This window comes from Cupressus sempervirens, chromosome 5 (genome assembly GCF_028749045.1).
Source record: "Cupressus sempervirens isolate cs-2001-9-10 chromosome 5, ASM2874904v1, whole genome shotgun sequence".
Lineage (NCBI taxonomy): Eukaryota > Viridiplantae > Streptophyta > Pinopsida > Cupressales > Cupressaceae > Cupressus > Cupressus sempervirens.
The window spans coordinates 349,512,602-349,785,028 of NC_143122.1; the positions used below are offsets into that span (position 1 = coordinate 349,512,602).

General features: G+C 35.0%; 3 protein-coding genes across 6 annotated transcripts; 2 read left to right on the plus strand and 1 right to left on the minus strand.

The window, feature by feature from the left end:
* Window positions 1-20,813: 20,813 nt before the first annotated feature.
* LOC149556149 (Leucine-rich repeat family protein) lies at window positions 20,814-198,457 on the plus strand. 4 transcript variants are annotated; one of them, XM_089830279.1, is made up of 17 exons: window positions 20,814-20,919; window positions 21,105-21,337; window positions 26,879-27,245; window positions 27,354-27,482; window positions 27,624-27,831; window positions 28,770-28,916; window positions 69,000-69,074; window positions 92,465-92,536; window positions 93,764-93,835; window positions 104,780-104,851; window positions 119,714-119,785; window positions 135,673-135,744; window positions 146,396-146,467; window positions 160,113-160,256; window positions 180,845-180,916; window positions 197,400-197,546; window positions 197,850-198,457. In XM_089830279.1, the coding sequence occupies exons 3-17, from the start codon at window positions 27,048-27,050 to the stop codon at window positions 198,029-198,031; spliced, it is 1,734 nt and encodes a 577-aa protein (XP_089686405.1). In that variant the 5' UTR covers window positions 20,814-20,919; window positions 21,105-21,337; window positions 26,879-27,047; the 3' UTR covers window positions 198,032-198,457. The 4 variants fall into 4 exon arrangements, with proteins under 4 accessions (XP_089686405.1, XP_089686406.1, XP_089686404.1 ...); XM_089830280.1 differs by having other exon boundaries at window positions 21,105-21,244; XM_089830278.1 differs by having other exon boundaries at window positions 21,105-21,127.
* Window positions 29,981-31,232, minus strand: LOC149556150 (uncharacterized). The gene is made up of 2 exons (XM_089785831.1): window positions 30,974-31,232; window positions 29,981-30,527 (listed from the first exon to the last, which is right to left on the minus strand). Exons 1-2 carry the CDS (start codon window positions 31,084-31,086, stop codon window positions 29,981-29,983), a joined length of 660 nt encoding a protein of 219 aa, XP_089641957.1. The 5' UTR covers window positions 31,087-31,232.
* LOC149556151 (uncharacterized) lies at window positions 163,482-166,736 on the plus strand. Its single transcript, XM_089830275.1, has 6 exons — window positions 163,482-164,238; window positions 164,384-164,682; window positions 164,825-165,222; window positions 165,328-165,551; window positions 165,662-165,849; window positions 165,946-166,736. The coding sequence occupies exons 1-6, from the start codon at window positions 163,499-163,501 to the stop codon at window positions 166,158-166,160; spliced, it is 2,064 nt and encodes a 687-aa protein (XP_089686401.1). The 5' UTR covers window positions 163,482-163,498; the 3' UTR covers window positions 166,161-166,736.
* Window positions 198,458-272,427: the final 73,970 nt, after the last annotated feature.

Sequence of the window (272,427 nt, forward strand, 5' to 3'; positions counted from 1 at the left end):
ATATTAAAGTTATTGATCTAAAAATCTAATTTTTTCTAAAAAGGTGGAATTTACAAGCTGTGGAATTAAAAAATCAGCTGATTACATCTTTTGAGGAGAAATTTGGAAAAACCATTTTTGACACTGGCCTACTTCTTAAAAGAGCATCAAAGCATATAAAGACTATGAGGGATCAATATAGAAGGGATCTTAAGGATAACCCAAAGTACAACCATCCTCTTATGATTCCACCAATGGAGTGGAATGAAATAATAGAAGATGCAAAGGAGAAAAGACTATGCGAAAATAGAGTAAATGAAGCCGCATAGGGCCAAAAAAGGTATGTCATGATAGTATTAAGTACATTGTAATCATGCACTAATTATTGATATTTGTAAATATAAAATCTAAGATATTTGAAATTGTTCATAGATTGCAGGACACATCTGTGGCTACAAAAGCGAGACTAGAAAAGTTTGGCCAACACAAACTTGGCTTTGGTGGCTATATGAATCTCGAATCTTGACTTGTAAGTAGGAGCAATGAAATTTCATATTTTTTTTTTAATAAAATGTTGCAAACAATTTTTTATAATGAAACTATACATGAAAAACTGATGATATTAAGCAAAAAATACAGGGCACAAAATTCAATGTGGAGCTCACAGATGAAGATAGAAAAATTGTCTTGAAGGAAGGCTATAAAGTTGTGGCTGCATGCCTACACGAAGAATCTGAAAGCCTTGCCCAAGAATCTAGTGCACCAAATGATATCTCAAAGGTAAATTGGTTAGATGAAAAGTAAATAAAATTGAATAGTTGAGAAGATTCTTTTTTGGTATTAGATTTGAACGTAAATTGACCGCATAACAATGTGCATAACATTTTACTGCAGCCTTCATGTCCTATCACAGAACCTGCTCGTGACGAAGGCCATGATATGCATTATAGTGGTGGAGGTATTAATTTGCTATTGGAAATTAATTATGTAATTATGAATAAAATTTAACATCTTCAGTTGCAATTTGATGTGTATCCTTTTTTTGAATATTTCAGAGCATGTTGAACATCATGGTAAAGGAGTGGAGCATGTTCCAAGTGTTCAACATGTTGACATGGTAGCAGATCAAAATGTTAATGTACATGATGTGGCATTTTCAAGTTAGAAAAATGCATGTTATGTTGTACTAGTACTTAATTACAGACTTGTAATAGTTAAAAAAAGAAAAAGAGTATGCCAATTTATCTTGTTTACTTGTTCTTGCAATAGAGCCCCCTTTAGTGCACTAGCCTGCTCCTCCTCCAAAGAGAAGGAGCCATCGTAATTTCACATTACACGTGTCAGAAGAGGAGGATAATGATGTAGATATGGATGCTCCTATGAGTGCTTTTCTTAAGAGAGCTAAGAAAAACAAAAAGAAGAAACGATGTTTTAAAAATGCTCTTTGATAAACCTTGTTGGATAATGAAAGAACTTTGTTTTAAGTAATTATCTATGAATGATGCGTATTAATACTGATTTTTATTTTATGTTAATCAATATTGTTATGTGTTAATGAAGTCTTGATTAGTATTATGTATTGATGAATTTTATATCATATTAATGAATGTTATGTGATTGTATTAATTGAATGTTATAGTTCATAAATGGATGAATGAATGAATGAAGTATGTAGTTAGATGATAATGGGTAATTTAGATTGATGTTAGGGGGAGGGGGGTGAGGCCAAATAAGCTTCCACCTTCACATGATTGGCCTTGTTAAGTAGAGAATGTTATAGTATTCTTGAAACCAAGTGAAACTCAAACTAACATACCCTTCGTGAGATATCCATTCTAAGGATGTTATCTCAAAATCTTAACATTGTAAGGTAAGGAACACATTGTATCTCAAAGCCAACAATTCATTTGCATTTATTTAGATTGAATGCATTGTTTCTCAATGCCAATAATTCCTCTATGTTTATTTACATTGTGTGCATTGTTTCTCAATAACAATAATTCCTATGTATTTGTTTACATTGCATTTATCAGTTTTCTCATTGGGGCTAATTAAAGCAATTATGCAGGTTGCTTGATGTCCATCACATGAAATGCAATGACGACAGACTCTTTGTCTATTTGGTATTTGAATACATGGATTGTGATCTCAAGAATTACATTGACAAACTATCCAAGGAAAAAAATACCTCATAATCCTATTAAGGTATATTTCTATGCTAAGAAATAATGTTTCAACTTTTACATATTATAAATTAAAGTTTCTCATGAGTTAAGGTAGATACCAAGTGTTGCGTTTGATTCAAATTCTTTATACTTTCTTTTATAATAAATCAATGTTGGTGTATAATCTTGTGTTCTAAGGTGCCTTAATAATTAAGGAAACTCTTGAGGCGAATTATGGTAGTTTTATTTAGATTATCTATATGAATCACTGGCTCTTTGATCTTGTTGCTGGTATTTAATTCTATCTTGCTTTAGTCCCCATCCCCCTTCTTATTAAGAAATTATTATGTTGCAGAGCTTCATGTACAAGTTGTTGAAGGGAGTTTCTTACTGCCATGGTCATGGTGTAATGCACAGGTGCTTCTATTTGTTTCACATGCATTGTGTTATGGGTCAATTTTGATTATTATTTTTTGACAAATTAGTGATGAAGAAACTTCATGATGCACTTTGGGTTGATAGGATCACTTACAAAAGTAGTATTAGTATGTCTCCCTTCTAATTGGTATATGATGTAGATGCACCCATTCATTTCCTTTAGAACTCATTCCCCGAATCTGTAAAAGGCAATAAAATATGAAATATTGGAATGTATATTGGCACTGTACAGAACAACTCATCCATTAAATTATCGAGCATGTGTCATCAGAATAGTTGTTCATCATAATTATCTAAGACAAGGCTATTTATGGTTTGAAATTAGTCAGATTCAGGAGAAATAACAAAAAAAATCATGTTTCTTTTTTTAATTTCAATATTAGGAGGCAGCAAGTTACCCACTTCAACCTCTCTTTATATGAATAGGGCTTGTTGAATTACTTCCATCAAGCCTCTCCTAACATCAATAGGTGGTGATCATTTAAATGAAGAGAAAAACTAACAATCCACTATTCCAGTCAAAAGAGTCGGTCAGGTCATGTATGTGGAAGTTATAGCATTTGTTCATTCTATGTCTATCCAAAGTTTTTTGCATGCATGCTTCATACTCAATTGTCATTACTTGTTATGTATTTTTATCCTCGAAACCAATTACCTCATTAGGTGATCTACACATTTGTGATAAGTGAAAAAGTCGAGCATTAATATAGGTTGTCCCTTCAGCTGTGACTCCTTTTGCATGTCATTTATTATTATTGTTCAAGTCTAAGAATGGTTGAAAATGAATTTATGTACTTATTTCCAATTTTAGTTCATCAATCTTTAACTGGTATGATGTTGCATTTCTAGGGAAGAGATATGTTTATGCTCATCAAAGTTTTTTTATGGCATATAGCTCTTTCCTATTTGTTTTCTTGAGAGAATAATTTTTGCAACTTTCTATGGGTTGGATGGCAATCATCATCTGATTTTGCAAAGCTTTGGGAAAAAAAGTTTACTTAAATAGGTTGCTTTGGTCATATTTCTATGTGGACAATTATCTATGAATAGTTCTATACAACACTTGTGATGAAAATTTTAAGTGAGCATGTAAGTTTGGAAGTATGTTATTGTTCAGTTCATTGATGAAAGAACTTTAACATATTTAAACATTTCCATTTAAGATTCCACAGTGTTTGTCAAAGTGCAATGAAATTTTTAGATCAAAATGCTAAGATACTTAACTTTGTTATTTTATATAAGATGTGTTGTGTTGGTTGAATGTCAGTTATTTAACTACACATATATAACCTTGTTGGTGACCTATATGTGTTTTTTGTGATTGATTTTAATAATACAAAATTATTTATGATTGATAACCAAGTTTTCCACATTGTGACTTAAAAATTAAATGTTACGTGTGCAGTAGTATTCTTGACTCTTGAGGAATATTTGATTTGGTTTTAGTTTGATGTTTGTTTAGTGTTTTCAAGAAACATTTGGAAATTTTTTGGTACATTGTTCTTAAAATCCCATATCTAAATGGTAATTGATACAATTCCTTTGAATTTTATTTATTGTCTAGACCTTTTAGTATGCTTGATCATCTTTCTAGAAATTTGATATTTTGCTAATATCAAAAGTTGAGAAATGTTGTTAACATTTCAACATATCCATGCATATGAGATTTGTGTGCCAATGGGTCACATGACACCTGTATGGCAAGTTTGCAAAGCATTTCCTAGTCACTATTTTCTCAAACCATTCTCTGGTGTATAATGAATGGCATAATTTTTTTAGCAAAGGACTATCACTTAATGATTCACTAGTTATTTTCACTTGTGTGAAACAGAGCAAATTTTTTGTGGCTTTAAAAGTTCTATTCAAGAACTAGCTCTAGTAGTCATAGGTAAAGCACCAGTTGCGTAGGGAGATTGAAATTCAGAGTCATCTCCGCCATCCAACTATACTTTGATTGTTTGGATACTTCTATGATCAGGTGCATATCCTCCAATGTTCTAATCTTTTGGGTGACATTTACTTTTCATCAAAGCCTTCCATGGTATTTCTTTAATTGATTCTTTGATTCATCAATTTATTTAGAGTAGGGTCTATCTTATTCTTGAATATGTTGCAAAAGGTGAGCTCTACAAAGAGCTCCAACGTTGTAAATGCTTCAGTGAAAGGCAGTCAGGTACTGTAAGTACAATTGGAAATGGCTTATAATCTACTTTTTTTTTTTTTTAGTCTTGAAACTATTGACTCTTTTTTTGTACAGTACATTGTGTCTCTTGCAAAAGCTTTGATATATTGCCATGAAAAGCATGTCATACACCAGGATATCAAGCCAGAGAACTTGTTAATTGGCATACAAGTAAGTGCCAAGGATGAATATATTTCTAATGATACTTAGTTTAAACTTGCAAGGATGTCTTTCTGATCATTACATTATTAACAAATTCACTTGTTAGGGTGAGCTGAAAATTGCCGATTTTTGTTGGTTTGTGCACACTTTTGATAGAAGGCGAACAATGTGTGGAACCTTGGATTACTTACCTCCTGAAATGGGTATGTTAGTGTGTAATATTTACTTTTCTCTTCATTGTCACCTTCTAGATTATTTACATATTTATCATGGTAACACTTTATCATGGTTATGCAACTACTACAAAAAGATTCCTCAAAGAGGTTGCCTTTACACAAGCTTTTACAACATCCATGGATTGTTCAAAATGTTGATCCTGATGGTATCTATAGACCATTCAATTGAACTATGTATTTTTTGTAGCCTTCCTCCAAGAGAAGGATTCAATTGAACTATTTGTCTAGGAATTCAATTGAACTATGTACTTGTAGCCTTCCTCTTTGAGGATTCTTGTAAGTTAGTATTGATTTGCGATAATCATTTTTGACCATCCTTAGATATTTATAGAGTATTTCTTGCCAGTCTGAAAACATGTAACATGTATGTAGATCTAGGTTTGTTCTTTGATTTCTGGTATCTCCTTCCTGTATTGCTGCCATTCATGCAATTTATTAATTTTCCAAACTCTCTCTTTTTCTCCTCCTCTCTAAAATCTACTAATTGAGAAGAAAAAAAACCAAGATCCAAATTTGTTTCAACATGTGTTTTCCTTTTAATCAAAACATTCGAAAGTTTTTAAACATGTACACTAAATATGAGTTGACATTTGCAGTGAACACAAATTTTGGAGATATAGGTTATGTAGGCAGTATGTAGTTATAAAGGATGTTCCCAGTAGTACTTGAGTATCTTGAATATAGCTAAGAGTGATAACATTATATTGTTAAAGAAAAAAATTATAACCAACAATGTCCAACATACCTTGATACTTAGGAAGGTACTTGTACCTACCTAAAAGCATGAAAGATGAGGAGGGGCCCATGACTTAAATGTGACAATTGTCAAGATCTTAGATGAACACTCATGTATTATCATGGAAGAAGCATACAAACATAAATATCCTTATGATTGGAAGACAAAAAAGTCTATAATATTTAGAGCAATAGAATAGTCCCTTGTAAGTATTTCAATATTCTTAACTTCTTTGAGGCATTCTATAAAATAATTCACATGCCTTGCCTATGATTTGACATTTCGCATGCATCGTGCACTCTCTCATCCTAATGATGGATTACAAAGAGTGATCTGAAACGATGATGCTAAAAAACACACACAATCAAATCCAAAATGAACTTGCATTACAAATGGATTGTAGAAATCTGATATTGTTAATTTTGCATGCATGTCTACTAGGAAAATCACAACTTAAACATATATAATTGTGATTGTCTTGGTAAACATGCATGCAAAAAAAATATATCAGATTTTCACAATCCATTTGTAATGCAAGTTCGTTTTGGATTTGATTGTGTGTGTTTTTTAGCATCATCATTTCAGATCACTCTTTGTAATCCATCATTAGGATGAGAGAGTGCACAATGCATGCAAAATGTCAAATCATAGGCAAGGCATGTGAATTTTTTTATAGAATGCCTCAAAAAAATATTGACCAAACATTGGCCAAAATTTTGACCAAAACCTAAAAGTTTTCTAACAGGCACTGATCAAAATTTCGACCAATACCTAGTGGTTTTCTACTAGGCATTGGTCAAACTTTCGACCAATCCTTGAAATTTTTCTACCAGACATTGGTCAAAATTTTGACCAATACCTACAAGTTTTCTACCAGGTGTTGGTCAAAATTTTGACCAATACCTAAAAGTTTTCTACAGGTATTGGTCAAAATTTTTTACCATTATTTGTAGTTTTCGACCAAGTGTTGGTAAAAATTTTGACCAATGCCTGGTGTAGACTGTGCTAGGACTCTGGCATATTTTCGACCAATGTATTGGTCGAAATCTTGACCAACCAGTAAGATGGTCAAAATTTTGACAAGATAAACTTTAACCAATTGGTTGGTCCAAATTTCGACCAACCTGAGTCAAAATTTTGATCAATATTGGTCAAAAAATGGGGATAAATGTACTAGTGAATATATCGATCCTTATAAAGTAGATCACAACCCTAAAAAGGTAAAACCTAGGTTACATGATAATAATTAATAAAATAATTAATTATTATATACCCAAAGTTTAGCTTAAGTAAACTACAAATAATAAGTGACTTAATAATTAAACCAATATGATTTAATTAATAAAAAAATACTTTATTACTGTAACAATCCCCCTTAAGATAAACTTAGGGAGTAGCTAAAAACCTAGAAACTACTACTGAAAGTAAATTTGGGTCCCAACAACAAAGCCTGATGAGGTACCCAAGCATAAACAAATCTCTAAAAAGAGGAGAAATAGAGAAAACCACATGGGAAAAACCCTACACCAAAAAGAGATGGAAAGAATGTTGAAAGAACTAGTGAAGGACTAAAGAAGCCTCCATACTAGCGAATGTCCTAGAAGATAGGAACAAAAAGGATGATCATGAAGAACACCTCTAAAGCATGAAGTTGAACACATTGCCAAGTTGCTGATCTGAAGAACCTCTGTGGACTGTATAGAACATGACCAGGTAGAGAAGGCTAAGTCTGAAGAGCTGATCAATCAAAGATGGAAGATATTTTCATGACCTCCAAAAATAGGAACAAAAGAATGTCTATATGGTAAATGATTCATCTCACAGAAAATGTATAAGTATCCAACCACTGCAATCGCCTCATACATAGGATCAAATATTGAATACATAGCTCACTCCATCAAACTAAGAAAGTAATAGAGCCAACAGAAACCCCCTATAATGCTAAGAGGTAAGACAAGAACACTGAAATTGAATGCAATACCTCCTATAGACAAAAGAATTAGGAACATCAAGAGTGCAAAAGAACTACAAACACCTATAATGGCATGTGTCATCAACACATCATAAGGCTAATATCATGGAAGGAACACTCACTTGACAAAGGAATATGACAAACATGGCCAATATGAAACCCCCAAGGCACTTTATACTATAGTACAAGTACAACAAAACACAAAGATGTGCAAGATCCCAAAATGCAATGGAGTGGCACTTTATCTTAGTGCATTTGCAAAAATACTATAAAAGGACGTCAACAAAGATCAAAAGAGACATAAGGCTGATACAAGAGATAGTACAACCCATGAAAAATCATCTGGAGCAACAAAATCGATCTTCAAACCTGAAACAATCAAGATTTCCACCATAATGCAAAAAAAAAGAATATTGTATGGGAGCAGAATTTGGAAAATAAAATGTCTCAAGATATGTCTCCTAGAGTGCAAAATAGAACATTTAACTTTAACTACATAAAATGACAACCAAACAAATCAAAAGTCCAAATAAATTGCACCATCACGATAGGCTTGGAATCAACTTTTCGATGATATCTCGTTTGCAAAAAAATGGAGACTGGATGAACAAGTTAAGGACAAAAAACCATAGGTAGGTCAAAAAGAGCTAGAAGGGCAAAATAAAAAAATCATTGTCTCGGGATCTATGCCAAAATACATCAGGAAGTGTGCCCACCAGTATCAAAAATAACTTTGGAAAGTGTGTCAATTTTGTACTAGAAATTATCTTGGGAAGTGCACAAATTTTGTACCAAAAATTGCATCGGGAAGTGTGCTGGGCTAGTACCAAAATTTTCTCAAGAAGCGTGTCAATTCCATAGTAGAAATTGTCTTGATTTGTGTGCCAAAAATCAAGATTTTTGCACTAGAAAACCTAAATTTCTGTACAAGAAAACTTTGATTTCTATGCCAAAAAATCATAAAATTGATGCCTCAGGAAACGTACCCAATTTAGGAGCAAATTGTTTTTGCCTCAGATTCCAACTATGTCCAAATTGGACAAATTTGATATGAAAGTAGGGATTTTTGTGTGCTTCGAGCTCAACGGTGATGTCTGTTTGAGTTCAAAGTGCACCAAAAAAAGGTGACCTCCAGATTCAATACAAAAAAAATCTAAAAAATGAAACCCTCTGATAGAAAAAACATAGATCTAAAAGCTAAGACAAACCTCTCATAAATAGAATAAGGGAATGGAGATCTACAACTCTAATACTATGTTTAAGTTGATGAAAAATCAAACCCACAGCTCCAAAGAATCCCCTGCATGCAAACAACTATCACAAAAAAGAGAGAAGGAAAAACTATGGAGGTTGGAATTCTCAGATCCAAAGATGAGACATTCTTGATGAGCAAAAAGAGAAAGTATTATTATCAAAAGTGAATGAATTATTATAAAGAGATCAATCCTTATAAAGGAGATCAAAACCTTAAAAAGGTAAAACCTAGGTTGCATGATAATAAATAATAAAAGAATTAATTATTATATGCCCAAAGTTTAGCTTAAGTAAACTAGATATAATAAGTGACTTAATAATTAAATCCATATGATTTAATTAATAAAAAAATACTTTATTATTCTAATAGTTATCAAGTAAAGTAACATGCTTAGTTACCTCTTCTTGCATACCTTCCAACAATTTCTTAATCCATACAATATTTGAATAATTGATTGCAACAGTAACATATTTAGCTTCAGTAATAGATTGTGACATTCGATGTTATTTCTTGCTTATCCATGTAATCAATCTTTCTCCTAAAAGGCTCCAATAGTTATCTCCTCTTCAACATATTCTAGTATTTTTGTTTCTTTCCCAATTTTAGTTTCATTTCTTACATACTTGCAACACTTACAATTTATCATTTTTGTGACATCAATATCTTCATTTTTCAAACAAAAAAGAGCCAAATTAGCACATGTGTCACATGTTCCATTAATGCAATTAATTTGACCAACATGATCATCTATTCTGTCATATAAAATAGATGAAATTAACTGACTTCATCTACTAGGAGGAGCATTTTTATAACCATAAGTATCTTCTACAATTTTTTTGATAAACCTGATAGTGGAGATCAAATTCAATGTGATAATGATAACAACAAGTTTCAAACACTTTGTTTCTCCTTACATAACATGGCTTTAAAATTTCAAATAATGTCTACCTAATCTTTATATCAGGATTTGAATTACAAAATAAGACATACATTTAATGTTGTGTTATGTCCAACCAATGTTTTGTATGATGTTCATAATAATTATCTCCAACCCTGTGTCTAAGAACATCTCTAGTATTTGATGAAGGATGAGTATTATCATTCCAAAATGATACTATCAAATTTTTTATTCTATCATCAATCGTATCACAATGAGGAGCTCTACAAATAATTGCCCAATTTCTTTCCAAAGTGTTATCATCCAAAACCATTCTCCTATTAACATATTTTGATATTTTTTCTACTAAAACTAATATGTGATGAAACTAAAGATATTTATTTATTTTGAGCTACATTGCTACTAACAATAGATGTCAATATTACCATTCTTGTTGTGATCTTATATTTACTTCAAGTTGACTTCCTTATAGAGCTCAAACCTTTCTTAAGATTTTCAATAATATCACTTTGCATGTTAGAATTATTTTTTATGTTGTGTCTACACCTAACGATTTTAGTGGCTCTTGCAAGTTTTTTCCTAGAAGAACACAAGAAAGTACTTGGGCTTTTTCAAGTGTTTTCAAATCATCAAATTTACTTGTTATTTCTTTTACTATCTTATTCAAACCTCTCTTTTTGGAAAGACTTAACGATTTAGTCTCAACAAGTAATTTCAATTTATCCACATCCATTGCAAGTAAATGATCTAAATGTCTGTGTGATATTCTTCTTTACACTTGTAGCTAGTCTTAATTATTCATCCATACCAATTGGAGCAACTGATCTTCCAATTTCCATTGCTTCATGTCTTGAATTTTCAGGTAATAATTTTTCATGTCTTGGACCTTCTCCAACATCTATTTGCTCATTTTCTGATTATTTGTTGTGGGCTACATACACATAAATGAATGAAATTATAATATTATTTAGAGAAAATAAAAAATGTAGACAAATGTGAATGTACATGTACATACCTTCTCTCCTTTGATGATGATTTGCTAGTGTTTTTTCATGATTTCTTTGTTATGCACCAACTAATCTCTTTCTTGCTGATTTACTTTGTCTTCCTTTCTTTCTTCCCATCTTCGTTCTTCACAAAGCTATCAAATTTCCTTTAAAATGAAAAAATCATATATTTTATACTTGTCTTCTTTTCATTTCTTCCAAAAACAACGAATTTGAAGGTAATTTGATATGATTTAGATGCTAAAAAAAATTGTGCATTTTTATCAATTAAAAATTCTTTAAAAAAAAAATTTATCTAGGCCCCTATGTCGGCCTAGGTGGTTTCAAGTTCAAATCTCCCTGGGCTGATAGGGGGCTTCATTTGAAGCCCCCTTGGGCCACTCCCCATCATGCAAGAAAACTATCAGGAAGTGGCAGGGGGTCTTCATTTGAAGCCCCCTTGTTGCCACTTGTTATGGCAATGGGGGCTTTATTTGAAGCCTCTCGAAGGGCTATTTTTTATTTATTTACAAATTTCATTGTTTTTTTGTCAAATTTTGCCCTACTGAGGGCTCAAACAATGGCTAAACAGATATATTTTTATAAACTAAATATACCACCTTGTTCTACTCTAAATAAGCTTTCCATTGACTATACTTTAAATATGCATTGTGTTTATTGTGATGCTTTATTTGTAATTTTATTAAATAAAGGTTATTTGACCATCTCATAAGTTTCATTTTGAAGCTTTAGGAAAAATGAAAAATGAGTTTTTTTTTTTGAAAAATATGTGCTATAGAGGTATGTGTCTTATCTTTCTAGCAAAACAAGAACAAATCCATTTTGATTTATACAAAAGAAATTATATTGATCAAAATCAACCTATGTCTAAGTTAGTGTTAACATCACTTTACCATTGAATAGAATCTACATTTTTTAACGAAATTGAACAAAAACAACTCAAGTTGCTAAGTATTGATGTTGCCATTCTAGCCTTGAAAGAAATTTGTCATTATCATATTTATTTAAGAAAATATGTTGAACAAAACAACCACCACTCTTTAAAAATGCTGATTTTTCATATATACCACTTCTTGAAGGAGAAAATAAAATGGATTCAATCAGTTCGGGAAAAAATTAAGAAAATAGTGTTAGAAACTAGAAAGAAAATTATACAAATCACTAGTTTACATCATCTTCAAATTCTTTACGGTTTTTTACTAATACACATTTGAAAGTGATTTTTTTTGAAATTATCTATCAGTGTCAAAGTTGGCCAAATAGTGGGAACCATTATTGTGGCTTGATGAGGAAATGAAAGACCTCAAGTACAAAGGAAGGAGAGATGATAGAGATAAAAGAGACAACAAAGATAAAAGAGACTACAAGGATAAATGTTACATTGCTGAACATGATGGTTTTGATAGTAACTCCGATGATCATGATGAAGTTGTTTATGTTGTAATGAAAGATGATTTTGATGAAGATGAAAAAATTGTATTGATCTCACAGGTAAGTAAGAGTGATATATGTATAATTGACAATGGTTGCTCACATCATATGACTGGTGATACAAGAAAGTTTGAGAAGCTAGATCATTATAATAGAAGTAGTAGTAAGTTTGGTAATGATTCACCACATTATATCAAAGGTAAAGGATCAATTAAAATGAATGATAAGATCAAATGTGACAATGCATATTGCGTTGATGGATTGAGATATAACTTGTTGAGTGTGGCACAGCTGATAAGTTTAGGCTACAAAATTAATTTCCATGACACAAAAGGGAGAGATCTATAATGCTACTAGTGAACTAGTTGGAAGTGGAGAATAAACAAGAGGTAACTTATTCTATCTAGACCTATCTGAGGTACTTGTCTATTTGCACAATGTGACGATATTTGGCTATGGAATAAGAGATAATGTCATGTGAACTTTGATAATTTGGTAAGAATTAGTAAGATGAAAAGAGTTAGAGGGTTACCAAGACTAAGCAAACCGGATAAGGTAGTGTGCAAACAATGTCAAATGGGTAAAATGACAAAGTCTAGTTTCAAGAGAAAGACTTGTTCTTCTGATGCTATTTTAGACTTGGTTCATATTGACTTATGTGTTCCTATTGGAGTGAAAATCTATTATGGTGACAAATATTTCATTTTGTTTGCTGATGACTTTTCTAGAATGATGATTGTAATGTTTCTTAACGAAAAATTAGATGCATTTAAATGTTTAAGTGGTATTTGGCTAGAGTTGAAAAAAAATAGGAAAGAGTCTGAAATGCTTGAGATCAGATAGGGGTGGTGAATTCATCTTAGACGAGTTCAACATATTTTGCAATGACAAAAGAATCAAGAGACAAATGAGTGCACCAAGGACTCCACCACATAATGGTATAGCTAAGAGAATAAATAAATCAATTATGGATTGTGCAAGAACACTAATGATGGAGAAGAATGTTTCACACAAGTACTAGAGAGAGGGTGTAAGCACTGCAGTCTACACTATGAATTGAGTGCAAGTGAAGTAAGGTACAAATAAAACACCTATTGAAATTTGGTAAGGTTATGCACGAAATGTAAATTAATTTAAAGTTTTTGGAAGCAAGTGTTACATACTAAAAGATGCAATAAAAGGTAAACTTGATGCAAAAGTGATGAAGGCATATTTATAGGTTATTCCACTAAAAGAAAAACTTATAATTATTTGAATTATAACACTAACAAGATTGTAGAAAGTGCAAATGTTAGAGCTGATGAATTTAGAGAGAAAAATGAAGAAGAATGCAAGAAAGAACCAGAGAATTATAGAGAGTTTGTCTATATCTATGAAGATGAACCTAACACCTTACTTGATTTGGAAAAAGGTGGTTGTCGAGCATCAATGACCAAGCACTACTGAGGTTCTGCACAGAGTTTTGTTGAGCATCGACAAACTATGAAGCATTAGACTACAAGAGTCGAGTCACAGATAGAGACTGCCAACCATCTCACAGAGGAAGTTGAGTAGCAACCAAATATAATTGAAGAAGTTAAACATGTTGAATCTAGTGAACAACAAGAAGATGAAAGAGTATATGATCTAGTAATAGAAAAGTATGTGAGAAGACAACATACATTAGATCAAATTATTGAGAATAAAGATTCAAGAGTCATGAAAAAAACAAAGTTGAAGAATGATACATGCTTATTATGTGATTTTGGGCCTAAATATGTCAAAGATGCTTTGGAGAGTGAAGATTAGGTTGAAGCAATGAATGAAAAAATTGAGCAATTTGAGAAGAACAAGACTTGGTCATTGGTTCCCAAACCAAAGGATAAAAATGTAATTAGAACTAAGTGGGTTTTCATAACAAGTTGAATGAGAAAGGTGAAGTACAAGGAGCGAGGAAAGACTAGTTTGTAAGGGATATGCACAAGAGGAAGGGGTTCACTATGGTGAAACTTTTTCCACAGTTGCAAGGTTGAAAGGAGTGATAATTTTTTCTTGCATATGTTGCTTACAAAGGATTCAAAAAGTATCAAATGGATGTAAAATATGTATTTTTTAATGGAATTTTGGAGGAACGAGTCTATATTGAACAACCCAAAGGATTTGTTGATCCAAATAAAAGAAATATGGTATGTAAGTCACACAAAGATTTATATGGTTTGAAGAAAGCCCCTAGAGCATGGTATGACATATTACACACTTAATGGATGAAAATTGGTTTTGCAAGAACTAATGACAATAACAATTTGTATCAGAAAACAAGATATTGCCAATTAAGATTTTTATTGATATCATATTTGGAAGAAATGATTCATTAAGCAAGTCATTTGACAATCAAATGAAAAAGGAGTTTGAGATGTTAATGTTTGGAGAGATTAAATTCTTTGTTGGATTGCAAGTGTGTCAAATGAATGAAGGTATTTTCATTACTCAATCTAAGTATATTAAAGAAATTTTGAAGACTTTGGAATGAAAGACTTAAGACTAGTTGGAACAACCATGGTGATTGAACATAAATTGTCAAAGAATGATCATTTTGCTAAAGTGAATAAACCATTATACAAGTCAATGATTGGAAAACTACAATATGTTGTATATAACAGACCTCACATTGCATTAGCTATTGGAATTGTTGATAGATTCTCTGCTAATCCCAGAGAAAATCATATGATGATAGTAAAGAGAATACTGAGATATCTGAAAGGAACAAAAGATTATGGCTTATGGTCAAGGTAAGTGACAAATTTGAATACAAATGTTGATTGGGTAGGAAATGTTAATGACGTGAAGAGTACAAGTGGAGGAGCTTTCTTTTTAGGAAGGAGATTTATTTCTTGGACAAGCAAGAGGCAAAATTGTATTTCACAATCTACAACATAGGCCGAGTATGTTGTTGTGGTACTGAATTGTTCAAATATTGTATGGATCAAGCAATTGTTGAAAGGAACGAAGGAAGAGATCACTTAACCTATTATGATATATTATGACAACACAAGTGCTATTAACATATCAAAAAACCCTATGATGTACACAAAGACTAAGCATATTGAGATCAAGTATCATTACTTGAGAGAGCTAGTACCAGTTAAAGAAGTGAGATTGGAATATGTGAATACCAAGGAATAGTTAGCTAACATATTCACAAAGACACTACCTAAGAATTATTTTGAGTGTCTAAGAGGTAAGTTAGGGGTCATTCCCCTACCTGAAGCAAACTAAGCAGAGATGTTACATTGCATCAAATGTTTTAATCAAAATGTCATACACATTTATGTAGGAGGTGACACTTTAGGAGCTACCTAAAGAAGTGAAAAGTAAGACAATGAACTATGAACATATGAAGTTGCAAAGAGATAATGTTGAGATGACATTTCTATATCAGTCAAAGCAGTGATATGTAGATGTTTGTGAATGGTTGATGTCTTTTGCATTTTTGTCAAAGAGGGAGAGTAAGATCAGTTAAAGAGGGAGATGCATGCCAGTTACCATTCTTATTAGAAAGAGGGAGATAACATTATGTAGAGAGAATGATTGTTGTCAAGAGGGATACACATGTTTTAACCTTGTGAGGTGTTGTACCGAATTGATAGAGGGAGCATCCTGAGATTGCATGGATAAAAATCAGAATAAAACTAAGAAAGAGAGAACACAAACATGTAGGGAGTTGACAGTACAAGTATTGATGATTTTGTATTGCATGGTAACTAGTGAAGTATATGAGGTGTTGTCATCAATGCCAAAGAGGAAATTTGTTGGAAACTACAATTGGAGCAATTGTTATGTTGTCATTGATGTAAAACCTATTAGTAAGACATAATGTCAAACCTATTGGAGAGACATTTACTAATAGTGTAGAGTGCCATATCATTTGATCGATGAAGAGGATTTGAAAAGAAGAGATAGCAAGGTGAGCTAGTGAGTGTTGATGAGTGATGAGAAGTTAGGTATCATAGAAATACAATGCACACTTGATAAGTTAGTATTTGACAAGATAATGTGTTGTTTAATCAATACATGAAGTGAATAAGATAATTGGATGAATCTTAGAGTTTGAACAAGTCAAAAGATAAGCTTGACCTAGTATCAGTGTTGATCAGTCAATGAAGGAGCTGAAGCATTGATGATTTTTCACAAATTAGGTTTCCACTTCAAAAATTGGTGTCGAAGTGTTATTTTCATGTGTGGATGTTATTGTCATGTATGATATATTTTATAGTAGTTTATCTAATGGCAGTTGGCACATATAGAAATAGAGAGTTGAGTAATTACATGAAAAGTTGATTTGTTGATGATGTGCTACATAGACGGAGTGGATATTTGAGATTGATTAATTTGTTTAAAGTAAGAAAAAGTTGAATTGGTGCATTTGAACCTAATGATAATTGATTCACCCCCACTCTCAGTTATTCTAAATCATTATAACTATAAGTGCATTCCTTTTGTTCTCTATTTTCTTTTAATCGAGCAATACTTTTTGTAGAGTACATTCATCTTGTGGGTTAGACTACCATTAGGGTTTTTTGTAATGACTTCCCTTGAGAACATATTTGGTGTCATGTGTTGTGGATCTTGTATTATTATTTATCTTTTAAAACTGTGATTTTTATTAAGTGGTTTGGAATTAAAATTTGGTATACAACCAATTCACCCCACTCCTATCCCCTCGTTGTGCTTCCTCCTTTTGGGCCTAACAAATACTACTTAGCTTGATTTTCTTCATCCATGATTAATCCTAGTTTGCTTGCAATCCTATTTGTAAAATATTCAACATGTGTTATGCCTTATGAACAATTCATTATAAAGCCCTTAAGCTCACCAATTGATAAGTAGGAGATATTTTCCACAATAAGTCAAATTGTGATATTTCTATTAGGATTCAACTATGTAGTTTTCCGAATCAAACTCATCAAGTCATTTTTCACGAGCAGTGATTCACAAGAACCCATCTATCATGAGAATAAATGCAACACTTATCACTCATTGCATCTAGGTGATTCTCATAGAGGTGAAACATTGAGACTTTCTAGGTCACCCACCCAGTACTACTTAGCTCGAGTGTGCTTAACTGTGATGTTTATTCCACGATTAAGCCCACTCTCTTCTTGCAACCCCATTTGCAAAACCTTCAACAAGTATTCTACCTTATGAACCATGTATTAGAAAGCCTCTTAAGCCCATTAATTGATATATGGGAGAAATTTTATACAATAAGTCAAATTGTGATATTGCTACTAGGATTCAACTGTGTAGTGTTTTGAGTCCAACTCATCGATCCATTTTTCATGAGTAGTGTTTAACAAGAACCCATATCTCATGAGAATGAATTACTGGTAAGTGTTCCATTCATTTAGATGATTCAAATATGTTATTATCTTGACAGCTAATTTTTATAAGTAGGAGATATTTCACAACAACTATGTTAATATCATAAAAACTAATTCTTGTTAAGTAGTAAATATTTTCTACAATAAGTCAAATCATGACATTGCTTTTAGGATTTAATTGTGTAGTTTTTCGAGTCAAACTTAGTGACCCATTTTTTCATGAGCAGTGTTTCACAAGAACCCATATCTCATAAGAATGAATGAAATACTTATCAGTCATTTCATCTAGGTGATGCTCATAGAGGTAAAGCACCAATGCTTCTTAGGAGATCACCCATCCCAGTACTACTCAACTTGAGCGTGCCCAACTACAAAGTTTACTGCACGTTTAAGCCCACTTTGCTTGCAGCCCCCTTTGCAAAACCTCCAATAATTGTTGTTCCTTATGAACCATTCATTAGAAAGTCCCTTAAGCTCATGATTCGATAAGTAAGAGATATTTTCCACAAGAAGTCAAATTGTAATATTGCTACCAGGATTCAATTGTGTAGTTTTTTGATTAAAACTCATTAACCTATTTTTCATGAGTAGTAGTTCACAAGAACCCATTTCTCATGCCAATGAATGAGTAATAAGTGTTCTTCATGTAGTTTCCTTTTTGTACCTCGATTGCTGCATGCATATCATTCAAAGCTTCCACCTTTGCGTTCAAATCGAGGATATCAAAATTTGACTGCAAATTGTCGATGTTTGAATATTTTAGATGTTTTCAGCTAATCTATTTTGGTTGAATCCTTCAATTATTACATTCAGTGTTTATGTTCCCCATCACTTCTTCCATTTTTTAGTGAAAATTGCTGATTAAAAATGGCTGCCAATGCGAATATGGTTGTCACAAGAACAAGAAAAAGAACAACTATGTTAATACATTGACAACTAATTCTTGGTAAGTAGGAGATATTTCTACTTCAAAAAGTGGAAATAGAAAAACATTTCATTTTAGAGTGTAATGCCTTCAAGGACAACATGCAAAACTATGAATCACCCATCCCAGTACCACTCAACATGAGTGTGCCTAACTATAAAGTTTAATGTACTTTTAAGCCCACTTTGCTTGGAAACCCCTTTGCAAAACCTCCAACAAGAGTTGTGCCTTATGAACCATTCATTAGAAAGCCCCTTAAGCTCATGATTTGATAAGTAAGAGATATTTTCCACATTAAGTCAAGTTGCTATAGTGCTATCAGGATTCAATTGTGTAGTTTTGCGAGTCAAACTCATTGATCTATTTTTCATGAGTAGTGGTTCACAAGAACCCATCTCTCATGTAATGAATGAGTAAAAGTGTTCTTCATGTTTATCAAAGAAGATTCAATTACAATATTTGATAAAAGTTTCCTTTTTGTGCCTCGATCGCTGCATGCATATCATTCAAAGCTCCCACCTTAGCATGCACATTGAGGATATTGGATTTTGGCTGCAAATTGCATATGTTTGAATATTTTAGATATTTTTAGCTAATCTATTTTGTTCAAATCCTTCAGTTATTACATTGAATGTTTATGTTCCTAATCATTTCTTCCATACTAGTTTTGAGTGAAAATTGCTAAATTAAAAAAGGTTGCCAATGCAAATATGGCTGTCACAAGAACACGAACAACTATGTTAACACATTGACAACTAATTCTTGGTAAGTAATAGATATTCCCACTTCAAAAAAGTGGAAATATAATTTAAATTTTTTTAGAGCATAATGCTTTGAAGGACAGTAGGGACAACTATGAATATCTTGACAACTAATTTTAGGATTGAATGGGAGGACAATTGAGCAGTTAAGAGCACTCATGATAAAATTACACAAGAAAAAGAAATGAAATGCAATGCAAAAATTAGTGTGCGAGGTGGTCTCCTATAGACTATCTTTAACGGCTCATGATCAAATTGCACAAGAAAATAGAATGAAATGTAAAAACTAGCATATGAGATAGTCTCTCCCATAGACTATCTTGATAGATATCAACATTTCTTTCTTTCTACTTGTATCTTATTCAAGTAGAAAACTATATAAAGCTCATCATCTATCTAGTCTTCCATAGACTATTTTTAGCTTAATGGATGTCAACATTTCTTTCTTTCTATCTTGTATCTTATTCAAGAAGATTATATAAAGCTCATCATCATCTCCAATAATAAAAGCAAGAAAATATATAGAAATCAATCATGTTAAATATTTTTCAGCTTTCTTCCACTTGAATTAGATACCACTTAGGAGATACCAAGAGGAATGAATTCACTGAATTAGATAACAACAATACACTTGACGTAGAGGTCTTTATAAAACTAAAATTTCCATAAAGGCGAATCAAAGTAAGCAAAGCTCCGATATCGGCGCGTGGAGACGAGCTTCCCGAGGTACAATTAATACAATATTAATAAATCATCGAGCTCAAGTCCCACTGCTTTTCCCCGATATATGTATCTCTTCGAAAAAACTAAAAATGTAATTTCACCGAACTGTCTAATTAAGCTCAAATCAAATCAAACACAGCCCATTATAATTTCGTGCACCGGTAAACCCAATCCAACGTGCTGGATACGAACAGTATTAAATACGATGTAAAGTTGAGTAATCCCAGTCAAGATTATATAATAAATAATAAATAAATATATAAATAAATTATTATAAAACAGTTGAAAAAAAAAGGATTAGGGAAACTAAACAGCGGGGCCCACCGTGACCTCGGTGCCTTATCCTTTACCGAGGTCTCACGCCTACGCATCCAGGTGGGACCCACGCAAGGGGGTTAGATTCTACAAGTCTACGTGGAATTCAAGCTCGCTGCTGACAGAACCGCAATTGCCTTCCGAGTCGGTGGGAAGGGACTCCTGACCTCCGCCTCGGCAGCCGAACCTGAACCTGCCGGCTCGGTGGTGAGAAAAGCCATTTGCCCCGGGGTATAATTATCCAGGACAATCATTCTCTGCTGATTTTGCCTTTCGGCTCAGGAGGTGCAGCAGCGGGAGGAGTTGTACCTAATCGGAGTTATCTTGTTTCTGAATTTTCACGGTTCTCTGCATGCGAGTTGTAGGTAGAACGAGTATGTTTGTGCTAAACCCTGGCTTTTTTGTTGTTGTTGATTTTCTGTCAATTGATGTTGTTGTGCCAGGGGAGGGTTAGGATTGTGAAATTGTGTTCTCGTTTTGTTGTTTTTTGAAAGAGTGAGTTGTATTTTGAAGCTGATGACAATGAGGTGAAGGTTGATGTTTTTGTTGTCAATGCAAGGTTATTGTTCGGAGCAGTTCTTGGTAAGTAGTTTGTGTTTTCTGGCGAGGATTTTGAGGCGGATATGGAAGCCTGGATGAGTGATTATTCCGCGTTTGAAGTTATTTTGTGCATATCAGTGATCGGCAGTGGTTTGAGAGGTCTTGCTTGTGTTAAGATTTGAGAAATTTGTTGATTTTATGCTTCAATTTGGCCGTATAGTGCTCTCTTCATCGTTATAATTTGGACGAACTGTGAGATTATGTTCTCTTTTTGTTTGTTTGCTCTTCAATTGGTTGTATTTTCAAAGCTGTTAGAGATGAGCTTGAGCTGATTGTTTTGATTTCGCTCCTTGAAATTGTTGATGTCATTGCAAGGGCTATCATTGGGAGCATTTCTTGGTAAATAGCTTGTGTTTTTGGCGAGTATTTTGAAGCAAATATGAAGGCTTTGATGACTGATGATTCTGCGTGAACTTGTTTTGTGCTTAAATCGGATAGATAGTGGCTTGAGCCTTGGTCTTTCTTACATTAAGATTTGCGAATTTTGCCACATTTTGCTTTAATTTGGTCATATGGTGCCGTGATTATCATTTTTACATGGAGACTGTAAAGAGATGACTCTGAACGTTTCGTTTTGGGTTGATATATGTATGGCAGCAGTACTTTATCCAAGTATTTCATTTTCTCCGTGAACTTCTCAGTGTACCTTTTTCTTCCTCATATAATAACACGAGAAACGGTAGCAGAATGTAGGAAAAATAATTTAATCCAGTGTAGAGGTATCTATATCCGCCGACGGCTTGGCTTCTGGCTTTTTCTTGCTGGAATTCTGCTGTGGGCGTGGATAACATTTGTTTTGCGTTACGACACGGAGAATATGAACAGAACGGCGGAAGCATTTGTTTAGAAGTTGATATCTAGAGTTTTGTTGCCTGGTATTTTTGTTCATCATAACGATATGAGAGACGTAAGGAATTATTTTTTAATTGAGACAGAAATATGTACATTCGCAGGATAGTATCGGTTCCCTGGAGCTTATTGCTTGAATTTGGCTGAATAGTGCTTTCTTACAGAGTAATAAGTGAGAAAAGCGGGTGGAGTTGTTTATTCGTACTAATGAAATGCGGAGGAACCATGCGGAATTTGTTTATATCAGTCTCATTTTCATCTATCTGTAATAACATAGAAAATTCCAAACAAAGCTGGTGGAACTCTTCAATATAAGCCCGATGCATGAATATTTCTTGAAGGTAGCCTTGTAGAATATCCGATTCTTGTGACAGAGCAAAAATGTCAACAGAGTAGTTGAGATTTGGTTTAAGAACCTGAACCTGATGTTGTCATTGTGACGTGCTTTGTTCCCATAGTGACATAGAAAATTTGAACAAGTTTTAGGGGAATTGCTTCTCAGATGAATCTCTCTTCAGCGTGGGTAGTCGATTAGTATGTTGCATGTTTTTGCTTGAGATTGGCTTCGTAGTAAATCTGTGCCTTGCAATGAGATGAAAAACACGAGCAAATTGTTGGAAATGGTTTCTCACGATGATTTATGTATGCATTTTGGCAGTAGGACATGTATTTTGTCATATTTGATTGGTTCAATTGGTCTCTGCATTGTGTAGAAATTAGTGTTACACTTTACTAAAAGAGGTAGAGATATTTTTAAAAGCTTTACACCTTTAAATTGCTTGAATTTTGTTATACAATAATTCTATACCTCATTATTACAATGATAATATGAACAGCACACAGATTGCATACCATCGGAAACTTTTATGTAAGATAGAGATATATGCATGGTAGTCTTGCATGTGTTTGACTTGAAAGTGGTTGTGTAGTGCTTTTGTATCTCCTACCAACCCTGAAAATGAGAACAATATGGGTGGATAGGTGTAGAGCGGCAATACATGCAAAACTTTCTTAAATATGGTAACAATGTTTTTGTGACTTTCAATGCAGAGAATGTGCGGTAAACTTTGAGGTTTTTTAAGGCTTAGATGGATATAGGTAAGAGTGACTATGGTATTATATGCCTGAACTTGGTTGCATAGTATTGTAGTTGTCAAAATAAGATGGAAACTGTAAACAAAAGGATCAGTAATTCTCATTTACATGTGGAAATATACAGAATGTTGATGGTGGCATATTCTTTGTGAATTTGTCTATACAGTGCATCAGAGGGCCTTTCAATTCAGTTTCGTTCTAGATTGACAGTACTATCTCAGGGATTTGTGTTGTAAGGCTCCCTTTTTTGGTGTGAACGCCGGTAAAATGAGGTTAAGTCTAGTTTCTTTTTTCCATCTATTTTGGAGCAGCTGATACTATTGAGCCAAGTATTGTCATTAGAGTATGTATTTTACACACACACACTTGGGCACCTTAATTTGCTTTTCAATCCCATTTCTGTATTTTGCATTTGCAGTTGCTGCCGTGTGTGCATTTTTCAATCCCTTTTCTGTAGATTGTAATTATGAAATATTAAACCAGGAAATTAACATTCTTGTAAGTATTTTACATACACACACTTGGGCACCTTAATTTGCTTTTCAATCCCATTTCTGTATTTTGCACTTGCAGTTGTTGCCATGTGTGCATTTTTCAATCCCATTTCTGTAGATTGTAATTATGAAATATTAAACCAGGAATTAACATTTTGATCATTTTCTTTAATCAGTTCAGTTTCAAACCTTTACTGCCTTTTATTGGTGGCCAGTGGCAAATAACTTAAAGTTTTGAATTGTTTTAGACATGTTATTGCATTTTTTCTTGAATTTGTCTTTGTAGAACACCTATTTCGCAGTGTAACATTGAAAATGTTGAACTTTAATGCTCAGGATTTGGTTATGTAGATCATTTTTCCTCAGAGTAACATGGAAGATGTGAACAATTAGTGTGAAAAATTTCACTTTACTCTGGTACATGTAGCTGCAGGAATTTATCCAACTTAATCTGCATGTTGCATTTTTTACTTGAACATGGCTCTGTAGTTCTTTTTGTTCATACCTGCTGTACAGAAAATATAAACTCAATGGAAATTCTCTTTAAGCCAATTTTTTTAAAGCCACAGGTCATCTTCCATTTTGTTTTGGTTGAGTTAGACGGATAGGTCATCTTCCATTTCGTTTTGGTTGAGTTGGACGGATATCTTTGAAAGCATATTTAACAAATTTTTTTCCTTTACTTTTTGGAGTGTATTTTTGTAGACTGTGTAATTTTAAGATTAAAAAGGGAGTAGTCACACCACAGACATTGTGAACCTGTGCTGCATCCACCTAAAACAAAGCAAAATCCTTTCCTTTTTTGAATGTATCCATGTTTTTGGTGCATATACAGACACCATTCTTAGTTTTAGCTGTTTATGCATGCTTTTCTGGTTCAAGCAAGTGCAATACTGGCTTTCTGGGATATATGCCCATTTAACCTTGCTTTTTCCTACCGTGCTTGCCTCTGTGCCATTCTTCATCTTGAATAACAAATAAAGTTGATACAAGAGACTACAGATGTAGATCTGAAAGATTCTTGAATCAAACATAGACATGCCAATGGTTCATGATCTAAATCCTAGAAGAGCATAGGCACAATCAACATTCAATCATGTAGATAACGTGTTCTATAGGCTTCTTGCATTGACATGCTTGACTTTGTTTTAGGGGAATTTTCATTTCAGATTGATAGGTGCCTTTTCATGTGACCACGTTTTTTTCTTGCATTTTGCTGTTTAGTACATTGCTCATTTTTCAGTATACAAAAAGTGCACATAAAACAGGTGGATTTTGATTTAACTTGGCAATGCCTGTTACTTGAATTTTGGTTATATGGTTATCTAGTACTGTTATACCTCATAACATGGAAATCACACTGTGACCCATGGTACTTCATTGGCTGTGTAGTGCTACTGCACCTCACAATAATCTGGAGAATGTGAATTAAGTGGGTGGAAAACTTTGGACGGGTATAGGTCAAGTGGTGGTGTTTGCAAATTTTTCCTTCAAATTGTTAGCATATTACTTTTGTGCCCTGTAATAGAGGAATGTGAATAGATATACGGAGACTGGCAATTTTCAGAATAATTTCTTGAACTGGTTGGCACAATTGTTCTGTGCTTTTTATTCAGCAGAAGACATGAACAAGACAAGTAGTTTTTTTTCTTATGTTTCAATTGATTGCTTTTCAATAGATATATGGAGACTGGCAATGTTCAGAATATTATCTTGAATTGTTTTGCACAATTATTATATGCTTTTTATTCTGCAGAGAACATATGAACAAGACAAGTAGATTTTTTTAAATTTTTATGTATCAATTGATTGCTTTTCAATGTTTAACTCATGCCTGGAGGTACCTATAAATCTAAATGTCATGCAAATGCTACCAACAGAAAGCAACTGCATGGACATCTATAGGCATAAGATTATGGTACAGGGGGTAATTAGGTAAGCGGGTTTTGGTTTTGTCCCTAATTTTAGCAGTGGATGCTGTTTGGTAAACTTAGGATCTGTTGGTCCAATATGGGAGATCCAGGAAATCAGATTGACTGATTTTTAGAGTAATGCTTAATGAATAACAAGAATTGTATTGGACATCAAAGGCCTTCAAACTGCATTTATAATTGTAATTATACAGCAAATAGAACATTTTTCCCCTATTTATACAAACAATTAGAACTCCATCATTCATTGCTTCAGAATAAGTATCTTTAGTTGTCATGTTCTTTTGTCAATGGTTCTGTATGTGGTACGTTTGTAGCAATATGAGAAATTGCCAAGGAGCTGTACTACCAAAATTTATTATGTTATTGAAACTATTTTGAGTTTTCAACATATCAGAAAGTGCTTTTATCTTTGTGAAGTAGAATGTAGAGTCCCAATAGATCGACTATAACCTTAATACTAACTACATCATAAAATTTGTCATTTGTATGTTGATGGTGGATTGGTGTACACTAAATGCATATCTTTTGCATAAGAAAGTTCCGAGGGACTCTATTCTGTGGTTGATGCAAAATAATGGTTTGCTTTGGATACAATAGTTAATAGAATATTCCAATATTGAATTTGGTCTACTTGAGAATTCAGATTCCTTAAGCTATAGACAAGTGAGTTGCAGGCTTAGGGAATAAGCCTGGAATTAAGGTCACCGATATCATTTCTACATAATCCTAATTGCTTGGCAGTCTCAATCTGAAATAATTCATCTATGTAGCATTATTACACACTTCTAGTTGTTTAGTAGTCCAAATTTCTGCGTTTGAAGTTGACAATAAGAAATGTGATACTTAATCTTGCCTCAGCAATGGAGATTTAAACATGGTAACTGACATGTGAATGGATCCTTGTACTAAACTTCCTTAGGAGAAGATGTAGAAAGTTTTGTTGTATTCTTAAGGATATAAAATAAATTTGAAAGGTCGTACACTAACTTGTGTATATGCCTTAGCCAACTTATGCAAGATGCATACAATAGGAATTTGTTGTTATAACTAGCAATGCATGATTGAGGCAATCCATCTATATAAAATCTAGGGTCTGGGATGTCAAGATAAAGTAATAGTTTATCACGCATAATATAAACAGGTCTGAGTTAATGGTTACCCTGTTTTGTCTGGTAGAATCTTAGACAGCTTCCAATCAGTTTATCTGTCATTCTGATGATTACTGAGGCGTAGAGTGGTAAATTTGATTGATATTTGACATTATTTGTTGTAATTGGTAAAGCAAACTCTTAGGCCTAGATATTTCTGACCAGATGTCCCCGGGCATTCCATCAGTATTAATGATTCAATGTTTGCTGCAGGCATGGATGAACTAAACTTTCTAATCATGATGGATAATTCCTAGACCTCACCTAAAGTGGTAATTTAGTTGCCAATTGGGTTTATTAGATATACTTCTGCATCGAATCCAGAAGCATGGGTTTTTTGTAGCCTTTGTGGTCTGCAAAACTAATTTTGGTTCAAGAGAATATGGGTGGAGCTTGTTCAAGGAAAAGAGACCAACCAGACAGTGCAGAAGATCTCCAGAGAGGAGGATCAGGGAGGTCTAGTAGGAGTATCAGCCTTCGATGGCCAGTCAACCCACCTTTTCGTTTGTCAGGAGACAGTGGCAAGGGAAGTGCAAAACTTCCTTCTCTGATGGAGCTCTCTGTTCAAAAAATTTGTGAGGTAAGAATGTGTTTGTTTGATTTATTGAATAAACAATAAGAAGGGTTCCAAAGGGGGATGGCTCATGCTAAAATGAGGGAACGCTCTCTGTTTTGTTATTCAACACAGACAATTGACAGGTATGAATCCTTTGCAATGCTACCAAGAGATCTAAGCCAGCAAATTTTCAATGAGTTAGTACACACACAAGCTCTCAAAATAGAATCACTCCAAGCTTTTCGTGATTGTGCTCTTCAGGTATTTTCTTACTTGAGAACTGACATAATTGACATATCAGTATTGGCAGTTGGAGACATTGAAGCTATAAGCAAGGGATGGTATATTATAGGCTATGGCAAGTTATCTAACTATTGTTATACTTCGTTTATTTTCTGAAAGGATGTTTTTCTGGGATTCTATCCAAATGTGGAAGACTCTTGGCTTGAAATTCTTGCCACACAAGGGCCATCTCTTTTGGCAGTTGATATTAGCGGTTCAGCTGTGACAGATTCAGCGCTCGTGCGCTTGCAAGATTGTCTCAATTTGCAGTTGCTGAACTTCAATTACTGTGATTACATTTCTGATGTTGGTCTAGGATATGTGGCAGGTATTTTTCTTCATTCCTCTTCATCTTTTTTACCAATCACTTCACAATCCACGCTCTTTCCTGTTGAAGGTCAAACAGAAGAAACACTTTTTAAATCCACCCTTTTTCTTTTAGAGTGATACACTTTTCTTTGGGATTGTTTCCCCTATTTGTGATGTCCTTATTATTAGAACTTGATGAAATTTATGGTTTGATGTAAACCTCATTTTGGATCTTGTGCAATGTTTTGTTTCTCTTGATTGTTGATCATGCAATAGTTTCCTTTTGATTCATTTTCCCTCAGTAATAAATTGTAATTATCAGAATGGTACTTTCTGCTCTGCTAAAAACTAGAGTTGTCACATATTTACTGCTTTATGCTTTATATTTATTGTTGACACAATTACATTATCACGGTGCACACCAGCCTTTTATTGATAATTTTTGAGTCAATATTTCACTATTGTCTGTGAAACAACACATATTTATTGAAACGTATTTATTTAATTGGTTCCTTTTTGTTCAACTTTTATTATGCTAGTAACAATTTGTAGACTTATCAAAATGGTATTCTTCTTTACCTGAAGGCTGAAATTAGTATTTTTCCGAATGCTAAGGACAGACTACCATACTGAAAAACATTTTCTGAATCACATTTTTTTGAGCTTTGGGAGTCTATATTTCATAATCACATTTGGATTAATATAATCACTACAATGTCCTGCATACACCATGATTTGACATGCACACTCATTTCTGTGAAATCAGTGGCAGTTGATTTATTGCTTCTATAGTTCCAAGAGTTCAGAATATGTTCAATGGTTAGGACCCTAATGTCTGTTTTGATAGTTATGGCTAAATTTCTTATGGGTTAAATAACTTAAATTTCTTGAAGTGGGGTGCTTTAGCTGGCAAATCATGAATTTCTGTCTGAAAAATTAATTATTTGAACTGCTCAGGTTTGACAAACTTAACCTCTCTCAGTTTTAAAAGAAGCAATGCAATAACTCCAGCTGGCTTGCATGCCTTAGCGGGCCTTGTGAAACTGAAAAGCCTGGATCTAGAGAGATGCACACAGATTCATGGGGGACTTATGCATCTAAAAGGTGAGTTATGTTGTATTTGTTATTTGGATAAAATTTGATGGTTGGATATCATTTAAGTTGAACTATGGTTTTCAGATTTTGCCTTCCAGTATCCATATATTTTAATTTGCATTGGCTGTCTGAATCGGTTGAGCAATTGCTATTTTGATTTTCCTTTTAGATGTGTGACAGACATGTTAAACAGATTTGGGATGGAGAAAACTATTAAATCATAGTGAAAGCTATATTGTACATAAGCTTCCAAAATTGATGATAGGTTGTGTAGATGGTCATTTATTGCATTTTTAGATGTTTATGTACTGTACATACCGATCAACACTATCAAAAAATGGTTGGGAGTTATGTAAGCTCTCATCATCTACACTGAAACAAACCAGATAAAACACTCAGACATTAGGCACGTAAAGGACTCTAACAAATTAAAAACAGAAATATATTATGGTTCCATATGTACACATCTGAAGCTCTATAATCATCCTGTTGAATAGTAGAAGCTGTTGCTGAAGAAGCACAAGGCGGAGGAGTAGGAATACCAACACTTGTTTCAAGAACACAATGATTCAATAGTCCAAAGTTCTCCCCACTTACAAAGATTCACCCTTTTTTTTTTTTTTTTGATTGGTAATAGATATTTTATTAATATAAAAAGGATTACATATAAGATTCGAATAATATCAAAAAATGATTCCATACCCCCCTGCAACTTATCAACTACATACTGCAACTAACCCCTTTTACATAATATCAAAAAGTGACTCCATACCCCCCTGCAACTAAACAACTACATACTGCAACTAACCCCTTTTACATGCTATCGTCTTACATACAAATTAAAAACTTTAACTGCCCTCCCCTAAAACATACTTTTTGCCAACGTACAATCCAAAAAACCATTTCCATATTATCCTATACTCCTTCTACACATAAATCTGCAATCCCCAACACCACATCCCAGCTGCTACCCGCTTCCACATCTATGCCCTGCGCAATTCCAAAACCAGTATCATTGTTATGGGAAAATCATTGTTGTTGCCCTCCTATTATGCTCGCCGTCCTTGTGGGCTTCACTTACAACGCGGGAAAGTGGTCCATTCCTCCCCCGAGGGCTGCATCTCCCCATCAAACTTGCTCAGCTCCTCCCACATTCTCTCCCATGCTTCCTTCGCTGCTTTGTACAGAGAGGGCTCATCAGCGTGCGCCTTCCACCTCAGGAATGGAATATAGCCATATTGCTTGCCTTCATCTTCATCCTCGAAGCATTCTGTGAAATTTGAGCCTATTCCTGGAACAGACCACTCCAATATGGAATCCAATCCTCCCAATATATCCTTAGCAAATAGAGTCTTTGCCACATATTTTACCTCCTCTGTGGATTTGTTTAGTTCCAAGCCCCATGTAACCACCATGGCAATTACGTCAAAATTTGACCGCCGCTTGATTGCTCTCTCTTGAAGTTGCTTCCTAATCACCTCCAACACCACGTCAACCATGGCATCCGTTTTGATCTTCAACAAACCCTTCATCCTTTCTTTGCTGACTGGGCCCTTAAACGCCTTCATTTCCTTGTTGGAGTCCAATGAAAATGACGCTTCCATTTTGTATTTCAACCGCCTGTTCTCATAGTTACACCACCCTGGGGGACGGGGGGACGGCGAAACAGGGGGACAAGTTTCCGGGACGGGGGGACAGAGGGGCCTTAATTTGGGGACGGCAGGGGGACGGTGGGGGGACGGCGGCAGGGGACAAGAGGGGTGTATATATCTATGCATATGGTATTTAAAAATGTTAGTTATGAAAATATGTATTGCAATATAGGATGTAAAGATGTAAAAGAGTGAAGACTTGAAACATTGCATTGAATTGGAACATCGAACATTAAACATAAATAGTCGAATTTGCAAATAGTGAATAGCAGGATGTCCCCCATCCTCGGTGGAGGTGGTGGAATCTAGTGGCACCGCTGGGGACGGGGAGACGGAGTCCCCAAGTCTCCGGTGCGTTGAAGTCTCCGAGACGTCGGGCAAAAAGGGGGGGGACGCGTCCCCGTATTACTATGCCTGTTCTTCAACAAACCGAGACTGCTGTTTTTTAAACAAAACTTCCTTATGCTTAATTCCTCCGTTTCCTTTCCTTTAAAGACATCTTTGCACATGTGAAATCCTCCAGCCATATCTCCTACTTAATGCCTACTGCCATATTTCCGATACAAACACTGACAGAGTTTCTAGAATAAATTAATTTTTTTTAATATACATCTCGCAGCTACCCATCACACGCTCCAACTTTATTATCAAACATCAACCCGCCATTTATAAAAGCTAACCATTCTCAAAAAATAAACTGACACCTACTAGGGATTCCCATCGTATCCCTCTTAAATCATTAACTTCAATTGCATTTACACGTCAAAATGTTGTAGCCCAATTGGCCAGCTTATCCGCTTCTTCATTACCTTCCCTGTACACATGATTAACCTTAAAATCCACAAAGGTATCCAACTTCTCTCTAATCCTTTGAATCACATTCTGATAAAGCCATGACTTCATCGATCCTCTACTTATGGCCTCAATAATCAATTTTGAATCACCTTCTAAATGAAGGTAACTGACATCCAAAATTTTTCACAACTGAACTGCCAATAGTACCACCTCAACCTCGGCCGCATTATTTGTTCCATCTGCCAACCTTTTTGCCACAAATCCAATGATTTCACCTTTATCGTTTCTAGCTATCGCCCCTGCCCCTAATACACCTTTGTTCCCTTTTGATGCACCATCAAAATTAATTTTAATCCAATCTTTTTTGGGCACAAGCCATTTGATTTCTTTCCTATCAATCTTCTTACTCCTATCTACATCACCATCGTTACTCCATTTAATTCTAATACCTATCCAATATTTTTGCACTCTACCATCCCAACTGTTAAAACATTTTGGAGGATGTTGAAGAATACCACTTGCATTCATGCATTCCTCGATAGAACGATGAATTCTATCCCACACACTATCCACGCTTTCCATTTTATCCTGAAAGATCCGTCGATTCCGCTCCTTCCAAGTTTCCCAAATGACTAAAGCTGGGCTAATTAACCAAATGTTAGAGTAAAAAGATTTTTTAAAATTAACTGGCCAACATTGAAAGATACCTTTTATCGACTCTGGGAGAGGAGCAGCCCAACACAAATTCGTCTTCAACCTCATCCAAAACTGTTGAACAAAATCACATTGAGCTAATAGATGATCTACTGACTCCGTTGCCTTCTTACATAACACACAATGAGAAGGACCCACAAAACCATATTTATATCTTCTATCATCCATTAAAATCCTCCTTTGCAAAGCCAACCATGCAAAAGCTTCTGCCTTTGGCAGGCATAATTTATTCCAACACAAACTATACGGCCATCCTTCCAAATTTGCCACATTTCCAAGCTGATAGCCCAGTTTTACTGAATAATTGCCACTCTTAGAGGCACACCATACCACTCTATCCTCCTTAGTACTCAAACAAATCTGCCATACCTTGAAAATGCCTTCCAGCTTTACTTTTTCTTCATCTGTCAATTGCAGATTTGAGGGATCCCTCCATACCCAACATGGGCCTAAATCTGAGTGTTTTTCCTCCACATAACAATCAACAGTTGATCCCCAAGTAGCCTCCATCACAGGAATCAAATACTCCACACCTTCCATCTCATTCAATTTATCTAAACCATTCCATGAATCATGCCAAAAAGAAGCTCTTTCCCCATTTCCAATATTCCATGAGATATGTTTGGTAATGATACTCCTACATTCCAACATAAAATTCCAAATTGCCGACCCTTTAGGGGGATTCCTAACTGTCAATATCCTTAATGGATCCCTTGAATCAACATACTTTGCTTGTAAAATTTTAACCCATGACTGATTCGGATTTTCATACATTTCCCATACCAACTTAGCCCCCAAAGCCTTATTAACATCTCTCCACCTCCTAAGACCCACTCCCCCTTGCTTCTTCGGTTTGCATAAGGATTCCCATGCTATCAAATGGGATTTTCTCTTCATTTTGAGTCCCATTCCACACAAACTTCCTCATCCTCTGTTCTATGTACTTAAGAACCTCCATGGGTATCTTCAAACAACTCATTGAAAAAGTCGGGATAGCTGATATAACAGTTTGGAGAAGCAAAATTCTTCCCGCAAATGACAACCACCTCCCTTTCCAACCATCTAAACGTTTAATACAGCCATCAATTAAATCCTTCCATAAATTTGCACGATTTCTACCTTGAAACAGGGGTATGCCTGAATATTTACTAGGCAACATACCTTGTCTTACACCCAAAATTTGGCATATTCTAGTTTGAATCTTGCTTGCTGTATTAAAAAAGGAAATTTCTGATTTCTGCCAATTAATACATTGCCCAGTCACCTTGCTATAATCCTCCAGCACACTTTTCATACATTCAGCTTCCCTGATACATGCTTCACTTATTAGGAAATTATCATCAACAAACTGCAAATGAGTCACTGGATCAACACCCCTGGCAACATGCAGACCCCTCCACCTACCATCACATCTAGCTCGAGAAATTGCTCTCCCTAGGACTTCTGCAAGGATGATAAAAAGAAAGGGAGATATCGGATCTCCTTGATGAATACCTGTTTCCATTTCAAAGTAACCTTGTGGGCTACCATTTACAAGAACAGAGATATGAGGAGAGTCAATACATATGAATAAATCCACTTGCACCAGCAACCACTAAAGCTAAACTTATCGAAAACTTTCAACAAAAAGGGCCTATTCACATTGTCGTACGCTTTACGAATATCCAACTTTAACATCATACCAGCTTCTTTGTTCATTCTCAATGAATGTATTGCCTCGTGGGCTATGATGACACCTTCAAAAATTGACTTCCCTGGAGCAAAACCACTCTGTTCCAAGGAAATAATTGAAGGTAACACCTGCTTCAATCTGTTTGCAATTCCTTTTGAAATTACTTTGTAATCAGTATTACATAAAGCAATAGGCCTGAAATCACTAAAAGTCTCCCTTTCACCTTTTTTAGGAATGAGTGCCATAAAGGTGTGATTCAAATCTTTAAACACAAATTGTTTCCTCCTAGACTCCTCCACAACTTCCCACAACTCATACCCAACAAAGTCTCATGTCTCTGGAAAGAATAAAGCTGGAAACCCATCCGGGCCAAGTGATTTATCCTTCCCAAGACCTGACAAAGCAGACTTAACCTCCTCCAAAGAGACTGGCTTATATAGCATACTATTCTGATCTTCTGAGATCAGCTTTGGAACATTATCCAGCAAACCCAAACTATCCTCCTCCAAAGCACCTTCCTGTGAGGATCCTATAAGGTTCTTGAAGAACCTGACAACTTCATCACTTATCAGACTTTGATCTGTTAAGACCACCCCTACTTCATTGTTAATAGAAAATTTTTTATTGGATGATCTTCTTTCCTTGACAGAATTATGAAAATATTTTGTATTTCGATCACCCTCCTTAAGCCATACTTCACGAGACTTCTGTCTCCAAAAAATCTCCTTTTTATATAAGACTTCCTCATAAAATCTCCTTTTTATATAAGACTTCCTCGTACTCTTTCTTCGACTGTTGTTCTTTCAAAAACAAGTCCTCATCCATGCCTCCACTCATTACCACTTCATTCACTTCCAATAGCTGTTCTTCCAATTTCAACTTTTCAGCAAATATATTTTTAAAGAATACCCTGTTCCACGCTTTCAGCTGTTCCTTCACAAATTGCAGCTTCTTAAAGAATTTGAAGGCACAAGAACCTTTACGTTTAGGGCCATCATCCACCAGCCTTTAACCAAATCCAAAAAACCATTAGAATGCAACCACATCTTCTCAAACCTAAAAGGAGCCCGATCCGGGGTAGATTCATTTCTAATGCTAAGACAAATAGGGAAGTGATCTGACCCTATAAAGGGAAAAATATCTACTTGACATAAACAATCCATGCTACTCCACTCACCTCCTAACAAAAAACGATCAATCTTGTCAGCTATATTAGTAAAACCCTTCCTTCGATTTGTCCAAGTAAAAACACCATTCATGAAGGGTAGATCCTATAAAATATTCTTCAACACAAAATCAGCAAACTCTTGATGGCTTTTATGCAAATTTACCGATCCCCCAAGTTTCTCACTCGGGGATAAAATTGAATTAAAATCACCCCCAATCACCACCAAATTATCATGCCACTGTAATAATTTCTCTGATAAAAGTGACCATAAATGAGATTTCAAGGATTGCTGGCATGGCCCATATATATTAAAGGCAATAAAACTCATATGAAACTGAAACGAAGAAATCTGAACTAATTGCCAACACGACCCAAAGTCAATCAAAGAAACACTTACAGAGGATGCTTTCCAAAAGACCCCCAAACCACCAGATGTACCATCTGCATCAACCATCAAACATTGCTATGAAATAAGTTTCTTGGAAAGGAAGATCTTACTATCTCCAGTTAACTTTGTCTCTTGTAGGAAACCACCTCAGCATTTGCTTGATCAACCACTCGTTTGATCAAGCGCAACTTGTCAGGGTGTTACAGCCCCTGACATTCCACGAAAGGAGCTTCATTGCTTCCAGGAAGAGGTATATCCTCTTCAGGATCTCAACAATTTAGCCTAGTCTGCTGCACTCCCAGCCATGGCAAGTTTAACTCGTGCCGGTTTTGGGCCTCTTCTTTTCTTCTCCAAAACCTTTGGTTTACTAATGACTGATTGAGTCATGCTAATAAAATTCTCATCCTCCATTACCAATGTATCCATAATCCCACACTCATCGCCACCACAATCATCTTCCCTCGAAAACTCCAATTTCGAGGCCAAAGCGTCCCTACTCCGTGCCTTCTCACTGTCCAAAAAAGAGTCTAAAGTTCTGATAGGGGAAATTTGAATGTCCTTAAAGGTTTCCTCCTCCCCCAAATTCTTTTCTCCCTGATTAGGAGAATCCCCCTTCTCCTGAAAAAAATCTTTCTTCTCTTGAAGCTTCAAAACTCTTGCACCATCTGTAGAAGAGCCTACCTCATCATTCCATTCACATACATCTGGAACCAAAAAACTTTCATTTCGAGGAGGTCCTTGCTAAAGACCTTGATTAAGACACAACTGAGACATGGGTGTTTCAACCACCACTTAAGTTGATTGAAAAACCTGCTCTCCTAACTCACCCTCTTTCATACTACAACAATTTGCCCTATGATTATCCTTTGGAACAACAATCGATTCTGTTTCAATATGCTCCCTGCAAATCATTTCTTCCTCAAAAGAAATAGACCACTAGGGGATAATCTCTCTCTGTTTTTCAATAAGCTTAACCAAGTCTAAACAGTAATTTTCCACCTGACCTTTCCCTTTATCAATAGCCCCCTGGGACACAACATGACTCGCATGATCTGCATCCACACTAACAGAGAATTCCCCTTCCAGAGTTCTTAAAGCAATATATTCTAGAACAAAGTAGCATTCTTGCATCTTCACCAAGATTCGGGAGTACTGAAACAAACAAATTTTATCAACACACTCCTCAGATTTAATAAAAACTCCCAGGCTATTCCCTATAATCTTTAAGGTTTCTTCATCCTTATACTCCCAAGGCAAATTTTTTAAATTCACCCAAATCAGAACTTCCTTAACCTTTTCAATCTCTGGGTTGAAATTTGGCCTCCAGTCGCACACATAAAGCCTTTCCCATCTAACATATGTGGACCAGAATTTAAAATACTCTGTTTTTCCTCTGGTGTAGGGCAAATGACCAAGAAAAACTCATTTGCTAATGGTTTCAGAATTATGTTCTCACCCCAATTAACATTCAACCATTCCTGAATCTTCCTTATCGACGGCCACGGTCCAAGCCATTTTAAAAAAACAGCCCTACATTGTAAACGTTTAACTGACTCACTCCATAAAGGATTTTGTACTGGAAGAGTAGAAACCCTGCACACATTTTGGATATGAGTATTAGAGCACATACCCGTATCAACCGAATCCTTCTAATTTGTTTGTTTTGGCCGCCAAAATTTTCGCTCGATCCTCTTAAAGTCAAAAGGCTTGGGGTTTGATAAAAAACCAGTCAGCCTCTTTTGCAACTCATTCCCCTTCCACCCAGGCCTCTGGAAAGAGGGCACCTCTTTCCCTTTTCGCTTTTCATTCCAACGGAAGGGCTCCCAATCTTTTGCCTTTGTAAGCCGAGGGCTCTTGAAAGGCTGCCTTCGAAACCCCTGGCCCATTCTACTCGACCATCCACAGTTCCAACCTACTCTCTTAGGTGCAAAAATTTGATTTCGTTTCCCATCTTCGCGTAACCAGGGTGCTAGAGAGCCATAATTTCCACCATTCGATTTCAGTTTCGGCGGCCTCCATTCCCGCCTGCTCAACGGTCGCCATTCCCGCCTACTCACCTACTCAACGGTCGCTATACAAGATTCACCCTTGTTAAAAGGGTGGGTACATCATGAATAACGTCATCATCATCAACAAATGTGAAAATGAATACAAGCGTGATGCATGATCAACTCCTCCCATAGCTATGACATCTCTAATCTCCACGTATCTAATGTAGACATAATTAGGAGCGAAATCAACAATTTTACCTTGTGCCCCATGAGTAATTTGGTAAATAGAAAGGAGGTTAGTGGTCAAAGCTGGTACAAAAAGAACATCATTAAATACCCCCTCTCCCACCCCCTCTCCCATAGGAGTAGTTCCTTTTCTACAAACCTTAATGTATGTGTTGTTACCCCTCAATATATGTTGATAATTACAAGACTCAATAGAAGAAACATATCTATAGAAGATACCATATGATGTGATGCACTTGAATCAAGAAGCCATTTACCTTGCTCAGGATGTGTGGAAGTAATGAGTGCTTGTCCTCTTCCTTTATCCTTTGATGATGATGTAGATGTAGAAGCTGCCATATGTGTAGAAGGAGTAGACACTGACGAGGGCACTTTAGTTTTGTTTTTTTGAAGAATGTGAGTGAGCTCATCAATCTTCCTGCGAAAACATTTGTGCTTATCATGTCCTAGCTTTTTATAGTATGTACATTTCTCTCTTTTTATTCTAGATGATTCCTTTCTTGAAGAGGACTTGGATTTAGGCTTCTGTTGTGAAGGAGAATCATCACCTTTGTCATGTTGCTTAGGATCCTTGTGTTGCTTCTTTCTTTTTCCATTAGAAACCTTTGGAGTGGAGTAATTTGCAACCAATGCTTGATGCTTTGAAGGCTTTAATTGACCCATGTGTACTAACTTTTCTTATTCCCTTGTAAGTTGAGCTGCAAATTTGTCAGGAGTATGCACTACCAAGAGCATTCATAATAGCGTATAATGTAGAACAAAGTTTGAATATTTAGGACCTAGCTTGGAAAGAATGGATAATATCAATTGTTCATCATCTTTAGTAATGCCACAATTAGAAAGCTCCAATCTAATAGAATTGAACTTTGAGAAAAAGTCTTTTTAATTTGTCAAAATCGCAAGGATTTAGACTTAATGAGTTCATTCTTCAATTGGAATTTTTTCATGCTATCAGGTATACCAAATATTCCTTTCAATGTTGTCCAAGCATCATGAGGATGTGTGCAAGAAGCAATATGATTTAGCAATTCATGAGAGTTAGTTAAGAGAGTCAAGTGCTTTTATCCCTTAAAGCAAACCATTTTCTCCTTTTTGCAACACTTGTAGCTGGTTCTAGATCCTGTCCAAGAACCATTCTAAGCAATCCAATACTCGACAACTGAATCTTTCCACTCATTATAGTTATATGGAGTGAGCATTGAGACTTTTTAAATGTCCATGATGAACGCAAATAATGACTGAAATCAAGTGATAAATCCTTCAAATCACTGATGAAAACAGGAAACCAAATCCAAGAATTAACCAAGTGTAAATATAGCCCAAAAATGACCTATTTCTAGAAGTAATATGTAAACACCAAATCAGTGAAAACTAGTTGTAGATTTGGAAAGTAGACAAAAAATTATGCTCTTAAAAAAATAATTGCACCTGAAAATATTACTGAATGTACCTAAATGAAGCTCTGGAAGGTGCCAATTCCAAGATTAGGCAAGAACAGCCATGAAAATCTGCAAATTGTGATCAAACTAGCTACCAAAATCCAAAACTAATACCACCACTAGAAGCCTCATGAAAATTTGCCTCAAATAAAAAATTGCTCATCATAAATGAGCAAGATATGAGATTTTCAAGTTAGATGCAGAAATAAAAACTCCAATGGTGAAGGCAATTATGCAAACCAATATGATGATGTCAGCAATTTAGCTGATTAAATTTGACGGTCGTATGGTATTTGAATCAAAACAACCTCCTACCCTTATTTGACATGCAGTTAAAATTAGGCTAGTATGACCAATTATGTGGCAAAACAATATTACCCCTCATGTTGACTAGGTTGTATGGATGGATGCTAACTGTGTACCAAATGATCTGTCTGATGTGCTAAGGAGAAGGCATGGGAATTGTGATTTGTCCCGCATGGCGTTGACTGTACAACTGGACTTTGGGATGATGATGTGGTGTAATTTGATTGGGTTTGATTGTATGATGATTTGACTACTATGTGATGCCAGGTAAAGGCCACAAGGTGTGTTCCAAGAATAGAGATCGCTAGAGGAGGAAGTTGACCCAATTGTGGATCTCAGGCTTTTATTACCACTAATGGTGATAAAGAATAGGCTGATAGATCTGTGCATAGACAGATGGATGAAAGGGGTGATCTTATAGTCATTCATTGTGGTATTGCCAAATGCACGAAGATGAGAAAACCACATCTCTATACTGCAAATATTGGGCTATTGCCAATTTTGTTGTGCTAGTGAGATGGGTTGCCTTTGTGCTTAACGCACTTAGATTGAGCACCTTTTACACCCTTATTGCAAAATTTTACACCTACGTAGTGATCAGATCTCACCTAGGCTGTGTGGGCAAATTGGAGGAGGGATTGTCTACTTGGGTGCTGGATGGGATGCTTGTGGTGAAGTAGGGGTTGTGTGATGACAAATTATGTGAGTTGGCAATCTGAGGCTATGCCCAATTAGTCAAGGCCGAGCTGCACAAGAGGTATCACGATTGTGATCAATGCACTATGCCCATAAATAAGAGTGGTTTTTATACCACAAAGCCTTCTAATTTGAGCAAATGAGAAGTGAGACTGGATTATTGGTAGATCGATCCTTTACATTGCCAACTTTGCTATGTTGATGGTTTGCTCGCAATAATTGATCCAATCTAACAAGGAATGTTCTCTGTTGTAGCTGCACCCGCTTATGACAAAATATAATATATCGATCTCACAATAATGTGGGCATACCAACCCAAAATAAAAATTTGCCAGACAAATAAAAATTGCGAAAAAATAAAATTGAAAATTCTGTTGATCGGGTCGTGCAGCTTGATTTGCGAATATTTTTTGCCTTGATTTTGACTTTCGCCAAATATAGGTACATTTATAGTTAATTTTAACTGAAACAACCTCTTGGATGCAATGGTGATGTTTAAAATGCCAAATTTTGCACCTATAATCAGATCAAGCCAAGATTACACTTCTTGAGAATAGGTCTTCACACCTTGAGAACTCTAATACCATGGTTGAGTTTTAGGCAACCCTACAATACCCCCAAGATTAGATGAAAGACCAAGATAACTTCCACAAGAGATTGACAAGACAATTGCATTAAGATACAAGAATGCTATTATTAATATGGACTTCAATGGATTGATTGGACGTTACATTGATTCCAGTTGATTGATTTAAATGTCCATGATAGGCCTCCTTATATAGGAAAGGCGATAAGATATAATGATAAGGAGAAGATAACCTATCACCTACGCAAGGTGGAATCACATGTCCACTAAATGTGAATCATTCTCCATTACGTAATGAAGTATGTGCAATGATGAGGATGATAATGTGATATGTGCACTAAAGGTGGATTGAGATAACAATTATAACCACCTATAGTGGAATTCTCCAACACCATATGCTTATTTGAGATGCAAACTCCTAGGTGTCTCAATGATAAAATACTACGTAATGCATTATCCTAGGTAAGCTTAAGTAAAGTGTAATTATTGAATATTTAATTACATTAACAGTCTGACTTGTCTAGATGGACAGTAGGATTTAATAATTTTTATTTATGTTACTAATGACAAACACAAATTTGTAAGCTAAGTAAATATGTAAGTTTTGCATCAATTAGGGATAACATATTGGAAGAGATTCACTTACATGCCTAACTTTAATGGATTATGGGCATTCCAAAATGTCATCATATGGATTAAGACAAGAATTGTTTGTTCAAATGATTACGGTGAAATGGGTAGGGGGTGAATTCATATCATCTCTTTTACTTTTAGAGTGCTTGTATTTTTCATGCTTCATTGTCACTATTTTCGTTCTAGCTTCCCTCTTTTGTCATTTTTTCTTTTATTGTAGGATGTTATTTATCTTCACTTTCTATGTCCATTGCTTGATTGTAGCTTTTAGAATAGGATGAGCGTGGTACCATCCTCATCTTTTTTTCTCAATGAGAAGTATAGACCTTTAATGAAGTAATTCTTTTTTAGATCATTAGTCGGTTCTATTTCCAATTTAATAGTATTTCTTCAGGTTTATAATTGTGTCATTCTTAACTTGTTTTGCATTGTAATTTTGTACTATGTTTCAATACCATCACAGAGCAATTTAACATCTCCTTTGAAGGTCTTGAGTGATCGTTCCCATGTATTAATGGAGGTTTGGTCAATTTCTATATGCTAGTTACTCACTACACCTTGCAAGGTGGTTAGGAAGGATTGTAGCCAAATTGCTTAATCATCTTTCTCTTTTTTAATCTAGATTGTGTCACAAGTCTTTTAGTGCTAAAGGGGATCCTTTGATCCATTGCCTATAAATTTACGCAACTTTCGCTCTTCTTCATTAGGGCTTATTAGAATATTATAATGTTTCTTTAATGGTCATCTTAGTTAGTCTTTAGTTAATTAGTTAGTTTTTATTTCCGTCTTTAGTTCACAATTGTTTCTTTTAGAAACATCGTCTTTGTAAATTTATATAAGGAGTTTTCATCTCCTCTGTTTAATACAACAACAACAACATTGATCTACCATAACATGGTATTATTAGAGCAAGTCAATGGGATTTTATAAAATTCGGCAAATTTTTTACAAAAAATTCGAGCCTCTTTTGTTGTGGAATCTTTTCTAGAAATCTGTTTTTTGGAGTTTTAGAAATAAAAATCATTAGAGGTATTCTATGAAACTTTTGTGGTTCGTCTTCGAGTATTTTTTGCTAGAAATTGCAAGCTTGGTTATGGGTTTTGATCCCACAATTTCTTGGTGGCAACAAAGTGTTTAAGTTTTTAGGGTTGCATGTTTGTTGCATGTAGTTGCATGTGTTGGTTTACCCTTCGAAGTCTTGTGTTTTGCCGCCCTTAAAAATTTCTTATGGGTCTTCATAAATTTTTCCCTAATTTTTTTCTGATGGGTATACTTTTCCTAACCTTTTTCCCTCGAAATTTTTTTGCTTCTGTAATTCGCAAAGTTGCGTGGGATTCCTTTATGGGTTTATACTGTTTTCCTCAAAAATTATTTGGTGGGTTTTACTGTTTTTCCTAAAACAAAGCTTTGTATTGTTTTCTTTTGGTTGATTTTTCACCTTAACAATCACGCTGGGTTTTGATCAATTTTTCACCTCAAAAATTGTGTTTGGTTTTTCCAAAATTTTTCCTAAAAAATTGTGCCTTTTTGTAGTCTGTTTTGGGGCATCATGCTCATTTGCAAAGTTTGGAGGGTTTGTCGATTTTTCCTCCAAATCGTGTTAGCTGTTCTTAATGTTTGTCTTTGTCTCCAAGGAAGAGCAACTCTGTTATTCAACGTCAAGTTGGATATTTTATGATGATTTTTGGTTAGATGTTTTGCTGATTCTGGGAGGGTTATTGATGGACTCATCTCAGTGGTAGGCTCTTATCTCTTGTTGCAAAGCATTTTGAAGAAGGGGGCACCTTTCATTGTTCTTTTATGGGTGAATTTTTGCTTCTAAGTCATTAGCATTTTGCAAATACAGAGAGGGTTTAATAGCAACAAAATGTTTTGAAGAATTTGTGACTGGAATACATCAGGTAGACAATGACCATTAAGGGAGGGTATTAGAATCTTATATAATATAATGTTCCTTTAATGATCATCTTAGTTAGTCTTTCGTGTATTAGGTAGTTTCTATTTCTGCCTTTAGTTCATGATTATTTCTCCTAGAAAGATCGTCTTTGTAAATTTATATTAGGAGTTTTCATCTCCTTTGTTTAACACAACTACGACAACATTGATTTACCATAATAAGGCTTGCCATGGTTTTATTTTGATGCAAACTTAAAGAATGGAATTAGCTTGCTTAAGATGTTTTGGTGTTTCTCTTGCACTCTTGCTCACATAGGAGTCTCATCTTTCTCCTTTAGCTTTAGCCTTCTGGATACTTCCTTTGCCTTCATATTTTCTTTTATACATCCTTGGTTTGACTTTTTATTCAATTGACAACTTTTCAATGCCTTGGAGGCTACTACTCATAAAATTTTGTGAAGGTACATGACTTTGACTCCCAACTTCCCCCGCCTAGAGAAGGTTGTCTTGACTTTTCAGCTTGATGATGTTCTCAGGAAGGGCTCCAATTTTGGAACTTATGGTTGTTGTGTTTTTGTCATTTGTTTCTCATAATCTTCTCCTGTATTGTTTATATTGGATGATTCTTAAAGATCGCTTGATTTCATGGTCTTTACCACCTTGTGTCCTCTTCTTGGCTTTATTGGGATCTAGGGGCATGAATCACTTAAATATAACCTGATTTCTTGTAATGTCATTTGTCGGGACCTTACATAATTTGCTTAAATTCCTCGTGCTGAACTTTTTACACATCAAATCGATATATCTCATTTTTCTCTTATATATCTTTTTGGGTGATTGATATTTCTTCATATAATACCTTGATATGAGAAAAGATGTGTCTTTTCATTATTTTTTTTTTTTTTGAAAAAGAGGGGTAAAAATTTATTCAATCAAAACCAAGTTACAGAGCATAAGCCAAAGGCCCAAGAAAACATTACATACTCCTGTCTTCCACTAGCAATTGCTCAAGAATCTCAGAATACTCCAAAGGTAACTCATCCCTACCTCTAATATCCCATGTACCCACATTCTCTGAAGCCCATTTTGCCAAACAATCTGCCACTTTGTTCCATTCGCGAGGGATATGATGAAAGGAGACAAAGTCCAAGGAGCTACAAAGACTAAGAATTTGTCTGACTAAAGAAGCAAGTTGCCAGCTAACATCCTCCAAACTTTGGTTGTTCAACATATCCACAATGATTTGAGAGTCGGGCGCACAGATGATATTCTTCCACCCTAAAGAACATCCAGGCTCCACAGCCATTTTGATAGCAAGGGCTTCCATCAGGTTATTAGAACGTTGACCCTTGTAAGTAGAGAAGAGAAAAACAACATCACCATCGTTACCTCTACCTAAAGCCCCAATACCAGCATGACTTGGGTTCCCCCGAGAAGAGCCATTAGTATTAATCTTCAAGATACCAACTGGAGGGAGCGTCCATCTCCCAACTTGGCAGACCCGTTGCTTAACAGGGGGAGATATTTTTCGAAGAGTGCATCTCCAACTGTTATCCCCCAAATTCAGATTCCTCACAATAACTTGATCACTAGGATCTATAGCTACGAACATATCACACCTAGCAAAAAGAGTCTCCTGAAGCCTATTAAGAATAACCTTCCATAGTTGAAAGCTTCCAAGTTTGGAATCACACAAAATTGTACGATTCCGTTCCAGCCAAAGGTTCCAGAGAATGAAAATTGGCCCAACCATCCAGGCCACCTACAAGAAAGGAGTCTTCGCTGGCGGTCTGCCCAAACTGTCCCAGAAATCCATCAGAGAAGTAGCATGGGTACATCCCTGACACCAAGCTTCCCACCATTTGTGCCATATCTCTCTCGAGAAGGGGCAGAGAAAGAACAGGTGGGAGGCACACTCCTCATTGCACGAACAGAGAAAGCAAACAGAGGGACCTTGAAAACCTCGTTTGCGAAGGTTCTCCCAAGTGAGGCATTTCTTCTGAGCCAACAACCATAAGAAAACATTACATTTGGGCCAAGAGAAGTGGCTCCATACCTTCTTCCATACCTTCTTCCACCACTGCACTTCATCTGGACCGTGTAAGTTGCTATCAAGTGTAGCATATCCTTGAGCCACAGTGTATTTACCTTTAAGGCTAGGACTCCAAGCGAGAATATCCCTCTCATTGAGGGAACTACAAAACCTATTCTCCAAAGCTTTAGAAAGGAGGGCTCCAAAGCTTTAGAAAGGAGGGCCCGATCCTCATCAGAGCCTCCAGCAGGCCACTCCTGAGTATCCTTCCAACAAGTTACCTCCACCTGACCCAATTGCTTACCAGTCTTAAAATGTTCCACCTTATACCAACCAGCATTGGTGAAAGTATGACAAAGAGGCTGGAGCTGGGGATAGCTAGAGAGAATGGGAGGATGGCCGTCCCAAGAGTCCTACCAAAATAGAGCCTCCGAACCTCTGTTGCAAATCCAGAAGAGACTCGCCTTAACCAAATAAGCTCCCTTCTTAAGAGTGTCCCAAATATAAGAGCCCCTGCCTATCAAAGGAAGGCGTGGCACATCAAAGTGATCAACTCTAGGAAGGTACTTATGGACAAGAATCTTGGCCCAATCTTGATCCTGATTGTTGCACCAGCGCCAGTGCCAACCGTGACAACCAGAGCCATCGATCTAAGACCAAGGCCACTAGCATGCTTCGCCCTACACATAGACTCCCACTTAACCAAGCTCCACTTCGAGGACAAAAGGTTACCAGACCAAAGGAATTGCTGAGATAAAGCATCGAAATCCTCAAAAAGTTTGAGGGAGGGACCTGAACGCAACACCTGTAAATGGGAAGAGATTGCACCACAGTCTTTAACAGAATCACTCTTCCAGCAAAAGATAACCACCTGTAAGTCTAGTGAGTAACCTTATTCTGAAACTTATCCAAAATCCCTTGCCAGTAACCCCTCCGCTGAGCACCCAAGGACAAAGGGACTCCAAGATACATCAAAGGGAGGGACCCGATTTGGAACCTAAGAATTCTAGCAATCCTGCTCTGTATAAGCTGAGGGGTATTAAATAAATAAATGGATGATTTATCATCATTAATCTTTTGACCTGAAGCTTTCAAATAGATATCCAAAGCTTTCCTGATATTTACTGCCTCGCTGATTCTAGCCATGCCCATACCCGGTGTCATCTATGAACTGAAGATGGGAGTAGGAAGGACTATCATTATTCCAGCTCCAACCTTGGATAAGACCCTTCCGCACCTGAGATCTTAGAAATCTACCAAGACCTTCCACCATGATAATGAACAAGTAGGGAGATAGAGGGTCCCCTTGCCGAAGTCCTTGAGAAGCACCAAACAGGTTTGAAGGTTCCCCATTGATGAGAACAGAGAAGGAGGATGAAGTCACACAGCTAAGAACCCAATCCACTCACTCCTTGTCAAACCCAAAAGTCAAAAGAATCCTCTGTAAGAATTCCCAACTCACCCTATCGCAGGTTTTGGACATGTCCAGTTTAATGAACATAGCTTTCTCTTTAGAAGTCACCATAGAGTGGACCGCCTCCATAGCTATCACAACTCCATCCAAAATTTGCCTACCTTCAACAAAGCCCCCTTGTTCAGTAGATATCAATGAACCGAGAATAGGCTTGAGTCTCTCAACAATCAATTTGGTGATGATCTTGTAGACAACGTTGCATAATGCTATAGGCCTGAATTGATCCAACCGATTAGACCCTTCTTTCTTAGGAATGAGAGCCAAGAATGTAGAGTTCAAAGACTTCAGCATCTGCTTGTTCCTATGTGATTCTTGGACTACATCTAGGAGATCAAACTTAACTATCTCCCACAATTCTTGAAAAAACTCAATCGGAAATCCATCTGGGCCAGGGGCCTTACCTTTCTTCATATTAAACACAACCTTCTCCAATTCAGGTAACAAGATAGGGTGCAAGAGGGCCTCATTCATCTCAATAGAGACAAGGTGGGGAACACAATCCAGGATGGCATGCTCCACATCCCTAGCAGAAAGGTCCTCTCTGGTGAACAGACTGGAAAAGTAATTAACAGCTTCCCTCGAGATTTCTTCACAAGAAAAGATCTGAGTGCCATCAGATGCAGTAAGAGAGGAGAGAGAGTTCCCCTGCCTCTGGGCCTTGACTAAGTTATGACAGAAAGCAATGTTCCTATCCCCCTCCTGCAACCAATCAATGCGAGATTTTTCCTTCCAGAAAATCTCCTCCCGAAGCTCCCATTCTTCCAATCCTATAAGAGCCAAGGATTCAGCTTTACTCAAATTGGAGGTCAACCCCTAGTCCCGAATCTGACGGGTGATCATTTAGTTTGGTCTGGGCAGCAACCTTTTGAGCCTATAAATTCCCAAATTGTTGTTTATTCCATCTCTTAAGCCTATACTTCACATGTTGGAGCCTTTTGCTGAAAGTGTACATAGCCGTTCCATGGGCAGGCTTCCCCTCATACCACCAATCCAACACATAATCTGAAAGGGATGAGTCCCTTAACCACATCAACTGAAATTTGAAAGAGGGATTCTTGGTTGCATTGTATGAGGTGATAGAGAGTTTAATAGGCCAGTGGTTGGATCCCCTCCAGTCAAGAATTTCAGAGCTGGTGGCCCACCTGTTGTTCATCCAATGGCAGGAAACTAAAAATCTATCAAGCCTTTCTGAGATAGCCTCGCCACCGCATCTCCGATTATTCCATGTAAAGACACCGTTACTTGGCTTCACATCAATGAGATTCAAAAAACCAATCATATCCCTGAGCAGATTTGAAGACATATCCAACCTAGCCAAGCCACCATGTTTTTCCTCCAAACTAATAACAGCATTAAAATCACTAGCCACAATCCATGGAAGAAATGGGTCCAGGGATTAGATGAATCTAATATGGGCCCATAAATGGGATTTACCTGTAAAGTCAGTAGGAGCATAAATATTGGATAGAAGACATCTTTCCCCAGTCTCAAAACTAGAGACAACCAAAGAAATAGAGGATCGGCTGGAAATCCACCATAAGGGGAAAACTTTCCTCGGGTTCCAAAGACAAGCCACCTCCCCTGAACTGTTCAAAGCACCCACCCCTTGCCAAGAGCCCTGGGGCCAGATTCGCAGGGCACAAGTAGCTAATCCTTCCACTGTAAGCTTAGTTTCCTGAATAAAGACCACATCTGGAGACTAAGACTCAATTAATCTGCAAACAACCTTTTGTCTGGGGATGCTGTTCAACCCCCTTACATTCCATGACAAAACAATCATTTATGGGGTTGGGGGAAATGAGAATCAATGGGTTTTACAGACTTAGACTCAACCAAATTCTCACCTATTATCTTTACCTTCTCTTGATCAGTCTTTCTGCCACTCTTTGATGCTTTGTCTAAAGTCCCCTTTTTGAAGGATTTCTGTTGTATGCCTAAGAAAAGAGGAGCCTTATTGCACATAACAGAATCCGAGCCCCCCTTAGGTGTAGTGGGATTAGGAGTCAACAAGACTGAGCCCTTCGAAACCTGTGACCCTCAGAGGTCTCCATTGTCTTGAGCAGGAGACGACAAATCAATATCCACCTGTCCAACTTGTTGGTTCCCTACAGGTAGAATCAGATCTTCCTTCTGCATAGCCTCAACTGGAAATTCATGTTGACCTATAACCCCCAAAGAGTGCTCAATTGGATTGCCTTCCTCTTGGACCATATCTCCAAGAACGTCAAATCTGTTAAAGGTGTCATCAGTCCGCCTGTCCACTCCAGTTCTCTGCTTACCCTTGCCTTTGTTACGGGACTTGACTTGAATAAATCCTTCACTATCCATAGGTCCATTAGATTGGGGGGCCTTCCTCACATTCTCCTTAGGGAGACCGGGGGCAACCAAGGAGGAGGATTTATTCCTGGGACATCTACGGTGTAAATGTCCATACTCATGGAAAATTCTGCACCTGAATGGAAGGGTCTCATAGTCCAACTGTTGGATCCAGGAAGATGATCCCATGCAAATCTCCATAGAATCTAGCAATGGATTATTTAAATCTACTTCAACACAAATGCGGGCAAAAGAAATTACCTTACGATCTTGTGTCTGAGTAGCCGAACCCACAGGTTTTCCAAGTAGCAAAGAGATCGAGTGAAGAATGTCCTCCCTCCAGAATTCCAAAGGAAGCCTCGGCAAGCGAACCCACACTGGAACTCGCGAAGGGATCTCCTCAGTAGAGTTGAATCCCATGTGCCAGGGTTTAATGAAAAGTCCCACCGGATTAAAGAAATATGGCCCCCCTTCGAAAGCCCTATTCCTATCTGTCATGCTTGAAAAGATAACCATAAAATAGTTAATTGCTGCTAGCAAAATCTCCATATCTCCTTCCGGGTTCCACACTCAACGAGCCCAAGAATCCAGCACAGGCAAAGAGAGTCGAAGGCCCAGAAATTTACAAATAAGGGCATGATTACTCCAATATTCAACGTCCTCTGATACAACCAGAACAGGCCGGTCCTCAGATCGCTGCAAGCAACCGTTAACTTTTTTTTAATTGTAGCATCCCTTTGGGAGAGGAAACACCTTCCTCCGCCTAGAGTTCACCATTTAGAGTCTTATTATTGTCATGCATCAAAGAGGATGGCTCACCCATCTCCATATCTCCGATCGAAATTTGTGAAGATGCTAACCCTCGGTCCCCCATTCACCAATGAACTGGGACGCAGCAAAAAGAAGAGGACGACGGGGCAGAGGCCCCACACACACCGTGTGCCTCAGGTCTCCCTCCAAAACACGCCCTTGGCATTGAAATTTGCAACTAGGCAGGTAGGCTGGACTCCCACGGGCACGTAGCAGACTAGAGCGGTCCCCAACCCAACGACCACCTGCAGCAAAGGCACCACAGCCCTCGAAACACCTCACACTCTGCGAAGAAACCACGAAACAGGTCGCGGGCAGGCTAGGGCACCTAGGCCGAAACACAGGCCAAGAACGCCATCATTTTTTCAATTCAAGCAATATCTTAAAAGCATAGTTGGTTTCTTTTTTCTGTCTTTTCATTATATTATTTGTTTATATTAATATTAATATTATTATGTTATTATTTATTATTAATAATATTAATACAACTTACTTTATATTATGATTATTAATGTTTTTATACAATAATATTTAATTCTCATATTTTAATATTAATCTATTACACAATATTACAATATGATTTAATAAATTAAAACTATACCATTAGTAATATTGTAATATGATTTAATAAATTATAACTATAACTTAGTGCGTTCAAGTTGGAGTAGTATTGGGATAGGTGACCTTTCGAGAAGTTCCAGTGCTTGACCTGTGTGAGCATCACCTAGATCCAATGAATGCTAAGTGTTCCATTTATTCACACGAACCACTACTCATGAAACACAAGTCAACTAGTTTGACTCAAAAAACTACACATTTAAATCTTGATAGCAATATCACAATTTGACTTGGTGTGGAAAATATCTCCTACTTATCAATATTATATTATTTTTATTTTACTTATTTATTATTTATCTATATTTTAATTATATGGATCTTATTTTGACGGGGATATCATAGTGCTCCGCTCTCAAATTTTGCTTGTCCTCAAGCAAAAAAAAACATTCATATTTTTGTAGTAGAGTATATAATTGAAAGCAAGAAAGCATAAGGGATTCATGGAGTATGCATGAGAACATGAAGCATAAACGAAGTAAACATGTAAGTGCATGAAAACACGAATTGGACACATAAATGCATGAAGACATGAAGTAAACACAATGTAGACATATAATGCATGCATTTTTGATTAATTCCTTACAATTGCAATGAGCTAGGTCAAGAAAAGATTTACAACATCTACTTCTTCAATAGAATCCTGCAACCACAAGTGATCGGTAGTAGTTAGTACATACGTGTATTTATAAGTTTCTAAAAAAATGCTAGTCATGGTAAATTATTCCAAGCTAATCCCAGACTAAGTCCAAGAGCGAAATATTGACCCTTGTAGCCTCGGTGAGGTGTTAAGCATCCACACAAGGTGGCCTACATAGCGAGATGCTTGTTTTGTTTTGCTCTTATTATTATTCTTAGTCAAGAAGAACACTTAGGATGTAAACATATTGCTTAGGCACCAAACTCAGCAATTTCCCTCAAGGATTTCTAGATACAAAGCCAAACCCTTAAGCCTTTCTTGGACGTGTTTGCGAGGTGTTGGGGACACCTATCCCCGTTAGAATATATAGTCCACCAATATAACTGAGAAGGGGGGTTGGATCAATTATTCAACTATTATCACAATTATCAACCTTATTAATTCTTAACCACACGAGCAATATAATCATAAACCATAGCAAGATACTCATGCCCAATAACATTAGATATGTTAACTAGGGAAACCCTTGATAAGAGGGAAAACCTCGGTGGGGATAGTACCCACAAGATGATGTACTAATATAAGTATTCCTTGTTAGAGGATGGACCCTGTTAGGAGTTTATAAAAACACTCAATACATTTGAGTCCTTGTTAGGAGACTTTGAATCCCTGTTAGGAGATTCCAACCCTGTTAGGAGTTGTGCCAAGCTTGTTAGGAGTTGTTGAATGTAGATGGACACATTGTCCAAACAGCTTCAGGGGCAAGACCAATGAACTCATTGTCCAAATGATCTCTTAATTATTGTAACATCCCTTTTTCTCGGGTCTTAACTAACAACTGACATATCAAAGAAATACAGTTATTACTACATATTCATAGGAAGACAGTTATATTAGTTATGTTCATGTGAATGAAATTAATGGTTACAATTAGTTAAACAGAAAATTTCATAACTAACAATTGAAGACATCATTAATGAATTTAACACGAAATTTAAAATCTACATACCGTAGGATTCAACACCGAAATCCGTCGACGGATGGTTCTGCAAAACCTAGGTTAATCCATAAATATCGCTTATGGAACAATTAGCTATACCATTTTATCATTTAGGGCATCACATACCACTGTATCAATTAGAGCATCAATTACCATTGTATCATCTCTTCATCTCTTCTCCTTCCATTGCTAACTATGGCAATAACATTCAGTTAGGAATATACGCTCATATTCATTATTCAAATAAATGGAAGACTGAAATAACAATCTATCAGATAAACCTATCTCTTGCATATAGATATGTTCCATGTCTAGTTGGAAGATCAACCGATCTAACTGGTTGCCAATTACATTGACGATAAGAGTTGCTTTCATTTAAGGAAATAATTGAAACGCTGATATAAATCATTCCATCTTATCTTCTACTTGAATAAACATCATAAAGGTAAATTACTTGTTACTAATAAATGTTTGAATGCTTAACTTGTCTTTCTCTGATGCACGTCCTAACATTTTGTGGAGAGGGGAAATGTTGTCAAGGGCTTAACCTCCCAACCACGGACCTTAAACTTATCCCCACACTTTCTCTAACTAGAAAGGTCCTCCCTACTTGGAATAGACATGGAACACCTTATCTAGCGATTGAGCATCCTGGTACTTAGTTCCACCACTTGACTTGACAACAGAGTAAATGAATTGGACAACATGAGCTATGAAATGATTCTTTGAAGGTAATAAATTTGTTGTATCAAATCTGATTCTGTTTTCTTGTTCTTGCAGAACTTTCTCCCACCTCTTCACCCTTTTTTTGGCCATCTAGCCGGGTGAGTCCTAGGTGTTTAATCATGGAGGAAATCAATTCATTTGCTGAAACTCAGCTGTTGGAATTTAATATAAATATATTTCAGTATTGATACAATACAGTCCTTAAAGACTGCAAGAAACCTTAGAGGATATAACTCAAATTTGAAAGACCAGCTTAATCAAAGAGGAAAGCATAGTACGAAATGTGTGTGTGGTTCAATCTTAACATGGTGAAATAACTTGATGGGCTTGATCGAAGGTATTGTTTGATACACCTAAATTACATCAAGGCCGAGCATCATTATTTGGAAATGCTGAAATGCTATTCTTGCATCTATACTTTCAAATGCAATACATATATCAAAATAAATTTAGGGGAATCGATCACATAACCTGATCAATGGAAGAAGATGGATCTTTATTCAACTTTGAATGGCCAACTCTTGAAGTCGGCTTCTTAAATATGGAAGTTAGGAAAGAAAATAAGAAGAGGGAATAGAAGTAAAATCCACCATCGACGGGTGCTTGCTCTCCATCATATGTTCGAACGTATAAACATACGGAATAATGAAGAAGGCTTCAAGGAAGCCGCGACTCTTGGTAGCAGTTATAGGAAAGATAACCGACTTCTTGGTTCACCATGTTTTAAAAAAGATGCCAAGTTTACTCGTCGTCTCTCATAGAGATTTATATTTATGAGGAAAGAATTCAAAGGTCTCCTAATCAAAAGAATTATATATATATACACACACACACACACACACACACACACATAAACATATATTATTTTCGAATGGTGACATCATATTATTTTGTCCAAGGCTATACTTATTAGGATGCGCATATCTAAATACGTATATACTTGGGAGATATTTTACTTTCATATCCTCTCAAGGTATACACATATTTATGTATACATATATTAATAGGGATGAGCTTGTATAATCTAATACTATGGTGGCATCATACTATTATACTTATGTGCATATATATATATAATTTTGAAGTGATGAGAAAGTCAACATAAACCATTAATGGTACATATGTTGATTATGTTAAAATGTTTAATGTTTTATTGATTGTCCAATAGCTCATGGTATTGTCCAAAGTATACTCTTGCTTGCCTAGTCGTTTACCCTTAGCCATGGTGATTCAAGATTCATAACTATTTGCCCAGTGATGATGGTGCCTCTATGCCCCATTCTTTTCTGACAATGCTCCCACCCTTTTGACATGCTCCCTACAAGGAAATTCTCCAAGATAAATCATATTACCATAACAAGTTATTGATCATAAATGATCATAACGGTTAACAACCTTTTCAATTCCCTTGAATTCATGATAAATAACCAACTATTTGAAATAGCTTTAAAATATCATCATAACGGTTAACTAGCATGTCATTTTCATGTGAAATTATAACAACTAACCATTTTACCATTTTGCATGATTATCACAAATTTTAACTGTCAGGTGACTTCATGTGAACCTCAACAGCTATATGAACATTTATAATTGGGTCAAAAATTGCAGAATAATGGAATTGAATTGTATTGCTCCTTCCTCTTTCTTTGTCCTGTCAACCAGCCTTCTGCTCCTGATCTCAATACCAGATCATGAACTTCGCATCCAGTAATCCATTGGATCGTTTACTTGCATTTACCAAATACTCTGCTCTTGTTAGCATTTGCTTGTTCACTTCGCTTCACACACTTTACAATCAAGGAAAATGCTTTCCTTTATACCAAGTCCTCATAACAATTCCTTGAGTTGGCCTTGAGGCTTTCCCAATTAATTATAATAGGACCACAATAAGATAATTAATTATTTCGCAATTACAATAGCATTGTGGGCTTATAGTCTATGCAACTTCTCACAGTGCGAGATTAGAAATTGTGCAGTCACTGACATCATCATTAGACTATCCTCTGTCACTGTATAACTTTGCATATCCAGATTATCTCTATTAGAAGATATAATACAATTATCAGAAATTGTTTCTCAGGTACTCTGTTTGTGTACTTCTCTTTGTAAATCACTTATAATTGCTGTATATCTTTGACTTACGTTATGCGAACTTAACCTCATCATTAAGACACAATGTGGAACATGTCCTTAACTTTGCGTCACCTGATCATCAAAACTCTGTCCGTACGGCCATGATTTCTGTCTGCTATTTTGCCAGTCTCTACAGAATTACTGCTATGTTGACATCAATGACAAACATAGTCATGAATGCAGCATGTCAATACCGCTACATGCTCTCCAATGCTTAGGATACTCCCCAAAGGAATACCATCAGCATTCATGCTAACAATCCTATCCTTTCTTGGAAGAACTGATTCGCTGGATTTACACTAGCCTCTCCTTGAATACACCTTTCTTCTCTCTTTTTGAGGTGAGGCTACTCTTATAGGTAAGTTAGTTATAAACTATATGTGAATTGAAAAGATCAAGCTATCTTGGTTATTATTCCAATTTATGAGAATGCTAAGATGCAATAGGTTGCTTAAACATCACACTCAATGGCTTCCCTCAAGGTTTATTAGATACAAGCCCTTAAGCCTTTCTTGGACGTGTACTCGAGGTGCTCGGGGATGCTGATCTTATCCGATCTTGGAAACCTATTGGCTGGATTTACACAGGGCTCTCCCTCATTGCATTCCTGCTCTTCTTCTCTAGTTACGAATTAATAACCAGTTTGAGCATGTATTTTAATTAAGGATAATGTTAAGATATTCCTCCTTGTTATATTAATTACTATACTTAAAATGGGCATTATTGATCATACTAGTCATCGAGATTCATAGAGCTTTTGTCTTATGGCTCAAAGGTCTTCTTTGTCCTGATGGTGCTGGCTGTGTAAAAGTTCCAATTGTATGTAATATACAACTTGCAGACCAGATATATATATTTTTATCTAATATCCCTTGGGATACAACTACTATATTTGTTATACAGTTCTGCAGTGATGTATTCAGTGTTGCTCCCTGTTATTCTTTTGTAATAGAATACAAAGATAACTATATCCTCTATAATACTTTTTTCCCCCTTCCTTCTAAGACTTGTGCTCAAACTATCGTACATATTGTCTACTCTTTCTATTATGACAGAGGAAGTGTATTAATGTTGTGAGTGGTCTTGGAGACCCACAACAATTCTTCTGTAGTGATTATTTGGTGTCATATTCCTTGCTTTGACTGTTGATATTAAATATGTATTCAACAATTTATTGTAATGTTCCCCACTATTAGGGCTGTCTTGGGACAAGTAGTGCATGCAAAATGATTGTTAGAATCATAACAATAACAAATCTATCTATACTATTCTACCCTCTAATTTAACTTTAACCTTTATGACGTCTCCAGGTCAGGCTTCCTAACCCTCAGCTATTCCACCGCCTTCTCATAGAGCGCTCCCATTAAGGTTCTTCTTGGATGGGACATCCTCTATCCAAGGCCAATCACATATGCATATGTTGACATCATTAGAATATTCTTGCACATGGAGATTATTTATTTAATCTTAGTCATAGTGGTCAGATGGAGACCTTAATGCCCCTCATACCCCGTGATACGGATCCCATTAATCTCCATGGTGTCAGTACCATGGACTAACACAAAAGCACCAATTATTCCTTACATAAGGAATCATGTTGATTATCTTATTACAAATCATATCATTATAACATCCAAATAATATTCAAATATTCACAATTCACAATTCCTCATATTCAAATAATCATGATTCCAAATAATACATTATTTAAAATATAATTCTTTTTTTTAACAGTTAATTAAATCATAACATACCTTAACTCAAGGCGTGGGGTCCACGTTTCCTTACCGTTTGCACAGCCCAATGCTCGCTCCTTATTCTAATGACCGTACCTTGCTTGGTACGACTGCATACTTCTGATTAGACTTTGCCTTGGGTTTATTTGCTGCAGTTGTGATGTTACCTTTCCATGTGGCTGTTTCTACATTCCTTTTGTAGCCGTTGTTGGATTGCCTAGTTTTATATATATGTGTGTGTGTGTGTTGTACTTCCTTTTCAATCCCAAATTAGATGGTTGCTGACTGGAATGTGGTCCCAACTCCTTCATCATGTATCTTAGTTTATTTCTGGTGGTTTGTTCCGAACATGAGTAATGTATAAATATAATTCATGGTCAAACAAGGGGTACACCCGTGATACACATTTCCCCTTTGGTGCCTGTGCTTATAGAATATTCGGCTTCTTATAGTTCCTCCTTTGCGTACCATCTTGTAACACATTCCCATGCTAATGTGGCTTTTCTGTCAAATCATTCTTTTACTATTGCCCGATCCTCCCTTATGCATTGAACATTATTTGTGGTAAGTTTATAATGATTGTCTCGTGGTTCCCTTTTAACTCCCACGACCCACGCAATGTCTTTAAGTTTGTTATGTCTTTCATACTTTTATATTGGTGTTGGGTCCTTCATGATTATGTGGCACATGAACTGTGGACGAGAGTTATGTTCCTTAATTATTTATTGCTATCCGCCTGATGCCTTTCTTTCAACGATCAACACCACATTTATACATGTTTCCATCCCTGTTTAGGAGTCACATCTTTAGCCATGGTTTGGTTGACTTATATTTACATGTTTGTTAGTGAATTTAGGGGTATGTTTTAGTTATAGTTTACTTAGGAATTTTTGATATAGATTTATTTATTTTTAGGATTTCTTTATATTGAGTCTTATTGATTATATTTTAGATTTGAGTAATTCAATCTTTTTAGTCAATTTAGATATTTAGGGTTGTCATAGTTTACTAATTAGTTATAATATAATCTATTTCAATTTCTATCATAAATAAGTTGACAAGATATTTGTTCATTTATATTCAATTGTTATGATCTAATGTTAAATTTCACTATTAGAGGGGATATTTTATATATATATATGATTCTACCTGTGTTTCCTTCCTTGTAATGATTACAACAATATCTTCTTATTTTTAAAATCCTCTTCCCATGTACTCCAGATTTAGTAATGGTGTATTCCCTTCATTGTCCTCATGAAACGTAATCTCCTCTTTTATGTGATGGTCTTTATTCACAATGCTATCGGCCTTCAAAATAAAGTCTTCTATTGCCCTCTTCTCACTATCATCTTTGTAGTTAACAGTCTATTCTTTTCCTACGCTGTCACAAACTGTATCTTGATTCCTGATTGTTCTGCAATGATTCCCAATGATGCACTTAAATCTTGGAATCAGTGAGAGGGTGTTGCAGGAAAGATTCTGATTCATTGCTTGTCACGATGAACCACAGCATTGGATTGTGGGTCATGTTATATTAGATCTCCTTAATACTCCACTTAGTTAGCGGTGGTTTCCTTTTCCAACGTGGTGTATAAACCAGTTGAGGAGTTGGTTTCCTTGTTTTGGATTCTTTTCTTCCTACATGTCTTTTATCTTATTTAACTCCCTTATACTATTCAGGTTGCTTATATATGTTATATTAGATCTCCTTAATACTCCACTTAGTTAGTGGTGGGTTCCTTTTCCAACGTGGTGTATAAACCAGTTGAGGAGTTGGTTTCCTTGTTTTGGATTCTTTTCTTCCTACATGTCTTTTATCTTATTTAACTCCCTTATACTATTCAGGTTGCTTATATATGTTTTCATGTATCTTCCTCCATTTTTCCCTTCATTTTTACCCATGCGATTTGACTTTCCATCATTCTCCACGTCATCTCCCTTCTTATCCTCTTCCATGTTAGTTTAAACTAAGATATGTATCTTTCTGTAGGTAATAAAATTTAGAGATAGTTCAAATGTGAATAAAGCTTGTATTTTGAATCCAGTTCTGTGAATGTAGAACAATGATGTATCATGCTGAGTAGTAAATACATCTGTGTGGTTGTGTTCTATTTCATTGTTCTTTTCTTGCCGTAATTGATGAACCCCTTTCTTAAGTTCAGTTAGATTAGGATTCCATTGAGAATAATTCAAATGATTTTTGAACAATTTCTGCACATTTTGTATCCCTTGGACAGTTATTGACATTTTAACTTTTTTTTCTTTTAAATAATTTTTTTGCAGAATCAATTCACTTACTATTCTGTATTTTTCTAACCCTGCAGGATGGCAGGATCATGTTCTGATACCATTCGTAATGTCCCTTGTTGGGACCTTACATCATTTACATAAATTCCTCATGCTGAACTTTTTGCATATCTTTTTGGGTGATTGATATATCTTTAGATACCTTGATATGAGAAAAGTTGTGTCTTTTCATTATATTATTTGTTAATATTAATATTAATACAATTCAAGATTATTAATGTTTTTATATAATAATATTTAATTCTCATATTTTAATATAAATATATTATGCAATATTAATACTATGATTTAATAAATAACAACTATACCATAAGTAATATTATATTATTTATTTATTGTTTATCTATATTTTAATTATATGGATCTTATTTTGACGGGGATATCACATTTCTTTGAAGGCAACAACACTGATTGTTAACTTCTCAATCTGATAAAATGAAAACACAAAGTCATAATACAAATGACAAATGACAATGCATACCAAATACAAGAGTAAAATATATCTTTATTGGCACTTGGAATTGTAATAGAAGAAGAATAGAGATGGCTGCCAAGGATTGGAGTCGATTTGACTAGACCATTCTAGTCTCCATGACAATACACATTCTATTTAAAGGACTCAATGATTACCAAGAGGGACACAATTGTCAACCAATTGATGCTTATAACTACCAATGTTTAACACTACTCAAAGCTGATAAGCAGTGAATATGAACAATTATGGATAACCAATATTATTGTAAGATAATAATAGATATTGTATGCTGTGTACACTTGCTTCAATCATCTCCAGACACAATTGTAAACCAATTGATGCGTATAACTACCAATTTTTAACACTGCTCAAAGTTGATAAACAGTCAATATGAACAATTAATAGATAGTTGGATAACTAATAGTATTGTAAGATAATAATTGTAGAATGGATATATTAACCCAGTTTACAAAGCAACAACATAACATGAATATAATATTAACACATAACATACATTACTCTTACCAAAATACCAAGATGGCGAGGAAATGATTTACTTTATTCATACCAAAAGAACACGAGTCCCTCATCCATGGTTCAAAGTTCTTATATAATGGTCAGTTGGTTTGAAAACCAATTGATGCATCCCCTCGCTTGCTAACTACCCATCCCAACAAAGCTTCCTTTATGTTTAACATGACATTACGAAGTCGTTGGAGCTCTCGTTTAGCCCGAACACCCTGTAAAACCCGCAAAGCACCCATCTTCTTTGCTTCAGCTGCTGTGGCTTTGTCTTCCAGGGCAGCCTTTTCGAGGTTCCAATTTCCTTCCAAGGCTTCCTTTTCTACCTTCTACTAATCTGCCAGAGCGGCCTTTTCACTTTCCCACTCCTTAACCAACTGTTTTGCCAAGTTCTTTCCTTGCTAGAGTTCTAAGTATGTCCTCGAAATGCAATTTCTGTGTCGACAAGTATCCCTATGAGAGGTGGTTGTTTCAGAGCTAGAGGTATAGTGTATCACTTTATTTCTGTAGCTATTTCCTTCTGTTCATACCCACTTTGCTGAAGCAACTCCCAATAAGCTTTGTTGCATAAATGTTACCAATGATTCAATTGCCTTCACTATGGCCTCTATATTCTGATTTTTAGCCTTTGTGATCATTTCTTTGGTGGTATGCTCCATAGCTTGTAATTCTTTCAGGAACATTGTAGCTCTGTCTTCCAAGGAAGGTGTTCGAGCCGCTTTCTCGCTCTGTATTTCTATGGGATCTTTTTCCTGTTTTTCCAGAGGGGTGGGGGATTGCGGGGAGACCATCCCTTCTTCCTTAAGGAGATTATTGACCTCCTCCAAAATTGTGTCCTCAATGGGCATATTCTCCGCAGCTCTAATGTCTTCTGCCTGCCTCTCCTTCTCAGTGTCTATTTGGCCTATGGGTTGCACCACCAAAGCAACAGGGTGAACCACTTCGGTACCCAACGATGTTTGCAACCTCACCTCATGTGCCCATTATTTTTGGCATCTGAGGTCTATCACCTGAGTGCGGGGTTGCTGATTTGATGGAAACAATTGTGCGACACTGGGAAGGGAAAGTTTGGTGGCCCACCATTGTATTGCGGTTGTCTACATCCTTCACCCTCTGTGTGTGCAATACTATTGTTGATGTAGGCTCTAATGTAAATGTCTTATCTGAGGAAACATGGAAGGCAATAGGGAAACCCACACTCTGGCCAGCCACATTTCAACAGGTGGGAGTAGACCAACATGGAATCAAGCCAATAGGATCCTTGATGGGACAAAAGCTAGTAATTGGTACACAACAATTCTTCTTGGATTTTGTGGTTATTACTCTAGAGAAAAAGGGGTATGCTGCCCTACTGGGAAGAGGATGGCTAGCGGCTAAGGTTACCCATAATTGGAAGTGAAACACTCTATCCATTGAGGCAAAGGGTAGGAAGTACACCATAGATCTAAGGAACTAGTCTATATCTCAGGACCTAGCATCAAATTTAGAAGTCAAGGGAGAAGACCATGAGGGGTGGAACTTGATGAGGAAGGCGTGCTCAGACTTAGGGAGTGCTTAGAAGATGGTATGAGCTCCCTCAATGGATTATCGCCAGAGCCTCCATCAACAATAGTATTCAAGATTTTATACCCTATTATTTCCATTTCCACCATTGCTATTGTCCTCCCCATTCCTATAGTGAATAGGGTGTTGTTCTCTTCCCTGACTTGTGCTTCTTCTTTCTTCTCGTCTTTGGAGGGCGTCCCTCTGATGCTTGCCCCTTGTGTTAATGCTACCTGCAACTAAGGTATTGTTTCCAGTAGATCAACAATTTTCACTGAATAGTTATCTCTAGTACTCGTTTCATGATATTTTGTACACGCCCGTTGGTATCCGTCCTTGCCTTCCCTTTTGCTGTCATGTTATCTTGAATGTCTTTCCTAGCTTCATGAAATCTTTTCTTTTCCCTATTATCATCTGGAAAAACAAGCTTCTTGGCTTGCATTCTTGTGATGGTAAGGACTTCACTTTTTGGTTCTTCAATATCCAACATGTTCATCCCTTTTTGCCTGGGCAATTCACATCCTTGTGATTGCCTGATCCACACCATTTACACAGTGTTCCTCTATTCTGTCCTCCTTCATTCTAAAAGTCTTGTGCAAAATGCCCCCATTCATTGCACCGCCTACATTGGATCATAGGTCTTCCTTTAGAATCATACTAGATTGCTCTCCTGGGTGTGTTGTTATTGCTGTTATTATTACTCCCTCATCTATTATTTCTATAAGCTCCAGGTGAGGCTTTTGTATTTGTATTTCTTGGAGGGGCGGAGGGTGGTGTGGATTGTTCTCCCTGGGTGAAGAATACCTGTGCGTTTTGTGTTTGTAGATTGTAGGGACAATCTTTGATTGCATGTCCCAACACTTGACAGAGGATGCATAATGCTTTTTGTGGGCATGTCCCTTTTGTATGGCCTTCCTTTTTCACAGTCTATGCACCATAGTTCCCTCCCTTCTCTTTTCTCTTCCTTACTTTCTGTTACCTCCTTCATTAATTGCATCATGTCCTTTCTCAGGGCTTGGATGGTCTTGGATTCATCCCCACTTTCTTCTGAGCTTTCACTATTGCTTCCATGCCTTTTGGCCCTGGAAGTTTTGTTCTCACTTTCTATACCCGTTGCACGAGTACACCCATCAACAAACATTGATGGTGGAACTATTTTCATCTTTTTCCTTAGGGACGATGTCAACCCTTCAATAAACCATCATCTCTTCAGTCCATCCATAGGCTTGTTGTCAAGCTTTCTTATCAGTTCCTTCAGCCTCCTACTATATGCTTTGACCGATTCATTCTTCCCTTGCCTTATATTATAAATCTTTTTCACCATTTCATCATCATCCCTAAGGAGTCTGAATTCCTCTTGAAAGGCTGTACAAAGATTATTCCATGTGTTCTTCTTGCTTGCCTCTAAATCTGTATATACTAGTCAATGGCTATACCTCTTAGTGTGGCTGGAAATGCTTTTAGCTACTTATTTGCATCATTCTCTCCATTTGCTTGCCATATGGTTATGCATATTTTACATTGACATGCGCGGTCCTCTAAGTCGTCCCCCGTGAATCTAGAGAGTTTTTGTTTGTCTATTGACATTCTTTGATTGTTTTTCCCTCCTGCCAGGACACTCCCTCCTGCCAAGATGCCCCCTCTTGCCAAGACGCTCCCTCTTGACAGAGAACTCCCTCCTAACAGAAAACTCCCTCCTGACAGTCTAGATTCCTGGTTGCTAGTCCCAACTGGATGCTCTTTGCATGTAGGGGTTTCAGGATTTTTGCACACTACCTTCTTGGTGTATTCTAAGATAGTCAAATTGGTTATTTCTTCGAATGTATTCAATCAACCCTTTTTGGACTTGGAATTGGTCCCCTCGTCACCTTAGATTACGATATCTATCCTCCTGTTGTTGGAAATGTAACGTCCTCAGGGCGACTTCTTCAGTTTCTTCTTTTGGCACCCGCCGTAGATATTTGTTGGAATCAGGGGCATGAATTGGTTTTAGTGTCTATTTAGCTTGAATTATCACGCTCCTTTAAGTCCTATTCCTGCGTCCTCCTTTCAGCGAACTGCTAGAGCACTTGTTGCCTTCTCCTTTCCTGTTTTGTTTCCACTTGTTCTTCCTCTACACGTACCAAGTTTCTTGCCAACAAGCGAGGGATCTATCCAAGTAGATTGTACACCGTTGTTGGTATCGAAAGTTCGTCCCGTACCGTGCTCTCCGGAACCGCTCTCTTGCGGGCTTCCCTTTGCACGTACTGATCGATAGAAACTTCCCAGGCTGTACTAGATCTTGTTACAACTGATATTCTTTGGATATTTCCTCGTCTTCACCATCACTATTTGTTACTTGTATACATGGTAGGAAGGGTCTTCCTATTACTCCATCATGCCTATTCGATGACCTCCATGTTCGAACTTGGGCAACAACGCCAAAATGTAGAATGGATATATTAACCCAGTTTCCAAAGAAACAACATAACATGAATATAGTATTAACACAGAACATACATTACTCTTACCAGAATACGAAAATGAAGAGGAAATGATTTACTTTATTCGTACCAAAAGAACGAGTCCCTCATCCATAGTTCAAAGTTCTTATATAATGGTTGGTTGGTTGGGAAAACCAATCGACGCGTCCCCTCGCATCCTAACTACCCATCCCAACAAAGCTTACTTAATGTTTAAAACGACATTACTTTATTGATACAACAATAATAGATATTGTATGTTGTGTACACTTGCTTCTATCATCTCCAGTATTGGGATTTTTGTGGTGATTGCTAACAATGGAAATCTCTTTTCTTACCCATTTCTATATCTAATTCCCTTCCATGGATTCTTTGGTTGTTTATTTGGCAAGGAGCCGCCTTCCGTCCATAGGGTTATTCTATTGTTTTCCTATTTTTTATCTTTGACTCATCTAGGGCTTACCTATTTTGGAATAAAACTTCAGCCTCTCTAGGATCTTCAATTTTTTTGGTGTAAATTTTAGGACTGTACCCTTTGTTATGTCTCATCGTCCTAATTTACTTTGGTCAATTGTTGACATTATTTTTTGTCCAAAGACAACAGTAGAAATCTCTTTGTAAATTTGAGAGCTACATATGTGTGTCATTTAGTAAAAGATAATTAGCAAAACATAGATCTCTTTATGACTGATCTTTGTCTATAGCCATAAACAAGGGAACCTTGGGAATATGTCTTAAATTTTAGAGATATCTAATATACCTTAAACAAGTTATGCTACATAGGAAATCTGTAGACAACAATCTATTTTGTACTTTGAGTAGAATCAACAAGACTATTGCAGGACACGATGGACATACTTCAATACATTTTTAAATTTTTTTATTTCTATATGGGGAATTCCGAAGGATGATATTTGTAACAACCAGTTTCCCTGGGTTTTAAATCAACAACTAACATACTCAAAGAAGTATAGATATTACTTCAATTTCATAGGGAGTTAGTTAAGTCAGTTTTGTTCATATGAATGAGATTGACAGTCAAAATTAGTTAAACAAGATTTCTTAATTAAGCACTTAAAATACCATCAAAGAATTTACTATAGAAATTAAAATCCACATACCATGGTATTTGAACCGAGGGATCATTGTAGGGATGCTTCTGCAATCACCCAGATTAGTCCACAAATACTACTATAACAATATCATATAATGACTTCCATCCAGTATTGTTATATCAAAAATCAAATGATGATTACCATTAAATATCACTATATAAAATTAGGGCATCGATTACCATTGGGCATTTAGGGCTTCAGATACCACTGTATCACTTAGGGCTTCAGATACCACTGGATCACTTAGGGCTTCAATTGCCATTGGATCATTTAGGACATCAGATACCACTGTATCAATTAGGGCATTGATTACCATCGAATCAATTAGTGCTTCAGATATCACTAAATCAATTAGGGCTTCAGATACCACTGTATCATTCCTTTCCTTCTGATTGCTTAACTGTGCAATAACATAAGATTTATAAGATATGCTCATATTTATTATTGATATAAATGAAAGATTTATATAACAATCCATTTGATAAATCTTTTCTCTCACAACTAAATGTAAAATAACTGTAATGATGATAAAACTCAATTAATCTTACCTTAGTCTTGCATTTACATCTTGAAAGTAAAAATACTTGTTTTCGACAAACAATTGAATGTAAAGCTTATCTTTGTCTGTGGTATGTTCGACAATTTGGGAAGAGGTGAAACATTGTTAGGGGCTTAACCACCCAACCTCGGACCTTAACTTATTCTCCACACAATCTCCAACGAGAAATGCCCTTCCTACCCGAAATTGGACTTGGAACATCTGTCATCCACTAAGCATCTTGGTATCTAACCACACCACTAGACTTGATAGTAGGAGTTACAATAACAAGATCATGCATGAGCTATTAAATGATATTATTATAAATTTAATGTAACATATTTGATTTTTATTTTGTAAGTCATTGTGGACTCCATCTCACCTCTTCACCCTTTTCCATGGCTATATTGCCGGTGAATCCTAGGTGTTCGGATCTCAGAGTAATGGGCTCTGTCTGTTGATTCCCAACAACTTCATGAATAACATATATGTTCTAGCTTATCACAATTTGTGATTTGAAAAGGATATTCTTAAAGGTTGCAGAATTTATTGTTTAATTAATTAATTTAATCATATCTAATTTCTCTTCTGTGTTCTTGTAGATTCATTCCACCTCTTCACCGTTTCATGGCTATCAACCGGTGAATCCTAGGTGCATTAGTATTTATGAGCTCACTGCCCCTTTTCCACCTCTTCACCATTGTGGCTTTATTGCTAGCAATTCCCAGGTGCATTGGATGAGCATACTTATATTATTATACATTTATCATGGTTTAAAACAGTATAATTCTTGTGGTTGATATCGATACTATTTGTGATTGTTCATACAATCATTATGAGACTCCTATAGTTACCATTCGACTTCTTGATGGTGGTTTAAGATACAATGATATTATATAAAGAACCAAAATGGGAACTTTATGAAATTCGTAAGAGGCCATCAGCAAAGCAACATATAATAATCTCAGTCCTAATATTTGATTTCTATGCCTAGCTGGCTGTAGTCGGACTTACATTTAGAAAAGATGAAAGTATTAACTTCGATGGAAAAACATTCATAACTCGATATGTATGCGAATGAAGATCCGACTTGAATTTGGTACACTTCCATCCTCTAGCCAGAACTCTTACTTGGCATAGTTATATCACCCAAATTCGACTATTGCTTGATTCAGAAATTTGCAAGGTATTGGTGGAAGTAAGAAGAAAACAGCGAGGACATGGAACTTGGCTTAAGCAGAAGGGGTATATGGTAAATGTAGCAGAAAAGGATGGAAAGCTGGGGACAGACGTGTCCGACTCCTATCACGGACTAGTCATGGCTTCTTGGCTTCCATTGGTTTAAAGAAAGAAATCCATTCAAATTCCAATTATTAATTCGATTTATCATGCCAAATGTTAATCGGTTAAAAGCAAGAATATTAAAAAGAAAAGAATAGAGTTGGAAGATTATAATTCGAATATTATAATAATTTGAATGTTATTATATCTGGAATATTATTATAATCTTATATTTATATATGTACATGTAAATATTAATGGGGTGACATCACTTTATTAAATTATTATAATATAATGGTGCCATCTCATTTTTATCTCTATATGTACGTATATAGATATATCTATTATAATAATATGGTAAAACATCATATTAAATCCTTAAAGGTACGTTTTATATTTTAACTCAATATCTGGAATATATTTGGAATATTATTATAATCTTATATTTATATATGTACATGTAAATATTAATGGGGTGACATCACTTTATTAAATTATTATAATATAATGGTGCCATCTCATTTTTATCTCTATATGTACGTATATAGATATATCTATTATAATAATATGGTAAAAGATCATATTAAATCCTTAAAGGTACGTTTTATATTTTAACTCAATTATTTATGTTTCTCAAATTATTTATTTAAATAGCTCATGTGGGTCCCACGGGTCGTTAGGTCTTCAACCCATCTGCCCAGTGATGGTGATGCTCCTGTGCCTAATTCTTTTTTGACAATGCTTCCACTTGTTCGATATGTTTCCTGCAAGGAAATTCTCTTAGTTAAATCGTATTATCATAACAAGTTATAAATAATCATAACGGCTAGCTGTGTTTTCAATTCCATGAATTCATGATAAATAATCAACTAGCATGTTATCTTCACATGGAATTATAACGACTAACCATCTTATCATTTCACAGGATTATAACCAATTTAATTGTCGACTGACTTCATTTGAACCTCAACGGCTATATTTCAAATTAGGTCAAAAATTGGGATGTAACAATATTTCTACTTGCAAATGATTATTGTTGTCTTATTCATTATGGTTGTATTAGATGTTTGTGTTTTGTTTGTAATTATCTTTCCGTATTTATCTCAAAAGTATCTGAGCATTGCACATGTTTTTATGAGCACCAATTTGTTCTGGTCACTTGTGGGAAAATTTATTATTTTATTCTTTTCCATTTGATTGCCAAGTTGGGGAAACATCAGTTGGAATTGCTTGATATTCAAATTCTGACATCAATTATCCAAGTTTCTGTTCTTTCTTTTTTTTAAAGTTCTTTTGTTGCAAGTCCAATCTAGTGCTTCTATACATGATATTCCACAATTTAATTTAATTTTGCATTAGGTAGTGCATTCGTTCTGTATTGTGGTGTCCAATGTTAATTGGTCCATAATGTTTGAAGCTCCTTGTAATAGAAGAGATAAAATAAAAGAGCAATAACATTTCACACAATAATGGCTAATAGAGCAGAAAATCATGTTACTGTCCAAAGCAAGAAATGATGGTTGGATTAATGAAATGATGAAAGATGAGAGCTGAACTGCTCTGCGGGAGTGACCTTCACATGCACCAAGTCAAGAAATAAGCCTTCTAGTTGGTTAAAATTCTTGTGTTAAGTGCAGCTGACATTTAAAAGGAAAATATAAGAAGATACTACAGAGTACCCTATGGTTATATGCACCATAGTTCAATTATGCCTATACCACTCACAAATTTAAAATTATAAAAAGTTAGTTGTTGACAACTTAACAACTTAAAGTTCTTTTGTAAATATTTCATGGTACAGTGCATGCTAGAATTAAATGTCAATTCAAAGCAAGTGTTTCTCAAGATCACAAGTTTTGCATGCTATATGATGACTACTTAGTTTCTTGCTGCCTTGAATTTAGTAGATATGTTATGAAAAGTTAGTTGTTGACAACTTAAAGTTCTTGTGTAAATATTTCATGGTGCTGTGCATGCCAGAATTAAATGTCAATTCAAGCAAGTGTTTCTTTTTCAAGATCACAAGTTTTTTTATGTTATATGATGGCTACTAGTTTCTCACTGCCTTGAATTTTGTAGTTATGTTGTAGATGTGAGTTTTTCCCTTTGCAGAAATATTTTAGTCTGGGTTATTGACTTTGATGCTTCAAGCTAATATATTATATTTTAATTACTTCCAATAGGACTCACCAATTTGGAATCGTTGAATATTGGATGGTGCAATTGTATAAAGAACTCAGATATCAAACATCTTGCTGGTATGTATTGGATTTTCAATTATTAAAATGCTAGTTTAGAGTTTACTTAAAGCCTTGGCTTGCATCTTCATTATAATTGACAAGTTGTAATGTGAAAATATACTTGGTTGTCATAAAGGTTATACACCATTTTGAACTCAGATAAGCTGAATAAGTTGGTAGATGAGTGGGCAAAATATGTTCTCTGTTCGATTTTGATCTAATGAATTAGCGTAAAGCATGTGCTCTTCAGTCACCATCTGTGCATGCCTTTTATATTTATCAAAATGAAACCGTTTAGATAAGCCTTTTTTGTGTTTGGAAATATAGAGGGAACCTTAATAAAATTTCTCTCTTGAATATACAAAGAAAAGGTCAAAAAATGAAGTTTGGGGAACACCCTAGGATTCAAATCATTCTCTATTATTCACCCCAAACCCATTGGGTGAGGTGGTTAAACTATTTTGCTCTCGAGAACATGATTTGAAATAAGAATTTGGCAGTGCATTTATCCATTTTTATCAATTATTATTACTTTTTTTCTTGTATGGAGGAATTGACACTAGTTGGGGACCCATGTGCAATGCCTTAATAATCCAGCCCCTACAACCTTCATTTGAAGTTGGCCATTCTATGACCATGGCTCATGTTTTCCAATGGGTGAACTATCTAGTTTACATCTTGTGGCTTATCTACTTCATTTGTAATACAACAACCTTTATCTATTTTTAATAAGATTGGTAGGTTCAATGGATAAAAAATGGGGGCAAACATAATCTCTCAAGGCAATCAAAAGTAGTATTATGCAAACCATGTCTCTTCTTTTGATTGTTTCTTCATTTTGATTAATTGGGCCAGTGCACATTGAGCAACTAAATTACAATTTTTCTATACTCTGCTAAGGTTTTGGGATGGGGGATGTGTTTTTGGGATGGGTTTTTTGAGGTAATTTTGCAGACGACAGGGGATAGGGCATTGTGTTTTTAGGATATTTTTGAGGCCATTTTTGGGGACTATAAGGGATGATGTGTATGTAAAGAAAAGGTGAATTTTTTTAAAATAGGGGAATTTCAAACATTTATATGATAACGTTGATAAGGCATTCATCATATTGACCTATACATAATAGAATCATTAGATATAGAGCAATAGAGTGGATATGAGAATATCAAGTCAAAATTTAATGTGGATATTATATAAAATAAAAAAATTGTAATATAACAAAACTCCCAAATACTATGTGTAATAAGCAACCTTGTTTTATTTCAAAAATATGTTATTCTATGGTAAATTCATGACAACTTCCTTTCTACTTTTTGATCACCCGTATCTTGGGAAAGGCATGGTGAGAGCATACGGATTTCAGGATTGCAAATAACTGAAAGAAAACTCTATAAAGTAAAGTATTTGAGATGGGTATTCAATGGGATGCATTGCAACCGAAAGAAACATCTAAATATTAGTGGGAATTACAATGGGGAAAAGACAAGGCATTTAGGATCACAACTGAAAGCAAATTGTAGAAAGGAAAGCATTTAATGATGGGCCGACCAATACCACTTATTTAGTGGGATGCATTGCAATACTAAAAGAAAGTATATTACGGGAAGTAATTGGTAAAATAGTTGCTTGATATTAACAAAGATCAATAGATCAATATATACAAATCGATAAACGATGTTTCCTTAGGTAACAATTGTCAAGAATAGAAACATTCTATTCTAGCTATTAGATAATTAACAACTAAGTAAATATTAGAAAGATTCTAATATTTACAATAGATTACATTAGATAACCATTAAATATTAAATAGAAACTATCTATTATCGTAATACCCTCCCTTAATGGTTAATCTATTCACACACCAAGCTGTCCTTAGACTTTGACAAACTTTTCTGGACCAAGAGGCTTGGTGAGAATGTCTACAATGTGATTTGTTGTAGGGGCATACTGCAAGTCTATTGTCTTGCTTCAACCAACTGCTGGATGTAGTGATAGTGAACATTCACATGCTTGGTTTGTTCATGGAAAAGACTGGATTCCGTGCTAACTTGATAATGTCTTCATTATCAGCAAAGTGGTCGGTTTTGTTGACATCTGTATATCCTCAGGCATCTGACGAAGCCAAACAACTTCACAACTTGCCTTAACTATCCCTTTGTAGACTTGCTGTTGCTTCTTACTTGTCCATGTGACGACATCGGATCCCAAATTGAACACATATCAGAAGTTGACTTTTTATCGTCAACGAAACATGCCCACTCTGAATCTTGTGGACCCCTTCAGTTTAGGATTAGAACTCCAAGAGTATAGAAGTCCATAATCTGTACTTCCCTTCACATAATGAAGCACACACTTTGCTGCCATCCAATGATTAGCCTTGAGAGCTGTGATAAAGCATAAAATGTAGCTGATTGCGAAGCTGATATCAAGTCTAGTAGCAGAGAGCTAGTTGCTTGTACATAGAGTTATCATCTGGAGGAGAATTAGACTTGGCTGATAACTTTAGACCTTTCTCCATGGGTGTAGATGCAGGCTTGCAATCTTGCATATGAAACTTGTCTAACAGAGCTTGGGATATTTGGACTGAGAAATGAATATACTAGAAGATTGCTGCCAAGCCTCAATGCCTAGGCAATAATGTATGAGCCCAAGGTCAGTCATATCAAAAGACTGTCATAAACTTTGATTGATTCCGTGAATCAAAAATGTTGAACTGTCAGTGACAATCAAATCATCTACATAAATGACCAGAACAATGATGTCATTGTTAGTAGTCTTGATGTGCAAATTTGACTCTGAAGAACTCCTTTGGAAACCTTGATCACTGAGTTAATTATCAATTCTCATGTACCATGCCCTAGAGGCCTGCTTCAAACCATAGAGAGCTTTAGCTAGTCTAAGAACCTGGTGTTCTTTAACAACAACTTTGAAATAAGGAGGCTGCGTCATGTAGACCTCTTCTTGTAGGTCAACATTCTAGAAAGCACTCTTGATGTCCATCCAATGGACCTTCCAACCAAATTGTGCTGCCATGGCTAAGACTAATTGGATAGTGCTCATCTTTGTGGTAGGAGTAAACGTCTCCTCATAATCAATGCCTTGATGCTGAGAAAAGCCCTTCGCAGCTAAACAAATTTTATAGTTATCGAAACTACCATCAAACTTGTATTTTATTTTGTAGACCCTTTTGCAGCCAATGGGTTTCTTCCTTGGGGGAAGATGAGAAAGGACGCATGTGTCATTTTTTAATAGGCTTCGGTGTTTGTATTTTATGGCTTGAGCCCACTTTGGAATTCTTTTAGCCTTGAAGTATGTCTGAGTTTCAAACACAGTGTGAATGTTGCCCATGAAAGCAAAATTAACTGTCTCCGTAGGTTTACTCTTGTGCCATGGCTAAGACTAATTGGATAGTTCTTGTCTTTGCGGTAGGAGCAAAGGTCTCCTCATAATCAATGCCTTGACGTTGAGAAAAGCTTTTGGCAACTAAACAAACTTTATACTTATCGAAACTGCCATCAAACTTGTATTTTATTTTGTAGACCCTTTTGTAGCCAATGGGTTTCTTCCTTGGGGGAAGATCATAAAGGACCCAGGTGTCATTCTTTAATAGGCTTTGGTGTTTGTATTTTATGGCTTGAGCCCACTTTGGAATTCTTATAGCTTCGAAGTATGTCTGATTTTCAAACACATCGTGAATGTTGGCCATGAAAGCAAAATTAATTGTCTCGGTAGCTTTACTCTTTTTCTGAGCAATTCTCCCGTTGATGAGCTCATCATCTCGAAGATCAACAAGTGTCCTAGCCCACCACTTAGGATGGAGAGGAGAAGGACCAACATTAGTAGCAGGAGATGCTCTATGATCAAGTGCATCATCAAAACAATTTGGATCAAAATTAGGTGAAGCATTTGCAAATTTGGGTGATCCTACAGGAGAAGCCAAATTTGTCTATACAGGAATCACTATTATAGCTGGAGTTGCTAGAGCCCTCCCATCAGGTGGACCTAATGGAAGCCGAACTCTCAAATCATGAGCCTTCATGGGCTAATTTGCTGGATGAGGAACATGAGAAATATGAATGGTCCTCGCTGCTCATCAAAGACTACATCATGACTGTACAAGAGATGAGATGTCTTAGTGTCGATTAGGCGGTTGGTTTTGTGAAGACTACTGTATCCAACAAGCACGAGTTTTCGACTCTTGGCATCCAACTTGGTGCATGAGGCATTAGGAATCCAAACATAGGCAAACGAGCCAAATACCTTCAATTGACTGATTTTGGGCTTGGGACTTAACCAAGCCTCTTTGAGAGTTTTACCTTTAACCGCTATAGTGGGTTACTAGTTTAAAAGGTAACCTGTAGTGTTAACTGCTTCAGACCAAAACTTTTTCGGAATATGTTTGTGGTCGAGCATGGTCAAGCCATCTCAGTGACTGTTTTGTTCCAACATTCAATTACGCTATTCTACTATGGTGTGTGGGTGTGGTTAACTAGCGCTTGATGCCATGAATATCATAGAAGCTAGATAATTCATTAGAACACAATTCTCCCTCATTATTTGGCCTAAGAGCAATAATAAAATTTTCAAAAACATTTTCAATTACAGGTTTAAGCTTCTAAAATACAGTAAACGCTTCTGATTCTTTTTAAGGAAATAGACACATTTTTCTATTGAAATCATCAACAAACAATAGGAAATACTTGTACACAAGAATAGGAGTGGCCTTAGAGCCACAGGGATTGGGATGAACAAGCTGAAGTACCTGAGAAGCCTACGGTGAATCGTCACTTTTGAAAGGTGTGCAATGTTGCTTCCTAGCCTGACTTGCACCACAAACTCCAAGCTGCTAAGTTTGTTTCTCTAGCAATACGAGGACAAATTCTTCTCGAGCAAGTTGAGAGAGATAATACATTTAAGTGCCCATATTGTTGATGCCAAAGTGAATTGACAAAAGAGTGTCGAGCAGCCATAGCAAAGTCCCGAGAACCACTAGGATTAGGAAGTTTGAAAAGATCATGATCCTCAAGGCCAGCAGCAACAACAAACTGAGTCTCCCTATTAGTGATGGTGCACTGATGTAAATTGAAGGTGACATCTAATTGTGGAGAGTGTTGCAACAAGTCACTAAGAGTAGATTTAATTCCATCCCTAGGACATAGTACACATTGAGGAATATGAGATTCCTTCCAGTAGATTGAATCCGAATGTTGCCTTTGGCGACAATAGTGTATTCTTCCCATCCACCAAAAATAATGAAACCTTAAAAAGGCTAGGCAATCAGTGAATAGTCTCTGCAGTGGATGAAACGACAAGAGGCACTTGAATGAATGTACTAGGCAGATGACTTGACATGATCTGTAGGTCATTTAGCCATGAAGGCATAAAAGGTAGATTCTGTTTGCTCAATGTGCTCTGCTCTATTTTCTTTGGGCTGCAAACTTGATTGCTTAGAAAAGGTAGCTAAGTGTTTTTGACATTTAAACTTCACGTGACCATACTTGTGGCAGTAGTTGCACTGAATATTCTTTTTCTTCAAGCATTCTAAATTTGGAGTAGAGCACTTTTGCTGAGAAGACTGTTGTGAATGAGACTTGCCCTTATCCTTATGAAAGGATTTAGCAACAAAGGCTTGCACTGTGGAGGTGGAATTGGAACTGCTAACGAACTGTTGCTCCATAGATCTTGTTGAAGCAGAAGTGTGCAGAGATTTGTGAACTTGAGGTCAACACAAGTAGAAGTGATGTTGAGTCTCGATAAAATGCTCATAGGAATTGGGTAAACTTTTGAGGGTTATTGCCACAATGTCCTCTTCCTCCATCTTGCATCCAATGGCAAGCAACTAAGCATGTGTAACATCCGGTTTTCCCAGGTCTAATTTATCATTCAACAATACTCAAGGAATACAAATATAAATTCAAATCCATAGGACGGCAGTTACATCATTCATGTTCATGTGAATAAGATTTATCGTTAAAAACAGTTATACAAAAATTTCTTAACTAAAACTTGAATTACCATCACATGAAATTACTATAGAAATTGAAAACCACATACCTCGGAAAATTGAGTTTGAATCAAACTAGGGATGCTTCTGCAACCACCTGGGTTAGTCCACAGATACACTATAACAATTTCATATGACAACTATCATCAAAAAATTGCTATCTTAAAATCAAATTAAATACTGCTATTATTCTAAATTAGGGCATCGCACACCACTGTATCAATTAGGGCATTGTTTACCTTCGGTTCATGTAGGGCTTTTGATTCCGCTATCTCACTTAGGGCTTCCAATATCACGAATTCATTTTAGGGCTTCTGCGACTACGGATTCAAATTAGGGCCTCCACGACAAGGGATTCAACTAGAGCTTTCAATACCACTGTATTATTTAAGGTTCCAGCTGTGACCCAATCAATTAGGGCTTCAGATTCTTTTCCTTCTGATTACTTATTTGTGACAATTTCTCAAGATTAGATAAATAATTATATTCAATATTCATATATATTGAAGTAAAATGATGATAACAATGAAATATTTCAATTTAATCTTACCTCCTCATAAATAAAAAATGATAATACCTGTTTCCGATAAACAATTGAATGCATGGCTTATCTCTGTTTGATGCATATCCAACATCTTGAGAGAGGTGAAACATTGTCAGGGGCTTTACCACCCAACCTCGGACCACAATATATCCCTATACGATCTCTAACGAGAAAGGCCCTCCCTACCCAGAATTGACAGGGAACATTATTCCATCCATTGGGCATCATGACATATAACACGCCATACAACTTGGCAGCAGGAGATCACCATAACAAGAATATGCATGAGCTATTAATTAATTCACATTAAATGATAAATATTGAAGAGTCATAATTGATACTGGTTCATATTATTGATGATTCCTTTATCACACCTTATCACCCATCTTCTCGGCTACACAACTGGGTGAGTCCCAGGTATCCGGAATTCTCTGAACAACCGGTTCTGTCAGTTTTACATGCATCCAGCATTTCACTAACTGTGATTACATAATTGTGTTCTTTAAAGATCTTCAAGTTAAATGTCTATTTAATTAATTCCACCCCTTCACCATAATGCCTGGTGAATTCCATGGTGTTGGATTTATGATAATACTTTCATCTTTGTATGGTATGAATGAATATATAACTTCCTAAGTTAAATATGGTTGCCCACAACTTTCATTGCACTTCAATCTCTTATATGCATAATTGATACGCTCCTATGAATTAAGATTCATCTATAATATAAGAACAATTTCCAATAACTATAAATCTATTACTGTCCACCATATTACAGTGTGTGTTTAAACTAACTTCATTATGTTGGATTTTTCATGATTTCATATTCATCACCAGATTGAGTAAAAATGGAATAATTTAGAATCTAAACTTCATTGTATTTCCTTGGTGTTTTGGGTTCAGTATTTCTCTCTCAGCTATATATATATATTCATATAAGGATGAAATTTCCTACTAGGGTTTTCCCTATGATAAAAAAATTACTCTAGTTAACATATCTAATATTATTGTGTATGGTTATTTATCAATGGTTTTTGCATTTACTATTTACATGTTTCAACCTCCCCCCCCCCCCACCCCCCCGTCTAAGATAACTTGGTCTACGTTACTTTTTGACACACCTATTAATAAAAACCATCAAACAATAGGATGACATTATAAAATAATCTACTTCAGAATCATGAAGTACTACAAAACATAATTGAATTAATTTTAATCTCTGAATTCATCAATATCTTTGAACTAAACCTCAAGAAAACAATGATACTATATGTAACCTCAAGACAATTTAAAGAATTAAAGATGACTTTAAAGACAAGAAGTATTGAAATATTCAATTTTCAAACTGATCAAATCCCTTAACTAGAAATTGGGTTATACTTTACCAAACTGGAACTAATGATAATAATTAAATATTTCTGAGATATTTTTACACATTCCGATATAAAAAGAACTCAACCTTGAATGTAAATCATTGCATTAAACAACATAATAGCAGTCTGCAGACTTTTCAGGGAAAATGTCAAATTTAAGAAGGAATATGATAGACTTTACAAGATGACAGCATGCTTAACACATTAATCGTTGTCTGAGAAAACGTCCGACTTAAATAGGAAACAACTACTGTCTTATGCATAAACTGTATCATTTCATCACACGTCTTCAGGATACGACCTGAACCGATGAAAAAACAAAACAATTTCAAATTGCAAATAAATAAATCAGAAGTCTTATGTGACTCCACCACCTAAAGACTGAGGGTATCTTTGTCCGGCTCTGACCTGCAGAAAAGAAGGAAGAGGAAATCGATAATAATGAACTCGGGTTCACCCTGCAGTATATGAGAATATCTAAAAAGGGTTCGATTGCCAAGAGAAATGAATTTTGATAGAGGAAGAAGAAGGATGGATGCCGACAGCCAAGGAAGTCCATAATATAGATTGGGCCAGAGCTTACGGCTACCTTCGGTTACAAAGATCACTCCAATCTTTAATCAATCGGCTAAAGGAAAAGAAAGAAGAAAGAAGATAAAAGGTTTTTTTATTTTAAAAAAGCTATTTTAATTATTAGAATCTAATAAGCAACACCACTTAATTAAGAAATGATAAGAGCCCGACTCTATGGCTTCCATCCGTTACAAGAAATTATACGAATTCCAATCATAAATTCGATGTAAAGCAAGAACATAAAGTTAAAAGATTATAATGGATTCTAATTTCCAATTATTTAATCGATTAAAAACAAGGAAAGCATAAAAGAATATAACTCGAAAATAATAATTCAAATGTTGTTAAAATTCGAACATTATTAAAATCTCAACATTACTTTATTAATTAAATTATAATGGTGCCAAATCATTTATACATATATGAACATTCATAAATATTAATTAAAATATTATGATGAAAGATATATTAAAATCCTTAGAGATATATTTATATATTTTAACCCAATTATTTAATTAAATTATTAAATAACTCATGCAAGTCCTGCAGATGTATTCTGGCTAGGTCTTTTACCTGTCTGCCTAGTGATGGTGATGCCCTGCCTAATTCTTTTCTGACAATGCTTTCACCCCTTCGACATGCTCCCTGCAAGGAATTTTTCCGTAATTTATAATTTATTTAATCATAAATAATTATAACAGTTAACCTTTCATCTCAATTCCATGAATTTGCGATTAACGATCAACTAACATGTCATCTTCACTTGAAATCATAACGATTAACTATCATACCATTTTGTGGGATTATATCAAATTAAACTACCAACTGACCTCATGTGAACCTCAACGGCTATATTTCAAGCTAGGTCAAAAATTGGGATGTAATAGCACGGATCTCCTAAATCCTATTTAGGTGATCCAGGAGCGATTTTGGCTCATCCATGACAATAGAAAATACAGTGTTCTTGAGAAAGAAGGCCTTGCTCTTATTTGAAGTCTTATGAAGTTCCTTGAGATGGTCCCATATCTTGGCAGCTGTCATGCCGGATGGAATTTGAGGGGTCTGATCATCAGCTACAAATAGTTTGACAAGCATCACCGCATCCCGATTATTCTGATCATATGTAGCTTGATCAAAACTAGCCGCAACCGAACATTCGGTAACACCTAGAGCAATCTGATTAGTATTATGGTATTCAAGGATTGGTAGCATCCATTGCTTCCACATGCCATAATTGTGACCATTGAACTTCTGATTTCGCTCGAGCAAAATGTTGACAAAGATGCTATAGCACGTTTTACAGTGAAAAATGTGAAAATTTGTGGATGCATGTGCTTCGAGGCAAAAAAGTTGGAAGACCGAGAAAAAAATGAAGAGGTACCCAGAAGAGAGCTCAAAAACTCGAAAGGAATATGCTGTCGGATTTTGGATCAACTGTCTCAAAAAGTGAGGAATGCAAATTGAGGCATCCAGAAAAATTGGACAATTCGAGTGAGCTCTCAAAAAATCCTCCAAGAATTTGCAATCAGATTTCAGATCCGACAAAGTACTTGAGAGGTTCGAATAGTACCCTAGCTGGCTGAATATCCTTCACAAAAAATGGTAGATTGAATAGTAAAAATGGCAGATTTGGGCGTGAACAAATATAGAAGGTTTTAGAACCCTAAACGCTGCCTCTTTCAATAGGAGAGGGCCATAAATGTTTGCAAAACCTGTCCAAAACCACGGGCAAAAAACAGGCGTGATTTCAAGCACAAACCGGGGCCAATAACAACGGAAGTGGAGTCAACCAGAAAAAAATGGGCTTAACAAAACCTTGCAAAGGCAGAGGAAAAATGCGCGCGGGCAGCAGGAATAAATGCACCCAAATAGGCTCTTTTCCTCGAAAATGAAAATGAGTTGCAAGAGATTTTTTTATTCAGCGATAGAAAAATTCAGACCAAAAATGGCCAACAAAAGAGCGCGATTTTCAGACAAAAATTCAGATAAAAAATGGCACTGATAATTTCAAAACGAAATTATTTATTTTTATTCGAATTTTTTATTAAGTGTTTGCTTTGATACCATATTATGGCAAGTAATTGGTAAAATACTTCCTTGATAATAACAGAGATCAATAGATCAATACATACAAATGAATAAGCGATGATGGTTCCTTAGGAAACAATCATCATGAATAAGATAAGATAATAATATTGATGTCCAACAAGAAACCAAAGAGGTTTATGGGACTGAGCACACAAACAGAAGAGCTGGCAGTAGCAGGATCACCAAACGGTGATAGAAAAGAAACAACAAAACAAGAAACAAGACCAAACACCAGGTAAGGACTAAGAATCCTTCCTAGGTACAAAGTAATCAATCACAGAAGGATATAACCATGGACGATACAACATGATAGATCGTCGCTGAGATCCACTAGAGGAGTGCCATTGTCTGGAAAGACTACTGCAATGTCTAACCAATTTGGAAGGAGTAATGTTGGAAGGCCTTTTCACGCCCTATGACTGAGATGAGGGGGAGAAAAAGGCGGTGATGAGCTGATTAGAGGTGTGGTTTTGAGATGTGGTTGTCTGAAGGGTATGCTCACGGAGTTGGGTGGCCTCCTGAAGGTAAAGTGCGAGACACCACTGATCTTCATATCCGAAGAACTCAGAGAGAGAAACAATCTCTGAAAAGACAATAATATCTCCCCCTAATCTCATAGTAGATAGGGCAACGAAATAAGGAATGAGTCTCTGTCTCAACCTCAGCCAATGTACACAATCTACAAATATGATTCTCTCTGTCCAAATGGTGATTAGTCCAGACTTGAAGATGATGAGAACCAACTCTGAAGGAACCCAAGGAGAATCGAAGAGCGTGACACCAATGCCGATAGAGATACCCAGGATGCACAATAATACCATTCTGAATCTCAAGAAAATGCTCTGCATAAAATGCCATCTTAGGGTGTAATCGACAAGGAGGATTACACCAAGTAGTGATAATATATTGCTTGTAAATATTTTGTCTATAATACTCATTCAACACCTGGCGAGAGGGGAGGAGATGAACAGGAGCATCCAGTGAGAACTGGTATGGAGGAAGACGATCAATATCAATCCCAATCAAACCCAACAAAGAGGTGGCTAGAGCATACCAACAGCGAGATCTAGTGCTAGTATTGGATCTCGTAATCTGAACCGAAGAGCAATATGTGAGATGAGAGTATCTATGATGATGAACATCAGAACGCATTAAACCACGAAGCTGATGAAGAAACTAGAGCAAATAAAAAATGGTTGTAAGTCTGAAAGGATGAGCACCAAACTCAGCTAGGACAATGCTGTTAGGGGTGAATCTATGACATCTAAAGATGAGCTGTAAAAACGTTCGAACATGTTTAATAGAAGCCTAATCCGAAGCAAGAAGAGGTGGTCCCCAACTGAACCATAAAGAACAGTCGGTCTAACCAAGGAGTCTAAGAGGGACAACTTGGACGAAATGTCCTGAAAATGATGTCTAAAGCACTATTGCTCAATCATGGCTCGAGACCCCATTCCCTTACTAATTCTGGATTGAATAGCCAGTCTCAAACTGAAGCGGGGTCCCGAAAACTTAACTCCGAGATACATATATGAAGAAGTGATCTCAAACTCCTATCCTTGGAAAAAGAAATGAAGATGAGAGGTCTTTAAGTAGTTAAAGATCATAACCCGAGTCTTAGCGAGATTGACCACAAGTTGATGCTGATCACAAACAGAAGCCAGACCATTAAGAAGTTTCTATAAGCTATCAGGAGAAGAGGCTAGGAGAACCACATCATCAACAAAGAGGAGAATGGAGATCAAAACCTGATGTAAATAACACCCATCACCAGATTGCAAGGAGTTCATAAGAAAATCCTCAAGCTCATCAATATACAAACCGAACAAAGTAGGAGAAAGAGGACAGCCCTACTTCACCCCAATAGTACTCTGAATTGGATCTGAGAAACCCTTTGGAGTCCTGAGTCTACTAGTCAACTTCTCATACAGTCTCATAATAGCAGTCAATAACATATCTGAGATCCCAATCTCCCTAAGTCTCTGAAATAAGGCCATCCTAGGAACATAATCAAAAGCCTTACGGAAATCAACAAAACAATAGTAGACTTTCTCAAAGCGATGCCTAACTTCCTCAATAATAGCCCTCATCGTAAAGATATGATCCATAGTTTGATAATCAGCACGAAAACCAGCTTGTCTTTTAGCCCTACAATCTTTCCAGTCCAACTCTCTAGATAACATGGTATTTAGAGCCATGGCATAAAGTTTGGCAAATGTATGTCCAATCATTATGATCCTGTAGTTACTAGGGTCCGAAGCCAGTCCAGACTTATGAATAGGATAAATCATGTGCCACGACCAGGGCTCAGGAAACCCAGTGCAAACCACTCTATTGAAGAGTGTGGGAAGATATGAACCGAGAACAGAAGCACCAAGTTTGAAAAGTTCGGCTTGAAAACCATCCTCATCCGTAGCTCTACTACATTTCATAGATCTAATGGCCTCAACGATACTGGAGGAAGTGAACAGATGACAATAAGGAGTTGGAATGGAGTGAAGGGAAGGCTGATTCGGGATGTCATATAGCAAAATGGTGTCGGAAGTCAAAGAGTGAGAGTTAAGGATGGAGGGTGGGGGGGGGGGGGGGAGAATGGGGGAAAAGGGTATGCCAGAAAGTTCGGGGATTTTGGATAAGTGTGGAGCAAAGGGATTTGCACTAAGAAGAAGCAAAAGAAGGCTTCTTGTGACGAAGAAAGCGGAGATAAGATAAAATCAGGTGGGCGAAGACAGGGGAGTGAGTCTCAAAAGTAGAGTGAATAGACCGATGAAAAGCTTTACAATCAGCATCAGACCATTTATTCATATGACATGCACTCTAACGCTTAGACCCGAGAGAAGGAAGGGAGTGGTGAGGAATTGAAAGGAGGGCAGACTCATGAATAGCAGAAGCAAGTAAAGCAAACATGGTAGAGGCTGCCTACGAATCAGTAAAGCTAGCTAGAGTCAGAAATCTCCTAAGATGATACGAAAAGAGCTTACCATCACCCTCAGAATAGAAAAAACGAGGAGTGTCGATAGGATGGAGAAGGGCTACAAAGAAGGTGACTAATGAGAGGAAAGGCAGATACCAATACTAAGAAGAGCATGGTCAGCAAAGGGGTGGCGAGAAATGGTGAAACAGTGAATGGAGGGAATGAAGGTAGAAGAAGTGATGATATAGTCCATAACACTCGCACCACCACAGTGAGGCCAACAAGTAAAGAGATTAGAGCTCGAGAAGAAGGATAACCCATTCAAAATCAACAAACTAGAAGACTCGTAGAGCTGGAGGAGGTGACAACTGTAACAAGAAAGAGGTCCAGAAACATCATCAGAAGTACGTTGTAGTCCCAGACTAGTTGAATCAATCTTAGAAGTGCAGATCAAATCAGAGCCACAGTCATGTATAGGAGGTTGGAGGTCCTAGGTGCGTGCATTAAAGTCCCCGAGAATAATGATATTACCAAGGCAATGAACTATGAGATACACTCCTGAAGGTCACCAAAAGGGTCACCATCCTCAACATCATTGATGGCATATGGAGAGTAGGTCGGTGGAAAATAACAAACCGCAAGAAATATGTCTCTCTGACGGTGGCAACGACAGCCAATGCGGACCCACATAAATCTGGCATAAGCATCAGAGTGTACAACTGAAGTAAACTTGAAAATATCATCTCTAATCAGACACGCAACTCCACCTGACCCGTAGACTCCACCAGAAGTATGAACCTCATCTCTACAAACTAATAGCCATTGGTATCCACAAAATCCAGGAAGTGGGCGCATGAGACTCTCGTGAGTCTCATTAACAGCCAAAATATCCACGGACCCCACCACATCATAAAAAAGACCAGGCAATGACCATAAAGAGCCATTACCATTCCAGTAGTTGACAAGAAGAGAAGGGGATTTCTTCTTGTCAGCCTGTTGCTAAAACCGTCATGCGGTTTTGGAGGTCGTCCTCTCTATCCACCCAATAGGAGGAGAATCACGAACAACTGCTCTAAGATAACCTAATAACAGCCCACTTTCCGGCTCGTCTAGCTTCTGCCACAATTCCTCTTGCTTGTTTGAGCTTTGTAACCTGTGCTCTCGTGAGATCTTCATCAAGATAGATTTTACAAGGGAGAGAGAACAATTTTCTCTTCACTCTAAGGGCCCGAAGTCTATCTGAAAAAGAGAGAAACTTGATAAAGAGAGTATCACCAGCACCAAACCAACACTTATCCAGGGTGATATCAGATAACCCAGGTTGGTCAGAGAGGAAAGAATGTCCAACAGCAATAGGGTCAGCAGTAAGTGAGAGACCTCGAACATGTAAGTTGAGCTCACGTGTATGACGTACTCGCTTGTCATCGATTTTTCCTTGTACAATCTTATGCAAACTCAGTCAGGGTGTAGTAGTATTTATGTTGTTATAGAGATAGGCCCATGATTTCACCTTCTGTTCAGTTTCAGCTATCAGAGAAGAATGTATTGTAGCCATTTCAGTTTGCTGTTCCTTGATTTTATCCAGTCCTTCAAGTTGTTCAATAACAGATTCAACATTAGATTTTAAACCAGCTGTTTTGGAGATAAAGGTATCTGAAAATCGTTTGATGTTTGAGTTGTTTGATTCTGTAGATTGCTTGAGGTCTGCAATAACCACTGTCAAATCAGCAACCTGTTCCCTTAGCAGGGAGTTATCAGTTTCCAGCTTACACTATCGCATAGAGGCTGATATGTCAGGGTTTGATTTTGGGGAGGGCTATTATTTCCTGTCATTGTAGCACTCGACATTTGGATGAACAACCACCTGTAAAACAAAACCTGATCAATGTACCAGTGAGCACACAACTTCAACAAATCCTATCAAGAGCATGCGTCCGACAGAGAATGGAAGGAAGAGGCAGATCAGATCACACAGGCCATGTGAGACAGAACCACAAAGCACATGAAGAAACCCGTCAACAACCAGGTGAAAGGTCCAACACACAAGCACCAACAAAAATGAGCAAAGCTATGCTAGGAAGCGGACACGGCAGAGCAAGGTCGTAGAAATAGGCACAATAGACCACGACAGAACACGTGAGCAAAAACGAAGCCGTCAAAACAGACGAGAGACCAGCGGGAAATGCACAAAAGTAAGAAGAAGGATTGCAGACGGGAAAAAAGAAATGATGAAACTCGAGAAAACAGCCGGCCAAGAGATTGCAGTAAACCCAGTCGCAGCAATGCTGTATAGAAGCCGAAGGTGGGTATTTGGCAGGAGAAACCTCCATTACCGCCGAGGAGAAGAGTTTGGATGGTCGCGGGTGGTGAAAGATGGGATCGCATTGCGGGAGGACTCATCATAACAAATTCTTATAGATACGAAGATTTAGAAACATTCTATTCTAGCTAATAGATAACTAACAGCTAACTAAATAATAGAAAGATTCTAATATTTACAATAGATAACCATTAAAAATAAATAGAAACTATCTATTAACGGAAGAAAGTAAGCATCTAACTGTTAATGGGAATTAAAAAGGCACATCCACTTCAATGGGAAAGCTTAGGACGCATACAATTTTCGGTGGGAAAGCTTAAACAACTGAAATTAACAAGCTCCTTCTACTTGTCCAGTAGTGGGTGATTCTGATTATTTAGTGTGGTAAGTACCATCTGGCAACTATAATAATATTTACTCCCTGGTGGTATTATTATCCAATGTTATAATGGTTTTGCCCAGTAATAGCACTTTGATTTGATATGGAGTAAACAATTTCTGATATGGAAAGCTGATATTATGAAGTCTGGTGTAACACCCAGATGGTTAATTAATTCATGCACAAATCACTCAATATGCAAATCAACCATTATACTTTAAACCATGTGTTGACCGTGGGAAGTCTGTAAATCACAACATAAGGTGTTGCAGATCTGATGTACAGCTGTTGCAGGTCAAATAAGCCACAGAATATCACCAGCCGCAGTGAATTACCAAAATCCTTTCCAAACCAGCTAGAAACACCTGCCAAATTTGAGAAACAGCATCTTATACATCCAATGCTACAAAACAATGTCAAAAGGTCAAGAAAAGGTGGGCAAATTATGCCCAGCACCTCACCTGATGCCAGACCTCTAGGTGGTACAGTTTGTACTTGGGCCATACTATCCAGGCTGAAAACTCTTAAACATTCTTTAAATATCTCACAGGCAGGCTGAAAATAGACTCTAATGTGAGTGGCGAGGTCAAAGGCATGGTTCAGTTCACTCTTGTTATCCAAAACAGGAGGAAACATTCCTATATGTGGGCAAGATAGGCAAGTGTACTATGAGCCAGTCTGGGAACAACTCTAAATTGCCCAAAAATATTTGCAAACACTTCAAAACTGACTAGTATTCCTATGTATGGCAACTTTGAACACATCAAAAATATTGATTGAAAACTAAAACTGAAGCTTGAATTTGAAATAGTGCGGTGATCCCAATGAAATTATACCAATCTAGCCAAGGCATCTTTTTTCATTCTTGAATCTAGAAGTCTTGAGAGGGTTTTCATCCTTAGAGTCAAAAGATTTGGAAGAACTCGAGGTTTATTTCAACAGTGTAACATTATTATTCATTAGTGTTTGTGGAAATGAGCCCCCTCAACCCTTACATGGCTTTTGGAGGGGAAAAAAACTCTTGTGCGTATCATTGGGTGCGTTTATCCCCATATCCGATTTGGATATGTATTTGGTACGACCCGATAAATGTCAAGTACTGCATCATGTGTATCCAAAAAACCTTGAGTTTCCAACCATGTTGAATATTGTGATTCAATTTTTTATAAATATTGCATAAATCTTCCCAAATTTAACCTTAAAAAATCTTTACAAGGACTCAACCCTCAAGTGAAATTATAACTTTGTAACAAGCCATTTTAGAATTTAATTATAATTTGGCCACTAAAATAATAATAACTCCCAAAATACATTTTCTTTTAACATACCGTTTGAAACAGGAGTCGCACCTATTATTTTCCCCATGTCACCAAATGCACTTTCTAAAAATAGAAATGGTTCCCCTCAATCATCATAGACTTACCATAAATAGTAAGTACATGAAACTAAGCCCAAACGAAGTCCAAGCTGAGCCAAATGAAGACCAAATTAGAACATACTAAATTGTGAAGAAGACAGGACTCTCCTATAACTGAGCCTCTACCTCTGAATCCCCTCTATCCATTCTAATTAGTCTACGAAGATCACAATAATAGGCTAATCCCGCAAACTTTGATGCTAGGAAAAATGGGGACATTGCAATCTACTGCCCCAAAATATCTCCAAGGGTATTTGGTTACAACTTCCAATGCATTCCTTGGTAACATACCCTTTGTTAATGATGTTGAAGGAGTTTAGATCCAGAACAAACTTTGGCTGGAAAATCCAATTTCTGTAGTTGGAAACACTTATGAACATTGATCAATGATCCTATGACCTCAAATTGACCATTCTTATTCTTGTCCAGTTTGTAATAGGGAAAAAAAATAAAAAAATCATACATTTCTTACATCAACCTTCGAAAAGCAAACAAATGAAATATACACAACATTTGTTGCACTAGATTTGGTTCCACATGTTTAAAATCTCATCTTGTGCATTAAATTTTTGAAGTCTAAGCTCTTGGAGACTCTTTGAGTCCTCCCATTACCCTATAGTTCCATTAAAGTTCTCCTTAGTCATCAAACACTTCATATTGCCTTTTTTCGGCCTTTTGAGTAGGTTTGGAAACCGTTGTTGAGCTTCGAAGTGTTTATCACAATCCTTCTTGGCTCCACAAAGCATTAATCTTCTTGATGTTTGTCAAAAGTCATCAAATGTCAAAAGTCATCAAAAGTCTCAAGTGTTGGTTGTAGAGCTGGTTTGCACAACTCCTCTTTCAGGAAATGCCAAGGTTTTCATAACCATGTGTTCTTTCAAAAAGTTGCCTTCAAAGGAACATCTTTTGAAGAACTCAAGTTTTCTTCATAAAGTGATTTTCCCACTTGTTTGCATGACCATTGTGGAGAGTCAACAAGGTTCTCACAACCTTGTTTGGCTTGGACACCAAACTCTGAACTTTAAAAGTTGTGGCCAAAGGAAAACAACAAAAGCAAGTTGTCAAAAGATTTGCAGATATTAAGTTCCAAAAACCCTTTTGGAATTTGACAAGGTTTTCATTACCTTGTTAGCATTCGACACACAACTCACAACTTCTTTATAAAGGCTTACAAAGGCGAAAAAACGAAGTAAAGAAAGAAGAAAAAGTGAAGCAAGAGATAAAAGTGGAGACTGAGGTTTTGAAATCTCTATTGGACTCTGACAAGGCTTCGAAAATGTAACAAATGTTTGCCTTTTCATTCCATAAGGAGATTTAAGCTACCCACCCTCCATTTGATGCTGCCAAAGTGTGTATGAATAAATGCCATGGTATAACATAAGAAAAGTGATTGAACTAAGTCATTCCAAAGCATTTGTAAAGAGAGTCGAGGATTTTTAGAGTACACAACAGCAGAATTATGGTGGGAAATTCAGCCGACAGATGTTCTCAGAAGTTGCAAACTGGTAAGCTCACTATTCGCTCACTCCAACAGATGTTTTTTGCTCACCTTGAGCAACTTTCCAGCAGTTCTCCAAAGCAAGAACTGTGTAGCCTAGTTTTCATATTGTCAAAGTTATCCTATAATACAAGAACATAATTTTTTGAGCAAGGATTTAGTAAAACGAAGTACAAATATGTTGGATACCAGCACCTACCTAGTTTAACCTTTTAGCTGTATGTTGCCCGAGATTGGCGACACTAGGTTAGGACACATAAATTTAGGAGATTTTTAGCTAAAGGGAAAATAGTCAGAACAAAACCCTATTTACTCAAAGGATAGTAGAGAGTGACCTGCTAGAAGCAATTGCATACATGACTACAATCCCGACACTAGGGAGAAGAAACAATGATGATAACTCGCTCATCACCTTTGACAGAGAAACTATCAGTTGGTGCTATTGATTGTCAGAAAGTGAGGTGTTTGTTAAGTTTGATTTCTCTTCATCACAAGCTTAATTTAACAAGAAGAAAGGATACTATAAATATTATAGCAAGGAAGTGGTTTGTTGTTTGCAAGAGAGAAATATCAATTGCCCAAGAATTTGCATGCCACCTTCAAAGATGATATTTCTGACATGGTAGTGCTTTTCCATAGATTAAGAGGCAATGTGACTTCTTGATAGATTAAGTAGTAATGTGACTTCTCGTGACTTTGTGGTGTGTATGTTCTTTTTTGTATAGATTATCTGTGATGGTCAGCAATCTCTAGATTGGGCAACCTTCATTAGTGACAGGTTGCACTACATGATTTCAAACTTTGCTTTCAATAAGTATTTTTATATGTCTTCCTACCTTTTCTATGCCCTTGCTTGCACTAGGCAATGGCCAAAACACTGGCCTGTAGAGGATTTTAATTATAATTTTCAATAGATGAGTGCCACTCTTACCCTCAATCATAAAGAAGCTATCATAATTCAGAAGGGTGAATGATGTATTCAGCATGAAGGTAGTCAGGGAGTTGCAAGGAGATTCAGGCTGAATGATTTCTCCTTAGGCTATTCAATTGGTGAACAAGCATGGAAGCCATTTTATTCAATTTCAAAGATTCACTTGTATCAGGTTGGAGGATATGATGGATTTCCCATAAATTGCCCAAGTATGCAGAGGATAAGTTCATTCTTATTGAGATTTGTAGACAAGTTACAGAGGTGAAGAAAATATTTGTAGAAAGAAAGAAGGTTGGGATCCATTCCCCATTGAACTTGGATATTACCCGTGCTAGTCACAATCAGATGCTCTCAACATTGAGAGAGAGATAATTAAATACACCACTTCAATCTATGAAATCAGGTTTCCAATTGACTGCAAAGACTTGTCATGAATAATCTACTACTAGGACCTGGTTTTGACCACTCCTCCATATGGAAGACTACTGGGCAGATTGCTCTGATGTTATTATGAGGTCAGAGAAAAAGAAAAGGATGAGGATGACCTTGAGTCAAATTGTAACTTTTGGATTGAACTGTGATATTGGTGATGTTGAACATGATGAATCTGACCTGGTTGACCTGATCTACAATCAGTCATATTCAAGTGCAACCTATTGTTCCCATAGATTGGAATGTCAAGGTACCCAAGGATTTTGATATTAGAATTGCTATTGTTCTGCATCTAGCTTGCTTAAGAAGATTTAGGAGTCTCAAATGTTTATACCAAAGGGGGACAAAGGGCAGGAGGACAAGGTAACCTAGCCAGACAGGAGCCTCCTTATCAAGCACAGTGTTAAAACTCGTCCCAACAAACAGCTGCACTAGGAAGAGGTGGAGATGTAGAAGAGCCTCCAAATAAGATGAAGAGCCCAGAGAAGATCTGTGGAGATGGTCCATCTAAGGGCAGTGAAGTGGAAAACAAATAGAAAGGGATAAAGAACTGAGAAAGAGAGAGATGAAGATAGGGGATGATCAAGAACAGGAAATGGAGGTGCTGAATCGTGATTCCTCTGGCTCATAACCAGATCCACCTTATAATTTAACTGACAAAGCTATCTTGAAAGGTAAGTCTCCTATCTTCTTCCCCTTCTATTTTCAAAATAGAACTAAGACTCCTTCATTGAAAAGAGCACTGCATTTCTCATTTTCTGATTGCTAGGCAAATACCTTAGCTATCGGCACTACTTCTCCTCTCTCATGGTTGGAGAATTTATTGGCAAAGAAAGAAAGAAGCTTGCCTAAAGATAATATTGTAAGGGCAATTGTTAGAAAGGTCTACCAAGCCCCAAAAGTTGAAGACGACCTTAAGGCTGATGGATGACAGTGATTCTGGGCACTTGTACTTAAAAATTGCATTCTACTCCGCACCAAAGGAACCTGGTCAAGCTACCATAGTTGACTATAATAATATAACCAAGGTTGATTTGGGAACCTGGAATTTGGTTAAGCTAGTAGCAGTGAAATATTTAGAAGGCCTATGTTTTTCATGTCAATGGTACTTCCCTTGGATTTAGTTATCAAAATGTTTTTTGGAGGATTAATAGAGATCCTTAAACCATATTGTGAGGGCTCATGATGCATCAATCTGCAATTGGTGTGGCCCAATTTCTGATGTCAAAGAGAGATTGTATCATCTTCCTACACAGTCAAAGGCACAAATCCTTATGGCATGAATGATAGTTTAGAAATTTAGAAGTCATAGCTGCCAAGCATATTGACCTGTTCCAACTCATCACCGTATCTTGAAGAGATTGCCATATAACAGTTTTCTATGTCTTTCACATCCCATTTGTTTAGCCATAACTCAATTTTGCTGCTAGTATGAGCGATGCGATAGATAAATGAAAGGTTGGATCCTATGTTTGGTACATGTAGAATCTCTTTGAACTTGCATTGACAATGGAAACATCATTGCTCAAGGTATGATGAGGATAGAATAATCTGCCATTGTGTTTTGTCCTTCTTGTAAGCAGTGCTTTTTTGTAGGGTAGATACCGAAGACTCTTTAATTCTGACATGATACTTATCACTTTTAGAGACAAAACTGGAAGAAAAATGCAGAAAAGATAGCCCCTTGATTGTTTTGGGATAAAAAAAATTATGAAAAAATGTGCAAGGAATACAATTTTTTTGAAAACCTTTATTCAGTGATAGAACAACTGTGAAGCCCAAAGAGATGAATTTTTAAAATGGAGGTCTGGGGCAGTAGTTTGGAGAAACCTTTTCATAGATGATGAGTAGTAGATTGCATAAAATCTCACAATTTGCACGTGTTAAGCCATGCAAGCCTAATCACCCTCACTCTATAACATGTGAAAATTTAAGATTGCCCTGAGATTCAAAGAAACATATAAAAGAGAGACAAGATATTGAAGAGCTTAATATATAAACAAAGAAAATAAACACGATGGTTTGTAATTATATATATAGACATGCAAGACATTGTCACATGACAGTATTCTCTTACTTCTCATGGTGTGTCTTTTTCCCTCAAGGCTACCAATAATAATGTGTTGTTATATATTGAGTCATATGATGGAGCTGACTTGACCCAACATAATATATTACACATCATTATATGTGGCTGTGGGGCCAGCAACATACTCTGAAAAGTGAAACTTAAATTTCAAGATTACACAAGTTCCATCAATTAGGAACTCCAATCTTTATTTCTAATAATTCATCCTGCTAATGAGCAACAAAGTTCCTCAAAAGATTGATTAGAAAATTTCTCTGTGTAGTTGTCTTAGTTACCGGATTTTGTGTCTGAGATGCCGGATTCAGATTTGGATCTGATCCGGATCCTGATTAGTGCCAGGATCTGTCCAGATTTGGGCAGGATCCTTGTTTTGGACTGTGGATCCATCTGGATCCGTGGACCATGAATCCACGCGGATCCTCACGAATCTAACACGAATCCGCCAAGAATCCATCATGAATCCCCAAAGACCCACAGGCCAGACTCTGAATAAAAAATAAAAAATATATTTATATATAATGCATATATATCTATATTTATATGTACACACACACAAATCCTCACGAATCCTATTGGGAAAAATAAAAAATCACAAATCCGCAAATCTGATTGACGTGCTGGATCGGATTTGTATCCCGAATCAGTAACTAAGGTAATTGTTTGTTGGGGGATATTTCTCTCAAAGAAAACAATTGTGAAAAACATTTTTACATAATATTCTTAATGAAGCCCATCTCTCTTTAACAAAGTTAATTCTCTTAGTGATCATTTCAGGATTTCAAATTAAGTTTATATATTTGAACCTTGGAATGACAGTTATTCTTTCTGTTGTGTTACTGTATTTAGGTCTCACAAACTTAAAGGAGCTACAGATTTCTCGGAGTAAGGTCAATGACAATGGTATTGCTTCACTGAAAGGTAATATCTCATATTGATAATCTACATCTATTATTTTGTGGTGTTGAATTGCTCAAAGATTGACTTGGCTGTCAAATCTTCTACTCATTTAATTGGCCATTTTCTTTTGGAACTGATTACATGTATTAGCTTATCATTTTTCCTTGGAGCATTATTTCCATGGAAACTATTTGAGTATTCTTTGAAACTCTGTTTAATGTACTTTTTTCTGCCCTAAATAACACTAAAAAGATAAATTCAAAACATATTTACTCTTTGGGTGTTGTATATTTTTAGTAAACTTGCAAGAGTTGATGATTTTAAGGATCAGCAAAATTCTTTTCCTTGTTGTAAGGCTTACATTTTGAGCAAGTATTAGTATTGATTGTATATAATAATGGAAGCTTGTTTACACATTGATGTACATCAAGATCATCCAATTCACTATAGACTAATACTGACTATGTTCCAAGTTTCCGAGTAACAATCATGAGTCATTAGCTGTTAGAACCTGCTGGAATATTGCTAGCAGGAGTATATTGAGGATAATTTGAATTTATATCTTCAGCTCTAAGAGAACAATTAATGGAGCAATATTTACTGAATCACTACAAATATATCTAAAATGTTTTTTTTACTTTGAGAGGAACTGCTCCAGGTATTTATTCATACACAAACTTGGATCATGACACTAGAGGCAGGATAATTGTACCAAAAATTTGGATTTATGTTTTGGTCTTAGGAATTGGCTTTTGATTTGCCATTTATGGGTTCAATATCCTTGCCTTTTCGTTTTGCCTTTGCATTTAGATCTGGGAAGTTGAGCTGCATTATAAATGAGTCTGCTTCTGCTGTCTCCCATTGTGAACTTGTCAACGAGTGAAACCTCTCAAGTCTCAGATTTATATTGACCCTCTAAGCACCCTCTGAGCATTTCCTGTATTGTCCATTTGACTTCTGGACATCGATTAATGACGCTTTTAAGCTTGTTACTGAAATGTTGTGACTTATACTTATCATCTACTTCTTAATTCTTTTATATTGCTTGCTCCAATGATTGGTGAGTTCTTTGATAAGTTAACCCATTGGCTCCAGATATAAATTGTCTTGAGTTAATCCTTTCCCTTAATTTCTTTCTCAAAAGCTGGGCGGTTCTGAATTGACATCTTCTTTAGGATCTTTAATGTGCAAAATAGAAATTAGTTTTATCCATGTTACTTGATGAACACTGTTTCTGTTGCTGAACAGGTCTGAAAAAGCTTTCTATACTTAATATGGAGGGGTGTCCTGTGTCTGCTTCATGCATGGATACAATTTCAGGTATTCTATTTGTTATTCAGATTGTTATTTTATTTTTTGAAATTTACCTAATATAGCAAAGGAATTAAACAAATAATTCCTTCATATAACCTTTTGGTGTAAAACAAATTATTCTTTCATCTCTGGTTAAATACCAATTAATGCACTTATGTTCCTTTGGCAACATTTGGGCGCTCTTTTGCCTTTTCATTGCTTTTCTGAAGCTCACTTTTTGCTTCAAAAAGAAAGAAATTTCCTTAATAAAACTATGACTTATTTTTCAGCACAGTTAAGCTTAGCGAAAGAACAATTGTTCCATGTTGGCTTCAATAACTTACTAGTGCTGTCAAAATGTTTTTCGAGACAGCTGACAGTCTCCAAGAAATTTGGTGTTGAAGTTATGAACCAGAAATATAATATTGCAAAAATTGAACTGTATATTACAATAATAGATAGCTTCTATTATTAGTTAATGGTTATCTATTTGTAATCTATTGTAAATATTAGAATGTTTCTAATATTTATTTAGGCTGTAGAAAACTGTTAGTTTTCTATTAGCTAGAATAGAAAGTTTCTATTTTTTACGATTGTTTTCCAAGGAAACATCGTTTCATTGTTTTGTATATATTAACCTCTCGGTCACTGTTAATATCAAACAAATATTTACCAATACTTTGTAATACGGTATCAGAGCCACTTCTTTAAATTTTTTTGAAAATCATAATTTCTTTTATGAAATTATCAAACCCTATTTTTGAAATTATTTGCTTCGAACTAGGTTTGTCTGAGAATATTTATCATCAGTATTCACGTTTTTTATTTTGGCAAAAAATCACTTGTCTGGGACAGTTTTTCTGCAAATCGCGATTTGGAAAATTGTGGCAACCATCTGAAAAATGAAATTTCAAAGTCCTTTTTCTGCTTGCATGTGTTTCTAGTGGCGTCATTTTTTTTCCTTTGATCTGCAACATGAAAACGTTTGTGAATGCCTGTTGTTTTTGTTACAAACTCCAAAATCGTGAGTCCATTTTTTACTGCCGTTTTTTCCTGAACAAACACCTGGAACACCATTTTTTGGTGTCAAAAGCAATGTCTCCTGGGATGTCTCTGCAACTAACACCTTTTTGTGCCAAAAACTCGGCCGTCTGCTACTTGAAATCACCAATTTTCTGCAACTTTTTGCCTCCATAACTGTCGACTAGGGTTTTGTTTGGAAACCCTATTTTTTCTTACTCAATTTGTTTTTCTGATTACATATTCTTGTTGGTTTTTTCACAAGCTCAACTAGGTTATCAATTTTTTCTAGGTGCCTTGATTTTCGTGCCAGCAGATCTAGAAACTAACAAAATATTCTTTTTGGGTTTTTTGAGTTCTCTTTTGGGTATTTCTTCAATTTTTCTGGGTCCTCCATCTTTTTGCCTCGAAGTACACGCCTTCACAGATTTTCACCATTTTCCACTGAAAAACGTGCCATAGCATCTCTGACAAATATTCTGCTCGAGAGCAATTCAAAATTCAATGGTTGTAATTATGACACATGGAAGCAGTGGATTCTAGCAATCTTTGAATATCGGAATACTAATCAAATTGTTTTGGATGTTACACAATGTACGATTGCCCCTAGTATCGATCAAGATACATGGGATCTAAATAATTAGGAGGTGGTGATGCTTCTCAAATTATCTGTAGTTGATGATCAGCTCCCTCAGATTCCATCGGACAAGGCAACTGCCTAGGCTCATCTCAAGGATCTTCATGAGACTTCTGACAAAAGTAGAGCTTACTTTTTGAAGAACACTCTATTTTCTATTATGATGGATGAGCGAACATCACTCCAGGCTCACCTGAATAGGATTCAGGAAATCTGTGATCAGTTGCTTGCCATTGGTCGCAAAATGGAGAAAGAGGACATAGTGGTTATAACTCTCAAGAGTTTACCCAAGTCCTATGAGCATTTTATTGAAACTCTCAACATCACTTCTATTGGTGTTGATTTGAAACTCACAAATCTCTGCATACTTTTGCTTCAACAAGATCGGTGGAAACAACAGTTCGGTAGCTGTTCTAGCTCCACCTCCACAGAGCAAGCCTTTGTTGCTAAATCCTTTCAGAAGGATAAAGACAAAGTCTCATTCTCAATAGAAGTCATTAGCTCCAGCTTCAGAAGGCTCCCAGAAGAACATTCAATGCAACTATTGCCGCAAGTTTGGTCATATGAAGGTTGAATGTCAGAAACGCTTACCTGCTGAATCTAAGCAATCTAGTTCACAACCCAAAGCGAATAGTGCAAAGCATACTTAGCAGAACGAATCTGCCTTAAATGCCTTCATGGCTAAAAGACCTACATATCATGTGAAGTCGTCTGCCTGGTACATTGATTCAGGTGCCTCTTGTCATTTCCATCACCGCATTGGTTTACTGACTACTAGCCTTATCCAAATTCTGTTATTTTTGGTGGCGGAGAAGAGTACACCAATGTCGACTAAGGCAACATTTAGATTCAGTCTGCTGGGAGGAATCTCATTTTCCTCGATGTGTACTATGTTCCAAGGATGGAACTAAATCTACCCTTAGTCAGTCAATTGTTGCGACACTATCCAGAGTTGGATGTTACCTTCAGTTGACATCAGTGTACCTTTACTGATAAGGTGGCTCAGTCTATTGTTGCAGTGGGTCTTGAGGATCATGCTCTTTTCCGACTTATCGAGCTTGGTGATTCTCGAGACTTAGCCATGCCCGCTCAGCAATATTCTGTTAGCACACTGTGGCATCAACGGATTGGGCACTTAAAATGTGCATTGTCTCTCCTAGCTTGCTTGGGAAGAGCTTGCCCTCAATTTGCCAGAGATTTAGACTCAACATCTAGGAGTTTGTGATGCATGCTAGGTTGGGAAGCAACATCGCACACCTTTCACCAATGGCGATTCACTGCGAGCTTCATGCCGATATTTGTGGCCCTATGGCCACTCCTTTTGTTCTTGGGTCCAAGTATTTTCTGTTGTCTGTTGATGATTTCAGTAGAAAATTGTGGGTATATTTAAAAAAAATGAAATTAGATGCATTTCCAGTATTTTAGAAGTTTAAACCTTTAGTTGAAAAAGAGTCTAGGAAATCTATTATTACTCTTAGATCAAACAATGGGGGGAACTTTGTTCTAATGATTCTCTAGCTTCTTGGATACTCGTGGCATCAAATGCTAATTAACCACACCCCACACACCAAAACAGAACAATGTAATTGAACGTCAGAACAAAACAATCACCGATATGGCTCGATCCATGCTTGAACACAGACATGTTCCAAAGAAGTTCTGGGCAGAAGCAGTTAATGCATTAATCTTTTGAACCAGTCACCCACAGTGGTGGTCAAAGGTAGAACTCTGGAAGAGGCTTGGTAAAGTAGCGGTCAAAGGTAAAACTCTGGAAGAGGCTTGGTTAGGTCGCAAGCCTAGAATCAGTCACCTAAAGGTTTTTGGCTCACTTGCTTTTGTTTGGATCTCTGATGCGTCCCGCACCAAGTTGGATGCCAAGAGTCAGAAACTCATACTTGCTGGATATGGTAGTCTTCATAAAGCCTACCGCTTGATCAATACTGAGGCATCTCGTCTCCTATATAGTCATGATGTAGTCTTTGATTAGCAACTAGGACCATTCATGCCTGTTTCTCCTGTTTCTAATCCAACATACTCGTGTATGAAGGCTCATGATTTGGGAGTTAGGCTTCTATTAGGTCCACCGAATGGGAGGGTTCCAACAGCTCTTGAAGCTCCAGTTATACCAGTGATCCCTATTCAAACACCTTCAGCTTCTCTGCAGGATAACCCAGATTTGTAGATGCTTCACCTGAGTTGGATCTAGATTCTTCTGATGAGAAACCTAATCATAGAGCATCTCCTGATACTAATGTTGGTCATTCTCCTTTCCGGCCTAAGTGGTGGGCTAAGACGCTTCACAATCTTCGTGATGATGAGCTCATTGATAGGAGAACTACTTGGAAAAAGAGCAAACCTACAAAGTTTGTTAACTTTTCTCTCATGGTCAACATTCACAATGTGTTTGAACCTCAACCATATTCCAAGACTAAAGGAATTCCAGAGTGGGAACATGCCATGACATTTGAACACCAAAGCCTTTTGAAGAATAACACTTGGGTCCTTTCTGATCTTCCACCAGGGAAGAGACTCATTGGCTGCAAATGGGTTTACAAAATCAAATACAAATCTGATGGTACTTTGGATAAGTACAAAGCTCATTTAGTTGCAAAGGGCTTTTCTTAGCGTCAGGGCATTGATTATGAGGAGACCATTGTTCCTACTGCAAAGACAAGAACAATTAGATTAGTCCTAGCCATGGCAACACAATTTGGTTGGAAGGTCTATCACATGGACGTTAAGAGTGCTTTCTTGAATGGGGACCTACAAGAAGAGGTCTACATGACGTAACCTCTTGGTTTCAAGGTTGTCGGTAAAGAACATCAGGTTCTAAGATTAGTGAAAGCTCTCTATGGCTTTAAGCAGGCCCCTCGGGCATGGTACATGAAAATTGATAAGTATCTTAGTGATCAAAGCTTCTAGAGGAGTTCTTCAGAATCAAATTTGTACATCAAGACTACTGACAGTGACATCTTCCTTCTGGTTATTTATGTGGATGATTTGATCATCACCAGTAGTTCGACATTTTTGATTCAGGGAATCAAACAAAATTTATGCCAGTCTCTTGATATGACTAACCTTGAGCTCATGCATTATTGCCTAGGTGTTGAGGTTTGGCAACGATCTTTTGGTATATTCATCTTTCAGTCTAAATATGCCAGGGCTCTATTAGACAAATTTTGTATGTAGGATTGTAGGCTTGTGTTTGCACCCATGGAGAAAGGTCTCAAGTTATTAGCAAAGTCTGATTCTCCTCTCATTGATGATACTACATACAAGTAACTAGTAGGCAACCTCATCTAACTCTTTGCTACTAGGCTCGATATCTGCTTCACAGTTAGCTACATCTCCCGCTTTATGACAACTCCCAAGGTTGATCATTTGATGGAAGCGAAGCGTGTGTTTTGTTATGTGAAGGGCACTCCAGATTATGGGCTTCTTTGCTCTCAAAGTTCTAATCTTAGACTCAGTGGGTTCATAGATTCAGATTAGGTAGGCTCGGTTGACGATAAGTAGTCAACTTCTGGATATGTGTTCATTTGGATCCGGTGTCGTCACATGGACAAGTAGGAAGCAACAGGTAGTGTGTCTCTCCTCTAAAGAGGCTGAATACAAAGGGACAGTCAAGGCAGGTTGTGAAGTTGTTTGGCTTCGTTGGATGCTTGGGGATATGCAGATGTCATTAGCAGGACCGACCACTTTGTTTGTTGATGAAGGCATTATCAAGTTAGCAGGGAATCAAGTCTTCCTTGAACTAACCAAGCACGTGGATGTTCACTATAACAAATGGTTGAAGACGAGATAATAGACTTGCAGTATGTTCTTATCACGGATCAGACTATAGACATTCTCTCCAAGCCTCTTGGTCCTGATAAGTTTGTCAAATTCAGAGGACAACTTGGTGTTGTGGATATATTAACCATTAAGAGAGAGTATTATGATAATAGATAGCTTCTATTATTAGTTAATGGTTATGTATTTGTAGTCTATTGCAAATATTAGAATGTTTCTAATATATAGTTAGGCTATGGATAACGATAGTTTCCTAAGGAAACATCATTTCATTCTTTTGTATATATTGACCTCTTGTTCACTGTTAATATCAAGCAAATATTTACCAATTACTTCGTAATAATGTAAGAATAAAAAATCAACAGATAACACAAGAAGCTATCCTTGAAAAAAACGCTTTTAACAAGGGAAACAATACAACCCACCAAAAATGATTCTTTCATTCAGATAATAATTCAAATACTCAAAATGTCCCTCTTTGTAATTGACTTCAATCTCACTATCAATCAAACAAGACAAATCTCAGATTATATTTTATACAAAATACTGAGAAATTCAATTAAGTCTTAATCCTTCGCTGATTGATACACACTCTGCTACGCAATATAATATATCAAATAGACATGTATGATAGTCTCTGCTTATACAGAGTCAGAATAATGTCTACTCATGACGCAGTCTCAGGAAAAAAATGCCAAGAAAGTAGTTCATTTTCTGTAGAAAAGTCTTTAGACAAAAACTTGATGCTTTCTTCTACATCTGAAAAGAAAAAATATCTCCCCAATGAATTGAACAAGGGAGTAGTCATTTTTCTTTTCCATCTAAGAGACACATGAAGATGAAACAACATACCATGGTTACAAAGCTGACTGACATTTATAATAAATGAGACAACATGACCATAATAGGATCGTCTGCAGTAGTAAAGGCATCAATAATGAATAAGGAACTGTTGAGCTTCATACTTAAACCGTTAATCAACTGCAGTGGTGATACTTCTGATTTGAAGTTTCTTCAAAACAAGAAGGCTCAGATGCTATAATTTGACTCATTAAAGCTACATAGCTTGCAAACTTATGAGGCTATTTACTCTACCTAAAAGTGCCATGAGGGGCTCCATATTTTTCAGCCTCTTCCATAGTGTGCCTGACCACAATGGTCTTTTCTTATTAGCTGAAATGTTACTGCAACTTACAAAAGTATCTATAGGATCAATCGGATCAATAGAGTCTTCCAAATTTGTATCCTCTGCCTGATTCTCTAAAGGTGAATCAGGATCAGGCATATCTATGTCTTGAGGAAGCTCAAAGTCTTCTCTATCACTTTCCATATTATATTCTTTGAGCTTCTTGCAAGCCACATCTTCATCAAAAGGGACATCCTTGCTGATTTCAATTTGCTTATGACCTGGAATTTAGATTCTGTATGCTTTAGTAGATTCACTATAACCAACAAAGATGCATTTGTTTCCTGAAGGTTCTAACTTAGTTCTTTACTCTTTTGGAACATGAATATAGACGGGACATCCAAAAATTCTGATATGACTAATATCTGATTCGATACCTGAAAATGCCTTCTCTTGAGTCATGCTATCTAGGATTTGATGTGGACTATGATTCCAAATGCCTCTGCCCATAAAAATGTTTGAAGAATTTGATCATGGATCATAGCCTTCATTGCTTGAACGATGGTCTTGTTCTTTCTTTCAGCTACACCATTTTGCTGAGGATTATAAGGGACAGAAAACACCCTCTCAATCCTGGCTTCAACACAAAAGAAATATACCAGAAACATATTTTCACCAAGAAATAGACCTTACAACCTTTATCTTCTTGTTAGATAATTTTTCAACAAGTTTAAATTATTTGTTTTTGGACAAAATATCATCAAATTCTCTGGACTCAAGAAAATAATTCTAACACTTACGAGAAAAGTCATTACTGAAGGTAACAATACGAAAAATTACTAAGGGAAGCAACTTACATAGAGAGGAATTCCATAATCCAACTGGAATGAAGTTGAGTCAGCACCCTTCACAGAATAACATGCATCATCACCAATGATAACTTGAAGATGAGAATCTTTTTCCTTCAACTTGGAGAGGAGCTCACGATAACCAGTAATGTGATGAAAGGCTCCATTATCAATTAGCCATGTATCACTTTTGGAAGTAACATTGCTAGAAAGTGCAGAAATAAATAGGAATCCTTTAGAATTTTCACCCGGCTCTCTTTGAGGAGAAGAGTTCTCAATATTTGCAGTAGCTGCTTGAGGCTTTGGTCTTGAGGTACAATCTCTAGCAAAGTGTCTGAATTTGTCACATCTGAAGCACTAAATCATAGAAAGATCCTTCTATTTCTTGGAATAGGGCTGACTTGACATTCTTGTCACTGAGTCTTTTGAGGTTACCTTTCTTTCCCTGCCTCTTTGAGTTGTGGACAACAAGAACTTGATCACCTTCATGATTATGTTTACGTCCATTGCCTCTAGCTTCTTGTCTGTATTCTTCCTGAATACAATCAACTCTCAACCTATCAAATTTGGGAAGATCATCTCTCCCACTAACACCTTGAAAGAAAGATTCCCAAGAGTGGGAAAGGTCCATTCATGGCAAGTATGACCAGATCTTTATTTGCAAAGGATTCTCTAATTGCACTGAGTTAATCTTTTAACTTTATAATTTTCAGGAAGTATGAAACAACTGATTCTTCTCTAGCCATTTTAACATGCTGAAGTTGACGTCTCAGGGCTAGAGCTCTGCTGGTGTTGTTGAATTCATATGAGTCCTTCAGAGCCTGAGACATCTCTTTGGCTGATCTCACTTTTGAAATAATGGAAACCAGATTATCCTTAACCGAATCAATCAAAATCTTCGCAACCATGATCTTATTTTTCCATTGAGCTTTCTCAACTTCTTCAGAAGGTTCTGCTATATCAGAATTCATATAGTCAAGACAATCATTCTCTTAAAGAGCAATCAAAATTCCAAAATTCTATGAAGAAAATTTTGAAGAACCATCCGATTTGTCCTCAACTCTCAGACCGTTCACCATGGTAACTAGCTGAACCAAGCAACAAGTAAGTAGAGAAAACAGTAAGAGTGTAATAATACTTCTGGTTATGGATCGTTTCCTTAGACCTGCTCTGATACCATATTAAAATTTTGAACCAGAAATATAAGATTGCAACAATTGAAATGTAAAAATTAAAAAAACAATAGATAACACAAGAATTTATCCTGGGAAAACCCTCCTTAATGAGGGAAACAACCCAGCCCACCAAAATTGTTTCCTTTATTCAGATAATAATTAAAATACACAAAATGTTCCTCTTCGTAATTGACATCAATCTCACTGTCAATCAAACTAGACAAATCTCAGAGATTATACTGCACAAAATATTGAGAATCTCAAATAAATGTTGATCCTTTGCTGATTGATACACACTCTGCTACCAAATATAATATGTCAAATAGACATGTATGATAGTCTCTGCTTATGCATAGCAGGAATAATGTCGATTAATGACACACAGTCTTAGGAAAAAATGCCAAGAAAGCTGTTCTTTGTCTCTAAGAAAATCTGCAGACAAAAATATGTTACTTCTCCATCTGAAAAGCAAAAACATCTCCCCAGTGAAGTGAACAAGAGAGTAGTCGTTTTCTTTTCCATCCAAGAGACGCATGAAGATGAAACAACATATGACGGCTACAAAGCCAACCAACATCCACAATAAATGAGACAACATGACCATAATAGGATCATCTGCAGAAGGAAAGGTGTCAATAATGAATAAGGAAATGTCGAGTCTTATGCTTAAACTGTTAATCAACAGCAGCAGTGATATGCGTTGTTATATATGGTAGAAATTATATTCTCTTGAATTGCTTTGGGTGATGAACTTTTCTGGTTATTTTTTAAATGAGTCTATATTCTATTGGTATTGAGCTACTTCATTGTTGTGTCTCCAAGATGAGGGTTTTTGTGAATGGAAACATCAGTTGATGGGGTCTTTGGGCAGTTTGTGTGTTGTAATCTTTATACACATATCTCTCATTTTGATAAAATCATTGGTCTGCTTGTACTGAGGTTTAATTCTAAGTTGTTGATTTGGGTTCGGGGACAAATTCGGGTTCAATTTTAGGTTCGTGGGTTCGGACAAAAAAAATGTCCATTTGGGTTTGTGGGTGTGTTCATGAGTATATAAATATGCATTATATATACAAAAGAATAAGAGAAAAGTGCATAATTGCAAAACTAAGTCATTTCACATTATGAATATATGTTGCTCGATCATTGATCAATGCTAAATGTTAACAATAAACATCAAATACTCACTCATTAATCTATCTTCATGATTGTAAAGAAAGTCATACATTGAATTACTAAATTGCAAAACATAGACTAGTTCATCAAATAGTAATGTTTGAGACATAATGATAAATGACAAGTGCTTAGTAGTTTATCAATGATCATAGTATCAAATGCCCTTCAAGGGTCAAATGGGTCATCAAAAAATGAGGGATCAACAGCTTTATCCCTAGTTGCAACTATATCTAGATCCTTATCATTGGAACCCAAACTGACTCCACTAGCCCTAGATGCTGCTATATCATCCTCTTCCTCAACATGGGAGATTAGATAGTGAAATGTTTTTTATTAGGTTCCTTTTAGGGTTACATAAAAAAATAAAAAAAAAACTCTTTAAAGCTGTTTTATTTCACATTTTGGACCCTCCTGCCTTGGTTCCTCCTAGGTTCGCTGTGAGTTCACTCAAGTTTGCTCCAACACGGACCCGGTTGAACCCACAGTCCGAAATAAGGACCCTGGCCAGAGCCATAGTGATACTGGACGCAAATCTAGACCTGTGCGGACTTGGACCTGAATCCAGGCAATACTTCATCCTTGAAAAAGAAATATTCTTGAGTCATGATTAAATTTGTGAGGTGAGTGAGCCACGAGTAAAGAATCTAGAATAATCCTCTTCCTCTTTATAAGATTTTTCTTTGATGATTAATCCTTGAATTTATTTCCTTGACTTTTCAACATACTGTATGAAAGCTAGACTAAACATGGGCACAAATAATAATTTGAAGGCCTGATTATTTCAAAGTTTGGTAGTCGTGTTATTTTTGTGATTTGGAGAAGAGGAAACATTAATTTTGGACTGATTTAGGGTTTGTTAATTTTGTTTGGTGGATGCTCTCTATGTCTTTGCTTTGATATCAAATGCAATTAAGTAGATCAATCCATTGCTGATTGTGTGAAAGATATCAGCTTACAAAACTCTTCAGTGTTAGTGATTTCTATGTACTTGATCTTTGTCACTGTCAAAGACATCTTAATCCTTCTATTTTTCAAAATCATCATGGCAATTGAGATTTATATCTGATGTTTATTAAGATATTTCCTTTGAAGAATTGGTTTGTGTGACAATTTGTTTCCTTTCAATATTTGTTTAATGATATTTATTTCACCATCAAGACCATTGATTAATAAATTTATATTTCTGTATTTAAACAGGCCTCATTGCTTTGTTATATTTGAACATGAATTCATGTGGCATGAGTGATGCTGGATGTCAAAAGCTTGGAGGTAACTGTGGAAGGATGTTGAACGCTGTGGCATTCATTTCTTTGTTGCAAATTTAAGCATTATTGTGTTTTGTATGTTCTTGTTTAATCAATTATGGTGGTCTACTACCTGCGATTAAATTAATGAATTCATTTCTTAATAAAGATATCACTAATGAATTCATTTCTTAATAAAGATATCACTTGTTATTGGCAATCAAAAGTTATTTAGCTGTGCTATGGTGATGTATACATGCATTTGTAAGAAATCAACCTATCATTAGGCTGGTGATTGTCTTTTATGAGTCCATTTTCCTATTGAAGCTTCCAAAAATTATCAGTTGGCACACAAAAATGTTGGGTAAAGATGCAACCTTTGAGATATGGTATTGCCAAATGGGAGTGTCCTGGTGATTGGTCCTAATTTACATAGTAAAGACTGAAAGTAAATTCTTTTACAGATGAAATACATAATAAGGAAATAACTTTTTAGCAAATGTCCAAGTTATCTCAATACAAACTAAAGTATGAACCATTGATTTTGCGGATTCCATGAGATGTCTGATGGAGAGTTCTGTATATTGTTGTAATCTAGGTATGTTAAATGTGGTTGTGAAATAATAAGTGCAACATTAGAATCGCCTGGAAAGGTATCTTTGTGTGAAGGTCGGGGGTTATATTGCAATTTTTAATTTTAGTTTAGATTTAATAAGATTGTGGATGGGGATAGTTATGATGTATGAAGTAATGTATGAAGTAGTGCAGTGAAGGAAGGCCTCTAGTCATCCCCAAACTCTTCACTTCTTTAACTATTGGACTGTCATGGTCAAGCTGTGCCAAACTAACACAACCAGCCCTTGGCTCTACATCCCATTGTATCATTGGACTTCGTATGTAGTAATGTACATAAGTCTCTTGTGGTCAGTGAGATAGAAAGTACTATGTACAACTGCAAGCTCCTGTGCTCTCCTAGAGATATGGCTGTTCCTTCTAAGAGAGTGGATGAAGCTATAGGTAGACCAATTCCTCTCAACAGTTGAAGAACTAGAAACCTAAGATGGTGATCAAATGGGTAGTTTGGTAGTGAAGGATTCTAGTTGTAAGAGGCTACCCTATTCTGCCCCAAATTTACAAACTTTTTCACTAGTCCAAGACATTCTGTCAAATAGTTTTCTTGTAGATGTGAATATTGAAATCGGTTTTATAACTTGTGTTCCAAACCTGTCTTAGATAGATAGATAGATTTGATTTTAATGCTAGCTGCTCAATATAGAAAATAAAAAAGTATTTTATCTGAATTCTAACATGCCAAAAGTTAAATAAAGAAAACAATGGCAATAATTTTTTTTTTGTTTAAATTTCGCAATGAGTTCAGAAATGAAGCTATGATTTCTTTTTGATGGGTAATAGGCAAAAGGCAATGTTATTTATCATTTGTTGTGATTAATTATTATTATTTGTTAAGCTTGAGTAGTTTCAAACTCAAGACCTCCCGTATAAGAGGTTCAGAATTTACCATTGTTGTAGGCTCTTGCCTAGAAGTGAAGCTATTCTTTAACGTATAAAAGTACTTGGCATATTTTTTGAAACAAACAAAGACGTTCTTGAAAATTTGCCTAGAGCTTGCAAATCTTGAATTGCTAATGTCAAAATGAGAAGAGATGCATTGCTTTTATAACTCTTAACAACATTTCAGGAATTGAAATTCAGACGAGGTGAACACAAATCTAAAAATCCTGCTAAAACCAGAAGGTGAGCCCTCGATTCAAATTTGGGGCCACACATTGGGGAAGAGGTCATCCATCCTCTTTTACCTAGAAGAGGCCCTAATTTAAAATGGAACCTTGGAAGGAGAAAATGAAGCTATAAATGAAGGAACATGAAATTTTGAAAACACTAAAATAGGGCCTAATTGGGCATCTAATTAGAGGTTCTTGTTATTAAGGATGGTACACCAACTTTTGTTCACAAAGTATGACTAGAGCACTGTGGTTGGCTTTGTTGAACTTGCATCCTATGAGACATTATGGTAGGCATTGGTGTAGCTTCATTATCATCAGTTACAGGCCATAGCTTATTTTTGCTAGCTTTGTTTTTGAGGTTTTCTGCATGGTGCCAAAAAAAGGCATGTATCCATAGATTTTACTTGAATAGAAAGATGTGCATTAACTCTTGTAATGCTGCCATAAAATTCTAGATCACAAAAGTGGCACATTGGCAACCTTGTGCCACCGATGTCCTTGGTTGCATGGTAATTTCATTTCAAACTGTCTCATACGAGACTTATGATCAGAAGGACAACTAGCATACTTTGCTTGTAATGTAGAGGGACACTCTATACTTGCAGTTGTATATAGTATGGAACTAATTTTGTCGTCAAGTTCATGCTTAGCCCTATGAAAAAGCCCTAGGTGCATATTTAGATTCAATACTTTCCCTCATCCTATCTCATCCTCTAGGTTGTTGTCTTTCTTTCTTACACAAGGCTAAAGGTTGTAATATGTATTATATTTCATAATAATAATGGCATTTGAATTTTTAATGCTTAGTATGACACTTCATCATTAATCAATGATATTATGATAGTGACGAAGATAATTGATTAACTTGTTGATTTTGTTACAAGATAGGGCTATTGTTGCACCAAAAGGTTGACTTGTCAATGCTTGATACAACCACTAGACTTATAGAGCACATCAGGCGATTAAGCCATGTCACAAATCTCAACGGGAAACATTGGGGCTTAGTCGAATAATCCCCCACCCCCTTAGCGTTACCCGAGGATATTTGAACCCACGACTAAGCTTTGATACCACTTGTTACAAGCTAGGGTTGCCATTGCACCAAAGGATTGACCTGCCGATGCCCAAAGCAAACCACTAGACTTATAAAACACAGGGGATGGTTAAGCCATGTCATCGAAGGGGAATGTTGGCGCTTAGTCTAACAATCCCCCACCTACTCAGCATTACCCGAGGAGATTTGAACTTGTGACTAAGCTTTGATACCGCTTGTTACAAGCTAGGGTTGTCATTGTACCGAAGGATTGACTTGTCTGCCCAATACAAACTGTTCGACTATAGAGCATAGGAGATGGTTAAGCCATGTCACAAATCCCGAAGGGGAATGTTGGTGCTTAGTCCAATATATTCTGCTTTCCATTCCCAAAGCCTCTCATTGTAGCCAAATTTTTTTTATTTGAGATGAGCCCAACAACGGGGGGGGGGGGCAGTTATTCAGGAGTAGAGATCTTTATGGCTGAGGGGTGATACTCCTTGTGGGGCTTTGGGGGCAATGCCTCTAGTGGAGTCTACGGTAGTTCCCCTTGTGGGGTTCTAGGGCAACACCCTCAATGAGATTGAGGGTGCATGTCCCTGCCTCTAAATCAAAATGAAGGCCTTTGAAACCACACAAAAGTAATTGTTGCACAACATTTCACAAAAAATATCACTTAGAGGTAAATCAAGTATTTGGCACATTTTTATCAGTGTTCCACTGCTTGTTGGTGACGAGGGGAAAGATAGCCTAAATATATACTATACATATAGTATTTGAAATGATAGTTATGAAAAGATGTATAGGAACTAGGAAGTAAAATAGCAAAATAAAAAATGCTAAATACTTGAACATTGAATATCAATAGAATTATTAGAAATAATGAAGATGAAATGAATAAAAAGTAAAATTAATCCAAGAGATTGTTGCTATGAAAATAGTTACCATAAACTCCAAGCTTTAGAAGATCCTTCCAAGATCAATACAAGAGAGGAGACAAGATTTTTGAAGGGGGGAAAACAAGAAAAAACCCCATGTGAATTATATGAATGAGGCAAATGCCTAAAGAAAGAGAAAATGGAGCCATAAGCTCATCACAAGCACTACATAGTGAGTGTGTGTGGAAAAGAATGAGAGAGGACCATCTCTTATATAGAGACGAGAGGAGTTATTTAGTAACTCTCAAGTGAATGAATGCCACATTCATAAGCCTGTGCATGACAAGTGTCATAATCCTCTTAAGGTGGAATAAACTATTTTCCTTTTTAAAGGATTTACAAAAAATGAATTGTCCTCACACATCTACAAGAAGACAAAATACATAAGGGATACCTTGGTCTATCCCATTTAATAAATACAACTAAAAAGAGAACAATAATTCTAACGTGCCCCCTTTAATCTTTAATTGGGGATTTACAACAAGAGGTATCAAACCCAATTTACAAAAATCTGCAACTTAATCTGGAGATGTCTCCAAGGTCTTCTATATATTTATATTTGTAGAGACAAGAAAATGTGTTGCATCTTCAAGTGGATTTGTAGTGCATAGCATATGTTCAAATGATGATGTCTTGTATGTGCCTAGGTGGATGATTTGAAAAACAAGATCAAGCCAACTATCCACAAGGAGAATTTCATCTTATATTCAAGTTAGAAAACCTTTTGAAATGTTAAAGTCACAATAAATGACTCATAGAGTAAATTGAGATAGAGTGATAAAGATAACCTGTCACCACAAAGCAATGGAGCCAATCTAATATCAAGATAAATCATATGCTCAAAATATCAAAAGGACAATTTTGCTTAATAAGATCGATCAACACGCTCTCATGAAAGGTATAAACTAATGTGCAAATGACCATAGACAAGGCCAACTAATGAAACCTACATCAATCATGTGGATATAGATAGTCCACTAACGAGTCATCTTACTGCAAGTAAATGGGTCATGATTCCATAACCTACATGACTCACGATCTAAGCAATGATGTATGCAGAGCATTATCACATTAGTATATGAATTAAATTAATATGAGAGACATTTTTATCACATTAGCATTATCACATGTTGCTTACCATAAGATACCAAAGGGAAGGATTATGAGGAGTAACAACATATTGCCTTCAAATAAGGACATATCGCCTTCAAGATGGGTCATCAACTGAAAATGGTCAATAACGTTCTCTTTACGAGGAACAAAATAAAACAAAATGGAGGGAAATTCCATATAAAGATCGTCCTTTCAAATTAGAACAAATAGATCAAAATGGAGGGAAACTCCATATAAATATCATCTTTCAAAGTAGAACAAATAGAACCAAATGGAGGGTAACTCCATGGGTAAAAACACAAACCTGTGTCACCTTTTATAAAGAAACGAGATATTAGAATGTGACAGTTCAACATTAATGACCAAAAAAATGGTATTTGTGTTTAAAATATGAAGATGATGTAAACTGATGAAATGTGTAGTATTGGATGATTTTTATGCCTATAATTTTTATAATTTTTTTGAGTAAGAATTTATTCATTTTCTTTTATTTTGAAGTCCCTTTTTTAACTGTAAAAAGTATAGGGTGAAGTTCCCATCAAACAAGTATATGCAAATCATCTTTTTTTGTTCTGGTTTGAAAATATCTTATAGATGACATGTATAGCTAGTGAGCCAAAAAAGAAATAATTATTTTTTATGTATATTTTCCTTGTTATAAGTACTCAAGTTCGACCTATAAGTACTCAAGTTCGACCTTATCAGAATCCAATAGTTTTTTCCTCCCGTCAAAACTTTCCTATCAAATCTATACCTTCTTGAAGAAAAATTACATATTCGTGAAGAGGATTCTCTCCTTTAGAGATAGATATTATTTTTTTTATTTTTTTGATATGATTTACTATTTTTTTTCCTTTTTTGAGGGAGCATCTTCTGAAATGTTGAAATATCGACTTATAATATTTTGAGATAATAACATATTATAACTAATCAAAACACGCAAAAATTTATATAATGATGATATTGAATCTGAGATCTATAAAAGGGTATTTTTAGATTTTGAAAAAAATTGAGTTTTGAGAGAGAAATGAGATTTGACCAAAACAGGTTTTTGTATCATAAACGGTGACACAGATCTATGCTTTTACCCCCATATAAATCTCATCCTTTCAGAGTGGAACAAATAGAACCAAATGGAGGGAAACTCCATATAAATATCATCCTTTCAAAGTGGAACAAATAGAACCAAATGGAGGGAAACTACATATAAAGTAAGTGCACACCATTATAGGATAGAGAAAATTTCCATGGGCCGGATAAGGCAACTATGTATTAGTCATATGCTAAGGGGTCCTTCATGAGTCATGTATAACTGTGGTATCCTCTATAGTTAACCTTGAAAAATTGGCTCCCTATGCAACTTATACAACATCTAGTAAAATTTATATAAATCATTTTATAAAATCATAAAGTGCCAACATGGGCATAAAAAGATGCTATAAAAGCATAAAACTACAACTATGTGGAAATCAATAGATCATAGTAAAATTGAAGGCAAATGTGTAAGATAACTCATAATCCCAAATAATTTGAGGTAAATGTATTGATACTTGGAAGAGCAATGAGCAATTTAACAATGTATGGATATCAGGTAGGAACTCCATTGAAGGTGAACATGGGTACTATATTGAAGGAGTTGAAGTATAGAACATTTTTACTTTACACAAGAATGTACTTACAATTTACTAATCATGACAAACACAATAGTTTGTATATTTATTTGGGTATATATGCGTGCACCCATATATACTCAAATGAATATATACCCTTGAAGAATATAAACTCAAATAACTTAATGATAACTCATAATAGTTGAAATAGCACTGATTTAGTGGGCATAGGATCAATCATCGATGGTTCTTATATCAAGTATTATAGGTCAAGAAAATCTTGAATCAAAAAAAGTTTAGGACAATTTATCCCCTTTGAAAATTTTGTGAAATAATAGTCTCCTTTCCTACAAATTTTTTTCATACTAGATATTTTAACTTAATTTTAAAAAACATAACTATATATTTAAGTTGAAAAAAAACATAGTAAAAAAAGGGCTTGAAACCAACCATGAATTTAAAATAAAAATACTATGTATTAAGTTCTAGCTAAAAAGCTTAATTATAATAATCTAATAAAGTTTTCTTAAAAAAGCCTTTTGAAAGCAAATATATATTTTGTTAAAAGAGAAAGGAGAAAGTTAATTAAGACATACTCACGTGAGCCTAAAGATTTAAGGCTATGTGACTTCAAATTATAGATTTAATAAAATTAACTTTTTATTCAAATCATCTTGTTTTAGAAGACTCTGAAAAGAAAATTTATGCCTAGAACCGATACCTAGATTTTTTAAGCAAAAAATTTAAAGCTTTTAATTTTAACTAATAATATTTGAACTAACTTTAAAAGAATAAGGACATTTTTAATAATTTGGTCAAAGAAATTGCAAATTTAACTGAGTACATAAAAACTTCAATAATGATAGGACACTCATTTTTGGATTAAACTTAAAAGACTTATAATTGGTAAGAAATTATCCTCGTAAAAATTAAGAAAATATAATTTTTTGTTAAAAAAAATTGATAGCACTAAATTAAAATATCAAATAAACATACTAAACATGAAAGTTCAATTTTAAAGTGAATTTCTTGAAAAGAGAACAATACATTTTAAATCTTAATATAATTTAACTTTTTAATAAAGCTTATTACAAATTATTAATAGCTCAACATAACTCAAATCATGTCATATGTATATTGAAAAATAGAAACAATGCTATGTAAAATGGCAAATAAGCACCTCCATTTGCCTTACCTTATTATTGGTGGAAAAATGTGTGAATTTTAAATCAAAATTTGAAATTAAAAATTGAGTTTCTGGAGCTCCCTATGTCCTTAAATATTAATTAGTCTTTGGAAAATTCTTAGAACTCCATTTTAGATTTCAATGCATGCCTCCACATTTTATTTCGAATATGCAATTTGCTGCTGCAAATATCTAATTGTTAGTAAAAACTTTTCTCCAAACTAGGCATGATGACAGGTTAAAATGAAGCATGTGGAAGGATTTTCTTATTCCATTTATGGGCTGCAACCTACCAAAACACTTATCCTACTTCCTAGATGACGTTGCTTCTAGCATTAAGTCCATCCTTCCAATTTATTTCATGGGCATTGGGATTAAATAAATGGCAGCCCATAATGATTTCAGATTTCAGTAAAATTAGATTGGCGGCCCTTAACAAAATGAACTTTGATTTCCATTTTAATGAGTTGATGGCCATACTTGGGGCTGAATACATTAAAATCATAGCTTCTTTTCTTATTGGAAACTTAGTCTTCAAAGACATGGCCTTCTGTTAGGCATCTGATATAATAAACCACTGCCCATCATTCGGAAGGGGCTGAAACATTTAAAAAAATAGAAGTTAATTGAACGTATGGCAGAGGATATCCAGTAAGGAAGTAGAGACATAATGTTTCGGGAGAATAAGAGGACAAAGACATTACAAACAAAGAAAAGAAAAAGAAATTACAGAAATTTGTCATCACTAATAATTAATAATTATAAAAACTGTTATTTTGAAACTTTAAGAAAAATAGAACCATTAGTATAAGGATAGGAGATATTGCAGTGTGCAGAAGAATATTTCCACCAGTGAACATTCTACTAAAATCAGTGTTAATGAAATCTTTGGCCAGATTTAACAGTACACAGATAGATGGTATGATTCAGCAGTTACTACTTTTGAATGGAAGAAGGCGGGCATAATGGAATGCTGCACAAACAGAAGTATGAAGAAATGTTATGAAAGGAATCAATTAACAAGGAGAAAACATTGTGCAATGTTGATGAGAATCTGTGGTTATGGAAGGAAGTAATTAAACACTGAGCAAGAATGATGAGGATCTGCAGGGAAGACATTACAGAGAAATGATTAACCTGCACTTAGCATTGAGCGTTACATAAATGTTAACAGAGATTTACTATTCTTGTAAGCACCTTGAAAAAAATTACATAATTATGCTAATGATGCGACTGCAGTAACCCCTACTGGCTTGCACCCTTCCTCACATTTTGAAAAGTTTCAATACTTTGTCTTTGGGCTTACTCTATCCCACACCAGCCTGGTGTTTTCCCGAAACCTAGAACTTCTCAAATAATCTCGTCAAGAATTTGATGTGGAGTATGTTAATGATTCCACATCTTGCAGACTTAGATATTGCGGACCATGGCAAATACAACATTCAACGAAGTTCTTATCCTTTCTTTCAAAATAGAATCTCACGCACTTTTCTGATCTTCCAAGTCTTTGCTCATTTTTAAACCTGCATACTATTTCGCTAATTTTTTAAATAGCTTATGCACCCTACTAAGCTGAAAAAAATGATGTGGAACTAGTATGATGTGTTCGAGCTATTAGAGAAAAAATGTCAGAGCAAAATAATGATGCCATTTCATGCAACGTTCACACCATTGTATGAACCAAATCTTCTAATAGCACTTATAAATGGAATCTACTCTTTGAAATCCAAGATAAAGCATCTAGAGATGTAGACTCTAAATGACGGCAATGTGAAAAATTGTGGCCAAAGTGATGGAGCAATCTTGTTCTGGAAAATGCAAACCTGAAGAAAATTGAAGTGTAAGTTGCAATTTTTAATGGAGTAACAGAAAAATAAATAATGGAGCGGCAGAAACTTTTAGTTAAGAATATGGTTTACGCAACACCAAGTAATCAACTGTGATGCAGATGACAGAGCTCAAACAATGTGTACCAATAACCATTGGATTAGAAGTTTGCTCCCTGCAATGCACGTATAAGAACAAAAAACAAGGTTGCAGGTTGGGATAAAGATAGCCCATGCAAAGGGAGCGGGGGGAGTAAGAAAGCGGTCCTGATGCATCGCTGTTGCAATTTAGAAGTTTAGAAGGTAAAAAGCTATTCCCCCACGTGTGCCGGCCTTTGGAAAGGTTTAAAGACGGGCAATGTTGTGCTGGATTGAACAGGAACCCTGTGAATTCTAAAGGCTCCAAATAGACCTAATAAAAAACCTTATTTTAGTTCTGTCTGAACAGATGGATGTGGGAATACTCCTCTATGGGAGGCAATCCCATTGTGGCCTAATAAATATAAATCAGCAGAGAGCCTAAAAATGAGAAATAGGTTATTTTGATTTAGATTGTTCTGAAAATGCAGAGAGATGTACAAAAACATAAGGAAAGAATATCTACATAGAGAACAATATTAGACTTTTAGTTCTTAAACAAATTTGATTAGAATTATTTGAAATGAAATGAATTTCTTTTAGAGATCTGTAAGAATAGATTAATTTGATTTAATGAAATCCTTTAACTAATAGAAATAGAATTTTTTCTTTAAAGAAGTCTGCGAGTGGATCAATATTGGTATTTGCAAGAAACTAGATTAGTTTTATGTTTTCCTCAAACAAACCTGCAAGGAACAAAGTTAGAATAATGAAATAGAGCAATTTATTTTCCTTTGTTTTGCAGAAAGCCTTCCAGAACAAGAGAGATATTTTTTTTGGGTTAGATGATAAATTTTAAAACTCTTTGGCGGCAAGCCTTCCAAAGAGAGTTTGAAAATAAAACTATAGAAAAATCTGAAACAAATAAGATTAGGAATGAAGCTCAAGCTTCTCTTCTCCTCTCAAAGACAATGTCTACGAAATGACGACCTTCACACAAACTCAAACAAGGATTAGGTAGCTCTGATACCATATTAGAAATAATGAAGATGAAATGAAATGAAATGAAGAACAAGTAAATTAACCCAGGAAAGTTTTGCTATGAAAATAGTTAACATAAACTTCAAGCTTTAGATGAGCTTTCCAAGACCAACACAAGAGAGGAGATGGGATTTTTGAAGGGGAAAAAAGGAGGAAAAAAACCCCATGTGAATTATATGAATGAGGCAAATGCCTAAAGAATGAGGGAGAAAATGGAGCCATAAGCTCATTACAAGCACTACATTGTGAGTGTGTGTTGAAAAGAATGAGAGAGGAGCATCTCTTATATAGAGACGGGAGAAGTTACTTAGTAACTCCCAAGTGAATGAATGTCACGTTCATAAGTGTGTGCATAACAAGTGTCATAATCCTCTTAAGGAGGAATAAACTATTTTCCTTAATAAAGGAATTACAAAAAATGACTTTTCCTCACACATGGATAAGAGGACAAAATACATAAGGGATAACTTGGTCTATCCCATTTAACAAATAAATACAACCAAGGAAAGATTAATAATTCCAACAAGAATTTTAGAATACCAAATAAATTTTAATTTGACAAATGAAATTATTGAATTAACAAATGGAAAATTTCTATTATATTAAAAATATCATAAAGATGATTACAGCGAGTAGCATGATATCAAAACAAGTGCGAAATTGTAAAAATGTAGTAAAGGGAGGCCTCTAGTCATCCCTAAAGATCAACTTTTCCAGATCAATGGAACTTATTAAAGTGGATATAGAAACATCAACTTTATTTGAGACAATTGCCCCATCAATTTCGTCTCTTCAAAAGTGGGGTTTGGGGGTGGCAATCCCTAGTGGGGTCAAGGGGTAACCACCCTTGTGGGTTCATGGGGCAGCGCCTAGGGTGCACTCCTTGTTGCAATGCAGGGTAGGGTTGAGGGGCAGCACCCCTGCTGCCAAGTCCATATCCCCTTGTGTGGCCATTGAGTGCTTCATTTTGAAGCATTTTTCTCCCTAAATTGACGTGTGGTGCTTGGGCGGTGATTGGATGGCACGGCAGTAGCGGGATGCCCTATCCCCATCCAGGGAAAGTAGAGGTCCAAGGTATGGGACATATTCCTGTGTAACACTGATTTTTATGAAGAATATTTTCTCTTCAAGTGTTATGTGAGTATGCGTGAGAGGCATTAATGGAGTAAAATCATGACTATTTTCACAATTCTATCTTAAAAAAAGTGTTATTTTTCATGTTTCACATTTTAATGTGTCTGGTGAGTTTTTTGGGTCAAATTTGCTGCATTTTTTAGTGAGTAAACACAGGAAAAACATGTTTTGTATTTTACTTTGCAAGTATGTCATCTTTTTATAAAACATTCAAAAATGCTGTTTCTGCGGTTGACCTTCGAAAAGGTAAGCAGATAATATTTAAAAAACATGGCATGCCTACCAATGCAGTGGGTGCCATAGCAAGTCAAATTGCTGATCGATGGCCCATAGTGTTGTGAAAGTGATTCTTGCTTCAACCAATGCTGCGTGAGTTCGTGAAAAGCTTTGTTTATATACAAGTTTATTCACAACAGTCAAAAGCACTTTTTCTTTGGAAGAACAAATCCTTGAAACAGCTGATACATGAAATTTTGTAAACATGGCATGAGTGGCCAATCTAGTGGGTGCCAGAGCAAGACAAATTTATACCCAAGGGCAATTGTTCATCATGCTTCAGCCAGAAGACAATTTTTTATGTTTTCTTCCTATGCTTGAAACAATTAAGTCTTTTTTTTGAAGTGCAGTTGTGTTGTCTAGGTGGAAGATTTGCTTGTACATCTGGCCTTTGTTGCTTATGCAATTGTACTGTTTAGCTATCTCACTGAATAGATTTTCCATATCCTTCGTAATTGCTTTTTACCTGATCTACATCCGAAGCCTATGTTGTGAACATTATCTCAATCTATTCCACTTCCAGAGGCACCTGCATTTTTTGAGAAAGCCATAAACTCCCTTAGTTTCTAGCACCATTACACCAGAAGCCTATGTCATAAAATTATCTTAATCTCTTCCACTTCCAGAGGCACCTGCTTTAATTAGAAAGCCATGAACTCCCTTATTTTCCAGCACCATTATAAATTAAGCAACGATACAAGTAGTATTGGAAATTTTTACTGATTTGTGTTTCATCATGGCTCTTTGTTTCATCAGGTTCATGCTCTTTTTAATGCATTGTCAGAAAACTTTGAAGGGACATCCATTCACATAGTTGTGCTACCCCAACTAAAATCTTGACACATAAAACAGAGAAAACTCCCATATTGCACATAGGAGCTCAACTATCATTTGACACATCAAGCTTTTGCATGCCCTCTCTTCTCTGTTATAAATATAGAAAAGAGTGAGAGGAAGAAGACATTAGAGAAAATGGTTGACCGGGGTCCAGAGGGAGGGGCAGTTGGCAGAACGGTAAGTCTATATCTCAGTAGTTAAAAGCATAGGGGATCTATCCTATTTTTGTAGCAAATGGCAAGTCAGTGGGAATGATTAAATATAAGGGGGACGAAAATGGCACATTGGAACTCCAACTTAACTTACTTCCTCCTAGTTGGGTGGGGGGCTAAAATTCTTATTCTGGGTTCATGAGAGCTGGGGACCTACGCATTGACAATTTAGACATGAAACAACTGAAATAGAGGATATATATAATTTCTTTTACATGGCCCTAGTAATCCAAATAGTTTAGGTGACTTTCATAGTGACATTAACTGAGTGTCTTCTCAAGAATCAAGAAAATATATCTGACCCTAATTCTTGTGAATTTTAGCAAACCTATTGTTTGCTAGGCATTTTTCTCAAATTTCTGTGTTTGCAAGCCTGATCCAATGTATGTGTTTGTCTGCTTGTTTTGGAATGAGTGCATTGCTGATGGTTGAATGTCAGTCTTCTTTCTGTATCTGCTATTTTGTCGTTCCTTTCATGAATATCAAAATGCTACCCTCTTCCAAGATAAGTATTGTTTTTTTAAACATTTTTGGTTACAGTTGTCCTTGTGTTATAAAATCATGATGATGTGCATCATTGTTTAATGGCTTTCAGTGGGAGAAAAATAAAACTGCAGCTTCTTTTTTGGCGTATTTGTAACTAACTAAATCCACTTTGGGAGATTTTCTCCTTTCATACAAAGGAGCTATAGCATATTTTTCTGTAAGAATTTTCTTTTGCACTTCAATTCCCCGCTTCAGAAGATTTGTGCCTCGTTCTATTTCTTTATAGCAAGTGGTTGCAGGTTTGGTTCCTCTGTTTCAAGTTAATTACTTTTCTCTAAGTTTTTTATCTTATGCCTGCTTGAATAAATCTTCCTATTTGAGTTAGTTCTTGTTGTCTATGCCATCATTAGTGCCAACAAACTTGATTCTTTCTTGGACACCTCCTGGTTCACAATTTATTGAATTTTTCAACTAACAAGCTTGGAATCAACAAACTTCAAAGATCCTCAAATACAAAGTAGTAAGGGGCCAATAGAAAATATGCAGGCTCAACTATCAAACCATTTAATTGATTATCTCTGGTTCATGTCCATTTTTGCAGCACTATGGCAGCTGCAGGCTTAGGTGTTCACATGGTATTCTGTGGTATACAGGGAATGGGCAACACAAGAACATGATTCTTAATAAAGAAGATACTGGAATATGGAATCTATCATACTTTTGGAATGCAGGATATAGGCTTTGTTATTGGGAATTGGAACTGATAAGTACATAAATGTCTTCTATATATATACACATTGCTTCTGGATATAGTGCTTTTAGAGCTTCAAATGATGTGTTTATTTATTACAAGAGAAACTGCAAGGAAGAATAGCTATCCTTTACGACAAAATATGAAAACTTCAAAACAAGATCAGGTAGCAAAATAAGTTATTGCCTTGCTTGGAAGTTGTGAGAAAGGGAATTTCTCATTTATTTGTTCGAGACTTGAAAACTGGCTAGTGTAATCCTTAGATCTTGTCAATTAAAAGCTACACAGTTTGGAAGAAAAGTTAAAAAGTTTTAAATCAATTAAATGTTGGCAATAACTGTAGTTATAATGTTAGGATATTTTCTGGTTCTTATGTTATTTAGTGAGTATTGCTCATCTATTTCTATTTCTATATTTGTATGTTATGTAGGCCATGTTCCTTTAGTGTGGTTTTTTAAGGCTTGTAAAGTTAACTGATTTTTTTTGGTGGATTAGTAATTTAGTGGAAGTGCTGAGTATCTATTTTATTTGGTTTGATTTCTTTGGATTTTGTTCCTGCCACCCTGTGGTCTGGTTATAGGCATACGGTGGAGTTTAATGCTATCCTTGATGTATTTGCAGGGCTTGTGAATTTAAAGACCCTGATCCTTGGCTATAATAACATTACTGATGCTGGTCTAGTACATATAAGAGGTGTCCTTTCTTTTCTCTTACAAAGATATTCACTTTTCTGAACATCTTGTATAAATTTCTAGAATTATTCAGACTGTTTGACAAATCTTGGCCACGTGAACAAGTCATGGACTGTATTTCAATTTATTGAGCTGCAAATAAATACTCGGTAAAAAAAACAGAGTTGGGTTATGTTGATTTTTGTGACAGACTACACGAGACTTGGCATCTGATGTGTTATGTTAAGCTTTAGCATTATATGGAATACATGTATACTAGTTCTAAAATTAGCATGTGATTGAATTTATATTTTTATGTTTCACGCTCTTCCCAATCTCTTAGTTCCAAGTTGTCCTAACAGTTTCACGTAAGAGCTTGTCTCTAGTCTTTGAGATATGAATTGTGGATGTGACAAAAGATCCTAGCAAAAAGTCCTTTTTAGCCCTCATTTAGGAAATGTTTGGTGTTACCTTTTCAGCAAGTAGGGAAACCCTTACTGGTATTCTCACCTAGAGACCTCTTGTTGTTGTTGTGTGTGAGTATGCATGGAACATCTGATCTTAAAATGGGGATAGAGATCTTCTTTGAACTTAATTTTTTCCAACTAAAAATCAGTTTTAACTAATTTTTCATCAAAGTTTTATGCAATTTGATATGGGCTCCCAAATTTGACTGTGGATATGTCTGAGTTACCAGTAAAGTTAGTACTTTTCTCTACCTTGCTGATGTACCCCTTTAAAGGATCAGTGATATTGGCTTGAATTGCATTCACCTTTCATCCTATGTATATCTCTGCTTTGCCATTGTAACATTTAATGAATTCAGTTTTGAAATTAAAGAAGTTCTATAGTAAAGGCCCTCATATTTGTTTTTGGCATTTTTGCTTTTCAGCTCTACCATAATAATGATGGGCCATATAAAACAAAAATTAGAAGATCCTAAGATAATAAGAGAAGAAAATAAATCTTAAGAGTAGCCCTTCTCCACGACTACAAGAACAGAAAATAGTGTTGTTCTGTGAAGTAGAGTTAATATTTGAATGTGTTGTAAAAGCAATAATGTAGATGTCGAACAGAAGAAAGTAGCTTGGTTTATGTAGTTCATTGGTTTCATGTGGCATTTAATTAGGTCAGATAAAAATTGAGTTTACATCATCCTGGTGGCTTATTTGGAAATTGACTGTAGGCAGATGGGCTATGTGCTCAATTCACTGAAATGATTCTTTAATTGCCACAAAAAAGTGGGATCTATATAACTGTTTTTGATGGAGGTTACTGAAATCTGTCGTCAGCATGTACACCAACTAGAAGATGTTATCTGCAGCCAGTCTATATTTTAGTAAAGGCTTAAAATCAGAATTTTTAATGTTGTAATAGCCCTAATTGAAGCACTAGCTATGTTTTTTCTCAATTTGCAAAACTGTGAAGATTAGGGTTCGAGAATGCACCATGTAGATTTTTTAGTTCCACATGAATGAGGCAGGATGAATGTAATAAAGAATGTATGTACAGGTATAAATCTAACATGAAGATGGCAATGTTGATCTGGAATACTCATTATATAACTGTAATATTTTACCATGTTAGTGTAAGCCTAAGAGACCTCTTAATCCTTTAGTCTAATAAGGTATGTGTGGTGAGAGGTTACCAATTTTTTGGATTTTGGAGGAAAGTGTGATAGACTGATGAGAGGGCCTACCAAATATTTGACAAAGATGAATGTTGATTTCTTCATCAAGACCTAGTAGTGAAATAAAAAGAATGGTCATGAATATGTGGTGTGTTAATGAGGAGGAACACACTTTAAAGGGTATGCCTCATATCTTGTTATGACTGGTGTTATATCTCGTATCTTGTTTTATCTTCTTATGTTTCACATCTACTTTGGAAGCAATACTGAAAATACGTGCAAAGAATTTGCTACTACCATGTGGCATGAGTTTGAAATGTCAATGTTTGGTGAACTATCGTATTTTCTTGGTTTTCTATTATCACAATCAACTAATGGAATATTTCTCTCAAACCAAGCATATTAAGGAAATGCTGAAGAAGTTCAAGGTAGAAGACTGCAATCTTGTGAGTGCTCCCATGGGTACAAGATGGAATTGAGAAAAGAAGATGAATCTCCTGAAGCTAATCAAACTTTGTACAAGTCAATGATTGGGAGTTTATTGTATGTCACAGCTACAGGCCCAAATATTATGCAATTTTTGGTTTATATGGCTCAATTTCAGGCTGCACCAAAGGAGCCTCGTGTGAGTGTAGTAAAGAGGATATTCAGATATCTGAAAGCTACTATGGATTTCCGTCTATGGTATGCAAGAGTCGAAAATTTCACCTTCACAACATACACAAATGCAGATTGGGCCAGAAGTGTTGATGATAGAAAGAGCAATGAGTGGTGGTGCATTCTTTCTGAGAAATTATCTTGTTTTGTGGTCAAGTAACAAGAGCTGTTTTCTTCGTCTACAGCTGAAACTGAATACATTGCACCAGTTTCTTGTTGCACACAACTTCTATGGATGAAGTGGATGTTTAAGAACATCAAGGTAGAGCTTGATCATCCTATATCTATTTTTTGTGATAATATGGGTGCAATAAATATCCAAGAATCCAATTATACACTCCAGGAATAAACATATTCCAATTAAGTATCATATTTCGAGAGAGCAATTTGCAAAGAATATGTTGTTTTCAAAGAATAGGTTCCAGATGTTTTCACTGAGCCTCTTCCAAAGGAAACTTTTGAGTATTGGCAAATGAAGTTGGGAGTGATGTCCCACTCATTTTATTAGTAAGGAAGAGTATTGATTACGGGGGAGCTTACCGTTGTCATATCTTTCGATCCACAGGAAAAAAATTGCATAGTTATTATCTCCTTTGTCATTGATGTCAAAGGGATAGAATAAGACATAGAGTAACCAGGAGAGTTAGCATTTTCAGTCTTATAAGCTTAAAGTTGTCATCAATGACAAAAGGGAAGATGATAAATAATTGTGATTGATGTCAACGCTTGATACATGACAAAAGATATAAAAGCCTGCAGTTAGAAAGAATATATTGTTGTTAAAATGGAAAGATATTTATGAAATCAAATCAGATAAGTTTAATGTTGGGCGCCAAGGTGGAGAAGATCTAGATTTAATAAAATCAGTTTTGACAGCTGCCAAGAAAGGAAAGGAAATCACATAAAGATGGCCACCAATTTTAGATGGAAACAAGAAAAGAATGTTTGAGGATATGATAGGATAAATCAAATCGGAGTTATGCCATAAAAAAGAAAAAACTTAATGTGTTATAAGAAAAATTTAATGTGACAGATAATGAAAGATTTAATGTTGAGGATATGATAAGATTAATCAAATCTGATTTATCTTGTAAAAAGAAAGATTTAATGTGTCATAAAAAGAAAGAATAAATGTGACATAAAAAGAAAGATTAAATGCAGATCTGATAAAGTTTCATGATCAGATTTGGGTGCCCAAGATATTTTATAAATCTTCCATTTTGAGAATCCAAATAGCAACACCATTTTTAGCAGGTTTTATTCTTGAAGGATTTATGGATATTAGTGAGATAAAAATCAAAGCTGAAAACAGTGTAAATACGGGCACAAAAAACCCAAACACACTCTTTTTTGATATTCCACCATCTATTACAATTTGCAGACCTCACATTTTAAACAGCAAAGACCATATTTTGTTAATATGTAACTCAAAATAGGAGAAACAACTATTAAAATTCTACTTCAATATGCGTTTCAACATGCATCATTCTCCCAACTAAATCACTGATAGTGACTGACAGCTAAATGGTGATAAAAACAATATTTAAAAACTCATATGACAACTAAATAATGAACTAAACAAAGATTTTAACTAAATGCTATGCATGGTGGTGAGGCTCATGCATTAAGTGCAGTTTAAAAAGATGATTTGTTTTAGTGATTCAAAATCAGAGATAAGAGGGTTATGATAAAATAGCAAGAATGGAGTTATGAAGATTGAGCAGAGTTGAAAGAAGTATTTTTATAGTAGAGTTTATTGGATGTCAATGTCTCATTTTGAGTCCGTGCTCAGAGGGAGTGGTGTTTCTAGTGAGCTGGAGCTCACGTTTGTAAGATCCGTATCCGATGTTGGTTGTTGCCTACAATTTGTAAGGAGTTAATAAAAAAAACCATTTTGCCGTTGTTTTTTCCTTGGGGGTTTTCCATGTAATTTCTTTGTACTTGCATGTATTGTTTGTTGATGTTTTTGAAATTACAGTTGCAGATTTGAAGTAAGTGTTAAAATTTGTCCTAATACTGATTCACCACCCCCACCCCACCTCTTAATATTAGCTTATCCTCTTCAATGTGACCTTGTCCACTAGAAGATATAAATAGGACAATTCATTTGTTGAAAGCATCAAAGCATCAAGGAAAGCAAGCAAAGAGAGAATTAAAATCAGAACTGGAATTGATAATAACAGCAATTCCAACTAAGAGATAAATCTGAATAATAAATAGTATTTTAGATCTTTATATGTGTGTGTGTGTGTGTGTGTGCATGCTAGAGTTGAGCGTTGGAATTACTGACCTTTGCAAGTAATCTAAATACTTATCTTTTCTGATGTCCCATCATTGCCCTGGGCAATAAATGACATACGAGGTCAAGTGAGTTAGGAGATAGTTAATAGAAAATAGAAATAAGAGTTCAATTAGATAGTTTGAATTAGAAGCATCAAGAGTATTAGCAAAAATCATGAAGTCTTATCAGTAAGACGATTCTCCCAGTTTGCATCAAGTGGCACAATAGAGAATGTGATATGAGAGGCAGCCAGGATCTAGGATGACAGATATATCCGTCAAGTACTGCCAAGGTCACCAGTTATTCAGAATAACAATCTTAAGGAAAAACACATAATTGACATGTAAATCATGATTCTACTTTCCAATCAAATTGATGAATAGTAAACCCATAATCAATTATATTGATAAGATGACGCCCTATGTCAACAATCACCATACAGTGAGGATTAAAGACTGCAATCATTGTGATAATCATGAAGATGGTATGAATGTTATAAACAGAGACATTGTAAGCATCCATTAGTATTATCACAATGAAGAGAGAATAGCAGATGACCTAGAATCATTTAGCATTAAATCAAATGATATCATCATCATGGAATTCCAGTCAGCCCATTAATCAGATAAGCATCGATAAAAATAGAATTGGTACCCAAGAAGCATTCAGTATATCGATCATGTTGGAAGCAAGTTCTCATTGATATCCCATATAGGGAGATATAAACATCCAATTGCTTGAATCAATTCTCACTGCACATTGAAGACGGATCATACCTGAAGACCAAACAAAGATTCAGAGATTCAAATGATTAATAAGGTATTATACCTTTATTGGATGATTGATATGGATGATTAGGATAGAATAAATTAAGACTCACATAGAACTCGGCAAGCCCAAAATTTTGAACTTGGAAAAAACCTGGAGAAAACTCCGCAACTAAGAAAGAACTACAAATTAAAATATCTTAAAGAAGCATATTTTTTTTTGTAAAACTCAATTGTAAAATGTATCAAATTAAAAATTAACATTTATAAAGAGAAAATGCATGGTTTAATAGTAAAAACAACACGTGCAAAACACACTCTAACCAGTGTTTTACCTTCATCAACATTTTACCCGTGTTTTTTTGTGCCTATAAAAATGCAAGAGTTAGCCAAGCCAAAAGAAAAGAGAGTGCTCGGGAACTTGGGGAGTATTTAGAGAGTTTGCAAACTATGTGAATAACAATTAGATTAGTGCAGAATACTCATATCTGAGAATACAAACCATAATTGATCTCATAAAGATGATCACAAGTATCGACATGGTGATAATCAAATAAGCTTCTGGTTACCATCAACTATCGAGTATAGCTGCACATTACAAACCAAATAATATCAATTTAAGGAAGAAGTTGGCTAACTAAATGATTAATCATAACTATTGGTTAGATAGTGCATGAATGATAATGCTAAGCCAGTTTTATGATGACAATGGAAAGGCTAACCAATTTTTATGGAAAGACATGATTTGCTTATGGAGAAGCATAATTTAAGAAGAGGGACATCTCTTAGAATGCCATCCTTCCATTGTGTGAGATACATAAATGAGTTCAAACTCACTTATTTCATCTTTATTTACTCAGTCTATCTCTTTTGTACATTCTTATTGGATTGCTCTAATCGAGCATTTCACTTAGTGTCAAAACCAGTTGAATAGAGAACAAGTTCTTTATTAGGGAGACCACCACCATTATTGCAAGGATTTCAAGTCAAATAAAAACCAGCATCATATTGTTGTAAGCAATATCATTGCACGTAATTGCACATTCATAACGACATATGAGGAGCAGCAGATTGTCCTTCACTGTAATCAATAGGAATACATATGTTGTAGCATACTTGGTATTGTCATAGCATAGACAGCTAGCAATCAGAATACATTCCAACGTAACTTCCATTGTCAAATCAGAGAGAGAAAATTCTGATTGCATAATTCATTTTGCAGAAGCACTAAAGATCATCCTTGCACAGTTGTCATCACTCGTAACAGAGACAGCATTGGTAATATTAATATTGTTGCATTGCACTAAGCACAGATAATAGTGATCAAAATCATCTTTGCATATATGAAATTTCTGAATGAGAAATATTGTTCGTATTGGTATTAATTTTATAATATAAAGTACAAAAATCTAAGAAGTGGTTTCACAGTCAATTATTGTTACTTCAATAGTTATCAATTTTAGTGTTATGTGTGACTTTTAAGGAATAAAGTCTCTTGTAATGGATCTTTACAAGTTAATTGTCCCAATTTATAAGATCGAACAAAAGGGGACTTCACATTTTTATTATTAATATGTAATAAGGGATTCGTTTCATAATCTATTTTGTATTTAGAGAAATGGATTGGAAATAAGGAGGATGACAACCCTTCCAAGTTCATTAGATCCAAGTACACCACCCTAAGATTAATGTTATGCTTGTGGGCCAGGGGGCTTAGAATGCCTTTGGGCTCGAGGTCCATTCATGTATGGCATCTTGAGGTGGAATTGACCAACCTTCCGTGCCTATGGGCTAGGAGGTGGGATGGAAGATTGGCCTTACATGCTCCTGATGTAGAGCACATAGGGAAACTAGGTTAGTTCACCACAATCCATAACTTTGCTATTTCTTAGGCTCTTGAAGGTTCTCTAATCAAATATTACCCTAGGGGCGCAAGAACATTTCAATACACTTCTACTCTCACATCAACAACATTGGCAATATAGTTACAACTTCTCACATCAAATACTTCTCTAGAAGTCACTATCACCTTTAGGCATAACCCTAGGTACATGAGGGTTATGGCATGAATCATCAAAGATTGCATCTAGCCATCAATGTAGCATCATAACATCATCCCATAACAACAATTATTGATGACTAGATGCAAGCTATATTGTGGACTAATCAAGTATTGTGATGTCAGAACAATCATTTTTGGTATTGTAACGATTACCTTTTGTATTTGGACAGCGAGTCCTCATTGAGTAGTGAACTCCTATTGTAGTACAATTCCTAACAAAGTTAAGGCCTCTAACAAAGTCAAGTCCTCTAACAAGGACTAATGTACTAAATGTATGCAATTCAATTAATCCTAATAGGATAAAAAACTCCTAACAGAGAATTTTTAGATTAGTGCATAGTTGAGGGTACTATCCCCACCAGGTTTTCCCTTGGCCAGGGTTTCGTCGAAAACAAATCATGGTGTTGTGAGCTCCTTATTGCTTGGTGGTTTACTTTTTTGTATTGCTATTTGTGGATTTTTGTGGTTAAGTTTTGGGACTCTTAATTGGTGTAAAAGTGCTGCGATATTAATCCCCCCTTCCCTCTTAGTGTTGCCCAATCCTAACAATGTTATCATGGTTTATGATTTAATGTCAATTTCTAGTGACTAATATTGGGCGGAGGACCTAGACCAAGATTTCTCTTATAAAGGGGCCTTTCAAACGGTAAATTTGTGTCCTAAGATGTATGTCATTTCTTATTTTTAATTGGAGTTCCTGTTTTAGGTCAAGATTTAGGAATATCATAATAAGGAATATTATGTGTGGACTCTTTCTTTTAGTTATCTTATACACTTTGTCGAATTTGATTGATTTCTATGCGATTTCCTTTGCTTTTGATGGATGTTTTGTCCAAGATGAACTATTTCCTCCTTTTATCCTATTGATCTAGATTTCTATTGGGTGTTTGATACTTCTTTTCTCCTAAATGTTTATCTTTGCCCATTTAGTGTTTGGGCGATACCCTTGTGAAAGGATTTATGGTTTTACCCTTGGTTCTACCATATTTGAGATTTCTGCCCCTGTTGCAACTTGTTGGGTCTGTGGTCTTCAAAACCCTCCTAAGTGGTATATTCATTTAATACATTTCGTTTCATTTTCATGAATCCATTATTTTTTGTTTTTTGAAGAAATTTATATATTTTTAAGTTGCCAACTAATTGTCCAAACTTCAAGTCACAAGATAAGATAAGATGATTTTATAATGTGCAACAAAAGACCAATAAAAGGGTCCAAGGGATTGCCTGAAATAGAGCAACAACCCAAAAGACAACGGGAGCACTAAACGATGTCCAGAAGAAAGATAGAGCAAAGAGCGAAGAATTATAGAACCAAGATTTGATTTACTCACATTGGATACACCAATTTCTAGCCAACAAAGCAAGTATAAAAAATGACATATACAATGAGAAAGATATTGACACCAACGCTCATACACATTTTATTATAAGAAACCAAATATGAATGTAATACTACACCCTTTTGATTTTATAAATCCCTTTGTTACACACAACTGTGTATCAATCTTCTCCAACAGGTAAGATACTGAGGTTCAAACATTTGTTTAGGATCTAGGTATTTTGACCTCTTACTAGGGAGAAGCAAGAGGGAAAATAGACTACAGGGTCTTGAGCTTGTACATGGGGTCCTCCTTGAGGCAACTCATATGAATGCTACATGGACCATGTGCCCATTACTTGAGATTGTTTAACTGAGTGAATTGATCACTTTGGTGACTTCATACACGATGTTTGCATAATAAGTTCTATATTTTGCAAGGGCTGATTTAAGCTTCCAATTTCTAATCTAAGTTGTCGGTGCCAAATCAAGATTGTTTCAAGCTCAAGATTTGTATTTGGAGGTTGAATCAATTTTTGGATTCATTTTGTGTTAGTATGTATGTAACAAATGGTTTTTCAAAGCAAAAACAAAGACATTTTATATAAAGATTTTCCAATATTCATTGAATAGATAACTGAAAATCCTTTTCATATGACATTAACTGTTTAAACAATTAACTAAAATAACCATAACCATATCAATGATCCTCTGAAAGTAACTAGTTTAACAACTAACTGAAATTAACTGTATCCATGATCATCTGAAATAACTAGATTGACGATTAACTAAACATAACTGTATTAATGATCAACTGAAATAACTAGATTAACGATTAACTAAACATATGTGTATTAATGATCAACTAAAATAATTAGATTAATGATTAACTGAAAATATTTGTATTAATGATTAACTGAAATAACTAGATTAATGATCAACTGAAAATAACTGTGTCAATGATTAACTTAATTAACTAAGTCAATGATTAACTATATTTTCTACATACAAGTAAATGTTTATCATGAAAAGAAGAAAGAAACACACAAGTATTATCTAGTGGATCTTTCGCTGGTTGTGCAAGCCTCAGCTTTCGGTAAGACGAGAAGCATTGACTTAGGCTTAACCTCCTAACCTTGGACCATACTAATCCCCACACAATCTATTGAATTAGAAAGGCCCTCCTTACCTCAGGATTGGGTTTGAGATATTCTTAGTCCAACCACTTGAGCATCCTGTTGTTTAGAATGTCCGCACAGTTATGGATGAACTTGTCTACATAACTGACACCATTGACATCAAATGAACATTAGATGGCAAACATGCCTTTAAACTACCTTGGCCAAGGTTTTCTGATGGGTTCAACAACCTGATCGCCACCGCTTGACTTGACAACAGGGTACATTATTAGGGACGAGCATGAGCTATTAACTAAGATTTATTTAATTTGATTTAAAGTATCAAGTCTGATTTCACTTTCTTTATCCTTGCAGGATTTCATCTCACCTCTTCACCTTTTTCCATGGCTAAACAGTCGGTGAGTCCTAGGTGTTCGGAATTATAGAGCAACCGGCTCTTATTGACTCATGAATATTATAAACTTCTAGCATTTCACAATCTGTGATTACATGTTTATATTCTATAAAAGAAAGAAAATTGCATAAATAATTATCATCTGATTCCAAGGTTTATTGGCAAAAATAGTTTATGATTCCATGCTATAGACACTTCACTATACTTTATTGGTAACCAAATCCCTAGAGTTATTTAGTTATAAAAGTGAATGATCTACAGCTGTAGCTATGGAAATTGATTTGTAAAATTATTGGAATAACATTTATTGGAAATGATTATCACATGACCTGTTATGAATTCGTATCTGTCTAAAGTTTGCAAATTGATTTGTAATCAGCTCCTCTTCAGTTGCTTGTAGACGTCACCACAATGTATAAAAACTTATATCCTCAGAAAGAGTATAGAATGGTGCTGCTATGAACAAGGTTTTTAATGGTATTGCAAGTATCTGATAGGTTTGTAGCAGAGTATCGACTAGAAAATGAACCATAATAAGCAAGGAAGAATGCGATATTAAAAGGGAAGAAATGGGAATGAGTGATCTTGTGACTTTGTCTCTCCCGACTCATGATATAAAAAAGTTTAAAGAGACTCATTAACTTCCATAAACAATATTTGTCAAATAAAAATGCCAAGTGTTCAATTGGTTTCAAAAAAAGAAAAGAATAAAAGATGGAAAAAGAGTTGGAAGGTTATAATTCGAAAATTATTATGATTTATATTTATATACGTGCATGTAAATATATTGATGAGGTGGCATCATTTTATTATAAGAAAATAATATGATGGTGTCACTTCATTTTTATATCTATGTGTACGTACATAGATATATATATTATAATAATATGGTGAAAGATCATTTAAAATCCTTTGAGGTATGTATAATATTTTAATTAAATTATTTTATGTTTCTTGAATTAATTATTTAATAGCGCATGCGGGTCCTACAGAGGTATCCTGAGTTCAAGTTGTCAGGTCCTGACCAAAGAAGTTTAAGGTCATACTTATCAATCTTGTTGACCGGGCTAAGCAAATATCCCATTTTGTTGATACCGTTTAGCAATGCTTCCCCTCTTCATCTTCTCTTGCAATCACCCGTGAAACACTTCCACCATAATAACAATTTCATAATAATTTTCATATAAACATTTAAAAGACATTAAATTATTAACCATAATTCCAAAATCAAGCAACTGCTAAACATCATATAGAAAATAATGGTGAACAACCATCTTCATTAATAGTTAATTCAACAGATATAAATAACTACCTACTTTACATGATCATGAAAGAAAAATCCGTCAAATCCAACGGCTATGAGCAATTTTAAAACTCGGTCAAAATTTGGGATGTAACAATGTACAAAAAAAACAGAAAAAAAAAAAACAAATGTAGCATCAATTAAGTTCATACTACACCCCCATGCTATTAATTCGAAGGTTTGATCAATTTTTTTGGGGGTTTGGATCGTCCTAGGTTCATATCTACAAAAAATACAAAAATCTAAAAATCTAAAAATCTAAAATATATACATTTATGAAGCAGCAAGTTCATAATACACCACTACGCTAATAGTAAAGTAACATAGCAAATATATATATGAATGTTTGTCCAAATAGCATATAGAAAAATGCCAAAATACACCACCATATCAATGTGTTTGTCAAAAAATAATAATGTCAATTGTGAACATAGAAAAATGCCAAAATACACAAGGGTTGGCAGTGGCTTTAGCAATCTCAAGATCAGCCTTATGGTCACTAGGTAGTTCGTGCTCATCATTAACACAAATTCCAACCAAGCGAGCAACTAAATCATCCAACTTTGTATGCTCTAGATAAAGATCCCACTCTTTTGTCTCCCCTTTTTTGTTAGTATTTTCTCTGTGATAGGAGCCATAAATTTGAATGCATAGATCAAGTCCATAAATTTGAATGCATAGATCAAGTCTTCCACCTTTTTGGATTGTAGCCTATTGTAAGTTTTTTATTGGATGGAGTATGTGCTCTAATTCCTCTCTAATGACAGTGAACTAGTAATCTATCAAGATTTTCAATTTTGAAATTAGAGAGTTAATTAGTTATGATTTTATTTTTAAATATAAATTCGTTAACATAAAATTAGAAACTTAAGAATTAAGAACTCGTGATAAAATTTTGATGGCTATGGGTTCCAGGTAATGGAAGTACCACCATATATGAACATCACGTTATGCTTGTCCAAAAGAGCATCAAGACCACAATCATCCATGCTTGCAAAACTCAAACTCATTCATCTTTATAGGCCTTTTTTTCATTAAAGAATCTACAAAGGGATGCCTTGCACCTTGAGAAACTTCAAGATATCTATATGGGGCCTTTCTTGTGTCAGTGGCATCGTTATTAAGGACTGGCTGGCTGACTATAGTACTTGGGGCTAAATACAATGACAAGTAGATGCAAAGGAGTTCTCATGTTGTTACATCTCTCCACCATGATTTTTTGTAGTTCCTCAAAGAATGTCCCTCCAGGATCTTTTTCTTTATCATTTATGATGACTTTCATATCCTCAATCATCGAGTCAAAGCTATCGGATTATGTTCGATATAGGTTCAGTAAATTTTGGGAGGTATTTAGCACAATCCCAAAGATTCATTCAGTGTCTTTGCTTTCTAGATTGCCTCTCGAGTCCCTAATTAGCACTTATTACCATCCTAGCCATGTCTCATGAACCTTCCCAAGCTGTCTCAAAACAATTGTGTTGGAGGCAAAACAAGAGTCAGCAACCTATTTCAAAATCAAAATAATAAAAATGAAAATTGAAAACTTAGAAAGTTACTGAATTAAAATGTATTATAAATTTTAAATAATTTAACTTACCTTCAAGAGCTCCAATCTTGAGAATTGTCTAAATGTGCCTTGTGACATATGGTGGTTGCAATTGGACATTTGGATCTCTTGGATATCAACATACATTTGTTTAATTCCTTCAATATCGGTCCTATTCTTTTGCAGCATCAGGTTGAGGGAGTGGACAGCACAAGGTTTTCAAAAAAATATGAATGGCACTTTTTAACCAATAACCCAACAAGTGTATAGTTTTTGGCATTGTATGTTGTAACTTGAATAACATTTTGAGAGCCAACTTGCTTAATGGCTTAGAAAAGAATTTTGGCAATAAATAGACTGTCCTTCACTTGCGTTTCACAATCTATGGTTCTCATAAACATAGTGCCAACTTAGTTAGTGCCTTAGGAAAGAATGTTGGCAATAAATGTACCGTCCTTTGATTGCCCTTCACAATCTACTGTTTTCAAAAACATTGCAGCTCTTGTCGACACTGCAATAACATTGATCAAAGGGTGATTTCTTGAATCTTTCCTTCCATTAGATACAATGGAAACCTATTTTAATTTGTGAATCTGGGATGGTCTTCAAGGCATCCTTATATATTTAACCTCCTTGTTCAATAAGGAAGTACACATCTTCTCATAACCTAGGCTCTTGAACCCCCTTGCTCCCCTTTGGAGCCTCATTAATCGGTCTAACTATTTTTTTCTAATAAGGTTAGCGAAAAGCATTAAATACCAATCTATTAACATAGATGCATTTAGCTATGTCTTGCTCGAATATCTCTCTACTCACTGTGAAATGCCATTTCCAAGGGTCTCTTTGCTCTATTGTTTCACATTGGTTCTTGAGGAATATCAAAGAAGAGAAGGCCATATATGGGTTGAAGACTACAAATTGATGCCAAAGAAGCTTCAATCCTTTCTTAGACTTTTCCAAAGGATGAGAACCTACTTTCCCAACTGTTTCATCTGCTTTTGGTTGCTCTTCGATGTATTTGATTACAATAAAGCTTGCAAGAAGGCTTCTACATTGAGGCTCCTAGTAACTCTTGGCTTGCCTTCACAAAACTTGATGTTTTTATGAGGGATAGAGCACAAATGCGCTTTCATTAAACTATACTACCTGCTATATGGCTCTTTGCAATGGCTACCAATCGAAATGCAACCTCTACCTGGAAGTTTTTGTACCATTTATTTCTGTTGTGGAGAGTTCAGGTTTGTTATGAACCTGGGTTTCCCAAAGCTAGAAGCACATGCCATTATATGAATCCATAAAAAACTTTCAACGCCACAAACCAGAATGAAAAAATAAAACAAAACTGGAGTTTTCATTTCATTTTGTAAAAGAAATGTAAGGAAAAATTTAAAAGACAAACGAAAAACAACAAAAACCTACCACTTTTGTTGCAGTCTTCATCTTCAATGTTTTTTGAGTTGTTTTGAATACTTGCAACCACATAGGAAGAGTACGGAAACCAGCTTAAAGAATGCAACAATCAACCTTCCAACTCTCCCTAAGCAATGGCAAGAAAACAAGTGAGTTAAGAAATGAAGGTAAGAAGTTTTGTTTTTCATTCACAGATGCACAAATGAAATAGTTTTCACCATTTGACTGTTTTAATGGTCAAATTTAAGGTTAGAAGGTGGAGTCCAAAAAGGCGAAAAAGAAAAATTAAAGCAAAGTTTTAAAAAAAGCTAAATATTCTCAGGGTTTTGCTTTGGGAAGCCAAATTCCTCTCGGGTTTTGCAGGGCAGAACCCATAGTCTGTGGGTCAGACCTTATCCAAACCCACATGGGACCGTACCCGGACCTAGGCCTAGGATGTACTGGACCCAGACCTGGGGTCCTAGGGGGGGACCCGGGCTTCCTAGCTTCATATTTGGAAGTTGGCTCTCAAATAAGGTGTAAAAGCTTGTCAAAAAGTAAAATTAGATTCTGAATGTCATTTTTACTATAATTTTTGATAATTTATTTGTTTTCCCATTGAAAGTGCCACTTGGTTCTTATTTAGACTTTGGATATATTTAGAAGTCTCGAATAACATTTTGAGTGTAAGGAAAGTCAATCACATCTGAAAATATATTTGTGCTAACATACACTGATCTATTCTAAGAGGCATGTCTCACTATGTACTAATTTAATTTCTAATATTGATCATCATTAATAATGTATATGCAATTTTCAGTCCATGAGATAGATTAAGTGCTTCTGAAAAATGCATAGTTGTAGTTTTCATCAGTGTTTTGAATAACGCCCTGTGATCCACCATCAGAGCTATAGCAAAAGTAGATTGTGGAGTCTAATCTGAAACATTGATAAAAATTAAACATGCAGGTTTTTTATTTTTTGAGAACCTCTACATCTATTAATTATTGTGTCATAAATAGACAGATTACTAAGTATATGATTTTCGATCTTTTTAATCACATTTTCCTTCCTTTTCTTTTTCCTCATCATTCAATCATGATGACAAACTCAGGTATTGTAATAATTTGTGTGAGATTATGTTCCAGACATTTCTGGTATATGCAGCTACTAGCCAAGAAAATCTGAAAGTATTGGACATGGAATATTTGCCTATATGCTGAACCAATTAGATTTGCTTTATGGAAATAGGAGAAGACATGTAGGCCTACTGATTAAGAGGGTAGACTAAGTGTATTGCTTTTAGTGTGAAAAGCTCATTTTGATATACTTAAAGGCTTACTAGGCTTTAGTTTAAATCTTTTACATGCCTGAACTTGGATTAATGTAATGTATTCTAATATGGTGAGATACTACTTTTCAGGGTTGACAAATTTGGAGAGCTTAAATCTGGATTCGTGTAAAATTGGAGATGCAGGATTGGAATACTTGAGAGGTCTATTTCTTGATCTCAATGCTGTGATTTATTATAGATATTAAAAAAACATTCTGTTTCTTTTGTTTTTTTAACTTTAAAGATTAAATGCCTTAAAATAACTAAACAGTCCTTGTTTTGAACTAGACCACAGTCATTTTGGAGCTTTTAATCAGTTTAAAATTGCATGTGTGTTCTACATATTTTGTTTTTCTCTTATGAATCTTGAAGGTTATGTATTGCAATATTCTAGAAACTGAAGGCATAAACATCATTTTCAGACTGAAATTTGATCGGACTGATTTTATGGTCCATGTTACCTTCTTGTTTTATTCTACAGTATCATAAATATTCATTTTAAGATTGTTTTCGTTTTCTACAGTAATTGTGCTGTAGAATCACAATATCCTGTGAATTTTATATAAGTTTTTAAAAGTATCTAAATGATTTGTACTATGTGAACATAATGGTATATGTTAATAGCAGTGTGTTTAGATTTTGGTGTTAAAGGATTTTCTCAAAATAGTTCCATTATCTTATCATACAGCCTTGCGCTTCATTTGCTTTAATCCCCTGCATTTCCATATGTATCACTTCCTATAATTGGTGGTCACATATCATTATATGTCCATAAAGGAGAATTTGTATCTGTTTTGAGTTTTGTTGACTTGTGGAGGTAGAACTAGTTGCCATTTTCATGCTTATGGCAAGAAATTTTGTGAACACATTCAAAACATAAGTAAAAATCTCAATACAAAAAATTGATGTAGAAACCCTAGCTGCTTTGAATCTTTAATACATTTGTAAAGAATGGAAGAAATAAATATATAATCAAATCAAAGAATGCTTCATGTTTGTAATGCAAAGATGGAGGGGAAAAATGAAAAAAAAATCTTACCCTTTTGCAAAAAAACGTTCTATGATGTTCTTGACAGCCAAAGGAAGGTTGCAAAGCATAGAAATGAGGGTGCAATAATTGATGAAGTTTCAAAGTCTGGTCTTCAACTCCTCATGTTGATTCAAATTAGCGACTATGTCGATCCAACAAAAAAAAAATGTTTAGCTTGTAGGAATGCAATTTGTTGTTTGCAAAATAACTGAGCAAAAGCTTAGTTGTTTTAATGTTTTAAGTGTGTTATGGTAAATTGATATTGTATCAAGTAGAGGAGATGAAAACTTCTTTTATAGATTTACCAAGATGATGTTTCTCAAAAACACAATCATGAACTAAAGACGGAAATAGAAACTACCTAATAAACTAAAGACTAAGATGACCATTAAAGAATGTTACAACATTCTAATAATTTGGGTGTCCTGCATAGGATGCCATGTCAAATTGAACTCTGAGAAGTCTTTGAAAGTTGAAAACAAAGGACTTTCCACATCTCTGTGTTCAGTTCACCTAGGAGGAATCGACTTGTGTTTTAGCAGAGCTAGTTTGCACCCATCGGTGTACTACACCCGAATTCAAAATGGACTTGTGTCTGGCAGGCTAGGGGGTGAACTTGGTTAGTTAGTGACAAACCATGAAAACGTGAGATATGACTACAACTTGTAGACTCCATACATTTCAAGGGATGGTGTATGGTATCAAAGTGCAGTGCAGTGATAACCTTATGAAGGTACACATGAATAACATATGATAAGCCTGGTTGTCACAATAAGTGATGATGTCAAGACAATAGGGAAAACAATAAAGGGGTTGTTGAACATGACAATGTTAAACACCACCTACACACTCACAATCATCATTGAAAGAACGACCATTACAAAAGTATAGTCATGTAGCCTATAAATGTTAAACTTATGATAGTCACCATGCACCATAATACATAAGCACATGACAACACCATGAAAATCTATAGGATGTATGCCGAAGAATAGGACTGGAGAATGTGTTAGAACACAAATGCTCGAACACCATGAAGTAATGGTGTAAGATCTTTTGATAAGTATAGTTAGTTCGCCTACAAATTGTCATTAATTGTGTAATGAAATATGGTGAGAATCTTAAACAAAGATAATAATAGACATTCATAATATACTCATTAGTCACAACATTAAGACACTATTCATAGTGATAGGACAATAATCATGAAATCATGTAGGGAGCAGTCTATAATAACATTATCGTTGTCTAGGGCATTTCTTTGACAAGAGGACATGGATACTATTTGAGTGTACAGCATCTTCTTAAGCTGGACAAGATCTGAACTGAAAAGAGAGATCCATCAAGTATAATAAATCTGAAACATGAACAAACTTGAGGCCCTTGCAATAATTGACAAATATCAAAGAATGCCAACATGTGTCATTAGACTCCTGAATCAAAAGGATGATTCAAACCATAAGTGAAAACAACATACAACTCAACATAGGGACCATCCTTGCATTTATGGTTAACTACTCCATGTCTTCAAATATTTGATTCTAACCCATCCATGAGCATGGTATACATTGTACAAATTTGGTCATGACTGCATTTGATGTCAACTACCACCTACATTTACCTATACATCAGTATCCGGCCGTAATAGCAATAAATATGCATTCACAATTGCATTGACATTTCCAACCTAAGTTTCCGATTCTGGTTCTCATGCTCATGCGGGTGCGGTGTGGTGATGCGTGGATTTTTTATTTTTTTGGGATTTTGGATGTGTTTGGGTGCGTTCGTACATAAGTATATATATTTTTAAATATATATATATTAATACATATATATTTATGTAAAGTTGTCAACTATAATCTATGATGATGTATGCAAAGAAATACAAGAAATATCAAATATACAAAAATAAACCATTCATTGAATCATTATAATTTAACATAATCAAATTGAAATAAGTTATACAGTAATCAAAACATCAAGATTCCAATGCAATTTGAATTACAAAATCAAAACATAATTCATGGTGCAATGTTGATCAATCAAGAGTCAAGGCTCAAGATTCACAAATCACATTCAGTCATTCAGAATCATAAGGATTCTCAAAAAAATCCACATTCTCATCATCTCCTCCTGCTGCAACACTTGCAAATTCATTTGAATCATGCATGGTTCCAATTGTGCTAGATGCATGTGCTATGATGTTATCAACATCATCGTCTGTCATCATAGTAAGATCCTGAAGTGTTGCATCCAAGTTTGCAGATTTAGGGGCTACATCCCAAAGCTTGGTTGACCCTTCCTTGTATCTATCCTCCTTACGTGACAAAAGATGCAAGTTGGTATGTATTTAAAGTTAAAACCAAGTCCTCATCTTTCTTTGAGCCCAGCCGGTTGCACTTCATTGAATGGATATAGGAGTATGTACTCCAATTCTGTTCAGCAGAAGAAGAATTTGCAACTTGAATATTTATCATAAAATGTTAAAATTTCAAAATTAAACATACAAATCAAAAACAAATTAGAGAATGTTAAACACTAAAGTGTAGAACACAATTGCTAGAAATAAATAAATAAATGAAAACTTACTTGAGAGAGGATCTTGATTGCAAGAGGTTGTAGATGCTTGAATGGTTGACCATACATGTACCACCATGTGATAGCTCCCATGTCATTTTGGTCCTTTATTGCATATAGAGTAAGTTTTGATCCTAAATCAAATAAGCCAAATTCTTGACTCACCTTTTTGTGTATTTCATTGTCTGGGAAGAGTCTTGCAAATGCAATATAGCACCCAGTAGCAACTTCTTCATCTGCATATGGTGCAATTCTATCTAGCATAGCAAGTATTTCTTGGCTATAGTACCTTGGAGATAAGGCATATGCAAGGAGGTGCAATGGGGTAGTCATTCTCTCCCAACGATGATGAATGATATCCTCTACCTTTTTGCACAAGGCTTCACATTCTGTAGGGTTAGTCTCATGTGCTTGTATGGAAAGCATTACCTTTTCTACCATGGTGTCCATGCCATCGTACACATCCCCCAAGCAATGTGCATTTGTAGCAACAAAGCCTAGCATAGTCATGATAGGCTCGGTGAAATCCAACACAAATTGCACACAAGCCCGCCAATGCTCATCCAAGATCATACCCCTGACCTTAAAGATTCTCTTTGAATTTGAAGCCTTCCATATAGCCCATTGGTTACAAATAACCATTTGGCCCAATGCTGATTTCACCTTGAGGAGTCGTTTCAAAACAATAGTATGAGATGCAAATCTAGTCTTAGCTAGCTATAAGCAAGTTGACAATATGACATCAAATATAAAACAAAGTTATAAACAAGAAATTTGATATTGAACACGAATATAAAACTTATTCAAAATAAATAAATAAATGAAACTAAATAATTACAATTTTAAATCTACTTTCAACAACTCCAACTTGGAGAATGATCTGAATATAGATTGTGACATGTGGTGGTTTGTCACAAATATTTGTATCTGCTCTCCTTCTTGGTATATTTGCTTCACCCAATCTATTTGGGTGCCAATTTGTTGCATGACCAAGTTGAGAGAGTGTACGGTGCATGGTGTCCAAAAAATATGGTCGTATCGAGACTCAACCAAAGCACTTGCACCCCTATAATTCATGGCATTATCTGTGACCACCTGGACCACATTCTAGAAATGAATTGTGAATCCTTAACTTGTCCTTCACAATCAATAGCCCTCAAAAACATTGACCCTTTGGGGGACATTGCAATCACATTTATCAATGGTCGGTTTCTTGTGTCTTTCCATCCATCAAATATGATAGTTATGCCGGATGTTTTTCAGGATGTCCTAATTGGTTGAAGAGCTTTGTCTATAGAAATCTTTTCTTTTTCCAAAAGAGTAGTACACACCTTTTCATACGCGGGGCTAATGTAATCAGTTGGTGCTCTAAGGATGGCTGCAACCATTGCCCTCCAATTTGGCGATCTTACCAAATTGAAAGGAAGACCATTGGCATAGAGGCAAAGTGCAATTGCTTCATCAACAATCTCTCTTGCCTCCATTTTGAATGCTTGATCCAACAGACCTCTTTTGCAATTGTGAGTAATAACTTACTACTTCATCATCCTCCTCTCCCACTTCCAAGAATGGATGTTTGGAGGATGCAACATGATCAGTGGGCACATTCACTTTGCTCTTTGTAGATGAAGATTTGTACAAACTTGTTTTTGATTTGCTCACTAAATGATCAACCTCTTGTTCTTTTATGAATCTGGCTAACCGTGCATTGCTCAACCTTTTGCATCTCTACTTCCCTTGTACAATGCTATTCCTTTACCAGTAGGGCCCATAAAATGAGCTTTGACCTAAGAATATGAGTCGTTGAATGGTTTACTATGACATATATTGCATCTCCAAATGTATGACCCACCTCCGGAAACCTATGATAATCTTGTGGTGTGTCTCCATAATGGAGATGCCACATCAATATTGAAGTTATCACTTCATTCTTGCCCTACTACTGAACTTTGGCTATCAATAGGGACCATTCTTGCACAATAGAAACTATGAATCTAATAAGAAAATAGAAAAAAATTAACTTATAAATGTTTAAAAAAATTACTCTTACATTTCTTTACAAAAAAAAAAAAAATCTTGAAAAATTCATGAACTAAAAAATCACTAAAAAAAAAACTCATGAAATGGATCGAATGCTTGACTTAGATGCTTATTCGTTCTTTGTGGAAGCTCAATAGACACCTTACGAATGATCCTCTTCAAAACTAATGACCTTGCTTTTAGCATTTCACAATGGAGACCAAATGAGAAGAGAGCCCAGCTGAAAACAAAATGGGAAGAATGGGCAATGAATGGCCTCTTTTAGGGCCGTTTTAGGGTTTTGAGGCAAATAGAAGGAAACAAAAAACAAAAAAAAACATTTAAAGCACATTTTTTTAAAGTCAAGTGACTGGGCAGTGGAAACATCCGGATGCTCATAGGATGCACCCGGATGCCTCTGGAGCACCCTGCGCGCATCTGCAGGAGACAACGCCTCCTTGCCAGCATCCACCACGCCTCATCCCGCATCCACACACCAGTCTACATCTGCATCCGCACCCCCCTCCTAAGCTGACGCATCAGTAACTTAGAACCCATCTGCAATCCACCTATAGCAAAAAAGGCAATATTAGGTTTCAATAATGGTTGCTAAGGCAATTGAAAAATTATCAATCATAAAATCCAAAACCTTTAAATTCCCATGTCAAAAGGAAAGAGTTGACAATTATCTTATCCTAGTAAGTCTTGACATCTCTAGCTTCAGAAGGATATAACATGTACATGCCCATCACATCTTTAGAGCATGTCATGTGGGAACCTAAGGCTCGGCCATTCATTTTAATGTTTATCACTACCTTTGAAATGAAGAAATCAGGTTTGATGGTCACTTCATTAAGAAAATCTAAGCTTATGAGTGCTTATGTGCTTGAGGGGCTTTCCAGATACACCACTTTCAGATGCATGCTCATGAGCCAAGAGGCAAATGAGTTCTCTTAGGCTTTAGGGTCTTCAAGTATGTCACCTTGAGATGGATGGATGGGGACCCGCCCAACACTCTTGCAATGCAAGGATTACCATTCTTGCAATTGCGATTGCAAACTTTGAAGTGAATTCTGAATATAGTTGCTATAGGAATGTGCCTTGGATAATTATAAATTCTATTGATGTGTTTTGGTATAGATATAAATGAATTTATATGGATTTATATGTTACTACAGAATCTTGATATTGAATGTAACATTTTGTAAATTTAGATATTATACATTCTTACTTAATGATTATTGATATTATTGTAAAAACTAGTCCAAGAATATTTTGAATCATAGTTGAAAATATCATTATCAACAACTCATCACCAAAGGCCAAAACTAAGTGGAAAAATATCAGAGGTTAATCAACAACTAAAAAAATTTCTTAAATTAAATTAGAAATGCATCTTTTTGCAAAATTCAATGAGGAGATGCATATAATGAGTCACTAAATAAGTAGACAAAACAAAAAAATTGAGTCTAGATATATTTAAATGCAAATAAGGTACAAAATGGCATCCTTATTTAGAATGCTAATGACTGATATAGCTTGATAGTTTGAACTTTAAAGCAAACTAAAAATAGCAAATTATGTTTGTAAAACTATAAGTATATACATTGTACAAGTATAATATCAAAATAGTCTACAACTTCCTCTTCTCCTTCCTAGGATCTCTTGTAAAAACTATGGGAGAGGTAGTGGGTCTAGTCCTAGAGGCCGCTGTGGTTGTACCTCCTCCCATTGCACAACTGGCGAGGACTTGACCTCCATCCTCAACCTCCTCATCTTTGTGAATTTCATCCAATCCCACTGTGATTGCTCCCTCCTTCATAGCTTGCCCCAAATTGCAGCTCTCATCCACTGTAACTGGAGGTTGCTCCTATGATGTCCAATCACAGTAAGGATCTATGTCATCCAAATCAAGTGGACCCGCTGGTGTTTCCTTTACCTTTGTTGTGCACAATCAAAGGTTATATTGTAGAAAGACACAAGGTCATTGACGTGTTTTCATGCCAACTTGTTCCTCTTGTGTAGATGGCCTCAAACAAGTTCCAATTGCTCTCACAATTGGATGAACTTGCAGATTTGGGGCATTTGCATCCAATTTCGAGACCAATAATCTGCAAAATAAAATATTGAAGAGCTAGAAATCCAAATATTGTATGTGGAGTTTGAGTGTTTCTTCCTCAAACTTGTTACCAGCTCATCAACTCCTCTCCTGGGTCTCCTATCATACCTATCATACATGTGAAAGACTCCAAAAATCCAAATATTGTACGTGGAGTTTGAGTGTTTCTTCCTCAAACTTGTGACCAGTTCATCAACTCCTCCTCTCGGGTCTCTTGGTTGGGGGATGAAGTGGTCTCTCGGCCATTCTTTGGGTCACACTAGGTCCATGAGGTCTCACAGACTGTACTCTCTGTTGGTTCCCAAAACCACAGATTGGAAATCCATAACATGATATTATTTGAAGTTTCAAAATATTACAACAGCAAAGTTAAAAAATGAATGTATTATATTTATTAATAGCTTAGGCTGTGAATTCTTTTGAGATGAAATGTGGGTTATTCTTAGTCAACAATAAATTCTATGCAATAAAAACATTGCTACAGTCCTTTTTCTTGGTGTTTTTAAAGTTTTTTGTAGGCTCGACTGTAGGGGACAGCAATCCATCCCTAAGATGGTTGGTGAATGTGTGTGTTGCTTGTCCATCCCTTGCTTTATTTGCAGGATCCCTGGGACATTTATCATTTGAAGAAAAAAAAGGAAAGGCTCTAGAGACATGTCCTACCTGTTCCTTCATCCCCAAAAAATCTTTGTTGTGGGGATGGATGGAAATTTCTGTGGGGAGCATTTGTGAAATATAGATAAAAGTACATCAGTTATTTGAAGATGTAGACAGACAGAGATAAGACATACATGTAAGGACAAACATACATCTTTTCAAGAGTTTGCTGCACATAGAATGCACAGATAGAACGGTAGGCTGTAGTTTATATATTCTTTTCCATTGAATCTTTTGTCTCCATAATTGTTTTTGCATGTGTGTAACACATTTGGGACCTCATCTAGAGAATTGTCCCCTAGACTTCCTGGGTACAGTGTTAATTTGTGACATCTAGGTTATCGTATACACATTGATCCTAATGGTAATTTAAGTAGTTTGATGCTATCCTTTTTCTTTTGATAATTGTTATTTGCCAAACACTCAAAAAAGCATGAATGGCTGGTGTGATATTTAACAACAAAATTTGAAATATTGGCTGTTCTCCACCATTTTCTGTTTTTCAACACAACATTATAATTATTGTGAAGAACCAGTGGTCTCCAAAAGATTTTGTTGCCTACTACTAGAAATTTATAGCTGTCAGAAAATTATAGATTGAATTGATTTGCAAGGAATTGCTTTTTGCTGATTGTTATCCTTTTTTTGATATTACATGTCCAGTTTTATTCTGCAGGGAGCTAACTGTGCCAGACAAACAAGAGTAAATTTCCATTGCATTGAAGAATATTTTTTGTGCTTGTTACCTAATTTAGTAGGCATTACAACCTTTAGTTCTGAGTTTTGAAACTTTGGAGTCACAGTATTGAAATTGCAATACATTGAATGCAAAAACTACTCTTTTACACGATTTGTGTTGGTAGTTTGGTGTAGGGGGCATGCTATGAGCCCAAGCCATTATTGTGGTAACTTAACAATCTTATTTATAAAGAAGGGAGTTGAATTTCCCTAAAAGAGAACAATGGTTTTTAATTTTAGTTGGTGGTCCTTTTTTACAGCTTGTTTATTGTGTTGGTTTGTCTTAGTAGCATTAACTAGAGGAGTTGCTTTGGGTTTTCATCACAGCCACTAACAGGCATAACATGGGGGCAATAGGGACTGCAGCAAGGGCATCGCAGCCACTTCCACTAGCCACGTCATATGTAGAATTTGCCTTACCCAAAGAGAGTTTTCCCAAGTTGTGCAGTAATAACATCTATGTAGGCATACTGAGAGTTACATCCTGATTCCCTGTCAGCCCCTTATTCTAATCTAGTCTTTTTATTTGACAAATTCCAATGACTAAATGAGATTTGAGAGTGGAGACCTCCAATGAGGTTTAGGCGTGGTGCTCCTCATGGGGTTTTGGAGGCAACATCCCCAACAGGTATGAGGGGCAACGCCCTTTGAGGGATCCAGGGGTAGCCCAAATTAAGGCCTTTGTGAAACCTTTACCAACAATGGAAGATTTGTACTCTTAGCTGCAAGCAAGAAAATATAATTATGAATTTGGACAAGTTTTTAGTAAAAAAATTGCAAATTATTTGCATTTACTCATGATTCTATTGGAAAATGTCACCGCTAGTTTTTCGAAAACTCATTGGGAAGTTTTTGGGCAAGTATCTTGCCTAGCATTTCGACTTGGAAGTGCTAACAAGTTATTTGCATGGTGTGGTGACTGGGAGTGGCAATGGTACTGCTTGTCATTCTAATCGACCAGCTTATGTTAATGGACTTGATGAAGAGCAATGTGATGATCATTTTTTGTGAGCTTTAAGACATGACAATTGACAGTGAACTATCAACTACAGCTGTGATGTATTTAATCTTGTATATTTTCTGCAAATGATGTGTTTATTTGAACTTTTTATCGAACCCAGGTATCCAAAAAACTGATGAAAAATAATCGGATTGACTGCTGATATTCAACCACAAACTTTAACCTGCAACTGGCAACATATATGCATTTCCATGCCAATGATAGGTTCTTAGAAGATAAATATAATATGAGAGTAAAATGGCATGATGCACTTTATCTTTTTTTTTTTTTTTTTTAATAAAAATACGCCGGGTAAACTTTTTAACGTGACCGGTAGCGCTGGCGTGACACGCCCACCGGTACCACGGGGACGGGGGAGACTAGAACCCGTGACCAACCCCCTGCAACAGGGAAGATTTAGCCAACCGAGCTAGGGCCCCCGCCCTGCATGATGCACTTTATCTTGATATGCCTAATTTTATATATTGTAAAATGGTAATATTTTGGTTTTAGTAATTTTCTCAGATCAAGTTTCCTTAGTATATTGTGAAGAATCCTTGTTGGTGATGCACCAATTCCAATCATTTTGTTCTGTAATGATGAAAGAATCAGCATTTAGGTAAAGGATTGGTGGGCTTGCCATTTTGAAGAACTGTTATTCTTCTATTTTCAGGGCTTACTTTTTTGAAGAACTTGGATCTGTCAGACTCTGAAGTTGGCAGCGATGGACTCCACCATTTGTCAGGTCTCTATATTTATTTATATGTATCTTTTTTCCTTAATATCAGTAAGATTCTTTTTTAGTACTTTGTGTTAGGGGCTTCTAACATATTGCAATTACAAATATTTTGGTACATATTTTATATCGGGCTGTTCAGGCACAAGACTTCAGAACTTTATGACCCTTTTTTGCCGTTGTTGAATATTTATTCCCTAAATTGAACTTTTATCTTCAAGTATCATGTGGTTTGAGGAAAAGTAGTTGAGGTTGTTTATTAATTCCAACTTCAATGTAGAACCAAACCTGCATTTTATCTTCCTTCTGTAGAAAATCACAGACAATAGTTTGTTCCTTGAAAACCTGTTTTGATAAAAAATCTAGCTTAGCACAAAAACAATCCTACAATTACATTGTTTGAGTGTAAATGGTAGGAAAAACTCAAGTGAGAGAACGAAAGAGACGCTAAACCAACATGATTTAGATAAAGTGAACCTTAACCTTTTCATTTAGTGAATATTTAAATCAAACAACGGCTAATGGCAAACAGGTTATAGTTGAAATATGCTACATTTGTTGCAAGTTTATTGCAGAGGTGGTAACTTATGTGTGAGCAACAATCCATGTGCAAAATAACTCAACAATAAGAAGCATTGGTTCTTTGATACACACTTACAAATAACAGAGCTCAAATGTAAAGGCAAATCAGAGAATTATGGGATGAACAATATCAAATAAATTTGTTATTACTTGGCAATGAATATGAAGCTAGCTATGAAAATCAGCAATGTTTTAGCTCATAATGGACTGCCAGTTGTCATCAAGGATCTTTTGTATGATGGGTTTTCCTCCAGGAGTGTTTGCACTAGGCCATTCATTCCACTTTGAATTCACCACCATCATCTACAGAGAATCATGCACCTCAACCATCCTTTCTAACAAAATGAAGTAACTGACATATGTTGTCTTTCCAGGTTTGATAAATTCCTCTGTAGAAAAAAATCTTGAAGAGAGTGAGGTGTGGTAGTTGCAAATGACATGTGAATATTTCTAGCTTGTGTCACCACTTCCTTGACCCAATCTAATTTTCTTATGTCCTTCAATGCATGAATACAACATGGAGTCCAAATGATGTGCTTGTAAGCACCCTCCACCATCAAGCCAGTCAATTTGCACATGTGCTGAATTACATTGAAACCCAACCTCCTCTATGGCCTTTTTCAAAATGCTAAACTAAAAGTTTGCATCCTTGTGTTTCCTTGAGCAATCAATGGATTTAGGAAAACAGGAGGCAATTGTGCATGTGACTATGATATTGATGAGTGGTTGATGACTAATATTGGGCCACCTATCCATCACAATAAAACAACCTTCATCCAAGTTCACTTCATGTCCTTCATCACCAAACTCAACCTTAGAATATGCTCTGTCAAGGAAGGTTGTGTGTAGTTTACAAACTCTAGGGGGTATAAAAAAGGGAGCAGCATTAGCTACATCTATGATTTCCTCTCCAATTGTATTTGGGCATGTCTTTGAAAGAAACTAACTGCAAAACCATCCAGCTCTGGGGACTTGTCCGGGCGGAGTTGAAAGAGAGCAATCATAATTTGTTACTGAATTTTTAACTAGGCATTTTGTTCTGTGTTTTTGATATTAGGGTTGGGATTGTGTCATTAAGCTCTTGTTGTGCCCCAAGGTTGGAGCATTATGAATTATTCAACCAACAAGAAAAAAACAATGGTATATATCTTTTGGATCTTCAACTGTCATTCCATTAGAAGATTTTAAGGATGAAATCCTTTTCGAAATCCACCTTTTTTTAGTGCAGTTGTGAAAGAATTTAGTATTTTGGTCCCCTGCATTTATTTATATTTTACAAGAATTCTATCTCCAAAAGATTTCTTCTTTCAAAAGGACACCTTCATAGGCATCCAGGATCTTTCTTTCCTTTGTTAAGCTTTTCTGCTTCATTTTGTTTTGAATAACTTCCTCTTCTAGGCTCTGCAGATGTTTTTCAATGGCAATTCTCGTCTCAAAAACATTATCTTTTAGAAGGACTTCTTCATAGGCCTTCAAAAGCTCCCTTTCCTTTTTGAATCTTATCTGCTTCATAATCTAATATAATCCATCAACTTTTATTCACGGCTCATTTTCTTATACCCAGTTTGGTCTTCTCCCGATTGAAACATTGTTGACATCAGATGACGACACCAGGAGAGTTTCAAGTAGGAGTAGGGAGTTGCAGAGACTAGAGTTGTTCGATGATTATGAGAAAGTTTCTGGGAAGGCGGGAGGAGTAGAGGTTTTTGCAGGCTACAACAGAGGGATATATCCAACGACAATGTCTTCAACTAGGGAAAGGGCTTTCCTACAACTTTCCTCTTTCCAGTTCCCAGACAGTTTCCCAAGTGTGGCATTTTCTCTATAAACGGCTCTTTCCAATATAATCCATCAACTTTTATTCATGATTCATTTTCTTATACCCAATATGGTCTTCTCCCAATTGAAACGTTGTTGACATTAGATGGCGAAGGTGGGAGAGTTTCATGCAGGAGTAGGGAGTTGCAGAGACTGGAGTTCGTGGATTTGAGAAAGAGTTTCTGCAAAGACAGTAGTAGAGGTTTTTGCAGGCAGGAGTAGAGGTTTTTGTAGGCTACAACAGAGGGTTATATCCAACGACAGTGTCTTCAATTGGGGAAAGGGATTTCCTACTGTTTTCCTCTTTCCGGTGCCCAGAGAGTTTCCCAGGTGTTGTATTTCCTCTCCCTTACATTTGGTCCTACATTTGTTGCATGTCTCTTAGGTATTGCATGCTTCTTTTAGTTCACTGCATAAAATATAATGGCAAGTCACATAATGGAAAACCAATATAACTTATAAAAAATGGATATGAAATCCCTGTGCACTTTGAAGCCAATCATCTGGGGCAAGTAGAAATTGCTTCACTAAGCAGCACAGGAAAATATATTTGCATATTTGGATCAATGTCAAGCAGTTCAAAGGTATTCTGGAACAAAAACTTGATTACATGAAATGGTCACAGGAAAGGAAAAAGTAATGTCAGCAAGTGCCCAGTCATGAGACAAGACATAAGCTTGGCTTTAAGAAGGGTGCCACCTCTTAGGTAGGTGGGAAAAATCTTACGCGTGGCAGTAGGAACTTGGTAGACCCGGTTATGTACAGTCCCACTTCTACTCCTCTATCTTGGTGCCCAGAGTTATATGTACAAGAGTTACTTTTGGCCAAGGAAAGGCTTGAACATTTAGAAGTTAAAATGCAAGAGAAGGACCTCCAAATGCATGTTTTGGCAGCAGCAAATAAGTCTCTGACAGACACTAACAATGCCCTAAAAGTTCAAGTAGTAAAACTGCAAGAAACACTTTTGGCAGGAAAGTTAGAATGTCAAAGCATAAAGGAAGATTGGCAGAAAATGAAGGGTGAATGACAAGACTCTAAAGATGCATGGACAGAAAACAAAGTAACTACAAATGCTGAAATGGATCACAGCAAGGACAAGTTTATATATCATGATAATCTGCTGGAAAATAGGAAGGTGGAAGAGGGCAAAAGGAGTTTCTCAGAGGTTACTAAAGCATGGGATAAATATACCAAGTATTCAGATCAGGCAGACACAGAAGTAAATAAGAATGTGAATAATGCACATGACAAGGAAGCCAAAGAAAGAAAAATCAGCGAATCAGATATAGTTATCAAAGGGGTAAAAGACTATGGCAAAGGGGAGCACACTTTGGATATAGCAAAGGGCTTCCTAAAGGAGGTGATGTTTTGGAAAGGTCAAATCTGCCAAGCTTGGAGGGTTGGTAAGATATTTGAGTAAAGGGATAGGCCAATTAAAGTGGTTATGCCCAGTATTCAAGACAAGCAAAACCTCTTGAGTAAAAAACAGATCTTGAGGGGCTCTCGCTTCTTCTTGGAGGAGGATCTAACGATGAGACATTAAGAAGAGAAAAGGGTGAAAATAGCCAAAATCAGAACAGTTAGAGATGAGGGCAAGAGAGCGTGGTTGTCACTTTGGTCATTTGTCCAATGCAAAGTGGCAAGTGGGCTGCAAAGACTTTGCACCAAATTCCACTCCAAGCAGCCATGCGACAAGTTCTACAGTTATTTCGAGGGATAAAAACCCAACCTCAAACCTCTCTTATCAAAACCAATAGCAATCAAACTCAGCCCAGGCCATCATAATTATAGTTTGCTGGAACTGCAGGGGGTATATCCTTGGAGACGTGGACCTGGGTTGGAACCTATTGCGGAAGGCAATGACATTATTTGTTTGACAGAAACACATGAACACGAGGGCAGTAAGACTCCTCTGTTTGAAGGATACTGGAAGGCATTGGTGTGGAATGAGGCAGCAAGCAAAGGTAAGGGACATGGAGGCATAATGATTTTAGTAAAAGAAAGGGAAGGATGTGTCATCCATTTGGAAAGGGAGGACATTATAACAAGCAGTTCGTATGGTTCAAAATCATGGAAACGACCATCTTCTTAGAATTGCAGCATGTTACTTCGCTCCACAGATTTCTAATATCTATAAGAGGTGTGGTTTAGACCATAAGGAGCCCTATGCTGCTCTAAAGAAAGATGTGGTTGTGTTTTCACAGCAAGTGGATGTTCTTCTTGTTGGTGATTTCAATGCTAGGACAGCGAACTGCCAAGCTAGCATATTTAGCTACAATGCTAACATCAATCTGATTTGGCTCACAAAAAAGAGTAAACACCAGTGGGAAAGAGTATCAGATGATGCTAGAGGCTACAATCATTTTGGAGAGGAGTTGATTACCCTATGTGGCAGTTTTGATTTAATAATTTGCAATGGAGTGGTCAGATGATCAAAATAGGGTATTTTCACTTGTAATACCTACAACGGGGCTAGCGTGGTGGATTATGCTATTTGTTCACATAATTTATATGATAGAGTTGAGGAATGGCGATTGAGGAACATATATGGGATCTTAATTTAGATCATAGACCCCTGCACATAAATTTGAAGTGGGCTAGTGCTGGGCAGCCTGAGACAAAAGGTCATTGTTCTCTTCAGCCACCTTTAAATGGCAAAATTTTGTTGACTCAAGAAAACAGGGACATCTTTAGGACTGCACTTGAGAGACTATATAAGGCGGAGGGTAGTCATGATACCAATAGCCAAATATTATCAAATCTCATTCATATGGCTTTCTCCGAGTGCAAAATTTCAAAAAATCTGAAACAAACTGTTTCCCAGCTAATGCATGGTTTGATCAAGAATGCAAAGTGGCTAGGAGAAAACTAAGAGAGTCCAATAAAACTAGCCTTGACATTAAAGTTTACAAGAATATTCTAAAGAAGAAAAAATTGATTTTATGATCACATGGAGAGAAGAGTTAGTCTTTCTTAGTAAAAATAATCCCAAACGTTTTTGGAGAGAACTTCAGCCAAGAAAGAAACAAATTGAAAATACTATCACAACCACTCAGTGGTTTGAGTATGCCAAGCAACTTTATGAGAAGGATGATGGTGTGGACTTGCCACCTTTGGTCAACATTACGGAAGACCTTTTTACTATGCAAGAGGTTGAGAGGGGTATTAAGAAGTTAGGTACCAGTAAGGCAAAAGACATGGAGGAGCTTCAAGCAGAGTATCTCAAGTGGGGCACAAAAACTCTTTTACCTCTCATTATGAGAATCATCAATAATAGCAGCCAACACAGGTTTCCTAATGATTGGACAATTAGCCTCAATATACCTCTTTACAAGAGCAACGGGGTTAATCACCCCTCTAATTACATGACCGTAATGATCAACCCTCTATTTGCAAAATATTTTGGCAACATGATAGAAAACAGAATCAGCAAATGGGCTGAAGAGAACCACAAACACACAAGAGGTTAGTCGGGTTTTGGGCCAAAACACTTGACCGTTGACCATAGCATCACCTAAGGCACATTATTGAAAAAGCATGCCATGAAAGGATGGTGTTTTTTGCTGCTTTGTTGACTTTAAAAAGGCTTTTGACACTGTCCCTAGGGACAAACTTTGGAGCAGGATGGAAGAATTGAGTATCCCTACAAATCTCAGAGCTGCTATTCATAGAATGTATAAAGAAGTAAGAGTTAAAATCAGAATTTGAGAAAACATTTCATAATGTTTTAGAAGTGATATTGGGGTCAAGCAAGGCTGTCTGCTTTCACCAACTCTCCAGTATGCACATTGACAAATTTGAAGAATGATTAGACATGCAAAAATGGTGAGGGTATCCAATCAGGTGAGTTTGTGATAAGGCTGCTCCTGTATGCAGACAATCTCATTTTGGTTGTCAAATCTGCATGTGGTTTGCAAGAACATTTACTTTCGCTCAAGCACTTTTGCAAAATGGTTGGTATGTAGGTCAATATCAATAAAACTAAAGTTATGATCTTTTCTAAAAGCAACAAACAACATTAGCATAAATTCTATTTTGAGGGCAGCGTTCTTGAGGATATAGTGGATTTTAAATATCTTGGGATTGACTTCAACAAAAATCTAAGCTAGGATGGTTGTAGAAAGAAAAAGGGTTTTGGGAGGTTGGGAGGCACTTTATGCTTTGCAAAATAGGTGTTGTGATGCTGAGGTTTGGGATTGGAAAACCAATCAAACTTTTTTTGGGCTTCTTGTGCTACTGGTTGTTCTCTATTGTTGTGAAATATGGGCCATCAACATTTCAGTCTTACAATTGAGACAAATCAAGATGATCCAAAAGCATTGGATTGTTGGCAAGTTTAAAATCAAAAGCACAGTCCTTTATGATATCATGCTTTGTGAAGTGGGAGCTATATCTATTGAGGCTCATGCTATGGCCCACCTCATTAGCTATCTTAAGAAAATTGAAAAGATGGAGGCAAGTAGATGACCTAAAGTGGTCTTTGATGATATTTTGTGTAAAAGTAAAAAGACTTGGATGCAGCAAAATATCAAGTGGATGACCAAATGGGATATCCATTTGAACATGTGTCCCGCCAACAATAAAGAAATAAAAGTATTTGTTATGGAGAAATTTCATAAGAGAAATTGGGGAAAGGGGCTTGGTAGGAAAAAGACTTACTACATCAGTGAGTTCAACATCACATGTGATCAACGCCAAAAAGAGTATATAGAGGCCAACATACCTTGGAGAGCTAAGACTCTTATTGCAAAACTAAGGACCAATTCTCATTAACTCCGATGTGAGACCGGATGGTGGAAGAGACCAAACTAGCTCTAGTAAGAGAGAACGTGTTCGTTTTGCAATTCTGGGAAAGTGGAAATTGAACAACACTTCATTTTGGAATGTGAGGCATTTAAGGACAGCAAGGCCAAATTTGCAGATATCTTATACGACAACTCATGGTAGAACTTATTCAACAAGGAGATCATTGAGAAGTTTGGTGGACGCATCATTAGTCTTCACAAAAAGCAAACCAAATTAACAAAGTCGGTGTAGTGGGAATAGTGTCCCATAGGCTATAAATGCTCAGTCTTGTGGACGTTAAAATCTTATTTGTCTATCTATATATCTATTTATCTCTCTATCATTCCATTCGTAATCTCTTCCTTTCCTAGACTCTGTAGATTCGTTTCAATGGCCACTTTTGTCTCAAAAATGTATTTGAATTGTTTCCACTTCTAGTCCTTTAGCTTCTACTTAAGACTTTACAACTTGGTTATGAAGCAGAACATCTTTGATCCCATTGACCACTCTTCATTACACTAGACATCCACTAGCTGAAAGAAATTTGGGGTAGTGTAAACCACGTACTTTCAAACTTGTATCTCCATTAATTTCCGACTTAATCTGAAAATCAGTAGACCCCTACAAGTACTATGGATCTCTCTAGAGATAAAGGCAAATTGCCAAAGTCGCCAAAAAAGAAAAATCTATCCAAGTTTTCAGCTATGTTGCAGAAGGCCAATCTTCTAATAGCAAGTGTAGATGGCATTACGAAAATCAATGTTACAAGGTTTTTGTCTACCTGTGCTCTAAGGTCTTTTTGATAATGGGTCACTCAAATATCCACCTTTCGTATCTCCTTTTGATAATGGGTCACTCAAATATCCACCTTTCGTATCTCCATCTCCTAGAATAGATTTAAAATCTCCCCCAACAGTATGGTGGATATTTGGATAAAGACCTAGAAATTGATCTAATTATGTCCATCACTTGCTCTTGTAAATACAAGAATTTGGCACATATACTTTAAATCAATATAAATTGTAATTCTAGGGAGACTCTCACCCTATGTCCAATCCAATTGGATTTGATTGCTATAGGTTCCAAACATCATTGTCCTGAGGCCCCCAAAAAGTGTATAAACCCTTCAAAGCACTTATCACTTGAACTCCAATAGATTGCGAAAGTTTTAGCTTCTTCATAGGCAATTCTAGATCAATGGTGACAAATTTTGTTTCTTGTGTTACAATTATGTCTGCCTTTGACACTTCCATGCTTCTTTTGACTACATGTTTCTTGTTAGGGGCATTTAAGTCCCTAACACTCCAAGATAGGAGCCTCATGGCTCCTTAGGAAAGGGTCTTTCTTCCTAGACCTGAGTTAATATTGATATTAGCTTGACCTTCTACCTCCCCATTGTAAGGCCTCTTTTTCTCCAACGATTTTGTACCTTTTCTCCTGTCTTCCCCACAATCTGGTTTTGTCCTTTTGGCTTTTTTTTCACTAATGCCAAACTTCACCGTTTTCCCTTCCAAGTTATTATTGATTTCCAAGTCCATTGTATATATAAAGCGTTGTGCTTTCTCTTCTTTTGTTAGGGCCTCATATTTAGGTAGGGCTAACAACAAATCTTCATCACAACAATCTTTGGGGTGGTTGTCTAATTCTCATCCTTTTGCCCCCCTTTGGGTTTTCTTGATGATACTTCTAGTCACAAACTATGTCCAAGGGCAGCCCATTTCCCTTCTCAGGGTCTCTAAGATAATCTGGTCATTCTTCATAGACAACCATGGGTTCATAGGAGGGGCTAGAGAAGCCTTCTGCCCTATATTTGATCTCTCCTCAGATCCCTACATCTTATCTCCCAAATTGTTAGGGCTCTTAGCCATTGATTCAAGTGATGCTAACAACTTCCATTTTTTGAAGCCCACTTTAAATCCTCTATCTTCCCATCACACTATGTTTTGAAGCAATTGTTTGCTAGGGTTACTCCTCACCAATGGCGGCCTATTATCCTCAAAGGCTTTGAGACAATGCTTCTTAATCACAATTCTAACATCTGCGTCCAATCCAAAATGTCTTGCTTCGATGATATTTTTTTTTTGAAAGTTGTTGCCCCAAAACTTGACCGCTTGCCTTCACCACCTTTTGATATCATCTTGCAATTTCTAATATGATCTTCAATTCATCCAAAAGCCTCGACTCCATATCCATTTATATATACAAATTTGCCCTTTTCTAGTTTTATTGTGCCATAAGCCGTACCTAATCCATGTCCAATATAAACATAGTATAGTATGCATATAGAATGAAAACACACATTGCTTAGAATATACATACATGTATATATTCAATTCCTGATATAATTTGGTCTTAAAATAATATATTAATAAAATTACTAATAGTTAATAATCAATTCTTAATATCAATAATATAATTATTAATAACAATAATTAATATCATATCATTTCTTAATATTAATAATATAATATTATACAAATAAGGATGTAATAATCAGAATTAATGTTTACCGTTTCCTAATATTAGTAAATATTAGTTAATATTATATATTAATCGACATAAAAAATTTACATGGTATCAAAGCCAAGTTAGGAAGATCCAAATTGAACTTGAGGAATCAGACTACCTACCTTAATAAGCAAAGTCACACTTCCATTGTTCAAAATGACAAGTGCAATCATATTTGAGGATCGCTTTGAAGGTACCAAACAACTTCATAGCATGGAAGTTGAGAATCATGATGATATTAGAAGAAAACAAAGTAGATTTATATGTAAAAGACAAAAGGACAGAAGCTGAGGATGAGCCAGAAAAATCTCAATGGATTGAAAATAACAAGAAAGCTATGAAATTGATAGTGTATTTTGTTAGAGACCACCTAGTACGCATGTTGTCAAAATAGTCAACTACATACCTCGTTCAAATTTCTAGAAAGCACATTTGAGATAAACAATACCGACAAAACCATTGCACTCAAAACACAGTTGAATTAGATAAATATGAACAAGGGAGACTCTGTGAATGCCTTCTTCATGAGAATAACAGAGTTGAGGGATCAATTGTCAATCATTGGGTGTGAAATAGATAGCAGAGAATTATCCCTAATAGCCCTAAATAGCCTACCAAACTAATGGGAATTATTCAAACAAGGCATAAGTGAAAGGTAAAAACTCCCTAAGTTAGACCATCTAAGATCTAACAATTAGCAATAGGAAACAAAAAAAATCTATAAATGAGGACATTGATTTTTTGAATACCAACCATCATAAGAAAAGGAAGAAAAATCATAATGGAAAAAAGGTTCATTTAGACAAAGAAAAGATGTTTCAAAAGTTCAATGTTTCAAATGTGATCAACATGGTCACTATGCTGCTAAATGCTCTCATAGAACTAAGAAGTAAATGCAAAAGAAGATTATGAGAGGTTCCTATTCTTTTCAGTGCTATCAAATCATGTATCAAATAAATTAATTTTTTGAGTCATGGATAGTGGGTCATCTAGACACCTCTAGATTCCGAGAACATCTAGAAACTATGGTGGAAGAGACTGTGGAAGAGGTAGCTATCGGAGATGATTTTGCACATCCTGTAAGAGGAATGGGAAGCTGTAACATCAAATTAGAATCAAGCATCACCATCCAACTTCAAGATGTACTATTTATACTTGGAATCAAACAAAATCTAGTATCAAGATCTGCCCTAGAAGATAATGGACATAGAGTCACATTCATGGATGGGAAAGTTCTAGCACGGCCAAAGAACGCTACATTTAAGAAAACCAAAACTATGGGAGAAAGACAAGGATACCATACAAACTCTGCACTTAGACTAAACAAGCACTCATTCATGAAATTTATGATTCCAATGAGATCTGGCATAGAAGATTAGGGCATATAAACTTTCGTGCCTTAACCTCCATGGAAATAAACTCTTCTCCTGAGATTCAGAGGGAGTATCTTGAAGAAGTCTCAATTGAAAACCAACCAAATTCTGAGAATTAGAGGGAGAATCAAGAGGAAAATCAAAACATCAACAAAAGGAAACAACCACATTGGACAGGAAGTGTGACTAATAAAAAAGCACTGCAAGATGTTGCTTCAATTCGGGATCAGCCTTGAATTCTTGATTAAGGAGGAAACAATCTTTAGTAGCACAGAGTTCTACAGAAGCGGAATACATTGCAAACAACCTCTTTGGGAGCTAGAGAAGCAGTATGACTTAGAAAGTTTATTGTAGGACTATTTGGTGAACCCTTGAAGCCAACCACTATGTACTGTGACAATAAAAGTTGTATCAAGCTCTCAATAAATCCCATGTTCTATGATCAATCCAAGCATATATAGATTCCTATCACTATGTGAGGGATATGGTTGAAACTGAAACGAATGCAATCCAGTTGGAGTATAGTAGTACAAAAGTGATCAAACATCAGACATTTTCACCAAATCTCTCTCCAGAGTTGAAGTGGAGCACTTCAGAAATGAACTTGGTATGGTTGAATTGTAATTTATTTAGACCAAGTCTCAAAAAAAAAAATTATTTGCACTAATATATATTTATATAGTTAAAAAATGTTTAATGTGTAAACTCTTGTCATATGTGTGACTCTATGACTTTATGGGCCCCCTGTGTACATTACTGAAAGATGACGATCTTTCTAATAATGTACACTTGTGTTCAACATTTTGAGAGGACAACTTTACAATGTTCACTATCATGATGAATATCATGCTGACTTGATATTCATGGAAATGTCTTGATAGTTAACATCTCTTGGACTTACTAATAGATATCATGCTGACTTGAATATATCGGTTGTGTATCAATATATTCTTTATGAGATAATCATGGTGGATATTATGTGACATGACATCTGTGGACATGACATGATATGTTATGGTAGATATCATGCGACGTGATGTCAGTGCATGTACCACGACAAGGATATACAGATGTCATGTGACTTGATGTTCTATATACTCCTTGATATCACATGTTAGGGGATATCTAAACTAATTCACACTTAGTTATCTTCCCTAGCCAAGAGGGAGTGTTAAGATATGGTAGTGTTGATTAGAATTCAAGGATAGACCTTGCAACTGTATGTGTGTGCATGTATGTCTATCAGTTCACCATGTGGACAGATATACATACATACACACAGACATAAACATTATTCTTGCCATCAGAAAAATCATCCTTGTTGTTAACCTTATTGTCCATGTCATGCTAAGTTTGAAATCTGAACAATCTATGTTGAATCGAGTATTATTATTTTGCTAAATCGATCAAGCATTGATTGAGTTTGTGGTCCTTGCTTTATACAGATCGGTGACTATTTGTTTATCTAATAAAAGCTAATTAAGATCGGTGTTTATATATATTTTTATTTGGTAAACTATAAACACCCGATTAGGATCTGGGTTTTTGGAAATAACAAATCATTGTGTCTTGTTAGATTGAATAGACATGTCCGCCCTTGTTATGACTGTTGGTGGGTGTATATATATTAACAAAGTCGAGAGATGAAAACCATCGAAATCAATAAATAGTCCTATCTATGCAGGTCGTACTTCAGAACATACCAGTAGTAAGATCATTAAGACCAAAATATGGTAGCGTTGATCAAAATTCAAGGATAGACTTTGCAACTGTATGTGTGTGCATGTATGTATATCAGTTCACCATGTGAACAGATATACATACATACACACAGACATAAACAGTATTCTTGTCATCAGAAAAATCATCCTTGCTGTTAACCTTATTGTCCATATCATGCTTAGTTTGAAATCTGAACAATCTCTCTTGAATCGAGTATTATTATTTTGTAAATTGATCAAGCATTGATCGAGTTTGTGGTCCTTGCTTTATACAGATCGGTGACTATTTGTGTATCTAATAACAGCTAATTAAGATTGGTGTTTATATATTTTTATTTGGTAAACTATAAACACCCAATTAGGATCTGGGTTTTTGGAAATAACAAATTATTGTGTCTCATTAGATTGAATAGACATGTCCGCCCTTGTTATGACCATTGGTGGGTGTATATATATTAACAAAGTCGAGATAAAAACCATCGAAATCAATAAATAGTCCTATCTATGCAGATCGTACTTCAGAACATACCAGTAATAAAATCATTAAGACTTATCTCTCAAATCTGAATATTTATTTGGTGCATATACATTCTGAGTTGCATTCATCTGCAAACAAAATACAACAGATTAGTAATCTGGAAATAAGTAATATCACAGTCTGATATAAGTTTACCAGTAATTTACAATGATGGATCATGGAGTGTGATCCAAAATGTTGATGTATCACATTTAAATCCTGAAGCATTCTCTCTCATACATTTATAACTTAAAATCACACCAGCTTATGTAAGAACTCATTTTTAAAATTTAATAGACTTTACACAATAATAATTCTTTGTGACCTCATTTGTTTTTCTTGCACTGCAGGCTTGACAAGGTTAGAAAGCTTGAACTTATCATTCACACAAGTAACAGATGCCGGCTTACAAAGATTATCTGGGCTTACTGCTCTTAAATCTCTGAATCTGGACATACGACAAGTCACAGACACTGGATTGGCTGCTCTTACTAGTAAGGATTTGTAAGGATGTTGATAGATGCTTCTTGAGAATAGCCATTAAAATTATAAAGAGAATTGAGCACCAAAGTTTGAGAAATATTGCTGTATCATAATGAACATGCCAAAATGTTGTGCACGATATTGGATTTGTAAGTTGAGTAGTGGTTATACTTGGGAATTTATTTATTAACCTTAAAGTTTGTAGTAAACATATGTCAAGTAAAACAATTAGTGTTAGGAGTTAAAAATTTAAAAAAGTAAAGTAGATCTATGCTATTTATAAGATATCATGGTCCGACAGATTATATGAGACAAAACATGGTCCAGTAATTAGGTGTGCATAAATTCTGGAACTAAGATTTTATGGTTAATTAGGATATCCTCCCTTATGCATATGCCTTGACTAAATCCTTCATGTGAGTTCATTGCAGATTTTATTTTTTTTGGGTGTCAGATCCTAGTTTAATAGGCATTGCTTTGATACACTGTTTTTCCTAATTATTGTGGACGTAATAGACAAAAATATTGAAACGAATATACAGAATTGTAAAACTAAATATATTTGATAATATGACACTTCATTATTGATCAATGCCAAATGCCATATTGGTAGTGATGAAGACATATTAAATATCAATTGATAATTCAGAATTTCAATATTATATCATATGCCATATAATATATATCATATATGTCTAGGGTCTCAATTCAAATGAAGATCATCACAACTACAAAAATTGGCAGTCTCCTTTGTGCAATCACCTTTTTGAAAAGGCTGCCCTTCAAAATGCTAGAATATAATATTCAGTTATGAAAACCAAACATTACTTTAATATTGTTAAAGTAACTGAGATCGTATCTGCAAATGTATTTTCATTGCCATTGTAATTGATGATTTCCAAAGATTTGGATCTCATATATGTATAATATGAGAGGAGGAGACATGTCTCTTCAAGAGACATGAAGAGACATGTCTCTATAGTTAATCATCATGTTATAAATAACTATATGTATAACTCATCTTTAACATATATAAGATATATAATGCATAATATATAATATATATTATATATAACAATTTATCTGATAAACACAAATTAGAATATCAAATAAATAATGTTTTACTTCTACTGATGCTAAAACACTAATACTCCCTCTTTAGCAAGGGAGAAGTAAAACATTAATTAAGTCAGAATCATCATATAATCAACATAGCAAATGATCTCTACTTGCATTTAAGCAATGTCCAGAGATATCTATAGTGATAAAGTTTCCATGATCTCTACTTGCACCTAAGCAATGTCTAGAGAAGTCCATGATACATTCATAATCTCTACTTGCACTTAAGCAATGTCTAGAGATGCCCATATAATCTCTACTTGGACTTAAACAATGTCTAGAGATGCCCGTAAAATCTCTACTTGCACTTAAGCAATGTCTAGAGATGCACATATAATCTCTACTTGCACTTAAGCAATGTCTAGAGATGCCCATAAAATCTCTACTTGCACTTAAGTAATGTCTAGAGATGCTCACATAATAACCGGCCTATCATTTGTAAGATCGTCACCTTTACAAAGATTACCTTCTGTTTGTTATCATGGTGTCTGACAGATTCCGGCCCAAAGAACCATGATAACAAGCCTATCATATGTAAGATCGTCACCTTACAATGATTACCTTCTATTTATATATGTTAATGAAAGATTGTCACCTTTCATTACATATCTGAAACAACAATTATATAACCAGATATAGATTGAAATCAACATATCAAGTTTTACCTTTAAACTATTTTGATTTAACATTTCCCTTTATAACTTTTCCTCATAGAGAAGATATCATCCATAAGTGATTGCACCTCAAAATTTCTCCCTCTAAATATTGATCCTGGGATGTCAGGTCCTCTTGTTACTTCCTTAGAAACTCTCTTTTCCAAAGGATGCTTGACAAACTCATCATTGCCTCATGATATACGAAGGAGAAGGCCCATCAACATAATGCAGTCACCCACATGGATTTCTAGGCTCCCTTTGAGTACCAATCTTCTAAGCTCCAGCATTGCCTTTGGAGAAGTGTCATACTCCCTCTTAATATAGAAGGATCTCATAATCTCAATCATCAAAGATACTTGCATCAAGAGCCACACTTTATCCATCTTGATCATCAGGGTCTTTGGAACTACTATCATTAGATTTAGTCTGTACAATATTTGGTAGCATATTGAAGTACCGACCTTCTTTTCCTATAAGAATATCCTCAACATAAAGGAAAAGATCAAAGCAAATGACCTTTATAGTATGTATAGAATTACAAATAAATGAATATACAAATGTAAAAGATATAAGTACTTATCTGCCCATGAGGGTCATGAAATATCTCCTTTTCTAAGGATGGTTCAAGGGGGAATGAAACATTCTCTATTATCCCCCCCACAATGTAAACTTACCACTCTTATATTATTGAACACTTTCACATCACATCAAATTTGACGACTTCTTTCTAACTTCCAACTATTCATTAAGCTTAATACTAGAAGCTAACATAAGCTCGTCCACAATACGCCAATATCTTGATTGAGTATGATTGCATAGATGGAAAACTCGCCGAGTACTCGGCGAGTTTTTAAAACTCGCCGAGTTTCCTAGCTCGGCGAGTTTTTAATCAGTTAACTCGCCGATTTAAAAACTCGGCAAACTGGTAAAAACTCGCCGAGTAATCGGCGAGTAGTCGGCAAAAACTCGGCGAGTTTTTCCTAAAAACTCGCGGTTTACTGGTGAACGCGGCCTGTGAGGATTTAAGCGGCAGTGAGTGTGTTTTTTCTCATTCTTTCTTGTATTTGCATTGTTTAGAACCTTGAGGAGTGAAGAGAAGAAGGTTTGGAGGCATTCTTGGCTGATTGCAAGTGATTCAAGGCGGATTTGAGTGGATTGTAGAGGATTCTAACCGATTTTAGAAGACAAATTTCTTTCCAGGTATGTTCATCTTATCATAGTTTGAAAACTTTTTATAGTTTTATAACAAATGTTCTTTTGTTTTTGTTGTTTTTTGTAAATGTTTTCAAATCATTTAAAATCATTTTGAATCATTTGAAACCCTAGCTTCTAAGGATATGGTTGAAGTTTGTTGTTTGCTAAGGATATGGTTCAAGTTTGAAGTTTGAATCATTTGAAACCCTAGCTTCTAAGTTCTAACTTTGTTTATTCATTTCTCTATATATTTATGTGTAGGGCAACGGTCAACCATTAAAAAAATGACAAACTCACAAGAAGAGTGGCCACAAACACCATGCCCATCTGGATATATAGGCACTCGACCTAAAAATGCAAGAGATAAGGCATGGCGGTATGCCTATGAAGCTCCAAATCCAAATGATATTGGGAAGGTGATATGCATTCCCTGTGAGAGAATTATTTCTGGAGGCATAAACCGCCTCAAATACCACCTTGCAGGCATAAAGAAACATGACTCAAATCCTTGTCTCAAGGTAACTGATGAAGAAAAAAGATTCATCCATGCCCTACTTGCAGCTGCTGAAGAGAAAAAATTGAATAGGGAGAGGGCAAAAATAGCTATTAGGGCAGCCATAGCTGAATCTGAAGGAGCTCCTTTTGATATGCAAGAGGAAGAAGAAGCACTTGAGAACATACCAGGATCTCTTTGTGGCCCACGGATCCGCAAACAAAATTTCTCTTTTACCGGTTCCACTTCTTCTACATCTCCTACTTCTTCATCATCACCATCTAGATCCCCATCAGGGATAGGTGGTTATTTTGTGCCCAGGAACACACCTGGAGCACAGCCATCATTAGAGGGCACTGCATGGTTTAAGGAGGTGCATGAGCAAACTGATATTGCAGCAGCTGATTTTTGGTTTTTCAACAATATCTCAATGAATGCCGCTGATAGTCCCTATTGGGTCAATATGGTGAATGCAATGACAATATCAGGCAAAGGGTACAAGCCGCCTAATCGCAAGGATATGAGTGGAAGGTTAGTATTTTACTATTTAGTAATTGTAAATAATTGAGATTCACTTTAGTTCATTGTTATATTTTAAATCTTAATTGTTATAACTTATTTCCTAATTTTTTACTAACACTTACACTTTATTTAATATTACACTTAAATTTTGTAGGTTGCTTGACAAAGCGGTTGGTAGGGCAAGATTGTTGATAGAAGACCAAAAGAAAGAGTGGAAGAAGTATGGCTGCACCATTTTATCTGATGGGTGGACAGATGGAAGAAGTAGAACCATTATTAACTTCTTGATTGCTTGCAAAGATGATGTGGTGTTTTGGAAATCTGTCGATGCCTCCAACAAAGTGAAAAATGCAGCCACATTGGCTTTAATGTTGGAGAATGTTGTCATGGAGGTGGGAATAGAGAACGTGGTGCAAATAATCACAGATAATGCAGCAGCATATGTGGCAGCAGGTAGATTTAATTTTTTATATTTGAATCAATATGAATCATGAATGTAATGCTATGGTATTATTCAATTTAGATTTGATGTAATTTGTAAATACTAAATATGGAAAGTTTGTTACTGATTATTGATTTTTTGCTAATCTTTTAGGTAGAATCCTCCAAGAGAGGCATCCCACACTTTTTTGGTCACCTTGTGCAGCACATGTCCTTGACCTTCTTTTGGAGGACATAGGAAAACTTGATTGGGTGAGTCCAATTGTGGAAGATGCTAGGCGAGTCACGAAATATATCTATAATCACCCATGGGTTCTCAGTTTGATGAGAAAAGCCACTAAAGGCAAAGATTTGATGAGACCTGCTATGACAAGGTTTGCAACGGTCTTCTTGACGTTGCAAAGTATTCTTGACCACATATTGGCTTTGAAGCAAATGTTTGTGTGTGCTGATTGGGTTGCTTCACCTTACTCAAAGAAGCCCGAAGGAGAAGCTGTGGCACGAATAGTCTTTGATGATAGCTTTTTTGCAAAGGCTAAGGAGATTGTGGAGGTAACTTCATTATATTTTTAGACTTTTAGTTTATTCAAGTTTCATTTTCAATTCATAACTTACTATGTTATTAACTAATTTGTATTTTTCAAATTTCAAATGTAGATGTCTCTGCCCCTGGTTCTAGTCTTGCGCACATGTGATGGGCAGCAATCCCCAATGGGAGGTCTTTATGAGGCCATGGATAGGGCGAAAGACGCTGTTAGAAGTTACTATCACGGGGACAGTCTCAGATTTGACCCCATTTGGGAAATAATTGATAGGAGGTGGAACAATATGCTCCACCAACCTATTCATGCAGCAGGCTACTTCCTCAATCCCAAATTCAGGTACTATGATAATTGATTGTCCTTGAAGTTGGGATTTTAATAAGTCTTTATTTTACTTTACTTTTTAAGGTTGTGTAGTAAGAGTTGATATCATTTTCTATTTGTTTTAGGGCTGATGATTCCTACTCAGATCCTAATGGAGAGGTCATGGAAGGTCTCTCTAAATGCATTGAGAGAATGATATCAAGTGAAGAGGAGAGAGACCTTATTGTGACCGAACAACAAATCTATGTGGAATCAAGGGGTCCTTTGTTCTCTTCTATGCTAGCAAAGAGAGCAAGATCTACTCAAGCACCAGGTAAAGCGTCAAACATTAAAACTTTTGCTAATTGATAAGTTGTGCTTCTGATTTTGTTTTTTATTGCTTTATAACTTTTTAAATTTTGTTTTGCAGATGCTTGGTGGGCAAGTTGGGGTGGCAATACCCCCAATTTAAGGAAATTTGCTCTCAGAGTCCTATCCCAACCTTGTAGCTCATCCCATTGTGAGCGCAATTGGAGCTTATTTGAGTCCATCCATACAAAGAAAAGAAACAGAATGACTCAAAAACGGCTTAATGACCTTGTTTATGTGCACTATAATCTTAAGTTGCGCATAAAAAAGTCATAGCTCTTAGAACTACCTGGTCCGCTTGATCTAGATGAAATAGATCCTTATTCTGATTGGACAGCACAGGAGCCAAGTCCATTTTTTACACCAGATGAGATCGCTGATTTGGAGAGGCAGGCCATGGAGGGGGAGGTTGACACTGATTTTCAGTTCACTATGGATGACATTGAGGACGAGGACGAGGATGATGATGATTCAGGCGAGGATCAGACATTACCATTAGGAGGAGATGCATCCTCTTCCAGGACGCCGAGCCAGTCAGTAGGGACGTCGAGCGAGGGGGCACAGCCACAGAGTTCACAGTCACGCAGCTCACGCCCTATCCCAGTGCGGGGCACTTTTTCTAGGACTAGACCCCCTCGCTTTCCTGCTAGTGCAAGTGGAAAGAGGAAGATGTGATTGGCATTGTCACATTGTATTGATGTATTTAGACTTTTAGTATTTACTTCTAGTTTGACAGATTGAAACTATTTAGTAATTTACTATTTTGCAATGCTTCCTACCATGAGCATTCTGCATGAGAATGCAATTTTGTACGCATTATGCATTTATATATATCTAAACTTTGTTTCTTTCTTTTGTATTGTCTTTAATTAACTTATTAGATGCATCTTCTCATTAAATTTTGCAAAATAAATGTATTTTTAATTAAATTTCAGCAGTTTTTTAGGTTCTCGAGTTTTTCCCGAGTTTTTTTTTTAAATCGCCGAGTTTTTCCCGATTAAACTTTTGGGGGGCTTGGCGAGTTTTTGCATTTGGCGAGTTTTCCAACTATGTATGATTGTGTCACTTGAATGACTCTACAATTCATATGTCAAATATCATTTATTATTTATCGTAGATGATTAAGATCACATAGTTGCATGATTTAAAGTCCTCTTGACTGTTGCAATTAATTGATCATTGAAGATTCTATCACAGCATGGTTTACTCCCTCTGAATCAATATGATCGAGAACACTAAAGATTGATTTAATCACATCCCCTATCTACTCTCTCTCGTTTAAGGTTGTCTCTAATGAAATGTTAGTCTCCCTCTAAATCTCAATCTCCATCTTCCTGTAGTAACAATCTCAAAGGAAAAGATCAAGGCACATAGCTCGTATAGAAATAGGACATAATACTCAAGGATAATAAATAATTCTGCAAAATTATCGTCCCAATATAATATAGATAAATGTGTATATTCTAAACATAAAGTATATCTTCCATTTTCTATATATATTTTATGATCTATATTTTAACATATTGAAATACCAAAAAATATTGATTAGGATGTTAGTAAATTTATCTCATATCTATTACTAACAACATAAATTTTTATAACACAACTCTTTATTTTATATTTTTAATAATAGAAACATGATACTCAATCTTTACCTTTCATACTCTCATAATGAACCTCTTTATATTTAAAAAACATTATGTCAAATTATTAAATATCATTTTGAAAGAATGTATACAATATATATATACTATCATTTAAATTTATTAGTGACATTGAATGAGACTATTTCTTCTTATGTATCAAATTACGTAATAGATGAATCTATAACATGAATATTAATCCAACAGTTCATGCTAATTCTATTTATATAATTGAATAAAAATTTAAAATATATCCATACCTTACTTTTACCTTTCTATACTTCTAGGTATTGCGGAGGATCTCTTTACCGCTTCATTTCACCTTCTTCGGTGGTATCCACACAGGGATTATATGAGATAGAATCATTGTTTATAAACCATTTTCCATTATGATGACACCCAGGTTTATATTTTATTATAATTGATATTCATCTTGAATTTCGGTCATTATGAGACATGCCAATAATGTTCGGCCTTCATTATGTGTCATGCCGATTATGTATATGGGGTCAAACTTGTGGATTCGCCTTTTGAAATTCTCTTTATCTTATTTCATTTTATAATGTCCTCCATCGACATATGTGGATGTCTATGACGGCTTGCTGAGAAATTGAGCCCAACACCAAAATGAATCAATGTGTAATGTTGAAGGGATGCTCACTGGACTACTATGACAAAGCATTTGACTGGATCTGCATGTATCGATTAACTTCTAGCTTCCACACTCATCTAGTGTTGGCTGTTGACTGTAATATATCCCTTGATTTTCCTATCCTAATAGGCATTGAGTGGACGCCTTCTTCTTCCCTCGTTATTGAGTCTCCTAGCCGCTGCTAACCTCTCTAATATGTGAAGTTTATGCATGTTCCCTGGTAAATAATTTGTTGATTCTCTCTCCAAATCTCTGTGGTGCAGATGATTACAGCTGGATTTGTCACAGCGGCCCAGATTTATGTTTTCTTCTAATTCTGATTACTGAGTCTTATTTGCATAAGATGCTAACTCCCAGATTGATGCTTGAAATTTATGTTCATCTCCTTGTGCATTCCACGTGAGGTATCCCTCAAGATTTGGTGAGTGTATTGTGTTACGGTGAAGACATTTATATGCACTGACTGTAATAATTCTTCCCTGTGTTTCATGCTACTGCTTCTGGCTATTCCCATTCCTATCTATGCATGTTTAGTTGGTATTTGTCCTCTATTCTAGTTTTATTTCAGTCTTGGGCAGCAGGAACTGAGCTGCCCTGCAGCTCTTGTTTTCATTATACCCTTTGAAATCAAGGGATTGTGTATATAATGTCTTCAAATGCTCGAACTAAAGTTTGGTTAAGTTAGAGTTAGTTTATTATATCCTTCGAACATGGCTTCACCTCCATGTGTTACAAATGTGCAAACCATCTAAACCATATGCCAACACGCCTTATGATTAATATGTGGAGTATCATTGTCGTGGATTTTGAATGCAAAGTTTGCTACCTAAAAAATATAGACAGCTTGATCTGTCAGTCTTCTCCATCATAACTCCCTTTTCAAACCAATTGAACTTTCGTCCAAACATGGTTGTCATTGATGATAATGCAGAGAATCATTTCCGAAGTATCTGTAGGCATATAACTGAATCATACCACAGTCTAATTTTAATAGTGAACAAGTTTGGATTAGTGATGATTGGATTATGGTTGCATTATTTTCTTTTGGAAATCATATTTTATTTTCCATCTAGCTGTTGTTTTAAAAAATCGCCATCTATAGTGCATGGATTAATACTTGCTGTTAAAATGCAAGGTCAATATATATTAAGTATCAATGTGCACCGAACTATTATATTAAACAACAATTATTTGTGTGGCTCTTAATATTTGTGTTCACCACAAATGTTTCTTCTTCCTTTTATATGATCCTTGCTTTCATTTTGTTGTTCATAGTCGTCATTGATGCTGTACGCATTTTCCTATCTCTGGCTTAGACTTTGACCTCTGTCATATTTCTTCGAGAATGATCAAGAAATTATATTGCTGCACATATTATCTCTAGAATACATGTTGTCTTACTTGAATTTCATTCTCGATAATAAGAAACATAATTTCATTGCTGATAATTTGCATATGTTTGCTGATGTCTATAAATATATAACAATTGTTGTTTATAGTAAATCAAGGAAGTCAACACTTCATCTTCTCCGATGCAACCTTTACCCAGTCCTTTGTAGGTCCCCATAACTTGGCTTTGATACAAGGTTAAGTTTGATCAGATTTATATGTTATCAGATTTTAGTGTCACTGAGATATGTTACACTCGACTGTTGTATCTTTGCTTTGTACTTATTGATTTCTGTATCAAGTATGTCTTTCTTATCGTTTACTCTCTCCTTATTCTTACATTTACATGTTGGCTTTGATACCATGTTAAAGTAACTGAGATCGTATCTGCAAATGTATTTTTATTGCCATTGTAATTGATGATTTCCAAATGCAGATTTGGATCTCATATATGTATAATATGAGAGGAGGAGACATGTCTCTATAGTTAATCATCATGTTATAAATAACTATATGTATAACTCATCTTTAACATATATATAATATTAATATATTAACCCATATATGTAATATAATATTATATTATTATATTATTATATAATAATATATAATGCATAATATATAATACATATTATATTACATAAATCATATATATATAATTTATATATAAGATATATAATGCATAATATATAATATATATTATATATAAGAATCACCAATAACAATTTATCTGATAAACACAAATTAGAATATCAAATAAACAGTGTTTTACTTCTACTGATGCTAAAACATTAACAAATATCTCAACATTGTTAAATGATATTTAATTAAACATTTGGGCTGGCATGCATATGTGCTTGACATGTGGCCACACTTCATGTAAAAACACTTTGTATTATGTCAAAATAAAATAATCCACATAGGATTATTTCCACTTGGAATATTATACACCATAGGAAAATAACTTATCATGTTCTCCTCTGTAATTTCATTCCCATTGAAATGGAGTTGTCATTTCCAACATATATTTTGTCAAAATAAGATGTTGTAGGTATTCTTGATAGACTTGCACACAGCCAATTATAACTTTTGAATGTGACCAAATGTATTAAATCACTTCAGTGAAGATTTACCAAATGTGATTTCAAACAACATATAACCAAAAATGAGAAAGATCCAACAATGGAGCTAAAGGTTATGCACCTGGCATTGAGACCCATTTTTTCAACTTGCTGATTTTTTCTGAACACATTAGATTTTAATTTATTAAAAATGGTTTGATCAAGGTTGCATGGGTACTCGTACCCACACCCCTGGTACTCGTACCCACCGAGTACCCACATACCCAAGTACCGGGTACACGTATCCCACGTACCGGGTACTCGGTGGAGAGCATCATAGCTAAGGACCTTGATTAAGATTCTGATTTTGATTTTTTATTTTTGTATTAGCTTGTTTATCAAACTTAATTCAATACCAAATCAGTTTGAAACTTTGGTACTCATTAACAATAAACTTTATCACTGTTCAAGTCATAAGTTTATCAGTTGCAATATGTCATTGTTATATGATTTAGGATCCTCTTGTTCATGTTTAAAGTCTGCCTTCTTTGTTATGCATCTAAGCATTTATTATGTATTATTATTTCAAACATATAGCAAATCTGAAACTGAAAACAATAAATTACATTTGCAAACTTTATCACTGTTCTTGTTTTGAAAAACCATTGTCATGACTCATAATTTCAGATTTTTTATAAATATAAAGGTATAATTTTTAAATAAGTTTGACATACCCAAGTACCTCCATCCCCTATTATGAAAAATACTTTAAACATTAAACATTCAGCAATAGCATATATATATATTTCAAATTTCTTGTTTTGAATGCTCAATGTCATGACTCATGACATATATTTTGATTTTTATATTTTCTATAAAATATTAATAATATAGAAAAAATAGGCATACACACGTACCCCCGTCCCCTATTTTGAAAAATATGCGTACCCGTACCCGTTCCCGTACCCGTCCCCGTTCCCGTACCCACGTACCCGTGCAACCTTGGGTTTGATACAAACAGGAAAGAAAATCAAATGTTCTAGTTCTAACCAGTGCAAATAATATGTTGAGAATGTTTGTATCTTAATCTAACCATTAACTTGGGAATCCACCTGTACCATTTTGCTAATAAAACTTAAACTAGTTTGTCAAATACCAGACCCTGCAGGTAAGCATGGCATAATAACTGGATCCCCCAAACAACACTTCAATGGCTCTAATTATAGTAGAAACAATTACCTTTGCTAAATCTAGAAAGAGCCTCACATATAATCAGACCATTATCTATTTTACTTAGGATTAGACATTGCAAACGTACTTCCTTTTGATCAACTATAGTCAAACTATGTTGACAATTAGCTAATGAAGATATTTAATTGTTGTCATTTATGGCAACACATGATGCACATTGAAAAAAGTGAGTGAAGATTGCAAAATGATCTTTGTATTGGGCAAACTGATGCTTTTATGGATGTTGTTACTTTTTGACACACAGCAACTTTGGGTACCTACGTGTACGTCTGCGTATACTTATGGTGCGGCTTGGATGCCTTAGGTCTCTGTGGGTATGCAGACACTTACCGACAAGGAAACTAGGGTGTCTTGGACAACCCTAGGCATGCCCGAGCATACCACAGGCGAACTCATACCAAAATGGGCCTAGTAGGGGTGTGGGGCAGGTTCCAAGCATAACATAGTTAAAACACAATTGTAAGTAAGCTTGAGTTAGCTTACTCCAAGGTTTCCACCCACAACAATATTGATTATATTGCATTATCAATCTTGTCAAAGTCATGCATTGAAATTTAAGTTTAATGCAATAGGATATGAATATGTTATTAAAGAAGATGTTATTGAAGCAGAAATGAATGTTATGTCATTAGCAGATGATGCTAAGAAAACCATAATATCAAATAGAAAAGGAATTGTTCTATCTGAATTTTTTTATATCAAATAGAAAAGGAATTGTTCTATCTGAATTTTTTTATCCCAACACTGCTTTTCCACAGAGGAGAGAAAAAAGTAGACTTTAGCTTCCCAAGGAGAATACGTTAGAAGGCAAAAGGATATTGAATTTCATGGCTTTCTTTCTTCTTGTCATTCTTGCAAGAGGACTAGGGTTTTTAAGAGGGGCCAGAGTAAAAAAATAGGAAGTGCAATTGGAGAGCAGGACACGTTCTTAAGAACAGGCACATAGAATCACTTAACTATGATCATGTCTGTAAATGAAGATTTGGAAAAGCCGTTGTCTTAACAAAATGCTTCTGTAAATGGTAGCAAAAGGATGAAATCAACCCAGATTATTTAACTATCCTATTCTTTTACCTAGAAAGGGCTGCACTCTCAATAACAAATGAACCAGTGAACCAAAACAACACTCGCCAGCAGTAAATATTTAGAAAAAAACTAAGTTACCGATTCAGATGCAGATTCTGAAGTGGATGCGGGAAGCAAAAGCGGAATGCAGATGCGTATGGATGTGTATGTACACACACACTGTTATACTATGTATATGCAAAGAAATGAGATAATTAATTTCAGTCTTGTATCCTTACCTTCAAGATCAAAAGATGATCTACATTGATTCTTTCAAGTATTTTGTTTAGATGCAAAACTCCTAGAAAGTTATCTGTACAGGGTACATAATCTGCAATTTGTGTACTTGTTTTAAATTTTAGGAATAGATTAATTTAAAAAAAATCCTATCCTATAATTTGTAGAGAGAATTTGCTCACTTTTTGTCACAAAAAATGGCAACTTAAAATACCATCAAACTTGAAAAGCTTTGCAATATGCATTTCCATATGAGCTCAACTAGCCAGTAGCCCGGAAGAAACCCTTGCAAAGAAACCTATTGCAATTCATAAGGAAGAATCCAAATTTAATGGGTTTGTGGGGAGCTGGACATTATTGGAGTTTTGTAGACAGCCAAAGGAGCTGTGGAATCAGTTTTGAAGCAAATTTTAAGCACCAAGCCTATAGTCACATTTGGTTGAAGTTTTCACCCACAAAGAGTTTCTTTGAGGCTTCTTTGTCTCATTGCTGTTCAAATCTATTGTATCGGCTCTCATCTTTCGTCACATTTGTTTAATTATTTCACTCATTTCACTTGTGATTTAAGCCTAACACAATCACGCCACATGTTAAAAAAAGGTATTAAAAAATATCTTTCTTTCTTTTCTGGGCGAGGAAACCTGTGGATGCTCTCTGGTGCCTTGTAGGTGCCACCCGGATGCCTGAGACATGTATCTGTCCGCATCCAGGTGCCTGTAAGTGCATCTGGATGGCACCCACAGGGCACCTGAAAAAGGGATTTTATGTCTGATATCAGATATCAATGGAAAGTTTATATTCTTGGAATTTCTAATAAAGATGTGGGGAATATGGTGGTAACAGATTTTTCCTGGGATTATTTTCATGGACCAATCAAAAGAAAGTGAAGCGGTTATATTGCAGAAATTTGAGAGAGTATCCATATTGTAGAACAATAGATGGTAAACTTCCAAACTTTCAATGATTATACAGGCCTTTCTTTCCAGCGGAATCACATAAGCTTTATGGAATCTTATTATAAACATGGTATAACAAAAGTTTTTGGAGGTCTAGACTCTAAATATCAAATATATATGGATTTTCAGCAAAGCTTTTGCAACTAAAGATGGCTTCAAGTCTTTGGCATTCTGTCAATTTTCTGTTGGTTCATATGGTCAGGATTGAATGGTTAATCAATCCTAAAACTGATTCTTAAAAAGGCCTTGGCAGTATTAAAGTTTCAACTGCAGCATGGTACATAAAAAATGGTTCTAGTTCTCTGTCAAAATTAACTTGGCAGATGGTAGGAGCATGAGAATTTGGAAAAGTGGATTCAATGAATTGCTGCCCATAATCTTGGGTTCTGTCTGAGCCGCATGATGCCCTTGAAAGCAAAAAATATTTATTTGTTGCTACCTTGAAAGCAAAGAATATTTATCTGCTGCTGATTATGCATAGATGCTGGATGCTAATTTATTACATTGCACTACATAGCTTACACTTGCAGTTAGAGCAGAACCAATCCAACAAATTATATGTAAGAGAATGGGAACACAGCAGCTGGAAACTGCAGTATTGATTTGGAATCAGTATACATAACTATTGTAAGCAATGGGCACAAGGTCATGGAACGGAATAAGCTGGGGTTGCTTGAAGGTGGCCAAAAGTCAACTCTTCTTTGTGTGGTCTACTGTACAAAAAATTTGGAGACTGATAGCTTCAAAAAGAGGATGTATGACCCCAAGTTGATGACCATAAAGATTGATCCTTCTTTCTTGCAATGCCCACATTTCAGTGACAGTATGGAAGTAAATAGCAAAATCTCTTGTATTAAATGCTTTTTTGGGAGCAGTACTCACTTTGCCTTGCATATTTGGAATCTATAGAAGAAACAGTATAATGAAGATGACACTGGGATGCAAACATCTGTGCAGTAGAACTATTATTATAGAACATAAATTAGGTCAATGACCCAGATTCGCATTGACCAACAGTATGGAGGACTTAGATTGAGAATTTTATTTTATTTTGTTGTAAATAAACTTAATGGTGAAAATTCTTTAGTTGTTGTAAATTACCTTACTTAGTGGTCAGAGGGAATAGCGGGTGACGTGAGTTTCGCTGTCTACGGGACTGCTCAGCTTGAATTTGATGGTGCCAACTGCCAGCAACAAGAGTTCAGGTATGGCAAGAATTGGATGAACAGTTTGAACTAAGAAGGGAGATGCCCTCAGTGTCAGCAGAATATTGGTCAGAAAACCAATATTTTTTTTGAATTCATTTCTTTGTATACATTGATCTAGAAGCTGCCAACAATGGCATGAACAATCTACAAATAGAGGAAGCTAGCTTATCAATAACTATTGGAAAACTGAAATGGCCACATAATCAAGTACCCTAAACTGAAAGGTGGAAGTCATCATCAATGATATTGTTGACATCTTTGAGATGCAAAATGTTTGCAGTGGGCATGCCACTAAAAGCGGTATGGAAGAACGCACTTATACAATTGACTCTTTGAATATATGAGTGGCAATCACCAAAAGAGGTCAATTTAATGGAGTGTTGCCTAGAATTGTATGCCTAGGGTAAAAGGAGCTCAAAAGCCCTTGTCATCGCTTCAGGTGGCAGTGCATTAGATGTCCATGGGGATGTTCTCCTTTCCAAGGGATATTTCTTTAAATTTACTTTTCATAAATCTTTGCGAGATTTTGAATCCTCATTTCTATTTCTTGGGACGCAGGTAAAATAAAAATGGAGAAGAAAATAAATAGAAGGAATGATGATATTCCATTGTATGGTTCATAGCTTTGGTCCCTCATAATGTATAACATACACCCACTCTATCCTTTACATTATACTATTCATTCAGTCTTGATTTCCAGAAAAAAAGGATCTTGATATTAGTTGATTTATTTTGTAAACCTCCAATTTCAACTAGATGTAAGAATCAGTCAATTCAAATTTAGGGTTTATGCCGATTTCTGCAAATCTTATAAATAACCAAATTTATTTAAATTAATATAAAGTTTTGTTTATAATTTTGAAGTTTTCTACTTACAAATATATGGGATCTATATATGTGGCCCCATTCCAACTACATAATACCGGTGTGTCCTAGAAATCACCAGGTGCTGATGATGTTGTGTTAACTGCACCAATGCGCTAGGATGTTCCACTGGCGCTCACAAGAAGCTTGCCCAATGTATGTAGATGCGCTCGGGATGCTTCCAAGAACATCCAAAGAGCACCTAGTCAACATCCAGGTGCATCTGAAGAGCACTTGTGACTATTTCAACTCCCAATCACTAAGTGACTTTAAACATAAAGTGTTAATTGATTTTTTTTAATTCTATTTTTGCTTCTTTTTGCTCCAAAACCCTAAAACGACCCTAAAAGAGGCTATTCATTGCTCATTCTTCTCATTTTGTTTGCAGTTGGGCTCTCTTCTCATTTGGTGTCCATTTTGGCATTTTGAAAGCAAGGTCATTATTTTTGAAGAAAATCATTCGTAGGGTGTCTAATAGGTCCTACAAAGGATGTCTAAGCATCTAAGGTAAGTATTTGATCTCCTTCATGAGATCTTTTACTGATTTTTTTTGAGATGATGAATTTTTCGAGTTTTGGAAGATATTTCTCAAGTTTAGCTATCTTTTTCTTTAGTAATGAAGGCACAAATTTAGCTATCTTTTTTTAGTATTTTTGTATCGTATTTTTGCAATTGTATGGTTGATGTTCATAGTTTATTTAAATTTTTTTTAATTTAATTTTTTAATTCGATTCATTGTCTACATTGTGCAAGAATAGACACTACTGGTAGTCAAAGTTTAGCACCAGGGCAATTTGAACAAAGTGATAACTTCAACATTGATTTAGCATCTCCATTATGGAGACACTCCACAAGATTAACACAAGTTTCAGGAGGTAGGTCATACATTTGGAAATGCAATGTACATCATAGTAAACCATTCAACAACTCATATTCTCAGGTCAAAGCTCGTTTTACAAGCCTTATTGATAAAGGAATAGGATTGTGCAAGGGAAGCAAAAATGGAAAAAGGATGAGCAATGCACAATTAGTAGGATTTATAAAGAGCAAGAAGCTGTTGATTCTTTAGTGAGCAGATAAAAAACAATTTTATATAAACCTTTATCCACAAAGAGGAAAGTGGATGTGCCCACCGATCATGTTGCATCCTCCAAACATCCATTCTTGCAAGTGGGAGAGGAAGAGGAAGAAGTAGAGGTTATTACCCACCGAAGAGGTCCATTGGATCAAGCATTCAAAATGGAGGCAAGAGAGCTTTCTGATGAAGCATTTGCATGTAGCCTTTATGCCAACGGTCTTCCTTTCAACTTGGTAAGATCGCCATATTGAAAGGAAATGGCCGTAGCCATCCTTAAAGCGTCGGCTGATTACATTAGTTTGGGGTTTGAAAAAGTGCTTACTACTTTTTTGCAAAAAAGAAAAGGTTTCTATAGAGAAAGCTCTTCAACCAACTAGAACTTCTTGGAAAACTTTCGATATAACTATTGTGTCTAATGGATGGAGAGATACAAGAAACTGACCATTAATTAATGTGATTGTAATGTCCTCCAAACGGGCAGTGTTTTTTAGGGTGGTTGATTGTAAAGGAGAAGTTAAGGATTCACAATTGATTTCTAGAATTCTTATTGAGAGAATGGAGATGGTGGGCAGTGAGAATGTGGTCAAGGTGGTCGAGGTGGTCATAGACAATACCAAAAATTGTAGGGGTGCAAGTGCTTTGGTTGAGTCTCGATACGACCATATTTTTTGGACACCATGCACAATACACTATCTCAACTTGGTCATGCAACAAATTGGCACCCAAATAGATTATGGGAAGCAAATATACCAAGAGAGAGAGGAGATACAAATGTTGGTGACAAACCACCACATGTCACATTCCATATCTAGATCATTCTCCAAGTTGGAGTTGTTGAAGGTAAATTTGAAGTTGTAATTAGTTAGTTTTATTTATTTATTTATTTTGAATAAGTTTTTTATCCAGTTCAATTATCAAATTATTACTTTTATATAACTTCTCTTAATATTTACTATTATATTGTTAACTTGCTTAGGTTGCTAAGACTAGATTTGCATCTCATACTGTTGTAATGAGACTACTCCTCAAGGTGCAAGGGGCATTAAGGAAAATGGTTATTTCTAGCTAGTGGGGTATAGAAGGCTTCAAATTTAGAGAGTGCCCAAAAAGGTCAAGGCTTTAGTCTTGGATGATACTTGGTGGGCTCTTGCGCAATTTGTATTGGATTTCACCAATCCTATCATGACTATGCTATGCTTTGCTAATACAGATGCACCTTTCTTGGGGGATGTGTATGATGGCATAGACACCATGGTAGTAAAGGTAAAGCTTTCCATACAAGCACATGAGAATGACCCCATAGAATGTGAAGCCTTGTGCAATAAGGTGGAAGCAATCATTCATCATCTTTGGGAGAAGATGACTACCTCATTGCACCTCCTTGCATATGCCTTATCTCTAAGGTACTATGGCCCAAAAGTACTTGGTATGCCGGATAGAGTTGCACCATATGCGGGTGAAGAAGTTGCTACTAGGTGCTACAATGCATTTGCAAAACTCTTCCCAAATGATGAAACACACAAAAAGTTGACGCTAGAATTTGGCTTATTTTCTTTGGGATCAATACTTACTCCATATGCAATGAAGGACCAAAATGACATGGGAGCTATCACATGGTAGTACATGTATGGTCAACAATTCAAGAATCTACAACCTCTTGCAATCAAGATCATCTCACAAGTTTTTATTTATTTTTGTTCAACAATTGTATTATACAATTTAGTGTTAAACGTTCTTTGATTTGCTTTTCATTTGTATGTTTAATTTTATGAACACTACCCAGGTTGCAAGTTCTGCTATTGTCGAGCATTAAGTGAAGTGCAACCGCTTGGGCTCAAAGAAAACTGGGGACTTGGTTTATATACATACCAACTTGCATCTTTTGTCACGTAAGGAAGACAGATACAACTTTGGGACAAAGCCCTTGGATGTGCAAACTTGGATGCAACATTTCAGGATCTTATCATAATGACAAATGATGATGTTGATAACATCATGGCACGTGCATCTAGCACAAGTGGAACCATGTTGGGTTCAAATGAACTTGCAAGTCTTGCAGCAGAAGGAGATGATGAGAATGTGGATTTTTTTGAGAATGCTTATGATTTTGGTTGACCGAATTTTATTTGTGAATCTTGAGTCTTGACTCCTGATTGATCAGCATTGAATCATGAACTATGTTTTGATTTTTTAATTCAAATTGCATTGGAATCTTGAACTTGAGTAATTTACTAATTAGTTATTTCAATTTGAACTATCAATGGTGAAGTATCATGCTATGGAATGGTTTATTTTTGTATATTTCTTGCATTTCTTTACATGCACACACATGGACACACTCAAACGCATCCAAAATGCCCCAAAGAAGAAATTCGCGCATCTGCGCATCAACAACCCGCACCTGGATCAGCATCAGAACCAGCATCGGTAAGTTAGCATAAAACCTTAGATCTATTTAAACTGCAAAACTGCATTAGTAACACTGAAGAGGGTGCAGTAGTGCCATTAGTATTGTTACTATATATGCCTGGGACAAACCAAAAACAACCATATAGAGCTGGATGACAAATAGCAAACCAAGCATTTTTACAATTTTCATGCTGTGCACCATGTCCTAAATGACCAAAATGCCAATGGTCATGCTCTGCTATAAAATCTTAACCAAAGCCAAGGATAACCTCCACTTGGGCATTAATAGACTTCTTCACTGCCTTATTCAGAACTTAAAATTTCAAACCCTGCAGTATGAATCCCTTTTGTCCTGCCCTTGTCACCAGGCGCTACTCTAGACATGACATTGTGTGCCTACCCATTATTTTCCAAAGTGTCTTGATCACTGAAACAACCAAAGTATGCTCTAGGTAAAAATTCGCACACATATTGTTGATAATTTATGAAGTTTACTATTAGGGTCCCTCGCCCTTGAACAAAACAAGCAAAATACAAAAGATTTTTATTGCATTTGTGGAGACTTTGAGGACATACATGTTTCACCCCATTTTTGGAAGATTGAAGCAATTCTATGGAACTCTGTTTCTCAATATGCTCCAAATAGGATTGCATGTCACTGACTATCAGGTATTCTAAAATATACTATTGTGAAAAAAGCCTTGTGCCCTTGGTCTTGGCATCCATCCTTGTTAAATGCTTCAACTTCTCGTCCACCATATGGTTAGGTACTCTTCTATTGTTCTCTTTAATCGATTTGCCTTGTGTTTGTTATAGAATCTTCAAATTTCAAGATTAATAACATTCTTCTATCAAAAAAATTATTTGTTACAAGGAAAGATATTCAAATTGTATCTGTCTTGGAACTCAGGAGTGCACATTATAGAGGGACTTGATGCTAACTTGAATGTTTGTTCTAGCTTCCCTAAAAGAAGAATATTTACAGTTTGCTGCAGTAAATCATATATGAAATGTATGCAACTTTGTGCATTATATTTTGATCTGTTTCAAATATCAGGGATGCTTCCCTTTCTTTTGCAGGTAAAGTCGACTATGTGGATGATCAATTGGTATCAAAGTTCTGATGCTGTGCATGCTTGTTTTACAGGTCTGACTGGATTGACACATTTGGATCTTTTTGGTGCTCGAATCACAGATTATGGCACAAGCTGGTTACGATGTCAGTATCTCTTATCAACTCCTCTATTTTACCTTTCTCTTCATGTCTGATTTTGTACAACCATTTTAGTATTTAATGTCTCTTCATTTCCATGAAGAAGACGGAACCAATAAGATTTTTAAGAATCAGTATGTCGGTGTAATCTAGAAACAGCCATGTTGACCTTTTTAAAAAGTCTGAGAGGGCAGCAGCTCTTATTCTAATTCATGTAGCCTATTGTTCTTTTGACCACGTTAATATCTTTTCTCTTTCAAGATGTCATTATGACTGGCTTCAGGTTGTAGAATATTGATAGTATTTGCATCTTGAAGTGTCTGATTCTAAGTTCAATATCTATTCAAAAGACCCAATATTAGATGTCTTCCAGTGAATCAAGTCCATTATATGTTAAAACTGCAAAACTTAAAACTGCTGTAGAAGTTAGTGGGGAAAAGACTGGCTGGTTGACAGGAATGATGTGTTATCAGTGTGAACCAGCAGTGAACATGAATTTAAGGTCTGAAAGTCAAAGGTTCATTTAACCTTTAATTTGGGCAAAATTGAACAAAAGATGGTTTCTATCCTTAGTACCAGGAGTCATTTGATATAAGAAAATATTGGTCAAGAAACCAAAAGACCAGAAGATTAACCAAGAGAAGCCATGCAAATCAAGGAATCTTATACTTAAATTTCCGGACCTTACATCATTTTACTTTACAAGGCATCTTCGTCAGTACCAGATATTCAAATTGATAAATTAAATTACTCTTGAATCTTGAGCAGTTTAAAGAATTGAAGTTCCCAAATCTTTGTTCGTAATGCTCTTCACCACTAGCACGGATCCTGGGCAATGGTTTTTCACACTTGTAATTTAAATTTTATTCCTTTCAGATTTTGTTGGTGCATTAATTTATTGTCTTTTAAAGCCGAGTTACAAGGTTCTTGTTCAGGAGGAAACAATTTGATAAGTTTGGTAGTTAAAGACCAAGACATTTGAAGTTTACACCATTTACAATCATGTTATGTAACAGTAACTAGTATAGATATCTTAAATACATATCAGTTTTGAGTATTATTATGCTGAGAGGTGTCTACAGTCGCATATAGGAGGTCGTTGAGGTTTTTATGGAAAAACAAAAAAATAGCAGGCAGTCAAGTCCACAATATTAAAAAACAAAATATTCATTGCTGCAGATGAGATTGCGGCTTTTTTTGTTTTAATTTTTTAAATGCAGCTTCTTCTATCAGGTGGCGTTGAGAAGCTAGAATTTTGGGGAACCTTCATTTAAATAGTTGAACTTGAATTCAATTTCATAGGTAATGTGTTTGCATGAATGCACAGGTTCTAATCAGCAGAAGTAGTTTTACAGTTGGAGTATGTCCAGGAGCAAGGAATAGTATACAGAGATCTGAAGCCCGAGAACATATTTGTGAAAAATCGGGCACATAATGCTCACTGGACTTGATATCTCCCTGTGTATCATATCTAATCATGGCGAATTTCGCGAATACTAGTTTTGTTCATTTGTGGGTACAGAGGCTTACTTTGCCCGGAGGTCTTGTAAGGGAAATTCTGCTCATAAACTGTGTACTAGTGCACATTTGATGTCCTTTTTAATAAAATAAGTCATGGGTGGATGCCTTTTAGGGGCTTTAGTAGGACAGTTTGTCACGACTCAATATATTGAGCAAGGACCTCTTGTTCTCATCCTCATCCTCTCTGGATGATTTTATTCAAAGGCTCCTTCTGAAATAGTCGATAAAGAGGCTAAACAGAAAACATGCAACAAAACCCCTCAAGACTATACTAAACCATGCCCCAATTTTTTGTTAAGTGTATTTTTGAGTAATGCATATGGAGTAATCTTCCTCCATGTTTCCTTGTCTGGCTAGCACACACGGGATAAGGAAATTGTGGCGTACTTCTTCCCAAGACAGCATTAGAGAGGGAGCCAAATTATGAGGGAGTGAAATCGGACATGAATATTGAGAATGGATGTTGTGTGGTGATGATTACAAGCAGTTATTTGCCAATTTTGAATGAAATAGGTTGGGAGCTAATCTTAATAAGATCAATCCACTAACTTCCCTTGTTAATAAATACAATTTCTTTCAATAAAATAGTTCTATTCATCTTTTTAAGCATGGCACTTTGCTAGCAATATATGATCTAATTAGTGTATGTTGAAATGGAACACGATGTTATCAGTGTGCAATGTGTCCGCCAGGATTTTCATCGGATTCAGCATTCCAACTAATAAATATAACTAGAGGCAATTGAAGGGTTAAGATTTGTAGGCAAAGATGGGGAGACTCTGCTTTAGACAGAGTTAGAATTGTGTTACCTCTTCATTGTTGCTAGATTTGATTGTTCCCAAGATTGTCTGAGATGCAGTGATGCTGTGGTTTTCTATCAGTATTACATCCCAAGTGTCATTGTTTTTACTTGTTTAACTCAATCAATTTAACCTAAAAAGTTTCTTTCTTCTAACATTAAAGGTCTGTCCAGGTACAGTCCATGTTTTGTAATCTTTCAAATAGCACTTCTGTGAGGAAGGCCCTATCAAAGGAGATTATTACGATGTTTTTCAATGTAGATGAAAAAACTGACTTATTGTACCCCTCTACATGTACTCAGGATGTTGATTTATCTCGTCCTCCCAATGATGAGGACATTTCAGGGCAGAGTAGGGCCTCAATACAATAATCATTTCTATTGGTTCGGATTTTTAAAAAAAAATTTGGCAACAATCCTCAATTGTCCAGTCCTTCGGGAATGATTTAGATCTTTTGTATTTTTCTTTTCTCTATCCTCCATTCTCCACTCCTTGGTTGATATCCCATTATGGAAGACAATAAATGACTTAATTAGATGGATTTTTAATGCTCTCTGGTCCTTGGTATTCCTTTGGCATGTTGATTGCACATGCACTGATTCTATTACTTTGAAGTTTTTAGATTGGGAATTGCTTTCAGAAATTCTCAATATGGCTAATAAGAAAAATGATATTGTTGTACAATTCTCTATCATTTTCATTGTCGTATGGTCTGTTGGAGTGATAATTTTTTTTGATTTATTATTGTATGATTATAATGAACAGATTCAATTTTTTGGAGGGGTGGCAGTGTGGCCTTGGTTGAATTTATTTCATATTGGATGGTATTTCTAGCTCATTTGAGTTGCGTTTAGTTAGTTGCAATAAACAGGAATTTTTGTTGGAAATTATAGTTGCAACCATTTTGATATATAGGGGGTAGACAAAACACAAGATGGCCTCAAAGAGATGTCATCTCATGTAGTGCAATAATTACAATGTATGAACAACATGGATTCCCTAAAGGATTTAGAAACTTTCAACAAGTGCAATTGGTGGGTGTGATACTAGACTCCATAACCTTCAGCAGCATATACTTGTGTTGAAATTGGAGCTTTGACTTTGTGTATGTGCATCCAAGCACAATATGTGGGTGGACGAATATAGGTTATGTCATGCACCAAGCATTTTGTTGGAAGGAGTAGAAACATTGGAAGACTTAAAGTGAATGATACCATGACAATGTACTTTGCTCATGCATATGCACATATTCCTTGGAAAATGGATGTGCAAATTGGTATTTGGACTATGTAAGCTGATACGCACACAAAAATATAATTAGTTATTTCAAACTCAATCCAAGAAGCATGGATCATATGCTCTACTTGTTAACTCTTATCAACATGGAATGAGCACTAGAAGATAGGATAACCACTCACATATCAATAGTGATGAAGAATTAGCATGCTATACAACAGACAAAGGATCATGATGATATAACTGAGAAGAAGGTAGCTACTCATCTTGAAGAGTGCTATAGGAGACATAATGTTGAAAGCAACAATTATTAGGATACATAGCAAGACAATTTCGAACTAGGAAAAGATGACATGAGGATTTGTTAGTATTTGAAACAATGAATAACCCAAAATAACTAGTGCAAACTAATAGAAATAAATGTGAATGCAAATGATACAAGATCAAAATAACAACATAGAGTTAGTCTCAAAGAGAGAATTGCAAATGCTAAAGAAGTAAAATAGCATTAGAAAAATGTCAGAGCAAAATATGCAGAATGGAATTATAATGCAATAGAATGGAATACCACGAGTAGCTAAGAGTGAGAATATAGAAAGTGAGAGGGTTGAGGTGGAAAATATAACCAATGGGAAAAGACCACCACAATAGTCTACAAAAGGCAATTGTAATTCACATGGAAGATGTTGACATCTTGCACCCGCTCACACTAATACACATTTTAATATTCTATTAATCCTAAGCAAGCATAATAAAAGTGTAGGAAAAACCTAGGAATAAGAAATAAACAACAAATTGGAAGATTAGAAAACCTACACTAACATGTTCAATTATGAAGATTAGAAAAGACGAATTTTTATTAGGAAACCCAATGGACAAGTGTATGGTCATTCAAAAGAAGAGGGTGTAAGATAAAGGATGAGGTTAGGATTGTGTCTCATGTTACTTTGGTGAAACAAAGACTCCTTAATCCTTGGCTTTTAGCTAAAGAGGTAAACTAATGACTTATGAGCTCGCATTGGGTTGCTAGAAAAATTTGAGTTTGTATGAAACCCTCAAATAAGAAAAAAAAACAAAGAGGTAGGATATTTGAGTGCTTGTATGGAGGATGGCTGTTAAGGTGTCAAAGCATGTCACTGTTCAAAAAAGGACATTCTATCAATTTTTTTGATAATGTTTTAGGCTTCAAATCCAGTTACTTTTCCTAACAAGAAATTTTGAAAGATTAGGTACATTGGGTAGGTGGTCTACATCAAGAGATAATGATTGGCACACATCTAAATTTTTTTAAGATAATATGACTGTTCAATTTTGGTTGGGTTAGGGATAACATTCAACTAGGGATATGTTTTTCTTTGGGCAAGGCTAAACACTCGATCACAGTTACATTGGAATTAAGAAAAGGGTTTAATAAGAGATCAATTATGGCTAAGGATCAGGTGATAATTCAATAATTGTTATGTTTAAGATTCAATTAGGGTTATGGTTAAAATAGTGTAACAATTATGTATAGGGTCCGAATTAAAGGGGTCCAACTTAGGGCTCACTTAGGCTTTAATTCGGGTTAAATGAAATGATAAACAAAATAAATAGGCACCTTGTAACATCCCCTGTTTTTGGGTCTTAACTAACTAGCATATCATAGACATATGGTTACTACATAATCATGAGAAGGAAGTTATAACAGTTGTGTTCATGTGAATGAGATTAATGGTAACAATCAATTTAACAGAAATTTCATAACTAACGATTGATAGCATCATCAATAAATCTAAATAAAGAATTTTAAGTTTTAATTACCCTAAATTCCGAAACTGAAATCTACCTAGGGCAACATCTACAAAACCCAAGTTAATCCACATATACCTCTTAGGGCACGAATAGTTGTACCACTATATCATAAAGACAAATACCATTAAGGGCATCAAATACCACTATATCATGACTACAGATACCATTTAGGGTATCAAATACCACTGCATCATCCTTTTTCTTTCTATTGCTAACTATGGCAATAACATATAGTTAGAAGATATGTTCATATTCATTATTCATATTAATGAAAGTCATAAATGACAACCACCAGATAAGCCTATCCCATGCATAAAGATACATTTCATGTTCAATTGGAAAATCAATGGATTTTACTGCTTACCAATTACATTGACAAGAAAAGTTGATTTCATTGAAGGGAATAATTGATTCAATGATATAAATCAATCTATTATATCTTCAACTTGTAATTTTCAAATATCATAAAAGTAAAATACATGTTACCATCAGATGTTAAATGCATTAACTTATCTCTGTCTTGTGCATGTCTTGGTATCTGGTGGAGAGGGGAAGCATTGTCAGGGGCTTAACCAACCAACTGCGGACCCTTAATTATCCCCACACAATCTCAACCGAGAAAGGCCCTCCCTACTCGGAAATAGACATGGAACACCTTGTCCAGCAGCCAAGCATCCCGGTACTAAGTATCAATTCCACCACTTAACTAGGCATCAAGATCTAAACATTGGACCTACCATGAGCTGACTTAGTTATTTATTTTTATTATATATATACAGATCCAGCTTTGTTCTTTCTATTGTAGGATATTCTCTCCTCCCACCCTTCATCTTGACCATGCTGGTCCTTATGGGTGTTTTCCTAAGAGATCCTTTTAGTAAAGATTGAGTTATGATTTTAGTTATAGCCATCTCTTGTACCCAAACTTGGCCTATGGCTGAAGATGAAGTTACAATTCTTTCTGGATTGTTTCCAATATCAAACATGGTGTTGTGCTCATCTCAAAGGTATATTGGCAATACCTCTGTACAAGCTGGCACCCCTTGGTAGAGATTAATTAGTTACACACAATACACATTCATACTCGAAGAGTCCTATGTAAATAGCCTTTCCATCAACATGATGGTACTTTCTTATATTGACACAAAGAAAAGGTCAAAGAAGATATACATAGAGCTGTGATTCATTCCAATTATTGGATTCATAATGATATTGACGCCTTCTTTTGATGGTTAAAATCTGATAAATTTATTAGTTGACTTCTGAATAAGCACACAAAAAACAAAGCATAAATCAATCAAGGCCAAAAATGGGTCGGCACTCCTGTACATGTATAATAGAGATGGCTTCATCCCAAAGATATATGTTGGTAGTCTAGCCAATTAACCGAGCACATTTAGTGCAACTGATCAATGTGAATCCACACTAGCCTTGGAATAAACAATAGCTCTGAAAAGAAAGATTGGTATGTAGTGATGGAACTGCAGACCCGAAAAATGGGAGAGTAAGAATAATGAGAGTGAGCGTATATATATGTATGAAGGCTCCCGCATGTGTGTTCATAGGTATTGCATATCTTCAAGGTGGGTGGTGTTTGCATTCCTCCTACAACTGCGGGGGAATATATGGCCTCTCGTGCTCAGTTACAAAGGATGACATCGGTTACAAGAATAGCTTCATAAATTCAAAAAGAAAAGATGGATGCCGATATGGAGGCAGCCACCAATCATCGATATGGAGTTATAATTAAACATAAAGATTATGTTCTTCCATGGTTCAAAACAAATGTATATATACATATACACACACACACACACACACATATTATGACATCATGCTGTTTAATTCTACCTATAATTGTACCTATATATACATATCTATACACGTTTGTATAATTTTGAGAGTACGTATAATTTATTTCTATCACTATACTTTCTCTAAATATGCATGCATATGTGTGTGTATCTGTGTTTGAAGTTTATAATGTTGATTACTTCCATGGTCTCAAAATAAGAGAGAGGTAATAGTTCTTCCTATGATATTAAACGTTTAATATTTATCTTGTTATAAAACTTGACCGAGTAGCTCATTGTATTGTCCAATGTACACGCTTGCTTGCCTAGTCATTTACCCTTAGCCATGGTGGTTCAAGAATTGTACCTATTTGCCTAGTGATGGTGGTGCCCCTGTGCCCAATTCTCTTCGCACAATGCTTCCACCCCTTGATGCGCTCCTGCAAGGAAATTCTCCATAATTATATCATATTCGTCAATATAATAACAATTACCATACAAGTTATTAATCATAAATTATCATAACGGCTAACTGCCATTTTACTTCCCATGAATTGATGATGAATAACCAACTTCCCAAAACCCAAATAACATTAAAATATCATCATACCGGTTAACTAGCATGCCAACTTCATATTAAATTATAACGATTAACCATCTTACCATTTCACATAACTAATTTTACCTGTCAACTGACTTCACATGAAACCTCAATGGCTATTTGAACATTTCAAATAGAGCCAAAATTGGGATGTAACATACCATCCCCTTTTTGATTCATCGTATTTGATGTAAGTTCTGAATTTTTTAACGAACACTATAAAGGAGCATTTAAAATTGTGATGTAACATACCCTCCCCCTTGTGTTTCATTGTCTTCGATGATCTCTGTAATTTTAAACACTAAAAAAATATTCCAAAACCCAGATGTATATATAGTATCATGAAATCATTTCATTTCAAAATTGAATCAAAATCTAAGTCATGATAAAAAATCAAGGTCTATTATTCCTTTACCTCAATGCTTCCAGAAAAATGCTTGCATGATATCATAAAATAAAAAATGAAACACACTCAAGTTTACTTTACCATACTTGTGGCCACATCAGCGTCACTTGAGTTGATCATGTTTTAGGATATTCTATTTTGTATTCTTGTCATATTCATGTAGACACTCACAATATGTTTAGTTCAATTCTCATATTGATATCTCATATAAGAGAATTTTCAGTTTTCAATAATTGAGAGAAAAAAATTGCAATTCCTTAACTAACCTGTACTAGATCATAACTCAGTCATAGAATTAAAATCATCTTACATACCATCTGGCATATGGTACTCATTAATGAGTAGATCATCCTTGTAAGCTCACAAATCACCAGAAATGGTTAGTGGATCCATGTTTCCATTTATGTAACCTTGGCCTTCATGCCCATCTTATCACAATAACATTTCATTAGAATAACCATTTCATGATGAAATATACTTCATCTCTAAAACAATATAAAACAACTCAATATGTCTTGATATTTCATTACCATATAAAATCAATATCACATGTGAATGTATAACAATGTGTTAAAAGGTTAAAACATGTTATACTATGAAAGATCATCATACATCCAATCAAAATCATAGAGGTTAGGATATACATGGTACCACACTATATGTATCCCAATCTCCTAGCACTTGGACTACATGCCCACACGCAATTCCTGAGACGGGGGGTGCGGCCATGATGCTTGTATGTTTTGTCCACCATATTCCAATTGTGGCTTAGACGTGGAGTCCTATCTATCCACAAAACTCTTACATTTCCGTGGAACTCCACCTTTCATGCTGAAATTTCTTAGCTCAACCCATCCTTGGGTCATAAATTTATCATAAGCATCTGAACAAATTTACATAGGGTTCTTATCGAATAGATCATCTGGGTGTGCTCACCGATCCCCTGTAAATATTTGGAAATTTACCTTTCTCGTTTGTGTGACCTAGGCTTTCATGCCCATCTTATCACCACAATGTTTCAAGGAAAAACTCAAGTCAAACAAAAGTTACATTTATAAATTAGCATTGATAGTTTTATTATGCAAGTGTGCTTACTCCTACTGGAGCACAAAATGGCCTTCTTGTCATTTAATCAACGTTAGAAAGGATTATCAATTTTAAGTTAAAAGAATTCTCAAAGTCATGGTTCACAATTTTATTTTTCCTTCAGTTCAAGTCCAAAAATGAATAACAAAATATTAACTACCAAATCATATGAACAGGAATGTAATTGCATAAAGTATAATGCTGAAAACATGCAACTAAAAAGAAATAACTAGTCGCCATCAAGGTTTTAGATAACACCGCATCAAGGGTTATAGAAAGCAATTTGTATTGTGCAAGCCTCGGCATTTGGACCTAGTGTAATCTTCTCATTCTCTACTAAGAATGGCCCTCCCCCTTGGGATAAGGCACATGTACCATTCGAGTCCTACCATTTGAGCATCTCGGTGTTAGAGTGTTGACTAGACATCAAATGATGCGATGGATTACCCTCCATCAGCCTTTCTTCTAACTGCTAGCATTCGGACCTCTGGTGATCATAGCAGCAATCTTGCCACTAAACTTTACTTTGGCCAAGGATTTCCCATGGACACTATGTGCCGAATCACCCACCACTCGACCTGCCAATTATGTTAATTTCCTTAGTTCTGATGATTTTGCGAATTTATCCATCTATCCATTTCATATGGACCACAACATCATCTCAGACTTTCCCAGCTATTCTAGATGATCCCCTGTGTGATTTTCTAGCTTACATTGTAAAATATTCAGTGATACGCAAAATAAATCTCATTCAACATCACATTATCAGTTCCTTTGAAACAATGTTGGGCCCAAGGTTCAGTACCGAACCCAAAGCTTTGATACCATTTCTAACATCCCCTATTTCCATGTCTTAACTAACAACTAGCATATCATAGAAATATAGTTACTACTTCATATTCATGAGAAGGCAGTTATAGCAGTTATGTTCATGTGAATGAGATTAACGATTACAATCAGTTTAACGGAAATTTCATGAGTAACAATTAATACATCTAAATAAACACTAAGTTTTACATACCTTAAATCTCGAAATTGAAATCCGCTTAGGGCAACATCTGCAAAACCCAGGTTAATCCACATATACCACTTAGGGCACAAATAGTAATACCACTATATTGTAAAGACAAATACCATTTAGGGCATCAAATACCACTGTATCATAACATTTAGGGCATCAAATACTATTGTATTATGAGGACAAATACCATTTAGGGCATCAAATACCACTGCATCATCCCTTTTCTTTCTATTGCTAACTATGGCAATAACATATAGTTAGAAAATATGTTCATATTCATTATTCACATAAATGAAAGACAAAAATGACAAGCACCAGATAAGACTATCTCATGCATATAGATACATTTCGTGTTCAATTGGAAAATCAACTGATTTTACTACTTTCCCCAATTACATTGACAAGAAAGGTTGATTTCATTGAAGGAAATAACTAATTCAACCATATAAATCAATCTACCATATCTTCAACTTGTAATTTTCAAATATCATAAAAGTAAAATACATGTTACCATCAGATGTTAAATGCATAACTTATCTTTGTCTTGTGCATGTCTTGGTATCTTGGTATTTGGTGGAGAGGGGAAGCATTGTCAGGGGCTTAACCACCCAAACGCTGACCCTTAATTATCCCCACACAATCTCAACCGAGAAAGGCCCTCCCTACCCAAAAATAGAGATGGAACACCTTTTCCAGCATTATTTCCATTTCTTCTTGGAGTAGAATTTTGCTGAAAAGAACTAGTGAAGGACTAAAGAAGTCTCCAAATTGGAGAATGTCCCAAAAGAGAGGAACTAAAGAGGATCATGAAGAACACCATTGAAGCATGAAGCTGCAAACACTCTCAAACTGTTGATTTGAAGAACCTCCACTGTATGGAATATGACCACGTAGAAAAGACCAAGTCTGAAAAGTTGATCAATCGAAGATGGAAGGTATCTTCATGGCCTCCAAAAACAAGAATGAAAGAATGACTATATGGTAAATGATCCATCTCACCAAAATGCATAGGTATCCAACCACCGCAATTGCTTAGTGCATAGGATCAAATACTATACTGAATACGTAGCTCACTCCATCAAACCAAGAAGGCAATAGAACCAACATAACCTCCATATAACGCTGAGAAGTAAGATACGAACATTGAAACTGAATGCAATATCTCCTGCAGAAAGAAGAACTAGGAACATCAAGATTGCAAAAGAAGCACAAACACCTATAATGGCACGTGTTATCAACACATCATGAAGCTAATGTCGTGGAAGGAACACTCACTTGACAAAGGAAGATGACGAATATGGCCAACATGAAACCCCCCAAAGCACTTTATAATGTAGTGCAAGTACAACAAAACACAAACATACGCAAGATCCCGATATGCAATAGAGTGACATTATCTCAGTGCTTTTGCAAAAATACTACAAAAGGATGTCAACAAAGATCAAAAGAGACATAAGGCTGATACAAGAGATAGTACAATCCATGAAAAATCATCTAAAGCAACAAAATCAATCTCCGGACCTGAAACAACCAAGATATTTCCTAGAATGCAAAAAAACAAAAAGCTGAATGGGATGTGCCTGGAGCAGAATATGGAAAATAGAATGTCTCAAATATGTCTCCCGGAGTGCAAAATAAAACCTCTGACTTTGACTACATAAATTGGCAACGAAATAGCATAAAAAGTTCAAATAAACTACATCATTATGACGAGCTCGGATCAGTTTTCCGGTGATATCTCAATTGCAAAAAATGAAGTCCGAATGAGCAAGTTACAACCAAAAAAACAGATAGGTGACAAAAAAAAGAAAAAAGGGCCAATTTATTTTTTTACCATCTCGAGACTCGTGCCAAATGCATCGAGAATCGTGCCCACTTGTACCAAGAATAACCTTTAAAAACATACTATTTTTGTACCAAAAATTGTCTTAGGAAATGTGTAGGTTCTGTACCAAAATTGCTTCAGGAAGCGTGTTGGTTTTGTACCAAAATTGCATTAGGAAGCATGTCAGTTCCGTACCACAAACTATCTTAATTTTTGTGCCAAAATTATTGATTTTTGTACCAGAAAACATAGATTTCCGTGTCAGAAAATCTTGACTTTTATGTCAAAAAATTATTAAATTGCCACCTCGGGAAACGTGCCCAATCTTGGAGCAATTATTTTTTGCCTCAGATTCCAATTTCCATATTGGTCAAATTTTATATGAAAAAAGGGGTTTTTTTTGGCGCTTTGAGCTCAACGGTGAGGTCCATGTGGGCTCAAAGTGCACCGGAAAAAGGTGACCCTCCAGATCCAATACAAGAAAACTATGAAAAATGAAACCCTTTGAAAGAAAAAACACAGATTTGAAAGCAAAGACAAAACTCTTATAAATAGAAAGGGGCATGAAGATCTGGAGCTCTAATACCATGTTGAAGTCAATAAAAGATCAATCGCACAACTCCCAAGAATTAGTTGCATACAAATACTTGTCACAGAAAGAGAGAAGCAAAAGCTATGGAGGCTGAAATTCCTAGATCCATACATGAGACATGCTTGAACAAGAATATAAATTGCTATTATCAAAAGTGAATGAATAAGTTATAAAGAGAGTTCATCCTTATAAAGGAGATCAAAACCCTAAAAGTTAAAACCTAGGTTGCATGATAATAATTAATAAAAGAATTAATTATTATATGTCCAAAATTTAGCTCAAGTAAACTAGAGATAATAAGTGACTTAATAATTAACAATATGATTTAATTAATAAGATTAAACTTTACTAATATACATATAAGTACAATTCATAGATACCATCAGAGTATCATGGTGGCATCGTGTGTGTGTGTGTATGAAATTTATAATGTGGATAATGTGGTTCAAGACTCCTACCTATTTGCCCAGTGATGGTGGTGCCCCTATGCCTAATTCGTTTCTGACAATGCTTTCACCCCTTGACGTGCTCCTGCAAGGAATTTCTCCACAATTATATCACATTCCTTAAAATAATAACAATTACCATAACAAGTTATTAATCATAAACTATCATAACGGCTAACTGCCATTTTACTTCCCATGAATTCATGATGAATAACTAATTTCCTAAAATAACATTAAAATATCATCATAACAGTTAACTAGCATGTCAACTTCATATGAAATTATAACGATTAAACATCATACCATTTCAGATGATCGTAACTAATTTTATCTGTCAATTGACTTCACATGAAACCTCAACAGCTATATGAACATTTCAAATGGAGCTAAAAATTGGGATGTAACACACCTCAAGAATCATCAATGTTTTCTACATAGATTTCTCTAAATATAAGTATGGTATTTTTATTAAGTGTTATTTTATTTATAAATGTTTTAGGAATTATGTATTTATGGGTGTTATAATTTGTGCACAAAAAATCAATTTAAAATATAAAGAATGTTGAACCCATGCTTGTTCTAGAAAAAAACAATTAAAATTAGAAAGTATGCTGAGGCTTTTTTTTCTGTAGAAAGCTACTAGTGGATTGGGCAAACATTATATAAGTTGGAATGATTCTTTTGGCTTTAAGCACACATGCAAATATAAAAATGTAAAGAGAATGTATCATTTCTTGCATCTCACCAAAGTAGACAACATATACAGTAGAATTCAAACAGTATGGAGCTTATTTATGTTGTCTACTGTATGTAAGCCATCTGTAACTGCATTACTTCACATTTGTTTTGGTCTCCTTAGTCCTTATTCTTTCATTTTCTTTAACTACTTTTTGTTTTTAATCTCTGAAACCTAGCATGTTGTTATGATTTTGTTTTAGCCAATGCTAGACATTTGTTAGATTAGATAGTGCGGCAGAGTAAATCTGACCCTGCAAAAGGAAGACTATTATATTCCTTTGAGAGTTGGGCTCACAACACACAGATATCTCCAACTAGTGGAAATATCTTATTATAGATAAAGAAAAAGAAATGGGAAGACCAGACAACGGAGAGTCTTTGGTCCAATTCTGAGCATCTTGGTCAAGGATGCTGGCATAACAAATGGTTACCCTATGCAGTCTGAAACAAAAAAGTCTCGGCATGACCAAAAACTAGGGTTTGTACTTAAGATAATCTTCATGTGTTTGAATGCCTCCAATAAAGTTCCACACACACAAAGGAAAAATAGTTTGGGGCTGTTTAGAAACTTGCCTTAGTTAAGCCCTTGTTTTAGATAGATATATCAAAATATATATAGAAAAATGAATGATTTCATAGACAAGAGATGTGATAAATCTTAAGACGCTCAAAGACACAAGAGAGAGAAATATATTACCAGATAGGATTGAGAGATCCAAGAGACATGCATAGATTATTGTGGTAGTTCAAGAGTGTTGTAGCAAATGAAAGACTGTTGTAGTGAGATTGACAGGGAGAGCGAGAAAAAAACTATGAAGTGTCAAGAGTTTGCAAGACAGCATCCAAGAAAGAGACCAAGAGAGATTTTCCAAGAGCCTGAATGAAGCAATAAGATCCATCTAAAAAGAGATGAAAGGAAGGAAAAAAGAGGCTTTCACACCGTTCTAGAAAATTCTGAGCTGTTTCGTCCGACTAGGCAGATGATAAGTTGAAATCATGCTTAGGACTGACATTTGAATGTTGGGATGTCGGTGGACAAATGTGTAGTGTGTGGATGCCATGCAGCGCACTAGTGTCTATGCAAATCATGCTTGAAGTGACAGGTGGCAAAGGAAACGCATGGATAATGCCAAATTGAGGCAGGAAGATAGCTGCTGATAAGTAACTTTGAGCACCCAGAGAGGGAAAAGGTTGATGCAAGGGATGAAATGCACCTACACAAATATTAGGGGATTGAACACCAAAGTGCCTACAAAAGTCTAGTCAAAAATGCAAATAGGGTGTGCACTTTTTGATTCTACAGATTGATCACTATTAAGAAATGGAGTTAATCTGCAAATATGAAATATATTTTAAGCCTTCCTTGTCTGTAGTTTAATGATTTAATAATTTTCTGTTCAATAAGGCAATAATTCAATTATGTAGGGCTCTATACTATTGCATCCGGTCAAGTGATTTTTCGTTCTTGTAAGTTACTATGAGTAGTTTTTGCTTACCCAACCTGGATTTCCAACAGATGCAATCTTTTACTTTTCTAAATTATGCCTTTTTCTATTCTGTTCCCCTGTTCTTATTACATGCCATGCTGTCTTCTCAGTAAATGTTTCTCGGTATCTGCCATATCAGAGTTCCTCTCATACATTCATCGATTCCTTCATCAAAATATATCTTTCCTTCTTTTGCAAATGCATTTTCTAAGCAAGTTTTCTGCCCTGTGTATACTTCATCTTAGCTTCTTGTAATGGTAGCTTCTTGTAGAGTAGAAGTATATTTGGATAACCATACAAAAGCCCTGTGCACCTGCCCTCCACTTTTGTTTGCATTGGATTCGCCATTACACCATCTCTGATTTTGTATTTTATTCATCCTGCAAGTAAGACTAAATGAAAAACAAGGGTATAAATGACACATGAATGCAGATAGGAGTTGTGGTATTGTAGGATGTACTAATCTCGACTTTCTCACGGTATCAAATGATTTTATAAGTTTCATGCAAAATATTTCTTTTAAATTGAATATCCGCTTTAAATTATATGAAATAGTGGGATGTTTTGATATAATGTTGCTGAAATAGATTTAACTTGACCCCTTCTTATAGTTTTTGCCGAATCACTCTTTGAGGCTAATGAAATTAATAAATTATAGAAAAACATCTAGTGAAGACCGTCACCTAAGACCTTATGTGAAACTCAAGGAAAGCGTCTGAGACTCGAGATTAATCATGAATTGCACTTGTGAAGCCACACACGGTAGTGGAATGGCTGGGCAGGAGATTGGAAAGGCGGTGTTGAGTGAAAGGAGAATATTCTGCTAAGAGAAACAATTGGCAGTTTGGTTGCACAACAACAATTGTGACTCATCCAATGATTATTTTGCGGTCCCTTATCATGTTCAAAGATGTGAAATAGGAAATCCTATGTTGGAAAGGTAGTTATCTAATGTAAATTTTAACTGTCATCCAAAAGGCCTCATATGATCATGTATTGCCAAATTTGCAGGTGTATTGGAACATTTTTTTTGGGGGTTCTAATTATTTTCACTAGATTTTGAGTTTCGTTTTTATCTGCCTGACAGATTTCAAATTTAATTTTCAAACAATTGTTTTTTTTAATTTGTCTTCTTTTTCTTTGCAGGTTTCAAGAAACTTCAATCTCTGGAGTTATGTGGTGGAGGGATAACTGATGTAGGAGTCAGAAATATGAAAGATCTAACAACATTGACATCTTTAAACTTATCCCAAAACTCCCACCTCACAGATGCTGCACTAGAATTTATTTCAGGTCCCTCTTTTCTGCCCTTTTATTGAGAGAAACATTTGCATCCATTTTTAGTCAGTTCTCTATCAAGAATGTGTACAAGTAAATAGCTGTTACCTTTTTTTTCAGACTAGGCTGTGTGTTTCTTTGCCTTAAGAATATAGCATAATAATTCTTATTATCCATTTTCAACTTGCATATGATTGGCCCTACCTTGTTTCTATTTGTTGGAATCTAATAAACTAGTGTGGAGTCTGTACGTGTACAAGCTTTCTGTCTTGCATTAGCATTCTATATGGGTTATATCTAATTAACTTTAAATTGCAGGAATGACAGCACTTGTGTCATTGAACATTTCCAATTCGCGTGTAACAAATGCAGGACTTCAGCATCTCAGACCTCTAAAAAATTTGACCACTCTATCTTTACATGCTTGCAAGGTTACTTTACCAGAAATTAGGAGGCTGCAAGCAACTTCTCTTCCAAATCTGTGTCTTCGTGATGAATAAATTTATCGAGGTTGGAGGCAACATTTGAGATTAAACGGAAGCTTCTATAAATAGGTTGATTATTATTCACAAACTGCATACAAGTCTGTAAATAAGATGAAAAGGTTCTGAAGCTTGAACAATTTGGCTTTAGCTTTGTCCATGACACTTTATTGCAAAAAGGAGGAGGATGTTGTATATACTAGCCCATTATGTGGTGACCCCTTGCTTTGCATGATTTGTCAAATGTATATATAGTATTATATTCCCTGGGATTTGTATGGTACGTTTTCCCACCTAAACATGCCTCAATCACATTATGGCTTGCAAGTTGCAAGGAATTGTTAATATTATTGTAGACCTTGCATAGTTTGTAGCTGCTTGTATCTATTATCTGTTCTGTTTAGATCAGGTTATAATATACAATATATAACCATTTTATTCTGAGATTGGATGATTAATGTCCTTTTCTATTTGCACTCTTACTGAAATCTGGATATATGATCCTTAACAGACTATTGATTTGTATTTTGTAAGTGATGTGGCTTTTGAAGTTCTTTGAAATTTCTAGCTTTAAAGCTGTTGATGTTCTTAAATGCCCAACTGGACTCCTAATGTTTAGCAGCAGCACAATATGGTAGAAGCTTTCCAAAGAAATTGTATAAACACCGGTTGGTGATTTACCAAGATCACTCAAAAAAATTTAAGAAGCTATATAGAAGTCCTCTTGCATTTAGGACAGACGAGGATATATTGCAAGGAACTTTTCTGATTGTTGATTCGTTTGCAAATTTATGATAGGAATATTAGTTTGTTGATAGTGTGCTCCCATTTGCTTTAATAATATTTTTCTAGCTCATGGTTGTTACACCTTCATGCATCCAGAGGCAGGTCCCATAATAGGTTCGGGTAGTCCCGTCATTTACTTTAGAGCAGCAGCGGTTTGTCCAAGAAGTTATATTCATTTGTTATGGTATTCTCATAGTACTAAATAAATTTTCAGCATTCAGTTGTTGAGGAGATGTTTCGAGCATATGCAATTTTCACTCAATGAGTTAATTGTCTTCATAGCTGTAACATTATTTAGTAATATGTGACCTCATGAGACCCATGCACACTCATGAGTGACGATGAAAGTGTATTGAAATGGGAATCTTGAAGCCCATAAGTTGCTATTTTTTTGTTCATTATATCTAGTATGCAGCCTTGTTTTCTACTTTGTGATCACCATCAAGGTTAATTTAAAATTGTTGGAGACAATTTTCAGAGTTCAATGACTGTGTCAGGATATAATAACATTTGTATTTGAGTTTGTTGACGACATCATCAAAATTCATCTTCTACAGTCGTCATGTTTTATATGATAGTTAAAGCTTGGACTACAGAAGATTTTGCATTACGAGCAAGATGAGCATGCATTTCTAAACAGGCAGGGAATTGAGTTGCAGGCACTAGTTGCATAATTTTGTTAATACGTGCTTGGAGTCTTATTGTCTGTACATTGAGCACTTGTGTTAGAAATGTCCAACAACCGAAACTTTGATCTGCGACTTTTGAGGTGAAACATCTGAGAATAAGTTGTCAATTTGCCTATTGCATCTCAGAGGAAACGATATCGTTATTGATAGAGCTTGAGTTCACTCAACTCCAAGGTTATTCCAATTTTTTGAGAACTGTTTGAAGGCCATGGAATCCATTTTCCTATTGCATCTCAGAGGAAACAATATCGTTATTGATAGAGCTTGAGTTCACTCAACTCCAAGGTTATTCCAATTTTTTGAAAACTATTTTAAGGCCGTGGAATCCAGAAGTGTAGATCTTTTTTCAAATGTGAAATTTGTGACTAGGTATAGAAGCAATTTGTGAGAGTACATTAAGAGAAATAGGTGAGACATTATTGTCTGCAAATAGAGCTTGGATATCATACACGAGTAAATGTTGTTGCTTGATGGAGATTGCTAAAGGAGTTTATTCGGGTTCTTTGGTCAAGACCGGGCTAGGATATGAAGGGGTACAACCTTGCCTATTTACTGCTTCACTCACTTGCGGTATATGGATTTTATTATCCGTGATATTTTGGTATATATCTAAGGTGAGAACTTTTTTTCAGATATTTAATGCTTGTGAGTTCTCCAGATGCCTGGATATGATAATAGCTTATGAACGTGCATAAGAACAATGAGATTGTGATGTCTTGTGAAGTCAAAATTCAGATGTGTTTGGTGGTCCCCTTATTGTTATAATGGAAAGCATTTATGTGACTAACGAAATTAATTTAATAATTTGAGATATCTAATACAGGTTTACTGATTATGGAGAATTTTCGTTTTATATCAGTGAAGAAAAAGGCAAATGCTCTTTTGACTGGTTCCATTTGGTCTTTTATTGTCTTGTACCAAAATTTAAAATGCTATTCATTGGAAGTTCCAACATAGTACGTATTTTAAAACTTTCCAATGAAGTCAATAAAGTGCTTAGATCAAATGCAAAATCATTCCAAGTGAATAGAAATGTTGGGTTGGGTGTTAATGAGACCAACGAGGCTTTCAGCGAGTTACCACAAGGTAGCATCAACTAGTGGAGTGGAGAAGATAAACAAGAAATTGGGGTAAGCTTATAATCAACAATATGGAATCATGTTAGAAGATTGATTATGTATCTGGATTGAGCAATTGTGATCCTATAAGAGCACTATGTGATCTTGATTTTGAGAATGTAATTCAATAACCCCAATTTATCATGGCAAATCCATCTTGCTAAACATCTTTAACTTTAGTGACAATGGATGAGATGCTCCTTGTAACCCTCAAACCATCAGATTAGAGAGCCAAAAAAGAAGTGATGTCATAAATTGTAGACATTTGCATATGAGTATCATTATGACAACCTTAGTGAGAGGAGTTTGTCTCAGACATACCAAGTCCCTAAGGACCTCTTTTGACGCTCTAGAGAGGTTCTTGAAACCATCAAGCTAGTGAGGAATTTTTAAGGAATCCTTATGTATCCTTTCGAAGATCATCAAAAAGAGATTTTTCTCCATACAATGGATGAGCCAACCATTAATTGCAACAATGATAAGAGTTACTTGAATGGGGTCGATTTAATAGCAAGGTACTCATGTAAATAATCACTACAACCTTGTGAGAAACCTTTGACCACTAGTTGTCCCTCATTACCCTAATTTAATTTTCGTCTTCGACAAAGTGGAGCAAGTTCCAATGTCTAGTTTTGTGCCAAAGGGTTATATTCTTCTTTCAAAGTACTACCACATTCAAGAACACTTGATGCCTTGTGAAACAATTATGGATTTGAAATTGTGGCGATAGAGGCATGAGGAAGATCCTTATGTTGTGACCCAATCTTCCAAATATATAAAGGATCTTCAATAATAGGGGTTGTGTGTTGTAATATTTGTTAAGCCTAGCTTGACTTAAATGATGAAGAGGGTGTTGAAGAACATGTGAATTTTGTATGGTTTTGTGTTCATAAGTCGAGACCGAAATGTAAATCTTGATGGACTTAGGTTTCTTGGGTTGTTTGCCCTCTTGTAGGGAACTTGGGTGTGTCCCTCTAGTTTGTCGAGTGGTTTTCCACAGTTGTGTTATGGTCCTCATTGTTATATCTTTCTTCTCCTTTTGTACAAGGTTTTAGGTCCTTTCAAAGCCGGTTTTTACTTAATCAAAACATGTGAATTTTGTATGTCGAACCAATTTAAGGGGAGGTGATATATCAACCTTGGGGAGTTGGTGAGAGTGCAAGGAAGGTTCTCCTTGTTGCTATCATGGATTCCATATTGTAAGGAGAAATGGAGAGGATAAGTTGGGAGAGTTCTCAAAGTGTACATTGCTTTCAATGAAGAGATTGTGTATCTAGCTCTATGAGCTTGTATCCCTTGGCACTATTTGGATATTGAACAAAGATCCAAGGCCAACTCTTCCTTCATGAAGTTCCAAAATTTTGTGGAGGGATGTGAGCTTCAGCAAACTTTCCAAAAGATCTTTAGTGTGGCACCACAAGATTCTTACTACACCAAATTTAGACAATGAAGACTTTCAAGGCCTTATGTGAACCCTTATATTAGATGTGAGTGACATGTTTGATTGCTTCAACTTGGTATTAGGGGCAAGTGACTGTGCATGACGCTTAGCCATCTCTTTAAAAGATAGGCACGTAGATTATGCAACATCATTTTGTTTTGATGTGCATGCTATTGGAGCCTGAATATTAATACCTTTAAGGGTACAGAATTTCTCTACATGGTGTTTCAAATATTCTTTGCGAAAGTGTGAAGGACCTTGTCATGCTTTTCATTTTTTTCTCATGAGCCTTAAATTTATTAAGTACATCATTGTCTACTAAATTAAGAAGATTGACACAAATTTGGAAGACTTGTTAATGAAGGTGACTAGATGGGGGGCTTTACTAAATGACAAGGATGGAATGGTCTTGTTGAAAGTAAATCAGATTAAAGATTTATAGAGCCTTCTAAACCTTTCCTAAGTCAAATTATTCCTCAGATCAATGGAGGTCTTATAACCATATCTTGTATGCCAAGTTGTTGAGGATCATGGTAATTGGAATAGCCAAATTGCTCGTGTTGTAATTCACTTATAATCTTGAATGGTTGAGAAAGGTAAGAGCATTGAGCACAAAATGATAGAAAACACCAAATTGAGAATGATGGTTGACCTTATTTCAAAGTGGGAATTATCTTTAAGATCATTGTTGATTAAAAAAATATAGAGCAAATTAATTTTTCTTGTCGTTCGTAAGATGAATGATTGATTTGACAAATGAAGATAAGCTTCGCAAACAAGTTAGGCACGTAAAGAACATCCTCAAATGTATGATTGTCACAAGCAATTGCACGTATAGACATCTTTAAGAGAATCATCCCCAATGGATACACGAGACAAAGACTAAGGCACTAATGAGGAAAATTATTGTGTTAGATCCTATATAGCAAACAACACCCAAGTCAATAATCCACCAATCAACAAAATATTTTAAGGTAAAACATGGGGTTACTTTTATCAATTTAGGAGAGAATTAAATATGTGAATCACTGGTTTGACACTTTTGTCCCTATGATCGACTGGCCACCAAATGCAATACTTGGATACATTTTTGGTCCTTGAAGAGTAGCTTTTGTTGTTTGTGCATCAATATTTCCAAAATAACTAGCATAGTATATGTTTCTTTTCATAGCCTACAAGTGTGAGACTATGAATGAAGGCAACATATTTTGGATCAAGTTCATTTAATAAAATATTCTTGCCATTCTCTTCTCTTATTCTTTTGCCTTAATGATGGATGACAACAATTGATTTGAATTGTTCGCATAAAAAAATCAGTCTTAAACTAGAAGCGATGCAATTTGATAATTAACTAAATGTATGTTTTTCAATACGATAATCTTTGAGTTGTGCTCTAACTTATTTAACATTATTGAGATCTCAACTTATAAGAACATGGCTAATCTTAATAGCCTCAAACCTCCTCCTCTTTACCATATAATATTTGAAGTTTTTCCCATGCTTCTTTAGTGTTGTCCATGAATGTAAACAAAGCAATAGATCAAGAGAAGCAAAGGTATGCAAACTTTAAAAAAAATGGTTCAAGTAAGCAACTCATCTTACCCTTCCTTTTGATGTCTTTGGCTTATTTTAATGTGTAAGAAGAATATTTTGAAGTCATTAAAGAATCTTGTGCATTTTGTTTCCATGACGTAGACTATTATGAAGCTTATTAATGAAAACTCACTAATACATTTGCCCTTCATTTTTTACGATAGGCCATTTTGGCTTGTGATTTTCACTTTTTTCTTTGTTTATATCTTGAAAAGGTCAAAATTTCGACGTCACTTAAGTTTACTGTCAAATTTTTGACTTCACTTAAACTTATTGTCGAAATTTCGATGAAATCAAGTTATAAAAAAAAAGTGAAACTCACTTCATTTTGTTTTAGTTGGATCGCAGGCAGAAGGAAGGGATTGAGTTGCATGTGTCTGAATAGTGTTAAGTCCTTATTTTTGTTGTTAATTGCCCAATGTGTTGCATGAATGTGTGTTGGTAGTAATGGTAGGAAGTCGGTGAATGCAAAACTAGGGTCACAAGATCGGAACAGAATGCAAACATAGCTAAGATCGATTAAGGATTATTTGGGTTGCCTACTACATAATTGATAGAAGACCCTTCCTTTTCCTTTTCTTTTTCTTCCTTCTCCAGTGAAAAAGATCATTACAGAGACATAGATGACAAAGGCACAACAAAAGACAAAATATATATTCACTCCTAAATCCTAAATTAATGAATGAAAAGAAAAACTAGTGGGGGCATTAATCATCAAATCCATCAAATCCCAACTATTTCTCATTAAATCCCACCTAGCTTTATAAATTAAAACCCCACAAATCAGTATCAACGGATATACTCAATGAATATCTGAATGGCCTTCCAAACTTTTAAATTCTTTTGTATTGATTTTCGTGTGTGCCCTAGTGTTGTGCTCATATCATTGACATGGGAGAAAAGGATGTTGTAAAACTAGGAAGAATTTTGACATCCATTTGGAATTTAAATTTTGTTTATATTTATTTCAGCCCCTTTCTATGCCATTGGAATGATAAGATTTTGAAAATTTCCCCTTGGAACCAAGATTCGAGAGGCCTCCCCAATTCTCACATAGATATGGAGTAGTCTAAGAAGTAGATTTACTACTAGATTGACATAGTTTTTGGTATTAGTTTTAAATACTTGGGATTAAATATTGTAATTTATTTTCTTTATTAGTATTTTAGACCATACTTCTTAATATTTTCTTGATTTTCTTGTTGCCTATGAATGGCCTTGTAGATTGTAAGTTAGATGATTAAGTTGAGATGAAATGGGGTTTTAACAATATATTTCTTTGCAAGGAGACAAAATCGGTGAATTAGAACAAAAATGCATTAAATAAGAGTATCAAAGGATCTAGTATGAAGATTGTCCTATTCAATCTATTCAATTTTACATTGTTCACTTTAGTATTAAATTAGATTACAAACTTGGGAAGATGTATGAGATGTATATAGAATGAAAGCAATAAGCATAGGGTTCATTATCTCAATGTGTATTTAAGAACTCCTTTACGTTCCCTCCACAAGAAGGTTTTATCATAATTTAATTTCTAGCCACTCAAAAAATGTGAAATTCATAAAAATATAAGTAGATTCATTGTTCTTCTTAATGCATTTGCTTGTATACACAAACATGAAGGTATGAGTAAATTATCTAATGCCCTATAAAAATAAAACAACGAATCTCTAAATTTCATTTGAGAATTCAAAATAGACTTGGTGTAAAGATAGTAATGTTTCTATTTGTATCTACATTACACAAATGGTTATTTGTGCTTATCTGGGTAGTGTATAGGTCTGGTTTCTACTATCTTTCTGTAACTTGTTTGGCTACTGGTTCTTTTCTTGGGGAACCTTTTTGAACTAGTTTTATTATTAAATAAGCTTCCCCAAAAAAAATTAAATTAAATTTAGAAAAAAAAAAACTAAAAATTCAACATTTGGATCTTTTTTAATATAGAATACGTTGTTTGTATCCAAGTCAGCCACAATATAGCTGGAGCAATCTTTAAAACATTAGCTGGTGTCAAAGATATTGCTAATAAAGTTCGAGTCTACAATACACTAGTAAAATTCATGTATCTGTCAGCAACTCAAAATTGTGGATCTAAAGATGTATGATAGTTTGGTTATACTATGACAAGTCTATTAACCTTCTTAGATTGGAAAAATAAATAGTTTAGTATAATCAACAAACTCTAATCACAAATAATCGAAGTACATAGTAAAACTGTCACTATATGAATAAGGATTTTAATGTAGAGTTTTGCTTGCTAGATAGAAGAATGATTAGTATCAAGTATGGATGTTCATATTTGAGTCAAGTAATAAAGAATGATAATATTAATGAGGTGTTTTGGTATGATCATAGAAATAAGGGGTAACTCACTTTTATGCAATAGACATGAACAATGGTGATCTAAAGGGCATTGTGTACCACATAATAGATTATTTGTGATTTTTGATGTGATCAATTGCAAACTATAATTAATGATACCAACTCTTAAAAATAATTAAGGTTAATGAGATTGTATTGAGGGAATGACATCATTAATAGATTGATGGTTTTAGTACATGCTTGGACAACACATAGATTGACAACCTTTTTATGTTGTATGGGAACCATTTCGATTGTGGGTAGTATAGTCATAGTTAGAGAATGGAGGTATGATTGTTATGTACTATGATCAAATAGTATGACAATATCATGGAAAATACATATTTTATATTCTTAACAATAGGAATAAGATAAGCTTCCCTTTTCAATGTTTACTTATCAAGCCTTGTGCAAGATCAAAGGGCGCATTAATATATGGTTAAAGCTAGAGACTTACGATGCTACTTAAAACTTTCTTTTTCGAGTTCACTAGCTATGCTAGTGCATTTGTACTTATTATCTTATATAGAATCACCCTCTCATCCTCTTATCATTTTGGGATTTGTTTTTAGTAAATATTGAGATTCTTGCCAACATTTGGCACTAATTATCACATTCAATTATAATCACAAACTCAAACCCATCTTTTCACATAATCTTGTAAGTTAGATACTTTCTTATATGCATTAAAAGCATGATTAGCTACCATATTGGTGGGCAAAGTGGGAAAAGCAACCACAAACAAAGACCTACATACAAATATTTATAGATCCTCATCATTGCATTATGATATTACTCCTCCAAGATTGAATATAAATGGGCTTAAGATTTCCACTATTGAGATTGATGTTTGGTCTAGCACAAACATGCCATATGTTAATCTCCATATATATATATATATATATATATATATATATATATATATATATATATATATATATATATATATATATATATATATATATATATATATATATATATATATATGATTTAGTTAGCTAGTTAGTTATGTGTGTGTAGGTTTGAACCTTTGGCTCTCTTTTTTCTAATTTTAAAATATAGCACTCAAAAAATATTCTCCACTTAATTGAGAGATGTCACTTCTAAATTGGTAGCTTAATACCCCTTGAAATAAGAAAACTATAACTTCAATCACTAGTCCAAGCAAATCTTTAATTTGGACCTTCAAATTTTTTATTAGAATATAAAACAATCATTTTTTTGTTATCAAAGCCTAGGTGATTTGTCAAGATCATAAATATATTTCTTTTTCTTATAAGCCAAACTTTCCTTAACTTTTTAAATGCAGTATTTTGAAATCGCCCCATAGCTCATAGAAATCACCTACAACCAAAATGCCTATGACATCTATAATATTGTGGCAAGTTGATTTCAATTAAGATCATTGATATTCATAAGATAACTAGTCATTGTGCATATATTTCTTGTGTGTGTTATTGAGCTTGCACTTAGTAACTTCTTGCGAGAAAGGTTCACACTCTAATATAGAGTGATCAACAAATCATACATCTCCTTTGGTGTCTTCATCTCTATAATGTGTGGTATCAAAACTCCATCCAATTAAAGGTGGTCAGTATGAATTGCAACCTTTGTCTCCACAAAACTCCAAAGATCAACCTCCACCCCCCCTCCAATCGCACATGCAAATTGCATTTCCAAGGTGTAAAGTTGGAAGAATCCTCTAGAAAATCATGCTTTATGAGATTGAGATTAGTCACACTGCAACAATTAGAACATGCTAAAACCAAATAGAGTGCTAAGGACTTGACCAATGAATATGGGGCCATTCAACTCATCAATAGAATGTAATTTATTTAAGGCCAATTTCTAAGATTTTATATTCTCTCTTTTGCTTGAAGCTTAGGTCAGCTTAGGAGGTTGTTTATGGAGGCATCTTTAATGACTGGTCACAAGTAAAGATGAAGAAACCTAAATTATTTAGTGGTCCTCAATATATGTTTTATTCGAATTTGATGCAATTCAACCAATATTAATTTATCATCTCAGCCATACTGCTATTTTGGTATCCCATTACTATACTCAGTTGGATGTGGGGGTTAATAAAGCACAATATTTCATGATTTTTAGCAAATTTGGACATTGCAACAAATTAAACCCTGTTGACACGTGTTCAAATGAGACTTGTACCAAATTTCTCGTTCTTCTATTTGTTGATTGCGTAATCTATATGGGCGTACAATCCCTAATATGGATTTGTAGACGTTATTTTGGTTGCAATTAAGTTAGTAGTGCATTGGTGTCGAAGTAGTTGCATTTACATCATCTTTGTTCTTGTGATTTCTTGTAGATGCATTTCATATTTTCATAAAAGCACAAAATTCAGAGTTTTGCCAGAGATACTAATTGGTATGGTGGTTGGCTCTTACCTATACCCTTGTTTCAAACTTCTTTTCTATATTGTAATAGCTTTAATCTCTAATTTGAAATCAAATTTTGTAGTCTCTTTAGAATGATAATCTAACTTAATATATCTCATTTTCTTCGTACAAACATCATCCAGATCTCAGCAAGGACTAAGAGTGACAGTACTGCTACTTAAGTTGCACACTTCACATCTTGGCTTGCAAGTTTTGTTTGTCATTCTATAGGTATGGATTGTTATCGTAACCAATCATATAGACAATTAATTTATTGAACTATTTTGTTTGCCTATTATTTTGTCAATGGCTAAAGTACAATAAATTGAAAAGGGGCAGAGATTGAAAAACATACAACTATTTTGTTGAACTTTTTAACAAATAAACTAAACAAGAAAGGATGTTTTGACAACTTTGTCTTACAAAGCCTTAGAACTTGAAGAAAACCAAATAATACTTGATTGCTTTTATTGATTATATATTTAGTTTTCTCTTACTATGACAATGATAGTTACGATAATTTTATGCAAAATTTGATACCATATTTAGAGTAGAGTTTGAATTTTTTTGGTACACTATAGTTAAATTGATATTAAAATTTTATTGTCTTTTATCATATACAAGATGCTACTAATGATTGTATGTTTATATTTGATATAATTATAGCCTGAATATTTGCTTATGAAGAAAGACAGTGTCTAACAATATGAACCCAAAACAAAATAAGGAGACAATTACTAGATTACGGTATCAGTTCAAAAAAAAGGTGATCGAAAATGGTATTGTCCCTGCAAAAATTAATGGTATTGTCCCTGCAAAAATTGTAAGGGCTTAAAGACTTGAAGACTTCTAATCACAACAAATGAGAAACATTTTAGGCAACATGGTCACATTGAAGGAGGCACGATTTTTGACCATTGGTGAATGTGGCTTTCCAACTGGAGGAACATGGAGGTATGGCAGAAGATAGTTCTCCCATGGGAGAAGATGATCCTGCGACAGAGAACACAATTAAAGATGATGGTATTGGGAAAATTGATCATGTGCCAGAGAACATGATTCAAGAAGATGATATTGGTACAGTTGATCAAGATGATCAAGATGATGATACTAGTGCATCTGATCATGATGATGAAGATAACCTCGATATACCTATACTTGAGGTCATATGAGCCCCCATACCAGGGCTCCCAAACAACCCTTCTAGCCATTGTATTTTTGTTGGTGAACTTTGAGGTTATGAATGGTTTAACCAATGTAAAAATTTCATGTATGCTAAGGTATGTCATTTTTGTCATCTTCTATGTTAGTGTACCATTAATATTCTTTATATTAATAAATTATATTATTTTTTTGTAGGTTGATAGGTGAGTGTTTGTTACCACCAATACCATCAAACATTCTACCTCACTCGTTCTAAGAATTATCTACCATTATGAAAGATATTGGAATGGAGTATCAAACAATACATGTATCTCCCAATGATCATATTATATATCATAAACAATATGAATTTGCAACATAATGCCCTAATTGTCATATTAGTAGATATCAATCATATCAAATAACAAAAAGGTACTCACAAGGTTCTTCAATACATTCCCATTATTCCATGTCTGCAACAATTATTTAGGTGCACTAGCTTGTCACAATTTATGGATTACCATACACACAATGGAAGTTAAGATAACATTATGTGAATGCTTGTGGATCGTTATGCATTTAAGGACATAGAAGAAACTTGGCCTCACTTTAAAGAAGAACCTCATAATCTCAATTTTTCATTAGCAACGGACGATGTCAATCCATTTGGGGAGATGAGATCTGTTTACTTGATGTGGCATTTTTTTATATTAACAATAACGTTCCTCCTTCAATTTCCATAAAGAGGGAGCACATAATGATGGTAATGATTGTAATAGGTATTTTTTCATTTAATAGTCATCTAATTTAATTTATAAACACCGCATCAAAATGATCATAATGAGTATGTAATGTTTTTGTTCATTCAACTAGGTAAGTACTAAGTTAAAGATATGAATGTATATATTGAGCCCCTTATTGACGAATTGTTGGAGTTATGGAATGGGGTCACTATGTATGACATCTCTAGACCAATAGGACAAAGACAATTTCAATTCTATGCAATGCTTGTATGGACATACATGATGCCCCTAGGCTAACACATTTTTGCATTATGTTATATTATTAACACATATTTGTGGTATGTCATAGTGCTAACACATTTTTGTTGTGTGTTTAAGTTGCACATAATAATTATAAATATCAAAATTAACATATTTAATCCAATGATACATGATCTTGTAGGTCTTCAAACAAAGGAAAAATTGCATGTCTCATTTGTGGTCCAAAGATGAAATCTTTTTATTCAAAAACTTTAGGAAAATAGGTTTTTGATTTGCATAGATACAAACAAAGTTACTATCATGGGACTGGTAAGTAATATATAACATTTAAATCAACCTCCAATTAATGACTCCAATATACCATATTATTAATTCTTTTTCTAAGTCTATTGCTTTCATTTCACTAAGGTTTTTATATTTAATATTTGTTACATAACGACATGGATCCATCACATGACAGAGGTGGGGTTGTTCCTCCCACCCCTTATTCAATGAATGTAGACCTTAATGTAATTGTACAAATTAGATAGAAGCAAAATATTGTACTATTATGTTATTTATTTTTAAGGATTTGAAGTTATTTTGATAGTTAACTGATATTCCTATCACAAAGTAATGTTTTGGGAAAGGGAAAAGCACCAATAACAATAGAGCAATTAGTTGTTGATATGGAGGCGATAGTATTATGCAATGATGACATCGCATATAATGTTGACCCCATAAGCATGGTCATAAAGAGCCTAAAAAAAATTAATGTAGAAATTCTCGCCCTTCTAATCAAACCAAATATAAATGAGGAGGTAGAGGCGAGGAAAAATGAATTGATACAGAGAAAGCATTGTTTGGAAGTAAGCAGTAATGAATCTTTAGTTATAACAAAAGTTCAATAAATGTTTATATTTTATACTATTTTATGGATTAAACTAGAATATGTATGTGTTCTTCTTACAGGTTTTTTTTACAACATAAACATTTTGCTTAACATGACGAGGATACTAGTGTGGTTCCTTCTGGTAAATAATCCTTAAGGGACTTTGATAAAGTTAACAAGTTACAAGAAATTTTATGAAATGAAAGTTTTTCTTGTTTGATGAAAAGGAATTATGTAACATATAGATGAAGGCTTCTAGCAGCCCATTTGATCTATATCCATTGAAAAATATCTTTGCTAATATGTATTCTTTAGGTCATGACGAAGTGCCAATACTTCCTTCGAGGACCACCACTGATATTGTCAATTGCAATGTTAGAAACAAGGAGCATGCAAACATCCATGTCTGCATTGACTAGAGCTAGTAAATCCTTATTTATCTATATTCTTTTATGTGTTAATTATTATTTGATTTGTACTTCTTGGGTGCATTCCATAGTCACGGGTTAATTTTGTGCAGTAAGAGATACACCTCCTCAGGAAATAATAGAGACTAGTAATGGTGATAATTTACCATTGTTTCCTAGATCAAACCGTGGTGCTAGTACAAGATCATTGCAGGTATCATTATTGTTGACCAAGAAAAATATGATTCTATTAAAAGAATTTAAGCTTCTTGTTACTTTAAAATTGTTATTATTTATAGTGTAATTGTAGTTTACTTATTCATTACTCATTTTAGATTGATGATCCCATGATGTTTTTGCAGGAAATAATATTTTTTTATGAAAGTCTGTATGAAATGACATTGAAGCTATTCGGCCCTACCATACTACAAGGTACGTAGCTTCAATTAATTTTTTTATCTAACAATTTTGTTTTTTTCTTAAAAGGTGGAATGCGCAAGATGATGGCTTAAAAAATCAGCTCATAAAATCCTTAGAGGAGCTCTTTGGAAATAACATTTTTGACAATGCCAAAGTTCTTTAGAAATCTTGCAAACATCTATAGTATGTGAGGGAGCAATAAAAAATGGATCTAATGATTAACCCAAAGTATGAGTGTCCTCCTACGATTCCAAAGATGGAGTGGAATGAAATCATCAAATATGCAAAAGAGAAAAGGATAAAGGATAAAGGAATTCAACCAATAGAAGACAAAAGAAGGTATGTGATAGTATTAAATAGATTGTAATTATACACTAATTAGTGATCTTTATATTTATATCATCTAACATATTTCAAACTTTTCATAGACTACAAGACACATCAAAGACTACAAAGGTTAAACAAGAAAAGTATGGCCAACACAAATTTGGCTCTAGTGGTTTTATGAAACTTCAAACATGTCTGTTAAGTACAAGTAAATGAAATTTAAAACAATTTTTTTAATATAAAATTAAAAACAATTTTGTTTAATCAAACCATGCATGAAAAATTGATAATATTAATCCAAAAATGAAGGGCTTAGAATTTAATGTAGCACCCGTAAAAGACGACAAAAAAATTGCCTTCAAGCAAGGCTATAAAGTTGTGGTTGCATGACTATGCCAAGATTTATGTAGCCAAACCAAAGATTTTGGTGCATCGGTTCACACACAAATAAATAGGCCAAATGAAAAATAACGTAAATTGAATACTTGAAAAATAATCTATTTGATGTTAATTTTGAACATAAATTGACTATTTTTGTTTTATAAAGCAAACAATGATAACAATGTGCATGATATTCACCAAAGTGTTCTAATCCTTCCACATAACCTACACATAACAAAGGCCCTGATGTGCATCACAGTGATGAAGGTATTCATTTTCTATTGAAAATTAATTATTTAATTATTAATATAATTTAATATCCTAAATTGTAATTGGTGTAACCTTTTTGTGAATATTTTAGAGCACGCAAAACATCATGGTGAAGGTGTATCTCATTTAGAGACCCATTCCATTGATAAAATGAAGATGTACATAGAGATTAAATAGAGGAGAAGGAAAGAAAAGAAGAAGTCAATACATAATAATAATCTTATATGAAAAATATATAGATAAGCATGGTAGATTTGTAAAGAATATATACATTTTAGGAAATTGTTTGAATCAATTGTGGGGGAAATATTTATTCCAAATCAAATGGATGTGTGTGTGTGTGTGTGTGTGTGTGTGTGTGTGTGTGTGTGTGTGTGTGTGAAGAGTTAATAAAGAGAACTTTAAGGAAATTGTTCCAAATTTAAGGGAAATTGGAAAAATGATTATTTTGGGAAAATAAAGAAAATTATACTAAAAATTGAAAGCACTGAATTGTGGACTTAAATCAAGATAAATTTATTGTCTGATTTGTTTTATAGAATTTTAAGATAAATTTTATGAAGATCCTTTATTTTTGTATTGAGTAAATGTAATGAGATTCTCTTGTTAAGATCAAATTATTATTTGTTAGGGTCAACTTGAATGAAAAATCCCAAGTAGATCCAATACAAAAAAAAAATTGGAAAGGAAGCTTGTAAGTGTTGGAAATCTAATAGGGAAAGTAAGATGCTAAGAGGGGGGAGGGGGGTGAATCAGGATCTATAAAACTTGAACACTTTAGACATGAACCACATTTGATAAGTTCACCATTAACCCTTATCTCAATTTTAGCATATACCAAATCAAACATTTACTGCAATATAATATTTTCACAGGTACATTAGAACTACTCTATTAAGAGATTTACTATGAAACACCTCTTAAAATGTATTAGTACCTTGATCTTTTGGTATGCACTTTGAATGTTGATAACATATATTTTCTTTTCAAATTGATATTATCTCTCTGTGATAGATATAATTTATCTCCTCTCTATATTGCTCAATCACCTTACAACTGCTTAATACTTCACTTCACCGAATTTACCTTCAGCTTCGCATCCAAACTTCTAATTCACAATCTCTTGAAATTAGGTTTAAAACCCTCCTTAAATAGTCATTTGATGAAGCTTCTAGATCATAATCAACAATCTAGATTCATCCCTTTTTCTACTTAGTCTTCTAATTCTTGGATTGGTTAATCATCTTTCATAGGGATTGATGATCCTATATTTAATGCATGATTGACTCCTTGATTAGCTCCTCAATCTGTAAAACACACTTCTAGATCAAAAAAATGGTTTGCATGAATGTTTGTTCCATTTCAAATGTTTATACAAAATTGTGTTACTCAACACATATACCTTACTGGCACTTGACACAAACTAATTTTTCATGTTGTCCCTCAGCCTTAACTTTACTCGGCTTCAACTATTTTGCTCAGCCTCTATATTACTCAACTTATGTTGCTTACTGAAAGACTCGAAAACCACTGGAGTACTCTGCAATTCTTAGATTACTAGGGAGTAACTATTTCTCAACAACAACTAAGTTTGTATACTTCTCCTTTACATAACATTACTTGACCTGAATAGAATCACTCAATTGCAGTGTTGACCGGATAACTCTTCGTAGTAAATGACTAAGTGTTTAGCACTAATTGATAATACTAGATTTCCTGTAGGGTCAACAATAAGTTGCAACCTTGAGGAACAAACTCATATTCAAAATTGAAATTATAAAGAAAATTGATTAAGGTCTCAAAAGGGGACATTACTTACAATTATTTGTGATGCAATACAAGGAATTTGTATCCCAAAAGGAGATGACTAAGCCCCTAGCAAATAAAACACAACAAAATTACACAAGATATAATTGCAAGAAAACCACTTTATTACCGATGGATCTTCAATTACATCAAATATTCTCCATACATTCCACGAATTCATGAGACATCTCACATGATAAAATATACTACATGTTTGGATGTAAAACCTTCCTAGTTACAACCAATTACATTCTAGAATTACAAACCAAAGTTTGTTGTCCCAAGCTTCCTCTATGTATCTCATTGTTTACTACTTCCTAACTACTACCTTCTAAGACTCAAGGACATTACATATATAGCCATTAGGACACACAAGTCATCTTAGAGCTCACAATCTCCAATAATAGGAAACATTTATTAAATTATAGGATTGACCCACAATGAATTAATGACTAAAGACATGATACATGAGATAACATTATTCAGCCTTAGGTAAGCTCCATATGTTAACTAACTGCCTAGATCCAAGAACACATCAGTTGATTCTTAAATATAGAACCTCGCTGAATTAAATATCAGACATCGCATCAAGAAAAACTTAGGAAATCAACACCCGAGAAGATGAAGAATAACTTTCATAGTTGTCACATAAGATTATGTGCACTTAGGGTAATGATCCATGATATGACCACAATAAGAAGCCAAGCTCACAGATTCTGGAAAGAACAAACAAGTGTTTTCCAAATCAAACTATCAGACATGTAATGGTAAAACAGAAGTAAAAAAATATCTTTTTGGGTGATGCAAGATTGTCAACAACCCAAGGATGCTCCTACATCACTTTATGTTTAAATTCATAAGAATAGGGAGTGTACACATAGGTTAGGAATGAATCAATCACTTTGGGATAGTATAATTCCAAGTAGAACACGCTCAAACTCCAGCAACAATAAATCTACCATCCACTACAAAACTAGCACATGCCAAGTGGGTAGGGAGTGTGCATAGGAGTAAATTGCTCGCATTGGGGAAAGAGAATCCCAATATGAGAACGCCACATAGATCATGTCCAAACTTGAGCAGTAGTAAATCTACCATTCACTATGAAATTAGGTATGTGAGAGAAAGTCAATAATGGAGGACGAACTACTAAGGCACCCTATTGTAGTACTAGCTAATGGGGGATAGGAGCACGACATTTACAATCAAATTTTGTAAAAAAAAGTGTTAACCTTTTTTCTATGTAAAAGCAGAAAAAATAATCTAACAAAGTTTTAACATGCATACTGTGTGTTTAAATCGTGTCTTCATGCATTAATGTTCTTGCTTTGTGTCTTGATTCATTGATGTGTCTACCTCATATTTAGATTGCATCTTCATTCGTTAATGTGTCTACTTTGTGTATGCTTAGTGTTTTTATTCATATGCTCTTACATAGGTCATCATAGATTAACACCGCCTACTTTTGCAAGTCTATAACACATAGGCATGTAAAATAATGAACATGATCACAACTAAAGCCTCTCACAAAAATTGCTTGAGGACAAACAAATTTGAGAGGGGTGGACTTGTCGGGAGCCATATTTAGTGTGAACATATAAATATATTTTAAATACATACCCTCTATTTAAATACCAAATAACTATTATTAATTAATAAATATGATATTGAACATTAACATTTGTAATTAATCAAGGTAATTAATATTAATCTATACATATTAAATAATGCTAATAAACTATAATTTAGTATTATTAAATTATATATTATAACAAGATATAATATAAATCATATTATATAAATTAATAAATATTTTAATATTAAATAAGACATATAAGTTTTATACTAAATAATATTAATATTTGTATGTAATAAAATAATGCTAAATATATAAATAAGATGTATTTTAAAATTAAAAAAGGATGTAACCCTTCAAGATATAAGATATATAATGTAGAAGAACAATAGGGGACATTATCAAGGAATTTAAAAAATTTAAAAAGGCAATTAGAAAAGGCCTCGAAGAGTAAGGGTCATTATAGGTTCTCTCAAATTGACTTACTTTAAGTTTAAAATTATGAAGCACTACATACAATTGAGTAAAGTAGGAGAGTTAAAAAAGAAATATTTTTTTCTCTAATGTCTTTTTGTAAATTAACAATAAAAATATGTTTCCCATCAATATAAGACACAAGACAAGAATTATAAGCATAGAAATGCTTAAATATACCAATAAAATTAATCATTTTTTCTTTAACGCCTTGTTTACAATGCATTAAATTAATTGAAGAAATCTTAGGACCAATATTATTTTGAAATTGTCGAATCAAAGCATAATTATAACAAATAGCTTGTAGTGTATCGTTCAACAATAATGAGGACCCTTAAATTAATCTTGCTATTGTTACTTGAAAGAGACTTGAATGGCTTCGGTAAGAAAGGGGGGCGACTATAATAAATAGATGTCGCCCAAGGCATGGATGAAAATCTTAAGTTCCTTTTTGGAGTTTATTACTGTAAATCCAAGATGGAACAAAATTTGAGAGCTCGACTACCATATCATTTGTCTGAGAGTCAATCATTAACTACAGAGATATCTACAAGGATGTTGTACACTAAACTTTTGAATTGAAATTTCTAAGGAAGAAATATTAACAAGATGCACACCTACAACCATTACAAAGTAATATTCACATTTTTCTTTTCAGAGTTTCCTTTGTTTAGAATGAAGAACTTCAACTTTTTTCATCATTGCAACAATGATAAATCCAACTCAAATGTTGTGGTTGAGTCAACTCCAAGAAAACTATCTTTGATGCGATGCAATAGTTTTACAATGTCAATAATATTTGGTCATTATTCTGGGGATTCTTTTGTACAAAGAAAACCAGCAAACATGAGTTGTCTAAGGCAATTCCAAACCTTATTTTCATCAATATTCAGGATACCACTCAGCAAATAGTTGTCAACCACTTCTTCTATTGTATTTTGAAAACATTTGGCCACCATTTGTGCAAGTTCATATCTTCTATAAATATGTTTTTGGTTGGCTTCTTTCCAATCATCATCTCTAGTAACATTATTCCAAAGCCGTAAACATCTCCTTTTGCAATAACATGTCCAGTCACTCCATATTCTACATTCAAGACACTCATAATAAGAGTTAACATCTAATATTTTGTTGAAAGAGAAAGAGAAATATAATTTTAAGCTAACTCTTATTTGAACTAGTTAAAATTGGAGGTATGTATCGAATGGATCCTTTGATATTATGTGTAGAGATGTATGAATTCATGGATTTTCCCATGCACAATTTTGAAATGCCAAAATCTATCAAATAAATAGTCATATCCTCATCAAGAAGCACATTACTAGGATTTAAATCAAAATGGATGACTTGCACAAAATATTGGTGATGCAGGCATTCCATACCATGTGCAACATCTAGCACTATGCTCATCCTTTGAGTCAAATCCAACTGAATCAACTTGCATTCAAGAGGAAATATTAAGGCTTTCACATCTAGATTTGAATAATAGGTAATAATTTTTAAGAATATTTATGTGTGGAACTCTCGTTAAAACAATGCACTCTCTATCAAAACTCTTTCATGAATATTCATCTAGGTATTAAGAGCTTTTATAGAAACCACTATACCTTCTTTCAAAACCCCTCCAAATACTTTTCCAAAGCTACCAACTCCTATTAAGTTGGTCTCATTAAACCCATCAGTTGCGGTGAGAAGTTCTTGAAATGAAATTTTTTGAGCACCGGTAAGTTCATAGTGTTTCAAGGTTGTAGATTGTCTTTCAATAGCATCTACATAAAACAAACATGAGCACACACCATATAACAGACAATGACATCCCAATGGGTATGAATACACTTTTTAAATTATGCAACTTTTGTTTTTGGGAGCACAACATCGTGGTAACATTATACAAGGCCCACAAAGGCCAAGATTTGCAACAAATGAAGCTGCATTAAGCTTCTTGAAAACACCATATTTTGGGACTTCTCCAGACAACTTGTTTACAAACAAGTTAAGATACTGAAGCTCTTTAAGCTTTTCCAAAATTAATGGTATCCTTCCTAACAAATTGTTGGAAGAGAAATCTAAGATTGGAGATACCAAATTTTCCCTAGAGAATCTAGGATTGGACCTTGGAGCTTATTGAAAGAAAATTTCATATATTCAAGTGAACTTGTTAACTGATTTAATTACTTGGAAAAATGCATATCTTCTAGCATAGTCGATATCACTTCACATAAGATTCTATGCTATTGATAGACAAGACTATGGAATGGATCATGATTTTTAAAGAGTTGATTTTTTTGTCTATGATAGGCACTTTATGCATGTTTGGTGCCAATTTTATTCATTTTACCAATCAAACAAGCAATGAAAAAAAAAAAAAAAATTATGGCAAAAGATTATTTTGTATATTGTAAATAATTTAATATTTTATTTTATTTTCATTTTTCATTGATTGTGAGCAAGGAAGATAATAAAATTTCAAAAAAAAGATCAAATTTTTATATCATAGTTATGATTTTTCAAAAAAAATCATTAATAGAATTCTAGAATCTTACTATCCATAAACACTCTATGTATTTGTTTGTCACTATTTTGGTTTTTGATGGACTATAATGTTATATCTATAATCTAATGTACATGGGTTTTGGGTCCCTAAAATTTGTTTTTCAAATAATAACAATTATTATTTATATTTTCTTGAAGCTTCTTATCTAGAACATTCTATGTGTTTTCTTTTAACAAATTTCTCTCCAACAAGACCCTTGCCCTATCTCGCCAAAAACCCTAAAACTATTTGCACACATTTTATAGACAACTCACAATAATTTTTTTGAATAAATTAATAGTTTTAATTTTCGGTAGACTATGACTTTGTTTTTTCTTTGATCTACACAATGTGGTTTTATCATTGGTTATATGAATAAATAACTTGAATTTCTATTCTTTCAAATTAGATTTCTACTACCTATAAGTATTTGTGTCCAAAAATTGTGCAAATTAAATTAAATCTTGGCTTAGAAATTAGAATCTTGTTTTACCTCATGGTTAGGATTTAGGTATATGTGATAACGTGTAAAAATGCAAAACATTTGAGGCTGTAGTAGTTTCCTCAAGCAAGGGTGCATTGGACGAGAGCCAAACTATTGTAATCTATCTTCTAGTTATTGCTAAGATAACCTAGCAATAACTATCTATTAAATAATAAAAATTCTAGCCATTGCTACACTTCTTCAAAATTCTACATCCATGCTACATATTTATAGAGAAAATATATTTTATACAAAGGCCCTACCATTAGAAAACCTTATCTTTAAATAATACAATTACAAACTTCCATCCCCTTCTTTTGGGCATCAACCAATTTTTCCTATGCAAAGGTAGTTGCTCCACTTTTTTGCATTCACGATTCCAACTATTTTGGCATACTTAATTTGAAATTTTTCACATGATTTTCAATCTATCTATATTGTGATAAAAATGTATATCATTCCTTATTATCAATAACTTTCTCTTCAAATATATTTTCTAGAAATTATGTTGTTACAAAGGGTTTCTTATGTACAAAGTTGAGATGTTTAAGCTTGTTTATTATCTTCATACTTTATTTTATAAAGACCAAGTGAGTGACTACTTTGGATGTGTTTAGAGGCCTTACTATTGAGGTATTTCTACTTAAATTATATAATATAATCTATGTACAAAATAAAGACATTGTATTTGATATATATAATTATGAACTTAAAAACATGGTGGTGTATATGGTGCATATAATGATCATAGTGGATGATGTAGGATATTCATATGTGCATATAACCCATACTTCTCGAAATGGTAGCAATTTAGTAAAGTTTTCCATGCCCTTGCAACAAGAGTTATCTTAACCCAACTAATTATTTTGGTATCTTTTTTTTTCTTCCATGATCATTGATTAAATGTTTAGTCTTTTCATCAAATATCACTTCTCTAGAATTATGTCTATTATTGATGTTCATATCGAGCTTCACCCCAATATATGTAAGATGATATGTACCCCTATAATCCCACAAACTTGATCCTCACCTGGCCAACATAAAAAGTTTTTTTTTTATTTCCATGCAGTATGTGGAATAATGCAAACCAATATAAAGCATCTTTCAATACACCTATATCAAGAAAAAATCATATTTAAATAAAAGAAATAAATGATTCACTTACTAAAAATAAATCTTCTTCCATCAAATATCTTTTATTGGTAATGGAATAGTTGTATTTGGAGTGGGAATATGCCATACAATTTTCTACATTAACTTTCATAATAAAGGGCTCTAGTCTTGGACGACAAGTATAATAATTTCTACTCATTCACAACTTTTCCATTCTTAACAATAAGGGTAGGTTCTAGTATAGGGAGGCTCCTCATTTCCTCATTTTTAACAATCACAATCTCTATTCTTACTTTTGGGACATTTCTCAACTGCAAATCAGAGAAACGGTAGCATCAACCAAAGATCTAGGTTTTCAATAACTATTGTACTAAAAAAAAAAATTAGAAATTTATGTGCTTTTTTGAGTTAAATTCATCAAGTTGTAATGAAAACTTGTAGATTTATTTACGTTATTTCAAACCCCCAATCTAAAACAAAATCCAAAGCTAGATATATGATGTAGTAAAAGGATGGTAAATCCCCAAAGGAGATGATGAAAGCCCCAACTAAGAGTCACACAACAAAAAGAAAATAAGATAAAACTAAAAATAACTTCTTTTATTAGCAAAAGATCCAATTAGATCAAATAAATATCAAACATGTTAGGCAATAGGGCCTTCTTGGTTACAACCAATACAAAGAATCCAAATTATAGACCTAATTTATTTCACACTTATTCTAATCTCTACCTAATAACTCCTTACCCTCAATATAAATATTATATTATATAAATACCCATCAAGGGACATAGGTCATCTTTAAGATCACAATTTCCAAAAATCATAAACATGTTACACAATAGGATTGGCCCCTTAATATTAAAAGAGAAAATACATAACTAAGCATAAGAGAACTCATGACCTTAGATATAGGACTACACCTAATCCAATAACACACATGAAAAGCTACTTAAACTCACAATCAAATATGACCATTGCACAAGCAAATTACCAATGCATCACTTGATGTGCCAATGAAGAACATGCCACTTGAGAATAATTAATTAGATCTCCATGCATACAAAATATAAAGGCATGTGACCTTGGGGATATGATCCATGATAGGTCCTTGTTAAGAAACCAAGCTCTGATAAACTAGAATGTGTGACCTAATGATCTCCTCCTCAAACACTCAAACTAGAAACAAGAAAAAAAAATAGAGCAACCATTTTATGGATGATGCAAGGTTTCCAAAAACCCAAGGATTCTCCTGCATCAAACACCCAAAGTGATAATAATATGTTCCATAAGGACTTATGAACATATGACAAGATTCCCTACACTCTACTAGAGTCCTTGCATAGTTATCCCATAGAGTGTCTGACTAGGACTTGTTGTACTACATTATCTCATGATCTTGGTTTCAATCCCTTATTATACGTGATATGAGTGTTATCCTTGACCATAGAAGAGGTCAAGATCATGATGATGAGGATGTCATTTGGATTTATATGATGAGATACCTTCAATGATCTAAACTATTGTACTTTTATGATAGAGGAGATGTCCTCAAGGCTAAAATGTGGTTACTTGATAGGGGACATTATTTTTCTATGCATCCTTATGCAAAGAACATAAGAGCTCCTTGTGCGGTGATGAAGATGAGAGATCATGCATCTATTTAGTCAAACATTGAGGGGGGAAAGCTCTAGCTTAGTATAGTATACCTCACTTGGGAGATATTTGAGGAGAGGTTCGGAGAGAATTTTTTATCCCCTCAATACAGAGAAGCATGAGCTGATAAATTCCATGAGATTAGGCAAGGGAACATATTAGTGGACCAATATGAGATAAGGCTCTTTGAAATGAGGAGGTACTTGAGCTACAATCATAATAAGGTGCTCCTAACTCGGTACTTCATCAGGGGTCTTAAGGACTCTATCATTGGAGAGGTTCATATACATCACCCAAGGGAACTTTCTCTTGCCTCCAAGAAGGTGAGGATTGCTAAGGGAAATGTGACTAGAGGTTACAATAACATGGAAGCTACACATAATCATAGTACACAACCTATAGGTTTGGGTGCACCTTCCTCTCAGACATAGTCTCCTAGAAAAACTCCTACCCAATCAACACCTTCAATAGGTGGATACCAATAATTTAGGAAGAAACTTCATTATTCATAGGGTCAATAGAGTAGATAGATCTTAGGTAACAAAAGTAGGAAGGGGTGTGACTATCCTTGGGGTAATGATTCATAGAAGAGTTACCCTACTCAAAGTGGATGACAAGATTCTAGTAGGAGAAGTACCCAGTAGTCTAGTACTCCTCAAGGAGGATGCAGTTCTAGATATAGTTATGGTGGTGGGAAATGTTTCTCTTGTGGTCAACTTGGCCATAAACCTATAAGATGTACTCAAAATACATCATCAGGACCAAGTAGAGGTGTAGACATGTCAAAGCCTATAGTGGGGGATTTAGGTAGATCCCATAGAGTCTTTTTTGTGGTTGACAACTATCAAGCTCGGCATCAGGGTACTATAGTTGAGACTACAAGTATGTTACTTATTTTTTATGTTGTTTAGTGTGGAGCCTGATCAGTCCTCAAGTGGGAGATTGTTAGACTGTGGTGACTAACATATGGCTGACATGTTCTAACCCTAAAACAAAATAAAATACCTCTATAAAAGGGTTTACGATTAGGTATTTTCATTATGTTGTGATGCAAAATTGCTTCTTGCGGCGGTATTGAGCTATAAGGGATTATAGATTGTAATCAAGTTGTAATCACTGGATTATAATAATATTAGACTTGTAGTTTGGTGGACATAGCCCAGGGATTGGGTAAACCACATTAAATCTTGGTGCCTTGTGTTCATTTATGTGTGATCTATTATTTTTTGTTATTGGTTATATTTGCATGTAGTTTTTATTTATGTCCATGGTTTTAGCTTAACAAGTGGTATCAGAGCGAGGTTGTCTTTCAGTTATTCTTTGCAAGAAAATCTCACGGTTAAGTGGGAATCTCACGATTGAGTGGGAGCGATGGCAGATGAGGGTAAGCTGAGGGTTGATAGGTTTAATGGGCAGAACTTCCAGTTGTGGAAGATGCAAATGGAAGACTATCTTTATCAAAAGGATTTATGGAAGCCGTTGGAAGGCAAAGCCAAGAATCAGGGATCTATGTCAAATGATGAATGGGATCTTTTAGATAGAAAGGCACTTGGAAGCATTCAGTTATGCTTGGCACCATCAGTGGCATTTAATATTACAAAAGCAAAGATGACAGAAGAGTTGATGAAAACCCTAGCGACACTATATGAAAAGCCCTCCACTTCAAATAAGGTATTTCTCATGAAGTGTTTATTTAATATGAAAATGGCAAAAGGTGGATCTGTTGCAGATCATTTAAATGAGTTTAATACTATTACTAGTCAGTTATCTTCTGTGAGTATCAATTTTGATGAAGAAATTAGGGCTCTCTTGATTTTGTGTTCTTTGCCTGAAAGCTGGAATGGCTTGGTAATGGCGGTGAGTAATTATGTTCCTAGAACTAGTACCCTAAAATATGATGATGTGATCAATGTTGTTTTGAGTGAGGAAACTCGTAGGAAATCTTTAGGTGGATCTACATTAGGAAGTGCTTTGAATGCACAAAGTAGGGGCAAAATGACTGAGAGAGGAAGTAACTTTGGAAATCATGGGAAATCAAGAGGAAAGTTAAAGGGGAAGAGGTCTCAATCGAGAGGATCGAATGACTGTTGGTACTGTGGAAAACCAAGTCATAAAAAGAAAGATTGTTGGAATCAAAAGAAAAATGAAGGAGATAAATTAGATGGAGACAAGGAGGCAAATGTGGTAAGTAACAAATCCGAAGAGGATGCTTTGCTTTTGTCTTTAGAAAGTGTTGATGATTCATGGGTTTTAGATTCTGGTGCTTCATTTCATGCTATACCTCATAGAGGTTATTTCATTGATTATGTCCAAGGGGATTTTGGGCTTGTTTATTTGGGGAATAATGAACCCCATTAGATTAGGGAAAAATTAAGATTAAGTTACAAAATGGGAATCATTGGCTACTACATGAGGTAAGACATGTTCCAAGGCTGAGTAGGAATTTAATTTCAGTAGGGCAACTCAATGATGAGGGTTGTGTAGTTACTTTTAATGATAAAATTTGAAAGGTTTCAAAAGGTTCCCTTGTAGTAGCAAAAGGTGTGAAAGTAGGCACCTTATATCTTTGTACAAGTCATATTGTTCCTTCTACTTTGATTGTTTCAAAGAAAAATGAATGTTCAAGAATAATTGCTGCAGTTGAGCAGGGAGAACAAATAGTTGTTGTCGATTCTGATACAGTATTGTGGCACAACAGACTTGGGCACATGAGTGAGAAAGGTATGGAAGTACTTCATTCAAAGAAAGTTTTACCAAATCTGAAATGTGTTAATATGGATTTTTGTGAAAGTTGTGTGTATGGAAAACAAAAGAGAGTGAGTTTTGTAAAGACTGGGAAGGAAAACAAAAAGGAGAAATTAAAGCTTGTGCATACAGATGTTGGGGACCGGCTCAAGTATCTTCCCTTGGTGGCTCTCATTATTATGTTACATTTATTGATAATGCAACTAGAAATGTATGGGTTTATTTCCTTAGATAGAAATTTGATGTATTTCAAACTTTTAAGAAATGGAAATGCTTGGTTGAAAATGAGACTGGTAAGAAATTAAAATGTCTCAGATCTGATAATGGTGGTGAGTATTGTAGTCATGAATTTGAAGATTATAGCTCCACTAATGGTATTCATAGACAGAAAACTATTCCAAGGACTCCACAGGAAAATGGAGTGGCTGAATGCATGAATAGGACTATAATGGAGTGTGCAAGGAGCATGAGGTTGCATGTTGGGTTTCCCTTACACATGTGGATGGAGGCTATCAATATTGTTGTATATTTAATTAATAGAGGTCCCTCTACTCCTTTGGGCTATGGTATTCTAGAGGAGGCATGGACTAGTAAGAAGGTGAGTTATTATTTTCTCAAGACCTTCAGGTGTGAAGCTTTTACTCATATAGACTTTGAAATAGAACCAAGCTAGAAGCTAAATCAAAGAAATGTGTCTTTGTTGGATATGGCATTAATGAATTTGGTTATAGGCTTTGGGATTTTGAAAATCATAAAATTGTAAGAAGCCAAGATGTCAAAAGTGTTATACAAAGATCTGTTGCAGCAACATGAGAAGAAAGAAGATGATTATGCAGTGCTAGATGATACTCCAAAAGCTAATGTTCTAGCCATTCCTCATGATGTGCAACAATTGCAACAACAAATATCACACACACCAGTGAATGTTAGATGGTCAACGCGGTAAATTAGACCTCCACAAATAATTTCTCTCTCTTTGTATTCTATTTTACTTACTGATGCTGGTGAACCTAAAAGTTATGATGAAGCTGTGCAGGTGGATACTAAGATTCAGTGGGAGTCTGCAATGAAAGATGAAATGGACTCTTTGCTGAAGAATAAGACATGGGATTTGTGCAAGTTTCCTACAGGTAAAAGAGCTTTACAGAATAAGTGGGTTTACAAGTTGAAAGAAGAGGAAGGAGATAAGAAAATATTTAAAGCCAAGTTATTTGTAAAAGGATTTGCACAGAAAAAGGGAATTGATTTTGATGAGATATTTTCTCCTATTGTTAAAATGACTGCTATCTGTACTATTTTAAGTCTTGTGGATACTGAAGATTTTCATTTAAAGTAGCTTGATGTTAAAACAACCTTCCTTCATGATGATTTGGACGAAGAAATATATATGGCTCAGCCACAGGGTTTTGAGGTCAAAGGTAAGGAGAACTTAGTGTGAAAATTGAAGAAAATTTTATATGGCTTGAAGTAAGCACCTTGGCAATGGTATCTAAAATTTGACAGTTTATGCATGAGCATGGATATAATAGGTGTCATTCAGATTAGTGTGTTTATTTTAAGAGGTTGGATGATGATAGCTACATTATTTTATCCTTAGATATTGATGATATGCTTGTAGCTGGGTCTAACATGGATCATATTAAGGGGCTAAAATGCCAGTTAGCACATGCATTTCCTATGAAAGATTTGGAGGCAGCAAAACAAATCCTTGGAATGAAGATTTGCAGAGATAGGAAGAACAGAACATTGACGCTATCTCAAGTTGATTGTGTTGAGAAGGTGTTACAACATTCTTTATGGAGAACGCTAAAGTTGTCAACACACCTTTACCTGGTCATTTGAAGTTGACTAAGGAGATGTGTCCCAAGACACAAGAAGAGGAGGATAAGATGTCCAAGGTACCCTATGCTTCAGCTGTAGGAAGCTTGATGTATGCTATGCACTAGGCCAAATATTGCACATGCAGTGGGATTCGTTGGCAGGTATATGAGTCATCCAGGAATTGAGCATTGGAATGCACTCAAATGGATTCTCAAATAATTGAGAGGCACATCCAATAAGTGTTTACACTTTGGGGGCTCTACTACTGATTTACAGGGCTATGTTGACTTGGATTTGGTAGGGGATATTGATACCAGGCGAAGTACTACAGGTTATGTCTTTACTGTTGGTGGGGCAACCGTGAGCTAGGTTTCTAGGTTACAGAAGATTAATGTTCTATCCACTACAGAGCTAAAGTATGTTGCTGCTATAGAGGAAGCCAAGGAGATGATATGGATTTAGTTCTTCTTGGAAGAATTGGGGCATCCTCAGAAGGATAATTATTTGTTCACAAATAGTCAGAGTGTCATTCATCTTGGAAAGAATTCAGCTCTACATTCTAAGACCAAACACATACAGTTGTGGTACCAATTTCATTCAGTTACTTTTGGAGGATGGACAGTTAAAGCTAGAGAAGATACATACAAATGACAATCTAGTAGATATGTTGACAAAGGTTGTAACAAGGGAGAAGCTGAAATCCTCTTCAACTTCAGTTGGTCTTCTATACTGAACATGAATAAAAGTACAATAGAGTCCAGGGTGGTTTGATCTAGTGGGAGCCCCATGTGGTAGTGGTATTGCTATAGGATCAGTCTCCAAGTGGGAGATTGTTGTTTAGTGTGGAACTTGATCAGTCCCCAAGTGGGAGATTGTTAGATTGTGGTGACTAACATATGGCCGACATGTTGTAACCCTAAAATAGCATAAAATACTTGTATAAAAGGGTTTAGGGTTAGGTAATTTCATTATGTTGTGATGCAAAATTGCTTTTTACGGTGGTATTGAGCTATAAGGGATTACAGATTGTAATCAGGTTATAATCACTAGATTGTAATAATATCGAACTTGCAGTTTGGTGGATGTAGCCCAAGGATTGGGTGAACCACGTTAAATCTTGGTGCCTTGTGTTCATTTATGTGTGATCTATTATTTTCTGTTATTGGTTATATTTGAATGTAGTTTTTATTTTTGTCCGTGGTTTTATCCTAACATTTTCCACCAATTTTTATTAATTCTTTTGCTTTAGATTCACTCATTTCACCATCCCTTATTCAGTGATGTAGGATAATGGGAGAAAAACAAGTAGATAGGTGGAATGTTAAGTTAGCCATAGGATCTAGAGTGTTTGTGGATTTCTTGGTTAGTGATTACATATTGGACTTGGGCACCGTCACAACCATAATTGATCTTCATATCATACCCTTAGGATCTTACGTCATCATATTTGTTATGAATCAGTTTTCATCTCATCATGCAAGTATTGATTTTTGATATAATGCGGTTCAATGTGTTGATGACATAGGTGGGTAGTTTGAGCTTGTAGGTGCCTAAAGACAAGTTTTACTCTGGATGATCTTAGCTAAGAATCTAAAATGGAGTGTGTGACATAGATGTTAGATGTTTGTAGACCTATAAGAGGTTGAGATTTGATAGGTGTCACTTGATGATCACCCACTCCTTCACGAGTATGTTAATGTATTTCCTGATGAGATACTAGGCATGTTGTCATAGCGTGACATTGACTTCTATATTGATCTCATCCTAGTAGCAAGGCTTATTTCTCAGGTACCATACCATTTGACTACTCATGAGCTAAGTGAAGTTAAATTGTAGTTAGAGTAGTTATTGGCCAAGGGCCATAATTTTCCTAGTGTAGCCTCATGGGGTGCACCAGTCATCTTCATAAAGAGGAAGGACATATCATTGTAGTTATACATTGACTACCAACAGTTGAATAAGATGATGGGGAAGAATTGATATCCCTTGTTGAGGGTTGATGACTTGTTTTAATTAGATGAAGGGAAAAAATGTGTTCTCAAAGATTGATCTTAATTTGGGATACCATCAATTTTGGATTCATGAGGCTGATATTCATTAGACAACTTTTCGTACATGCTACAGGCATTATGAATTCATGGTTATACCCTTTGGGTTGACTAGTGTGCCATCAATGTCCATGAGTTTGATGAACAGGGTGATCCACACTTACCTTGATCAATTTGTGCTTGTATTTTTGGATGACATGTTGACCTATTCAAACATTATGGAGGAGCATGAGGTTCATTTGCGTCAAGTATTGCAATGCTTAATCATCAATTATATGGAAACTTAGGAAAGTGTGAGTTCTTCCAATCTAAGGTGAAGTATTTGGGGCACATAATTATGAGAGATGGTATTATATTGGATCCTTGCTAAAATTTAAGCTTTCATAAATTAGCCAGCACCACCAGTGATCCTGAGGTTTGTAGCTTCATTGGGTTAGCAGGTTACTACCGTCAATTTTTAAAATATTTCTCATGTATGTCTCACCTTATCACTTCTCTTTAGTAGAAAGGGAAGAATTATATCTAGATTTATCAATGTGAGTTAGTGTTGGAGGCTCTTAAAGAGTGATTGATTAGTGTGTATTTCCTTTCTTTGCCTAATCTTATAGGTAATTTCATGGTGTATATAGATGCACCATTAGAGGGCGTAGGGTTGATGTTAATGCAAGATGGTTAAGTGATTGCATATGAGTCTAGAAAGCTCAAGGACCATGAGATGAACCACCCCACTCATGATTTAGAATAAGTGGTGTTTATAAATGTGCTCGTGTGTTGGAAACATTTCCTTTTAGGACATAGGTTTGAGTTGCATAGTGATCATCACAACTTATATTATATTTTTACTCATCCAAACATGAATGCATGACAACATCTTTGGATGTAGTTTTTGTGTGATTACGATTTTGATGTTCATTACATCAAGGATAAGGAGAATGTTGTTATGGATTCCTTGAGTAGGAGAAGGTATGAGATATTAGTTGTGTCATTTGGGGTGGATTTGTGCAATCATATTTTAGAGACTTCACCTAGTGACACATAATATCAAGAGTTTTGAGCAGAGATTGAGTTGGGACATACCCTTGAGGGGCAGTTTTCTATCTATTCCTTGGAGTCTGATGGGATATTGAGGCACTTAGAGTGCATTTATGTGCTAATGTTAGGAGATATTCATTCCTTAGATTTTTTAGAGGCACTTCATACACTGTATTCAACACATCATGACATCAATAATATGTATGTCAACCATAGACAATTGTACTTTTGGGTAGGGATGAGGCACAATGTTTCTGATTTTGTTGCTCCATGTCTTGAGTGCCAAAGAGTGAAGGAAGAGCATCAACATCTCGTGGGTCTTTTATAGCTAATTCTAATCCAGAGTGAAAGTGGGACACAATATCTATTGATTTCATTGTGGGATTTCCTTTGTCATCATGTTGTCATGATGCTATTATGCTGACAGTAGACAAGTTGTCCAAGGTATCCCACTTTTCACCCATGAGAGCATACTACACAAATACTTTGGTGGCTCATGTTTTCTTGGAAGATATTGTTCGATTGTAGAAGATCCCTCATGGGATCATTTTGGATAGAGACTCAGTGTTTACTTCAGCATTGTGGACATCTCTCCAACATGCTTTGGGCATGCAACTAAATTTTAATTGTCTTATCACCTAAAGGCAGATGGTCAAACTAAGAGAGTGAGTTGAGTTTTGGAGGACACACTTTGTATGTACATGATGGATTAATAGATGGGGTGGGAGGACTATTTGTACTATGTAGATTTTTCTTACAATAATGGATACTATAGATCTCTAGGCAAGTCACCTTTTCATGTCTTGTATAGTAGATCATGTCATACTCCTTTGAGTTGAGACCATTTAGAGGACCGAGTAGTTTTGGGTCCAAAGATGCTTCAGGATATGAAGCAATAGGTTGTTCATATTAGAGAGAATTTGGCTATTGCCCAAGATAGACAGAGGAAGTATGTAAATTCCCATCGTTTGGATCATCACTTTTATATTAGTTGGCCAAGTTTTTTTTAGAGTTCGGTCACGAAAGAGCCCTATCCATTATGGGAAAGGCTCTAAGTTAGCACCACATTTTGTTGGACCTTTTGAGATCCTAGAGTGGATATATCAAGTTTCTTATCGCCTAGCATTTCCACCTAGCCTATCATGTATCCATGATGTTTTACATATTTCTATTTTGAGATAGTATATTTCTAATGTGACCCATGTACTTGATTGGGATGCTTTGCAAGTAGAGGATACGTAAATTTCTTTGATACCCATCCACATCCTCTAAAATCAGAAGCTCACCCTTAGAGGTCAAAACATAGAGCAAGGGTCCAATGGGACCCAAACAATGAGACTTCAACTACTTGGGAGGACACCACATGGTTGAGAGAGATGTACCCCTATCTTTTTTCAAGCTTCTAAGAGTAAGCCCCTACCTAGTAAGGGAGGATGTAATGTCTCCTGTATTTTCATTTTGTACCATGACCTATTTTGATTTGGGAGCTACTTTATGAGATTTTTGCATATGTGCATTTCATATGCTTTGATGATTTGAAATTATTTTAATTGCCACTATTATATGTGATAGATCATGTTAGATGCTATACTATTTAGTTTGATCATATTTGCATGATGATGCTAGTGATGTGACATGATGCCTTATGATGATATATGGTTTTTTTGTAATCAGATATAAACTCTGTTTATAGTTACATGATGGACATTATCAAATTTATGGTTAATATGCTATGTATATCTACTTTGCTCTTGCAATAGACTCTTATTATGATGCAAATGAATTATTTATATGGATTATTTTAATGAATTTAATTAAATAATTATTTAAATGATCGCATGTACTATTTTTTTGTCTATATTATGTATTGTGAATCGACACTTGATCTAGTTGTTTATTGTGCACGACTTGTATCCTCGATAGTGGCATATGGAGTTAGTGATTTGGTCGTTCATATTGAGCTAATTTTGTCCCTGCGTGGGTGATTTTTATGTTTTAATTAAATTAATAATCCCTCTGGTTAATTTGTAAATTACAGATTTATTATGCATTTTGTGTCTAGACCCGTGAGTGTGTCTGGGTATTTAGGAATTCTTAGAAGTTGCAAAAATTATTTATTAATGTGATTTAATTATTTAAGGAAATTTTTATATTTGATTTAATTTATTTTAAATCTTAGATAATTTTTTGTATTTGGATTCCATTTAATTGGAATTATTTGATTTTAATTGGGTTAATGGGGGATTAATTGAATTGCTTTATTTAATTTTTCTTTTCTATATGCCACTTTGTTAAAAAAAAGTATTGGCCAAAATGTTAGTTTTAAGTACTCCTCACATTTTAATTCATGGTTTTTGGAGTGAATCCTCCAAAACCCTCTTGTGAGCATTTGGTATTTTTTTCGTTGTGAGAGTTGTGCTCATGGGACCATCAGGATAATAGGCTCGTTGGATTTAGAGTTGGGAACTCCTTTTTTGCCAAACATTTCATTGCTTTTGGTGGTCCTATTTTCTTATGGTGCCAATTCCTATTTCACCCCCTTTGGTTGCGAGGTAGAGCTCTCTTGTTTAATTATTTTGGCTTTATTTTAGCTTCTAACTTTGATTGCAATTTTTGGAGGTTGAGAACTAGTGTTCCCCTCCATTTTGGTATTGGACATGAATGAACATATGAGGGCTTTTTAATGTTCTAATCTCAAGTTTTGTGGTGTTTTGCTACTTGATTTTGCATACAATCTTGAAACTGAAATTTTATTTGATTTTCAGGTGTTTGACCCCCATTTGGGAAATGGGTTTTAATTTTTTCAAGGTTTGACAACTTTAATTATTAAGGGATTTCTACATTGCCTCAATTTGTGTATCGCTAAGTTTACTTGGGTATTTATTGGCACTTATTTTGGTCATAAATTTGGAATGTATGTTAGTTTTCCAATCCAATTATAGTTTTACTTTACTAGCATTTGGATTCATGTTGAATCTGTACTCTCGATAATATGCTCAGTTGAGTGAACTTTACACGTCTTATTTCTTGTCATTTCTCATATGACCCTTGTTAGTTTTTTACTTCATGAAGTTGGTTGTTCCCACACATGAGCATGTGCATGTGTGTATGATGGGATCCTATGAGACCCAAACTCCTAAATTTAGGTTGGTGAGATGTGATTCATTTAGGGTTGTGTTGGGAAATTGCATGCCTATGGGCACTCATCGTATGATGAGCATGGGTATGTAGGGTAGATGTGTGGAGTGGCTTCTCTTGTATACCCCAAGTCCAAAAGTGTTTCAACATGGTAACATGAAGAGGTTCTAAGAAGTGATAATCATAAATAAATAAATGGGTAATAAAACTTAATTATAAGATAAAAGAGCACCTATATGGTTGGTTTGCATGTCTAAGGGTGTGTACTCCTACGGTTGGCTTGTTGGTTTGAGAGCATGGTGTGTGGTCTCCTGATTGGAGTTTAGATATTGCACAAACTAGCTTGGGCTTCCTAATTCCAAGTGACCTACATTCCATTATATTCCCTTCATAGTTATCCCATATAATGTATGGCTAGGATATGTTGTATTGCAGTGTATCATGATCTTGGTTCCACTCCCTTGTTTGGTGTGGCATGAGTGTTAGCCTCAGATGAATTTTCTTGTGTTTGTGGTTGGATCACTATCTCCATCGACATGATGAGAGTGGTTGTATGAGTATCACATTGTTGAGAGGTATAGCTACCTATATAGTTGTTGAAGACTAGTGTATAGAGTTGGCTTTCTTCCAGTTATGAATCAACATTTGATGCTTCACTTGGATCCTTTGGGGATTCTAGAGTATGTTACCCTTGTGATTTATGTTTTTGGTTGATGCCTTATTACCATGTTTATAGATAGCATCATGTGGCTCTTTACCTCATTTCACTAAAATGTTACTTATATACATCTTGTATATCAATGGTGTTGATTAGATGGATGAATGTTATCGTGATATGTATGTTAGCATGTTAGAGTGTCTAGATTCCTTTCTTACTCTCAAATTTTTCACTCCTTGATTTTGGTGGTTCAGATACTCTACAATGTGGAGGTTCTAACCCTATCCACTTTTTTTATTTAGCTTTTTGGCTATGCTGCCTAGTCTGGGTGATATTAGGACATCTAGTTAGGATGATACTAGCAAAGTGTCATGTGGTAGTACTAGGAAAAAAAATTTGGTAGTACTAGGAAATATTGCCTAAATTGGTAAAGTGTCACCTACCAGTACTAGGAAATGTCTCTTGGCAATATTGAGAAATGTCACCTATGTTTTCTAAGAGAGCCTATTGCACCAAACATCCAGTACTTCTAGACTTCTTTGATGGATCTTGGTAGGTTATTTTGATACCCTTTTGGGATTTCTTTCTCCCTAGACTTTGGTAGTTCACTTTTGGGATGCATAGGGTTCAATGTTGGAAACTACAATTGGGACAACTGTTATGTTGTCATCGATGTCAAGCCTATTGGTGAAATAGTTTCTCATCTGATCTAAATGTCATATCTATTTGATTGATGAAAAGGATTTGAAATGTTTTTCATAACAAAAGAATATAGAGGATAGGTTGAGTTATGAAGAGGAAACTACAAGTGGACATTTGATTGATTGGGCTTTGACAAGATAAATTGATTGTTTAAATCATGTTACAAGTGGAGAAGATAGTAATGCTCAAGTCTTGAAAGTATGGACAAAGATAGATCAAATGCATAGGCTTGACTAAGAAACATAGTAGAAGACTAAAGAGTTCTAAAGTACATGTTGAGTGATGCTAGTGTCAATTGAACCACAGTAAGTGCCAAGAAAAATCAATGTTGGTCAAGCATCAATATCGACCAAGTGACAATACATGTGTCAAGAAAGAAATTTAGTAGTGGTCGAGTAACCCAGTGATTATCGAGTGTGAGAACATAGTGTTGGCCGAGGAACAACATTTTTAAATATTTATGAGAAATCATAATTTTTAGTCAGCTAAGTTAATTTCTTAGAATATGGAAATCGTGTTGAAGATAAGGATCGATGAGTTGGATTACTTAATATCAAGAGAGGATTAGGTAAATGACCAAAGGATTGGATTCCAAGAGAAGTTTCTAGAAAAGAAGAGGATAAACAAAATGACAACTAGATTCATTGTATGTGATGAATCTAATCATAAACCATAAGATCTACATTGATGATTAAGCAATAAAAGATCATAACTACCTATTTAAAAAGGTTCAAGGGAAAACTTTATTTATGTGTAGAGAGTATATGCGTGTGTGAAAGAGTTCCAGAGAGTTGGAGTAGATGTTGATGTTATTGACTAGTGAATCTAAGCAGAAGGCTAAGATGAGTTGAGAAGAAGTAAATAGTGATTTGTTGAAGGGTTGCCAAGTGAATCAAAGTTAGAGATGACAATTAGGGCCTATCAATGAATCAACTCATGAAATGAATAGAGATTTGTACATGAAAACTGAGTTGTACTTAATAGATCAAAACCATGTTGTTACTTTCTAACCATTTTAAATAGTATTTGAAATCCTTTAATCAAGGTTGACCTAATAGTTATATGTAAATCCTTGAACAGGGTGACATTCTAATGGAATGTTCTAAATTCCTCTAACAAGGCAACACCTAACAAGGTGATTAAATCTATTAACTATGTCATATTTCATAGTGTGCTTTTTAACCTTTAACAGTGTTGTCTCCTAACAGAGCTCACTTTAGAAGAGTGAAAATTAGTGACATGTTGTTGGTGGTTATTCCCAAATTGGGTTTTCATGTTAAATCCTAGTGTCAAATGTGTGTGGATTTTATTGTGATGGTTTACTGATTAATTTTTACATTTTGTAAGTATGTTATTTAGAGTAGTGGGCAGCTAGTTGATGTTGTTAATAGTTTATAGTAGAGACCGAGGCATGGAATGATAAGATATGAATTTGTTTGAGTAATTGTTTTTTCAATTGGTACATCTGGACCTTGGAAAATTAATTCAACCCCCCTCTTAGTTATTCTAAATATTCTAACAATTGGTATCAGAGTTGTGGTGGTTGTATAGAGGATTTTGAAGGTACTCAAAGATAAAGATCATGATGTACAAAAAGGATGTATTGCATGGAAAATGTTGATGAGGCTACATATAGCTAGTATTGGCGATGTTGCAATAGACTTCCTAGACAATGCATATGTGAATATAAAAAAATTCCCTCTAACTACACAACAACTAAAAGAAAAGAAAGAACACAATTAGGCAATGTTGGAGATTGCTTTAGCCCTATGTATAGATTGATGAAATAAAAGGGTGCACAAATAAATGTGGGATAAATTGAAGAAACCTGACAATGCTATGTGTAAACAATGTCAATTGGGAAAAATGACAAAGTCTAGTTTAAAGAGTAAAACATAATCATCTAATGATATTTTGGAATTGGTTCATACTGACTTATGTGGACCTATTGGTGTTCAAAGCTATGGTGGAGACAAATATTTCATTATATTTGTTGATGACTACTCTAGAATGATGATTGTGATATTTCTTAAAGAAAAATTTGATGCTTTTTAGTTATTTAAGTGGTATTTGGCCAGAGTTGAAAAGGAGACAGGGAAGAGTTTGAAGTGCTTGAGATCTAATAGAGGTAGTGAATTCATTTCCAATGAGTTCAACATATCTTGCAATGAAAAAGGAATCAAAATATAGATGTCAGCACCCAGGACTCCTTCTCAAAATGGAATAGCTAATACAAGGAATAGATCAATCATGGATTGTGCTAGAACATCGATGATTGATAAAAATGGGTCATAGAAATACTGAAGAGAAGTTATAAGTACAACTATTTATACCCTAAATAGAGTGCAAGTCAAGAATGATACAAATTCTATACCTTTTGAATTATGGTATAGATATGCACCTAATGTGAAGTATTTCAAAATTTTTGGAAGAAAATATTACATACTTAAAGATATAGAAATGGAAAACTTGATGCTAAAAGTGATGAAGGTATATTCCTAGGATATTCCACTAAGAGAGAAGCTTAGAAGTGTTTGAACTCTAACACTAACAAAGTTGTGGAAAGTTAAACTGTAAAAGTTGATGAATATATAGAGAAAAATAAAGTTGAATGCAAGAAAGAATCCAAATATTAAAGCTCATTCATACATGTGAATGATAGTGCTCCTAGTATTCCACCCGAACAAGAAAATAAAGCTACAAATCCTTAGTGGACTGGAAATGTTGAGTTGCAATAGCTAGTTGTCGGGCAATAAGTTGTGGGTGTTGAGCAATAGGGAAATGGTGTTGAGTCATGGACAGGGGAAGATGAACATTAGGAAGGCAATGTTGATCATGCAAAACATAAACCTAAACCTGAACAATTGAGAGATAACAAGCTTGAAATCATTTTTCAAGATGAACCTGTTGAAGGAAAAAGAAGAAAAGAACTTGTATTAGCAAAATATGTGAGAAGACACCATGCACCTGAATAGATAATTGGAGATAAAGAATCTGGTGTCATAACAAGAACAAGACTCATAAGTGATACATGCCTACTTTGTGAGTTTGAGCCCAAATCTGTGAAAGATTCTTTGGAGAATGAAGATTGGATACAAGCCATGAATGAATAAATTGAGTTGGTTGAAAAGAACAAAACATGGACACTAGTACCCATACCTAAAGACAAAAACATTATTGGAACAAGTGGGTATTCAAGAACAAGCTGAATGAAAAAAGTGAAGTTACAAGGAACAAGGCTAGATTGTTATACAAAAAATATGCACAAGAAGAAGGTGTTGAATATGGGGAAACATTTTCTCCTATAGCAAGACTAGAAGGAGTTAGAACGTTTCTCGCATATTTTACTTTTGAAGAATTTAAGGTATATCAAATAGATGTCAAATTTGGATTTCTAAATGAGATATTTGAAGAAGTATTCATAGGACAACCTGAAGGATTTGTGGATCCAAGAAAGAAAAATATGGTGTGTAAGCTACACAAATCTTTATATGGTTTGAAAAAATCCCCTAGAGCATATGAAAGACTACATAACTATTTGGTGAAGATTTGTTTTGCAAGAACAGATGATAACAACAATTTGCACTTAAAGACTCACAAGAACAATGAGGTGTTATTATCTGAAATTTGTGTTGATATCATATGTGGAGGAAAAGAAGCATTATGCAAATCATTTGTTGATGAAATGATGAAGGAATTTGAAATGTCAATGTTTGGCAAGATCAAATTCTTTGTTGGCTTACAAGTATATCAAATAAAGTAAGGTATCTTCATTACTCAATCCAAATATATCAAGGAGATACTAAAAATTTCAGGGATGGAAAATTCAAGACTAGTGAGTACACCTATGTCTACTGGACATAAGTTATATAAGAATGATGATTCTACTAATATAAACTAGATACAATATAGATAAATGAATGGAAAGCTACAATATGTTGTTCATAGAAGACCTAATATTGCATTAGTAGTTGGGATTGTTGCAACATTTTAAGCAAGTCCTAAAGAAAACCACATGATGCAAGTGAAAAGGATATTAAAATATCTGAAAGGAACAAAAGACAATGGATTGTATTAAAAGAATAATGATAAGTTTTAACTGAAGGTATTCACTAACTCTGATTGGGAAGGAAATGTTGATGATGGAAAAATCACAATTGGAGGTGCATTCTTTCTAGGAAAGAGGCTAGTTTCATGGACAAGCAAGAAGTGGAATTGCATTTCCTAATCAATAGTTGAAGTTTTGTACGTGACAGTTGTAGTAGATAGTTCAAATATCATATGTATCAATAAATTGTTGAAAGGAATTAAGGAAAAAATTACTAATCCAATGGTTATCTATTGTGATAACACTAGTGCTTTTAACATATCAAAGAATCTTGTAATGCACACAAAGACAGAGCACATTACTACCAAGTATCATTACTTGAGAGAGCTAGTTCAAGACAAAGAAGTGAAATTGGACTATGTGAATACTAAAGAGAAAATTGCTGACATATTCACCAAAGATTTACCTAAAGATTCTCATAAATATCTTAAAGCTAAATTAGGGGTGATTCCCATAGACAAGGATACTTAAGAAAATATGGTGTTTTTCATCAATTGTGATGATCAAACTATCTTACAAATTGATGCAGACAGTTCTACTTTAGGAGTTTCCTAAGGTAGTAGTGAGGAAGAAGAACAAAATGATGGATCAATTATCTGAAGATGATACATGAATAAGAATTTAGAATTGATATGAAAGTAACTACATGGGAAAGATGTATGAGTTAAATATATCTTTGGCATTGTTGTCAAAGAGGGAGAAATTACCTAAACATCGTGAGGGAGAAGATGTAATTTAGTTACCATGAAGAAAGAGAGATCATTGGAGAGATTATCATAAATGTTATCTAGTAGAAATATTATTCAAAGAGATCAAAATGACAGAGGGAGACAGTGAAAGTTGACAAACATATTTAAGTAAGAGGGAGAGATTACTTAGAGGGATTTCAAAAGACTACAAATGTTTCCATATTTGATGTGATGGAAAGAGAGTTACATTGAGGGTGTTTTTTGAGACAGTACAAGTTTTTGGATTTCATGGTAACCTGAAGTGTTTGAGATGTATCCATCAATGCCAAAGAGGGAGATTGTTGGAAACTACAATTGGAACAATTGTTATGTTGTCATTGATGTCAAACCTATTGGTGAGACAATTTTCTATTTGATCTAAATGTCATGTCTATTTTATTGATGAAGAGGATTTTTGACATTGTTCATAACAAAAGAATCTAGAGGATAGGTTGAGTTATGAAGAAGAAACTACAAATGGACATTTGATTAGTTGGACTTTGACAAGATAAAATGATTATTTAAATCATGTTACAAGTGGAAAAGATAGTAATGCTTAAGTCTTGAAAGTGTGAACAAAGATAAATAAAATGCACGGGCTTGACCAAGAAACATAGTAGAAGACTAAAGAATTTTGAAGTACATGTTGAGTGATGCTAGTGTAAACTAAGCCACAGTAAGTGTCAAGAAAAATCAATGTTGATAGAGCATCAATATTGACCGAGTGACAATGCATGTGCCAAGAAAGAAATTTAGTAGTGACCAAGTAACCTAGTGATGACTCAATTTCAGAATATAGTGTTGGTTGAGGAACAACATTTTAACTATTAATGAGAAATCATAATTTCCAGCCAACTAAGTTGATTTCTTGGAATATGGAAAGTGAGTTGAAGATAAGGATCAATGGGTTGGGTCATTTAATATGAGGAGAGGATAAGGTAAATGAACTAAGGGTTGGATTCCAAGGGAAGTTTCTAGAAAAGAAGAGGATACATAAAATGGTGATTAGATTCATTGCATGTAACAAATCTAATTGTAAACCCTCAAATCTACAATGATGATTAAGCAAAAAAGATTAGAATTACCTATTTAAGGAGGTACAAGGGAAAACCTTCTATATGTACAAATAGTATATGCATGTGTGAAAGACTTGCATAGAGTTGGAGCAGATGTTGATGTTATTGACTAGCGAATCTAAGCAAAATGCTGAGACAAATTGAGAAGAAGTGAAGAGTGATTGCTTGAAGGGTTTTCAAGAGAATTGAAGGTAGAGATGACAATGAGGAGCTATCAGTGAATCAACTCATGAAGTGAACAAAGATTTGTATATGCAAATTGAGTTGTACTTAACAAATCAAAACCTTCTTGTTATTTTCTAACCATTGTAAACAATATTTGAAATCATTTAATCAAGGTTGACCTAACAGTCATATGTAAATCCTTTAAAAAGGTGACATTATGATGGAATGTTCTAAAGTCCTCTTACAAGGCCACTCCTAACAGGGTAATTAAATCCTTTAACAAGGTCACATTTAACAATTTGTTTTGTAACCTTTAACAAGGTTGGATCCTAATAGAGCTCACTTTAGAAGAGTAAAAAGTAGTGACATGTTGCTAGTGGTTTTTCCCAAATTGGGTTTCCACATTAAATCCTAGTGTCAAACTTGTGTGGATGTTATTGTGATATTTTACTGATTAATGTTTACATCCTACAAGTTTGTTGTTTAGAACAATAGATAGCTAGTTGATGTTGCTAATGGTTTATAGTAGAGACTGAGCCATGGAAAGATAAGATCTGAAGTTATTTAAGTGAATGTTTGTTCAATTGGTACATCTGAAGTGATTTTTTGTTCAATTGGTACATATGGACCTTGGATAATTGATTCACTCCCCTCTCAGTTATTCTAAATATTCTAACATCTAGATTTTAGGTTTTGGTTATCTTATTGATATTGTTTTAGATAAATTGATTTGCATGAATTAAGCACTTAGGAACCTTGGATTTGGGTTTCAAATGAATACCGTTATTGAATGCTAGTTGTATGGAAATGAACTTGTATGTCTAATTCACATAGATTAGTTTTGTGTTTTTTGGTTAGTAGTGACATTTGGAGATATTTTCTATGTTGGTTTGTGTTAGTCTTCTGTTGCTAGCTTTTTTTATTGATTGCTTATCTTTTAAAAACATTGGCTTGTATTTATCCTAATTACAAGGATCTCCAAGTGGGGCATTACAACATTCTGTTACAAAGTTTCCTTGACTTGATTGTGTTTTTCTTTCATTGCTTCAACAAATTTTTCCCCTTTCTCACTAACCTTGAAATTAGATTTAAAAAAATTGAGTTCTAACGTCTTGCTTGGATTCATGCCATAAACAATTTGAAATGGGATTTTTCTACTACTCATGTTGATGGAGTCATTATAAAAAGACTCGGCTTGTGGAAGAACAATAACCCATGCTTGATTATTTTTCCTTGTTAAGCATCTTAATAATTTCCCTGAGGACATATTGACTACCTTAATCATCTCATCTACTGGGCAATGATAGGAAGAACTAAAAGATAGTCTAGTTCCTTACTTCTTCCGTAGAGTCCTCCAAAAATGGATCACATACTTTGCATCCTTGTCAAAGACTATGTTTAATGGAAACTCATGGATTGTCACCACTAACCTGAAGAATATGTTTGTTATGTGTGAAGCATCATGAGTTCAGTTTACTAAACTGATCTTCAACCACAAATACATTATCATGCCCCTTGTGTGGTCTTGGTAACCCCATGAGACAATCAATTATTACATTATCCCATGGTCTAGTGGGAATAGGTAAGGGTTGGTAAAACCTACATTGATAACTGCTCCTTTACCCCTTTGAAAAAACACACGCACCTCTACAAATTTTTTGACGTTTCTCTACATTTTAGGCTAGAATTAGTGTCTCCTTACTTGCTCCAGAGTTGTTTCTAGTCCACCATTTTTCACATATTTATTTCTACTTTATGATTGGATTTTCACATTTTTTGCATGGCCTTTTCTTTTTGTATTAAAAATTATCTTGGTGATTAAAGAAAACTTCATGCCATCATTTTTTAATCTTTCTAGTTACAAACATGTATGCTGCATGTAGGGTTTTTGGTGGCATCATGTAGAGTAGTTACTTTGCCTATTCAATTTAAAACATATTTTGCATACTCATTCTCTTCCAACTTTGTGTCTCATTTCTAACCTTGTCACCTAGTTGTTCCTCATGGAAATTCATGTAGCTATATCTATACATGAAATTTTTGTATAAAACATCATTGTAATTCTATAGTTTTCATTTTTTATTTTGCTTTCTATTTTAGTCTTATTTTTGTCCTCATCTATGTTGAAAAAATGCATAGTTAATTTGACTTTTTTAGTTAATGGCATAATTTTGAAGAAATTATGAATTGTGTAGAAGAGATGGAAAAAGAAATTGAAATATCTATGATTGGTGAATTAAATTTCTTCCTTGAATTACAAGTACATCAAAACAAAAATGAAATTTCATTTCTTAGTCCAATCATACTAGAGAATCATTGAAAAAGTTTGGACTGGATGACTTTAAACCGATTTGCACTCATTGGATGTAAGTTGACCAAGGAAGATCTTTCACCTAATGTTGATGTAAGTAACTACATGTTAGTGATTGGTAGATTGTTATATTTGATTTCTATTAGACTTGGTATTTTGTTTATTTAGCCATTAGATTTTAGCAAGAATTGAAAGAATTACTTGTTGTAATAAAGAGGAACTTTAGATATTTTAAAGAGTACAAAACATTATAGGTTATGGTATCCACGGGATTTAGATTTCACATTGACAACTTACACTAGTGTTCCTTAGGTCAAATATGTTAATAACATAAAAAGTACAAGTGGTAGAGCTTATTTCCATGACTCCCAGTTGGTTGCATGGTCAAGTATGAATCATGACTCCATATCATTATCAAATTTTGAAGCTAAATACATTATTACACTAATAAATTGTGGATTAAAAAAAGTTTCTAGAATATTGGTATATTATTCGATGAACTAATCTCAATTATGCTTTGCTAATATGAGTATTATAAAAATTGTCAAAAAATTGGTATCACACTCCTAAACAAAGCATATATCTATCAAATTTCATTCTTAAGAGAGAAAGTATTGGATAAAGTGTATATCCATTATATGTGCACCACATCTCTCTAGCACTTGAAGCTTTAGTTTACAGACCAAGAATCCTTTGTTTTACTTATTTAATAAGTGTTGAGTGTAGATAAGCTTATTTATATATCAATGCTAATAATGGACAGTTCAAATCATACTTTTATATAGGCATAAGATCTCATTTTCATACATACCATTTTCTGAATTTTAATTTTTAATCAATGAATCTTTTAAAAAAAATTGTTTTCATTTTTATATCTAATAACATTATTAACTAGTAGTTTGATTAGTATAGTAGTCGTACTTGACAAAATAATATTTTATTTTATATTAAACAAATGATTAAATATATTAAATAAATTTATAATAAATATGATTTTAAAAATATTCAATGTTTGAATGTAATAAAATAGACAACTCTTTCTAAAATGGAAATTTGGAGATGCAATGAAAACTAATCTACTATTGCATCGTTAAAGTATTCCATATGAGATCTAAAGTAGAGTGCAAGTGATAGATAATAGAAAATTTGGTTATTTCTACAAAAGATTTTCTAAAAGAAATTCAATCTATCACATAAATAAACTCAATTTTAGTTACCTTCAAATGCTCTTTCTCATTAGATATTTTATAAAGGTATGATACACAATGTAAAACAAATATTCTTAAGGATTTCAGCTTCATTGTGGCTTTGATTTTCTAAATTAGAAAAAGAAGAATAGAATTAAAAAAATAGCTTGTAATGTGTTGTTCAACAACAATGAGGACCCTTAAATAGTTAATCTTGCTACTATTGTTTGAAGAAACTGGAATGGCTTCAACAAGAAAGGGAAGGGATTATCATATATAAATGTCACCCAAGGTAAGGAAGAAAATATAAGTTCGTCTTTGGACTTCATTATTGTAAATCCAAGATGAAGTAAAATTTGACATATTCGTCTGATAGTCAATTATTAACTGTGTCAAAAATATCTACAAGGATTTTGAATACTAAATTTGTGAACTAAACATAATTTCGCTGGGAGAAATATTAACAAGATAAATGCCCAAAACCAGTACAAAGCAATGTTCATTTTATTTTTCTTTTCGAGGGTTACTTTTGTTTAGAATGAAGAACTTGAGCTTTCATCATCATTGAAACAATGCCAAATCCAACTAAAATGTTGTAGTTGAGTTAGAAGTATTCAATATTTAAATTTAATAAAATAGATATATCTCCCTAAAAGAAGACATCAGTTGAAGTTGTAATCAAAATTAATTTACTAGAATATTGTTAATGTATTTCTTGCAAGATCTAAAGTAGATTCCGAGTGATATATACTAAAAAAATTGCTTATTAGATGTCTTGGAAGATATTTCTACAAAATATTTTCTATAAACATTCAATATGTCAAATAAATCAACTCAATTTCAATTATCTCGTGATGTTGTTTTTCATCAATATTCCATAAAAGTATCATACACAACACAAAACAAATATACTTAAGAAGGCTTAGAATTTGATGGTTGTATTGGCCATTTTTACACCTTTGAACCTTTTTTTAAAAAAAAAACTGATGTATGACACTTAAAATTATTAAGAAACTCTCAAATTTTATTATAGACATTTCTATTTATAATATATATTTATGATAAATATATGTTATTTTATAATATATGTATGTGTATTTTAATATTATATATATATATATATATATAAGTCTAGAATATTTTTAAAACAAATAAAAAACATATGAAATCATGAAATTAGAAACTTGTTTAATTAATTTGATATTTTTTTATATATTACTAATTTTACACATTTTTTATTGGCTTCTAATATGTATATTGTTTTTAATTTAGAATCTTATTAAATAACACATGTGAATTTAGAAACATATGAGTTTATATATATATATATATATATATATATATATATATTGCTAATTTATGTTTATTTTATAATATTTGTCACATATATTTAATTATATATTTTATATTTATTTAGAATCTTTTTTGAAATAAAATATATGAAATTAGAATTTTTTTGAGTAATTTGAATTTTTTACCAAAAATAATAATTTAGCTTTAATTTCTTTTAAATATTAATAATAAAATATTTATTATATATACTAGTAACATATTTAAATTTATAAAAAAAGCTTTGCTATGCAAAAATAATGAATATGACGAATTACCCAAAGAAAGTAGGAAAAATGAGCATGTCTAAAAATAGGCCTCCCCCAAACCACTATACAAATCAACATCAAACAATCAGGGGTAGCACTCTCCAAGTTAAAAATCAATTTGAAGTATTCACCATGACCTAGGATGAACAACGAATCTGCAAATCATCAAAAAAGTCGAAGGGATTCAGAATCCTAATCTGGCTTCACACAGAATGAAATGCAATTATTCATAAGAATCAGAATAGCAGAAATGAAAATGGATAGAAGATCATTCAAATAGAAAGAAGTATAGACAAGAAAGCAAAAAGTAGATCACAAAACATATAACAAGAACAAAGGTATGGACAAGCGACTAAAGAATCAAGAGGTCTTCTTTAATAAAACCAAATACACCAGTGGAGAAGTTCAAAAGTCTTTGTCGAGGCAAAGAAAATATATCGGTCCATCTTGATCTTTGAGCCCAACAATATATCCTTAGGCCCTTCCCTGTCTCGAACACAAGCTCTAGCAAAAAGACATGAAACATATGTGTCTATACTAAAAAACCATTCAGAAAAGATAATTCAAAAGGGAGCTAAGACATCATCATCATTAGCATACATCCTGCCACATTGAAAGAAGCAATATGTATCAAACAAACCAAGTGAAGGAATATACCCTAATCTAAGTAACTCAACTGAAATAGACAACATCGACATTATAATCATTAACAACATAAACAATGAAGCAAAATGGTAGGAATGCACTAAGAAAGGCATTTATGCATATTGGAACGATCCAACAAAATTTAGAAACAATCTAGAACAGAATCTAGCTAAAATCTGTGGAGCAAAGGTAAGTAACATACTTCTCCATGCAAATCAATATTGGTTTCTGCAATGTTAGGATATAGAATCTAGAAATGAACTATTAGAATTATCAAATTGTTTTTATAAAGGGCATCATATAAATTTCATAGCATGGCAGCCCAAATTCAATGAAAACTATAATAAACAAAAATAGACAGTCAAATGGATGGAATGTGCAAACATACCATCTAAATTAAATGATAGCCACATTATTAAAAGAATAGGTCAATCTCTAGGAACTCTAATAGGATTTGAAGTCAGTAAATCTAATACAAGCAGGATAAGATTCTTAGTAAAAACAAAACAAAGCAAATCCATAAATAGGAAAATTATAACAAACAGATCAATATACAAATTATTTTTTACTAAATATATAGGAGAAATAAATAAAATTATAGGAACTGACTTTAACAACATTAACATCAAGAACAACCTAAAAAAAATACAAAGGGCAAGCAGGAAAATGGATAAAAAAGTAGAGGAAAACAGGGCAAAAAGAACATCAGAGAAGAAAAGAAATCAAGACATGGAGAAAACAGAGATAGTCCAAGAGACTCAAAAGGATAATCCAGAAAGAGAAGAAGAGGTAGAATATGGATGGATGACAAATACAGATTGTTAACATTCTTTATAAAAATACAGAAACTGTAAAGATTGCAAAACAATGTTAAAAAGTTAAAGATGCTTTCCCAAGAGACATTGTTACTACAAAATGATCTGGAAGACCAATGTATCATAGTAGGAGCCAATCATACAAAACGCAAAGGAAAGGAGATCTTGAAGCCAGACTCAGAGGAGGAATCAAAAAATAGAGGAAATACACAATTAAAATCAATAGAAGAAGAGATAATCACAGAACAGGAAGGGAAGAATTGCAATAATTAGATAGAAATAGGGATTTATAGAGAAATAGAATTAGAGCAAGAAGTGAATCAAGAATAAGATCAAACATCAAAGAAGAATGAATAGAATCCTAACATCCTGCCAACAAAATTAGCCCAATGGAGTAATATCACTATTAGGAAAAAAGCAAAAAAAAGAGTTATAAATTCTAGCAGACATTGAGTAATGGAAAGGATATGTTTGACCAGGACAGAGAAGAAATAAGAAGGGAGATAGATACAGGAAAAATATCCTTAGAAACAGAATAGATTAGCAAGCAAATAAGCATGCAAGAAGAAGAACAAGAAAATCAGAGAGAAGAACATTTAACATGGGAAGATTATGGAACTATGGTGGAAAGCTCCAATTGGGAAAATGGAACAGAGAAAAAAATATTGGATGAAGAAGGGCAAGATCTAGAAGTAGAAGATTACCAAATGAATAACCAACTAATTAAAAAAAAATTAGCAAAGGACAATCAGGTAATAGAAGAATCAGAAATTGTAGAAGGAGTAAACAATCAAATAAGTTTGGAAAATTTGGGTATATCCATGAATCAAAAAGCGTTAAAGATACCCATCTGTGGGAAACTAAAATAGAAACAAGGATGAAAATCATTAAAAAAAATTAAGGAAGGCAGCAGGACAAGCAAAGGAACAAACTAAGATCATAGAAATTTTACAAGGTGGGAAGGGGAAGAACCTTCTCAAGGAACAATGAAGATCACTACATGGAATGCTAGAGGCCTAAATGCCCCTAGCAAGAAACACTTAGTGAAATGTAATCTAACACTATTTGACGTAGAGATTATATTAATTCAAGAAACAAAATTAAGAAAAGAAGAAGGCTTAAAGTTAGGACAAAAATTAGGAACTTGGAAATCAGAATTTAAACCATCATAGGGAGCTTTAGGAGGATTGGGAATTATTTGGAATACCCAAAAAGTCAATATAGAAGGCATAGCCTCCTATTCTAATAGGACGGGAAGCAAAGTTTCTAGCACAAAAACTAATCTCCAGATGATAGTAATAAATGTCTATGGGCCTACACAAACAACAGATAAATTAGCAGTGTGGAGCGAGACCAACACTTTCCTCAACACATTATAGAATTAGAACACTATTATTGGGGGAGACTTTAATGCAATATTAAATAGAGAAGAAAAATATGGTGGATAAGGACAATATCTAGAGCTACAAAAGATTTTAGAGAATGAACAGAAAGGAATTCTCTCATAGACATTCCTACAAAAAATGGAGTGTATACATGGAATAATAGAAAAAAAGATTTTAGCTACATAGCGAAAATTTTGAATAGATTTTTCCGATAAAGGAGAGTTAAGAAACCTGGACAAAGAAATCAATATAGAAATTCTACCAATGGTAGGATTAGATTACTTTCTGATTAAAAGTGAAATCAAGGAGCATGCTAAGCCCAGTAGGAATCCATTCAAATGTGAAAAGATGTGGTTTATGGACAAAAACTTTATTAATAATATAAAACATTGGTGGCAAGAAGAACAATTTCAGGGATCTTATTTTTTTTGCTTTATATCCAAACTAAAAAGCATAAAAGAAAAGATACTAAAATGGAATAAAGCACAATTCAAAAACATATTTAAAGAAAAGTTAGACATAGAAGAGAAACTGGAAAAAATTAAACAAGAAGTTATCAAAAAATGAATGAATAATGAAACCTACCAACTAGAAAAAGAATATCTACTAAAACAAGAAGAAATATTAGCTACAAAAGAGGTATACTAGAAGCAAAAATTCAGAGAGAAATAGCTAGTAGAAGGAGATCACAACATGAAATTCTTTCACAACAGTACCCACCATCATAGAGCTCATAATAATATATCAAAAATTAAAAATATGCAAGTTGAATCAACAGAAAATCCAGATAAAATAGCAAACAGTTTCATGGAGTACTTTAAAGATATCCTTAATAATTATGACACTTCTAATAGAATAGAACAAGAAGAAATGCTAAAAACAATACCTAAGGTGTTTTTAGCTGACAATAATAAAATCCTCAATAAACCATTCACATTGCAAGAAATCAAAACTTCTCTCTTTAATATTGATCCAGACAAATCACCATGACCTAATGGATTTCAAGCATTTTTCTTCCAAAAATGGTGGGAAATAATAGGTGTAGACCTATGGAAAGAATTGGAAGCATCTAGGAATGGAGGAACCCTTCTAGCAGAAATCAATCACACTTCCTTAACTCTTATACCCAAGAAAAACAAGTGTGAAGAACTAGGAGACTTCAGACCTATTGCATTATGCAATACTATCTACAAAGTTCTTTCAAAAGCCTTAGCTAACCATCTTAAAAAAATCCTCCCTAAATTTATATCAGAAGAACAAATAGGATTTGTACCTAGGAGATCTATCCTAGATGTTATTTCTATCATTCAAGAAATGATTCATTCAACAAACAAAAATAACAAAGCATGCATGTTATTAAAATTAGATATACAAAAAGCTTATGATAAAGTAGACTAGAGATTTCTATGTAAAACACTCGAAGCTTTCGATTTTATGAAACAATGGATAAACATCATTTTTCAATGTATTTCCACCCCAAAAATCTCATTCCTCATCAATGGAACCCAGAAGGATTCTTTAGTATATCTAGGGGGCTCCGACAAGGTGATCCAATTTCCCTTTTTCTTTTCATCATCATGGCAGAATCCTTTGGAAGAGAAATTAAAATAGCACAACTTCAAAATAAAATTAAAGGAGTAAAGGTCACCAAAAATGTGGAAAACACCACGCACTAGCAATTTATTGATGATACAATTTTAGCAAGAGCAAGTACTAAGAAAGAGATAGACTACTTTGAAATAATTTTGAACAATTATACGAAAGCCTTTGGTCAAAAAATCAACGCAAAAAAATCCAAAATCTTTTTCTTAAACACCACAACAGATAGAGAAGACTATATATGCTACAAACTAGGATTTAAAAAGGGCACCTTTCCATTTAAATATCGAGGAATATATTTGGAAAAAGGAAATAAAAATAGCCATGGATGGGAACAAACTTTGGGAAAAATAGACAACCAGACAGAAGCTTGGAAAGGGAAATGGCTGACTAAGGCTGGGAGAGCAACAAAAATCAAAGTCATGTTGTCAGCTATACCTACTTATCAAATCTCTTGTTTACAACTACCTAAGAACATAAACCAAAAAATTGAAAAGAAATTGAGTGATTTCTTTTGGAATGGCCTAGAAGATAAAAAGAAGACAGCGTTGATCAGATGGGAAAAAATATGTAGGCCTAAAGAAGTAGGAGGGCTAGGAATTAAAAACCTAGATTGGTAGAATGATGCATTAGGAGCAAAACAAGTATGGAGAGTGTATCAACAAAGAGACAACAAATGGGCCAGAATTCTATATAATAAATATCTTAATGTATCTGACAACACTTCACTTTTTAGAACTAGGAATCCTCCCAGAGGTTCGGCAGCATGGAATTTCATAATGAAATGTCATCTTCTCATAACCAAATATACGACATGGGATATCGAGAAAGGTGATAAAGTGTTAGTTTGGGAAGATTATTGAAATGGGTATCTCCCCTTGAACACTCTGATGTAACTTGTAATGCCAAAATACACTTATGGACTATTTGGGACTCTAAAGTGGAAGATTATATCCAAGTAATCCAAACCAATGAAGAAATTTCTTGGGTATGGAAATCCTTAGTCAATTGTGGTCTTAATCAGGTAGGTCAAGAAATCCTAGAAAATATACTTAAAGATCGTCCAATCAAAATTAGTAATAGGGAGGATAGACTTATTTGGGTAGCATCTAAAGATGGAAGTTATAAAGTAAAAGAAGGATATAAACAAATTATTAATTCACAAAGATGGGAAGCAATAAACATCCTAATGAACCTCTGTTGGGATCCAACAGGGCTTCCCAAAGTAAGCATCTTCTTATGGGTGGCCACCCAAAAAAGAATTCTAATAGCAGACAGAATTTAAAAAATGGGATTTGAAGGCCCATCAAGATGTACTCTGTGTAAAGTAGAATAAGAAACAGCAGAGCATCTTCTATATCAATGTAAATTTGCAAAGGAATGTTGGATGTGGCTCAAATCAAAACTAAATTGGACAGCCCCTCTACCAGAAAAATGGCAAGATCACTTGATAGGATGGCCAAAAAAGCAAACAAGAAAGTTTATGGAAAACTCTAGAGTATTACTCCAACAATCCTAGTTTGGGAGATATAGAAAGAGAGAAACAAATGAATCTTTCAAGACAGAGAACTAAATACACTACCTCTCTGCAACAAATTTGAGGCTAACATTGTGGAGGTAATGAATAGTGACCTAAGGAAAAATTCAAAAGAAGAAGGATCATTCACAGAGTGGGATGCTGAAATTAAAAAACACTGGAAATATCTAATCAATCCACCCCTCACATATAAGAGGAATAACAGTGCAACCAGAAAAGAATGCAAATGGGAACCACCACCAAAAGGTTGGAAGGAACTGAATTTTGATGGGGCCTCTAGATGCAATATTGGAAAGACAAGAATAGGGTGGATAGTCAGGGAAGAAATAGGGAACTGGCTAGCAAAAAGAGAAAAGCCTCTAGGAATAACTTCGAATAACATGGTAGAACTAGAAGAAGTAGAAGAAGGACTAAAAATTTATAACAACCTAAGAATCAAGAAAATTATAATCAAAGGAGACTCACAAATAGTCCTAAATTCATTCAGGAAAGAGAAAACTTCAAATTGGATATTAAACTCCCGACTAGAAGTAACATTAAAACTACTGGAAGGATTTGAAGAAGTTAGATTTTCTCGTATATTTAGAGAAGGCAATACTAAAGAAAATAGTTTAGCAAACAAAGGTACAAATGGAGAAAACATATCAACATTTAATCATAGTTGCTTCAAGATTATTATACTTAGTTTATGTCCACTATTGTCATCCCCTTCTACACTTGGATTCATGATTTTCGATATAGGCGCAAATCTTGGTTTATGTATCCACGAATATTTAAAATCTTCTTCACATGGGTATCATGAACTAAAGAATCACTTTAATTACGATTTTGAGAGGAGGATAATCATTCAAAAGCATGAAGATGGCATCACCACCATCGATCTAGACCCTTCCCTTCTGCTATTATATTAACATGAGTCGATTTTCAATTATCTCATATTCATCCATTTTTCACTAAATTGGCTCTGTGTTGCCCCCCCACTATGGATACCAACATTTGCTTGTATCATGCATGAAAATAGAACCATGGCCTTCTATGGTTTTGTTAAACCTAAAAGATGGAATTGGTTATTTCGACCTATCTAGGGGAATGGGTTTTTAACTATGACTACTCATGGCACACTAACAACGAGATCCTAGGGTTATGGATCAGATGCCTAGCTAGGGTTGGAGTAGAAAATTGGGACATTATCATACTAAGCTATAACATTTTTTACCCGAGTTGGATGATATGTTTAGAAGAAGTAGTTTTTAACATTAACAAAAAAAATTAAATCCCATTGCTTGAAGCTTACATGGAGCATCAATTAGGTAGCCCTGAACTTGCTAAAAGCCCTAAACGCTCCTACTTGGTAATCAAAGACAAAATTCTCTTCCTCAGAGAATGGTTGAGGATGGAGGCTAGCGTGCAATTCTTGCTGTGATGGAGAGGCATTAAAGAGGATGCAGCAAGAGAATGGCTCATGAATTATCTACAGGCTTTCGATGCATATATTCACTTGGATGTGGATCTCTCTAACCTGGAAGTAGTTGAGCTTTGCCTACCCAACTATGACAAATCAAGTAGAATGAGGAATGCCTACGAATTCCCACCTGGCTCTAGGGCTAAAAATTTCCAAGAAGCCTCAGAGATCATTATGGTCTTCAAGAAGCAGAATCAAGAAGCATAGTCAGGATCTCAGGATAATCTCTCATTTTTGCTCTGGTTTTTCTCCTGACCCCTTTATAGTTATGTTCTGTTATTATTGTTTTTAGTTAAAGATCATTTAGGTTTGGTTCGGCTACATTTTCCCGAGGTAGCTCATAGAATCTGCAAAGTTAAGGATTATGGTAGGTGTTGACTTGCTACATTTTACTAAGGTAGCCAATAGATTATATATAGTCCAAGGCCATTGTAGTACTTGACATAGCATGGAAAGATTTCATATGTATGCTCTGTGATAATCTTGTTTCAAAATGCAAATGGCCTGGAATTGGTTCTCGGTTGGTTTTGTCTTTTCTGCCTGCTCTTGGTCTTTAAATTTGTATTATCTATAGATCATATCATGCCTTTTCCTCATATTTTATCTGTAAAATCAATCTTATCTTACCACATTGGTAATTCAAACACTAAGCATCCTAAATTTGCATTTATCAAGGATGAATTCGGCACTTTCATATAGAATCATTTTATAATATTTAAAAATTTTAAAGGCTATCATGGAATCTCTATTAACATTATAACAAAACAATATTAGCAATATAATCACTATTAAGAATACTACTCAAAACTAGTGTAGAACACAATTGTCACTTTAACTTCAATTAACTTTAATATAAACTATAAACAAAATAAAACTTATTTCTATGAAAGGATTGCTATCTCTTTATTTTATTTTGCTCTAACCTACACATTCTAGATCATCTCACTTATTAGACTGAGTATTTTGGAAGCATCTTCCCATTAAGGATTATTCTAATTTGGACTTTTTTGTTATCCTTTTATTTGATTAACGTTGAACTCTGTTTGGTGGTTAATCTGTATTGTTGTTCTTTCACTTTTTAGTAGGTCTCCTCCTCCTACCCAAAGGTAGCATTTCTCTGGGTGCTCTTGGATTATTCTCTCTAATAGTATTTGTTGCATAATTTTTATGCTAAACATAACAAGGATATTTGATATTCTTTCTCACTGGGGTATGCCCCTTTTATTTCATGTATAATAAAGGACATAGGTCCTAGGATAGACTAGAGGTTTTCTTACTCCGTTCTTTCCTACCAATGCCCATCAGAAAGGAGAAACTTGTAATCACTTATTAGTATTATCTAATATAATATAAGGCTTCGGTAGTTTGTCGATAAAAAAAAAAGTATTTAAATTTATATAAAGCATTTGTATACTAAAAAAATTGACAATCAATATTTTCACAAAATGTAAAATTAAAGACATTAAAATGGTCAAATCATCATTAAAAAATCATATGACGGGGAGGGGTAACTGCCAAATTCCAGGCTTGCACTTAAGGGTTCTAGCTACATCAAACATTTATTTTCTAATTTTTAAAAAAATATTAGAATAATATAATAGCTCGTAATTTTTCATTCAACAATAATGAGAACCCTTAAATAGTTAATCTTGCTACTGATATTTGAGAGAAATTGGAATGACTTCAGAAAGGAATTGGATTGTAATAAATAAATGTCACCCAAAGCATTGAAGAAATATTAAGTTCATAATAAATCTATGAACTAAAATTTCTATGGGAGAAATATTAACAAGATGCACACCCAAAAACATTACAAAGCAATGTTCATTTTTTCCTTTTTGGGGGTTTCTTTTGTTTAGAATGAAGAACTTGAGCTTTCACCATTGTTGCAACAATGATAAATCCAACTCAAATGTTGTAGTTAAGGTAACTCCAAGAAAATTTTTGTTAATGTGATGCAACATTATTACAATGTTAAGCATATTTGGTCATTCTTATGGGCGTTCTTTTCTACAAAGAAAACCCACAAACATGATTTTTCTGAGGCAATTACATACCTTATTTTAATTATTATTCAGGATATCACTCAATAATTTTATGTCAGACACTTCTTCTATTGGATTGAGAAAACATCTTTGTTGAGATAACGGGTGTTGCACACATTGCATAATATTGTCATTTTATTATTTTATTTTTATTATGTAATGTTGTACCTAGATGGGCATGCAACATGTAAAGATTCTCATGGAATATTCTTGATGAGTTGTATTGTAACATTGTGAAAATATTTCATGTAATTATTTAATATTGGGGAAAAAAGAATTAAATGCCCAATATTAAATGTAGGGTCAGTGGGTTAGGTAGCACATGGTTTTAGCACATGGTTTATGCAATACCACTTAGTGGTTTTGTGGGACTTGCTACTATATAAGTAGCCACAAGGGTAGTTGTTGTAGAGTGAGTAAGAGTGACAAGGAGAAGACAAAAGGCAAGAGTCGAGCAGGACAAGGCTTGACAGGTTAGCCAAGGGAGCATTTGTGAAGGTTGGAAGCATGGCATGGGATGTGTGGATTCATGCTTGTTCACATAGTTTGCTCAGTTGTGGCTATGGCCATGAAGGCTTCCATGGTTGTATGGCAATGGTATTTTTTGCTGAATAATACATGGTGATGGATGCTTTTGGAGGCTAGGTTTTTCCCTCAATGAGGGTTTCCCAGGGTATATCTTGTGTCACAATTTTGTGGGTATGTTGTCTATTCTCTTGCATGTGGATTTTAATTCCGTGTTTATTTCAGATTTATTATGGATTATGTGGAAACGATTATATTCTTTATTGCCAAGTTTCCTCACAATCTTCTCACCCATTTGTGCAAGTTCATATCTTCTACAAATATGCTCCTGGTTGGCTTCTTTCTAGTAATCTTCTCTAGTAACATTATTCCAAATCTATAAACATCTCCTTTCACAGTAACATGTTCACTCACTCCATTTTCTACATTCAAGACACTCATAATAAGAGTTAACATCTAATATTTTGTTTAAAGAGAAATAAAAATTAAACTTTAAGCTAACTATGATTTGAACTAGTTAAACCTAGAGGTATGTATCCATTGGATCCTTTGATGGTATGTGTAGAGATGTATGAATCCATGGAGTCTCCCAAGCACAATTTTGAAATGCCAAAATCTATCAATTAGGCATCATGTCCTTTCCAAGGAGCACATTAGTGGATTTAAATCACAATGGATGACTTGCACAAAATATTAGTGATGAAGGTATTCCATTCCATGTGCAACATCCAACACTATGCTCAACCTTTGAGTCAAATCCAACTAACTCAACTGGCCTTGAGAACCCTCTTCGTGTGTAGGATATAAAAACTTGTCTAGGCTTACATTTCCAACAAGAGGAAATATTAAGTCTTTCACACTTGGATCTGAATAATAGGCAATCATTTTAAGAATATTTATGTGTTGAACTCTCATTAAAACATTGCACTCTCTATCAAAACTCTTTCGTGCACATTCATCTAGGTTACTAAGAACTTTTATAGCAACCACTATATCATAGTTCAAAACCCCTATGAAATACTTTTACAAAGCTACAATCTCCTATTAAGTTGGTCTCATTAAATCCATCAGTTGTGGTGAGAAGTTTTTGAAATGAAATTTTCTTGGGGTCATCCTTAATATCAAAGACTAGCATTCATATATCTATGCATTTGTAAGTGCATCCTTAAGCTTATATTGCATTTCAAGGTCAAATATTTGGATTTCAAGTACATCTAAGCATCTCACAAGTATGAGAAATTCTTACATCTATCCATGAGGGTTTATGCAAGGTAAATCTAACATTTAGAATTTGACATACTTTACCATATGCAATTTCTTTCTATTTTCAAGGTTGATTCCTAAATAGGGGTTTGACCAAGGAAAACCCCTTTATACAACCATTTCCCCATTTTTATGTTTATAGGAACATGGTACATCAGAGCCATCAGACAAAATATAGTAATATTAGATATAGTTGGACAAGCCCTAGAAAGTTCAGTTAAAATCACCAAGTACAAAATTTCATTGGAATCCTAACCCCAAGTAGAGGGTGGATCCCTACCTTGTCGCTTAATTTTTCAGCTCAAATTTCACCAACAAATCAAATCTATGCTCTAGTTCTCATATATATATATATATATATATATATTTATTTATTTATTTATTTATTTATTTATTTATTTATCTTTGTTTATTTGTACTAGTTTGTTATATCTAGTTTTTTAATAACTTATCTATTAGCATGAATGATGATGATACTACATTAGGGGAGCATCCTAAGCATTGTAGAGTACTGAGATGTTGCATTCAAAATTGTGTTTGTCATTGATGTCAACATAGCAATAAGTCTATAAAGATTAGAAAAGTAGTAGACAGAGATCTTAGTAGTACGGACAATGTTTTGATTGTCTAGTGATGCACATTCATGGACATGTTTGATATAATGTCTTGATGTGAAGGTTCAATGTGTAATACCTGAGTTGAAGATGTATGGAAGATATGCCTAATTTTCAGAGAGTAATACAGAGACAAATTACCTAAGAAGCAATTTCTAATATTTGCATTATATCATCTGACAGAGATATAATCTGGAGATGTGTGATCAGCCAATGACATATGACAGTCTGATGGTGACATCAGCAAACGCACAAGCCCTAGTGTTGCATGTGTGAGAAGTTGTATAGACTGTGAGCCTATAGTGCTATTGTAATTATGAATTAATTAATTATCTTATTATAATTATTTGGGAAAGACTCAAGGTCAACTCAAGGAATTATTTTGAAGATACAGTATAAAGAAAAAATGTTTTCCTTGTTTGTAATATGTGTATGTAAGTGGTGATCATTGTATTGAGTCTGAAGTACGAAAAAGGACCAAAGTGTTTGGTGAATGCGAGTAAGTAATCCAAGGGATTATTAGATACAAGATTTTTGATCTAGTTACATGATCAGAAGGAATAGAAGTCTGATTGATAGGACAAAGAAAGAGGAAGGAGAAGTACTATTCATTTCTATTAATTTATAAGGAATAATATAGAGATCATTTGGATAGTGAGTTCACTAATCTTTCCCTTGAAATTGTTTGGGCAACAGGTCTAGCTATCTTCCACAACTCCTAACAAGGTTGGAATCTCCTAATAGGGATTCAAAGTTTCCTAACAAGGACTGATATGTACTCAATGTTGTTATAGACTCCTAATAGGGTCCATCCTCTAACAAGGAATATTTCTATTAGTACATCATCTTATGGGTACCATCCCCACCGAGGTTTTCCCTCTGATTAAGGGTTTCCCTAGTTAACATAGTTGGTGTTATTTTGTATGACTATCTTATTATGGTTTCTAATTATATTTCTCATATGGTTAAATTTTGATTAGGTAAAAATAGGTTTTGAAAGGACCCAAAACCTTGTACATCAAATCTAAAGATATGACAATATAAGGTCCAAATATAGCAGTGTGAGTCACCAAACAAAGATAGGGAACAACCAAAAAATTCCCACCACAACGAACACCAATCCTCAATAAGGGAGCTTAAGATTTAGATTTAGATTTAGAACCTCCCTTGTAGGACAACAAATTCTTATCTAGAGGAGGGATGGAGTACTTAGATTTCTTTCCTTTTACTGCTATCATATGGTTAAAGTTTAATAAGGTTGATAATTGTGATATTAGTTGGATAATTGGTTCACCACTCCCCCCTCTTAGTTATATTGTTGGACTATATATTCTAACAATTGGTATCAGATCTTTAGGTCCTTGAAGAGAAAGCTTAACAGCTTTGGGAGATCAGTGGCGAGTCATTTTAGAAGAGATAGTCCAAAGTCAGATAGAGGAAATTTTGTCACCAAGAAGATGGAGATTCTTGGTGAGTTATTAGATATGTGTAAAGATCTGAGAATTGAGTTTCCAAATTCATAATCCTTTTGTTGCATAGGAAATAATAGAAGCACAAGCAAAGACATATTCAGATATGAAGAAGAGAAGAAGATCAAGGAAGGTATTGATCTTCTTATGAAAAGAGAATACGAAGGTATGAAAAAAAAATTGTTGAACATGCAAAGAGTTTGGTCATTTTTAATCTAGATGACCTAAGAGATTAAGAAGATCTAGAAAGAGTTCACTTTCTAATGAAGATGAAGAATTTAAAGCAAGTATGGAAAGATTTTTGAATGACAGTGATGATAAAGATAATGAGCCTGGATTGGTTAAGGAAGAGGAAGTAGTAGAAAAGATGGCTTTGGTAACTATTATTGATCCAAAGGCTAACCACAAAAATGTGGAAGTTATCATTGAGATTAAAATGATTTTCAAAATGGGAATCAAATTGAAGAGTAGAGATTTGAGCCTATAGGATAAGAAAGAGTTGAGTTGACAACTCCTAGCAGAAGTATATCAAAGAATCATCTCTTGAACATAACATTGGGACTAGAAACAATAATCAAGTAAATGAGGAAGTATGTGAGTTTTTTTTTTTATCTCAAGAATTAATCTAAGAGTACAGATGAAGCATGTAAAGATGATTATTGGATTCAAGCAATGAAGGAAGAAGTGTATCAGATGGATGTCAAATCAGCCTTCCCGAATGGAGAACTTGAAGAAGAGGTTTACATTGAGTAGCTTGATGGTTTCCCTCTAATAGAAGACAAAGATATGGTGTCTAGACGAAAGAAATATCTATATGGACTAAAGCAAGCACCTAAAACCTACTATGCAAGGTTGATAGCTATTTGGAAAAACTGGGATTTGCTAAAGGTGTGCCAAATAGTAACTTGTATGATGTGGAGCTTCTTCACATTAGATATTTCATGCTCTATTGAGGCTACTCCTATCCTACTTATTGTTACTATTCCAAACCCCACTTAGAGGATCTCTTACCAATCCCTTCTCACCAAGAAACTCACCCAAAAATTCAAGTTTCCATCCTCTACCTTCAGTTCATAAACTATGCACTATCTGGCCTAGAGTGCCAAAGACTCACCAAATACACCTAAAGGGAAAAAATCAAGTTTGAAACACCCTTATGGGGTTCTTGACACATTTCCTACCATTTTTCATCATTCTTTTGAGTTTCACACACCCACAACTCCAAATTACCATGTTTCCCCTTGTAGCCCTAAGAGCCCCTTTTAGCCCTCCTTAAAAAAAAAGGAAAAAGCTATAACTCCCAAAAAATCTTAACAAGGCTACTTGATGTCTTCATAAATTTGATTCCTAATGACCCCAGCTTGAATATTTTTCAAGTCTTAGGCCCCTAAGATGACCATATAGTATGTTTTGAAAAATCCCCTATTTTAAGGGTTTCAAAGGAAATGTCAATAGTCTTTCACAACTTTTTCCAAACTACACATCCAACCTCCTCATCTATGTTTTGGAACCTTGAAAACCTACTCCTTCATTTCCTAAGAAATATTGGCATGTGCCAATCCACTGTCCTCGCCAAAACTTCAATTCAATCTTTCATTGCAACTTGTGAAGCCTTCACTGCTTGCCTAGGGCTCGCTTGAAAAATTATCTTCTTTATTTGTATAGACCCCAAAAACATTATTTACATAGTATATAGGGGCTATTTATTTATTTCCAATAGCCATGATTTTTTGACCAAGGAAGTTCAAGCCATAGCCATTTTAGTGTTGTTAACACAAAACTAGATAACAGGAACACAAAACTTAGATAATTTCTAAAACCTTATCAAATGATTTCTTAAGACCAAAAAAAGTATGCACATATTCAAAACATGATTCAAATATATTATTCCATCTAAAACAGTAAGTTATTCAATCCAATTTCTTCATTCAATCCTCCAAATCATGTTTTTTGTCACACAGAATTCTCCTTCAGAATGTGTTGTCCACGCAATTGGGTATCTAACCCTTGGAAATAAGTTGGAAGATGTTTAAGTAGGCTCCCTCCTCCATATTTTCCCTTGGTTCAAGCCATAACTACCCATGTATTTTGTTCTTCAAAACTATGCAAAAAAGTTGCTATGCAATTTTGCAAAAATTGCAGAGTTGTTAATGCAATGTTTTGACGAATTTTGCAGTTTTGCAAGTTGAGCCTTCAAACCTTAGTAGTTTGTTATAAAACATTATAAAATGAACCTAAAACATATAAATTCTACTTTTGAACACATATTTCTCCCTTTTAGGCCTTTTTGCCACATTTTTCCTTACTGAGCAATTCTAAGCAAGTTTTGCCCATCAAGACCTAATTGACAATACTTGACTCAAATTCCAAATCCTACCTATCAAATCTTCCTAAAATTAAATTGGGACTACATTCCTAGTCCTTATTTCCTCAATATTTGTTTAGACCATTTACAAACCAAAAATTCATTAGGGTTTCACCTTTACCCCTAGGTGTTCTACACCATTCTCTTATTGCAAGAAGAAAATTAAGGTACTACTAGAGAGAGGAATTCCTCACTAATGCCATGATTCTTGAAATCACTCTTAGTAATCCAAGTGGCCTCAGCTTTAGGTGTATCCAACACTTCACTAGATGTTCCTTATATTCTTGTTTATTGTACTCTTCTTTACCCTAGAATCCAAAATCCTCTCCACCTGTGGTTTCTTCTTTTCAGGTACTTGTAGGTCTGAGATATCCTTGCCTAACTCTTTGTGATACTCTACTTCATCAACCTTAGGACCCTTATAGGGTATTCAATCTTTGACATTAAATATTGGAGATATAGCCATGTCCTTGGGTAAGTCTACCTTGTAGGCATTGGGTCCATACTTCTCAAGTACCTTGCATGGCCCAATCCTCTTCATTTGCAACTTAATTGGGATTCCCTTTTGCAACCTGGCTTTGTTCAAATAAACCATCACCAAGTCTCCCTCTTGAAACTACAACTCTCTCCTCCCCTCATCCTCCTCCTTCAATTTATGATTTTCTTCCATCAAGATCTGCTTAACCTGATCATGCACTTCCTTCATGTATTGAACAAAGTCATCAACATGCCCATTGATGTTGGCTTGGCCTAGTAAGTACCTTAGCTCCATGATGCCCCTTGGATGAGTCTCGTACACTATTTTGAAAGGGCTTAACCATGTTGTTTTGTTCTTACTATCACTGTAGGCAAATTTAGCTTGACAGATCACTTGTTCCTAACTTTGCCCATACTCCTTGGTAAGGCACCTTAGTAGATTTCCTAAGACCTTGTTAATAACCTCTATCTACCCACCTATTTGGGGATGGTAGTCAGAACCATGTGCTAGGTTTGTTCCAAGCCTCTTCCATGGGGTCTTCCAAAAGTACGCCATACTCTTGACATCTCTGTTAGCAACTATGCTCCTTGGTAAGCCATGTATCCTAACCACATCCTTGAAGAATAGATTGGTAATATTGCTTGCATCATGTGTTGTCTTGCATGGGACGAAATGGCTCATCTTATTGAACTGATCCACCACCACAAACACACTATCTAACCCTATCCTAGTCCTTGCTAATCCCACTATGAAGTCCATGTTGATGCATTCCCAAGGCCTATTAGGAATGGGTAGAGGTTGGTATAGTCTTGCATTAGATGAAGTGCCCTTTGCCTTTTCACATATGCCACACTGATTTGCATACCTCCTTACATCCTTTTGCATCTTAGGCCAATAATAGAACCTCTCCATAAGGTCTAAAGTCTTGTTAAGACCAAAGTGCCTACTTATTCTCCCATTGTGCTTCTCTTGTATGAGATTTTACCTCATAGATCCCCTTGGGATGCAATACTATTGACCCTTGAACAATATCCCATTTTGTAAGGTGTATTCAGCAAAGTCACTTTGAAAATGATTGGCAAAGTTACTACATACCTTGTAGGCCTTTGAAAATTTAGTGTCCTCCTCATATAGGTCCTTGAATCCATCCAATCTTATGCTCTACAATTTGACCTCTTGTATTGTTAGCAACCTTATGCTCAAAGCATTTGCCACCTTATTGTTTGCACCATTTTTGTGTTTAATTGTGAAAGTGTAGAACTGCAAGAACTCCATCCATTTGATGTGCCTCAAACTTAGTTTCTCTTGTGAGATGATAAAACTTAGGTCTTGGTTATCTGTGAAGACCAAAAAATCCTTAGGAAATACGTAATGCCTCCACTTCTTGAGGGCTTGAACAAGTGCATAGAGCTCTAGATCATATGTTGAATACCTCATCTTGGGTTCATTAAGCCTCTCACTAAAAAATGCTACTGGTCTACCCTCTTGGCTTAAAACTACCCCAACTACTATGTTACTAGCATCACACTCCACCACAAATGGCTTCTCAAAACTAGGCAAAACTACTATTGTTTGTGTTGCCACTTCTTTCTTGAACCTCTCAAAACTTGCATCTGTTGCCTTGGTCCATGTGAACTTGGTCTTCATGCCTCTGTTAATGGTGTCATTCATGGGTGCACAAATCTCACTAACTCTACTCACAAACTTCCTATAGAGTTTTTCTAGGCCATGGAAACTTTTGACCTCAGTAGAAGATCTAGGAGTAGGCCAACTCAAGATTGCTTCCACCTTTTTCTTGTCCATCTTCAGATTTCCTTGGGATACTACAAACCCCAGATGCACTAGCTCCTTCTTCATGAACTCACTCTTTTCTAGGTTTATTGTCAACTTTTTTTCTTGAAGTTTCTTCGACACCATTTCTAGATGCTTCATATGCTCCTCCTTTGTCTTGCTGAAGATGAGGATGTCATCTAGGTATACAACAACAAACACTCCTAGGTTTCCTTTCAAAACCTCATTCATGACTCTCATGAAGGTACTTGGTGCATTGGTAAGACAAAATGGCATTACCAACCACTCATAGAGACTCTCAGTAGTCTTAAATGCAAACTTCCACTCATCACCCTCTTTCATCCTAATCTAATAATATCCACTTTTGAGATAAATTTTTGAAAGTTACCTAGCCCCTCCTAGACAGTCCATTAGATCCTCTATCCTAGGAATAGGAAATCTATGCCTAATTGTGATTCTATTAATTGCTCTAGACTCAGTGCACATTCTCCACTTACGTCCCTTTTTAGGTGCTAGGACAACTGGTACAACACATGGATTGATGCATTTCTTAATCAATCCCTAATCAAGCAACTCTTGGACTTGCCTTGCAATCTCCTTGTTCTACTATAGAGTCATCTTATATGTAGCTTTGTTTGGTAGTGATGCTCTTGATATGAAGTCAATTTGATGATTTATGGCTCTCTTAGGGGGCAAAGTTGGTGGTGCTCCATCACATATTATATCTTTGAAGTGATCCAATAGGTTTTGTACCTCTCCAAGTCTAGGTGCTTGTGCAGATGACTTCTCTTCCTTGGGCTTCACCATGATGGCATATCCTACTCCTTCACCTTCCTTCAAGTCCTCGAGGAACTCTTTCCCACTTATCAACAATATTTTGGTAGTAGTCTTCTCTACCTTTTCTTCCTCCACTGTGGATTGTATCCTATAGGTGACCCCATTTTTCTTGGAAGAATACTTGTTTTCCTTCCCATGATGTACTACCTCCCCGTCATACTGCCAAGGCCTTCTAGAAGTAGATGGCAAGCATCCATGGAAAGCACATCACATAGGATCTTGTCTTGATACTTACCAATGGTGATGTCTACCCAAACTTGCTCATTTACTAGAATGTTATGCCCCATGTTCAACCAAGTCACCTTATAAGGACACACATGTGGAATCTTTGGTAGTCCAAGATTTTGTACTACTTCCTTTGATAGTACATTGTTAGTAGACCCTAATTCTATGATCACTTTGCATACCTTACCTAGTATCTTGCAAGTAGTTCTAAATAGTTATCTTCTCTGATTGGGTTCCTCCTTTACTGGTTCCTTAACCAAGAATCTCCTTGACATGAGTTTTTCACCCTTCTCTATGTCTAGGTCCACTTCACCTACCTTCTGATTATCTTCCTCTTAGATGTATGTGATTTTCTTCTCTCCATAGGATGATGATGCCTTCTCTGGACATCTATAGGTAGGATGCCTCGACTTGCCACATTCATAACACTTCATATTGTTGAAGTGTGAGCCTCTACTGCTATTCCCATATCTGCCTCTACCACCATTGTTAGATCCTCTTCCTCTACTAGAGCCTCCCCTTTGATTGGTCTCACTATCCTGCTCATTCCACTTAGAATTCCTGTAGATCCTTTGTTCATTAGTCCTCCCACTAGAGCCTCCTCCTGAGCCACCTCTAAAGTCCTTAACTCTGCCTCTGTTCTTGTAACTTGAATCCCCATTTTTCCTTAGCTTATCTTCCACTTACCTAGCGATTTGAAAATAGCTCTATAGTGTGGTGAGACTAAACATACTCAACTCATCCTGAATAGACCACTTAAGGCCATTTAGATACCTTGCCACCTTGATACTCTTTGCCTCTTGTACCCTTGACCTTAGAGCCAACTTTGAAACTCCTTAGTATAGGTAACCACATCAAGATCCTTATTCTTGGGATGCTACCTCTTCTTGTGAATCTTAATATTAGTCTTTTGGCAAATAGGTTTCTTTTATCTTTGCCACCATAGCCTTCCAATTAGCTATAGGTTTCTTCCCTTAACTTTTCCTTCCCTCTTGCATAAACTTCCACCATGTCAATACTTGACCTTTCAATCTAGATTTTGTAAATCTCACCTTTTGAGCCTTTGTTGTCCCCTCACATTCAAAGTAGTTTTCGATATTCTCTATCCATTCTAGGACCACCTCTACATCCATCTTGCCATGGAATTGTGAGACAGTGTCTAATCTCTTTCCTCCAAATTCCCTAAGGGCTTTGAGGAATGGTTCTTGTTCACCAAGTGGAGGATTTCGTTCAAGTATTTCATCCTCCAAAATCACCTTCTCTTTACCCTTGTTGAAGTCTTCATCTTCCTTAGCTTGGGCTGCATCTCCCATCTCCTTTAACTTATCTTTCATCTCCTCTATGGCCTCATCAAGAAGCCTGGTCTTCTCTTCCATGAGCTTATTTTTCTCATCTACCTCCTTTTTCAACTCTATATTGGTAGCTATCTTTGAAGATCCACTTGACTCAGTGGAATATAGCATACCACCATAAGCCACAATCTTATGGCTCTGATACCACTTTGATGGGGAGCTTCTTCACTTTAGAGCTTTCTTTCTCTATCAAGGCTACTCCTAGCCTACTTAGGGTTACTATTTTAAACCCTTCCTAGAGGATCTCTTCCCAATCCCCTTTCACCAAGAAACTTACCCAACAATTCAAGTTTCCATCCTCTACCTTTAGTTCACCAACTATGCACTATCTGGCCTAGAGTGCCAAAACCCCACCAAATATACCTAGCAAGAAAAAGAAGAAGTTTGAACCACCCTTATGGGTTTCTTGATACATTTCCTACCATTTTGCATTATTCTTTTGAGTTTCACATACCCACCACTCCAAATTACCATGTTTCCCCTTGTAGCCCTAAGAGCTCCTATTAGTCCTCCTTAAAACAAGGAACAAGCTATAACTCCCAAAAAATATTAACAAGGTCATTAGTGTCTATAGATATTTGATTCATAATGATGTAAGATTGAATATTTTTTAGGTTTTAGACCCCTGAGATGATTGTACAGTATAATTATAGAAAACCTTATTTTAAAGGTTTCAAAGGCAATGTTAATGAGTCTTTCACAACTTGTTCAAAACTACACATCCAACCCCCATCTCTATGTTTTGGACCCTTTAAAACCCACTCCTTCAATTCCTAAGCAACATTGGCACGTGTCAATCCATTGTCCTCACCAAAACTTCAACTCAAGCTTTCAATGCACCTTGCCAAGCCTTCGCTGCTTGCTTAGGGCTCGCTTGAGAAATTACCTTCTTGACTTGAATAGACCTCAAAACCATTATATACATAGTATACAAGGGCTATTTATTTATTTCCAAGAGCCATGGTGTTTTAACCAAGGCAGTTCAATCCATAGCCATTTTAGTGTTGTTAACACAAAACTGGACAACAAGAACACAAAATTGGACAACAGGAACACAAAACTTATATAATTTTTAAAACCTTATCAAATGATTGCTTAAGACCAAAAAAAGTATGCAAAGATTCAAAACATTATTCCAAGATACTATTCCATCTAAAATAGTAAGTTATTCAATCCAATTCCTTCATTCAATCCTCCAAATCACATTTTATGCCACACAAAATTCTCCTTCAGAATGTGTTGTCCATACAATTGAGTATCCAATCCTTGGAAATGAGTTGGAAAGTGTTTTAAGTTGGATCCCTCCTCAATATTGGACCTTGTTTAAAGCCATAACTACTCATGTACTTTGTTCTTCAAAACTATGCAAAAAAGTTATTATGCAATTTTGTAAAAATTGCAAAGTTGTCAATGCAACTTTTTGACAACTTTTGCAATTTTGCAAGTTGAGCCTTGAAACTTGACCAGTTTGTTATCAAACCTTATAATTTTAACCTACAACACATACATGCTACTTTTGAATGAATCTTTTTCCCTTTTAGGCCTTTTTTCCACATTTTTCTTTATTGGGCAATTCTAAGCAATCTTTTCCTATCATGACTTGATTGACAATACTTGACTCACATTCCAAATCCTACCTATCAAATCCTCCTAAAATTACCTTGGGATTTCATTCCTAGTCCTTATTTCCTAAATATTTGGTTAGACCATTTACAAACCAAAAATTCATTAAGGTTTCACCTTTACCTCTAGGTACTCCTGCACCATTGTATTTGAAAGAAATTGAGAATGGATTGATAATAACAATAATATTTGTTGATGACATAATATTTGGAGGTAATGACGAAGAAAGTGATAAGTTTTCTAAATAAATGAAGAATTAATTTGAGATGAGCATGATAGGAGAAATGAATTTTTTCCTAAGGTTGCAAATTATGCAGAATAGTGATGGTATTTTTATTTCACACGCTAAGTACATGAAAGACTTGTTGAAAATATTTGGATTGCAACTTTGTAAGCCTATTGGTACACCTATGGTAATTGATCACAAGTTATCTACCAAACATGAGACACCTACTATTGAGCAGAAGAAATACAGATCCATGATTGGAGGTTTACAATATTTGACTTCCACTAGACCAGATATATCAAATGAAGTTGGGATTGTAGCTAGATTTCAAGTTGATCCTAAGGAGTATCATTATGCAACAATAAAGAGGATATTTAGATATTTTAAAGGAACATCTAACTATGGAACTTGGTATGATAGATCGAGTGATTTCACTCTATCTACATATACTAATGTGGATTGGGCAGGCAACATGGATGGCAGAAAGAGCACCGGTGGTGGAGCATTATTTCTTGGAGGAAGCTAGGACTCATGTCTTCTATTTTTACAAGCATGTGTTATAATAAGTGAATCCCCTTCAATATGAGTCTTGGAAAATCCCAATTTGTTTTCCAAAGTTAGACCTTGGTGTATAATCATGGCCTCTTCTATTGTTTTTCCTATATGTAATGTTTATGCCTTTGCAACTAGAAAATGTCCCAATAAATCTTGAATACATAAACCAATTCCATATTTTATTGGATAACCTTTAGAATCTTTGCCAACATTTCTCTTCACAAATCTTGATTCTAGTGGAAACTACTTGATATGGTTCCTAATATGTTGCAATGGCTTTGGAGTTCTAGAAGGCTTCTATTAAATAACAAGGATAACAAAGCCCATTCCCCCATTAGAAAGTTTTCAATTTTTGAAAACAATGAGGAAGTTATTTTGTATTTTGAATAAACATGTTTACTATTTCACATACTGATTTAGTTATTATTTGTTAAACACAATCCACAATTGATACAACATTTTTGAAAACATGTTTGTTTTTCTCTAACTAGAGACACCACACCACCATAGTTGGAATTGTTTTCCAAATGCAAGGAAAAAAAGAGTTTGTATAATATTGGCCTTGCTTTGGTCCAATCCCACAACCCAATCAAAATAGGTTCAATCAACTTTAGTCTGTTCATTATGAAATACCAACATTTTATTGCAAATGAGAACTAAAGAAAAAGGCAATTTGTGTTTCAAGTTCCTTACACATAGTACATGATTAAATAGATCATCAATGAACATCTTTGTTAATATTTCAGTAGTCAATACTCTTTTTTGAAGTGCAAGTCATAAGAAACTTACTGCTTTAGGAAGAACGACATTATTCCAAAAAAAATTATAAGCTTGTTGAGATGATTTCCTAATTATTCAGCATTGAATAGCTCTATAACCTTGCTTTACAAAATAGTGAAAAAAATTGGATGCAACTCAAAATATCTCATCTAGAGTGTCTAATATGAAGACACACCTTTGTCCCAAAATATCTTTAAAGAGGACACATCTTTCCAACTTCATTTCCTTGATATGTGATCAGTTGATTCAATATGATAAGCTAAACAAGCATGTACTTTTGACATATGATTGGTATGATATACTTGAGTTCATCAATATTTCCAATTGGAGGAAAATCATTCGAAGAATCATCCCAAAATAAAACACTTTGACCGTCATGAACTTGCAAGCATAAAGATGTTTTCTTAGTTCAGATGATTTTAGTTGTTCATATAATTTATTAAAGATCTTGTGTTTCTATTCTAGTTACTATTTCAAATATGTATATAGTTGGTTATCGTCAACATACAGAGCTTCACATGACAAGTTAAGTGAGTTACAATTGATTTGTTAGTTGATTGTGTTTTAGTATTCCTATGTACAATGGTTGAGTATTTTCTTTAGTGTGGATCATATTAATTGTTTCAGTACATGCAAAGTTGGTAGAACAATTGGGACTTATAATTATTGCCTCAACTAGTGTTTTTCATGATTCAAATTTTGGAAAGCTATCCTTTTGGTATGGTGGAGTTAATTTTTCAATGTTATTATTGATTAGTACATGGATGAGTTTGGATTTCAAGTATGAGATATGAAAAAAATCTAAGATACTATTCATGCTACTTTTTGGCATTCTTGGATTGTGTTATGACTATGTTGATGGTTTACATTTATCATGGTGATTGCATGTGGTGATTTTCTAGTGTATTGACATTTGTTTATTCAAATTCTAGTTGACTTGGTGAAATAAAATGTTGCTATTCTTAGTGTAGTTTTGGCAATGCTATGGCATATTTGAGGTTAATGTTTTGGGTCCTATTTATGTCTTCATTGACTTGATTTGGATCACTTTGGAGTATGAACATAATATGTGTATCATTTATTGTTACATGTCTTGGTCATCCTTGTTATTGTTTATTCATTGTAATACATATAAATGAGAGATCATTTTTGTAATTGATAGGGATTTAAAGTGGTAAGTACGATGGGAAAGAGGTCAAGAGGGCTATTGTATATATTTTTGTGATTGAGGTAAAAATTTTACTTTATTGGAATTGTGACCTAATGTAGCGACAATCCATGGAAATTAAAACCTACCTACTTTGAACTAACTAACGATCCAAAATATTAGAGTGATTCATTAATTGGATTTTCCAAGTATGCTCCCCTTTTCCCTAACTTCTTTTGTTTAGCACGATATTTTTTGCTTATTACAACCTTTTACATTTTGGCTATACCTTATTTTTTCTATATCCTTAAGAAAATTCATATAAATATACATGGTGGGGCCACTTCCTAGTACTTGGGAATAAGCATGACTCATTTGATGACTAATTAACCTCAAGTCCTAATGTAGACATGACTGGGATGATTTAAAAATCAGGGGGTTCTACTATATATCTGATAGCTCATCCTTGTGTCAATAGTGATGCTCTTTGACAAGCCTTTGAGTTTTAGTCTTGTTTCTTATGTTGTTAGAGGTTGAAGTATGTTTTGTAATGTATGAATTAACATCCTTTTTTGGGAATGTCTTATCTTGAAAGTTGGACACACTAAAACAAAATAATTCATCCCATAACTAGACATCACTATTAATTATTCATCCTCTTAAGGGGTTAAAATACTCCATGTCAATCTATGACTAACTAAGTCCTCCTCGCTTATGATATCCACCTTTTCTAGGAAAGTGAGTGTTGATTAAAGATCTTCATGGGAGCAATCACTAGTGGTGGACTATTCTTCCACCAAAGGTGGAATTTCTTTCCTCCAAATGACTAAGAAACCTTCATACAAATAAAAAATCTTGGAGAGAAGGGGCTGGGATAGAAGATCCTCCAAATAAGGCATGCATATGTCTTCTTCAAAAATAGAGGATGTCACCTCTGGAGAAAGAACTAACCAACCCATCTCCACAGGCTAATATGTAATATCAATATTGTTTTGGTCTAGGCCTAAAGGATTATACCAATGCCATTTGGAATCAATTTCCTCCATTACATGCTAGAATTCAAATAGGATATCTTGGGCATTATTTGCATGGGGTTCTTCTATAAAATGAATAGGGGACACTGATGACAACTTGGGGGCCTCATACCTCTAGACAAAATATTTTGTGATGGATGATACTATCATTTGACCCATAAGGATTAGAGTCCACCTTAACTTCTTGTCAAAACTTCATTGACTACAACATAGGGTTATTTACATTGACTTTTTTAAAAGTTATGTGTCCAAATAGAGAACTAAATTATGATGATCTTAGAAATAGGGCCCCACTAGGTGTGATAGAGAAAATCATTGATCCTAGGAGGCTCACACATAAATAAGGATAGTTAGGAATCTCTTCATATGTGGGCCTTAATGCACTATATAGAGAAACCATTGAGATTTTATAAGTTCCCTCTTTATTCTTTAAGCTATATAAAGGGAGATAGACTAAGATAAATTAAAACC

Coding starts and splice junctions, on each gene's coding strand:
- LOC149556149 (XM_089830279.1), top strand. CDS start 27,048: ATGGGTGGAGCTTGTTCAAGGAAAAGAGACCAACCAGACAGTGCAGAA. Junction 27,832..28,769: donor TGGTCTAGGATATGTGGCAG/GTATTTTTCTTC, acceptor TGAACTGCTCAG/GTTTGACAAACTTAACCTCT. Junction 119,786..135,672: donor TGGTCTAGTACATATAAGAG/GTGTCCTTTCTT, acceptor ACTACTTTTCAG/GGTTGACAAATTTGGAGAGC.
- LOC149556150 (XM_089785831.1), bottom strand. CDS start 31,086: ATGGCTGGAGGATTTCACATGTGCAAAGATGTCTTTAAAGGAAAGGAA. Junction 30,528..30,973: donor CTCGGTTTGTTGAAGAACAG/GCATAGTAATAC, acceptor CTATGAGAACAG/GCGGTTGAAATACAAAATGG.
- LOC149556151 (XM_089830275.1), top strand. CDS start 163,499: ATGACAAACTCACAAGAAGAGTGGCCACAAACACCATGCCCATCTGGA. Junction 164,683..164,824: donor AGCAGCATATGTGGCAGCAG/GTAGATTTAATT, acceptor CTAATCTTTTAG/GTAGAATCCTCCAAGAGAGG. Junction 165,850..165,945: donor AAGATCTACTCAAGCACCAG/GTAAAGCGTCAA, acceptor TTTGTTTTGCAG/ATGCTTGGTGGGCAAGTTGG.